A 288,358-nucleotide genomic window follows, 5' to 3' on the forward strand; every position below is an offset into this window, starting at 1 on the left:
AAGAAATTAAGAAAAAAAAACTAGATTATTCAATTAATCAAAACAGTATTCTATAGAATAATCACAAAGAAAATAATGGATAGTTGCAGGCCTGGTCCTATGCCCAGCCAGACAGAAGATCTACTTCCTCGGCTATAGATATATTACTGACTGACCTTTGTCATAATGTTCCTCTCAGAGAACAAACAAACATTTGTTAACTGTCATTCGGTCATGAACTTTGATGGAACACAACACAGAATTACATTTTCCATGAGAGCTTGTATACCTTTTTGCTCAATAAATTATGACTCACTGTACTTCCCTCACAATATTACAAATGACATCAGTATTATATGATCACCTTATTATAGCTGCTGCATTGAGTGAAACAGTATTAATGGGCATGTAATATAGCCATTATTATAGATAGATTACTGTAATCTCAGCATTTGTGATAAATGCTGTGTGTGTGTGTGTGTGTGTGTGTGTGTGTGTGTGTGTGTGTGTGTGTGTGTGTGTGTGTGTGTGTGTGTGTGTGTGTGTGTGCGCGTGTGTGTGTGTGTGCTTGCGTGCGTGAGAGAGAGAGAGAGAGACTTCTGAGTGCTTTTCAAAAATGATGTGTCTTTGAGAGTTTCCTCTGGCTATGTAACTCTTCTGGCCCAAATAACAGGATTTAAGGCAATGTGTCTGTCAATCATTCTTATCCATGGCGGTGTGCTAATGAGTTGTGAGTGACGCTGAGGCCACATTTCTGTTTCTAACGAACGAGCTCTTTCTAGCTGGTCTGAACCGCTCCATGATACCGTGCTCATTACTGCCAACAGAAGGTTGGATTGATGTCATTATATGAGAACGGAACCAGCTCAGTGGCCTTGTGGGTGGAGTGTCCGCCCTGAGATTGGGTCGTCAGGGTTCAATCCCCCGGTCGGGTCATAACAAAGACTATAAAAATGGGACTCATTGCCTTCCTGCTTGGCACTCAGCATCAAGGGTTGGATTGGGGATAAGTCCCTGCGACAAACTTGCGTCATGTCCAGAGGGGGTGTACTTGTACATCATGACAGGGGGATGTACTTTTACATCAAGCCGCCTCACGCCACATACAGGAGATAGGTTCTCCTGCCCTATGGGCCACAAGGCTGTGTATGAGAAAAGAAAGGATAAAAAAGACAAATGAAATGAAATGATTGATGATCATGTTTATAATTCTGTGTTTTAGTCGGCAATGCCACACCACTGGACAGGACCTGAAAAACTGTTCAACCTGCCAGAAGACCGCTTGCGTAGTCTATAGGTAAGATCATTATTTATGAGCCAATTTGACTGACATTGTGTTTTTGCATTGTTGAGTGAATAAAGGCTGTGCTACAAATCACTCTTGTTCACCACTCCCTACATCTCTATACTGTATAAAGAACGAGTCAGCAAAGCAACCGACAGAACACGCTTGATATCATAGAATTGTGTCAGCTCTGATTAAAAATTGCATTTCTAGATGCTGCGTGAAGTTAGCAAGCTACTTCCTTTTAACTCAAGCTATACCAAAATGTATATAAAAAAGGAGAGCAATAACCATAATCATTTTCCACAATTAAAAATAATTCTATAAAAAATTTAAACGGAAAACAACATTTACAGAGGAAGGTGCATATATTTGTACACCGTCACCCTCGCTGCTGTCCTGTTTGTTGTTGTTGTACTTTTCCTCTCCCCTTTTTACCGCCAAACACTGCCCCTTTGCAATACCCACTTAAACCCCATATGGTTGAGTGGAATCCCTCAGGGCTCTATACTAGTGTATTTTCTGTTTTCTGTTATTGTGTGGAAAATAGCTGAGCTTGTCGATCTGCTGTTTTATGCAAAAGATTTCCCCACAATATGGATGCTGGGGTTTAAGTGGTTATGGGTCATGTGGGCCAATGTAATGTACATCGTTTGTTACATTGTTACATTTTCAGGTGCATTTTGCATAATTTGTAGTGGACTGTATATGAAAATTTTGCTCAAGGCTTGGAACTACCCCACAAAATCGCTGACACATAATTAGTCCACTATGCCTATACAGTATACTAACCCTAATGATTTGGAACACGGCCATAAAATTCAACAAAGTAGAAATTAGCTTTTTGTGTATACGGTCACTAAATGGTATGATTTAACTTTGCCACTCTGCAAATCAGATTTCAAACGTTCATTTTATGAAAGTCAGACATTTGTTTTGGTCTTAAAGGGATATTTCACTTTCAAACATGTTTGGGGTCATTTTAACGTCGTCTACTCAGGCTTTTGTGAGCAGCCCAGCCCCAGACAGTTTTTAAGTTGCTAGATTCAGTATTTAGATTTTTGATATGAATTTTATCAGACAGGCCCCCTTCCTATAATAACCCATTGTAACTTCAAACTCTATTTTAACCATGTTAGATCCATTGAAAACACCCGTCCTTGGTTCTGGTGACTGATAATGGCCTTCTAATATGTGAGGTGGCCGTATCTTTTTTATTACGTTTTTCATTTATTTTTTATATTTTTGGGGGGAAATGAAAATAATTGAATACAATAGCGTAATTGAAAAAACACGGTCCCCTCACGTAATAGAAGGACAATATCAGTCACCAGAACCAAGGACAGGTGTTTTTGATGAATATAACATGGTTAAAATGGAGTTTGAAGTTACAATCATTCAGATGATTTGAAATCACTAACATTACTAAGTATGTGATGGATTGAACATCACATGTACACGATTTGTGTGGATGAGAAATTCAATCATCAAGAAGCAAATAGAGACAAGTCAAGAAACAAATATGAAATGTAATGGAAAATACAGTACAAAGAGCATCAACGTGAAGTAACGCTGCTCAAAATATGGACTACAGCATTAACTGTTATGTCCACTGAAGTGGAAGAAAGGTTTCTTCCACTGCAATGGGCTGAACAGCATCAGTAAATGCTATCGTCCATGTTATATTACATATATAGAGTATAGCACAAATTAACACAGACAAGAAGGTACTATAATTTACATTCTTCCGCCCAACTATTTGTTCATGCTTTTTCAGCTCTGGATTGTGTGTGATCCAACAGATGAAACATGTGGAGGATGGAAAAGAATAACATTTTAAATGACCACTCCCCCCACCCCCACCCCCCAACCATTGAGTATAAAGTTTCTTTGTGCTCACCATCATTGCAAAGTGTATCTTGTGCTGCAGTAGAAAAGCGCAATGTAGACAGCCTAATCTTGAAATATTCAAACGTTTCCCCTTGAGCAGCTTATTTTAAAAAAGGCAGAAAGCGTCTTCACATCACAAAAAGGGTTATGTAAGTTGATGTATTGCCTGCTGTCTGTTTGAATCTTGTCTGCATTTCGATTCTGACTAGACAGGTTTCTAGAGAAAAAAACAAGCTTTCCCATAACATTGCAGTCACTCTTGACAAAGGTTGTACAATATGATATTGTACAATGACGATAAAAACTATGCATAAAGCATAAATATAACAAAATGCTTATCATTATACTGTACTGCACAGTAAAATACTCTGTGTTTATGTATCCATTTGTAAGAGTGTACAAATGTAACCAAATGGGCCCGTGACACTCAGGATTTCAGCTTCATTCTACAACAAGTTGTTGAATTTACATGTTCCCTGTGATTTTGTAACTAATACTTATGGTGTTCAGTCATTTTGCACTGCGTGTACTGTATGCTTACAGTGTGGAATATGACTTCCGGCAGCAAGAGAGGGGTTTCAAGGAGGTTCTGAATCATCATCCAGCAACAAAGTGTAACGCTCCACCTTCACCTCAGGCCCAGCATCACAGCCGCACCCTGCTGACAGACAATATTATTAAGAGCATGACCAAGTCAAAGGTTAAAAGCAAGAAGCTGTGCAAGGTTTTGTTCAGATGGCTGCCCAGGAAAATTCAGCGAATGTAGATCTTTTGGTGTCTGTGATTATATCCAGCCTGAATCGTGCCAAAAATAGTCGCTCTACAAGCTTACAATGTGTCGCGCTGCAACGGGATGTGAGCTTGTAGATCGGCTATTTTCAACCAAGTGTAAATCAGGCATTAGGAGTGGATACCCTGTCTTATTGTGAGCAGCAATTGTGAGAACAATTTGTCACTTTTTCCCCTACTACAGAATGGGACTGAATCCCTGCTTTGTTACTGTATTTCCCAGCTGAGTTCAACTCTCCGGTGCTTTCTAAGGAGATAAGAAGTACTTGTTTGTACATGCATTTGGCCTTGACCTTTGTAAAATCCAGCTGCTCTTTCATCCATACATTTCTTTCATGAAAATGATTGATGTTTTTGTCAACATGCAATCGGAAAATGTCATAGAAAGGTTTTCATAGAACTGTGGCACACAAGAACAGCATATTGTCCTATAGAACTGTATTTATGAAACTGTAATATGTTCTCTTCTCACTGGCATGAATTATAAAATATGGGTTCCCAATGTGAATTGTTATTGTTTCCCTCGCAAGCTGATTCCAGTCAATGTAGAGATAGATTTTTTAAAATAGAATCCTTTCAACAAATAAAAATAAATTGCTTTATTTGTTAACTTGTTAAAAGCCTCATTTGCTGTTGAATTCTAAAATTGAAATCCATAGACTAGGAGCTGCCAACAAATGCTTCAACTGTACAAGTCTCCACAGATGTAACATTTGAAACCCTCTCCAACCTAACAAGGTTAGACAGTTCACTGACAGTTGAGGGAGAAAGTGGAAGCTTCATTTTTAATTCAGCATTCCCAGTTGTGCCAATGGTCTCCAACTCCCTGAACAATCTGAAGCGTAACTCAACTTCTTAAAAGGTTTTTAGTAAAACAATGACATGATGGAAGGCTGCAGTGAAGCATTGGAAAGTCCTACACAAACACACACACACTCACTCACAGGGGTGGATGACTGCACACACATGCACACGCACGCATACACGCACGTATGCATGCATGCACTTGCATTTACTCCGAGAATAAGATCTTCACTAGCTATTAGAACAAATGGACTAAAAATGTATAAAGATAACTCATGAGAATAACATCAGTGTCCTCACAATGCAACAATATCCAGATCGATGCAAAGGTCCTGCTTCATCTTCATAATAAAGTTGTTTTTATTTGTTGTTTTCTCATGCCCCCATGTAAAGTGTCTTTGGGTACTCAGAAAAGTGCTACATGAATTTGAGATATTATTATTATTGTCTCCGCCAGGCCGAAAGGCATGGCGAGAGAGTATGTTTTGCACCCTGTCCGTCCGTCCGTCCGTCCGTCCGTCCGTCCGTCCGTCCGTCCGTCCGTCCGTCCTTCCTGTGAACAGCTAATCTCTGGCACCGTTGGCCCGGCCGCTGCGAAACTGTGCACACAGTGCCCCAAATGTTTTAAGTTAGAGCCACCAGTAGGCCGATTTGTGCAAAAACATTTTTGGATATCACTCCTACAGATTTTGTCCAAACCTCACGCAAATCGGTACACAGTATCTTTATAGTCTGACATCGGCTGACTTTGGCTTCCAAAGTTTGCAGGAGAGGTCCGTTTTGAACAAAATGCCTCAAAACATGAACACAGCGTGCAATTGCAGAGACATTTTGCACTCACATTCCTACTAGGCCGAGGAAGAAATGCCACCCTTTTCACATTGGCCTCTTATAGCACCACCAGCAGGTATTCACCTGTTTCCTAGGCTGTGTGTTTTCCACTTCCTGTCGGATTTCATTGGATATCATTAGTCATCTGACCAGTTTCATTGGATTTCATTGGATCAAATTGACAGGAAGTGGAAAACACACAGGAAGTGGAAAGCCTAGGAAACAGGTGAATACACACACAGGCTAACTAACTAGACTAAGCCATATAGCAGGCTTTATTACTCTAAAAAGGGGAAACAAGGTGTGGACCTTAACTTTGAGATCACAGCTAAAAGTAAACAGCTTGTTAACCCTTGTTTATTGTTTGTTTATTTAAACAATACTGTATTGTTAGCACTGTATTCAATAATTTTGTTTAACTCAAAATTGCTAAAATCGCAGATCTACATGCTCACAAGTCATGGCATCGTGACATGTTGTGAACTCATAGATTTTCATAGGGCTTAAGTGGTTAAAGTGGTGGCCTCATTAACACAATGTTGCAATACAAGTGATTGCCTTTTTCACATTGTGATAGACAGAGGCACAGTTCAATTAAAACAACTTCTCTCAGTGATGTCTGGGTGGCGATGGGTTACTGTAAATCACCCCCCCCACCACCACACAGCCCTGGTTCTATTCCCGGCAGTGGTGCCTCTGGCTTGGCCGGGTGCCCCATCCAACACAATTGATAGTGTTTACGCCTGTGGGGGAGCCGTCAGGGATCATATCCCTGTTGCTGCAATAGCGACACCTGCTGGTTGGCTGCTGTGGTGTGTGTGTGTGTGTGTGTGTGTGTGTGTGTGTGTGTGTGTGTGTGTGTGTGTGTGTGTGTGTGTGTGTGTGTGTGTGTGTGTACAGTGTGTGGGGGGATCTGGGAGAGATAAGCTCAGCACCACACCAGTGAATCTACTCACTGTCAGGTGAAAATACATGGTTGCCTATACATGGCTGTACATGGTAGTCTCCAATAGTGGTTCCCAAACACTGGGTCGGGACCCATTATTGGGTCACGGAACCATTTTTATGGGTCGCCAGAAAATATCCATTTTTTTTTGTTTCCTACATTTTGTTTTTCATAATTATTATTTCAAAAGGTTTTCAAAAATGCAAATTTCTTCATGAATGAAATAAAATAATTTCATAAATAAAATTTAAAAATTGAGAGCTAGTTTGGGTCCCGGGGAGACATAAAATGTCTCTTTTGGGTCTCAAGCTAAAAATGTTGGGAACCTCCGGTCTACAACACCCTCTCTAGACCCCCTGTGTGTGTGTGTGTGTGTGTGTGTGTGTGTGTGTGTGTGTGTGTGTGTGTGTGTGTGTGTGTGTGTGTGTGTGTGTGTGTGTGTGTGTGTGTGTGTGTGTGTGTGTGTTACGGATGTAGTTGTACCGATCAGGGATCTGTACTGTCTGTCCTGTGTGTCTTTTATATACAGAAAAGCTGTAAAGTGACCTGTGTCAGTGTCCTTGGCATTGTTCAACAGTGAGAAAGCTGTAAAGGCAACATCGACACTGGCATTACAATACAACTTATTATTACCATTATTAGTTTATAAACAATGTGTACATCTTCCTCTGTGAATGAGGTGCATATGCAGTACTGTAGTATGTATCTGCAGGAGAACCCAGCTATAGACTGGTGCAGAGATTCTGCAAATCTCTGCACCGGTCCTGCAATGCTTCAAAACCTGCACTGCTAGAATTTATTGCAGCAATAGCATTACGTGGAGTCCCAGAGACAAAGAAAGACGGGTCTATAATGACACGGCATCATAAATATTTGACTAGGAAGAAGCACGTCAATGAAATAGTTTTATAGCTTAAAAAAGCAAAGTGCTTTTCCATTGTGGATAGAAGATAGAGTAGTAGTAGTAGTAGTAGTAGTAGTAGTAGTAATAATAATAATAATAATACGTTTTCAAAATATCACATTTAACCTAAGGGAGGGACTCTACAGTAATAATTCAGCTTCATTTGATTCATACATTTTCGAGATGTATGAAGTCACTTTCAGCAGAAACGGTTAGGTTTTTCATAGTGTTATTACATATGATTTTTAGATGGAAGCAGATATTGGGGTAAGATTACTTACTAGTACACACCCAGCAGCAGATGTCTGCTATAACCAAGCATATTAAAAAACAGCAGCTGAACAGGGAGTTCCTGAACTTTCTGTTAAAGCTCATCTTCAGATGAGCAGAGATTAAAGAGATCCGTCTGAAAGAGTCTGTGATTTTCTTTGAAGTCGCGCTATGAAAATAATATAAAATAAAACTTTGAAACTTTACTGGTTCCTATTATCACACAGCATGAGCCAGGGGTTCCAATCGTTGCTTGAGACACCTGGTGTGAAATATGGAATGTGCGCTTCTGAATCTGTCCACATGATTGCAGTTTACTATTTTAAGTAGTATTACTGAGAATTTGTACATTACAGAAAAGTGTAGTTGTGCAAAGAGGTGAGGTATTCCTCCTCTGGCAGAATCATATCGTCGCATTACTTTTCAGAAAATGGCAAAAAAGGAACCCGTGTTCCACCAATGCATCAATTGTAGTTATTATTTAGTCAAAAGATCTTGTTACTTGTCATTGGTTCAATATTTCTAAAACACACAGCCAGACTTAGCCACTTTCACTTTTATCTGTTTACTTTTTTTAATTACCGATCTACACAAAGTGTCACATCATGACGCGTTGTGAGCTTGTAGATCAGCTATTTTTGCTACTTTTTAGTGACACTGGAGTATGACAAAGTAAGGCATTCATTTATTTAAAAGAAAAAGAAAACATAGAAAGTTGAAATATGAAGATACAAGGTCTCAACGATACTGCATTAGAACAATTAGAACATAGGCTGAGTCAGAGGTGATTGGCCACCGCAAAACAAACACCATCTGAAAAGATGTTGTTTCTATTGAGACATTTAGATCGTGTCAAAGGTCATGTCTCACCTAAACACAGGATCTGACACACGTTTTGACCTGAAGGTCTAGATTCAATTTATCCCCTGAGCAAGCAGGCAGGCTCCATTAGCTCAATTTTGGTGTCTAGGGAAAAAGGGTGCAAACCTACTAGCTGTGGGGGACCCCAATACTTTAGGGTTTAAGTGGTTAGAGTTGTAAATGAATAAATTAACAGTGAGGATCTTACTGTGTGCTCTTAAACAGAGGAGAGACCATTGTTAATCCCACTGGGAAGATTCAGTTTCAGCTTCAGCCAGTTGACATAACCAGGGTCAGCACTTTATATTTGAAATCTGAATGTTTATGTAGATGTAAGAGTTGTAAATGTAAAATCCAGGAACAAGTGGTTCCATGACGCTTGTGACAGACGAGCGTCATGTGAACCATGACTAGACGCGTTGTGAGCTTGTAGATCAGCTATTTTTGCTACTTTTGAGTGACACTGGAGTATGACAAAGTAGATCTGCAAGCTCACATGTCTATTTTAAGTATAAAATAGGCTTTAACTGATATTGATGCCGTTTTAAACAAATTTGCTGGGGACCCCTGGAATCCCCTCAAGGGCCCCTGAGGGTCCCCGAACCCCCACTTTTAGAACCACTGAGTTGGGGCATCTATTTTCCAGTTCAGACTCTTGTTTGGAGACCATTGAGGCATGGACTCACCTATGATTAGCACAATCAGCTCTAATCAGCAACAAGTCTGCTTTATGCTACTGAGACAGTTTGTGGGAATTTGTCAACATGCACATTGCACAGTAAAATCCTCAGTGTTAACTTTGTGTTAACTTAAAGCGGCAATATGTACCTTTTTTTAATGAATAAAATTTAATTTTGTCCAATCTGTATGGTAGAGTACGTTATTACAATATAACTTAGACAATTGGGGTGGTTGTATTTAGTCTCCCTGTTCTTCTATTGAGACATATTAGATTGTGTCAAAGGTCATGTCTCACCTAAACACAGGATCTTACACAAATTCAAGATTCAAGTTATCCCCTGAGCAAGCAGGCAGGCTCCATATAGCTCAATGGTAAAAATGTCAGCACTTTGCGCAGGGAACCGGGTTCAAATCCGGGGTAGAAGAGGAAAGTTACATTTGCAGTTTTAACCACATGAACCCTAGTATCCCTATGTTGGGGCTATTTTCGCAGACGATTTTGGTGTCAAGGGTGCAAACCTACTATAGAGCCGTGGGGGACCCCAAAACTTTAGGGTTGAAGTGGTTAGAGTAATAAATGATTAAACTAGAAAAAGTGCTCCTCGGAGCACAGGTCTCCGCCAGGTCAGGTACGTTATTCTGGCCTCCTGGTGGCGCTATAATAGGCCAATGTGAAAAGTGTGCCATTTATTGTTAGGTCTTTCACGGCAATCAGACACTGCATTCATGATTTGAGGCATTTTGTTCCAAAATGTGTTTTGCTAAATTAGACCTGCTGGTGGCGCTATAACAGGCCAATGTGAAAAGGGTGGCATTTCTTCCTCGGCCTAGTGGGAATGTGCGTGTGAAAATTCACGGAAATCGCAAGCTGCGTGCATAGTTTGAGGCTTTTTTTTCAAAACGGACCAATCCTGCAAACTTTGGAAGCGAACCATAGGCAATGAGGATGGAATATGGGAAATCGGACCGATTTGTGTTGATCACATGACTATAGAGATACTGTGTACCGATTTGCATGACGTTTGGTTCAAATCTGTCGGAATAATGTAAAAAAGGGGGTTTTGCACAAATCGGCCTCCTGGTGGCGCTATAACAGGCCCTTGTGAAAAAATTTGGCCAGAGGTTCTGAATTGGCACCCAGGGAGTGTGTGGGCCAACGGTGCCGGAGATTAGCTGCTAACACACAGACAGGACGGACACACGGACGGACACACAGACACACACACGGACGGACGGACAGGGGCGAAAACATACTCTCTCGCCATGCCTTTCTAGCCTGGTAAACCCTCCCTCCGGAAATCTCAATTCCATTTCATTTCAGGAGTGAGTCTGGCCTGATCCGCCTGTCTGCAATATTGGCTGTGCTGGAGTTGGGCGGGAGTAATACCGTTGACTGACAACCCCTTCAGCCAATGATAATTTTTCCCCTTCAGCCAATCAGCAGTTCACCAGTCTTAATGTGACGCGACGGGACTTTTGAGACAGCCATACCCAAAATGGGTTGCCTTTTTCGGGTACAATGGTGTCACTGCCCGCCCCTACCGGTTCTCTAATTATTTTTTTTTAAATAGGCTTTGTCATGATTAATTGACCACATATATGAAGTTAAACAACTACATTCTATCCAAACGATATCTTATAAGTAAATTCCGTGCCTCAAAATAGAAGTTAGAGAGCTTTTTGAAGTAAAAAAATAGCGGAGAAAACTGCCCACAGAAAAAGATGGCTGCCGTTCGTGTTTTGGGCTCACTTGAACTCGCCACCTGATTGGCCAACTGTCGCTGTCAATCACAGAACGATGTGCGACGACGCTGATAGGCGCGGCCGTTTGGCATATACAGCCAATATTGCAGAGAGGCGGTTCATGCCAGACTCACTCCAGGAATCAAATAGAAATTAGATTTCCGGAGGGAGGGTTTACCAGGCTAATGCCTTTCGGCCTGGCGGAGACAATTAACAGTGAGGATCTTACTGTGTGCTCTTTAACAGAGAGACCTTTGTTAGTCCCACTGGGAAGATTCAGTTTCAGCTTCAGACAGTCGATGACCTGTGACCTGTAACCTGTGACCTTCTCATTACCAGACTGCCTCTCTACCCACTCAGCTTACAGCCACCCCCACAAACAGCTAAAGTTTACTTTAGAATGTATTTTTCATTTTTGGAAAGTGTAATATGGCGTTTGTCTTCCTCCAATCTGGGAACCCATCGTCAAATAAAAAGGAAAAACAGAGCCTCCAGCGTTTTTCACTTTTGCATTTGACTCTGGGGGGCAGGGACGCGGGAAGTGGGGTGCTGAGGGTGCTGCAGCACCCCTGGTGGTGGGGAAGAGAGAGAATTTTTTTTTTGAATGAAAACATTTTGAATTTTTTTTTGTTTGTAAATTTAACAAATATATATAATTTTAAAAGTCTATATACACACTTATATATTAAAACAATGATGTATTTAACTTTGGGGAATAAAATATTTGTTGAAAAAGGTGAAAAAACGTGAAAAATTTGAAAAAAATCGCGGGACACATGTGAAAAACATGATTGTTTGCGGAGTCCCCCGCCAAGCCCAGCCCCCCTTGGCATAAATGACTTCCAGCGTCCCTGCTGGGGGGAGTGATTAAAGGTAGGGTAAGTGATACTTTTGGGTTAAAACAAAAAGTATTTTGTTAAAAGGTTAAAGCACTATATTCTGATAGTAATCATTGGGTGTGTTCAGTAACAGGAGTCTCTCCGTCGCTCCAGCTCTTTAATAAACAGAAAATACATTTTCCGGTAGGTGTCAAAATCTCAGCCAATCAGGAGAAAGTAGCCATTTTTAAGCTTCATTTTTATAGTGTTCCAGTTCCAATTTTGCCTGCTCATTTCTTAGTGTCATCACTTCCAATTTCACTTGTTTAATCTATATCCTGATTGAGTTCTCTGTCCTGATTGGATAAACTTGGAAATGAAACTGCATTTTCTGTTTTATAAAGAGCTGGAGAGACAAGGAGACTCCTGTTACTGAACAAACACTCTATAGCGATGAGTACTATCAGAATATAGAGCTATTTAACACTTATTTTAACCAAAGAAAATCACTTACCCTACCTTTAAATAGACCGAAGCTGACTGGAAACCAGCATTTTGGTCTGCCCTCAGCCCTCCACTTCCGGTGGTGCGCCTATGTTTTCATTCCCACTAACAGTAATTTCTCCACGGAACACTAACACCATTTCTCCCAAAGAACATGGATCATTTTGGTTATAAGCCCTCTTGTTTCTATGATGAAAGAACAAGTTAAAATGTTACTAACTTTCCGTGGTTTTGGACGCCATTGTTAAATGAGTTTTGGGTTTGTTTGCAGTGGGAAGCGAGCGCACAGATGTAAATCCCGCCCACTACATTTGATTGGGTAAAGCGCGGCCTGCTTCCTGATCTGAAGGCACGCCCACTTGTAGGCCAACGCTCACACGTTCTGAACGGGGCTCCCGACAGATTCAGTAGCGCAGCTCTGAATCTGTTCTTGAGAGATTAGTCTTCCTCAAACATGTTTTAAGTGAACGTATATCGATAACGGTGGTGCCGTTTTGCATTTATTTTATACCAATTCCCCATCATAACATTATGTGCATGGCAACTTTACGTCTGCCACGGCTCCTTCTATATGCTAATTAAACAAACAGAGGTTGCTAGTTTCACCAGACAAAAACAAAACAAAAAGAAAAAAGTAAGATACATGATAGAGAAACAAAGAAGCTAACAAGGCAGCGAGGGAACCAAGCAGCACTGCTGCAGTTAACAACCTGCCTTGTACAGTATGGAAAAAGTACTCAAATTCTTTACTTAAGTAAAAGTACCAATACTGCAATATAGAAATACTCGTTACAAGAAAAAAGTCCAGAATTCAAAATGTACTTGAGTAAAAGTACAAAAGTATTGGCATCAAAATGTACTTAAAGTACCAAAAGTAAAAGTACTAAAATGTTTGAAAATAGCAGATCTACAAGCTCACAACGCGTCGCTATGCGACGCGTCGCTATGCGACGCGTTGTGAGCTTGTAGATCGGCTATTTTCAAATAGCCTAGGTATAAAATAGGGCTAAAGTAGTAAATGTATGTTTCATAATATCATAATTTATATCTGAAAAGTAACTAGTAACTAAAGTTTACAAATAATTGTAGTGGAGTAAAAGTACAATATTTGCCTCTGAGATGTAGTGGAGTAGAAGTAAAAGTATTGGAAATAAATTGGAAATACTCAAGTAAAGTACAAATACCTCAAAATTGCACAGTACTTAAGTAAATGTACTTAGTTACTTTCCACCACTGACAGTATATCACTTCTACCTGTGGTGTTTGAGTTACCCGTTATGAATCATAGCCTAGCATGCAGCTCTACTGCGGGTTTTCAGTCCCTCATGTACTGTACTGTGGTAGAATGTTTGATTGATTGAATACTTTATTTAGAAGTTTGTAGAGAGAAAAAGCACATGGAAGTACAGTTCAAAATACAAGGTCAACTAAAAAAGGATGAAAAAACCCAAAGAAGCCTTTATAATCACTATCGTTAGTTTCATATACAGAACTTTTTTTGGGGGGGAAGAAAGGCAAGTTGTTCATTATCAGATCTCCAAAATGAATATCCCTAAACTTTAGTTGGCAACTAACAGCCAGCTATAACCACACTGAGCTTGCAGGCATTTATTTAGACCAACTTCCGGAGGGGATACGCAGTCTCAAGGGAGAGCTCATATTATTTTCTCTGCAGCTATGTGGATCATATTGGAAGATTCATGATAGTTTCCCTCTGCTGGTATTTAGCCTCCTTTCTCTATGCATGCCAAAAATGACAAACTCCTACTGCAGCCTCTCCATATGCAAACAACCACTGCAGCTTGCCCCATGGACAGAATAAACAAGACTGCAAGCTGGTAAGTGTGTCATGTGTGCGTAAGCATGTGCTTGAAATGAGAAGTTCTATCCACATAGAGAGTATAAAGCTCTCATGTAAAATCACGAAAGCTCTTCCATGTCCATGTCATACTGTATGCACACTCCCATGTATGCATTAGTTTGTACACAGAAGTTCTTGTTAGAAAAAAAATATGTACCTTCCCGTTTCCTCCGCCGAAAGTAAATACAACGGACTCTATCCCCTCTTTCTCTTTCTATAAATGGAAACATAGCTGCCAGTTTGTTTCACAGAGACAGGGGACTAGTGACTCACTGTGACATGGAGACTCGCTGGCGGTGTTCCTTGGGGACAGTGAGGAGTGGTGGAGGGCGATGAGCACGGTTGGGATGTGCCCACCCCTCTCCCCAGCCGCCTCTCAGGGCACTGTTCTCAGGGGGTGGTGGAAGGGGGGTTCATAGCCTCCGCTATTCATTGAAATGTGAGATTGGCTTGCCCGAGGATAGAAATGTAATATGACAGCGCACTGTGGAGGAGAAAGGATACGGGCACTGGCAGACTTTCCATATGGCAAACCAGGGAACTGCCTGGGGGGCATTGTGATCCTAGCATCACTTTCTTTCAATAAATTGGTTCTACGTATTAATTGCTGTTCCTGTCTCATTATTCTTGACGCACATCATTAAAGGTAGGGTAAGTGGTATTTTTTTGTTGAAACAAAAGTTTTCTTTTGTTTTGTTTATAAGGTTAAAGCACGGTTTTCTTGTAGTAATTATTGCTATAGAGTGTTGTTCAGTAACAGGAGTCTCCCCATCTCTCCAGCTCATTAATAAACAGAAAATACATTTTCAGGTGGGCTGCAAAATTTCAGCCAATCAGGAGAGGGTACCCATTTATCAGCTTCATTTTGTAGTATTCCAGTTTAAAATTTGTCTGCTCATTTCACTTTCATGTCACCGCTTACAATTTCACTTGTTTTATCTGTATCCTGTCTGAGTTCTCTATCTGATTCATTGGATAAAATTGGTATGCCGACCTGAAAATGCGTTTTCAGTTTAATAAAGAGCTGGCAAGACATGGAGACTCCTGTTACTGAACAAACAATCTATAGTAATGAGTACTATCAGAATATAGAGCTATTTAACACTTATTTAACACTTATTTTAACCAAAGAAAATCACTTACCCTACCTTTAATGCAGAGCCATGTTGCAGAGGTGTGAGGATAATGGGAGAACTCCCAATAGGCTTGCTAAAATTGTGTAATAAAAGACAAAAGAAAAGAAAAAGAGCTGTCAAGCAGTGTATGTATTGAAAGAGGTAGGACATTATTAGCTAGCTTCTGTAATTCCCCAAAAGAAACCAAATCACTGCATGAAATCACAGACATATAAACCACAGTATTTACTCTAACTGTAAATTGCATTCTCTTCAGTTCCCCTACAACAGACAGGATCATCATCACACAATGTAACAGGATCCCTCTCTTTCATCTGACTTTCTCTCCACATCTTGCACAAGTACAGTTCCCAGTTGTGTCCAGCAGATGGGGTAAGAGTGTGGCAATCATTTCTCCAATCAAGAACCTCAAATGCAAACAGTCAAAAAAGGTCTGATGTTAGCAAAGTAAAAGCCTACCTATGGTATTTAAGCATAGCATTTTGAAGCACAGACTAAAGAAAAGTCTCCTTGATTCCAGCCAGACTAAGAGCAACAACATCCTCTGCATAAAATGTCCTTGTGAATAGAATTGTTCTTTGCCAGTACAGTAGGTAATAAAGATAAAAAGATGAATAATAATAATTTTGACATCATCACTTGATCACTCATGACAATTACTTTCATGATAACAGACGCTGCCATACAGCAACAGAGGGAATTTGTGGGTGACGGTTGACAGCCAAATGTCAAACAAAGACATGGGTGTCTTATCAGTTTCATTACAGAAGTTCCTTCATGAGTGTGTATAACATTGTGTCCTCCTCACTATTGTGAACACATTTATTATGCACCAAATTGATTTCCTTTCACCTGTTTGCATTGTGGCTCAATAAATGGGCCTTTAAATAACTGCTTTGTTTTGTTTTGGGGTTTTCTGCATCGACTGGACTTACTTTGTTTCCCGACCAGCGTATCCTTATCACAATTTATTATTTACAATCTAGGCATCTTGGCAGACACTCTAATCCACAGTGACCCACAATGAGTATCACATCTTGCTGCAGGAAATTATTTGCGTATAAAGCAAGTCCTCTATTGCCTTTCGCGTCTAGCTCAACATTCTTAATGGTTCAAATGTTCTCCACCAGAGCTATATATCACCGTCCTTCCTTGACCAGGTCAGTTTTTATGGAGCGAAACATATTGCTATTTCTGGTTAAACAAATATAGGTCCACCGACTTCTGTGATTCTCAGGCTTCCTCTTCCGCTGTAATTGCAGGACTGCATAGCTCCCAATGGAATGAGAATATCATGATGAACCACCCTCACTCTCTCTAAGAAAAAAAATCTGAAATGCTTATCATATCAAAGGAAGCTGATAGTTGACGTGTGTGCGCGTGCGTGCGTGGGTGTGTCTATATCTATCTATATCCATAGATATATATATTATAATGGAAAATGTAACCCCTTTAAAAGGTATACGTGTATGTAGCCTATATATCTCCTTTATTTAACCAGTAAAAACATTGATACCGAAGTCTCTTTTGCAAGAATGAACTGGCCAATTGAGGTAAATAAGTTACACGATAACACAAAGAACAAACATAAAACATGACATTTAAAAACACATACTACCAAAATTACTCACATAAGACAAAATAAAAAAAAGTTAAAAAAGATTAAAGCAATAAAAGCCACTAAAACAAATAAAATGGACTACACATCAAAGCAGGGACAGCAACTCGTAAGAGCTTCCACGATAATCTTTTTAAAACTCCTTAACGAGATTAAAATAAACGTCTTTTTGCCTGGTGAAGCAGGATCTCCACTTTGCATCGATCACGTTATTGTTGCAATGTGACATTGATGTTATTCTCATGAGTTATCTGTATACATTTTTTGTCCATCTTTTTATAGCCAGTGCTATTATTTGTGTCTTATTGTGAGTGTGCGTGCGTGCATGTCTGCATTGCAGAACAAAAAAAAATTCATTACTCCCAATAACTTAACTGAATACACACTCACAAACAGACCAAATACAGGTTGATCCTCTGAAAGCATGGAAATCCTAATGAATTGCCCTAAAGTTCATGTGAAGGAGAGGCAAAGCGAGCCTCTATTGCCTCAATTGTTTTGAAGACGTGGGAAAGATTTGTGATAACATCAGTATATGAAGGGGAGTGTTGAACAAACTAGAGGGGGCCGGGGGCAGACAAAGCGAGGGAGGATTGAACATGAGTATACGCAAGAGCAGAGGCAGGGAAGAAGAGGAGATCATTATGTTGGTTCCAGTAGGTTAGGTTTAGCCAGCAGACCTGACGGACGTTGAGGACAAGCCATGGAAGGTGAGACCATAGCATTGGGCAAATATGTACCGTTTAATTAGACAAATATATGTGAGAAAGTTTTGATAAAAAATGTAACACTGTGCTCTTTGTTCTAAAATGTAAGAGCTATGTTAGTTATTCATTCATTTATGTTTTGTTGGCTCTGGTTAAACATTGACTGCGTGTTAGCTGACATGTAGGTGCATGGCTGGTTGGGGTGTGATTCAGTAATACTGTGCTGCTCAGTGCAGATTTATTATAGTATTGCATTTTCTGGTAGTCTTAAACATAACTCTTTTTTTTTTAAATCTTAAGACAGTGTAGTGTCAGATTTTCTTGACATGTTTCTTGACACTTTCTTCTCCTTGTCTATTTTTTCCCCCCAAATCTCAGGTTCTTAGTTTTAGTGTGTATTCATTGAAGTATCACTTGAAGGTACAGTATTTAATCAAGCCAGTGAGCAATAATGTCTTCATGTATACGAAATAATCCTTCATAATGTAGCAAAAGGAACTGGATTAGTTTATGTGCTCTTCATGCACTTTTATATTATTTCAAGTTGTTTTTCATGACTTTGTGATATACTGTATTCATCTTGAATCAGTGGTTTTTGCTCTCCTTGCGTCATTTGGGCGCTACCCTCACAGATGTGTTGACATAATTAGAGCAGGGTAAACATGGCAGGGTGTTTCCAGATGGTTTGGAGATGAGCATATCAATATAGCCTAGCTATCTTAAAAGATAATGGTATTGTACTGAATCAACAGCAATATTGTAGGTATAAAAAGTTTACATTATAATTTAGATACCGCATACAAATGCAGGTTTGTTTTTATTATTGGACATGACTTAGGCGTACTGTTTCGCTATGTATTGCTTATGGTGGATGTTCTTTTATCAAATCATTTCACGTGGGCTGAGCACACTATCTCCTTTAGGTGTTTCGGGCCTGCGTTTGCAAACCGTCTCATACCTTTCTTGCATGTAATTGACACCATCCTTTCTCTTACACTGGATGTTCAGTAATATTGTTCTCATTATTAATGAGATAAGGCGGCATGAGCGACTGACTACCTTGTCAATGTTGCTTAATACAAATAAATATTGTCAGAAATGTTATTGAACAGCACTTTTCAAATTTGCAACAGTAAAATATTAAATATTAAAATTACATGATTGTGATATGCCTATGTCAAGCCTAATTATCAAGTTTATTATCATGATCAATCACCAATTATATATTATCCACAAATGTCATGATACATACAGTTTACTGTTAATTGCTAATCAAGTACACGTTGTGCTTTAAAAAAATATTAATGCGCATGTGGTTCAGATCAGATCCAATTACTAACATAAATGCAGAAGAGATCCGTTTTGATTTGTATAATATTTTTGCCGTGAGATACTGCATTTTGCGGCTAGTCATTCCCCTTGGTGAAACCAAGGAATGTCAATAAGTGTCCATTTTTAGAAACACTGAATTACATTACAATAAAAAAAGAAAAAGAAACAATGAATTACAGATGTAGATTATATTCTTCCCAAATGAGAAAGAAATGTAGTAAAGAGAAATAACTAAATGCAATTCAACCTTTTCTGGGTTTTTTAACCATCCATAAACCATCCAAATGTTAAAATGGAGCTGTTACAAAGAAACATGAAACATTCACCGCAGTTGAACAATAACTAGGCTACTGTATGTTTGACTGTGACTCAGTTCAAAGCCTGTAACTAGGCAGTTTTTATTTTCCAGCATACAGTATGCTTGGTCTGTGTGCTCAAAACAGTTTGAGTTCTGTTTTGGCCAGGACTCGTGTCTAACAGCAAATTAATTATGTAATGTACTGTAAAATGACCTCACGTCCTCCTCATGGAAACTAGGATTAGATTTCACCCGTGCTAGCTTTGTTCTCAGGACACAGACACATGAGTGACATGGGGGAATAGAAGGAGTAGGGAAAAGCACCGCTGGCTGGGTTTTATTTTGGGGGTTCTATCGAATTCTCTCTTAATCTTTAAGATGGTCCATTCCTGGCACAAAGCCTCCTGTGGGATTAGAAGTGAGCAGCAGGTTGACCAAGGACACAGCATGACCCAAAAACTCACATTGTAACGAACGTCTCTATGGAAACAGGACAGTGTTTACGGCTCTGGGGAATCTATTGAAATGATTCAAACCATTAGTTTTACTTCTGTTAAGAGAGAGTGCAGGTGAGACAAGGACAAATTGTTTTAAGTCATGAATTTTGTCTTAAACGAGGCACCGTTGAATTGCACATTGTCAAAATATGCTTTATACTTAATACAATAGTATACAATAGTACAGAGTATTGCGTCTTGTGCATCCAATTTAAAGTCCAACCAATTTTTTTTTAAACTCATCCTTTTCAAACTGTAACAAAAAGGCAGTTAACTTTGAATATATATTTTAATATATTTTAAAATAATAATATATATTCATAAATGTTTTAGCCAGCTGATTAGGTCATATACATACCAGTATGCCTATGTTCATTCTGTACAATAACCTGCTAGTTTGTATCCTTAAATCAAGTTGATAAAACCTAAAAACCTTGAAAAGTTCTTGAAATAGGCAAATAGCTATATAAATATGTATTGGAACTGTTAACTATATCTAACCTTAGGTACAGTACATACATATGTATCTGTAATTGCATTTACAAAAGTTTTAAGTAATTATATATCAGTACAAGTTATGTTTGTTTTTCTTATCTGTATAACATTCCATTGTTCTATTGCCAAAGTAAAATGTCACACTTTAATGCCTCTAGCCTCATTATTTGAAAGAAGATCCATACTAACAGGTGTAGGAATAGAATCAACACCTGAGCACCTGAATTGAATAAACTGTCTTTTTATTCAATTACATTTGTTTATGTAACAACTGTACAGATAGTAAAAGATCAATTCTCAATTCTGAGTCGTTCAACTAAATAGGAACGAGAACTGCTAAAGTTGACACACCATGTTGTGAGTTGTATTATAACAGTTTCTAGTGATCTACTGCTGACTGGCGCCACATTTTGTCATTGTATTGATCTGCCCGAGTCTGAGCTGCTACTGTATGTTGTATTCCCAACTCAAAGTCCTCATCTTCCAAAATAGCCCAAATCAGGCTCTGTGGCATTATCCTCATGGGATAATGGCTAGTGTCTAATATCAGAATCAGTTTTATTTGTCACATAAAGCAGTGGGTGAAATTATTTTTCTTGTATGTGCTCCATAATATTTTGAGAGAGGACAGATGTAGAGTGAGAGCAAAGGGAAAGAGATAGAAAACAGGTTAAATAAATCAAATAAAGATATATAAATATATACACAGTCTTGTGCAGTAATATGGTCTATATCACACATTTTATGGCTCTATAGTTCTTGACATTCACAGCGAGACATAACAAACATTTGGACATGTATTATGCTTATCTTTAGGAGATTTCTCCACATGAAAGGCTGCCATATTATTTTATATAAGACTCCTAGGGCAAATACTTTTTAGGCCAATATTTGCTTGTTTACTCTTTAAAAAGTTCTAATAAATCATGATTTGATGATTTAGTCCAGCTTTCTAATGATCATGTTGGCTTGACAAAATTATTTTGGATAATTTTGCATAAAGTGATCAACAGGTTCTTTCTTTAAGGAGGAAGACGAGCTCCTCCAAGTTTGTCTTAGTACTCTTTTTAGTCTGTGAGCCAGGACCCCAAATTTGGGGTCATCGGTACCATCAGGGGGGAATAATTCTCATAGGGATTTTTGGGAAGGTATCCCTAGTGCTAGGAAATATGTGATAGCATTGCTTCGGTGATAGCTTTCTGTGTGTTATCACTCCATTTATAACCACATGCCAAAACACTGTTTTCAAAATCCGAATGAAGCATTCTACTTCAAACTGATGGTTCTCTCTATTGACCTTCTCTATTGACCTTCTCTCTTTGAAAAATGGTTGGGATACAGCTCAGACTATATATTTCTCAGAAAAGTTGTTAAAATTAGCATCTCTAGAAATGTTATCTATTACAGGCAGTGACAACATAGTGACTATATATTACATGAGATGTACTTCTGTTTTCATGAAAGATGTAACACAGAGGTTTCCTCTGTAAATAACCTAAAGATTTAAAACCACCTTAGAACATAAAATCTAAGGAAATGTTTTATGAAATTCAATAAACTAAATATAGTGCAAGTGTACAGTGTAAGTAATGCATAAGATAACTTTATGTTTATCATTACATACATGAATATCACTCAAAATAAAGATTGCAAGACAGTGGCTCAGATGTGGTTTCTCATTTTATTGAGAGATGTGAACGCTAACGCGTTTCAGCCGCAGCCTTCCTCAGAGCAGATTAGATTAAACACAGGTGGGGATGATTTGTGTTTGTTTAAAAGAAGGGCATGCACCCCCAGTATCACTTTTTAATCTAATCTGCTCTGAGGAAGGCTGCGGCCGAAACGCGTTAGCGTTCACATCTCTCAATAAAATGAGAAACCACATCTGAGCCACTGTCTTGCAATCTTTATTTTGAGTGATATTCATGTATGTAATGATAAACATAAAGTTATCTTATGCATTACTTACACTGTACACTTGCACTATATTTAGTTTATTGAATTTCATAAAACATTTCCTCCTTATTTTGGAGTGCCGCTTTTTCCACTTAGGTGGTTTTCCTTTGAGTCAGTGGCGCCGGCACCTGTTTAATTAAAGGACACTGTGTCCCCCCACTATTCAGTCCAGCCCAAAAAAAATAATGAGCGCGAGGCGAACCGAATTAACCGAAATAACCGAATTATCCCCCCCAAAAAAATCAACAAACCCACCCGAAAATAACCCGAAAATTTTCAGCGCGCACGCGTTGTATGTGATGTGTCCCAACAGGTCATATTCCATTCCGGCGCCTCTGCTTTGAGTTATATACATAGCTGAGCACCCACTGCCTTAGCCCCTACGGAACCTCTCCCTCCGCTATGTAGCTCCGAGATGAGGTCCCTCGTTAGTTTCTGCCGTCTGCGGTCGACATTGTCGCACATTTTCCACTTTACATGTTTCTTACCCCTTTCTGCACATCGTATCCAAAAAGTAAAGCATTTCCGCCACTCTCTCAGATGTTTTAAATTTTAACGGACCATAAAAGCTATCCAACGAGTTGAAGAAAGTATTTAATTTGCCTCGGTCTTCATCCCGTTCCATAATATTTTGCATTTGAAGATGCAATTCAACATTTGACCAGTAGGCGAATCAGTAATGTTATCTCTACGGGCGCAACTCTTGCGCAATGTCTTAAAAACATGTAACCGGATGAAAACCGAGGCAAATTAAATACTTTCTTCAACTCGTTGGATAGCTTTTATGGTGCGCTAGAACTTAAAACATCTGAGAGAGTGGTGGAAATGCTTTACTTTTTGGATACGATGTGCAGAAAGGGGTAAGAAATATGTAAAGTGGAAAATGTGCGACAATGTCGACCGCAAACGGCAGGAAATAACGAGGAACCTCATCTCGGAGCTACATAGCGGAGGAAGAGGTTCCGTCGGAGCTACCACTGCCTAAACTAAGAAGGCATCCAGAGGAAGCGCACCGGTTTTCCTTTCTTATACATGAATATCACCTTTTAGTCCATTTGACACTTCTATCTATATCTATCTACCCTAGAAATGTTGTTTCCTATGAAGTTTTTGTTGTTGATTTGTATTCATGTGGGGACCTAGAACAGTTTTAACCCGATTGCCCAAACTCTGGAATTTGCATAATCCATAATGGCCACTGAGCGCCATAGCAAAGATTTAACTTTTTTCTTTTTGCATGTGTAGAATGCATTCCTGAAGCTATTTTGTTTTATATCAGGTCAATCTCACATGTTAAAGGTCAGGTCAAGGTTACATTTCACCTCTGGGAGAACAACAAATAGAAACAACTTGATGAACTTTCATGATTCAAGAACTGAAATTCGTAGCAATAGTATAACGTATAAAATATGATATTAATCTTTTGCAACTACATTAAATATCTGTTTGCTCCAACTCATAATCGGGATCAGAAAGTAGCATCCAAATCAGTCCAATCACACACAAGCTCAGCACAGTGTCTTTCCTGATCTTTATGACAGTCTGCTCCCCAAACTGGTGAGCAGAGACAGTGTTGCAGAATCCATCATGGTGCTGACAGACTAGGTCTGGCTTAGCCTCTCTGGCATGGAGCACATGCATCTTCAGCAGGTAGCTGGGTTAGATATAGTACTTCATCATGCGCTCCATGAGAGAGAGATGGTGATCAAGTTAATGTCACATTGTCTCTCTGAACATTCAAACTGGTGGATGTGAAGTGTAGGAAGAATTAAGTCAGCCAGTAGGATGGAGATGAGCAGTGTCCAGGTACAGGCCCTCATTACTTTCAATCAGTATCACTTGAAGTTGCCTGTCAGTCCCCCATATGCTGCAACCAAATGCATTTCCATTGCTGAATCAGTTTTGCAATGCAGCTGAGGAATGACACATACAGTATGCATCCCACCGGGATGTACAATTACATTATAGAACTGTACAGGCTGGTTCCAGCATACTTGCTACACTGTAGGCTACAACAAACAGCTGCATGTCTTATGGCAACCTGTATAGGTTGAAAAGTATTAGTATTATATAGTAATTTTAAGTATGTTCTTAAGCATGCCTAGAGGTACCGGGACCAATTGGAAAAACCTTTTGTATCATTTTTGGGGGAGGTTAAGTAGTATTTTTAGTGACCATATATTGACCCCTCAAATTTTCAGGTGTTATGAATTAAAACGCATGATCGCGCACATAAAGCTACCACTGGTGCAATGCTATCACATATTTTCTAACTCTATACATGTATACCTTGACAAAAATCACTATGAGCATTATTCCCCTCAGAAGGTACCAACCAACCACAGACTATTTACTTTTGTGTGACACTCTTTAATATGATTAAAGAAAGGTGTTTAATAATACAACCTGAGAGAGGACTCAACCTCCAGTGTGTATTTTTTTTGTTTTACGATTTGTACTTTATTTTTCTCTCCAGTGTGTATTAATATCACATATTGATGTGATATGTTATGTAAATTGAGACCATTATTACATTATTAAATGCACATTTCTCCATTATTCTGTTGTAATAAATAGGATTGGTATCACCTACTAACTTAAGGTAGGGTAAGTGATTTACTTTGATTAGAATAAGTGTTAAATAGCTCTATATTCTGATAGTACTCATTGCTATAGAGTGTTTGTTCAGTAAAATGAGTCTCCCATGTCTCTCCTGCTCTTTATTAAACAGAAAATGCATTTTCAGTGCTCTCTCCTGATTGGCTTAAAATGTGTCACCTACCTAAAAATGTACTATATTCTGTTTACTAAAGAGCTGGAGAGACCCTGTGACAGAACAAACGCTCTGTAGCAATGATTACTATCAGAATATTGTACTTTAACCTTTTTAACACAAATACAAAAATTACCACAAAATATCACTTACCCTACCTTTAAGCCTAGTAAAATTCAGAACAACCAATGTTTGAACTGCAAGCCAAGTCACAGACAATCAGTATGTTAACATGCTCACAAGAAACAAGGATACTGAGAGAAGGCTAATGTGGTTAAGGCAGGAAATCTCGGGTTACTCTATAAGCCCAGTATGTGCGCTTTGGTCAGTATTTCTCCATACCCTCTCCAAAAAAAAGTGTGCATTGTACCACTGTTACAATGCACACAATAATTACTGTATGGAGTTCAAGGCAATAGTTAGAGTAAGCCATTTCCATGCTTCTGCGAAAAGATGCATTTCTCAGTAATGTTTTAATGTAAATAATGGATTAAACTGCAGTACTGTAATAGGAGGGGCCAGAGTCTTTTGACCCTACTGGAATAAGATGACAGTGTGGATAAGCAAAAAGATCATCTGAACCATTCTAGAACCATACTAGAATCTGAACCAAATGCAGACTTGCTCACCTGTTAATGAACCCTGTGTTTTAAGTCTTGATGTCCTAATGCAAAATTGATGTTCATCCAGATGCTTCATAATATTCCTTTAAAACATGTATTTAGTGTAACACCAAATGTAACTTTTGCCAGTCGCTTGCTTATAAAAGATTGAGATGCAGCGTCTGTAGCAAACCTTCTCAAGTGTGAATGCAGCCTACCAATCTAGATACATTTATTTAATCATGACTTTTTTATAGCATCAAAAGGCCTTGGGTTGAAATGTGTTGAATTTCATCGTTTCATCACTTGGTGTTTTATTTCTTCCACACTGTATTTTTGTACATTGCCCTCGTTGTGCCTGGTGATAGCACTTTAGCAGTTTTGTTCTAAATTTGCATTTCAATATTGCCCACTTGGCACCTATGGCATGCCACTCTAGAAGGGGGGTCCCCTCTTTTGAGAGGATCAAGGGTTATTTCTTGGGAGTTTTTCCTAGCCCAATTGAAGGAATCATGTTATTGCTTGCGTTTGTCGTAGAGCATTTAAATAATTTAGTTGTTGAAATTTCATTGTTGGGTAGCTATGGGTAATGGGTAGCTAGCCAGACAGGGGCTGAAATCTGTTTGTTCTCCTGGCTCATTTCTTATGGCATGGTACAATAGCATTTACTGTAGACTAAATGGCTACAGTTTTAGACTAAATGCCTAAATTGTAAGAGGCTAGCTGTCTATAACAGGTTCTGTGTATGTGCGTGCGAGTCTGTCTGTCTGGGATTTTTTTTCAGGCGATGACTGACATAATAATTATCTATTCATAGATGGACTGGATTACTGAGAGTACCCTTTCCCATACTTTCACACAATTGTCCATACTTTTCCAGGTCTGGAAACCACCAATTCAAAATTCTGACCTGCGCAAGAACCCTGAAAATGGTGTAATCATTCAAGAACCTCCTTCAGTCACACACGTTTCTTATATTAAACAAAATACAAACCATTTATTCTTTGTGCAAGGAAGATTGGTGTCACTATTGTTCCATGATGGGTTTTTTTTAAATAGGAAGTGGCATGTACTTCTACTCTGTGTAAAGGCTGTGCTCTTAACTGAATAGGGTGGTGGAAAGTGTTAACTTGTAAATGGGCAAAACAGTATGGCAAACAGACTGATAAACAGATGGTGTAGTCAACAATGCACAAGGTGCGCACATTTTTAGTGTGATGAGAACGCTAGTGTTAGTGTCTGCAATATAACTGGGAGTGGGCAGTATGGAATAGTGGAGTGTGCTGTAGTTGATCTGCTTGAAAGTTTGGGATCTAGGTAATTATGCAGTAGGTGTTTTGTATTTCAGTAGCATGTGTGGTATAATAAAAGAGTGATGTGGAATATCAAAGAATAGAAGTAGGAGGAGAAAACAAAAGAAGAAAAAGAAAAAACTGTTCCAGATGTGTTTGTGTGAAGTGGGTAGATTGAAGCAGTAAGAATAATACGTTCATTTACACGATAAAGCCTAATAATTTTCTGTTTGCTATCCACAAGTTTCCTAGGGCGTTGTGGGCATCACTTCCTGTCGATTTGATCCAATGAAATCTAATGAAATCCAATGAAATCCAATGAAATCGACAGGAAGTGATGCCCACAACGCCCTAGGAAACTTGTGGATAGAAAAACTGAAATGAGATATCATGTATTTAGTCTAATTTTCTTTCACCAGTGCGTTTGAATAGCTCTAGCACCAGTTCAGTGTGTGTGTGTGTGTGTGTGTGTGTGTGTGTGTGTGTGTGTGTGTGTGTGTGTGTGTGTGTGTGTGTGTGTGTGTGTGTGTGTGTGTGTGTTAAATGCAGAGGGCACTGTGCAAATGTACGTGGCGACTACCGCAACAGCAATATGTCCTGCCACAAAAGTGCTGCAACTGTAATTTGAAATGAAATTCAGTGCTAATATTAGTGTGACCACAGACACAAGTCTGAAACAATGAGACATTTGTGGAGGTTTTACCAGTATCAAAGTTTCATCAAAGGCCACAACCATAACTATGTTAACATGCATGTTTTTTAAATTTTTTCTTGTTTTAGAATGATTCCCGCCATACAATATGAATCCTAATGTAATCGATTTAAGTAAATCATTTGTTTCTTTTATTCACTAGGATAGTGCTTGCGTCAGTGATAGAAGACAACAGATGTGGCACTATGACAACGGACATGGCTGACAAACACCCTCCAGTCAATGATTTTATGAACCCTATTAGCGTCACACAGGTGCCTTGGAAAGCATTTGGCACTGATGGATACTGATAAGTGAATAGCGTGTCACCAAATCTCCAGAGGAGTTCATCTTGTTGACGCTGAGATAACACCAGCAACCCGTAGCACTGATGAAGAAGCAGTGGTTGATTTGATGACTCTTTGCCAGGGGAGGGAGTCGGGGGACACCATGATCTCCACAGCACTTCGTTGGCTGGTTCTGGTGTTCTTCATCATTGTAACAGTTGGTGGGAATGTGCTGGTGTGTCTGGCTGTAGGACTCAGCCGTCGGCTGCACCGCATCGCTAACTGCTTTGTTGTGTCACTGGCTGTGACAGACTTCCTGCTGGGCTTGCTGGTAATGCCCCTCTCGGCCAGCCTGGAGCTGCGTAGTAATGACTGGCCCCTGGGAGGGGCCCTATGCAACCTCTATGTCTCTCTGGATGTGATGCTCTGCACAGCCTCCATCCTGACCCTGCTGGCCATCAGCGTGGACCGATATTTGGCCATTTCAGACCCGCTCGGCTATTCCCGCAGAGTTAGACCCATCAGGGTGGCACTGGCCATGGCAACCATCTGGACCTTGTCACTGGCTATATCCTTTGTACCGATCCACCTGGGGTGGAACACAGCCAACTACAACATACAACATCTGGACTGGGGCATGTGGGATGAGGACATGGAGGGACGCTATTGCCTCTTTGAATGGAATAACAACTATGTGCTGTTGTATGCCTTTACCTCATTCTACCTGCCTCTGCTGGTTATGTGTGGAATGTATCTCTGCATATTCAGAGTAGCACGAGAACAGGTTAGTGCTTTTAAGCCTTAAAATGGTTACATTGCATTACTTTTTGAAATTCTCGGGTGGAATTTTTTGAGGACAGGAAAATAATCAAGCCCATGTTGGAAGAGGTCCAGGCTGGGTCAAATAAAGATGTCTTGCAAGTGATTACTGACCGTTTATAGCTCTCTAACGGTCTGCCTTAATGTTTTAACATTTTGTTTATCACTCCCTTAGGTTCGCCGCATCCGTGCTGCCACACCGTTATTTGCTCGTACACCCTCTGCAACGGCCACAGTAAGGGAACACAAAGCTACAGTTACTCTGGCAGCTGTCCTCGGGGCATTTGTCATCTGCTGGTTTCCATACTTCACCTTCTTCACCTGCATGGGCATCAAGGCTCAGAAAACCCCTCCCACTACACTTCACTCTGTGGTCCTGTGGCTTGGGTATTTCAACTCGGCCCTGAACCCCATCCTGTATCCTGCCCTCAACAGGGACTTCCGTAGGGCGTATGGGGAGCTGCTGCGGTGCAGGGTTGCCAGGTGCAGAAGCATGCAGTTTCCCCTCACCCGCGTGGCATTGCACAAACGAATGCCGCTTGCTAATGGCCAAAAGCATGGTATACCACCTAAAGAGCATGTCAACACTGTTAAAAAAGACAGCCTCTCTGAGGGGAACGGCCTCACTCTTCGAGAAATGGAAAGGAATGGCAACATCACCACTGATGCACCGAGGTGAAATGTAATGGATCTACATGGAACTGACTAGGGATGGGGCGATAATCGTTATTATCGTTTATCGTGATAAAAAAACGCTCACAATAATTGTATCGTGGAGAGAGTGTAATTGTCCTCCGTCATACACTAGGATGAATTAGCCTTTGTTGAGCTGCAAATTCAGTACCACTTACACCCTCTATGCTTGATAAAACGGACCTGTAAAGAGCATATTTGGTACGCTTTTATTTTCACTCTACACAAATCGATTCACCAAAAATAGCAGATCTACAAGCTCACGTGTTGTGTTGCAACGCATTGTGAGCGTGGTTCGAGTGGTGTACAAAAGTGGCATTTTAAGTTTTAAGCATATATCGCAATATCATTAATCGCAATTATTTTTCATGACATGTCATTTTCAAATCGTCCCATCCCTAGCACTGACAGTAGATCCATTACATTTCACTGTTTCATTGTTGTAATGTCAAGAATTAGGACTAACCACTATGTCTTTCCAATATATCTCTGTATATTTATTAGTGCAAAAACAATGTACTGTATAAAGCTTACAGCCTAAGCACAACACTACATACAGTACACATTTCAGACTTACTACGATCCAATGCCTAAGCTGGGGAGTAATCTCGACGTTGTAGAACTAATTAAATGTCCTTTCTCCTATTAAAAACTGTATTGTCATTTGCCAATTTTCATATTTGACACAATAGTGTGGTTAAGTCATCATTCAAACTTTTGGGTATGAATGCACAAATTTAGAACATGTTCTATATCCAAGCGGTCAAGAGGTGCATGCACATCCAAACATTTCGACGGGTGCTGGATCAAAATAGATAAACTGAAAAGAAAGAGAAGGTCCGCACACCGTCTTAATGCCCCCAAAATAATGTATTGATGAAGCAAAAATATAACTATATCCAAGCCCCAGTATGCCTCTCTTACAAATATCAGATAGTATGTTCTCCAACAGAAGATTGATGACAAATGCCAGAGTATTTTTTTGTCTATTTAAATAACTTCTTGTCATATACAATATAATTTTGTGATACGTTATATTTCTTACACAGTTCATCAAATGAAAGCAGTATTTTTGTTTCATATACATACAGCACTATCCTGCCAGGGTTTAATATTGTAGTGTTTAATTGTCAATAATAAAAGTTTTAGCCTCTTTTGTTCTGAAGTAAAGAGACCCCTTAAGGATTAACCTGAGGGGATTCACATTTGTAATGCACTCAGCAATATAGGGGTTTTGAAGCCAATTGTTAGCACTATAACACCAGGCACTGACAGACTTATCCTATGGCTAATAAATCTAGTCAGACTCATAAAGTTTTTTTTACTCTTACAGACAGATCTACTAAAATTTGATCTACTAAACCAAATATTAATTTATTTTATTACTTTTCTTGAAAACAAGATTGGAAGCATCTGAAATACCTTGAGATTATTATTATTTTCTATCAATTACTCACCCCATGAAGCCTTGAATTAATGGATTTCTTTAGTTTTTTGTCGCATTCAAGCAAATAATTTGATGACCGGCAATGACCGGCGGAGTCTATCCGACTCAGCAGCCACCCATCGAATTATTGGCTTAGGAATGCGACAAAAACAAAACAATCTCGATGAATTCAAGGCTTTATGGCGTGTGTAATTGATAGAAAATAAGTAATGTTTTCGGGTGAACTAGTCCTTTAATGCTTGTTGTCAATGTAGTGTGTTACATCTGATACATTTTTCATGCCAAGCACCGTTTCTTCTAGCAGACAAGTTTATTAAAGCAGAAAATAAATGTCAAACCAAAAGACACGTACGCAATTGTATATGTTTGGGTTGTTGCGAGCTTTATCTCATGCTGATCAACGTATTGATTTGAAGTGTTAGAACTTGTTTGTCTGTCTACTTGAAATGTTCACTCGGTGCTTACACTTGCATTTGTAATGTTAATGTTGCGAGTGTCACGTCAGTCATACTTGGCCACAGTAGAGTTCAAAGATGCATTCATGCAATTTGGCAGGTCTAATTGTTCTGTGCTTATTTCTGTTTAACTTATTTGGTGTTACTATTAGAGGACAATAATGACAAGGCACTTTTTGAGCTCAGCATGTACTCGGATGATAGTGAAGATGAAAATGAAGACGAAGGTTACCAGAAGTTGAGTTGATTGAGTCACATGATTTGAGTCAAGTGATTCACATGTTTTGTTATTTTCGAGTTATTTTTGTCATGGGTTTATTTTACGAATAATATAATTTAAAACGTTGTGAGCAACACGTTGTAAGCTGGCTATAAGAGATTTTGGGGGAAAAGGAGCAGACCAAGTATAGATCCCTCGGGGACCCTGGTCAACTAAGTGGGCTGGTTTAAAGAAATACTCACCCACAAAATGATTTTTTTTAAATCAATTACCCACTCAGTGATGGCCTAAATACATATTTCTTGTATTACATTCCTTTATTTATTTATTTTTAACTTCCTGTGTAAACCATCTCATAATAAGTGAGGAATGTGCCTGGGCATGGCGTTCAGCACGAGCTGAGCCCACATGCTTTCCCAGGTGTGTGCATCGTTCATGGATGAGTCTGTTTAGCCTGGAAATTACTGCACTTGCATTACACTGTGACAGTTATTTTTGAGTTTTTAAATGTATTTTTGGTTTTCTGTTGTTAATAGGATCCCTATTCTTTCAAATCATTCAAATTCTTTGAATCTTCATTAACCTTAAACGAATGTGATACAAATAAAAAAATTCCATACATTCAAGCCTTCATGGGGTGAGTAGTAATTGATATTGGGGGAGGGGGGGGTCATTTTGGGTGTGAAGTATTCCTTTAAGTGGTTAAAAACATGATCCCCTTAAAATAACCCTTTTTTATTTTCATTGAATAAGAGTGTATTTATTTTTCTAGTTAAGCAATACATTAACCATCATTGTGGCATGTCTGTATACGTATTACAGTGAAGGTGTCAGTAAATAAATAAATAAAACATAATAAAGGTCTAATTACTATTAATTATGAACATTCTGGTGTCTATGTGGCCTAAAAACACACAATAAGCTTAATTCTCCTTTACAATAATACAATAACAATTCACTACATGTTTACAATCAGGTAGGTAAGTTCATAAAACATGCAATAATAATGGTCCGTGTATAGGATGGAATAATGGCAGTAGAATGTGCCAAAGGCCACCAAATGTGGGCCAGCCATCTGACTTCTCCTACAGCTGGCTACACTATTATCCAGAGATTTACAAGTGCAAATGTGTAAGTAATGTAGGTAAGTAAGTAAGGAAATAAGTAGTGCAAAATCAAAGTAATCTGAACTAGAAAAAGTGCTCCTCGGAGCACAGGTCTCCGCCAGATCAGGTAGGTTATTGTGGGCCAGTAATGTTCGGAATTCGCCAATCAGGCTGGAATGTGAAAAATCGGATGGATCCGTCTTGATGACTTGACTAAAGAGATAATATGTACAGATTTGCGTGATGTTTGGACAACATGTGCAGGGGTAATAAAAAAAAGGATTTGCAAAAATCGGCCTCCTGGTGGCACTATAATAGGGCAATGTTGAAAGGGTGGCATTTGTTCCTCAACATAGTGCGAATGTCCGTGCAAAGTTTCACCGCAATCAGACGCTGCGTTCATGATTTGCGGCATTTTGTTCAAAATAGGCCACTCCTGCAAACTTTAGATGTCAATCTTGATCACATGACTATAGAGATCATGTGTACCGATTTGCGTGAAATTTGGATAAAATCTGAAGGAGTAATATCTAAAAATTTGTTTTACATAAGTCGGCCTCCTGGTGGCGCTATAAAATGCAGATGTGAAAAATGCAGGGCAAAGCTTTGTCCTTGGCCTCTAGGGAGTGCACATTCAAAGTTTTACACACATAGGTGCAGTTATAGGTAAAAACACGAATCAGCCTGTTATAGCGCCACCATGAGGTTGATTTGAAAAAGTTCAAGTGGCATTTCTCCCTCGGCCTAGTGAGATTGTGCCTGCAAAATTTCATAGAAATTGCCTGCTGTGTTGAGGCATTTTGTTCAAAACGGAGCAGTCCTGCAAACTTTGAAAGCCATTATATTATTAGCCAATCAGGATGGAATATGAGAAATCTGAAAGACCCGTTTGGTTTAATACTGTGTACCGATTTGCGTGATGTTTGGACAAAATGTGTAGGAGTAATGAAAAAAAGAAATTTGTTGCAAAAAGCGGCCTCCTGATGGCGCTATAACAGGTCCATGTGAAAAGTTTGGGGGAGAGGTTATGAATTGGCGTCCAGGGAGTGTGTGCACAGTTTCACAGCAATCAAGCCAACATTGCCAGAGATTAGCTGTCCACAGACAGAAGGACACACACACGGAAGGACGGATGGACAGGGTGCAAAACATACTCTCTCGCCATGCCAATAAGGAGGAGAAAGAGAGAGGAGTGCTAGTTGGTGAGGTGGAGTCTGAAGAGGGGTTTATTCCAATAGATTGGGAGCCAGGAGGGACACTCCAGAAGACGAGATAATGAAGTGCAGTAGATGTGAAATAGACAGAATTCAAAACTTCTTACTCAAGTTCCTATTCTTGACATTCATAATTTTACATCAGAGATGCGCAGCAGAACAACATTACGTTGCAATGGCTCCATTAATACACCACAGTTACTACAGAACTATTGGCAGGACCATCAAAAGAAGCTAATAAGCCATGTGTTGGAGCAGAGTGAATAGGTAGCTCAGTGTCTAAGCTGATCATTTTCTCTGCTAACCGGATAAGGTCAAGCACACAGGCAGTTAAAGGTTTGCAGGCTGGTTCTCGTCTCACCCCATTCAACCCAGCCATTGAAAGTGAATGAGTGACTACTGACCCTTACTTGACCCTATGTATATGTGACTACCCCATACAGCTGCTGGGGATGCAGTAGAAACAGGAGCAGTCAGAAGCAAACCAGTACCCAGGATGTTGGATCATCTGATAAACATCTAACATAGAGGTGTCAAACTGCGAATAAAAGTTACCATACACAACCAAACATTCCAAATTAATTTATGTAATACCTGCATATATTTCTGCCCAGGTCTCACGAGTTCTAGTGGAACTCGCATTAATGCCTTATCAAATTTGTGTGATGTTTGGACAACATTTGTAGGAGTAATATAAAAAATAATGTTTTGCAAAAATCGGCCTCCTGGTGGCGCTATAATAGGGCAATGTTGAGAGTGCATTTGTTCCTCAATGTAGTGTGAATGTGTGTGCAAAGTTTCACCGCAATCGGGCGCTGTGTTCATGATTTGCGGCATTTTGTTAAAAATGGGCCACTCCTGCAAACTTTAGATAAATCAGGATGGAATATGGTTGTTAATGTTATCCTCATCATTAACAAATATATACAACCCTGCTGTCTGATAACAAATGAAAGGGGTTTCAACATAATAATGAACAACCTGACATATATTTACAAACCAATCCACATTTCACTTGATTTTCTTTTGCAATCCATTATTGCACAGGTCCCAATTGTCATGGTGATTACTAGGAAAGTAAGATGGTAATCAAATAGTACTATATAGAAAAGTACTATATTGTAAGTTGTACTATCTATTTGTATGGGTACAACATAGCATTCTATAATCATAACGTATATTAAGAACGTGGACACCTACTAGGAAAATAGATCGTAATAAAATCCATGTATTAGAAAACTGCCCATATTAAGAAATTGCCAGTACTACACTGACTCTTTTAAGTCTGCACTGAAGAGACACTTGTTTACACAGGATTTGGCTGTTTGTTTATTTGTTGATGTAAAGCATCCTTGAGTCTCTTGAAAGGCGCTATATAGAGCGTGCCAAAATTCCTGAAGGGGGCGTCAACAAGTGTCTTTTGGTAGCGGCGGACATCTTTGAGGGGTAAAATCCAGGTTGACTTAACATTGCCCAATGCCACGCCCAATGCCACGCCCCCGTGGTGACGACACGTTGGCACGCTCTATAATATACTATGAAACTAATGGTAAAATTAGAATTATTAGTATTAGGGCACTCACGCGCACTGACATACTGTATCCCATCAGGTTTGTGAGGCTATGCAGAGTGCTGTGAGGTTAATTGTTATCACAATGAAGTGGATTCAGCTCTAAAAGGAGCTGGCTTAACAGGTTGGGGGGGGGGCAAAAGTAATATAGTAATACAACAATAACAAGGAAAGTAACAAATTACTTTCGATACAAGTAATAAGTAAAATAATACGATTTCGTAATAAGTAAAGAGTAACTCATAACATTTCCAGTAGTAGCTCCCCCAACAGGCCAACACTAGTGTGTGTGTGTGTGTGTGTGTGTGTGTGTGTGTGTGTGTGTGTGTGTGTGTGTGTGTGTGTGTGTGTGTGTGTGCGCGAGCGCACGTGCGTGTAAGAGAGAGAGAGTGAGAGAGACAGAGAGTGACAGAGAGAGAGAGAGAGAGAGAGAGAGAGAGAGAGAAAGAGAGACTTAATGCTGCCCAGTTTGTAATTATTATAATTGAGGAATGTATGCCAACCTTCCATGTTGAAACCATAAACTAGAGGGTTGCATTTGATGGCAGCATATGCCTCATGAGATGAACTGAGGGTTGCATTTGATGGCAGCATACGCCTCATGAGATGAACTGAAAGCTTAAGAGGAAATCAGAGGATGCTACAGCAGCTAATGTGGGATCAGAAGTGTTCTCCTGGGAATGGGACAACAGGGATTGGTCTGGACAAGGTTTTCCCATGCTATACTGGATACGAATGAAGAGTCAATGGAAAGTTACGGAAGAACTCAAGTAAATGATTTGTTGCTTGTATGGGGGATAACATGGCAAGTACTGAGAGCCATGTACATATTTAAACTATCTGTTGAAAGCTGAAACCATGTGGTATAGAGCCTTGGAATAGGGCGATACAGACATTAGAAGATCACCGCTGAAGGGGTGGCATTGTTGTTTGTTTGCTTGTTTGTTTGTTTCAAGGGACAAGCGGTTCTCTGAGACAGGTGTTACACAACTCAACCATGCCAAAGACCCCCAAACAGCCTAATCTACCACTATCTTTATTTTAAGTCAATACACAACCGATCACAATGAAGGATGGCAATCTCTATGGATCTACCCCTCCATGTTCGTCCTAAAATGTAAGGATTCCACAAGTGCTTTGATGTACAGGAACGGTATAGCATGCAAGGCTCCAGGACGGTGTGGAGGTGCTACTTAAAAAGGTACTACATTTAATTCTGACCAAATAAATGATTCTCCCGCATGCTCACAGAGGCCTTCAAGATATTGGCCAACCACAACTTGCCCTATAGTACACTGAGTGAACTGAATGACTGGCTGGTAATCACTTGGCAGCAGATGCAGGGCCACGTGCATCGCCATTAATGTTTACGTTGTGCGTCTCTGACCCGTTTCCAGTCACACACTGAACCCATGACCGCGCTGGCAGTCAGCCTCTCCGCAGGCTCTCCCAGGGGATCCACCACTGTATGTGTTTCTCCCCCTTTTTTGGTATACATAGTTTTCTCCATCGACAGTGTTAAATCTATGTTTGTGTAATGCTTTTGCAATGTGTAATGTGTAGAAATATGTCTTTATGGAAGGGGAAAAAAAACATACAGTAAGTAATATAAATTATTACCCAGCATATGCAAAATGCAGAGGGAGGGGGCACAGCTTTATGCCCATTTAAAAAGCTCTGTCACGGAAATAGTTGATGGAGTTTTGATGCCATCTATGGCTTGTGCTTCCCCACCGCCTGTAGGCATGACATATAACATTTTCATGTCAATGACCCCCAAATTGATATAATCTGTATTGGCTGCGGGCCCCCCATTTGAAAATATTTTGTGCCAGGTTTGTCAAAATGTTTCTAAAATAACAGATCTACAAGGCAAGCTCACAATGTGATGACACGTCGTGAGCTTGTAGATAGGCTACTTCTAAATAGCTGAAAAAATAAAATAGGACTTAAGCGGGACGCCCCTCCCCAGACCCCACTTTGAGAACACATATTAAGCTATGACAATAGGTCAAAGGCAAAACAGGAAATATTTGTTACAGTAATATACAGTATATATAATCTTTTAAAAAAAACATATAAATGTCCTTATTATACAGTATGGGATTTCTGCCAGAGCAGGGGAAACTACAAAGATTCCTAATATAATATTTCACAAAAAACATCATCCAAAATGTCAAGCTTCATTCCAGTTTATACTCCTTGGCCTTGCTTACAGTGTTTGCACAGTTAGTGTTTTCATAGTTCATAATAAAACGGGCATTCCATACTGTATGCTTAGGTTGGGCAAATCACAATAGGTGTGGTTCTATAGCTCTCCGTGGCTAAGAAAAACACTAGAACAGCAATGGTGGCTTGTCTGAAAACAAGCTCTAGACTATTTCACCCAGACCTATACAGTCCAACAAAAACGGTTTCTTAAAACATTTCAGGTGAGAAGGCCATGCAGTTGCTCAATATTGATTCACTTCAAGGTTACAACGGCTAGTTTAAAAGTTTGTGAACTTTTGCTTCCATGGAGTTACAGGGGGTAGCAACTGCCTTGCTTGTTTCTTCTAGAAATAATAATGTAATGAAATTGTTATCAAAAACTGTTTTAATTGGAATATGTGTATGATTTTTATGTTGCCATATTTGGTATCATTTTATAAAAGCAATACTTGAGGTCATGCTTTGTCATGCACGTCATGCCTTTGCCACAGCACAGCCAATAGCCAAGATAAAGCACTCCCTCTCTTGTGTTATCGCTTAAATATGCACTTCCTTTTTTGTACAGTATATCACACATATATTGATATATTTATGATCTAAAGATTTATATATCACAATTATACAATCAATATATAGTACTTTCCATATTACGTTGTTCATGCATCTTATACATTATTTAATGCTTTAATTTGCAACTAACACAGCACATATGTAAATTGCATACTATATGTAACTGCATCTATTTGGATAGTGTCAGTTTGATAGTGTCTTTGTTTTGTTTGGATAGCATTTTCTTTCTTTTATGAATTGATTTTCTTTTTCTCTAGCTTCGATCTTCTTTTCTGTATCTATTGCACGGCGACTGGAGTATGCTTCCAAACATTTCATTTAAAGTTGTACATGTGTATTAAGCAACTGTATGTCACAAATCAAATCTTGACCCAATCCAGTAACCCCATTCTAAATATAGGCTACTCCAAAATCCAAATCCAACAATATTTTACTGCATTAGCGACAATATCGATGGCTGTTTCTGTCATTTTATGTTAACAGATATGAAATGAACATGTTCACTTCAATGGCTCATGATCATGAGATCAAGCTAAGAAGACAAGTCAACATCTGGTAATGAACAGCGTGGTTGGAATATGTCCACAGAAACATTGAGTGAGCACAGCAGATGGGACTAGAGCAGTGGTTCTCAAAGTGTGGTCTAATGGGGTTCTAAATGGATCCTTACAGGTCTGTAACTCTGAGTGTACAGATATAACCAAATGGACCCTTACGGCTCCAGAAGTTACAGTAAGTGCTCAGTGCTGAATGGCATGTTTGTATTCAAAATTTAGTTATTCTCCATTATTTCACATCCATAATTTTGTATTTTGAACACAGGACTAGTAATAGGAGCCAAACTTGGATAGCTCTCAGAGCCTTCAGAAGAGTGTATATCAGCCCTGAACACACTGTCTTAGCCTAAGCTTGGTGTTTAAAATGTTTTCAATTAAGTTTATAAAAGACATGTTTAACTACAGTATGTGTCTCATTGACAAGCATTTTCATGAAATCAACAGAAACCTCAGTGACTCAGACACTTTTGTTAGACGTATACTCACTTTTGTTCAATGAATGACTAACCAAACAACCAGGAATATTTTGGTTTTGCTATACTGTAATAGGTAGGTGTAATAGCTACCTCTGACAGCAGTGAAGTTATTCTGTAGTCATAGTAATGTTTCACCAGCAGGCGGCAGTATACAATAGTTCACTAAACTCTGGAGTCTGGATTGTACTGTTTTTTTTGCATTTGCATTTGCACAAATGTTCTGTCATCTAGGCTTCAACACCTCCTCCAGGCTTCAGAATGTAAGGCTACAGCAGAGATTCAGGGCCTCGAGATATAAAAGAACAAGACAGAATTGGTTCTGCAGGGAAATATGATGGGGAAAAAGACAGTTGCTTTCTTTTGATACAATTCTTTATTTTATTTTTGCTCCCTTGTTTCCAATTTGTTCACACATATAATTACACCTGCAAGGAAGCAGAGGGACAAATATATGTATACTTTTCTTCACATTAAGCAAGAGTAGTGGGTTAAAGTGACCATGGGCCCCTGAGCTACACTTTCTTTGTAGGCCGATTCCCAACTAACCAACATGATTGTACACACACGTCACAGATTCTAGGTAAATAGAGCATTAGGAAAACCAGAAAGAAGAAAAAGTAGAGCAAGTCTGAACATACAAGATAAATCAGCTTCAAAATCCTAACCTTACAACATCATCAGCCATTGAATTAGCCATGGTTCACATGACGCTTGTATACAAGCGTCATGGTGCCGAGTCCCCCTGGTCTAAAGTTGTGTTCGATTTTTTCACATTGCCATCTCTCACATAAACATAAACGTTCAGATTTCAAATATAAAGTGCTTACCACCGAGCCACGGATGTTACAAGGCGATGCGGACCGCGATGAGTACCCGTATCTCCCGTATTGTTCAATAAAAAGCATTTTAATCCCATCGCCGGCCATTTTCTCCAAATTGTCTCCGATACTTTCAACCATGCGACACTAATGGTTGGGAGGTGTATTGCACTCTGATACATTACAATACAAAAAAAATACAAAAAAGAAAATGGCCGGCGATGGGATTAAAATGCTTTTTATTGAACAATACGGGAGATACGGGTACTCATCGCGGTCCGCATCGCCTTGTAACATCCGTGACTCGGTGGTAAGCACTTTATATTTGAAATCTGAACGCTTATGTTTATGTGAGAGATGGCAATGTGAAAAAATCGAACACAACTTTAGACCAGGGGGACTCGGCACCATGACTGTCATGGTATGACAGTCATGTTTCAGGGCTACCATTGAATGAACTTTTCCATCAGCTTTCAATTCATCACAAAACATTTTCACAACACATTGCTGCCTACTGCAAACCAAGCACTAGGCTTATGATTCCAGTTAACCAACCAATAGGCCTATATGACCTATACAGTATGACCCCAGTTAACCAACAACATAGCCTACAATTCACTCTATCCACAATAACCTATGCATGTAGAAACATTACAGGAAAAATATATATATATATATTGCCCATACATACTGTGTGGGATGATGGCCGAGTTAAGCAGTCACACGTGGCTTGAGTCTAACTAAATGAAGTCAGAGCTAGGTGTGACTGCACACACCTGCACAGGATAAATGGTGATAAATTGGTGATCCCATGGCCTTTCCTCTAGTGCCACTTTTAGGCCAAATCTCCACTTGCACACAAGATATCTCAGAATTTAAAGGTAGGTCTCCACCAGACCGACTTTGGGCCAACTTGGCGTCGGGAAGCGTTCGATATAGTCGTCCAGTCGGTTAGGGGTCCGTCGGGTGGTCCGTCGGGACCTTTTCGGCCGACCCAGAGCCGACCGAACATGTTCAGTTCTTTGGCCGATTGGGGCCCAACTGGGAGTAGCCATGTTGCAGAGAAGCAGTGACAACAACAGCGCAACGAGGCTGTCGGTGTTGCCAGATTATGTGAGAGAAACAAGCGACCATGTCTATGAAAACCTACATTCACTGTTTCTCGTTTTTTTAAATGAGATTTGGCCTTATAGATCGAAATGTGCTCAGTTTTGGCTATTTTCTGGGTGTTAATTTCAATAAATGAATGAATGTATTTATTTTTGATTATTCGAATAACCGTTTTCAAAAATGTTGTGTACACGTCAGTGGTGGAAAAAGTACTCAAATGTTTTACTTGAGTAAAAGTATCAATGCAATAGATGTACTCTGAGTCTGTTACAAGTAAAAGTCCGGAATTCAACATTTACTTGAGTAAAAGTACTAAAGTATTGGTATAAAAATGTACTTAAAGTACCAAAAGTAAAAGTACTAAAATGTTTGATAATAGCAGATCTACAAGCTCAGAACGCGTGCATCGCAACACGTTGTGAGCTTGTAGATCTGCTATTTTCAAATAGCTTATAGGTATAAAATAGGGCTAATGTGGTTAATGTATGTTTTATAATGATTTATATCTGCAAAGTAACTAGTAACTAAACGTTTCAAATAATTGTTGTGGAGTAAAAGTATAGACAATTGGAAATACTCCAGTAAAGTAAAAGTACCTCAAAATTGTACTTAAGTACAGTACTTGAGTAAATGTACTATAGTTACTTTACACCACTGCATGTCAGTGAAGAAAAAAAGAAAAAACGCTGGGAACATCCCTATATTTACAAGTGACTTTGCAGGGAAACAAGCCCAAAGTCGCTTATAATAAGCAGACCTGGCAACGCTGGCAGGGAGGTTGAAAGTAATCTCTCAAGAACAGCAGAGGGCGCTGTTTTTCCTTTTTATTTCCCAGATTGGGCTGAAAGTTATAACACATTATCATATCAATGGACAAGTTGGCTGACAGACTAAATGCCAACTTTTGCCAACCAAATACCAGTCTGTTGCAGTCTGAAATAGTCTGAACCAGTCTGTTTGATGGAGACTCACCTTAAAAGGTGTATTGCCATGAAACCTACGGAGCGTATTCATGTTCCCTAAAGGATGAACCTGAGTGACCCCATGGCCTTTCCACTAGCACCACCGTTTGGCCAAAACTTCCAGTTGAGTGTAAGGAGCAGCCCAGCCTCTAAGGGCTTTTGGACTCTAGTCTCGTCTAGTTCCTTTGATCCCAATTTGTAAGCTGGAAGCTGCGTGACATTTTCACCTTTTTTTTGATAGTAGGGCTACAGCACCTCTGTGCTGCTATTTTTACTCTGCCCCACTCTGTGCAGAGTTCTCCTCTCCTGGGATATAAACAGAATTGTGTGAACAACTACCTCAAGTCACGAATGCCACTGCCTCCCTTTTGGTACATAAATTGTATGTGTGGCATTTACACAGAGAACAGAGACCTTTCAAAATGCAATGCAGTTACTTCAATGGGTGGGTGGGAGTGGGGGGATACATACGGCCCGTCTGCAATATCTGTGGACTTTTCTAGACAGAGCACCATGGCGAGAGAAAAAAATCAGGAGAAAGCACAGCATCATGCACTCGCTGAAGCATTTACCCAGCTCAGTGGACTGAGAGACAAAATACGGTCTAAAAGCTCAGTCGCCCCACACACTGCAACTTTACATAACCCGTTCCAGTGTGGCTGTGCACATTTGTGAGTGAATGGGAAGTGTGTGTGTGTGTGTGTGTGTGTGTGTGTGTGTGTGTGTGTGTGTGTGTGTGTGTGTGTGTGTGTGTGTGTGTGTGTGTGTGTGTGTGTGTGTGTGTGTGTGTGTGTGTGTGTGTGTGTGTGTGTGTGCAAGCATTCATGTAGATGGACCCGTTTCCCTGCGTCTTTTCCAACACTGCTGGTTTACCACTGGTTGTTTGAATACTACACAGTCTGAGATGAGCTTTGGGCACATCTGGCATCAGCTACCCCAATACCAATGTGTTGTATACTGTATGTGAACTGAAGGTTTACATTATTTCTCATTTTAATGATGATGATCTCTTGTTCTCTTATTTTGACAAGAACTTTGCTGTAGCACTTTAAATTAAAAATCACACCCAGTGTGAAGAGAGTGCCTTTGAATTAGTGTAACTGGTTGCATCCTTGTGTTGCAATCAGCTGCAGCTGTTGAGGCCGTGCTCAAACGGACGGACGGACGGACCCACACACACGGTCAAGTGTAGGAGTGGCTGACACCACTCAAAAATGTTGAATATCTGTGGCACACCCTCTGAATCATGTGGACATCTTGGAGAAGTTATGTTGTGATTGTGATGTTGTTGACCAAGTGAGAAATTCCATTTTTACTACGCAATCATTTCCACCTGATGGCATTTGCAGCTCTATACTGTATATAACTATATAACATAATAAAAAAATGTTTGCTATGTTATGCATTCATGTTATGAATGCGTCGTAAATGTATTGCATTAAGATTTATTTGGATTTTCCAAGCTTATTTCTTAATTATTGTCATTATTATCAAGAATATCACAACACAGCAGCTGATGCCCCAAGTTTCGGGTTAAATAGTTCCAGTATGCATCTATAATTGATGCTATATACCTCAAGTGATTATCGATCGCCCCCCCAAACACGGTGAAATAGCACAGATTGACAAACGGCAATTCCGTGCATAGATGACTAGGAACTCCGAAACTCCGCGCATAGGAGAACCATATCCCCCCCATTAACTTCAATATGAGGCGGAGGCAGTCACGTGACTTTCTCTCTACGCTCTCCCCATCACGGTGAAATAACACGGATTACAAGTCCGTAAATACACAACATAACAATTTAAAAAAGACAACAAAAAAAATAGGGCTGCGTTCGCTTCCCGCGTTCGCGCGTCTTACTTGTTTATTTGACACAGGGAATGTTTACAGGCCTGAAACCATTGCCTTCAGACAAGGCACTATGGACTTCTAGATCATAGTCATAGTGGGTCATTTGCAATACATTTAATGTCATATTGTGTGTGTGTGTGTGTGTGTGTGTGTGTGTGTGTGTGTGTGTGTGTGTGTGTAATATTACAAGTGAAGATGACGGTGAGAAAGCACAGATGGGAGGGGGAGCATAAAAGAGGGAGGGAAGGTGCAGCCGTGACAGTATAGCCAGCCAGCACTCTCTGCAGCAGGGATCTGCTGAGGGGCAGAGCTCCACTACAGAGCACAGCCGCAGGGCTCCCACTGCAGCCCAGAGGACACCTACACACACGCACACACACATACGCACACACTACTATTATATCAAAAGACACTCTGCTGCCTCTCATACCACTGGAGGAACACAGGGGACACAAAACAGACAGATTAGGAGAAGAAATGCCTGGTGGGGCAATTGCACAGGCGAGGTGAGAAGAAGTGGACCAAAGTGCGTTTCTCCAGACATACAGAACTTTTATTGCTCAAGGCGCTTCACGCACTCCTTTCCGGAGTTCTTCAATAATTCATCTTCTGCCTCTTCCCTGTCTGTGGACCACAACTTTTTCTTCTTCTTTTGAGACAAAGGTCTGGGCTTTTCTTTCCCGCCAATGCTGCCGGTGTGGTTTAATGCCTGTTCAGCACAACAGCCTCAGAGCACGTGTGGTACGCTTCAGTGAAATGCACATGTTGGGAATAACTGTCTGAGTAAACAGATACCTGGAAGTCACCTGGAAGTAATTATATGACTTTAAAATCATTCATTGCACCTGGGTTGGAAAAAGTTCAATCTTTTTTTCACTGAAGATTTCCTCAAGACATTACGACCTCATATCTCATAAAGTATTAAATTGTTTCTCTCCTAGGGATCATTCTTTGCTGGATTTTATATTCCTCTAGAGGGAAGCATTTCTTGCATTCCTTGTGTTGACATTATTTGAAGCCATATTGGAGGATAGTGGATACATTTTCTCTCTTGAAGCCCCATCAGCCACCACCACTTGCTTCAGGATGGCTGGTTGTACCAGCCGCTGCAGACAGGGGGTGCTCAAATTAATCCAGTCTCTGCAAAGACTTGTGTCGGGAACCCTCTCGAAAGGTACTGTAATGTCTTGACTTAATAGCTTAACATTGTTTTGTTTTTCACCAATTTATTAGCCCATTTTAATGTTTAAAATAAGCCAATTTAATGTATTTCCAACTATGTAGTTGGATATGTCTGTCATGTAGTCGTTTCAGCTTGTAGCCTACTGATGGGTAGCTATCCTAACTATGCACGAAAACGAATTTCACCCACATCTTTACTTCTGTAAACCTGTCATGTGACAATAAAACAGTATCAAAAGAGCCATATTTTGAGATACAATATTGAACAGTCTTATTATACAGCATTAAGCATATGACATTCTTATATTTAACAAATACTGTATACAATTATCAATGAAGGAGAAAAAGAAACTCCTCTCAAAACATCTGCCATTCTGATTAGAAAATGACTGCTTGCTTGTCGGAAGGACCAGCAAAGACATGATGTAGAATGTTCTCAGTGATTCTCAGGGTTTTTGTTTTTTTCAAGGACACCCCACCAGTTTGATATGCATTAGGCCCCCATTTAAAACATTTTTAATCTCTGGGACCTCAATCTACACTGCAACATCCCTGCAGTGTCAATTTAACTCTGAAAGTGTACAATCATTTAACTGGGGACCCCCCTGACTGCACGTTGAGAACCAGTTTTCTATAGCCCCAAAAACTGAGTGATGAGCTTACTGTAAGTTATTACCACATCTCTCCTCTTTTCATTTCATTTCAGTAACAGCTGTACACAATAGAATCCATAGAATTAATTTAACTCTGAGTGTACAGTACATACAGGTCAATTTGGTTCCATTTGTGAACTCTCAGCGTTAAATGAATACTGAGTAGTGTATTGTACTGTGTAGTGTTCTCTATACTTCCCACCCGTTGCGCTTTCCATGAATCTCTTTATCTCTCTTTTAAGGTCAATCTGTATCTGAAATCACTTTCTTCGATAAATCCCTTCTTCACATAATTTATGTACAAACAACCCCAGCAACATCTGTATCTATCAACCTGATGTCTCTCATGTTTCAATCTCTCAACTTAACAGCAATCGGAACACCACATGCTGAGTCACTACTTCAGAGTTGCTTAGGGACACAGTCACTACAGATAAAACATGCCAAATCTCCATCAATCCATTAAGACCGCATCCGTGTCATTTTAAGATTTCTTTGGCTATTCAAAAATAGCAGATAAACAAGCTCATAGCGCGGCACTGAGTGCACTATGAGCTATGAGCTTGTAGATCTGCCTTTTTTTTTTTATCGTGGACAATTTGTGCACATTTTTGAATATATATATATATGTTTTAAAGCGAACATTTTTAACTCAGATCTGTGCTTCTGGGGGTCCCTGGGACAACATATTTTGAGATGGGGGTCCGCGGCCAAATACATATCATTTTGGGGGTCCAAGTTGGAGCACCACTGATATAGCAACATACTGTTAGGACTTAGAAAACATTTTTAGATATGTATTTGGCCGTCGATAAAAAAAAAATAGCAGATCTACAAGCTCATAGCTTGTAGATCTGCTATTTTTGAATAGCCAAAGAAATCTAAAATGACACGGATGCGTTTCCCGGGTTGAATGGGCTAAACACTGCTCTCACTGTCAGTAAAGATGGAACCATTTCGAGTCAAAGTATTAGCTCCAATGCAGAGTCTAAGTGCACATTCTTTGTCACATTTAAAATGTACCTATCTCTGATCGGTGCACAGGAGATGAGGGCTTTCTTTTTAGACAGAAACAAGTGATGGTCAATTTATAATTTGTCGTACAACAGTGTTGTTGCACATCAAAAACTGGCTGATCTACAAGCTCATAATATGTCAGCACAGTTCAGAACTAGGCCACGCTGAGACACGCACCTGCATGACTGATTATTCAAGGATACGCTATTTTCAGAGGCAGAGAGACTGCATTCCGTTCCCATGAAAACTAAAATTTTCATTTGAGTAATAGCCTTCTATACTCAATACACCCTATGGATGTAGACCTCAATAATATTACATAACATTTAAGTTGAATAAACCTCTTGCCTCGGTTGTTTTCATACATGCCAGGAGAGCAATGCAAATGTGACCTGAGGGCCTCAGGGAGTCAAGCATACTGTATATACAGTAAGACGTGGAAGCCTTTTTACTTAGCTTGTTCATGAAGAAATAATCAGACCATAAAGGCCCCCCCATGCAATCGTATGCTGCCTCAACACTGCCAAAAATAACTCAAATAATAATGGCATCAGGGCTGAAATCAAATCAAATGAATTAAAGGGAGTCTCTTATTGCTGGTGTATACAGATTATTGTCCGGCACTGAAACCCTTAGGCTATTTGTGTGTCTTGGATTTATCTATCTCCGAGTGTGTTTGTACTGCTGAGTTGATGCACTATGAGCAGTTGATTTAAAGTGCAAGTGACAAGGGGTCACTTTCCTATGGTATATTATTTATGAGAGTCAGAAGAAACCGATAAAAGAGACAGTGATGTTTATGGAAGCTGTCAGACATAATCTATCATAACTGGAGGTATTAATAATGTTGTTTTAATCAAGGCTAGAGTTGCCATGTTCCCCCACATGATGTTGCTGTCCCTTTGAGCTGGTCAGTTGATTTAAAGATTTAAAACAAATACGATTTTCTGCTGCCGATAAATAAACAACGGACAAGAGTAGGTCCTCACTAAGAGAGGTTGAGGTGCATGTCTCTTTGGTCTACAAGACCAAAGGGGGCTTGAGGTGCAAGTCTCTTTGGTCTACAAGATCTACAAGCTCATAGCGCGGTAATCTGTGCCGCACTATGAGCTTGTATATCTGCTATTTTTGAATAACCAAAGAAATCTAAAATGACAGAGATGCGTTCCTGGATTGAACAGGTTAAATGAGGCAGCTAATTTTTGAAGAACAGGTGATGATTCTCTCCGTTGCTCAACAGATTGTTTGCAATAAGACATCTAAGCCAAAATGAAACAGAATAGATCACTGGAATGAGTACATAGCCTTGACACTATTAATATTATACAGTAATGTGTCAGGATTTAAGGGGCAAGAACATAAGAATGTATTCATCATTCACCTGTCCAGTTTTAAGACTAATCACTTTCTTCAACCTATAAACACAGACATCAGCCATAAGGTCAATGCATAGTTTACTCAAGAGATGCATTGTTTACTCAGATAAGTCCATCCCCTCTCTGTGGTCCAGTCGGTGTTCAGTTACAACAGCACCATGTCATCACAACAAACAGTCGTTCACACTGACTGTCTGAGAGCCTTAGCCAAGGCTTCTCAGCCCACCAGATATCCATCCCATCTCAAATGTGTGAACTTATTACAACTACATTATTTCTCATTAATTCAAACCACGCCACCCGGATCCTAATCTAATGGACAAACCTCAGTTGGATGGTGGAATTGCCATCATCCACCGATTACCACATTAGTCCACCGAAATCTGTGTGTGTGTGTGTGTGTGTGTGTGTGTGTGTGTGTGTGTGTGTGTGTGTGTGTGTGTGTGTGTGTGTGTGTGTGTGTGTGTGTGTGTGTGTGTGTGTGTGTGTGTGTGTGTGTGTGTGTGTGTGTGTGTGTGTGTGTGTGTGTGTGTGTGTGTGTGTGTGTCCAAATCACCTGTGACTTACAAAAGTTCGTCAAGTCACCCCAGTCACCACTTACAAATGGTTACATTTAAGAAGTTTTATAATAATAATAATAATAACAACAATAATAATGCAATAATTTCCCCATCACAAGTATACTAATATTGAAACCATTATTGTAACTCTTGCAATAATTCTTAGATTTAGTTTCCACCCGAAAATAATTGGTTAACATTTTAGGTTAAAATGACAAGATCCACTCCACACAGATCTTGGTTTGATTTACCCTGTGGCTCCTTGAACCCTATGCCAAGTAACATAACTCCATAGAAGCAAGGGCAAGAGCATCTCTCTGGAGGGATCACCTAGATCACTAGACTAGAGGACCATCATGCACATGTCATACATTATGCATGAGGTTAGAAATGCATATTTTCCACACAAACAGGTACTTTATATAGGGTAAACTGAAAACTAAAAAAGTATTAAGGCCACATTAGCAAGATTTTTTCATGGATTCACTCCTAAATAATTGTGTGTATTTATAAATATGGAAATAGTACAGTTCGTGCTGAGATCTTTAAAACACTGTATTGTGCATAAAGTATGCATGCAGGCTTTGTGACAAACATTGTGAAACTGTGTGCATGTGAGCAAACCCACTCAATGCACACATGCAATAAACCCACACAGTTATCCATAAATGGCTGTTGAAATGCCTCCTACAGGCCCACGGTGTCACAAGTCGGCAATTTTTCTCAAACTCATTCATTCTTGATAAATGATGGACAAAAACAACACTAAGACAGGGCACCTCAGTGGCTCACCTGGTCAGCACGCATACCACACAAATAAGGCTATAGTACTGTATAAATCCTTCCCGCAACTGACCGGGGTTTGAACCCAAGCCGTTTGCTGCATGTCATCCCTTCCTCTCTCTTCCACCTTTCCCGTCTCTATCCAAATAAAGCATAAATGCCAAGAAATCATCTGAAAGAATAATAACACAAAGACCTCACAATAATAATGGCTGCAAGGCCCCAACTAAGACTTCCTGTCTGACATTAGCCTACATGCCCTTCACATCCATTAGATCTTAAAGGAGAGATCCGGCCATTTTAAGTGTTATCTTTGATGTGTCGCTAATCACTCACCAACATTGAAAGGGACGTTGAGTTATTCCAGAGAGTCCCCTGTCGTCCAGTCTGGCGACCCCCTCCGTTGGCATAATGGGAGCCGTGTGTAAGAGTGTCTCATGATACTCAAACATGTGCTGAATGTTGCGCACGAGCTACCGTTCGTGCAGAACGAGATGACGCTGGTTGCTTGTTTCTCTCACAGAACCTGGCGTCTGTGATAACACTTAAAATGGCCGGATCTCTCCTTTAACATTAACCTTGTAAGCCTGCCACAGTTGTCATATGGCCTTGCATGGCAGTCAGGACTTCCACATCTGTGGCCCAAAGCATCTACCATTCCTCTACCTCCTGCCCAATAGTGTAGTGCAGATTTGGAGCGCATGAACTTTTCACATAGTCTGTTCATCATCTACCCTAAATCACCCTCACCCTCTCTCTCACACACACTCTCTTGCTCTCTCCATTTCTCTGTATGGAGTGGATTGAAGCTGACAGTATGTGCCTCTGCTTTTAATTTTTAAATAATCTCTCTACCCATTTTTATGTAACACCTCACTGCACTCCTGTTTATTTTCATCCCTCGCCTTCTCTCACCCTCCATTCCATTATCGGCATTCGTTTTCCATTACCTCCACACTTGTTGTCATGGCTTTCATAATTAGAGGCCATAATTATTCATTATTAACTCTTTCACTGCCAAGAGTATTTTCATAAAGTACTCCCCCAGTGCCAGCAATTTAATTTTGTAATTTTTCATTCAAATAAATTATCTGATTGGGTTTTTAAACCCATAATACAGTTCTACCAGTAGAGAGCAACAAATCGACACATTGATGACCTCGCTGGCTCACTCGCCCCCTCCCAAACAGGCTCACGTCACATCCGGTCATAACCGGATGTTGACATTTTCGACAATCGTTGATCGGGCTAAATTACGATGTGATACACGACTACGATGACTGATCCGTCACCCAGACCAAAGAGAGTAGACGTGGACCTCTCCGTTGGAGCGAAAAGTGATCATGAAAATAAACAGAATAGCGCGACCACAGTCAAAAGTAAAAACTCGGGATTTCTCGTGCTGGCAGGGAGGGTACTCGGGATATCTCGGGGCGTGGCACTGAGAGAGTTAAGGGTTCTGGTGCTGCATTGTGTAACAATGCAACAACTTCTGGCAGTGGCACAGCCCAGCCTGTGCCAAAGAAGAGCTTACATTGCTGCCACCTGTTGTTCAAGAAGTAGAATAACAATCTCACTAATATAGGCCTATAATTCTTTATAGGCAAGTTTATAGTTGTGACTTTCCACATAAATTAATGTGGCTTTGTTTCAGTAACACAACAGTGGTCAAAAGCTCCTTTGTGAGGTCACCTGTGAGGCTGTCAACTCTCAGCTCACCAGGAGCACATGACAACAAAAGGTGAACGCATATCTAGTTTCAAAATCTAAAAACAATAATAATTTAATACAGGAGTATGTTTACTGCAGTTTGAATATAAAAAGAAGCTGTGACTATGTGGGTGATTATAAGTGATATCATTACAATTGTATAAGATCTGTATATCAACTGTATAATTGCTAGGTTCAACAAGGCTAAATCTATACTGTACCTTAAATGCTGGGAGTCTTCAGGGGAAATATTAAACATGAATTAGCTCAGTTTTTATACTGAGTCATGAATGGAAGTTTGCAGTCATCTCTGATGGTATTTGGTAGGAAGAGAGTAACATGTGTAGAGTTCAGTTGGGGAAAGGGATGCTGAGGACAAGAGAGGGGGGGGGGGGGTAGAAGAGTGAACAAACCAACACCAGGGACTGAGATTTACTGAATGTGCATGCTTGATTGCGTGGAAAATAGTAGGTTTCTCATAGTAATCTCAATAATGAATTCACCACCTGGATGTTTGTGTATTTCTCGCACGTGTGTTTGTGTATTTCTCGCACGTGTGTGTGTGTGTGTGTGTGTGTGTGTGTGTGTGTGTGTGTGTGTGTGTGTGTGTGTGTGTGTGTGTGTGTGTGTGTGTGTGTGTGTGTGTGTGTGTGTGTGTGTGTGTGTGTGTGTGTGTGTGTGTGTGTGTGTGTGTGTGTGTGTAAACCAGCCATCCCCACACACACTGGGGAAGAGCCACTGTCCACTACATAACAGTTCTCTTTAGTGATAAAAGTTTTAATTTCAACTAATACCACAGCATGGCAAGTAGCACTGATTCTGTAAAGCTCATGGAAATAAAAACTTTGTTATCTCAGAACTTTGGCTGTCATCTGTCGGATCAAGTTCTGATTCTTGATGATTTTAATATTAATGTCTGTTGTCCTGCTAAGCCTCTCGTTAAAGATTTTATTCATCTGTTGGAGTCTATTAATGTTACTCTCCTTGACACTAGACCCACACATAAGCTAAGCCATAATTCTCCTTTTATGATTTGGTTTTCCAATCAGCAATTATGGAGATACTTGATGCTGGTAGATAGTGCTGCTACATTTGATGCATCTCTGTCTTTCTCTCCTACTAAATCTCTGTCTTTCTCTCCTAGTAAATCTCTGTCATTCTCTCCTAGTAAATCTCTACTAAGTTGCGCTCACATTAACTATTCAACTGCCAATCTGAAGCTCTGATTGCTGCTTCCAATACCTGCATTATTGAGGCTTCTGCTCCCTGTATCAGCACTGAGAACTCACTTCCTTATTTAATACCACTTGTGCTGCTTTTCTGAATACTATTGCTCCCCGTAAATAAAAAAATTAATAAGAAATACAGCCTAAGCCCAAAGGTTTGCCTTGGCTTGATGACGCCACCAGAGCCCTGAAGAGGGAGTGTGATGTCCTTTGAAATATTAAGAAACAATCTTCACACCTATCAGGAAGCAATTAAGGCAGCGAGAGCAAAACCATCCAGCCTGCTCCCAGTATCATCTTGGATATGTCCTCTGCTAAGTGTTAATAATTTGTTTGAAAAAAAAAAAAAAATCACGAAACTAGAGGACATTAAAATGAATATCCCCCGTGATTTGTGCATTAAATTGGACTTGTTCCCACCCATTACACTATCCTCTCTTATAAAGATTGTTTCCACCATGAAAACTGCAACCTTGACATTGTCCCCATTGCCCTCCTGAGGGATGTGTGTGACATAGCCAGTCTCAGAATCCTCTCTATTAACAAGTCCATGGCCACTGGTACCTCTCCATCCTGCTTCAAGCATACAGTTGCCCATCCCCTCCTGAAAACACCCAACTCCCCACCCCACCATGCCTAATCTGATTTTCTTTTCATCCATTCGATTAGTTACGATCGACTTCCAACGTTTGTGGGCGGGGCCCGTTTTGCCAATAATGACACAAATCATGACCTGATCTGACCCAAATTATAATCACATTGAGGTGCCTCTGAACAACGCAGAGCAAAAAGCAATTTCACTTCCACCCATAGGGAGCACCACAAATGCTATAAATCACTGTTGTGTTGCAGAAACAACTTGGAAAAGCTGTCAATAAACAGACCCTGCAACTTGTCGTCACTTTCTCACTTTCTCCCTATTGGCTAAAGGCCAGCCAATGAGGGGCCGCCAATGGCTTCCCATACTCTGAACCAAGCCCCAAGAACCGCGGCAGAACAGTGAAGCTGCTGCCGCCTGCATGGTGGTCAAATCTGGAATTGCAAGACTTCCGCATTTAAAACGCTACTGCATGTGCTTCTATAGTCTGAAACCCTACCCTCCTGGTGAATCATGGTCATGATTCACCAGACCACCAAAAAAACGAAATTAATTGAAAATCAATACATTTAATCGATTAAATTCTTAGCGGCAATTAATCGATTATAGATTAATTGTTAACATTTCAGGCTTAAAATAATTAATATAAATATTTTCGGAAAACCTCCAAAAGAGCTTTCACTTCTGGGGCAACCACAAACGTACTACATCTGTCGTACAACTTCCCCCCGCAGTTAACTCGTGTCCTGACACCCCACAACTGACACCGTCCTGGGTATAGGCAACCTGGGCTGGCTGAGAGCTCCGAGAAGCACACTTTTCTATTTCTATTTATGATTTTAGCTACCTCCTGGTCACTTCTGGTCACTTTGGTCAAAAACACCGGTTTTTAATTCTAAATGTGCTTTATAAATACATTTTACGACTTGACCCGACAACTGTGATCTATAGAATGATCTCTTGTTCAGGATAATTGCACATGGGTTAGAACCTCTGACTGTACAGATGTTGTTACCACTGCACACCGTGTGGCTGGGCCGCATACTGATGTTATATAACCATCTGAGATAACTATCTCAGACCTCATATCTTATACTTTCCTTTCTCTCTAAGTCTATATATCTTGCCATCTCTGTTCCTCAAATTACTACAGACTATTCTAATAATTCTATACCTTTCATAGACTCAGCCTGGCTGCTTTCAAAGATAATGTTTCTAATGATACTAATGTCCAAAACAAAACGAGAAGAAGTAGAGGACTGCATAGAAACCTTTTTTTTAAACATAGTAGCTAAATACACATTAACTTTTAATGTGTGTGTGTGTGTGTGTGTGTGTGTGTGTGTGTGTGTGTGTGTGTGTGTGTGTGTGTGTGTGTGTGTGTGTGTGTGTGTGTGTGTGTGTGTGTGTGTGTGTGTGTGTGTGTGTGTGTGTGTGTGTGTGTGTGGCTGGCAAGAGCAAAACATGTCAGAGGGAAATGCACAGTATGATAAATGCAAAGAACAAAGAGCTCTGAGCCGTTACACGCTTTGCATTAGCCACTATATGCTGGGTGGGGTGGGGAGGGGGGGTACTGCAACAGTTACTGATGTTATCTGACAACAGGGGCAGAGAGAGAAAAGAAGAGGGGAAAGGGAGAAAGATGAAAGAATAAGGGGAGTGGCAACGCAAGGGCAACGTGTGTGTGTGTTTGGAGAGAGAGAGAGAGAGAGTAGAGAGAGAGAGATCAGTAAACCGAGAAAGACCGTATGAGAAAGAAGAGGACATTCATCAGAGATAGATCTAAAGCCACGGAGAGGAGATAAAAGGAATGCCCCTCAAAGATACCGAGCAATAGACGGGAAAGAAACAAAAGGCTTCCGACAAAAATTCAGGAATAAATAAAAGGACTACTCTCTGGGTTGCTTGAATAGGCTGGTTTCCACGGTGACAACATGGGTGCAGTTGTGGGCACTTTGACCATGCAAACCAAGCAGAGGAGACCCTCCAGAGGTACGTCAATGATCACCAGAAAGAAAGGGGAGACAGATAAATAGATGCAAGCGTTCAGACAAACATTTGGGTCGGTGGGAATGCCCGTCAATGATTAATGTATGTTTCTCTTAGGAGAATGACACGTGTCAACTGTCAAATATTTGCAAAGGTCCATTACATGAAATCGTCTTAACTATGAAGAGCTTAGTGAGATTACTGTGGAATGAATACGGAATGCCATCATGGGGAAGTTCATTTGTCGTTTAGCCACATTTGATCTCCTTTTATCTAAACCTGAAGTGGGTTACAAGTAGCAATGTTAAGGTACAAGAAATATCAAAAGCAGCAGAACGGAGTGTAAATATAGCTAGTTGGACAAAAACACATAAACCTTACTGAATGAAGGGGCAACAGAAGTGTGAGAGATGGGAGGGAGAATAATCAGTGGTGTGAGACAGATAATATTACATTACCACGGTGATGGCTGAGGGATATAACATTGCATAGACCATTGCCATCACCATGGTAATGGTCTATGCAATGTCGTATCATGTCAGGGTTATAAAATGTCATACATTCAGATGCCCTTGGGAAAGACGGAGATCAAAACCATCACCCCAGGTCCAGGGTGATGGAGTCAGGGTGGGTGTGGGGGGGGGCGTGTTTGAACAAGACCATGTGCATTAACACTCAGCTCACATATCATATACCTCTCTCTGGGCTTATGCTTGAGAACCACGTTGCCATGGAGACTGGGTTGTGGGGGCATAAGTGGAACGCATGAACAACTCTCTGCTCTGACTCCACTGGGTGAATGATGAAGTTAAAGCAGCACGACACAGCAGTAAATGACCGTATTGGTACAGACACACTGAAACATACCAGTGCGTCTCTGGATGGTTATGAGCTTTAGGATGTCTAGGAAATGTTAGCTTGCACTGTACTGTACCACACAAGTGGATGTACAAGAATCATACAATATTAAACACCATTCAAAAATCTCATCTCATAATGCAGTGTATTTCACAGCACTGCATTTGCAAAGTTCTCCTTTGAAAGAAGAGGTAAAGAAGAATAACCAATTCCCCTGTGCATACGGTAGTTAATCAGAGGGATTGATCTTCAATTTCATCACGACTACTAATAAAAGCTAGCTTTAAGCTTTAATAACGCCTTGGCCCTTGATCATCGCTGGGAACTCAAAAGCACGGATTGTGAGGAGCATCCCAAAAATACGATATGATAAAACTAATAATTTCCTTCATGCTTGAACAGAATGGTCTAAAGTGTGTTCAAAATACTGTAAACTTCAAATGGTTAGATGTTAAAAGGTTGGGTTAGGTTGTCGTAGATTCTACAACACACGCGTAGAAGACATTGATCAAGCATTGATCAAGCTGACATTCACCATTACCAGATCCATGTGACCCCTCTATGACCTTTCAGTCATGGGATTCAAATGGCTCCTTAGCTGAATCCTATGACAGTAACATCATATTATCTTGTTGGTGATTGTTAAGTAGACCCTGGGGAAGCAGCGTGGCCTCCACAGTGTGGGCAGCAAAAGGATTAGTATTTCCCACGCTGAAGTTTCATTAAAGAAAAGACTGACATTTTGGTCATCATTTCAGAATTTGTATTCAGAGATATGTTGTTTTTAACACAGTGTGTTGGTTTAAGCAATGCTTTTCAGCAGGTAAAATGACTATTTTCAGAAGCGAGTGTCTCCTAACCCTATCCTGCCTTTCCCCCGTCTTAACTAAAGATTTAATGTTTGTGTGGATATCAACCTACCGTAGTTATCCTTTTCTTCAGACTCTACCTCCTACACCCTGCTCTCCCTGCTTCCTCATATCTCACTCTCTCACCTCCCCTTCCTCTAATCATCACCTCTGCCGGCTTCCTCTTCTTCACACTGTGATTGTAAGGATTTGTCAAAGGTTATCTTTAACCACTTAAGCTCTATATACTTTGTTGTAAGATGAATAGCAAAAAAGGTCTATCTACAAGGTCATGACATGAGCAGGATGAGCAACATACATTACGCATTGTGAATTTGTATACTGTATCTACTTATTCTACTATTTTCACTATTTTGGATTTTTTTTATATATTCTTTACATTTTTTTAAATGTTTTGCCTATGACAAGCTCAAAATAAGGACGCAAGGTTGAAAGTGGTTAAAAACTGCCTGATATAAAGACACACAAGGCCAAATTAATCCAGGGGTTTACATTTAGGTAGTGTGTGGCAAGTCTTTTTTTGGTCAACTTTTATATTCGTATTTTCCTCTGTGAAATAATTCATCCTGTTTTCACATGCACATGGTTGTCTCCATGACAACAAAGAGTCAAGCAGGAGCAGATGAACAAAAAGCCTTGAATGATGATAGATAATCCATTTGTATTTGACGTCTTCTTTGATAAGTGAAAAGAAAACTCGAAGACAGAAGTAAAACAGAAACTATAAGAGACAGAGACTATAAGTAAAGTGGAGAAATTACCTTTCTTTCTTAAAATTTGTTACCCCTTTTTTCTCCCCAGTTTAGTGTCAGTGCTGTTGTACCCTACTGGCTCACCTGCCAGTGAGGAGCCCCCACCGAGAGGATGTAACGCCTCCATCCTACTCAATGTTGGTGCAGTGCCTGTCAGTATTCCCCGCTGACAGGTGCCGCCCCCCCAGCCCGTGGGAGTAGTGCAGTGACATACATCAAACTAGTCTCCGGCATGCTTCCCTCCGCACAGACTATTGTGTTCACATAGACGCTCGGCTAAGTTGAATGCACCGTGGTGGATTCAAACCCATAGACACCAAGGTGCCACCAAAGCGGGAAATTATTATTATTATTATTTTTATTATCTTAATTTCACATAGTGACTGGTCTGGGAATGAGGCACAATCATTTTAAGCATTCAGGTCTTTATGTTCAAATTTGCAAACAACTAAAATAAGGTGACGTCAATGTTTGATCTCAAGAGGAATAGAAATCGCTATGGGCTGAATGTGAAACCACAGAAAAGTTATGTTTTCTTATTTGAAAAGTAAAACAATTTATTGATCTCTATACATTAATCTGAGGCTATTATTTGAGATGGGGAGTGACACGCAGCAAAGGTCATCGGGAACGGGATTCTAACCTGTGACACACTGTCATGCTGCATTGCAGCCTGCCCAGACCGCCACACCATTTTTTTTAAAAATTATAATCATTATAATAAATATTTTCTTCAGACATTCTCACTTGTGGTTGCAACTGGATACACTGTTATTTGAGCAAAAGACAATTTATTGGACTGTAAATTTAATAGTAATGCTGTGCATGCATGTGAAATAAGGGTGAATTGTTTTTGTTTTGTTCACAGCACAGATGAATGACTTACATTTGGCTACACTGCCACCAAAAGAAAAGACTATTGATTTGCAGAGAAAAAGGCCAAGCGGGTGCTGACAGGAGATAAAAGAGTATTGAAGGTGCTTATAGGATCAGCGGGAAGGTAGACTTAAAAATGGAGAGATCCGAGCACTCAAAATGTGGAGGAGAGGAAGTAAAGATAAAACAAATTTTATTCTATAAAAATGGCAACATGTTTCGACCGGTTAGGGTCTTCATCAGGGCGAAAACTGAACCTACAAATATACAAATCCCTCCCCCAAAAAATACTATTGATATTGCACTGTAGTTAAATTAAATTGTCGTAATGCGATGCATTTACTGTGTAAGTGACTTTGTTATGGTCCAGTATGACAGGAGATGCAGTCGGCCCTACGACACAGTATTTTCATATTTTGAAATATATTTGAAAAAGGTTTGGACAACCCTGCACTACAGTATATAAATAAAGTATGAGCACACGTGCCTTTAACCTCTATGCTATGTCCCCTTGAACTTTTTCTGCTAGCTTTATTTCTGCTTTCCTCTTCGTATTTTTAAGACGTTTCCTGCTGACTCAATCTTCCCATCGCCACTGCAGCAGTCTATGTCACACAGCTTCAGAGCATCTGTGGTTCACCAAGTTCTCACAGTTCTACCACAGGTGTTTGTGGATATCTGTTAGACAGGGGTTATCCTTTATGTTAGACAGGGGTTATCCTTTCTGTTAGACAGGAGTTATCCTTTCTGTTAGACAGGGGTTATATCCTTTAATCCTGCTATAGCAATAACACATTCATCGCTTTGCATTTTTCTCGTCTCTGCAGATAGGACAGATGATGAGCTGGAGATGATGACCATGGTGTGTCACCGACCTGAGGGTCTTGAGCAGTTGGAAGCACAGACCAACTTCACCAAGCAGGAGCTACAGATCCTCTACCGTGGATTCAAGAATGTGAGCACGAGCATCTCATGTTTGCTAGTTTTATAGTTGTTTTGCTCTGGTAGTGTCAGCAAACATATTTCAGTTTGATGTGCCTTGAGGGTTGTTTGAGACATTGCAAAACAGTAACAGCCCAGATCATTATAATCATGATTAGCCTCTGCTAGCCATTTAACACTTTGTTACCCTTGATCAAATCACTTCTGATAATTGTGCGGTTATCTGACAACAGTGACAGAAATGTGTTAATGACACAGAAACTGTCAACAAATCTGCAAAAATGACCTCAATCTGAAACTGATGATAGTAATGATAGCCATTGAGATACTGTAATGCCAAGTAGTTTCCTTAATTCTCTTTCAATGTATTGTATTGTGGCTTTAAAAGCAACATGTTGAGCATAATGAGCAAGCAGAGTGTTGTTTTCCCTCAGGAGTGCCCAAGTGGTGTGGTGAATGAGGAAACATTCAAACACATCTACGCTCAGTTCTTCCCCCATGGAGGTAGGATACTGTTCACCCATGTTAAACAAGAATATAATATAACAACCTCAAGACTTCATGGCCTACAATTGTCTTTTCTTTTTTTCTTGCAGATGCAAGCACATATGCACATTATCTATTCAATGCATTTGACACAGCAAACAACGGATCTATTAAATTTGAGGTAACAAATTATATAAAATAAAATACAAATTAATCAAGATTACATATTGATTAATGAAGTCTCTCGCTCTCTGGCCTCATTGTTCTCTACCTCTGTCCCTGTCTGTTGCTGACAGGACTTTGTAATGGGTTTGTCGACCCTGCTCCGGGGATCACTAAGAGAAAAGCTTGAGTGGACTTTCCACCTTTACGATATTAACAGAGATGGATACATTAACAGAGAGGTATAGAAGTGGCGGATGTGAAATGATGTTATTGGTGTCATGTACTACATTGTTAAACATTGTGACCTACATTTCTTTCATTCTAGGAGATGACTGAGATCGTAAGCGCCATTTATGACATGATGGGCAAATACACCTACCCCAAGCTTAAGGGAGATGACCCACAACAGCATGTGGATGCTTTCTTCCAGGTTAACTCACCTACAGCATGCATGAGCCATAACATAATACATGTTCTCAACCCCAACATCTCATTATTCTATGTAGGGAATTAACCCATTTAGACCTGAGGCCGATTCTAAAAACGCCTTCTAAATCCTGACCCAAGTTTTCTGAAATAAACAATATTTATCCAAAAAAATCTAAAAATGTATGTTGCTATATACTGTACTGTACATAGCCACAACAACCCCAAAAGGGGTTCCGGTCTAAACAGGTTAAAACATTTATAGTATAAAGTACATTCACACTAGGCACCTTAAATGAATTTTCTTTCTGCTAAAACAAAAGAAGAAAAAAAAGATGGTGGGGGTGTCATGCGATCAACATAAATGGATTAAATATATGGAAAGTACCTAATTATATTGACAACAAAGTTTAAAACGAATGGGTATAAATGAGCAATTAATTTCAATTGAGATGACATAGATGAGCTGTCAGGCGAACACCGACTTGTCTGTGTTTGTCCTTGTTGGCTGTCACCTCTCTCTGCTGCTTTTCTCTGTAGTGCAGTGCAGCTGGTGAATGGGAGCTATATTGCCTTTAAGAAAATACAGATCCTCGATGAATATAGCACAAACAACGTAAATAAATCAGTAATGTTGTAATCAGATATGTTTAATATACTGTTTTTGTTAGGTAGAAGAGGAGGAGGGACACACTGGTGGTGGTAGTTGGGTGTGGGTGTGCAGAGAGAGAGAGAGAGAGAGAGAGAGAGAGACCATCAGCTTTGATGAGCAGCTCTGCATTCGTGTAGTCGAGATTGGACAGCTGATCAAAAGCAATCCACATCATAAGCGCATTTCTGAAAACGTTAAACTACCCTCAAAACTTTAAAAATCCAGAAAAAGCGCTCTGACCAGGGCCTAGTGGTTGCGATTGCGTTTTGGTCATTTCTCATAGGGTTTCTTGTAAAAAGGGGTTTCATGTAAAAAGGTGATTACTGTTTTTGTTTGTTTGTTTTACGGCAGCTAGTGTGAATGTACCCTTATGCCACATAACTTCATTTTTTTATATTTCTGCAACCACTAGTAGATAGTAGATACATAGTAATTTTATTTAAGGAATTGTCCTCCAGGCAATTGTGAATTTGCTAATTGTTCTGCAAAATTTATTATTTGCCACAAATATTGCTCTCAATCTGATATTTCGATCTACTCCCAAAACTACTCGCATATCACGGGTCCACAATTTAGCTATACTAAATATGATAATCTTACTGCATCATATAGCCTAGTGTACGCCTACGGAAAGCAAGATGCATAACCAAGCTTGACCATATTCATACATACCACCACTGATGTTAAAACCATAGTAAGCAAATCAAATATGTATTTTACAACAAAACATATAGAATCAAAGAAAGTCTGGTACTGCGGGCATTATTGGTGACCACTCCTTATGACAAATTAATTGCTGAGTTAGTGTTAGTGCTACCCCCTAAGAGCCGGCAATTCCAGAGACTTACCAACATAAATAGGAGCTGAATTTGATAGGACACACGTACCTTCCGTCTCATTATTCCAGCATGGACGAACGGTAGGCTTAATAATGTGCCACTTATCAAATTTTAAAGGTTGCAACAACAACCTTTAATGTTCAGCATCCTAACGTGAGTTCACAAGTTAAGTTCCAAGAGATTGCTTTCAGCTTGAAAGTAATAATAATAATAATGTCGATTTTGTTTGCACATTTTGTTTTCCCATAGAAAATGGATAAAAACAAGGATGGAGTTGTCACTTTGGATGAGTTCGTTCTGGCATGCCAGGAGGTATGCAATACACACAATTGAGAATTAACGGACCACTGTGTAGAATGTAGACTGCTCTACTGATATGAAATGACCATAACGTGTGTGCAGAGATTGTTAAAACAATTTGCTTACTGTACTCAACCCAAGTGATCGATATGCAGAGACAACAACTAGAAATAAATCCACCAGCTCGGATAGTTCTCTCCGTTTATCCTGACCTCCTGTTGCTCACGTTTAACCCCAACATCCAAAGATGTGTGTGTCTCTGGATTGTTTACATTCTGGTTTATTATTTACATAATACATCAACCACATTAACCCTCCCTGCTGCAGCTGTTATGGGCATGTCATTACAGGTGGACATTTTCCAAAACCTAAAACATTTTACAAATGTAATTTCCGTCACACTTCGTCATACAACAGTATAAGTATAAGTATAAATCAGGCTTGTGTGGTTAAAATAATATATATTATCAATATGTTGGCTTCTGGGGGCCTCAAGTTAAACATCCTGTGCGAACAACAACAACAAAAGCTTATTAAACTGTCACCTACCATTAAACACCTACCAGCAGGCAGCAGCAGCAGTGTCAAACACCAGAAAGCATCTTCCATCAGTGCAGATGATGGCATCATGTCCTCAGCTGCTCCAATGTCTAGTATGGAAATTGGGATGGTAATTTTAGATTAAGAGTTGCCTCCACAGAGTGCAATGTTTGTCAATAATAGCACAGCTCACACTTGGCCACTTGCCAACTTTTAGTGTCTATTTATATTTTGGAAGCAATAGCTTGTAGAAGCATCAACCTAGAAACAAGTACCATCTGTCACTCAGGGTCCCAACATGTTATAGACCAACAATATATTTTTAAAGTATGTAAAATAATGATAAAACTGCATCATAACATTCCTTAATTATTTCTGAGCTTGTCGGGGGGGGGGGGGGGGGGGGGAAGATACATGCACAGGTCACTTTACAGCTTTCACACACACTGCCTGTCTGAGGTCAGAGAGGCAGCCTGTGGCATATATTGGACAATGCCTAAGACCTTGACACAGGTCAATTTACAGCTTTTGCATGCACACAGATGTTTAGAATAGATGTTTATAACTTAGGAGCAAGAACCTTCCTCACACAAGACATAACAATAAAGAACCCTGAACGTCAACACAACACAGGAAGTGAATCGTTCACTTCCTGTGTTGTGAACTTGTGGCACTAGTAACCACATGAAATATGTAGGCTCTAATATTTATACAATATTGCGTATAATATACACAATTCCGACCTGTTACATGTCTTTAAGTGAGGCTGGTTCTTGAATCATTTTGTCATGATTGTTCTTCCATTGTTCCAGGATGAAACAATGATGCGATCCATGCAGCTATTCGAAAATGTGATGTAGGAGGGGACATCATAAGACAGACAGAATGGGAGAGCTCAGGGTGTGTGTACATGTGTATTGATAAATATGTGCAACATATATCTCTCATCCTACTCTCATCATGTCCAACTTGTGCTTTTCATAGTGCGGATACACTATGACCACAATGGCCTGAAGGAAGGCCCTGGACTGGAAATAATTACTGATCACTCTTTAGAACCTGCAATATGCTTTTAGCTCTTTGTGGAGTTTTGTAACACAATACAGTGTGACCCATCTAAAAGACTTGGACCTGGAACATTTTCTTAGTCCTCCCATCAAGATAGGTCTGTTATAGATGGAAACACTCCTACTTTAGGAGTCTGCTTCCAAGTGAAGAGATATTTCAACCAGCAGATCCATTTGTTTTCTGCCACAGTGTTCATTATGCCAAAATAAATAGCATGCAAGAGGTTTTGAATTGCCCTCTAAAAAGCTTTCTCTTAACAAGTCTTAGTCTAAGATAACTAGTCTATTTATTTAATGCATCTAGTGGTTGACAAATATCTGGCGACTGGCATAAAGTGAAGTGTTGTGTTTTGTTTCCACTGTTGCAATGACTTTGTCTGAATGCCAGTTATGATGCATAAGAAATTCAAGAAGATTTGAGATTTTTACTTTGTACGTTTTAACGAGGGTAATGTGGTGTGCAAACTGTGCACTAGTACGTGCATTAAATTGTCATGTACTGCATCTTTTCCTGGTTGCTTGTCTAATATCTAATCTAATAATGTATAATGCAAGTTTGACTTCTGTATCAAAAATAAGTGCCCATGGAAAAAAAGGACAGCATATTGTTGTATGGTTTAATTGGCTTGCTGTCATATTATCCAACACAGTTCACTGAGCTGGTGGTACTCATGTCATTGATATTTGCAAAATGTCGCCGTCAGGTAGAAACTAGAAACCTCTCTATATTTGATCTTCTTGTAAAATAAATTAGTGAATAGCTGATCTGCCATCTTTCAAAAATGTTGACATTTCAAAAATCTTTGCGTATGTGTCCAAAATAGGGACGCCAGAGTGAAGTGGTTCAGTCTGTCTGTGGGTTTTATAACAATTTAACTAAGAGCTTGTGACTAAATAACTACATTGTGTCCAGTGGAACACACTAACACAGGTTCTTTTTTCCATTTCCTGAAAAATAACGGTTGTGAACATACAAGGGTTCCACCTAATGGCGAAGGACAATATTTTCAAAGACACAGTGAATACATTTATTATCAAATGATGAATACAACTGAATGTCATGTTGGAAGAAGACAATGCTTATACCATTATTAGGCCATAGGAGAGTTCTGTGTCACTGCAAGTACACAATAGTGGGTTCATTTTGTGAAAAGATCCCCAAAATTGGCAGATGTGTTGAAAGACATATTGGGATCAAAACTAAATTTGATGATTGTTTGTATATGTTGAGCTATGCATCCCCATATAGGTCACTCCCACACACCTTTTTCAAATAGTTACTCAGCTGAGCTCTTCTTTGGATGACACCAACCTTTCCACAAAATTGTGTGCAAATCTCAATTGCCACGCCCACTTTTACCCAATTGGCATGAACACACACACACACACTTGACCTCCATGCAACATATCTAACTCCTGGGGTAAAAACTATAGCCGCTAGCGGCTAGAGGGTGGGTTAGGAAGGTTTGACCAGCCGCTGGTGGCCATTTTGAAAAGTTTGTTTGTAATCGACCAATATCCAGTTTTGTTCCCAATATACTGTGTCTATCAACAAATATATGTTGCTGCTATTAAAAACTCCCTCAGGCCAGATAGCTATAGCTTTTTTATGTAGAGTACCCAATTATGTGTACACCCTTGTTTCTCCCAATTATTCTTTATGCCAATTAATTCCCTAATTCCCTCCCCTAAGATCCCCTTCCCCTGAACACGGCCAATTGTATTCGTACAGACGCTCTGCTCGGCAAGCCAGATGCACCTGGTTTTGAACCCCTTTGACTCTGTTGAGGTGGGCACTGGGCAGGTACTTTACCCCTGCACCACCCAGCACCCGGCAACTTGTTGTTTATTGGCGGGTGGCTGAGGTAATTAGCAATTGGTTGTATTGAAAATAAATGGCATATAAGATTTTTCTAACGTATATGTTAGTTTCCATATTTAACTTATTTTAATAACTAACAAAAAACTAAAGAAAAAATATATACTCTCTGAGTGGAATACCCCAAAGTATCCCTAGGGGTACTATAGCACCTTTGAGAAACACTATGGTACTGAATAATGACTTCTCCAAAGGACCATGGAATATGGACAGAGCAGAGCACCCTTCAAAACCTTGCTTAAGCCTGGGTGCAATGTTTCAAAGACATGGGCCCATCAATGCACCATGGCTTCCCCTTCACTGAAAGTGGCCAAGCAGCAGGGATCCACATTGTATCTGCTGCTGTGAGGTGTTGCATTTGGAGCCCAGCCTGTGAGTGGCCTTTGTTATTTTTTCCTGCATTGTAGGTGATGGCAGGAGTCTCCATCTACACTACAGTATGTCCAGCAGTGTTGGGCAATGTGTGACAATGTGTAACATAAGTATAAATAAATGCATTTGAGATTTTTTTTTAAATTCTTTTCAGGATTGCAATTAAAAAATAGCAAAAAGAGATTCAGGATTCCAATTCAAAAATAGCAAATATAGCAGATCTAAGACGCGTTTTGAGCTTGTAGACCGGCTATTTTCGCTACTTTTGAGTGACATAGAATGGTAAAGTACAGCATTAATTTACGAAAAAAGTGGAACATTTGGAGATAAGAGGTTTCTGCCTGACAGTATATGCAATGTGGCCCTCTGGAGTGAGTGTGGAAATAGTGGCCCTGGCCCTCTCCTTCATCAAAGTTGCCCACCCCTGGGCTACAGCAATGGCTGCAAATCTGCAATCAACATAGATCATGCTATCTGCTAAGTTGCAACAAGCTCCATTGACAGCCCATTTATGAAACAGAAAAGTCCCAAACGACGGTAAACTCACCAATATTGCAGCTGTACGGTACTGGAAAGCTAGGGTAATCCTCTTTGTCTGTGTCAGTCTTTGGTTGTTGTTGTTTTTTGACAAGTTCTGATGATGATTTTTCTGTGTTGGAGTTTAGAAGCACTCGTTTTAGATCACAATGTCCTGCAATTTCAAAACAGTTGGAGGTGGTACGCAGGAGTGGTTGTTTACAAAGAAGAGTGCAAGTTGAGGCAGTGCAAATCGTCCCGCATCTTAAATGCAATTAATGTCATAATGTTTAAAGTGCAGGATGCGTCATATATCATTAAAATAGCATCGTTACAAAGACAATTGCTCAACTGCTGTGGGAAAGGGGATTCGTAAAGTAAACATGATCTTTCAATCAATCGTCAAGTTGATATGGACATTTCAGAAGAGATCTGATTTATAACAATTCTATACAACGACAGTAGATGGCAATAATGCTCCAGAAAAGCTAGCACTGTGTCAGAGCGTTAGCGAGTTCTGGACACGAGCTACATAAAAGCTAGTGAGAAGTAGTGAAAGTACAAAAGCATTGGTATGTACTTGAAGTACCAAAAGTAAATCTACAAAGTAGTAACTAAAGTTTTCAAATAAATGTCAAATGTCAAATAAAAGTACAATATGTGGATGAATTGGATCCGAGTCGAGATGTAGTGGATTAGAAGTAAAAGTATTGTAAATACTCAAGTACAAATACCTCAAAATTGTACTTAAGCACAGTACTTAAGTAAATGTACTTCCACCACTGGCGCTGTAGGCTTCTTACCAGCGCCGTATAGAGAGAGAGAGTTTCGTCATTGACTGGTGGTGAGGCGAGGGAGTTCAGTTCAGGGGATCTCCGAACATTCGGGGGACCCCCAGGGGTCCTTGAGGCGGGTTCCAGGCCAGGGGGTGACATCGGATAGTGACATCGGATAAATTACTGATAGTAAGGAACCAAAAGGATGTCTATAAATGGAACCAAATATACCCAGGCCAGGTCCATTCCATTTTGTACACACACTGTTAAATAAACACTGAGGATTTCACCGTGTAGATTTATGTCAGAGAAATTAAACTATATATACTATGATGATAGATAGTCTTACTCCAAGGCTAGTGCTGGTAATGCCATGGATCACAAGACGGACCAGACCGTCATGGATAATCTTCAAAATAGTGTTTGCACTTTCTTTAAAGATATAAACACATAAACGTTGGCCACGGATGTTAAAGTTATGTACGGGTCATCAGAAGTACCCGATTGATCAATAAAAAGCAAGCCGATCGATGGCCATTTTCTCATAGAGTTATAAATAATGTATTATAGAGCAATACACCTCCCAATCGATAGGGTCACTCAATTTGAATCATATGGAGAAAATACGGGAAAATGGCCACCAATCGGATAAAAATGCTTTTTATTGAACAGCACGTAATATGCCGGTACTTCTGAGAAGCCGTAAAGAATTGTAACATCCGTGGCCATGGGGTTAGCACTTTATATTTGAAATTTGGACGTTTGTGTAGATGTGGGACCAAACGGGGAGAAAGTGCAAACACTATCATCCACGACTGTCATATAAAATATGACAGCCATGTATCAGGGCTAGGTGGCGGTAATGCACCTGAAAACGTTTTTACCAACCGCCATTAAAATAAACGCAGAAGACGAACCAGGAACCAGGAAGAGCATCCATGCAGTAGAAGAAGAAAGTAGTCCCACGTTGAGCACTTGAGTAGCGATCACATTCTGCTGTCTGTGGCGCTAACACTACCAGTGTTCTTTTACCGCTGCTCATTCAACTTCAACACACAATTCTCTACAACAATGAACGGCATCGACGAAGGGCAGATGTCACCACAGACCTTTCTGTATGGTAAGATTGTCATCTATTTTTTTTTGTCACATCAAGCCTGACGGCATTGATTTAATTTCATGCCATCGTTACAGGCGTCTCTGTGCCGGCCGGCATCGATGCTGAATGGATGAGACACTGCGGAGTAAACGGCAGCATGTTATAGATCAGTGGTCCTTGAGGGGGTTCCAGGGGGTCCCCAGCTAAATTAATAGTTAGAAACCCAAATTGACCCTTATGTGTCTGTAACTCTGAGAGGGTCCATTTGGTACACTCTCAGAGTTAAATGAACACTAATGATGATGATACCGTGTAGATTGGGACCCCCCCAAGAAATTAAAATGTTTGAGTTCCTGGCATATCTTTTCCAATGGGGGTCCGTGGGCTAACATGTGTCGATTTGGGGGTCCTTGACGCGAAAAAGGTTGATTTGTACACGTTTCTACAGCCTTGTATCGACTCACTGCCTATAAATGTGAACCACGTGCTTCGGCAACATGGCGGCCGGCGTCTCTGTTACTTGTGCTGTGCACACGCTTCCAGTGAAGACTTTTACATCGCACAGTTTAATGCTTCAACACATCGGGACAATGTCTGCCGCTCCAGCATACAGTAAGCGGTGTTAGCTGATGGTGTTTGACATAAGTAGTAGTGTATTATTCCAAAGATTTGGGGGAGCCATCATGGTAAATGTGGGTTCATTCCCACGTGGAGTTGTCCTCACCTCAGTTAACCCTCATGGAGACCCACTAACTAACAGTGTTGCCATGTCGGCTTATTATAAGCGACGTTGGGCTTCTTTTTCTTTGAAGTTGCTTGTAAATATAGGTAGTTTTTTGGGCTTGTTTCTAAAGTGTGCTTATTTAGGCTTGCTTTCAATTTTTTTAATTATTTAAACCAGTGATTCCCAAATATTTTTCATAAATGTTTTGTGCCCAGGGAGCATTTGTGGTGGTAAAATGTTTCAAAAAAATATTCCACATTTTATTGCAAGAGTTTTTGAAAATAGCAGATCTACAAGCTCACAACACGTCGTGACACGTTGTGAGCTTGTAGATTGGCTATTTTGAAATTGTCGAGGCATATAGTTTTAAAGTACTCATGATGTGGCCTAAGTTGATTATTTTGGGCTTGTTTTTCTAGACCGGGTTGCTTGTTTCACTCGCTAAACCTGGCAACACTGCAGTTACCCCTCATGGAGACCCACTAACCTCGTTTCACCCACAGAGCTATGGTTCACATCAGCTAGCTTCAAGTGACCAAAGATTACGTTTTCAAATGATGGTTTAGTCTTTCGAGTGTCATTACCCAAAATATACTTATCAATCAAATCAGTGATTGATGTACAGTATTTATTACTATGTTGCCTTTTTAATAGAGTTTACTAACATACCAGCACATAATAATCAAATACATACGTCTTCCTTTAAGTTGAGGGGTTTGTATACTATCAATAGGTAAATGTTAAGTCAAATGTACTGTTCCTTTAGTGTTTTATATGCTTTGAATCCAATTATTTGAATTATCATTTTTATGAGTTCCAATTACGAGATTATAACTGCATTCAATGTTGCGACCGCTGTGTTTCATCTTGGACTTGTTAGTTGGACTATACATTAATCAGTTATATTGTCTATGTTGAAACTACATTTTGACATTCAAAGAAGGTTTTAAGGCAACTATCATCTGACATATTCAGCTCAATGTGATGGACAGCCAGAGTCAGTCTAGCACCTCAGGTGACAAATAGAGAAATCAACATGTTGTATATCACCCCACATCAAAGTGTCAGCACAGATCCTAAAGTATGTTTGACTAAAATAGAGCTGTGAGTCTAGCGTGTTTCTTTTTTCCCTCTTTTTTTTTTTTTTTTAAAGTGCTGTGATTATTTTTTTTGTGCCACGGTGGCCAGCTAAAAATAATTGTCCCTCGCATTCACAGATATGCCCCCCCTCTTCTGTACAGTTGAGTTTTTACTATTACTTAGAACGCTATCTTCAAGGTCCTACCTGAAGACGCATGGTGTGATGCACACAGCTCTCCAAAGCCTAAGAGGCTCTGTGCATATTCTGCACTGTAGTCCCAGGTTTGAGGAAGGTTGCTTACGTTACTGTTCAGGTCAGTTCCCCATAGCTTTGTTTGATTGGCTCAGCAGCAGATTTGAACCGGTAACAAATATGATGCCTTCACCTGTTTCACCTGAGTCAATCAAAGCCAGATATGGGAAACTGTCCCGGAAGATGGAACAGGAAACGATGTCATCTTCTGGAAACCCAGGACAGCAGTCAATGCACAGAACATTGTCATATTGTTTCCTTTGTCTTATTGGCAAGTACTGACTGAACCTTTTTTCCACCAGGGTGTGTATTAGAATCTGGGAAGGAGGTTCTATTCAATCCTGAGGATGATGACTTTGAGCATCAGCTGGACTTGAGAATGGTGAGTGTTAGAATATCCAATTTGTTGGATAAGTTGCTTAAATTGTATTTGTATACATTTTTCCATAAACAAATGTTCTTACATGCAAGCTAGTTATTAGTGGTCATCAACGATCTAAGATATAATTTGTACCTTTTCCATATCATCGGCTGATATGCTGGCAGATTTTAAAATATTAGATAAATTGTCTAGTTTAGTGACTGCTGGGAAATCTAAATTCAAAAGCTGCATGTTTGAGAAGTCATTTAACTAAAAATGCAATTTTGTGGCATTGAAGACAAAATAAACGTGTACTGACATTTTACTTTACTATAGTTAAACATTGGTACACATTTCCAGCTATCGGCTCACTCTGAATCCTAATAATCATTAAGAGAAATTAGTATTGACCCATTACTGTACATGTTGAGTCGACGAATGTTGACCCAGTAGTGTAGTGGGCAGTAGTGGGCCTTTTCATCCAGGTTTGACATTAGTCCTTGACTTCCTTAGGCATGTGTTGACGTAAACACCAAAGATGAACTTCACATCGTGGAAGTGGAAGGACAGGACCCAGAAGGCCAGAAAGTCACAGCTGTGTTGGTTACACTGAAGCCCTCTGCACTGCCGAGTGTGAGTATAAAATATTTTTCAGACAAATGTTGAAATACACAATTCAAGGACCCCAACGGAAACAAGTCCGCAAGGACTTATTTGGTCGGACCTTTTAGACAAAAGTATTATATATGTAACTGTTGTTTTACATTCTTTTGCCTAATAAAATTTCAATCAATCACAAGATAGGGCTACACAAAGCCTCCTCTGTAGAATTACTGGCGCCTCAGTAATGTACCTCATCAAGGAAATCTTGAAATAGGCTAATTGTTTTTCCTATTCCTATATTCTTCACTTAGACACTGAGTTCACTGTTGGGAACTCAAGGTTTCAAAACATGAACGTTATTCATCATTGTTACAACTTCAGTATGCTGATTTATGTGTTAAAACATGAACGATATTCATCATTGTTACAACTTCAGTATGCTGATTTATGTGTTACAGGTGTGTCTTGGTGGTTTCAATATCACTCCCCCAGCTGTGTTCCGTCTCAAGGCTGGTTCTGGTCCAATACATATCAGTGGGCAGCACCTTATCAGTGAGTATTATTACAGTATTACCAGGGATATGATTTGGAACTGTTTGCAAAGATATGACATTTACCAAGAATAATTTATGATAGGGTTGATAATGGACAGTCAAGTCTGATGTTAAACGTTTACCTGCAATATGGCATTCCTCATAGATCATGCCAATAGTGATGATTGTTTAACAAGAATGAATATGACTTGACAGTCATATTATTAGCAGATGCATGCTGTATTGTGTGTCGGTGTGTGTGTGTGTGCGCGCCGTGTGTGTGCGGCTTGTCAGCGTGTGTGTGTGATTGTTATCATAGACCTGCTTGTTTCTCGCCTAATCGCCCTGAAGGGCTTTAAATTTCAATAATGACTACCTCCCCATGCATTATCCCGCTTATTACACAGCTACTTAATAAATACATAAATACATTTACCCAAAAGTAACAACAAAACGAAGTATTTCCTTGCTTACGGCAATGAAAGTATTCCATAAGTATTGGGCTGGGCGGACAAGTTCGCCTCGGAAAACAAATGAGAAAATTTAAAAAAACTCGCCCCAAAACACACTCGCCCCCCATTCTATATATTGCCGATTTGCCTGTAATACCGCCGGATTTGCCCATGGGCGACTGTGTTTTGGGGTGAGCGTTTTGGTATTTCCCCCGTTGTTGAGGCACATTGAATGTGCGCCGCTAAACGCTAATTATGTTTTTTATATAAGTGTTGGCAACCTTCTTAGACAACACACAGGTCTTCCCAACAATAGCGAAGATAAAAGTCAGGGTGAACATGGCCAAATAATAACTTAATAGTCCAACTAGGTCTGAGGAAGCACGCTAGCATTTAGTCTGTAGTCCGCAATCAGGACTGAGAAGCCTTGATTTCCTCAGGGAGGGGAGGGGGCGGAAGGGGTGGTACTGCGGACGACGGGCCATCTCCCCATTGGCTTAAACGGGGAAGTGTCCCCAATGCTCCCCATTGGCTTAAAGTAGTGAAGGACAGCCAGGACAGCCAATGACAAATAGGTGTCGCGGATGAAATAGATGTCGCAGATGACGATGTCTCTGTCTCTTTGTAGAGCAGATTGCATCTGCTAAAAACTAACGATATGCTCTGTGCATAACTGTAGTCCAGGGTTGTCGCTTGTTAAGGGTAGACATTAAGGGAAATTTGCCACTGGCTCAGGACATTTGTGCGGTATTTATCCCCATATTAAGTAAAATGAACTAATTTGATCCCGAATTTCCCCCCAAATACAAATTATTAATCCCCCCCCCAAAAGAACCCTATTTCAATTCATGTGTAAATTGTATAACTTCTAAAACTAGCTACTATACATTACATTTCTATAAAGCAAATGATTAAAATAATGTATGATATAATGCTAAAAGTACCCCATTCAGATTGGATATATATACACTGCTCAAAAAAATAAAGGGAACACTTTGATCCCTTAATTCTTTTGAGTTTTTTCATGAACTGTGTACATACTGCTAACGAAAAAACTCAAAAGAATTAAGGGATCAAAGTGTTCCCTTGATTTTAGCAGTTTATATATTTTTTTTTTCCCCCATTCTACTCCCGCTACAGTTATTTTTTTACATTGGGAATCTAAAAAATAAACTAAAATGTATTGAGTTACATTTGTACATCTGTTTGGAGAGAAACTATATTTACTTTTTCAGCTGATGCTTCAAATCCATATCAGTAAATACATTTTCAAAGTAAAAAATAACTGACCCAGGGGGATGGCGCCATCTAGTGCCCTCTGCTCTATAAAGCACATGTGCAGACGCCTTTTTGGTGGGGTTCGTTGTGTTAGTCTTGTTTTTAAGAATAGCTGAAGGAGATAACCTTTATTCTGCTAGTAGAGCCATTTGGCTTATAATTGCAATTTCACAATTTTCTTGTGCTTGCCATTTTATTGCTAGTGATGGGAGGTGACCAATCTTTTGATGAGGATGATGATGATGTTGAGGAGGAAGAAGAGGAAGAAGTGAAATCCTCTAAGAAAAGACCTGCACAGATGGCGTCTAAGTCATCGGTGTGTATATATTTTACAGTTAGATTATTATTTTTTATCAATAGTTCATCAGTATCTAAAATAAACCATCTCTGTTCTTCTTAACAGAAAAAAATCAAGTTGGTGGAAGCCGATGATGACGACGACGATGATGATGAGTGGGTGTATAACTTATTCCACTCATGCACTGTTAATAGTACTAACACCAGCAGGTGATTTTAAATATTTGTTTCTTTTCCTTTTTGAAGGGAGGATGATGAGGAAAGTGAGGAAGAAGAATCCCCCGTCAAGGTCAAGAAGGCAGAAAAATCCCCTCTGAAGGCAAGGGGCACTAAAACTGATCATTTTACCAGTTAACCCATTAAGACCGGGAACGCATCTGTGTAACCACTTAAACCATTATTTTGTACTTTGGATGTTCAAAAATAGCAGATATGCAAGCTCATAGTGCGGCACCGAGTGCCGCGCTATGAGCTTGTAGATCTGCTATTTTAGAAAGAATGTGACATTTTGTGCAAATCTTTGAATAAACATATATTTTTTTAAAGCACTTTTTTTTTTACCCAAATCTTTGCTTCTGGGGGTCCCTAGAATATGTTCAGATGGGGGGGGGGGGGGGGTCCGCGGCCACATGCATATCATTTTGGAGGTCCTTGACAAGTTTGAGAACCACTGATATTATAGTAACATAAGTTTTTCAGAAAACTATTAGGATATTTGTAGAATCCCCAGAAGCAAAGATTTGAGTTAAAGATTTTTCCAAAAATAGCAGATCTACAAGCTCATAACGTGGCACTCGGTGCCACGCTATGAACTGGTAGATCTGCTATTTCTGAATAGCCAAAGAAAAATGAAAATGACACGGATGCGTTCCTGGTCTTAAAGGGTTAAATAAGGTTGAACCCTACTTACTGCTCCTTGGAAGTCTACTTTAACCTAGTCATTAACAGTATGGCATGACTTTGTTTACAGGCCAAGGCAGCCACACCCAAAGGCAAAGGCACTGCTCAGAATGGGAAGAGTCCTAAACCCAGTACACCTGCGGTAAATTATTTTCCTTTGTTTTGTCATGTTGTACACAGCATGCACACACTAAATGCAACACACTTACTGTTCCTTTCTATTTTTACTTTAGTGTAACGATTAATCAATTAAAATCTAATTAGTTGCCAACAAATTCAGTAATCGATTCGTTGCCAACGTCCGCAATGTGAACGTATGCATGTGGAAATGACTGGATACAGTAGGCGGGCTCTAGACCGGATCAGAGCACTGAGCAGTAATATAAGCCAGACTTTCCACAGGTACTGTGGAAAGGCTGTTACACGAGGTTACTTCTATGGAAGTATGTGAAGCTAATTGTGTGCATAAACAAAGCAGAACATATTGTCATAGGCAATACAACATTTTGTGGCAGAGACTGTTTTGCACCCCGCCCGTCCGTCTGTGTGTCCGTCTGTCTGTGAACAGCTAATCTCCGGCCCTGTTGGCCCGATTGCAGCGAAACTGTGCACTCACACTACCTGGGTGCCAGAGCAGAACCCCTGTCCAAAATTCTTCTGATCGGCCTGTTATAGCGCCACAATGAGGCAGAGTCTTTGCTAAACTCATTTTAAGATATTACTCCTACAGATTTTATCCATACATCATGCAAATCGGTACACAGTATCTCTATAGTCATGTGATCAAGACGGATATGTCAAATGTTTCATATTCTATCCTGATTGGCTTCCAAAGTTTGCAGGATTGGTCCGTTTTGAGCAAAATAACCTCAAATCATGAACTCAACATGCATTTTCATGAAATTTTGCACGCACATTCCCACTAGTGATTGTTCGTTCATGATAGATTCGTTCAAAAGAACTAGTTAATTGCCGTGAACAGGAACTAACTAGTTCACTTCCTGAAACTGTTCCGTTGACGCTTTTGTTCACAGCCCGCCCTCCCGTCCTGTGTACGGGTGGTACACAGGACGGGAGGGCGGGCTGTTCTCGCGACAGACAGCGGTGCGTTTTTTTGTTTTTCACTAGACAATAGCGCAACTGACGGTGAACTTGAGCGATCATTGCCGTGAACATGAACAAATTAAAGTTTTTTTTCCCACCATGACATTTTGCACGCACATTCCCACTAGGCCTAGGAAGAAATGCCACCCTTTTCACATTGTCCTGTTATAGCGCCACCAGCAGGTCGATTTTTGCAAAACACATTTTTGGAACAAAATGCCTCAATGAAAGGCCTAGGAAGAAATGGCACCCTTTTCACATTGGCCTATTGTAGTGCCACCAGGAGGCCACAATAGGGCATAGCAGTGGCAGCCATTTTCTGGTTCCACTTCAAAATACATTTTTCCCATTGACATTTCCAAAAATATTTATATCCATTCATTTAAGCCTAGAATCAAGCCATCCAGGGTCCTGGTGAATCATGACCATAAAATTTTTTTTCGGTGACTTATTTTATATTTAATTATATGATATACTATATTTAATAAATACCCTTTGTTTTGCCGTTTTCAAAGAAGTTTGTTCACAGAATCAAACGTGTTATGGTCATGATTCACTAGGACCCTGGATGGCTTGATTCTATGCTTAAATTAATTGATATACCGGTAAATATTTTTGGAAATGTCAATGGGAAAAATGCATTGAGTATTTTGAAGTGGAACCAGAAAATGGCTGCCACTGCTATGCCCTATAACCTACCTGACCTGGGAGAGCACTTTTTCTAGTTATGAAATATGTTTTAATTGTTGGATGCTTAAATTCTGTCATCCTGTACTCTTCGCAGGCCAAAACTCCTAAAAATAAGGTTAGGACCCCCAAACCCCAAACTCCCAGTACACCAGCAACATTTGAAGGAACAAAAGCCAAGATGCTGGAGGTGATGAAGAAGGTTGGTATCAGTAATGGTCCCTTTATTTAACAGGAATATGTGCTCAACTTGATACAATGTACTCTACGGACAGCACTACTGTTTAATATCACATGAATGTCACGGGCAAGACACACTACTTCATTGTTAAAAGAGATTCACTACTGGCACGATGAAGGGTCTTGTCTGAAATGTTCATGCAATGCCCTAGAATTTTGTTATTTTCATTTAACACAACTTAAATTGAATGCATGGATTTATTATTATTGTCTTGTAACTTGCAGAAAACCTGTTCATTTTGGTCTTTTTTTCTTCCATTGTTACAGGGAGTTGGACTGCCAAAAGCCCAGCTCAAGTTTGAGAACTTTGCAAAGAATGGCTTTAAAGTGGCAGACACCAAGGTAAAGTTAATGGAGTTATCGATTAGGCTTTTATGGAAGCATTCATTGTAGCATAGGCAGTAACGACATTTTGTTTGTGTGACATATTCATACATTTTATTGAAGCGTTGTTGATACCACCTCGGTAATGTTTTAACACTCATTATTAGGTGACAAGCTCTCTCAATGCTAAGGATCATTTTAAGTTGTGACTCTGTTACATATTATAAATGTCTACCACTAGGTTTATGTATTTGCTTAATCACAGAATGCATTTTGATTGGTACTTGTTTTTTAATGTGCAGTGCCTGCCAGGCATTTAGTACATTTTCTATGACCGATGATGCGAAACGACATAATCATTTCATGACAATAACATTCGGTCGAGACATACCATAAGACATAGTGTATTTGTTCCCACATTATATATGACGATTACATTCTGTGGAGAAATATATAAGACATGGTGTATTTCACATATACCGTGTATGATCTCCTCACGTGTTCTGAACAATTGGATTTGGATTCAAAATCTGCAAATGTTATCTTTAAAGCCTCTTTCATTTCCAGTGACGTTTTCTGACATGACTTGTGCGTGCAGTCAGTTGAAAATGTTATTTTTGTTGCCATGCAATAAAGTGTAAATTAGCCTTCATGCTAGCAAGTTAACTCATTCAGTGCCTGACTTATTTCTGGCAGTTCTTTTTTTCTTTTTTGACGTCTTAGACGTCCAGTGGCACAGGGCATATGATACAACGGACGTCTTAGACGTCGAGTGGCACTGAATGAGATAATAGAAGATGGGAATATCCAACCAGTGACCCCCACTGGCTCATCCCCTTCATAATCTATTTAATATGCCCTAGGGCTGCACAATATATCGATATTATCTCAATATTGTGATGTGAGACTAGATATCGTCTGGGATTTTGGATATTGTAATATTATATGATCACTTAAGCCATATTTTATACTTCAGAATTGGCAACAACAAAAAAAAACGAAAGAAAAAAAATCATCATACAATATTCCAGTCACGATATTGCCTTTTGAGGTATTTGGTCGAAAATGGAGATATTTGATAAGTGTCCATATCACCCAGCCCTAATATGGCCACAAGATGAAAGGAGCATTCCTAGACGTTATGCAGTCCAGGCTAGGTGAATGGTGCAACTTGGTACAAAGATATGAAATTGTTGTCACTTAATCAGACAACCACCATGGTTGAGAGGTGACATTTCACTGTCATCAGAACAAATGTATTATAAAATTAAGCTCATTTAGTTCCACCACAACTAAATGAAAAGAATTACACTTTTATTACAATATGTTTGCTTCAGCATGTATGGTGAACATGTTGACCAAATATTTGTATGTATTTATTTCCCTATAGATTGTTGCTGACCTGTGGAAGTGGAGACAGACCGTGACTGAGACCGTGACTGTGGCTAAGTAATGTGGTCCAGGGATTTTCACTTCCTTCATTTCCCTCCTTACATATTCTTCCTCGCAAACCCTTCTGGAGTCTCAGCCAGTGCCTCGTCTTTCCCATTGTATCCATTCAAGTTGAGTCCAGCTCCCACCACCCTGCTGTATCAGAGACTTGAGAGGAACTGATGCCATGTGTATGAACACAACGGGGCAGTGACCTGTAAAGTCCTGTCTTTGAACTACCCTCTCGGGCGGTACGCAGTATGTGGATATTGTTCCAGGTTTAATCAGATCAGGAGATCCAACTTGGAAAGTTGCATAATGTGGCTTCTTTATTATTGTATTGTATGGCACCTAAGAAAGCATGCAGGAACTGCCCCGAGGCTTTCCGTTGTCTTTCTTTTGATAGGTTGATTGGGCCTCATGCAGGATCTGTGCATGCACAAATTCTGGCATCAATTTCTGAGTGCAGTTTTAATAACATTCAAGCCCCAACCAATTTGAGACACCAGTCTTATTTCTTTTCTTGAATTCAATAATTAAACTTATTTTTTTTTGTTCAATTTGTCTTTCCACATAGAAACCAACTAATGGCCCATTGCATAGTAAAATCTGAAATGAACTGCTCTAAACTTGTTTTTCTTTTGCCGTCCACGATTCTATTTAATCAGGATAAAAGAGTTCCATCACCATAAAATTAGGCCTTTGCAATCTAGGTCAGGCACATATGTGGATTTTGGGTGTGACCTCTTGGTTCAGTTGCCAATCTTATTTTTTCATAAAAGTTTGAGATTAAGAAAATGTTCCGTTAGTAAAATGCCATTCCATGTTAAGAATGTATTTAATTTTGCTTTGCTGTGTGGTTAGTGTGGGCTCAGTTTTAATAAATGAATGCTTATGCGAGTCCATTGAAAACATTTACTGTAGTGTTGAGGAGCATCCCTTTGTACACTTTCGGAAGGAAGATTGTCTTCTTTATGAAGGGCGAGCTATAAAGTAATACTGTATGTTGGAATCGCATTACAGAGATGCTTAACGCAGCAACAGGTCCTTCAATGGCTCTTGCATGTAATCATTTTCTGTTGCTGTTTAACAAAATGTAACAATTTTATGTTAAGTTCAAGATTTGATCTATTGTTGCTGTAAATTAGATTTTATATCCTTGTGCTGCTATTTGTTTTAGTACTACATTGAAGGTTACAGGAAAGAAATTGTTCACTGCTTTGTTTAATAAACAAATATATTGACTTCCCAAGTAAGACTTCAAGCTTCAGTGACTGTTTTGAGAAGTGAGTGTATATATGCTGAATTCTGCAAATCAATTCTCTGCATCCAATGGAAAGCACTACTACATGATGCATGCAGACTAGAAATGGGACGGTACCCACCACAGTAATTATACATGTATTCCATAAAGCCATCTCCGAGAGGGAGAGATGCCCCATTTGCTAGCTGGTTCTGAGACAGATACCCCACTAGACTAAATCAAATTATAAGAAACAAAAAAAGAAACTCTGACACATTTGGAAAGACTCAACCAAAAACCAGAGCAAGTTGGAATGCTATTTTGTTCTAAACGGAATATTTGCCCATTGACTGATCTCAAACTAAGGGCATCCTTATATATAGACTCCGTACACCGGCTTCAAAAGTCAGTTGGTAGGTCAGTATGTCTTGATAACACCCAATGAATGGTCTGATAAATCGCGGGTAGGTAAGTAGGTCGCCTATTTCGCCCATTCGAAGGTCTAATACACTCGCCTATTTCCCCATTCAATGCATTGATAGCATTCGAATCAGGTGCTCAGTAAGTACAGACCTGGCTCCCAAGAGAAGACAGACTCCAATGACTGAGCTGCACTTTTTAACTACCTGCCAACTGTACCAAGTCAGAGAAACGTAGTTCCTACGGACTACATACACCCCAACAAAAATTAAAACATGACTAACAAATTCTGCTGGGTGAAGTACAGCAATGTGCAAGCACAGCAGCGAGATGTGGGCTTTTGTGACAGGAAAAGGACATCCAATGGAATACAGTTACAGTGAAGACCATAAATCATGTGTATTCACACTATCTACAGTAGAGCATATATACAGTACACACACAGGGTATCCATTGCAATGTTACCGGCCTTGTACATGGCCATCCTTGAACATTTGTTTTTGCAAAATGAAAAGTAAACATGCTCTACAGTAGCAATATTATTTTAAACATAGCCAGTATATAGTATGTAAAAAAAAGAACTGATCAGATTTATCCATATAAATTACATTTATTAAATTAAACATTTTCCACATTTTGTATTTGTGTTGTTGCCTATGTACACCACAAGATGGCGATAAAGCCAAAGGAACTTAAAAATCATTCATCTTAGGATGCCCAAGTTCCTTGTGTGAACCATTCCTGTGAAGTCAACATCATCCTGCTGTGGCTGTCACACAGATCCGGTTTGGCAGCATAGGCTTCTTCCCAGAGTGCAAGTTTGAGCAAGGATTAAAACTCCTAAACATTGTTTGATCAAGTGTTACACTAAATGTTACACAGTTCATTATGTTCCATCAACTGCTACTGTGTGTATGGTAAAGCAAAGGGAAATAAAAAGCAAAGAACTTAGATATTTAACAAACCGTTTAGTAGGTTTAAAATGAACAAGATTCACAAGACAGATAATACTCCCCTCCTCACAGAGTGGTTTGATGACAATGTGGAATGGTGCTTTGCATCAACAATTACAATCAAAATGTAGATGAGCCAATTAAATATGGACAATTTCATACTGGTGATTCCTTAATTTTGAAAATGTGTGTCTGGGTATCCTCCATTTGGCAGTGAAAAATGTGCACAAATCAATGACAGTACAACTTTTCAGTTTTATTTTATGTACATCATGAAATATCAAATTCCTAACACATGTAAAAACATTACATTTTGTAAGTGTGGAAATAGTTATTGTAAGTGTATGGTAATGGCAGTATCCAGTTAGGCACAAAATGGTGCTTAAATATACTACCTGACAATTGGTATTACAGTCCTCCGACAACAAAAACTTTGGCAATCTTAAGGCAAATGCTGGGTATAATAGCAGTACTACTGGATTATTCGACTTAGTTTTATCATTCTACTTAGGCACTTGAGAGATAATGCCATAGTGCCATTATGTTCTGTTGACATTTGAATTACATTCATAAAATGAAGGCAAGAAGAAATAAGGCACAAACAGAAAATAGCTTCTGCACATTTTAAATGCTGGAATTTAAATGACAAGAAATCTGTACACCTGTGTTTGTGTGTCATGTATTCAGAGCTCTTTGTTGCCATGTCCCATTTTTGTTCAGTGCATGCACACTCAGTGTACTAACCAGGCTGTATACTATAGCACGTGAAAAATGTCAACATGCTACATGACAATTTTAACAACATACAGTCAGGTTATACTGAAGTGTGTCAAGTTAAAATTTACCATCTAAAAAAAAAACATAATAAAGCCTCTTCTGATTAGCAGTCACTCCAATTGGACAGGGAACACGAGTTGAAGTAAACATGAGCTGTGGTCTAAATTTGTTGTTTTATGTTAAAATAACATTACAATAAAAAAACAGCATCATCAAAAGCAACTTAAAAAATAAAGCATACACTGTACACGGCTACTAGAATATACTTAAAACCATATGCTATCGAGTTGGACCAGTGTAGATGTGAAAGCTCCAGGCACTGGCTACCATCCTGTTCAAACGTATTCCTTGGAGCTGCTGGGGGGTCTGTTAGAGATGGGATATTTGGGTGAAGGTTTGCCCCTCGGGCAGGATGCCGCCAGCATGCCACCCCCGACTACATCCAGGAAAGCCCCAGCCCAGGCAATGAAGATGGCTGACCCAAATTCATACCTGCAGAGTTGGTGGGGAAAAAAAATTATGTCAAATTAATTCAAATTTTATGCGTGCAATTCATACCATCATGATGAAATATAGAGTGGGTGGAGTTAGTTTGACCTGGGGCTAATTTATTTTCAAAGCCAATGGACGGTGGGCTGGAACATAATAAATGGCTAATTCAAGAGCTGGAACTTGCAAAAGACCACCTATATATTGCTATAAAAGTTAATAAAGATGTGTGGTATAACTGCATACTGAGAACTGTGTGTGTAAAATATTACAGGTGCAGATAGAAATGCTTGTGCAATCATTTTGTGCAGACCACATCCTTGGAGGACATTTAGTTCATTAAAAAGTCTAAGAGCCCATTGTATCTGGGGACAGTCATTCCTTTTTGAACAGAGATAAACAAGAGCTCTTTCACCGTTTAATGTCGCTTCTTAGATATGGAGAGAAACAGTGTATTGTTATTATTGTAGGCATATTTTAAACACAAGAGAAACCTTTCAACCACAAGTCTAAAGAGGAACATTGACAGTGAAAACAGGACATTCAAAGAGAAATGTAAAGATAACTATGCTTTCATTCTAGCCGGTTTCATCAATGTCTTTTCTGTCCACATCCTACCTATTGATTCCACTAGAGCTGCAACTATCGATTATTTTCTTAGCAATTATTCTATTGATTACATTTTCAATTAATCGAGAAGATATTTTTTTAGATAAATCGATTCACCCCTTCAAACATTTTTATACTTCACACACAAAAAAAAGTGTAACACTCTTTTGAAGCATTCCACCTATACTGACACGCCCAAAATGGGGATTGATTCATTAATTTGATTAAATTATCAATTATTTTATATAATCGATTAAATTAAATAGTTCAATTTAACAGGTTAGTTGACTACCACTAAAATATATTAATCAATGAAACAACGTTAATCAAAGCATCCCAAGAAAATATCAGGTATGGCGAACAGGAATATATGCATGGGTGCATATTGTAGAAATGCCCATTTACCCCCCATAATGCATAGTTTATGCTCTCGTACGACGGTGTTCCGACTTACTTGGTATTGACAGGAGTGAATGGATTGTAGAACGCCCGGATAATGTTGTGAGCAAACCAAGAGCAGGCGACGATCGCACTCAGAGCTGTGGAAAGGTGGGGAAAACGGCATCTTAATTATGACTGAGGAGAGTGAAAATAGCAACAATTTATAGAATAAACAAACAAATACCAAAAATAAATAAAAACAAAAAGTAGAGCTTACATCCAAGCAGAAGGATGATGCCGCCAGCCATGGCAGTGCGGGACTTTTTTGTTTTGTCGTCTCCTCCACAGGTGGTGCACTTCATTCCCATAGTAGCCACACCGAGTCCTACCACCGTTACAAGGATGCCTACGATCATAAGGGCACGGGTAGCCTGAAGAGCACCTGGGTAGGTGAAAAGGGAGGTGTTAGACAGTCAAGTCATGTGACAAAAATCAAACACATGGGAACAATCGCAAGACTTTACTAGACAAATAACTTAATCCCCCTTAACTGAACTGACTGGTGTGTGATATGAATTTCTGAAGATAACGGCCCACACAGGGTCCTAAAAAGCATTCTTTGATTAGGCCACAGGATTGCTTACATTTTAACACAAGAATTATATTTATTGTACTCGGATACAAACCATTTGAGGAAAGAGGAAACACATAAACCAGCTAAAACATTCTATGCATTTGGTAACATTTGGTACAATCTCAAGAGTTAAATTTACACTGAACAACTCCTCGCTCCCGTGTCACATTGGCTCAGCCACTCCCCACCCCACCCCCATGCAGCAGAAACAGCCTCTAACCGGAAGCCCCATGAAACTCTCTTGGGTGTAGGTTGTCATGTCAGAAAGAACAGGTCTAACCAGTTAAGTGCATGTAAGGTCTCAGGTTTCACTCCAACCAAGACACTCCCTCTGCGTGCTGCACACAACCTGCCTTTCAACAGGTGGATTTTCCCTCAACTTGATTTTAGCATTAAAATCAAATATCAGGCCTGAGTATCCAGTGGTAAATTTCAGTAATGTAGATATTATGGTCATGGCTTAACACCTTCATCTTTCTATCAAAAGACAAGTAGTGAAGTAAAACAATGCTACTTTCCTATTTCATATTGTGCCTAAGCCTGATTAATTCTAAAGATACCATTTGAAGGATTCCACTATTCATAATAGTAGTCACATACATTATTTATTTATTTATGGACTTGCTCCGTATCTGGTGAAAGCTTTAATCGCACCACATTTATCAAGATTGGCTTGTGCTCATGTTTACAAAGGCGATAAGATATATTGTTTTACAGACATCTTATCAAATGTTTTGATAACTGAAATGGTTTTACAGGCACTAAAACATAGGAAATTGGTATATTATCTAATCTCACTCAAATGTTTACCTATACAGCTACAAATATGCCTTGCCTGCCCTTAAGGTCAAAAAATGCATTCAAAGAAAAAAAAAAAAAATACAAAAATAGAAACAAATACTCCAATTCTTATGACTGCACAGGGTGATAATCATTTGAAGGTACTGGTAGTGACAAACACAATGGTAAAGGATTGTATAGTTGTAGTCAGGTTAGGTAACGTGATGTCATGTTATATTTTGTGTTAAAATAATTAGGTGTGTATGGTTTGGTTCATAACTGCCACAAACAGCACACAGCTAAAAGTCTGGGAGTATAAGGAACAACAGTTTGAATAGCCACTTTGACAAATCACCTTTAATAAATATTATAGCCAGTTTCTATGATGATTATTGGAGTAGCTACTTGCATCTGGACTGTCCAGTACAGACTCACTGTACCAGTCAGATGAGTGTCAGTCCCAACTCCCAACAGCCGCAAAATGTCAAGGAATTTAATGTAAATTACTGTAGGCTATTTGACACCAGTCAAATGCATGTATTGACCCAGTGGGGTATTTATCCATGTTGACAAAACAGTGGGCTGTAGGCTATGTGATGTTTTGCCTAACACAGTGCCCAGCCCTTATCTAGGCCTACCAACTTGAGAACACGATGCAAACATCTAGAACAGGTTTTTTTCCTTGGTGGTGGAATTGCCACAATACAGGTACAGACAATGGGCTCTAGGTAATCATTACCTCCTAGAGGACAAGTCAGCCACATTTACTGAAACTCATTTTGGCTTTCTCTTAGTGGCAATGAAAGTGGAATAGCCTATGCCTTTGTAGTGTAGGCTAAACTTACTGATTTTACCCTAAAATGACAGATGAGGACTCATACAGTGTAGGCTAGTATGGCTACACATAACAAGAAAGTCCTGTGAGGTAAATGTCATGGGGACTGGCTGGGTTAATGAGTGTAGGCCTTGGTTACAGGAATCAGGCCTAGTAGCTACAAGATCCACACTCAGCTCTAGTATAGAAGATGGGAAGCAGCAGTGGTGGAAAAAGTAGCCTACTCGCATGTTTTACTTAAGTAAAAGTATCAATACTGTACTATAGACACACTCTGTTCCAAGTAAAAGTCCGGAATTGAAAATGTGCTTGCAATAGTTTGCCTCTGAGATGTAGAGAGCAAGTAGTAAGTAGAGTAAGTAAAAATACAGAAAATTGGAAATACTCCAGCAAAGTGACAATACCTCAAAATTGTACATACAGAACTTGAGTAAATGTACTTAAGTTACTTTACACCTACAAAAGGTGCAGCTGATTTACATAACGCAGTTGTTTCAGCAATGCTGTTTTGCTACTCTCCAACAGAACGGATGAATAGGTTCACTGTTCACTTACTGTCCAGCTGTAGAATGGAGTCGTACACCTTGCACTGGATCTGGCCCGTGCTCTGGAACGCACACGACATCCACAGTCCTGAGTACATGGCCACCGCGGTGATGATGTTGTCACCGACGTACGCGGACATCTTCCACTGAGGCAGGATCGTGCCGATTATTAATCCGATCAAGCCTAATAACGACAGGGCAAATCCCAAAATCTGCATCCCGGAGTTGGCCATTTTAAAGTCCTTTGGAACGACTCGCTCAAAGACCCAAAAAAAAAACTATGTCCACCTGCTGAAAAGATGGTCCTCAAATCTGATGGGTTTTTTAAATAATCTTTTAACTTGTTTCCAAAGAAAAGGTTTAGCCGGCGATGCCTAAATATTTAGAAAGTTACTTCTTTTGGCTTTCCACACTATAAATTGGGAAAGCGGCAGAGATTTTTTCGCTTATAAACTCCTCTAAACGCACCTGTTCCTCAATCCTCAGCAGCACCTTCTGTGGGAGAGGAGCGACGGGGACGAGCATTTTTAGGCGGTTTCAGTTCCAAGGGGGCGGGGACGCGCACGTAGTATCGACTCATCAGAGTCTTCTCCTGCGAGCTGAAGTATCATGATGTCACTGCGTCTCATCCGCCCACCTGCACGGTGCGCCCACCTGCACCACCCCCCCCCGCACCCACACTGAAAGGCACTGAAATAACCCATCATGGGCTGCCTTAGGCTAAAAGTAAACAAAACCAACTATACAACAACACCAGTGGTGGAAAGTATAGCTTTAAGTACATAATTGTGTCCACAATAGAGATTTGGGGGAGTACTGTACTTAAGTACAATTATGATCTTACTTAACTGGAGTTATTCCAGTTTTCAATACTTCTACTCCACTAGGCTACATCTCACAGAGGCAAATATTGCACTTTTTACTCCACTACAATTATTTGAAAACTTTAGTCACTAGTTACTTTGTAAAACATACAATAACACTTCAGACCTATACATTGACTATTTGAAAACAGCCTGCTTGGATTTCATACATTTGGAAACTTGTGAAATGGGACATTGTGCATAATGAGTACTTTTACTTTTAGTACTTAAGTATATTTTGATGCCCATACTTTTGTTCTTTTACTCAAGTACATTTTGAATACCGGACTTATACCTTTAACAGAATATTTCTACATTGCAGTATTGATACTTTTACTTAAGTACTTTTACCACCACTACTATACACAACCATATCATGACGCTTTGAGACATCTATGTAGCTAAATATGCTTTTCTAAAAAACAGTGTAGGAAGAACTATTCACACAATCTGCCTTCCTTATCATTTTATTGTCAAATGCATTGCTGATGCTGAATCTGTAAATCATAGTCTAATTGTTATGAATTTCCTTTTTTTCTTTCTTTCAACTTCTCTGTTTCCTCACTCTGTGGCATCACATCATTATGTTGATATTGATTGTTAGTTTTTTGCTGTGTAGGGCTTGGTAATTTATTTATTTATTTATTTATTTATTTATTTATTTATTTATTTATTTATTTATTTATTTATTTATTTATTTATTTATTTATTTATTTATTTATTTATTTATTTATTTATTTATTTATTTATTTATTTATTTATGTATTTATGCATTTATTTATTTATTTATTTATTTATTTATTTATTTATTTATTTATTTATTTATTTATTTATTTATTTATTTATTTATTATTTCAATTATTTATTTACAAAGTGTAGCTATCCCACATTAACTGTTGTCCCTCCCATTACATTAGTTCCCATTATATTAGTTCAGTCTACACAGCATGGGCTTATAGATAATAATAATAATAATAATAATAATAATAATAATAATAATAATAATAATAATAATAATAATAATAATAATAATAATAATGATTAAAAATATTTAACAGTCATAAATGACTTGATGACAAGTGATATTTATCCAGGTCAGTGTAAAAGAACCATCATGGAAATGTTATTCAACAGCCAAAACAGGTAGGCTACTTTATTATGTGAGGTTTAAGTTTCCTCAAATTCATAGGTCAGTAATGGAACACATAGCCTATAGTTCCTATCCATTGTATAGTTGTATTTTTCCATTTTGAAATGTAGGTCCTATTGAAGGCATAATGAGTTTAAGGTTTTAACTAGGTAGGATTTTATTTATAAATATTCTTATTTCAAAACGTGCATTTGACCAATATATTTGGTCAAATACATTGGTAAAGTGTTGTCTAGCAAACAACAGAGCCTTGCATTTAGTTGATGATATGTATTATTATCAAACCCAGAACCTAGTGATGTAGGTTGTCAGCTTTTAGATCTGCTTTTGAAAATAAATAAAACAATAATAATAATAAAAGATAAAGGGTTTAGAAAAATGTGCCCAAAATAGGGATACCAGGGTGTGTTTAACATAATTGTTTTTATTAAATAGTTAAATAGTGATATTGTCAAAGAATATCAGACATTCTATAATACAGAATACATTTACCAAAAGCAAATGCATGTATTTAATTCTGTCCAGAAGCAGGGATAAAACCTATCCTCACTGGTGATCAAAATTAATTACCAGATATCAAAACAGATGCATGGATCACCCCCACAATCGAACCCTTGGTTACTCAAGCTATGTGTTGGCCATGTGTTATTCCTCACACTCACGCTTTTGTGTGTGCGTGTGTTGCTGTCACAACACAACCTTTGTTCACCCATTGCTTGAACATGTCAATTTTATTATTAACTTGCAGGCTAGTTATGCAGAAATATGCATTTTGGGGGCAATTCCAGGGCACTGCCAACATGATCAAAGTCACCTGCTTGCGCAGAGAATTCTTAATGTCACATGCAAATAGTGAATACTGTTTTTGCATGTACTCATGCTTGTGTGTACAAACTGTATCCTCCTGAAATAGGTCTTTATTTCACTAGTGAGTTTGTAATGATAGAGTATATCAAATTATTGGTTTTCCACATAGGTCAGTTATTGTTCTGTGATTTGCATGCTTAATGTGTTTGTGTGTGTACTATTCTATTAATTTTAGGGTGCTTCTTGAGGACACTCTACATAGTGACTGCACCTGTGTCATGTAACATTATATTTATTTGCATCTGTGACATTGTAAAGTGATTCAAGTGTTTGTTATTGTTTTTCATTATGTATGTGTTTTATATGCTGTTATCAGGGCGTCCTTGAAAAAGAGAGCTTGCTCTCAATGGGCTTCTCCGGGGGAAAAAAAGAAGAAAAAAAACTTTTACACACCTTGATGTGATGCTATACTTAAAGGACCACTATTTCAGCATGCAAACTTTCCATAAACTGTAGTTTCTATTAGCTTAGAATCCCCATTGATGATGTCATTGGTGTGTTGACATGCTGTTTTCTGAACTGTCCACAGCACACCAATGAGACACAAGGTGAGTAGATGGATATTGTGCCATCTAATAATGAGCATTACTAGAAATGATATGATGATAAGGTTGAAAATGGATGAAGTGCTCCTTTAAGGCTGTATAGTCTTAACTTAAACAGTCATGCGCACTAAAATATAGTTAATGTAGATGTTTGCTATGAATTTGTATGCTTTACAATCAACTAGGCCTACAGTATGCAATTCATACTCTTTCATATTTGTTTTCAATCTTTGCTCTATTAGTTATGAACTGTACCTTCTTTGAACTTGTTGGCATGCTCTGTTGAGACAAAAATGTAAAATGTATCTTCTCCTGTAGCAGATACAGTAGAGAACAGGTCAAGGACATAGTGAGCCAAAAATGCCATTGGTGATACTGCCTGAATCCTCTGATAAGCATGATTCACATTATTTACAGTCATACTGGAGTCTCCCATACTAATTACTGTAAGTGAAAATATTACTTTAAGGATAGATAATAGGCCAGGGTAATGTGTTTTCTAGAGCTGACAGAAATTGCCATAGTAACGTCATTCTGTTGTTTCTGAAGTTCAGGGTTTAATATGGAAGGGATTCCACAAAATAGAATTGAACTCTGGGGTTAAACATGGCCTTTCAAACAACCTAAATTAGCTGATCTTTGATGCAATAGTGGTAGCCAAGACTAATCTTGTGCTGGGAAATTGGAGCATAATATGTAACAAACTCTCATCCCTCAAAAACTGCTATAGAGAATACTGCTACTCAATACTGCTTTGAGAATACTCTCAAAGCATTTCACCCTCAACTGTTGTTTACTTATCAACTGAAGTATACTTAACAAGGTATCGTATTGTTTCCTTTTTCCTTACTGGTTATCTTTCATTCTGATTTCAAAATGTACCTGTCCAGATAGAAGCTATGCTATCCTATATTAAAATTGTCTCAAGGGAGCACCGGCCGGCGGGCCGGTGGGCAGACGGACGGACCTCTGACATCACGCTCATGTCACCATGGCACAAAAGGGGGCATGCCCATATATGGGCATATATACTGATGACATCAGGGATCTCCATATATGGGCAGAAAAGTGACAAGGACCGACATACACAGAGATCTCCATATATGAGCATAAAAGGGACTCTACATATATGGGCATAAAAGGGACAAGGACTGACAAATCCAGAGATCTCCATATATGGGCATAGCAGTCAGATCCTCTGTGCAACCTAGGTGTGCGGCCACATATATAATAGGCCGAACCTCTAGTTTCATTATATACGTATATCTGAAACTCAAACACTTGCTAAAAACAAAAATCAATCTCATCACTCAATCTGAATTTACTTTTGAGTTCCTGATGACCCTGTAATCCAGGCAGCTCCTGACTAAGAGTTTTATTTTTAGGTGTGCCATGACCCGAGGCAGCACTGTTTTCAGATGACAGTTTTGCTACTGCAATGTGATGTAATGGAGGTAGGGGCGGGACTCCAATAGATGTTGTGATCCAGCTTAAGTTTCAAGTCAGTCAGTCAGTCAGTCAGTCAGTCAGTCAGTCAGTCAGTCAGTCCCTGCCAGCAGTCAAACAGGTTTACTGAACACCTTCATCATTAGGCTCCCTCAAAGCAGTGTAGAGGGAAAAGAGACAAAAAAAACAAGACAAAACAAAATGTAAGCAATTAACATACACATGCCTGCATACTTACAGTAGCCTACTTACACAAGTACATTCCTGCTTAGTGCTCAAAGACAGCATTTGGTTGAAATGCATGGTATGTCCAGAGCTATTCAGTGTGAGATAAACATACATACAGTACAGCGTAGATTATTTCATAATCACTTGTGCAATCTTAAAATATTTCAAACAGACACTCTTTGTGGTAGTTTTAGGTGTGGGGGCAGTCTGTTTTGGTTGTGTAGAGGTTTGACTTGTGTGACTCATCTTCCAACAGAAACAGTAATGATGTTTTGTTTCGATGAGGGTGAGTGTTTGTCTTAGTTCACTGTCTCACTCCTCTTATAAAATGTATCCACTGTGCTATGAAAGGTGGGTCATACCAAAGTCAACACAGCTATTCAATGAATTGTAATATGGGCCAAGGTTTTGTATTATTACTTCAGTCTCAAGCTGACATACAGCTTTGTGAAAGCCTCAAAGCACGCTATAGCACCTGTTCTTAAAATACAGACTAAAGTGGCAAATATGTTACTTGTGTCAGAATATATATATTTTTTAAAGTAGACTTATAACTACTCACATAAACCCCAATATACCAAATTTGACTTCAAAATGCTAGGATGAGATCCTCTACTTTTAAAACACAGTGATTAGAATATGCCTCAAAGCACTCACACAGTAATCATGAGTTTGGGATCTAAGATTGGTGAAGCACTAACTAACATGACAAAGGGGCGGCCGTAGCTGAGTGGTTAGTGAGCCCGCCTAGGCCTAGGGAGCCAGAGGTTAGTGAGCCCGCCTAGAGAGCCAGAGGCCCTGGTTGCCCCAGGTACGATTCCAGGCCAGCCCAGCAAATGTGTCAATGAAATGAAATTTGTACCTGAGCAAGACTCTTAACCCCTAATTGCTCACAGGCCCTCATTGGAAACAAGACCGCAAGGACTTTCATGAACGGACCTCTTAAAGGAATTATCCTTATCCTTACAAAAGATCACACCAGGCTAAATGACAATAAATGAAACCACACAACTCACTGCTGTCATCTAGTGGAGAATAGTGAAAGCTATTTTTTTGTCATCTAATTCCAACACAGCAGCATTCAATGTGGCGCCTTAGTATTCTTGTTTATTTAAAACGATACCTGTTTCTTACTTCTGTGAAATGTCAAAGTTCGTGTTTTTCTTGCAGTGTTTTGGTTCCTGGCATCCAAATGAACTCCAACATCTCCTCAACTGAGAATTCTACCACATTCTCCAAAGCAGCCATGCAGTGTTTCTTCCGAGTTTGACATGGTCTGGCTGAACTCTGCAGCTAAAGCACCTCAGAGGGTTATATTACTCCTGTTACCCAGTTCAAATAAAGGATGGTTATGATAAACATGTATTTCAATATACAAATATACCACATCAAGCGTTTATTTGCAAAGAATGGCAATGTTCCAACAAAGGTGAAGCAACGCCAGCAGCACACTTCTGAGTCAAACGTCTCCCCCACACTGTCTGAGAATGCCAGCAGGACTCGTTTTGTTTGTTGGGGAATTCCTTCCTTTGTTGACAGCAATGTTAATCTATTAACTATTAACATACAAGAAATATGGCATAGGTATGAAACACAATAGAGGGGAAAATAATGGAAATAAATAATTGGACTTTAATAATTGTCATACATGATGAAGGTGTCTGCAAAAATTGTGGAATTCAACTGGACCTGTAAATGAAGCCAGGCAGACAAGTGGAGTAGTGCCTGCTCCCTGATTCAGGTGTCAGATGTCCATGACAGTAGGCCAGTGTAAATACCAAGCTCACACTCATGCCAGCTGGTGATACCTGCTGCTGTGCATCCACCTGTTGGCTCTGTTTTATTTGATATGAGTTCCCCAGGGGAGTTTGGTAATTGATCACTTCCTCCTCTCGTGTCTGTTTTACGCTTAGCAGGGAGTGACCAGCATCTGAGCCATTGACACCAGAATTAAATGCAAGTCTAAAGTCTACCTAACTTTTCTGTATTTTGTTCCCTTTTCATCATAGCATTAACACTAAAAGCTGATTTTCTGATTTGGCAACAGCAAAAGCAATAACAATATGATTTCATTATTTGCATGTACCGTACTGTATGCCTCCACCAATCCAAATATTAAAAGGAGATGTTTCAGGAAAACATTCAGTGTCATGGGTACTTGTCCAATGCCAAAATATAACAGATAGATGCTCTTAATTGACAGTATGCAATGCATCCTATTTCAGTTCCCTGAAGTGCTATGAGAACGGCCTTGACTATTTTAGAATAGTCAAGACATTTAGGATATGCCTTAATCCATAGTCACTGCCTTTAAAAAACATAACGCTCTGTTCAGTTTGAGTGTGTAAGTAAGTAAGTACATTTTATTTGTATAGCACTTTTCACAGAGAGGACTCACAAAGTGCTTAATGTACACTGTTACTTTCTGTGGGGGGTTATACAGAATAATATTATGTGAATAGTCTGGATTCATGCATCCATGAGATTTTGTCACTAAAGCCTGAGGGATCAGAGGAGGAAAGGCAGATGGCTTAGACTGACTGAGGTCACAGCTCAAAGGTGGGTTATTTGTGAAAGTCAGTGACAGCTCTTAGAACACAATAATCCAGCAAAGCTGATATTCTAGATCCCGCACTGTGTGCTGGCATAGGCCTGTTAGCATAATTACCTTTTTTTCATGTGGGACATAATCCGTCATCCATTTACCATGGTTATCACAGAGTGTCTAATGGAGTCATGAAGAGATGTAATTGCTACCGTTCAGCCGTCTTCTTTTTTTTTCTTCTTCTTTTTTTTCACACAGATGATTATAAAGTCGATCAGACGGAGAAGAGTATATATTTCTCAGCCCAGAGGATCAACTTGGCCTGAGTTCTTTGGAAGTTTTTTCTATTGACTCATGTGCCACATCTATGTTCTAAAACTTTAATTGGAATTGTCAATCTGACTCCAGCTGTACATAGCTAGCTTGGAACTGCAATCCGAGTTGTCTGTAATCAACTTAAGTTGATAATGGTTTAGAGTGTAAAAATATGGGAACGATGGGGTGATGTTTGGCGTGCTGGTGCCTCCCACCTGATAAATCACAACCATGGACAATTACACAGTAAAATCCTCAGTTCTCAGAGTTAAATTAACACTGAATTGGTTTTACTGTGTACTTTTGAATGGCAATTAAAAACATTTAAGCATGATGTAAAGTCAATGTGGGTTTCACAAATGCAGTTTGAGCAGGTCATAGTGAACCCAATGCCTTATTAATGAGCTTGTGGGAATGAGTGGGAAAAGCACAGTCATTTCAGCTGGTATTGTCTGTATTATGTTTCCACACAGCCTGCCTTGTCTGCACAGGATGAGCCACTGACCTCTGTCACTTTCTAGCAGAGACATTCACCATGAGCAATTTGAAAACCGTACTTATATAATGTGACGTATTATTTCTAATGGGATTGTATGATCAATGACGAAAATACTGTACTACTATTTCTTGGTCCCTGGACCCTGCTGGACTCGGCTCGGAATGGAACGGGACATGTGCCTGTAAGTGATTAGACCAGACATGTTTTTTGTCTTCAAGTTAAGATATCAGTGTGTACTTAGGTTTGGCTCACATTCACATGGAAGCAAGCATGCACGCAAGCACGCAAACACACACACACACACACACACACACACACACACACACACACACACACACACACACACAAGCACGCATAAACACATTTGACTAGGCAGTATTTCTGTCAATGCAGGGTTGAATTTCTTGTCCGGAATCTTTTTTTATTTCATTATACGGTGGTAGTAGTCTAGATTCTATTCAATCATATTATATTATATTATATTTGATTGGGGCAACTACACACACAAATCTGAAGATTTAATTAAAAAAAAGACACCAAGGGTCACAGCTTACAATCATACAAATATATTTGTCATTTTATTGAATAATATTTCTTAATAAGACATTTCCCTTCAATTCAGGTAAGAGTTAATGTAGAAATGTACAGGTCTGATGTGAAACTCAAAGAGAGGGTGAATTGAGGGTTCTTTTGTCTTTAGATACTGAGGAGTCATCTCTTAAGATGAACAATGATGTATGCATGCTGTCCACATGGACATGTTTGTATTTATTGCAGACCACGAGTTTGTCTTGGACGTCTTCTAAACATCTTTACAGTCTGTTAACCTATTGGTATTTTCCCTTCTTAGGTTGCAGGCTGATAGTTCTCTTTGTATATTGCTGGTCTTAATACCTGCATCGTTGTTTTCTGGAGTCGTCACAAATCCAGTTAGTTCCTGTTTACTTCCTTTGGTTCTCCTGAGGAGTCCAACAATTATTGACGTGATCAATGTGTTCTTCTAAGTCCCTGGTAACACTAGGTGGGGCCTTATGATTCAGCCCTTCTCTCAGCAGCTCACTCTGCCAAGGCCCGTTGCATTGTCATGTATGGCTTATGTTCTTCTTTTTCTTCTTCTTTTTTATTTATTTATTTATTTTTTGAAGATTTCCATTGCTTTCGGAAGACAAGATAGCACTGAGATAAAGAGAGTCAACAAGAGTAGGGTTAAGGGGTTGTGTGATTATGATAATTTGTTCTTTCTTTTTTTGGAAGACTTCTGAGTCCATCAAGGTCCTAGCTAGAAACGACTGGGACGTGTGTTGGCATCGTGAGTCATTGATCTAGCCAGCGAGCTTCGTGTTCCACTTTGTTTTCTCTTGAGCATGTCTGTCTGTCATAGACACTCACGCACGCACGCACGCACGCACACACACACACACACACACACACACACACACACACACACACACACACACACACACACACACACACACACACACACACACACACACACACACACACACACACACACACACACACACACACACACACACAGAACTCAGTCACACAGTGGGGTTCAGTTCACAGAAGGGGAACATCAGTATGCTGTGGGTACAACACTACTGAACAGACACAAGCACATCAAACCACTACTCTGCCTGGAGAAACATAACAACATAAAACAACAAAGAATTAACCACATGAACCCTATAGCATCCCCATTCTGGGGCAAAAACATTTGGTATAGAGTGAAAAAAGAAACGGGCCAAGTACAGACCCGCCCCCCGCCCCCCCCCCCCTGATATAAAATACTGAGCCTTCTTTTTTTACCCTTGAATGACATTGTTTTGATTAGATGATTAGAATTTGAGAATTGTGGTAAACCCTCCCACTCTGAACATGATTAAAAATAGTATCACAGTAAAATCCTCTGTGTTCATTTTAGTCTGATACAGTAGGCTATACCCTCTCTGGTTTACAAATGGATAAATGAATACTGAGGATTTTAACGTGCAGCAGCTATTAGATTTAAATAAAAGCAAATCAAGACCAACATTTCCGTTACCATATCAATTTAGCATATTGATTAGATTTAATATAATCAATATCCACAATCCTCAGTCACCACTGTCCATTTCAAAATACATCTGGGGTTTAAAATAATGCTTGGATTTATAGAGAATTATTTAAAGAAACAAATAGTCAGATACCCTCCTTTGCCCCTACAGTTCCACAGAGATTATTTTCTTCCTCTTACAGTACAAAGGGACAGACAGAGGTTGCTAGCAAACTAATCTGTAGTGGAAGTCAACTTAAAAAGAAGTTAACCAGTCAAATTATTCAGTGACACAAAATGCTGTCCCGTTTATCTGAATTATTACATTTACATTTAATAATGGTCACCTGTACTGAATACTGTCATGTACCATAAACCCCTGTTGATAACATAAATTCAGTTAAAACAAACTGCCCTACAAAGCCAAAGTGCAAAGCCAAAGTGCAGTAACTACGCCTTTGTGATTTTGGGGAGTACACAATTACCTCAAGAACAGATTTACAATTAGTGTAATATCACTTATATGCCGATATCTCATTTGGCTGACCAGTTGAATCACTTTTAAACCCATTTTCAGGGTTTTTCCCCCCCGTAGTTACTGCACTTTGGCTTTGTAGGGCAGGGTTGAGATGGACCTCACTGTTTACTTGAAGTGTTGTTCATAAAGCAATGGCAGGGCAAAATTAACTCATTGCACAGGCATTATACGTACATTACAATTTCATCTGAATATGATATAAATAGCCTAATCTTAAGAAGTGTAGTGTAGGCCTGCCCTGGTGTATAAAGCCTGTGTGAAGATCGGATTGGGAAACCATTACCCCTAGTGTGAAGCACCATTGAGGATGATGGGCTGGGATGTTCGGATACTTAAAATTAACACCCTTGCAATCAAACAAGGTGTCTGGCTTGTAGCTCACATTAGGACTGGCTTCTCAGCAAGCAGCCAGTATCGTACTTGAGATTTGTCATTAGAGGGAGCTAGTTATACACAGCCATTCTTTGGAATTTGAGATACACATGCTGTACATTTTATGTGCAGCGAGACCACACTATTAGTGCATACACAAAAGTGAATTAGGTCCAGATGTAATTTGGTGTGGACAGTTTTGTTTTGTTTCATTTTGAGACAGCTGTGAGCTATTTATTTATATCTATGGCACCTGTGAAGTAAAGGGATATAAACAACGAAACTTGTGGAATGGAAAATTACCTATAGAATCATGAGCTGAGCTCACTTTTCTCTCACTGTGAAGTAGTAGGTGTTTTTTTGTATGTGTATTTATAGCAACACTAAATGTGTGGTGGTGTTCTGTATATGTCATATTTATGATCTGTAGTAAATGAAACATATTTGTTCTTTGATGTCATGCTGCACTATGTTTAAAATGCACTGTCGATGCCTTGTGATACACTTCAAGTCAAACTGCAGCTAGTGCAGTTGTGAACAGTACATTAATGCTTTTTAGTGTAATACTTATTATTATTATTAGTAGTAATTTTATTATTGGTTTTGTTTCCCATTACTCCCATAGTTTTTATGTAAAGAGAAGGATTCCCTGTTAGAATGATTACATCTTTTGAACACCTAGTGAATTCATGTGTTTTATATTCTCTATTTGTTTTATCTTCTTAATTATTTCCTCATTTAGACATCTTTGTAGCAGGAGGTGTTGAGGTGTGCAATTTCTGTTTTAATTTACGACTCATGTAGTAGCTGATGCCGTTTCTGTATCTGATTCTGGACATGGAGATATTCAGCATATAGTGTGTGTGAGGCCGGGTTCTATGGAAAGGTACAGTATATACCCCTGGGGAAATGAGGGAACTACTTCCCCCACCTTTGTTGTAGTCTGCAGCCTTCTTCTTCAAGCCCATTTTATAGGTAGAAGTCAAACAGCCCTCTGAGTTCATTATCAAGAAACATGGTTTGTGCTCCCTTGTGCACCTAATGGGACCTATTGCACTCATCACCAGGCTATCCCTGTCAGATTGTCTTTTATTGGGTCTGTCGATCACTATCACTCTCTCGCGCAGCCCTTTTCACTCCCTGCTTCTCTGCCCTTTACCTTTCTCTGCTTTACACGCACACTCACCCACACACACGTCTTGAACACAAAATTAGGTCATTATACACACTTCACTCTTACACACACACACACACACACACACACACACACACACACACGCACACACACATGCACACGTGTTAGAACTACACACATATGGGCCGAATAGTGGACAGAAGGTTAATGGACCGTAGACGCATAGGACACGCTCTGGCAAGATTGTGCGGGAAATGGATTATAACTTCAAAGCACACATGAGGGGCCACGTGTGAACCACAACTGTCCTTGTATTTTCCATGTCACTACCTCCATGTGGCCTCTGGAGACCTGCTCTCCCATGAATTCACTCTCTCGCTAAGGAAGCAGATCTGCTCTTTTTGCTTTCGCGTCACACTTCAAACAGTGAAAGTGACATCTTTTAATGCCTCATCTGGTTTATTTGAGGACCGTAGAAATGACATTCAGTAACGAGACTAATTAGCCTACTATTCACTGCTTTACAGTCAGTGATTCCAACTCACGACGGCCTTCGTGACACTTTCTTAATTAAAGTCTTTACCACTCAACTTGCTACATAACATACGTCACATACTTTTTCCGTCTCAGATTTGCTTAAAATCCCGTTCGTCACACTCAACGCGAATAAAACTCTGTCTCACTTTCTGTTTACATCAGACGAAAACTTTTCTTCATGTGCAACAACATTTCTCTCTGCCTACATTCGGTATCAGGACTGTACAACTTACTCAGACTTTCAACATTTCAACATTACAATATAACAGAGTGTTAGACAAATTGTCAATAACTGCATTGCATTTATGGTATGATGTTTTAGGGTAATATTTAGCGGAAAACATCATTAGTGAGCAGCTAATGACAGAAAACATTTGGTCAAGGAAGGCTTATTTGCCTTAAAGTTACAATGCTTACAATGCTCACTTGCTGTCAGTCAATGACATGCCATGAGGCTTCCATTTATCGAAAGGTCAATAACATGAAAAAGGTTACCAGCTTGTATGCACAGAGTTTCAATTATTGTGTAGCACACAAGTTCCCCACTGTACATTTTTCAGGCACTTGTAATTTGGAAGGTATGTGCATGTGTTTGTTCAATCATCATTTTATAATCACTTTCAGGAACTATAGGAGCTATCAACATAACAAAAATTTATTTTAGTTGTGCCTTCATATATATATATTTTAAATGCTCTCCTCTACTGTCATTATTGAATCCCCTGTCATAAATGCATATGGTGTCTATTTGTCTTACATTCTGTATTTCCACATGCTGTTTAAAAATCCTGCTAAGAATCCAGCTTACCTTAATGCCTATTTCCCATGAACATACCTTAAGAACATACTATGTCTTCCTTTTCTTTTTCCTACATGCTCTTACCTCCTGGATTATTCTCCAATTCCCCATACAATTCCCGACATACTTTCACCCTCACTAGAAAACATTAATAAAACCACCTCTTCACATTCTTTGACAATTCTCAATGACAAAGGAGAATATTTGTGCCATGCAAGTGCACCGGGCACCCACAGGGATATAAGGGTATTTTCAACATCAGCCTGATTAAACTGGACACTCCTAAACAAAGATATTTTAGTGCTCTTCTTGAGACAACAAGGAAGTCACAAAAAATATGTCAGTGTTCTTCACTGCATCATTGTGACTTAACATACATCGACCACTCTGTGTGTTCACTAGACTAGACAGCACCCAGGTCACACATGCTCAGTAGACCCCCCCCCCCAACCCTGACAGTACCATTGCCATGACAACATGTTACTACTGCATGCAACTCAAGGTCAACCAAAGGGACCGCTCCCATGCTGTATGGCTGTGAGCAACCACCTTTTACCAGGTTGTGTCCTCCTTTATAAGGTCTGTAGCAAAGCTATATGAAAAAGGACGTGTCCCAAATATCACCTACTCACAGGGAGACGTCTCAAAGACAGTGTGCCATGTCTCTTTCTGAAGTTCATGGACAGCGCGTTCCTCTCTATCCACACACACACGCACACGCACGCACACGCACACGCACACGCGCACACACACACACACACACACACACACACACACACACACACAGACTCTAAAGCCACATACTTTGCTGAAAAAAGTTGTTTTAAACATCCATACGGCACAAACACCCATAACATCCATACGGCACAAACACAAACCGCAGCAGGCACACACACACACACACACACACACACACGCACACGCACACGCACACGCACACGCACACGCACACGCACACGCACACGCACACGCACACGCACAAAGAAAGAAAGACATTTTGGTGGGCGAATCCTCCAAGGTGATTGGATAAGGCTGTTGAGTGGATAAGCAGTGAGACATCTTTAGAATAGTAAGTAGGGGCTCCAGCTCACAGCCCACTTCGGCTTTGATGTTCACTTCAAACCCAGCTTTATGTCGACAACACTTTCCAAGCAAACCACCACTGTCTCAGGTGTCCCATGGCCTCACTGGTTCTCTGAACTGGGTTCATGCAATGATTGATAATTACCACCACCACCCAGGTTGGTGAAAAAGGCTGGCAAGAAGCCGTCGCTTGTTCAAAACAGCATTCTTCACTGGGTTTCAGCGCTTGTATCAAGCTTGTTCAAATATCACAGAGGTTTCATTAGTTTTACAAAGAAATTGAGGAATTACTTCAGCAATTTAAGTTATCTTTCAATGGCTCGGCACCCTTCTTCATGTTCTTTTGATGTTTGACTCAGAGGGCCTGTGGCTTTGTTATGTCCTCACATTCCTGGAGGCAGTGGGCACTGGGGTCTGTATGGACCCCCTTGGTCTGTGCACCACACAGGTAGTTTAGAGCATCTGTCTATCTTCTGCTGTGAGCCTAACAAACACTAAATTGTAATAATATACTGATCATCATGGTCATTATTTTAAGTAATTATATTGTTAACTTACTGGTCATCATTATTACCATCATCATCATCATATTTATATTTTTTAGGAAACTCAGGGTTCCATACTATGTAAGGATAAAACTTTTTTTTTATCAGGACCCAGTAATTGCTGGTGGATTTTCATACCCTTCACACACATTAAAGATCTGATGGAACAATACAAACTAATAATAACGTTTCGATTTTGATTTCAGGTAGTTTTGGAGGCAGATATTACAACTGATTATTATATATTTTTTTGCCTCAGTGAACTACATTATGTCTTGGTGATTGGCTGGTGGGCAGAGGGCAAAGGTCACCAAGGCTACGGCTGTGTGAGTTTTGAGAGAGCGACTAAGATGACGAGTGAGCTGGTGCTGCCGTCACTCTCTCGCCACGTACAGATAAAACAAAATGCGACAAATTGAAAAGAAAGCAGTGAGGCGTGGGGGGTTATCCATTTGTAACTCTGAGAGGGTTAATTGAAATCAACAGCGAGCAGTAACAGGGAATACTGAAGAAGCCTGTGAATGAATAAGATGAATAAGAAAAGATATGCCACTGGTTGTCAGAGGACGCAGAGTGTGGAGCGACGACAGAGCAGTGAAGAGGGGCATGGTAGTAGTGCTGACTCCAGGACTTGGTCCTTCTCTCCCTGGTGACAGGCGGAGGGGGAAGTCCCCTCTCAGGCCTGGCTGGCTGCTGACGGGCTGCTCTCATCCCTCAGCATTTAGTAGTGCACTCCTGGGGTATGGTGGCCCACAGGGGGGGGGGGGTTATTCTTTCACCCCAGTGCCTGAGGGGCCGGACTGAGTTCCCAGTGTCACTGCTGACCTTGCCCCACCCTCAGAGCTCCTGTGCTATGAAGCATCAGCCTTTGGGGCATCTTTCCTCCTGCCGTTCTTCACGGACGGCGAGTCTGTCTTCACCGTCTTCCTTGGAGGACACTCTTCACTGGCTTGTGTAACGATGTCGTGTAACGATGGCTCCTTATACATGGCGACTGTGGGGAAAGATAAACTATTAGTTAAGATTAGAATATCGTCACTTTCGGGCAGAAACTTTGCTTTATCATATTTCAACATTTATATATTTTTTTGTGTATTAATGCCCTCCTTTATATGACAGTGTTCACCCTGTGTCGCATTGTGACACTGCTTTTTTCTGACCTTTTGAAACACTAGAGGTTTGGGCCCCTATGCAAGCCCCTATGCGGGCCCTATGCACACGCCTACGTCGCACTGCCATGCACATGAGCGTGAGCGTGACGACGTGGTTCACCCGCCCACCGGCTAGACAACCGGTCCTCGCTTTGGCCAATTTTTCATAAAAGATTTTGAAAGTGAAAGTGTGGTTAATTCGGCTTTATAAATATTTAGCCAATGAAAAGTATTAACAAGAGCTTGTGACTGACTAATAACTAGCCTGGCATGGCCAGACATATTCGCCTGAAATAATAACTACTTTGGATCCATGGGAACACAGGATCTTTTTCCCATTATCTGAAAAGTATCATTTTTGAACATATAAGGTTTCTGCCCGACAGCAATGCAATAATGCTGATGAGCAGTGATAAATAGCATCTAATGATGCAGAACCATCATTATCTCTGCCAGGAAGGTGAGGGGGGTGATTGTGTTTTCACCCCTTTCTGTCTGCCCAGGGCTAATATTGCAACTGAACCGGTCAGCACCATTCTTTGTGCATACTGTCAGGAGGCAAAAGAAGTACCTCCATGCATTTCCTTTCTCAAATATTGTGTATTTTTTCATATATTGAGCTTTAATTTTATAATGGAATTCAACGGCAGTCGGATCGGGCTGAAACCGCACCCAAATATGTATGTACCGGTAAATGTTCCACTGAGCACACTGCTCTAGTTTGAATTATGCTTAAGGCTCATGAGATCCCAGAAAAGAAAAGTGCCACATACCCTCGATAACTTTAGGCAGGAAGTGTGCGGCTGGTTTGTTCTTCTTTACCCGGTTACCCTTCATGACCTGGCCGTCACGATTGATACCAATATACCAGGAACGACCTGAATGGGTCTGGCGGTAGAGCAGTGAGGAGTATGTGACGTAGTAGTTCTCAAACACGCTCTCCTTGAACTTGCACTCTGGAGTGAAATTATCCTACGGGGAGAGATGGGGCAGGGCAAAAAGGGTAAGTTTGTTAGAAACAAAGAAAAAAGAAAAGAAAGATAAAAGACAAAAGGAAACGTTTTTGAGCCTGAATGCCAATATGCCTGAATGCCAATACAAGTTGTGAGCGTGCGTGCGTGCGCGCACGCGCGCGCACACACACACACACACACACGCGCACGCACGCACACACGCACACAATGACACACAAAAAACATTAATTAGGTGAGCATTGCCTGAGGAAAAATAAAGGAAAGCTAAAATTCCATCTATTTTCCAGTTTCTTTGATAGTATGCACATTCTGACTCATGGGAGGAGCACGAAATAGTTGCACGTGTGATGTGATTGCATTAGCATCTCTGGTGAACTTATCGCAGTCCCCCTAGGAAAAGTATACAGAGCACATGAAAAGCACTGGGAGTCTTCACTCCCACACCAATAACACACCCGCAAATACACGCATGAATACATGCATATTATACATTCAGAGCTATGACATCAAACATTTGACAGGTAAGAGCATGAAAATGCTGGACAATTAGCATTGTCTCCACACCAGTCATTCCTCCCTCTCTGTCCCCGACAGACTACTGAACCCTGTGTAATGTTTATGTTTACCAGTGATTATAACCAACTTTGACAGATATTCATCTCTCTTAGTCACCATCAGGGTCCTTCCAGTGTCAGAGAGCAAAGCCAATCTGCAGGATTGATTTAGCAAGAGCAGCAGCAGGGCAGAAATGGCTGACTGGAGAATTTCTCAGAGACTCTCTAGATGACGATGACACCACCCACCGTGTAGGGGCTTTAATAAAGACTCAAACGCAGATTGAGAGGGTCTAAAGTGACCTCCGGTGTCACTGTCACACTCATCACAGATCATCACCTATGACCTTCTTCACAGGGAGTCACCATGCTTTGGTAGCTGGTAGAGACTGCAATTACGCACGTTATGTCCACATCTCTGTGTCCGCTTGCACCCCTGGATATGCCCGTTTAGCCACCCTTCTGTGCACCATGCAAAACAAACCCTGCTACCCTCATCTCAACAAACCCTCCTACCCACTACTACTACCACCACCTCCCAGCAGCATCACATCACATCACAGGGCTATTTAAAGATCCACTGACAGGTTTGATATCTTCTGCTGTGCTAACACAAAGAGGATAGGATCGATAGATGATCCCCTTCATTCATTATTAATCAGGCCAGAGAGCAGGAGGGGGTGGCAAGTGCAGGAGAGAGGGGAGATGGGAGGAGAATGTTGGAAGGAAAGAGGAAGAGACAGGAGGAGGAGGAGGAGGAGGAGGAGATCAATGAGGAGGACACTGATGGGTGGGGGTATAAGGGTGAGAGAGACCTGGTACTTTGGGTCCCTTGTGGGACCAGAGGAGGGACACTATAGGCTCGCACAGGCTCTTTAGTCGGAACCTCCCCAGGCTCTGACGCTCACCTCTTTCACAGATAAGAACACACATGACCCCCAGGAAAACACCCTTCAACTAACGCTCTGAAATAACACTAATGAAAACCTCGAGGCCCTCCAGTAATTACCCTCTATAATCAGTCCCCTGAAATCAGCCTAATGATAGAACCCACATTCTCCGTTTCATTAATCGGCCATCTCCAAAGGTATGAACCACTTTGCGTGAGAGAGGGAAGGAAACGCAGCACAGTGAGAGAGCAGACAAAATAAATGCATTACTGTGCACATATCCCAGATGGTCAAATTTGCTCTTCAGGGATAAACCGCAATGCCAGTATGCCAGTCCATCGAAATTTGATACAAATGAATAATTGTAGTTTTCCCCCATCTCTGTAATTCACCTCAAAACACCTGCAGGCCCCCAGTACAAAGCTATGATCAGAACCTTAGAAGAGAAACCACTTCACGTCTTTGGGAATACCAAGATGAATAATGGCTGTTTTAAGTAGGGGTGGGGTGGAGCACTTTCATTTAAAGGGCTTAGACCAGCAGATGAAATTAAAGAATCATATCCTTCATGTGCCTGTACTGACAGACGTTTGCCAGTCTCCTTTCCATTGCATATCAAGCCAGAATGAGTTCTAATGAAAGCAGACGAGAGAGGTATAATATCTGGCGTCAGTGCTGAGAATCCAGAGGATGGAAAGAACCTTTTTATCATGCAGAGCAGTCTCCCAGTCTTCCCCTCCGCCTCTCCTTTCTCCACCCACCCTCCACCTCCTTCTTCATCCCTTGTGTCAGATTACATCTATTCTACCTGCTCCAGGAAGCTTAACTCTCTTTGCCACCATACACTGGGATTGCACTAACAACATGGCAAGGACAATGAAGTACCTACACTGCAAAATCTTGAGTGTTAATCTAACTTTGAGAGAATAAAAATGACCCAGTCCACTTTAACACACATGAGTTTGCAGTGCAGAGTTAACAATCCAATGCTTATAGATCTGATTTCCATGAATTTGGTTAATTTACATATCTTTATACATTTAGAAAATAAGGAGTTACAATAACAATGTGGATTGAAAAATGAAACAGAACTAATGTCATCCATAAATAGTGTTTTATATCTTTTATTTCCCATTAAAGCAACAGTACACAGTAATGTACATGAAGATGTTGCTCGTCTTCAATGGCGACATTTACATGTGATGCCATTATGGTAAATGCCCGCAGTCCCCCATTTAGACAGCAGGGGTCATGGTGTCATATATGCTGCCTGCATCTATTGACCATCCCATGAGCTCTCTGGTTAATCTAAAGGGAAGCCATGAAATCTGCCCAGCTGCAGTAATCCTGCCATATTTCCATAGTGCTGCATTAGTTGTTGCAGCATCCCACTCTAATCATAACTTAAAATGTAAAGCTTCTTAATAAAGCCACCCATCCCTCTCATACTGTTTGAGTGTGCCAGTGTGTTTGCACTCACACACACTCTGTGTGTGTGTGTGTGTGTGTGTGTGTGTGTGTGTGTGTGTGTGTGTGTGTGTGTGTGTGTGTGTGTGTGTGTGTGTGTGTGTGTGTGTGTGTGTGTGCGCACGCTCTCGCACACACATTTTTAAGTTGATTTACATCCAGATGCAGATGTTCTATGACATGCCACATTACATAAGTTAATAAGGCATGGGTGCACTTATTAATAGCAGTTTACCATGGATGCAACTGGGAGATAATACCGTCTGGCACAAAAGATTTATGGGTTGTCTGTGATGTTTTATGATGGCATGGCCTAGCCCAGCTTGGCTTTGCACGGCAGGGCCTGGTGAAGCGTGGCTTGGCATGATTGAGTGACATGCTCAGTGTGAATGGATGATAATGATGCCGGGGAGGAGGGTTGAGGTGGAGGGTTAGGCGCTCGTGCCTCTGTTATGCTGATTGACATCTGGAAAGGCCTCCTGTCAATGTGATGGAGCTGAAAAAGGCGTGTCTGCTGATGGCCCTTCCTGCCCCCCACTGACAGGTAGCTTTTGTGTCATTTAAATAAGCTAGTATGAGACAAAAGAATCCAAGGGCAGAGATAGGTGGGCGACACCCAACACAAAACACAGGTCTCCAGCCAGAATCGAACCGATTATGTGGTCGTCACAATATCGGGTCATGAACCTGTAGATCTGCCTAATCTGTTATGAAAATAGCCGATCTACAAGCACATAGTGAGCTTGTAGATCGGCTACTTTTGCAGAATGTTCACCCCCCCCCCCCCCAACAAACACAGCCACCCTGCATTTCTTTTCTTTCGCTGCTTTCATTCCTTCCTTCGTTCATTCATCTGTTCTATCGACCTCTCTTGTCCTGTGATAAGAGTGATGCTATCTTGCTGCTTGTGCTGTCCTGCATTTCAATGCAATCTGCACAGGTAAAGAATGGACAGAGCCACTTAACCACAGAGCATTCTCTCCCTCCCTCCCTCTCGCTCTCTCTCATCCATACACACCAATAAGACAGACCTAAACATTGACACGACACGATAATAAGCATACTCCAACTGCAGTACAAATGATAGCCCAAATAAAACATTTAAATTAAATGTTCTGTATATAAACAACTGATAATAAAGATTCTAAGAGAGAATAAAGCAATTGTCATTCACACTTGTGATTGACACAAAAAACTGTGTCAACTAGAAAAAGTGCTCCTCGGAGCACAGGTCTCCGCCAGGTCAGGTAGGTTATTGTGGCCTCCTGGTGGCGCTATAATAGGCCAATGTTTAAAGGGTACCATTTGTTCTTAGGCCTTGCACGGCAATCGGACACTGCATTCATGGTTTGAGGCATTTTGTGCAACATTTTTTTTTGCTAAATTAGACCGGCTGGTGGCGCTATAACAGGCCAATGTTAAAAGGGTGGCATTTGTTCCTCAACATAGTGTGAATGTGCGTGCAAAGTTTGACCGCAATCGGACGGTGCGTTCATGATTTGCGGAATGTTGTTCAAAACAAGCCACTACTGCAAACTTTAGATGTCAATCTTAGCCAATGAGGATGGAATATGAAAAATCAAACACATCCGTCTTGATCACATGACTATGGAGATCATATGTACCGATTTGCGTGAAATTTGGATCAAATCGGAAGGAGTAATATAAAGAAATGTGTTTTACATAAGTCGGCCTCCTGGTGGCGCTATAAAAGGCAGATGGGAAAAATGCATGGCAAAGGTTTTTCCTTGACCTCTAGGGAGTGCGCATACAAAGTTTTACACAGATCGGTGCAGTTATAGGTAAAAACATGAATCGGCCTGTTATAGCGCCACCATGAGGCTGATTTGAAAATGTTCAAGTGGCATTTCTTCCTCGGCATAGTGGGAATATGCGTGCAAAATTTCACCGAAATTGCATGCTGTGTTCATGATTTGAGGCATTTTGTTGAAAATGGAGCACTCCTGCAAACTTTGGAAGCCATTTTTAGCCAATCAGGATGGAATATGAAAAATCTGAAAAACAAGTTTTGTTTAATGACTATAGAGATACTGTGTACCGATTTGCGAGATTTTTGGACAAAATCTGTAGGAGTACTGTCAAAAAATATGTTTTGCACAAATCGGCCTCCTGGTGGCGCTATAAAAGGCCCATGTGAAAAATTTGGGGCAGAAGTTCGGAATTGGCATCCAGGGAGTGTGTGTGCACAGTTTCGCTGCGATCAAGCCAACGGTGGCGGAGATTAGCTGGTGACAGACGGACACACGGACACACGGACACACACACACAGACGGACGGACGGAGGGTAAAACATACTCTCTCGCCATGCCTTTCGGCCTGGCGGAGACAATTATAGCTTTGAAATATTATGTTAAACTTCCTTCATAAAATCAGCTACCACTCTTTCCCTCCCTCTCTCTCTCTCTCTCTCTCTCTCTCTCCCTCCGTCTCCCTCCCCCTTGCGCTCTCCTACAGATGCATGCACATACATGCTCAAATGTATGTGTTAATTTCTCTTTCTCTCTCTCTTTTGCGCAAATGTTCCGCTTTCTTTTCCCTTTGTTCTCTCCACTCTCCCCTCCCCTTTTCTCTTGGCCCAGGAGGGGTTTTCAGAACACAATCAGTAGATGATGAAATGGGACAGGACTGCGCTGAGCTCTATTTTTACATTAGGATCAGCCATTTCCTCGTGCCTGCCACAGGTAGTGAGGCTGAGACTCCTGTGTGAGACAAGGGAAGTGACACAGACTTCCCTCTGCACCTGATATCTCTCATTCTCACTGGGATCCCTCCCCTACACAACCTGTAATGTGTTGCATGCATGCCAGCATCTGTGGGTGTGCGCATGTGTGTGTGTGTGTGTGTGTGTGTGTGTGTGTGTGTGTGTGTGTGTGTGTGTGTGTGTGTGTGTGTGTGTGTGCGTGCGTGCGCGTGCGTGCATGTGCGCGCGTGTGTGTGTTCCACCATCACTCACTTCACTTTTGTCTAATGTAGAGCTTTCTCTATCATACATTTTAATGCAGTTCTTCCTGAACATGCTCTATCCATCTGCTATAAATGCAAACTTAAACAAGCCGCATTTTATTTTGTTTGTTCCCAGATGTAGTCAACATGGTCTCAAAGAATAGTGTCCTGTAAATAAACTACAGCCTCCTGTAGGAACATTACTACTCACCAAGTGTAATGATAAGGTTTGTTTTCATCTCCCTGCACACTCTTGACATCTTATCCCTCAGAGGTCTGTATTTGGCCCCAGCTCACAAGCTTCAAGCACTGTTATACTGATGACACGGAACTGTTTTTCTCCTTCCCTCCCTCCGCCACACAGGGTGACGAGCGCATTGCTGAATGCCAGATCCACATCTCACATTGGACATCTTCCCACCAAACTCAATGCAGACAAGACTGAGCTTCTCTTTTTCCCTGGAAAAGTCTTGCGACCTGCAGGATCTGGTCTGCTGGTATGATCACTCAAACAACAAATGGTCCAGAATGCCACGGCATGCCTGATCTTCAACCTCCCTATAGCATCACATGTCTTACCCCTTCTGCGTTCCCTTCAGTGGTTTTTCGATTGCTGCCTGCATCCAATTGAAAACACTGGTGATGATGACCTACAACGCAATTAAGGGCATGGCACCCCCTACCTTAAGCCCATGATCCACCCACAGACCCCTTCCCACACACTTAGATTAGCTAACACAGGACATCTCCCCCTTCCCTGCAACACCCTGGCCAGCCATCCCAAGCGTCCTAGACTCTTCTCCCTCCGTGGTGGATGACCTCACCCATCAGTGAGATTGCAGACTCACTCCTCATTTTCAACCGCAGTCTGACAAACTCATCTGCTCACCAACACTCCTTATTCTTTGGATCACTTAATGTTGCCTCTTTTGATAGATGCTAGTTATACATACACCTTGTATGGTGGTTACTTGTTCACATCATACTATGTAGGCCTATGTAAGTTAGATAGACATAAACTGTTTGTCCCCAAAAGTGTATTATAGATACTGTAGCATCATACTGTATTAAGAAGACAGATGCTAGGTTTGATGTTTCCGGGTATAGTTACTTTGTAGCACTTTATTGTTGTCTTTGTACTCTGTACGTGATCCTTTAACCCTGTTTCTGGACTATAGAGTTCATGCATGTGACTTATTTCAATCCGTTAAATGCCTAAATAATAAATTGTAGAAATGTAGTAATGCACCTGCACACTTTCATCTACCGACTAATCCATATGTGACACACCCAACTCAGAATAAGAGGTGACTGTAACACTAATGATGACATCACACATGCTTGTTTTCCCCTACCATCAAAGACATGCATATCATGATTAAGTCTGTGCCTCTGTGTGGAATGCTTTCTAACTTCTTCAGCCACTAGGGCACTTCTGCATTGTACCTTTTTTATTTTTACTCTGCAACTGATCATTACCTCCTCTTGTTTCACTGCAGTCAATGAACGTGATTCTGAAGCACTATCAATTAATAGCTCACTGCAGGAGCTCTAGCAAGCGAGCTGTGTTAGCCTAAAAGCATCTGGCAGCTCATTATGAATCCTAATTATTTGCCTGTTATGCAATGGAACCCCAGGTTGTCCCTGACAACATAGTGAAAAAATTCTGAAATATGACCTTTGTAGCGTGCATTGTAACACATTCCTATTTTTAACTGTGCCAAAGGCACAACATACAGTAAACCTCTGGACAAGAGAAAAAAACTAAATAAATAAAAATAAATATGTCATTGTTAAAATGTTTATCAAAAATATTCAAACAAGAAATGACAAAGTCATAATATACCCGCTTGCGGCAGGCTGTTTTTGCCCCAATCTGCAGCACAAAATGTAAAAGTTGTCATCAAAATAAAATCTCAGCCATTCGAATGCAACAAAAATAACTCCACAGAGGTTCATTGGTTGGCTACCAATATAAAGTGTGTGTGTGTGTGTGTGTGTGTGTGTGTGTGTGTGTGTGTGTGTGTGTGTGTGTGTGTGTGTGTGTGTGTGTGTGTGTGTGTGTGTGTGTGTGTGTGTGTGTGTGTGTGTGTGTGTGTGTGGTGTGTACAATATCAATGATAGTGAAAATAATTGATCTACAATCTGACAGATTTGCTATTTTCACCAGCTGATATAGTTACTTCATAATGTAGCCTACCCTTACCCAAGTCAAAACTACAGTGTTTCACTTAGAAATGTAAGAACAACAAAAATGACAAGACACACACACACACACACACACCCAGGAGGACTGGTTGATAGTGTTGTATGCATTGTTCCTGGACAAAAGACCGGTGGTGACCAGTTAGTATTCATTTATGTATGAAAGAAATAAACTATTTTCACAATAAACTAAGTGAGTCCATAGAATACAGGTAGCGTAAGGGCAGTCATGTTAAAAACATCAACAGTGGTGGAAAAAGTACTGTAATGTTTTACTTAAGTAAAAGTATCAATACTGCAATGTAACCCTAACCCTTTATAAAAGTGAAGCTCACAACGTGTCTTTTGATTTCACTGTTTGAAACAGCTAGGCTTGAGTTGTAATGCATAACTGCAAGTTAGCCCTTTTCACTACTGGCTTAAATGAAAGAAAAACCCAAATGGGTCCATTTGGTTTCATTAATGTCTTTTGTAAATGAAGTATTCAATAAAACGTCATAGTAAAAAATAGCAGATGTACAAGCTCACAAGGCGGCGATGCGTTGTGAGCTTGTAGATCTGTTTTTTTCTGATAAAATGCAGCTGATTTTAGCGTCATACCTTACATGAAAAATGTTGCTACAGTAACCTTGGTTGTAGTGTGTAGTCATTCATTTGTAAACAGGGCAGTCATGCTAAAAACAGCAACAGTGGTGGGAAAAGTACTCGTACTAGTGTTGCCATGTATACTAATTACCGCCGTCCGAGTTATGTACCGATAGGCACAGAATAGTAAATGATGTTGTGGGGACTGCGTTTGCCCCAACTCGTTTCACTCAACTCGCCGGTCTCTCCCCGCACCCGCCCCGCCCCCCGCTACTGAGAACGGGGGTAAAAAGGCAGGTCGCGTGAAAGGCAGTATTATGTTGAGAAAATAGGAAGTCATTACAGCACCATAACATGGTGAATACATTTTGTTTTGGGATGTACAATACATGAAAATTACGAGAGTAATAACGCGACTTGCGTCGATAACTAATGGGGAGCGGACAGTAGCGCGCTTGGCTAAAAACAGTTAGTTAGTAACATCATACAAGCTAACTATTAGCCAAATTCGGCTAGCGCTCGGAGGACTGCATAGTCCCATAGCTTTGGAGGACGAGGCCGCCCGTTCAGAGTATGGGAAAGTATCCCATTGGCTTAAACGACAGCCAATGACGCAAATCTGTCGAACAAATCTGTCGAATGCAAATGAATCTGTCGAATGATGAGTCATAGATCTGCCTCTGCATAGACCCGCCAGCTTTCAGCAAGCGGGTAAAAATATATTTTTTCCCCCACCAAAACGGGTCGCAGCACTGGGCACCACTAAGTGTTAATCTGGCCCTGCAAGTGTTATTGTCAGACACTTAGACGGTAGACACTTCCCCAAAAGAGAAGTTGGATGTTTCCCCAGGACCCAAACAAGTGAATATAGCAGATTTACAAGCTCACAACTTTTTTTCCCTAATTTATGAAACGTCTTTGATTTTTGTATTTATGAAATTCTTTTGAATTCGTTTTGAATTCATGAAAAAAAAACATGTGGGACATTTTTTAACATCTTTCAACATAATAATTAAAAACTAAATGTAGGAAACATGCTATAGACCAATTATTTGTTTACTAACATTGAGACTGGACGCACAGGTGATTGTTTCACACAATCAATTCCCAACCTGTTGTTTCGGGGTGCCAACCCCCTCTTGTGTGTTGGCTAGTGAGGCGTGTCCTAGCGAGACCTGATAGAATGGGCTTCATTGCGCGCATACTGGTTGCACGCAAACTGTTTTTTATCAGTGTGACGTCGTCTGTTAAGGGGTCTATTTAAAGGATATTTACTACTCACAAATGGGTACCGACCCAGTGTTTGGGAAACAGTGTTCTAGACACTCCCCAGTGTAGAAGCAGGCTTTTCAGACCGTTTTCCCGCCCCTCCACTCCTTAACTCTATGCTCCACTCTCACCAGGAGGCAGACAGGTCAGGTGTTTGACACTAGCTCCATTCATTTGTAAGTATTAAGAGTGAATTAAACAACTTGTAAAGTAACGTTCCACCACATGGAAGTTCAGTAGAGTTGTCTGTATTGCCAGGGAGTTAAAACTGCTAAAAGACATTTGTGATAGTTGAAAGACATGACAAACTGCATTGGGAGTTTACTCTCTAACTGATTGGATTCTCCACCAGCTGAATTAGCTACTATAACTAGTCTTTCTTTAGTTAGTTACCCAACTGAGTTAGCAGCTAACTGTAGTTAGCTGCTAACTGTAGTTAGCTGCTTCCGGCTGAATTATGTGTAGTTTCACTTTTAATAATTTACTTGCTAAAAAGATTAAGTATTTTTGTATGAGGTGAAGTTATGTGGTTGTATATGTTGAATTGAGCTGTGTTTTTGATTGAGATGCTGAAAGCAGGCCTAGTAAATCTCATAAAGGTAATTTGTGTGTCTGTGTGTGTGTGTGTGTGTGTGTGTGTGTGTGTGTGTGTGTTTTAGTTAAAAAAAGAAAAGTAAAAGGCTAGATATGTATGGTATATTAACTAACCGAACATTAAGGTGCTTGCAGGTGCTGTGTGTATGTATGCATGAGATCTACAAGCTCACAACGCACCGTTGTGAGCTTGTACTGTAGATCTGCCTTTTTTGCTACTTATGTGAGACACTTTTGTGAGACACTGTTGTACAACGAAGTAATAATAATTTAAAAAACATAAAAAGATGATATATGGAAACACAAGGTATTTGCCCGACAGCGACGATATGTACAGTATATATATATGTTTATATAACAAGTGCAGTTTTACCGTTATGGCAGTAATTATGACATAATTTACAATTGATAGATAGAAGCAATTGAAAATACTACTAGATATAATAAACATAATGTTGAGTACGTTGTTGACGACCCCTAAGCTCTGTTCTTTCTTTCTTTCTTTCTTTCTTTCTTTTCTTTCTTTCTTTCTTTCTTTTTTTCTTTCTTTCTTTCTTTCTTTCAGCTAGTCTAGGCTTATGGTGTCCTTCCCAACCTACTCAGAGCTATGTGTCATGTGCGTGGGTACAAAAGCCACGGTGATGACCCCAGACAACAACATTGCAGAGTTTGGCATCCTGGGGTGTTGCAGGAGGGCACCCTCGCAACCTCTTCATTATAGTCCAGGACTATGCACTTATGCAGGCTATCAGTGCAGGCTCTTAACAGACCTAGACTATGCAGACGACATATGCCTGCTATCTGACCATGTAGAGAAGGCACAGGTGCTCCTGACCAGAGTTGTGTCAGAGTGTGCCAAGGTTGTTTTTGCGATAAATGCCAAGAAAAGGTTATCACCTATAACACCCTCACAGACCATCCACCTCTTGACAACAGGAAGCAATGCCCTGAAAGAAGAATTGACTTTAAATACCTGGGCTCATGCGTTAACGCGACCTTAAAGTGAGGAAATCACTTGCAAAGAGGTCTCTGAAGGGCATGTCTACTGTGTGGAAGTCCAACCTCCCCACCATATCAAGCTCAACTTCTTCTCAGCGACTGTAGAGTCCATTCTCCTATACGGCTGTGAGTGCTGGACCCTGAAGCTGACTACAGAAGCCCCTGGCCACTGTGCTACACCAGAATCAACCAGGATGATCATGTTACCAACAAGCATCTGTATGGGATGGGTGGCTAACAAGGGAGGGTGAGAAGATCGCTGCCATTGGTCACTGCCATTGACACCTTGAGCTTCTAGCAGGGGGGAAAGTACTGGCGAAGCTATAAAGATAAGTTAAATGGAGATGACTGGAGACGGTGCTGGAGGGCTTGTCTGAGGACAAACTAGAGTGAGCTCTCTCTGTCTATGATGAGTTCCAAAGTTTGACCCTGACCATCACTTACTCAACTGATGAAGTCAAGTAGAAGACTGCTCATGGTAGGAACTTTTTTTTTTGTTGTGCTGCTGCTGCTGCTTGTGTTGTATGCTGTGTGTGTATATACTAATGTGATTCAAGCTGTACTATTGCTGTCATTTTGGGACCCAATGAATGGGTGCCAATGAAACATGTTCACATGACACCTGTTTGTGTCTCGACTTGAATGCTGATGTGAATCTACAGTGCGTGTGTTGTGTTGTTTCTGCTGTTGAAGTTGGTGAGTTGTGACAGGGTACAGTATGTGTATATGGCTCTTGGTCACTTCAATTATCCTGAGTTTGCTATTTCCTTTCAAGTTCAAGCTAGAGGTTTTGGGCTTTGACATAACAGCCAACACTGATGTGGATCTACACGCAGGGGTGTCAAACTCATTTCGGGGTAAGGCGACTTGATGACCAGTTGCAGAAGTGCATACTCTTGCAGAAGTGCATACTCGCTCACGTGTATTCACTTACACAGCTAACACTTGGCTTTGTTTTTCAGCCTGTTGTCCCAGGCACTGCTATTAACTACAGTAGCCTATATAATTTTACACATTTTGCTCATTATGATTAATGCTTCAAAAAAGTAACCACTTAAAAAAGCATGACATCTCTTTGCTTTAACCAACTTGTCAATGTCAGGGACCAGTTTCTGCAGTTATTATCATAATATAATGTATAATGTCAGTTTGTGTCTTGTCTCAGTGAGTGAGAAATTACATTGTGAATTGAGATCATAGTGGATTACACAACTTTCTACCATGCTCTTCTCATTTGGTAAAAAAAACAAAAAACTAAACACTTTGTAAGGGAAATGAAACTCATTTCTGAGCTAACAAATATGGTTCTTTGGCCTCTCCATGTCTGTGCTAGGCCTACTCTAGCCCTGGTTCAGAGCGTTAGTGAGTTCCCTCTAAGACCCAGGGCTCTGCGCTTGTACAAGGAATTCCACTGTCCTGCGAGTGCTCAAGAGTAGTGAAAATGCCAGCTTTGGGAGTGTGCTGCGTTTGTGTAGCGGAAGTTGAGAGCTGGTTAAGTCCCGGGAAAGACTCACTGTGATTGGCCAGTAGTCACTTTGAGTGGCAGTTGGGGCAAACGCAGTCAGTGGGGCAGACGCAGTCCCCACCAATATTATTTACGATTCTGTGCCTATCGGTACATAACTCGGACGGCGCTTAGTCGACTAGCAGACCATCGGCCGGTCGTCGCGGGCACTCACTCCTCCGTCATGGTCCAAAACTATACTTTATCGGCGAAAAAAAGTAGTTGAGGATTGAAAAGGTTTTCTCCCAAGCGGGAGTCGATCCCAGACTACCAGTGGTAGTGGATTGGGAGTGTAATGATTAGCGAGGTGCGCCACTGAGGCCAGTGTTGAAATCTGGTATTAGAATGTCACGTCCTAACTCTTCTATTGTAGAAGAAAGAAGTCCCCGCCCGCGCCCCCGCCCAAAAGGAAAGACCGTGCACTTACATATATCGCAGTGAAAATAAACAAAACCATTTCGCTACTCACCGAAGCAAAGGCTGGAATTTTTTTTAATTTACTCCACAGTGCCCTCTACAGATCTGGAGGATTTGAACTTGCCATTAACCAAAATCTGTAGAGGGCACTGTGGAGTAAATACAGTACAAATAATTTCCGTCTCGCTGACATATTTTATTTTCTGCCCAAAAAGTGTATTTTACAGAGTAGGTGGGGTGCTGAGAGGCTTCCCACCTCCGAGAATAGACTTTCAACAACACAAAACAGCCTTTGCTTCGGTGAGTAGCGAAATGGTTTTGTTTATTTTCACTACTCTTGAGCACTCGCAGGGCAGTGGAATTACTTGTACAAGCGCAGAGCCCTGGGTCTTCCAGGGCGTTCCAGGGAACTCACTAACGCTCTGAACCAGAGCTAGGCCTACTCCTGTGTGAGCAACACCAGGCTGTCTCAAAGTGTAGTCTCAACTCAACCAGTAGGTTGAATGGACTGTTAACGAGTGCCAATCAGCGACTGCATTCCACAGCTGGGGATAGAAGAGCCTCTCTACAGCCATTAAATAATGAGCCATCAGCGGGCGGTTGGGGAGGGACTGAGCAGCAGGGTCGTTCGAGGCAGTATGGTTTTCCTTTTTTGAAAATCATGTTGGGGTCCCGCAGTGGACCCCTTGCAGGGCTGTGTGTTGTGTTGTGGCTGCTGTTGGATGTTGTGAGTTGTGACAGGGTGGCTGTATTGGTTCATGACTGGCTTGGTGGGCCTATTCCTCATGGCCGCTATTCTTTCTTTCTTTCTTTTCTTCGAGCTGCTGCTTGTGTTGTATGCTGTGATACATCACAGCATACATACATGTAATTCAAGCTGTTGTTCTATTGTTGTCATGATATTGTATTGTATGCTGTGTAGTAATGTGATTCAAGCTGTTGCTCTGTAATTATTTCCACATACAAACGTCTTGACACTGGGTTTTTAGTTAATGGTCCGTAGATTGTGTGTGGGAACTTTTGTGTGGATTGCTAAAAAATCCCAGGAGAAGTAAGGATTTAAGTGTTTTTAAATCAAAATTGCAGAAAGCGGGGGAGGAAGTCATGGGTCACTATGGCAGAATTGTTCCTCATTACTAGAGGTAAATGTGTAAGCAAGTTTCATGTACAGTAGGTCAAAGGAGGCCTGACATGGCTTGTTAAAAATGCACACTTTCTATTTATTGGCCAATTAGAGGAAGATTTGTTTCAGTGCTGTTTACCATGACCCTGCATTTATTTAGTTTGGGGCAGAAGAAAAACATTATGAAACTAGAAAAAGTGCTGCTTCAGGTAGGTAGGTTATTGTGGGCCAGCAATGTTCGGTAATTCACCAATCAGGATGGAATATGAAAAATCGGACGGATCCGTCTTGATCACTTAGACTATAGACATAATGTGTACCAATTTGGTGTTGACAGAAAAAAACTGTCCAAGTACAGAGCCAACTCAGCTCCAGTTTACTAAGTCTAGGTTTAAGTGGTCAAACCAACAAAATATACAAACACCACCAAAATGTTACACTTCGGTCAGCCATCTTCCCACATCCCTGAAAGAGCTACTATCTCTTTCCATTCATCTAGCACAGCCCTCGTAGATCAGAGGACCTCTTTTTTTCTGCCTCTACACCTGTGTTTAAAGTGTCAAACTGTTCTGATAAACTGGCCTGCTGTACCATATTGATGAAACCACGCCACATCTTCAGCCCCTCCTCTCCACTTCATTTGTCTACCGAGTCCACACTCATAACTCCTGGCCTTGGTAGCCTTACCAAACATATCTGAATTTTATTGACGCAAATGATGCATGCCTATGTATTCACAGAATTTATACACCCCCAACAATTCCTCGAGCTCTGTTTCTCATGCCCCCCGCTCTCTAAAACGCACATACAAGGATTTATGCATGCAGACATGCACACAAAAAGAGCACACACAATTTACGGTCTGCACCAATGCTATTAATCTCAGTTACTTACAGTATAACGGCACCAAACACAATGTGGGTAATTTCTCATATTACTGTGGCTAGTTCCAGGTTTTATTCTGGGCTTTTTTTTTTATAGAGTAGAGAATCGGCACATAAACCCTTGTTTACTGCTATGGCAGAGGATTAAGGCCTGATTGCTGTTTGTTCTCAGTCAAGCCCAATTCAGTACCATGGACAGTTACTACAAGCTTCCTCTAGTACAGAGCTCAGACTTATAGACAATAATGGAGCTTCCCAGTCAGATTCCATGAGTAAACATCCCATTCATTTTCTCCATAGAGAATTGTATTATCAGCTATAATGTCATTACAATCTAATGTCGACTTACCAAGAGGCTCCTGGTTGTAAAACAATGTTTAATTTGTAATCTGTAGCAACATCGTCTCTGATTGGTTGAGATCGCGTTACTATGGAAATGTTACCTGCCTCACATGAGTTTCTACTTGCTATATCCCATAGCCCGGAGACACGATCGTAAATTGTCACAGAAAATCACTACCAGTCAACTACAATATTTTACTGCAATATAAAGTCTATGATAAAAACAATGATTAAAGTTAAAAAGAGATCAAGCTAAACAATAATTTTGGCTGAAACTTAAAGCATTGTAAGGGTACTGTATGTATATATATTAAGGTAATATAAGGAATTTCAAAAACATGTATGGAGAAATGTATGGGATTTCTACTACTGGAAACTGCGCTGGTGAATGGCAGCGACTGTTACACTCTATACACATCGGTGCTAACACATTACATCGTAGAACCCCATACTGTATTATTTTCCACCCAACAGCACAGCAACCTTGTTGGGCATTTCACTGTGGTCTTGTAGTATGGCGCGATCTTGTCTTAACCACTTAAGCGCTATACTTTGTCTGGATCAACGAGAACATTTTGAAATCTTTTTTTGGCTGTGATGACATGATCGGGACCACAGCTTGCCAGGGTTAATGTGGTTAACATGACAAATGTGGTCCCAGTATTGTATCAAAAGGGAATTGCTCATGACTGTGTGACATGTAGAGACTAGAGAGTAGCTACTTACAGAGGCATAGAGGTATCCCTCGCTGTTCATGGCTAGGTACATCCCTGTCTTCGCCCCCTGGATTGCCACAATCCGTAGTCCCACAGGAATCAAGTTGAACTGTGCTGTGTTGGGAAAACAAGTGTGTGGGAGAGAGAGAGAAGGAGAGAGAGATCAAATAGACGGCAAAATATAGCATAGCCTAGTAAAGCCAGATTTGTGTGCGATGGAGTTGCGCGCCAAATGCATCTCACAATGCGATGCAACACGGTGCAATGCAATGCGCGAGGCACGCACACATACGTATACTGTAGACCTATGTAGTACATACAACCGCACACACACACATATGTATATGTACTGTAGACCTATGTATGTATTTATCTATTTATCTACAGTCTTGACAATTAAAATGGTGTCAAAAATAGATCATGTGCATATTTTTTTAATCAAATAAGTTTCATGCATTTTGGCTACAGGCCACTAGTGGCCATGGTTAGTCAGGATCATTAGGGTGTCACGATCCGCTCCTCGGACCGTGGACTGACTTTATTATTTAGCCATTGTCTGACCTTTTATGGTATTGGACCCTTTTGGACCCTTTTGACCACTCTTTCTGTTGTTTTGTTCCCTGTTCTCCATGTACCTTTATTCTGTAGTGTTGTCTTGGTGTTTCCTGTCTGCCCTAGTTGTTGCTTCCTGTCTTGTCTCTCTAGTATGTCTTTGCAATTGTAGTTCACCTGTGTCTTGTTCTGTTACAGCCAATCATGTGTTAATTGTCCTTTGTTCTCACCTGTGCCTAGTTAGTCCCTGTCTATGTATATGCCCCTCTGTTTCCAGTCTGTGTTGGTTCATTAATGTTGTTACAGTGTTCTGTCTGTTACCTAGTCTTGTCTTTATTCCCTGTTTAATTAATAAACCCCCCTGCATCTGAATCATTCTGCCTCCACTTCACTGTCTGCGCTTGGGTCCTACACCTCTCTGCCTCGCACCGTGACAGAATGAACCAACCAAATGGACCCAGCGGACAGCCCAGCAGATGGCTTTGAAGTACTTCTCTTCATTCCTGCCTAGCCGTTTGCCTGTTCACCTACCTGCTCTCCAGCCTGTCGATGGCCAGCCTACTCATTAGCCTGCACCCCTTGGTTGTAGGCCTCCAGCCTCTCTGCTCCGAGCCTGCCTCTGTTGACCCCGTGTTCCCTGAGCCAGCCTTTGCTGAGACAACTGCTTCCCTATGCTGGGTCTCGCTAGGCTATCGTCAGGGGGAACCGGGCGAGGGGGCGTCATCGTCCTGGCCTTCGACACCGCCAACGCTCCCAGCTGCCCAGCATCCAGGAGCCTCCACTGCCCAGCATCCAGAAGCCTCCACGGTCCAGCTCCTGCTTCGCCCCGGGTCAGCGCCGACGAACGGCGGGCGGCCGCCGAGACGTCCGAACCTGGACGGGCTCCGCCAGTATCCAGGTGCGGCGTCCGGTCCTTCTGTGCCGGTTCGCGGTCTCGGCAGGGCCGTTCCGTGACCCGTTTTCCGGTCGCCGCTGTCCGGGGCCTCTTCTCATCTGCCTTGGTTCCCTGCCCCCCCCCGGCTCTTCGCCTGCCGTCCGGGCCTCCCCGGCCGCTTTCCGGCTGGTTCCCGGCGGTCGTCCTGCCTCGAGCTCCTCTTCTCTGCCCCGGTTCCTCGCCTGCCATTCCGGACCTCTCCTGCCGTTGTCCGGCCGGACCCGGGTGGCCATCCCGGCCTCGACCCGCGCCTCTCTTTTGGTCCTGCTTGCGCCCTCTGTGCCGACGTCCTCCGCGCAGAGCCCTGGCAGCGCACCCCCCCCCCCCCCCCTGGTCCTGCTTGCGCCCTCTGTGCCGACATCCTCTGCGCAGAGCCCTGGCAGCGCCCGCCTTTATTATTTAGCCATTGTCTGACCTTTTATGGTATTGGACCCTTTTGGACCTTATTGACCACTCTTTCTGTTGTATTGTTCCCTGTTCTCCTTGTACCTTTATTCTGTAGTGTTGTCTTGGTGTTTCCTGTCTGCCCTAGTTGTTGCTTCCTGTCTTGTCTCTCTAGTATGTCTTTGCAATTGTAGTTCACCTGTGTCTTGTTCTGTTACAGCCAATCATGTGTTAATTGTCCTTTGTTCTCACCTGTGCCTAGTTAGTCCCTGTCTATGTATATGCCCCTCTGTTTCCAGTCTGTGTTGGTTCATTAATGTTGTTACAGTGTTCTGTCTGTTACCTAGTCTTGTCTTTATTCCCTGTTTAATTAATAAACCCCCCTGCATCTGAATCATTCTGCCTCCACTTCACTGTCTGCGCTTGGGTCCTACACCTCTCTGCCTCGCACCGTGACATAGGGTAGGTACCCTCACAAAAAAACATGCAGTAATCCTGGTCTCTATACTGCCTCCTCCTGGTCAGCCGGGGTGCCTGATGGAGGGGAAAGGAACTGGTTGGAATAACGTGTTCCTTCCACGCGCTATGTCCTACTGGGAAACTCCCCCCTGTCAGGTGATAATAAGCAGCCTGCTCACTCCTCATGCATTGAAGGAAGGATGAGCTCAGTTCGGGGCTCTCCCCAGGCTGGCAGAGGGAGAGTAGCGCCCAGGATTACAAGCTTAGGCATTGGCACTGGGTGAAAAATGGGTTATAAAATCGTGGGATAAAAAAAGGGGAAAAAATGAAATTAAAAAAAGTCAGGATCATTGCAGATTTAACATCTCTAGTTAGTGAAGTTGGCGAGGTGATTTCCGGAATATTGAGGGTGTGTGTTGGCAACTAATTAAACCTAAAAATTACCAAACAAAAACAATTGAACTTGAAAACAGAAAGTGACTGACAAACTTCTGAGTGGACATGCACTGATGATCTGATGCACATCCATCATAATATTTCGGAGGCCATTCTTCAAGACTTTGATGCAGCAGGGAGACGCAGAATAAACTTCATTTCAAATAGGTTGGGTTCTGAATACATTTATCAATCTCTCTCTCTCTTTGCTCAGTTGCTCTCTTGTCTCTGTCCATCTGTCTCTCACAGGCGTGAGCGCTCACACGCTCGATGAGTAGACTCACTGCATATGTAATCTCTCAAGACAGATTCTGCTAACGGCAGAATAAATTGTTTTTATTTCACTCAAAGTCCACTCCAGGGCTTTGTACAAAACACTGCTGCTAGGGTGTTAATGGGAGCTAAGAAAAGGGAGCCTATAACTCGTATTGAAACCTAGCAAATGGATTGAAATTATATATAGTTAATTAAAACGTCTCAACTGTTGTTCCTTGTACTTGACCCTGTCTGTCTCCTCACCATTGCACTAGGGTAACTAACCAGAACATTGTACAACCCATCTCCACATCCTTTAGGCTCACAAGGGTGCAGTAAAATAACAGAGGCCATTACAGACCATTTGGCCAAAGGTATGGCACTGATAAGCACAATGAGACCCAAAGCCATTACGAAAATGACAACTTTTCCACCAAAAGTCATCCTTATCAATAATTGTGTGATTAATAATTACGGTTACAGTACAAAAAAGATGCAAGACAAACTCAGCAATGGCGACATCAGGAGCACATGGCAGGCGGTACACACCTTGACAGACTGCAAAACAAGAACCAGAAGCGAGGTGAACCCGCCTGCCTGCCTCCCCAACGAACTGAACACTTTCTACGGCCGGTTTGAGATCAGCTCCAACCGCGGCAGCCAAGCGGGGCCATCAGCAGCACCAGCAGAGGACAACCCTCTAACCATCTCGGAGAGAGAAGTGCGTACAGCCTTCACACGGGTCAACATCCACAAGGCAGCCGGACCTGATGGGATTCCAGGCCGGGTCCTTAAGACATGTGCAGACCAGCTGGCGGGTGTCTTCGCTGACATCTTTAACCTCTCCCTCTCCCTGGCTGTGGTCCCTGCAGGGTTCAAAATGTCAACCATTGTGCCCATTCCCAAAAAGGCCAAAGTGACATGCCTGAACGACTGGAGACCTGTTGCTCTCACCCCGATCGTCAGCAAGTGTTTCGAGAAACTGGTGAGGGAATACATCAGCTCCACGCTACCTGCCTCGCTGGATCCGTGGCAGTATGCATACCGCAAAAACAGATCCACCGACGACGCTATTGCCATGGCTCTCCACACCGTCCTCTCGCACATGGACAACAAGCTGCTGAAGGACAAATATGTACGTATGCTGTTCGTGGACTACAGCTCAGCATTCAACACCATTGTCCCAGCAATACTTGACAAAAAGCTCAGAGACCTAGGGCTACACCCAAGCATGTGCGACTGGATACAGGACTTCTTGTCCAACCGACATCAGGTGGTGAGAATGGGCAGCATCACATCCGACCCCCTGACCCTCAACACCGGAGCACCCCAGGGATGCGTGCTGAGCCCCCTCCTCTACTCCCTGTACACGTATGACTGCATAGCCACACATGTCTCCAACACCATCATAAAGTACGCGGACGACACGACAGTGATAGGCCGAATCGTCAACAACGACGAGTCTGACTACAGAGAGGAGATCAAATCACTAGCACGCTGGTGCCGGGAGAACAACCTCTCTCTTAACGTCGACAAGACCAAAGAACTGATCGTGGACTTCAGGAGGCCGCGGAGAGACCATGCGCCCATCCTCATCGACGGTGCTGCAGTGGAAAGGGTCAGCGAGTTCAAGTTCCTCGGAGTACACATCGAGGAGGACCTCAAATGGGAGACGCACTCCACACACGTGAGGAAAAAGGCTCAGCAGCGACTGTACTGGCTCCGCCGCCTGAAGAAGCTCGGAGTAGGACGTCGCATCCTCAGGCTGTACTACAACAGTTCTGTCGAAGGCATCCTAACAGGCTGTGTCACGGCCTGGTACGGGAACTGCACTGCCCGAGAAAAGATCAGCCTACAACGAGTAGTGCGATCGGCAGAGCGGATAATGGGAATCGAGCTCCCAGCGCTCCAGGAACTGTACAAAAAGCGGTGCGTGCTCAAAGCCAAGCGCATCATCAAGGACAAGCACCACCCAAGTCACAGACTGTTCAACCCCCTACAACGACCGCGACCGGGCAAGGGGCTCTACCGCAGTATCAAGAGTTCCACCACCAGGTATTGGTGTAGTTTCAATCCGGCTGCTGTCAGAATGCTGAATGGGGAATAAGCCTGGATGAGGCATAGGCCTTGAACACACCTGTGGATTATACCAGGGACAATGACTTGGACTTTAGCCCCCCCTCGGACACACCTGTGGACTACACCAGGTACAAATGACTTTTTGTTGCACTCTCTCATGGAGCTACTTGCGGATTATACTAGGGTCAGTCCACTCTAGGTGGACACGCACTGACCTTTTGCACCTTAATCCCTTGTATAACGCACTGACTTTTTTTTGGTCTTTTTTATTGTGCTCCTTTTCCTCTAAGCACCTTAACGTCCATTGTCTATCATGCACAGTATAAGTATAACATGCACAGTATACAATACATTGCTGCTATGCTCAGGCACCTTAGTTTAGTTTTTTTTTTAGTTTTTATTATCTCAGGTAATTTGTAAATATGTAGATAACTTGTCTGGCCTTCTGTTGCTCTCTTGTTTTGATCTCCTTCCCACTTACCCCCCACCCTCTTCTTCTCCCCCCCCCCCTCTTCTTTCTATGGAAACTAACGTTGCGATGGGAACGATGTACAAAAAAGAATTTCACCCACTCTTTTACCTTGTAAACCTGTGATGTGACAATAAAACTGATTCTGATTCTGATTCTGATTCTGATTCTAAGCTAATATGATCATGATTATTATTTTAGCTATAAAATAATAATTCATAAAGCAAACAAGTGCAAATACGGTCTGTCATGTGATGCTATTGTAACGTCAAATGTTTTCCTGTCTCTGCCTGTGGCTGGAGGCAAGCGGGCCTTAAATAAAATTAAGCTTATAAAACAACAAGTACAGGTTAAACAGGTTAGCAAAGCTCTCTATGGAGCATCAACTTGTCCATAAACCAGACTTTAAAAGACATCATAAATTACTTTGCTATGAGGAGTTCATGGAGCTCAGGAGTATACAGAGTTGAACACTAATCATGCCACACCAACAGTAGTCTAAGACACTGGAACTAATATGATTATTTGGACATGGACTCTTGTAAAGTGGGTTTAATTCATTTATTCATGCATTCCTATTTTGTTCAAGGACTGTGTGTGGGAAGTCTATAGACACACATAGCAAAACCAGTGCCTGTTTTACACATTTGAAAGCTTGACTGTGGTGACTGAAGCAACTATGGTGGGTTATTAACTGTAATTAATATATTAGTTAATGTGTGATAATTATGTATGTAGGGCTATGTTTCGGCTGTTTTTTGTCAATCTGGTAACCCATTCGGTTAAAAAAAAGGGGGGGGGGGAAATAATTCCTTTGTTTTTGCCTCTGGGGGCACCACCTCCTTTTTTTGTGTAGAAACCATCTAACCTAACCTGACTCCGCCAGATGGGGGCAGTATTGACTTCACTGGTTCAGAATACAGCTTCCATCTGGGATCGCTCAGAGAGTGAGGCTACTCCGCACAGCGGCGTGTGCGAACCAATCAGCGGCTGCTAGGGGCGGGATCTTTGTGAGACCGGATGTGACGCCATCAAGAAGCACTTATTGCGTTGTAGTTCTTTCATGATTCATCATGGTTGAATAGCATACAAAAGAACTACTGCTGACGCAGCTACTATACGTCATGTAGACACGTGACGTCAATATCATTGGTTGATAGACGGTGATAGACAGACGGTCCAGAGGCGAAGCGTCATGAGGGCCAATGGGGCCATGGTCCGGTCAGTAAAAACCCTGCCTGCCCAGTCTGCTCAAACTGCAAGACAAGATTCCTCGATTCGCCAGAAGAAAAAAAAAATCAACATAACAACATTAGCAGCCCCTCACCCTCTTCTGTTGTAGCCAACCACAGCAAGTCGCCTTTGTGTTCAAATGGCCCTCTTTTGCAATCGGCCGAATTGTAAATGAGGACCATTTGAAAACCGGTTTGGTGCGCAGAACGCATGGATGCATATTTATAGCAGAAAGAGCTTCACATTTAGGGTACAATACCTCCCGTTTTTCAGTTCCAACAATTTTTTTTTATTATTTTTTTTTACTTTTTCCACACAGAACCAGGATATAACATGCATACAAACTGGCTCAATAGTGCCCCGTGCCAAACAGGACAATGTGGTATTGCAGGTGAAAGTGCTTTATAAGCCAGAGAGAAGTTAGTTGGAATGAGTATATCTGAGGCTTGATTTAGGCTCAAACCTTTTGAAAAACGTTTGAGGGAGATAAACAATATGATATTAAATATTATTATTATTTTTAAAATTCATGGTGTAGATCCTTTAAAATAAAAAATTCTCTATTAGCTGTGAAGGGTCTACTCTTCTTTCATGTGTATCAGTCATGATTGTTTTGCCATCAAACAATATCAAGCAAAAATATATTTCTGGCCCGGTCAACATTAGAATCCACGTACGCTACGCCAGTGAGACGGTCCCATCCAATCACCTGCCAAGTAGCTTGAAAAAAAGGGCCCGCCCGTCATCAATTGTGCTACCGAAGTCTCCAGATGGAAGTAGCCTGTGAAACAAATGTGACGCAAGCTTCTTCCATCTGGCGGAGTCAAGTTACATCTAACCTGTATCTGCCCTAATGTTTTTTATGTAGGCAGGACCAAGCGCTGCCCACGTGACCCCTTGAACATAAATATGCTATCCGCACTAATAACACTACCCCATAGCCAGACACTTCAGTCAATGTCACAATAGCAATGACACTCTCCTACAGATTACAGGTATAGACCATATCAACATATCACAAGAGGTGGTGATCGCCTCAGGAGACTGAACCAGAGGGAAACCTTCTGGATTCATTCCCTTTACTAGTTGATTTAACTTTTGTTATTACTCCTTGTTTATTTGTTAATATTTGTTATAATAAATTGGTTTCTATATTTGGGTAATACTTGATGTTTAGATGATATGAGCTCAGGTCCTATAGTCCTTTTCCTCTGGGCTGTCACATAACACGTGCAGCGTTAAAGTTGTTCATCGATTGACTGTGCCTATGTAATTACCATCTATCAATAGGTACCCACGTGCACTTGGACACTTATTAATTGCCTAATTGCATAGCTATTCTCACGTGTCTGTATATTCGTTTTGCCCTGATGAAGCTCTTCCGAAGTCGAAACATGTTGGCAGTTGCCTTTTAATAAATAAAGGCTTTTCCTCCTTTTTCCTCCTGAGTGCCCGGGTCGTCTGTTGTTTTTTTCTCATTAAGTAATGAGTTATACATTTTGCATGCAACTTCAAAGCATTAAAGTTGGGATGATAGCAAATATGTCTCTAATTACAATTTGATGGTGGGGCTATCCTTTCAGTTAGCCTGTATTTGGACTAAATGGTGTGCAAGATTTTTTTGTTTTGTTTCTTCTCAATTTACCCCCTTTTTGTGCCAATGAATCCTCCTCACACATCTCTGTGGTTTGCCACAGCTGTTGTACTCTACTGGCTCACCTGCCAGTGAGGATCCCGCACCGGGAGGACGTAGCCAGTGGTGGAAAGTAACTAAGTACATTTACTCAAGTACTGTACTTAAGTAAGTTACTAGTTACTTTGCAGATATAAATTATTATATTATAAAACATACATTAACCACTTAAGCCCTATTTTATACATAGGCTATTTGAAAATAGCCGCTCTACAAGCTCACAACGTGTCGCATCGAGCTTGTACAGTAGATCTTCTATTTTCAAACATTTTATACTTTTACTTTTGGTACTTTAAGTATATTTTCATGCCAAAACTTTTGTACTTTTACTCAAGTAACATTTTGACTCACTCAGAGATCATTAAAAAAAAACGGCGTCCGTCCGCCCCAACTATAGGATTTTTAGAAAAACACTTTTCAACAGGCCATAGCTCCAAAATGGCCAATCGCAGAATGTTATTGTTCCAGTGGATACACGGATCCCTCCCCCAACCGTCGGAGACTTTTTTAAAAAATGTTTGTACACAACGTGGCTTCCACAGCGTTTCAAAGATCATCTATTTAAGGTAATAAACGCTGGCAAGGGGATAAAAAAACTATGTTTAATATCTTGACGAGTAATGTGTTCAAGGACTGTAATTACGCCTTTGGCAGGCAAGTGTTGGATTTGAAAGGACATGTATACGTCCTTGGCAGGCAATGTGTTAACATTACCCCAGGTGCTTGTTTCCATTGTGGTCCTTTTTACTTAATTAATCAGTAATACATGCGATACAGACATTACAACATATACATATACAAAACATAATGGAGTAAAGCTCAGTTGAATCATAAGGTATATTTACAGATGAAGTATAGGGGAGGGGTTGGGGGTCAGAGGGTTCTACTGTCAAGGAGCTTAAGGAGTTCAACTATGTTCACTATTTTGCTGGTAACCGAACCATTTCCCAATGACAGACTCTAGGCTACGTGTCCTCTTTCTGTTGCTAAATTGGTCGCATCTTTCTATCATAGTCGCCAGTAAAATCCTCAGCCATCCATTTGTAACTGAGAGTATACAAATGTAAGCAAATGGACCCAAATGGGTGTGTAAAATGCAGTGGTGTAAAGTAAAATAGTACATTTACTCAAGTACTGTACTTAAGTACAATTTTGAGGTACTTTTACTTTACTGGAGTATCTCCAATTGTCTATACCTTGTCTTCTACTCCACTACATCTCAGAGGCAAATATTGTACTTTTACTCCACTACAATTATTTGAAAACTTTAGTTACTAGTTACTTTGCAGATATACATTATTACATTATAAAACATACATTAACCACTTTAGCCCTATTTTATACCTACGCTATTTGAAAATAGCAGATCTACAAGCTCACATGCGACGCGTTGTTAGACATGTTAGTACTTTTACTTTAAGTACATTTAAGTACATTTTGATACCAATACTTTTGTACTTTTACTCAAGTAAATTTTGAATTCCAGACTCCTACTTGTAACAGAGTACTACATTGAAGTATTGATACTTTTACTCAAGTAAAACATTTGAGTACTTTTTCCACCACTGGTAAAATGGGAAAAAATAAATAACAGAGCACCGCCACACACATACCTCGCACAATACCTTCTCTCTCTTACACAGACAGGCACACATGCACGCAGGCATGCATGCACATGCATCTTCATTCATATTGCATTTTGTATCTCTCTCTATCTCTCATTCATATCAGACATGCTTCCTTCCTCCTGCCACTGAAAATAGTATATGCCTATATAATACATGTACTGTATAGGCTGCGTGAATGAGTCCATGCACGTGCATGTGTATTTGATGGACAGGTAGTGAGTGATTTATGACCCCTTTGACAGGTTGACAGGCCATGATTGAATTATGACCATGGGGCATAACCGTCCACTACCCCTCACCTTCCTCCTCTAACTTCCTCAACCCACAGACCACCACTGCGGTAGCAACAGCGAGCTCCCACCCCAGGGGCATTGTAATTGGCTAGATAGTCGTATAGATCCCTTAAGACAGATGGACAGATGCCTCATTTGGCTAGTTCTGGTCGATAGCCTTGCGGGACACGTATGCCATAGCCGGGAGGGACAATTGCTCTGTGATTTGCAAAAACAGACATTGTTGTCGTTGACAATTTTTTTGGGGGGGGGGGGGAATTGAGGTCCTTGGCCTGCTGGGAGCGTGCACAAGAAATATGAAGCTGATCGGCCGAGTGGTATAGGCCAAATGAGCTGCAGACACGTGCAGACGAATCTCCTGTCGGAGATTGTCAGCCCACTAGATCTGTCAATATGATTCATTTTACTACCTCTTGTTAACATGTTTAATGATAAGAATGTTGTTTAAAGGTGTGGCCATGTTGTGCGTTTCATTGAATATGACTGATCATATTCAACTTCTTTTTATGGATTGACAAAAAAATCCATTGTGGTCATTTGTTATCTGAGGATGCTGTCTGAGGACACTTGAATCTTGCACAGTGGGTGGATGATTCTGGAACATGATGTAATTTACAAGACTGACATATCTTAAGCAGCAGGGATCTGTTGTGAGGTATGCGTTACAAGTATTGTTTTTCTTCAGTTATTCTATTATGTGTCGGGGTAATGGAAGTGGATAGCTTCCTTACACATTGTAGGGTCCATTCCTCCACCCTGTCTCTCTCTCTCTCTCTCTGTGTGTGTGTGTGTGTGTGTGTGTGTGTGTGTGTGTGTGTGTGTGTGTGTGTGTGTGTGTGTGTGTGTGTGTGTGTGTGTGTGTGTGTGTGTGTGTGTGTGTGTGTGTGTGTGTGTGTGTGTGTGTGTTTGTGCGCGCGCGCGTGCTAGTGTGCCATTAAGCCATTAACTCAAACTTTTCACAAAGAATAAGTTAAACAATACAAGAACACCAGCTTTTACATTTAGAAAAATTACATTTAGAAAAGGTTGTTCTAGCAGATCAGGGACACTGTACAGTATTTCATCTTTTCCTTACTTGCTGGGGCCGGAGAACAGTTGCTCACAGGCTACTAATCAATGATGTAGATTCCCTATAGCGTCCCTATTCTGTGGCAAGCATTTGGCAAAAATAGAAGATCTACAAGCTCACAACATTGTGAGCTCGTCGATCTGCTATTTTCTGCAAAGATATTTGGTGTAGCGGGAAAAAAGGCAGAGGAGTAGTAAAGACCCCTGGGGGAATCCAGTCAATGAAGTAAGTGGTTAAGGACAGCACTATGAAGGAGTCTCATGAGTTCAAAGGTCGCTGGACGACTCATATTTTAATTTATGTTCATCCTACTATGAATGCATGAAATCTCTGTAATGTCCGTGTGTACAACTGTACGTATCTCGAGAACAGTCCGACTGACCGACTTCAAACTTCGACAGTAACCTAGAGGGAGCCAGGAATCGAACAGGGAACATTCCAACACCCAAGTGGCTTCTGTCCCGAGCCACTGCCGCCCAGATAGAGAGAGACCCAATTCCCTATAGACACAACATGCTCTCAGGTGCTGTGATACACACGCCAAGTTGCACACGCCACGTCAGACGGTGCTCGAGTTAATGCGTGATTTAGCGGGAAACAGCCATACACACACACACACACAGATTCCGTGCATTTATAGATACCGATAATGTTTTCGACCATTAAAGAGCCCCCGCTCTCTTAATAGTTTATAGGGGAAACACTGGATCCGAAACATTTTTTTATTAGTTATTACTTGTGCAGATGGCACCAGTAGAGCAATATATATACAGCGATGCCTACATGGACAGTATGCTTTCATATAAATAAGCTCAAGCAACTCGAAGCACACACACTTACAGAAGGAGCTGCCTTCGTCCTTTGTGCCGTCCATGGTGCCATCTGGCTTCATCTGCAGGTAGTATCCATATGAACTGTACAGCCTGGTGACAATACCTTTCAGCTGCGGATCTGTGGGGCAATGGGCAAAACGGTGCTTTATTAGACAGGTGCTGAGCACAAAGGCTCAGAAAAGTATTGTAATGGTATTCACAGAGCTGCAAATCCTGTTGTGGATTTGCGTTTGTTTGGTATAAGTGGGTAAGATCCACAATGAATAACAGCCATGTAGGGCCTGGCGTTCAATTGCCAGCAATTATAATGCCATTCCTGCTATGGACTTAGCACTCTTCATATAATGCCAACTATAGTTTACCTGCTGTGACTGTCCTTGTGTTTCAATCTCAGATTGGGTTTGAGTTGATATAGCAAATTACAAAGAGTAATACTAGTCAACACATACAGTAGACTAGCATGTCTACTACAATATTGATCGTCATATGCTGTCTGTTATTCAGCATAATTTTATTTTTGGATATTCAGCTGTCTGATGGCATTGGTAAAGGTAAAGGTTTTAAAATGCGTCAAACTTGTTTCACATCATTGGGCAGTGCAGGGTTTAGCCTATAGGGTTGTCGCTAAACGGACATTGCGATCTTTATAAACTTCACCAATAGAACAAACAAAATGATCAACTACAATGCAACTTTGAAGAGTTGGTATTTCAATCTGGCCTTGGCTTGCGCCAGAGTAATACATTCCTGCGAATGAGTAATGCATTCCTGCGAATGAGTAATGCATTCCTGCGAATGAGTAATGCATCCTGCGAATGACTATCCGTACATTTATGAGCTGGAGGCACAGCTTGTGCCCCATTGACTAGCTCCAGTGCATAGCCTTCCTGGACACATATCCCATAGCCTGGGGGGGCAAATGCTATGCGATGATTAAATATTTTCATATAGTTTCTAGGCCTGACCTCTAGTAGTCGAATAGTCGACTAATTAGTCGAGGGGTGTCTGAGTCGACTGCCAATCTCTTAGTCAAATTATTAAAAAAAAATAAAAAAAAAAGAGATTGGCCTAGTTTGTTATATTAATTAACTAATAGTTTGCCAAAAATAGGATATACATCATGATTTATTGGGAGAAACCAATAGTATATGTTAAATCAGACACTAAGCACCCACCCCTACAGCCCAAATGGAATGTTCCTCTATTGCATAACATATTTTTGCATGATTTGACTGAGAGATTGGCAGTCGAATCAGACTGAATCGACTGCCAATCTCAGTCGAATCATGCAAAAAGAATGCATTAGTCGACTGCCAGTCGACTATTTGCAATTAGTCGCCAATCAGATTCGACTATACAAATCCTTAGTCGGGGACAGGCCTAATAGTTTCATATAGTCACAAAAGATATAGTTGCTGTTGACAAAAAATAATAATATATATACAGGAATTGAGGTCCTTGGCCTGCTGGTAGCTTGCACAAAAAATAACCAGGTGATTGCCCCTGATCTATCGAATGTTGCATGATCGTGGAGTCTGACAGCTGAATATCCACTTCCCACTTCCCTTGTAGTTTGTAGCCAGATTTGGGCAATGATTGTCTTTTTTAAATCAGGCTCTCATTTGTATGGCTTGTATGGCTGTAAGTTGCTATTCTCACTATTCATATCTCTGCTGTCGGGCAGAAATCAGCTAACTCCTAAATGTGATTTTTTTTTAAGAAATAAAAAAGACAAAAATTGAGGTTTTGTTCATCGATATTGACATTGATAAGAACAGCTGAATGGAGCTCCAAGCTCACAATGAGGTTGGAGGTCAAAAGGGGGTGGAGCCTGGAGTCAGCAAAACCAGCTGACTCCACCCCCTTTGGTGGAGTCAGCTGGTTTAGCAGACAGTTTAGGATCCAATGGAGTTAGCTGGTTTTGTCAGATGCGCTTTTCAATACTTTTCATTGGTTCAATATTTTTTTAACAACACACAGATGTAAAGGGTGTTCCATAGCACTGATTTGTGGAAAACAAATGGAGTTAGCTGGTTTCTGCCCGACAGCAACGAATGCAGTACAGGCGCCATTATCTACTCTGTATATATTGTTGACTGGCTCAACTTGAGCAAACATATACCTTATGTCAACCCCACTTATTTTTTAGCAAACAGTTTGGGTCATTGGAGGACGAAGTCAAGTTAGAGAGCTCTAGTCTAGCCCCAACTTTCTGAAATATACATAAGCAACGGGGCAGTAGAAGAGAAGAGGGAGGATGAATAGAAAGGTTGAATGTTTCATGAGACCCGTCCCTGTAGCCTACGTTTGTGCTCATTTAAGCAACATAATCAGAATCCTTTAGTGGCTGTGTGGTCAGTTGCCAGGTTCCCCAGCCCTCAATTGCGTGATGTTCTGGCGATCTTAAGTTCAGTAAGTTGTCTCCTGGGCCGAGTCTCTCCTCCCCAGGCCAGGCACCTTCAGTGGCAAAGACAAGGCAAACTCTGCAGATACCCTGCCTCTTAACTTGGCTTCTCAGTCACTTTCACTTAGAGAAAACAGCCCAGTTGGACCCAGCGGACTTCCATGCAGCTTTAATGAGGAGGATGAAACATGGATGAAGGAACAGTTTATGGAAAGAGACTCTGGAGGGTTGAGGATCATTTGGGAACTCCCCTCCCTATAAAATGCAACCTATGCCCTTGCTCTCCCACGCACACGTGCATATGCGCACGCACACACACACACGCACACACGCACGCACGCACGCACGCACGCACGCACGCACGCACGCACGCACGCACGCACGCACGCACGCACGCACAGAGCGAGCTAGGGCACTGCGGAATCTGCTTGTCTTCAATCTCACACTGATGCTATAGAGCCAAAGAGGACTGTGAGTGGTGAGTGACTGAGCGACTGACTGAGAGAGAGAGAGAGAGAGAGAGAGAGAGAGAGGGGGGGGGGGGCAGAGAGGCAGACAGGGAGAATGTGGTGTGAAGGATTATTTCCCCATAGGATGAGTGCCAAGGTCAAGTTATCAGTAAAATTGCCACAGCTTCCCATATAGTTACAAGCATAGTTGCGTCTACAACGGCTCCGTCATGTCCGTTCTTTCACCGCCCCCCCCCCCCCCCCACACACACACACACACACACACTTCACACACATACTCTCCTTCTGTCTTGGTCTCCATCCTTTAATGCAGCTTGCCAAACACCTCCTTCCTCCATTTCACTTTACCACTCCATCCCTCTTTCTCAATTCGCGCTGTCTTTCTCTCTTTAGCCCTGTTTCATATCCTGTGAGTTATGTGTGCTTTCATCCTACCTAATAACATCATACATCACCCAATCAGGGCAGGGAAGCCGTTCATTACTTGCCCCCACAGACACAAGAGAGAGGCGAGAAGCCGAAAGACAGAGAAAAAGAAAGAAGGAAGGATTGGAGGATATGGGGAAGAGGAGTGAGATGACACTGTGTCATTAAGAGTGACAACTGCATATAAGCAGTGCATTTAGGCTTACTTATTAGAAAGCCTGCGCAGTATGGGGGGTAAGCGACAATCCCAAGCTTGACGTCAGGGGCACTAAAAGTGATGTTTCACTTAGTGTGACCCAACTTATATTACACCAACACACCAATGACTTTTAAACTCATATCAGAAGGTTAAAGTCTCTGATATGACTCATAACATTAAAGATTAATATTAAGCTTAATAATAGGCTGAATAATGAAACAGAAGGTCTGGACAACGAGAGGGATGGGCTTGAAGTATGAGCAGTAATGTGAAACAATGAGTTACATTTGAGCAGTAATATGATTACTATCACTATTAGTATACTATACATTTTGTAATTACTGTAACTATTAGTATTACTATTAGGTCTACTATTAGTATTGCTATTACTAATCTCTTAGTATGCAATAATATGCAATAATATCTTTTATATTACCTTAGTTCAAAATGTTTACTGGTTGGCCCTTCTAATGACTAGCAAACTAATTACCTTTACATAGACTATGAATATGTGAATGTACGTATCTGTGTGTGTGTGTGTGTGTGTGTGTGTGTGTGTGTGTGTGGGTGTGTGTGTGTGTGTGTGTGTGTGTGTGTGTGTGGGGGTATATATATATATATATATATTTATACAATTTACATTTTTAAACCCTATGTACTGTGATAATGACGTCAGTTGCCAAACAGCAGACAAAATAGTGCATAAACACAACACTGACTTGCCGTGTCCCTCGGCTCAAGGTCACAACATCACATGAATGTATTACATTACGGTGCGCCCATGTATTCTGTCAACACTATGTCTCTCTGTGCCTGGGACGCACATATGCTATGCTGCTCTGACTGATGTTGCAGTGTGGCATTAGAGACAAACACATTCTACACGTTGCAAGAGACTTGTCACACTGTAACCAGAGTCACTGGGTTATGCTCATCATAATCACAGGACAAAATGGACACATAAACATTTGATACACCCACATACAGTTTGACACACACACACACACACACACACACACACACACACACACACACACACACACACACACACACACACACACACACACAGTTTTTTGACACATAGTAACACAGCTGGGGTGAAGCATGACGATTATCTGTGTTGTTAGCAGAGGTCAAAGCCCAAAGACAGGATGGGATTCATTCAAGACATATCCAGGTCTATACCAAGTTGTGTGATTCAAATGGGCCATATACAATTGGAACAGTATAATGCATGCCCTGATGTTTGTGAAACATGCCTGCCACCAAAGTCCATGTGACCCACTGTGATTGAACAAAAGTGATAATGTGTGGTCACGTCACACAAGGTGACACGATAGAAGTTTCATCTCAGGCGTGTGTGTGTGTGTGTGTGTGTGTGTGTGTGTGTGTGTGTGTGTGTGTGTGTGTGTGTGTGTGTGTGTGTGTGTGTGAGGTATTACGCCTAATCTATACTGTGTGAGTGAAGCCGTGGATCATGGCTCATAGCTCTGTCTGTACTATTGGGCCTGTGAGCCATGAGCCACGGCTTGGCTCACACAGTATAAATTAGGCTTTTAGTCAGGGGAATTAAGTGGTTTGTGCTGATGTCATAATAACTATGCTCAACTTTGCGGTGTGTGACTATGTAACATCCAATTCTTTGCCAAATTGTATGCTGATTCTTCAGATGTCCTTTGAGTCAACTGGCAACAATTTAGGGGCCATTTTGTTTTATCAAGTCCTCACTTCAGGTTCTTTTGGGCACCACCCCCCCTTGTGGGATGTCTTAGGATCAACCAAGGGACATTTGCACCAAATGTTATGCTGTTATGCGATTCGTTAGGTGTCTCGTGAGTCAGCTGCCAACAGTTTAGGCGGCTGTTGTCCTGGTTGTTAGGGGACATAGGAAACATGCTGATCCAGTTCATTAGAGTGTGCATCAAATATAAGAGACAGACAGACTGCATCCCTCCCTGTCCGTTATTTATGTCAGCACACAGGTGTTTGAATTACTGTTTAACAAGCTGGTCACTGGCCAATAGTACTCTGAAACCATTTGAGTCACTGCACAAACAATAGTCTCACTTGGTCAGGTCCAGCGTCTTATGTCATCATTTCCAGTGACGGAGGGTCTGAATCTCAAGTCTGGGTTTTGCCAAAGAAAAAGTCAGTTAAGCCTCTGATTGACTAGTCTATTTTCTTTTCTTTTTGCTTTGACATTATTTTAACACCTTGGCCAGGGACTAAAGATGACAAATAGCCTATTGGCCAATCAGGGGGGAAAAACATAACCATATAAGGAGCTCCAAATTCAGCTACGCCCAAATATGGAGTGTTGTTTATTCTCACTGTGTCGTCATGGCATCAGGCGCAAACAAATCAGTCAGTTCCATATATGAGCACAAAAGGGGGCATGCCCATATATGAGCATATACTGATGACCTCAGTGATCTTCATAAATGGGCATAAAAGGGACATGGACTGACAGATACAGAGATCTCCATATGTGGTCATATTGGTCGGATCGGCGGTGCAAGTGTGACATAGGTGTGAGGGCTGTACACTAGTTAAATAAAAATCACACCTAGTGTGATGACCACTGTGACCACACCGCCCACTTCACAGTGATGGAAGTTCACTTAAAGATAAGTAATATTATGGACCAACCATTGTACACCCCTAACTTAAAAAAAACATAAATGTGTTTTTTTTAAGTGCATAGTCCTATTTATAGGGCTATGCACATGTGTCATGTTTCACTAGCCAATCACAGTCCTGAATAGACTGTGATTGGCCAATCACGGTGCAGGGTTAGGGGGGTACACTGGTGGCCAATCACAGCGCAGGGTTGGGGGGGTGCAATGTCCAAACCTCACATATAGGGGCGGTTTCAGTGCCCAAAAATGGGCATAATAATAGCAATGATATTATCATTTGAAGTTCCTTTGTTACTGCAGCCACACTAGATCGAACTGACTTAATACCTAACTTAGAATCAAATTCCCCCAAAATTGTCACACCTCTATCCCTCACCCCCTGGGCTTAGTCAATAAACATGCTGCTACAAATCCCTCTGAACTCAGGGGAAAATGTACAGTATTTGCAAGAAAATCTTCATATACAACGGTAAACAAACTAGAAAAATAAATATTAGTACGTTTAGTGCTAGAATGGGATGGTAGTGAATAATGTGTATTCTGTAGTTCAGTGTTTATGCAAGGGGTTGCAAGGGTAAAGATTTATGCGGGGGGCAGTGAGTTTGTTTACATCCTATTTCATTTCCTACTTCACTAATGCGCCATAATGGACTAGAGTCCGCTGTGATCAAAGGCATCTGGGGAAAGAATATGGGGTTTAGCCTCCGAAAAACACACAATGTGCACTTATTGTATAATATCCGTTATGTCCCTGGCTCTCAACGTAGGGACCCATTTGTACACTGTATTAATTTAACACTGAGGATAACACAGAGGACACCCATTTTGATACTTTGATACCCCAATCTATAGTGTTAATTTAACGCTGAGGATTTTACCATGCAGGATTGAGGTCCCAGAGATAAAAAAGGAGAAGAGAGAAAACGTATCAGATGGGGGCCCGTGGCGTAACACATATCACACCTGGGGTCCTTGAAATTAAAAAGGTTGAGAACCAGTGAATTATATGATCTCAGTGAATGCAGTTCACACACACACACACACACAAACACACACACACACACACACACACACACACACACACACACACACACACACACACACACACACACACACACACACACACACACACACACACAACACACACACACACACACACACACACACACACACACACACACACACACACACACACACACACACACACGAAGGACACTTAAAAATCCCTTGTAGCAATTTAATTGCTCTGCAAACCAAGCAGTGGTAGAGGTTTATCTGTAATCTGTGTGGTGTATACCCAGCTCGACGTTGCTTATCGTTATGCTAATGTATTTTGTATCTGGCATGATTTGTTAGTCTTTAGCTCAATGTGAGCTGTTCTGTGCGTTGCCGTTCCCCCTCTAGCCGAGGTCCTCTTGATTAGGTTGGAGGTAATTACTGGGGGGGTTTGCTTGACTGAGCAGCCAAGGGCATTTCTCATATTGCTCTGACTGAAGCCAGACCAAACTACAGGGGTTTTCCTCTGCTTTTATTTTAAGGACTCCCTGTCTCTCTCCCCTCCCTTCAACATCACTCTCCCTTTCAACTCCTCTCTACCCTCTATTTTCCACCAGTTTGCAAGATTCTCCCTCTCTTTCTCTGTGTGTGTGCTTGTGCTTGTGCATGTGCGTGTGCGTGTGCGCGCGCGTGTGTGTGTGTGTGTGTGTGTGTGTGTGTGTGTGTGTGTGTCAGTGTGCGTGTGTGTGTGTGCGCGCATGTGTGTGCGTGCGCGAGAGAGAAAGCATTCTGTCTCCAGTGTAGTGTTTGATTCCGCTTCTAATAAAATGAGAACAGGGTTCTTTCTCTTTTTTCCTCTCAAAACTGGGCCATACGCTCTGGAGTGCTGCTAGTAATTATCAACCTTATGAAAAGCTATAAAGGGGTGGGGGTGGGGGGCTAATCATTAAAGCCAGTTAACAATATTGGGGCATGGCTGAGGAGGAATGACATAAATATAAACGACGTCCAGAAGTAGTGGGGTAAAAAGGATGGAGACAAGGCAAGAGCGAGAGAAAAGGAGAATGAAAGAGATAGAGGAGAGGTCAGGGAAGGAGACAGGAAAGGGTAGGTTGCAAATGAGGATGTATCAGTAAGCATGGAAACTGCAGAACATGAGGAGAGGAGAGGAGAGGAAGTGGCATAAGCATAATTGAGGCTTTGTATGACCTCCTCATTCGCAGATTAAACAACACCTTCTTAATTTCAATTAAGGGCCTCTCTGTCTCAGGCAGCTCCACATGATACCCACAGCAGAGAACGTAGACGAGCCAGAGTTATTACTGCCAATTAACACTGCTGACAAGGACGTGTCAAACACACGCCATGTGAAATAGGACAGCACGCTGGTTCCCTGTCACACATTAAATATTCACACATTTAATATGTGCTCCATTGACATTTGGACAGATACACCACCCGTGACATTTTTGAACAGAGCCATCCTGCAGAGTGTAGGAGATTCATCATGACGCACAGCTTTGTGCCGCTTTCCCAAAACGTGTTATTGATGTGATGTCTTTGCTTCCTTCCATGCTTATTACTTGGTTTACAGTGACATGGCAATACAAGAAGTAGGACGGTAAAGAAGACTTATGCCCAATTCATACATGCTGTGGGCTTTTTTCAGCCGCGGACACCATCGTACGACTAAGTACAATGAGCGCAGTTCAGCGGGGGTGCTATGCATGCATCTCTCTCTCTCTCTCTCTCTCTCTCGCTCTCTCTCTCTCTCTCTCTCTCTCTCTCTCTCTCTCTCTCTCTCTCTCTCTCTCACACTCACTCACTCACTCACTCACTCACTCACTCACTCACTCACTCACATACATACACACACACACACTTTGTATGATCCTGATAAAACAGCTCACCCATTGTCTTTCCCATGAACCCTTCAGTTAATGCAGAAATAGGCCGGTGAATCTGCATGCCCACTCAGGTCTAGACCCGACTTCATTGCGTGACGATCACATACTGTAGTAATTAGTAAACAAACAACTAATCTAAGCTGCATGATTAATGATGCACAACTAATCTTCAGAACTTGAACTTGATCTGATTGATGTTGAAACACTTTGAGTCATTACATGCTCCTCAGAGGAAGTGTTTTTCTGGCACTAGCAATGCTGCAGTAGGGATTCATGAATTGGGATACTATTGGTGGAGGGATTCTTGTGCACATTTCAATCAAACCCTTATTGAGATAAAGCTTAGGTGACAGAAAATCTATATTAACTAGAAAGGCACACTCAGTAGAGTGCAAATCTCTGATGGGAGGCATGCCTTACCTCCATCTGTGTGTGTGTGTGTGTGTGTGTGTGTGTGTGTGTGTGTGTGTGTGTGTGTGTGTGTGTGTGTGTGTGTGTGTGTGTGTGTGTGTGTGTGTGTGTGTGTGTGTGTGTGTGTGTGTGTGTGTGTGTGTGTGTGTGTGGGGGGGTGTGGGTGTGGGTGGGTGTGGGTGTGGGTGTGGGTGGGTGTGGGTGGGTGTGGGTGGGTGGGTGTGTCGGTGGGAGTGTGTGTGTGTGTGTGGGGGGGGGGGGATAAGTAACACAAACTAAAGGTGTAGTAAAATAATCATCCAAATGAATAGTTCAAAGGAATTCATTAAATGCAGGCTATGTAACTAAAGTGTACAATTCAAGGACTAACTTTACCTTAATATAGTAGTGCTATAATAGCACAAAATAATGCATGTTTATGAATGTCCCAGATGACAATAAAACACTGGACCATAAAACAAGTGAACTCTCTTTTCACTTGTTTGAAAGTCATGAAACTGTATGAAACTTTTATTTCATGCAGTGAATTTTTGTTAGATTTTCAATAACAAAAAAAGATTGTCATAATATCAACAAATCAAATTGGTGGACAACTAGTGCCAGTGTTACACCATAATTGGTGAACTAGTTACACAATTGACCCCACCGGTTGCTGTTTTCATCGTCAAGATTGATCTGCTACAGTGCATGTAAAATTTAAACCAGCCTGTTTACCCAACATACATGAAACAAAAACATTTGGTAGGTCACCAATTCCGGCGTAAACAGCAACCAACACAAAAATGTAAACTTGTACTTGTAAGGCTGTAATGTGAAATGTAACTTGTCGAGTTGTAACTGGCCCACGTCCTTCATGAGGGGAACTGCTGTAAGAACTTGGCACCATGCCATAAATTGACATAAACATATTTGTAATTACACTGGTCTCTACTGTCTTCATACACAGCTAATTGTCAAGCCTCAGACAAACACACTCAATATCTACGCTTCTTTGCTTAGTTGACAGACAGCTTCAAACAAATACAAACATTCAGATGCACACTCACCCATGCACATATTATGTGCACACATTGCCCACAAATGCATACACGTCCACACGCACTTATGCATATGGAAATCATTGTCACAATTGCAAAGCATAAAAATGCACACATGTTGTAATACACAAATAATATGCCTATAGAAACACATAAATCAGCATAACTGGTAACAAGAAGCAGTGTCAGTTAATTAAACTAGACCATACCCGGTGAAGTGCGCAGGCGAAAGTAGTTGCAAACGTGGGGTTATTGCACGTCCTGTCACGCGTCCCGTCGCGACGCTTCCCCCCTCCACCCCGCGCGTCCCGTCCCGACACTGTACACAGGTGGATAAACTACGGCAACATTGACCTTGACCATTGACTTTGGGCGCAGAATGCTGTTACAAAGCCGTTCATGGTATGTTGGCACTGAACCTATGAAGTTTCATTCAAATCAGAGCAATCAGAGTAATTTTGTATTTATAGGAACAATTACCTTGACCTTTGACATTGACCTTGCGTGGAATTCTGAAACGTATGTTTGACTTTGCAAATTGGAGTACGCAAAATCTATTAATTGGAATAGGAGTCAATTATATGAAATAACCTTTTTATTATACAGTACAATTATAGCAGACATTGTATAGAACTAAGGTTCACAATCACATTTTACCCACCTGGGAATAGGCCCTTACACAGGTATTCATATGAAACACATGATCTATTAAATAATCGTGTCCACATGGATTTGCACACACCGTGGAACCGTACCATATTGTAAAATGTAAACTTTAAGAGAAGAGCTTACTTTACATTTTCCAAACATCCTTTGTATAGGTCACAGTAACACAGATGAATAGAATTAGCATATGGACATGCATATGCATTTTAAGACCTCTTCGTGGTCCTCGCCCTTTATGCTTTGTTTTACGATGAACAGTGAAAATAGCCAAACTGCAAGCTCACACTGCTATGCGTTTATTTTCACTATTTTTGTACATTTTGATATTCTTTTTCACCTATTTTGACATGCCCAAAATAGGGTCTCCAGGTTGAAAGTGGTTAAGAACAGTTATGTCTCTATTCATGCTCTTACCCCAAACCTACTAACCTTACATCTCCAGACTTTCCACCGCGGAGGAAAGCCTGGTATTCGTTCCAAACTGGCGCGTGTGATCCGGTTTAGAAAAAAGGAAAAATCGCGTTCCGGTGGTGGCGCATTGTTTTTGATCCCCACATAATGTGAATCAATTAGTTTAGTCTCGCTAGTCGCGCCACAAGTTAGAATACCAAACGATTATTATACAACAACAAAAAAACGAAACAAAACCATTTTTAAACTAGGGGAATCATTTTGGAGGTGCACAGCACTGGAGGTTCCGGTCGTGGGTTCCGGCCACCTGATGACGTAAAGTTATTTCCGCTCCGACCGGATCAGAAACCCGAAAATTATGGTATTGATGCCAGGCTACGAACCTACAAGTCCTCACTCTCTCTATCTCTCACTATCCCCCATTCTTATCATTATCTCTGAGGGTGTCCTCTATCTTCGCTCTGTCTTTCTCTTGTTAGAGGTTAAAGTCAATCTGTCCTTGTCAGGTTTAATCAAAGTATCCACAGATTCAATTTAGCAGCCATGTGTGGGAGGCTAAGGTGGCATTCTGTCATTTGTTATCTTTAGGGCAAGAGAAAACTAAAGGATTTTCCTAGTGCATACTTTCTGCCCTTTGCGCACATGGACACACACAAGGGCACATGGACAGGGGTGAAAACATAATCTCTGCCTCCCAGCCTTAAGATAAATCTGAGATAAAGATTGATTAGTGTAACGACAGCATCAAGTACAACATGACATCTGAGCAATAACAAGCTATACGATCCATTTCCAGTGATCCAGCTGTTCATCCAGCTGTTCTTTTGAATTTGATCAATTCATTAAATGTTTGCATCAGTGATACTGAAACTGCTTATCCTGTGAAGCCACCATTAGAAACTTTATAAATCAGCTTTGTTTTGCAGTACAGTAGTATACATGTTGGCTCAAGGTACCATGGTGGGAAAAAAAAGTCAATCGGTGCAGACATCCAGCTAATGCATCACATATGTATTGTGTCATCAGGCATTGCTTTAAACCGGTATAAGCAATAAAATGTCACGTTACTTTAATAGTTTATAGGTCAAATGATCTTTCTACAATTAAAAGGAAAACATTTAAGTCTGAGGGGAATTCCTATCTTCCTATCTCATCTTCTGTCTCAAACAGTCTGATTCACAGTTTGTTTCACTCCCTGTCCACCTTCCCTTTTTATCTGCACACCTATCTCTCCCCTCCTCAGTTACTCCATTTTTGATTACTTCTTTATCTATCTCCACCCGCATCTTCCCCATCCACCCCTGGCTTCTGACACACTTTCTTCTTACATCTTTAATATCTTTAAGGCTATCTTTTTTTGCCTCTGCTTACTAGCCCCCCACCCCCCTCTCTCTCCCTCTTTCGGTCTGACCCCTGTCGCTGTCAGTAAAGTTCGGATGAGAAGCTACCTAACACTGCATTGTCTGATCAGGTGTTGTCGAGTAAGCGAGTTTGTGGCCCTGATCTCTTGCGGTCAGCTTAATGCTATCCTCTACTGGATGTCTCCTTGTAACCCTGTCTGCTGCTTGCCAAAAGGGGCCCCAGATTTGTGACCCAACAGTCGATCGGCCCGTTGGATTCTTACTCCTACACCATGCTACAGCCCACTCCATGCCAGAAGATGTCTCATCATGTCTGGGACTTCACCGTCTCTTGTCAATAAGCGAACGGATGAAATGCCCTGCAGCAAGTGCCGTCATTTAATTTGATTCAAAATGTTCTGCGGTTACAGAAGCCGTCGAGTGGAGTCTGTAGTGTTATTACCTGTCAAATTTGTATTTTTATGATTGCATGCCTGTTGTAGTATAATGATAATAATGTGTGGGTGAAGCTGTTCTTTGTTATTAGAGAGCGGTAGTGAATGAGATACACAGAGGCAAGCAAGGGTCACTGTTCAATATCCTACACCTTTCAAGTCAGCTTCCACCTTGAACAATCTAAGAGGGTGATTATTGATTAATCAGTATACATTAATGAGCTGAATTGATCTCAAAAGGGGGAGGCACTGCAGATTACTGATAGAGACAGAGTGCTTTTATCAGGGAAACCAGGCAGCCATCTTAAAAATGACCACACAGGGGGAGAGGAGGAGGAATGTAGACTGGAAGAGGATGAGGAAGAGGTAGATAATGATGAGGAAGGTTGACTCAGTTTGACATGGGCTCTGCAGGCATGCACGCACGCACACACGCACAGTCGCACACACACGTGCACACACACACACACACACACACACACACACACACACACACACACACACACACACACACACACACACACACACACACACACGCACGCACCCAAACACTCACACAACTTCAATACAAGAGTATTGAATTATCACTACACATTCTTACAAACACCAAAAGCATGTCATTCAAAGGTCAAAATGAAGGAGGTGTGACGTATTACCTCAAACGTTTGTACTCCGCCATCGAGTCTTTAACACAACATCAGAACATCTGACACAACTTTTAAACAACTATTTTGGAGATCTCAAGTAGTAAACATTAAATGGCTAATGTGAGGAATTTTATAACACATGTCAAGTTTCATTTAGCCAATAGTTATGTTACCTATAGATTCAGTATAGGTGAGGAGGTGACTCTAGGGGGGGTGCTTTGCTTTCATTTCTTCACCATTTTCTGAAAATGCAGTATTGATTGAAAGCATGACACACTGTATGAATATGATGAAGTTCCTATCTGGGATGGTTTTGAAACATTGCGAAGGAATAATCATAATCATAGTCATAACAATGATCAAAAGTATCCTATTATAAATGCACAAAATCTTTGTCCGTCTGTGTGTGAGCGTGTGCGTGTGTCTGTAGTTCACATATCTCTAGAACTGTCCGAGCGACCAACTTCAATCAGAGACAGAAAATGGCTCGGTTTCGTGGCCGTGAATAGAACATTAGCCCAACAACAAATGGGTAATGCTGAGCCCATATAGAAGAGCAAGGAGACCACATGGAACCATGCAGTTGTGTCAGTTGTATTATATCAACATAGGAGGTAGTCGTGGCCCACAGGAGGAATACTTTTCATTACCTGATGCGGTTTTACCTGTGCAACACTACATGGTTTTTACCTTTCCTTGCAGCACAAACTGGCCTAGTGAACTGCACCTTAAGAATACTGAACACTGCACTGCTGCTATTTTTATTTTTATTTTTTGTTCCAGTTTCTTCGTTTAAGGCCATTACACTTACATAATCTGTTACTGGTATGTGTCCAGCTTCCACTTTGATAGGCTCTAGCAACCTGACAGCATCCATGTGGAATGCTGTCAGGTAGATTTTTTTAAATAATGTTTCACACACAAACAAAGTTATGGTTTGCTGCTTTAACAATGTCTTTTGGTAGCAGACAGCTCTATCTGAGTAATAGATTGAATTAGCTCAATATTGGTAAGGTTAATTATCATAAAGCAAATAGCTGTCGAATATTTTAGAATAAAATGATGAAATAAATCAAAATGTGCCATAATGTTTTAATTTCTCATAATATGCACAAGTAACAAATAAACAGCAACTAAAAGCCATGTTAGCAGCCCCTAGAGGATGTGCTGCTTCATACATCCAACAGGACCAAATTTGTTTGAACCGACCTACATTGCCATCCTTAGAGCCACACTCACACTAGTGAAATTACTAAAAAAAAAAAGAACATTTTAAATTATTATTATTGTGTGTGTGTTTAACCCTGTGTTGTGGGGGGTTGCATAAATATTGACTGAGGATTAACACTAACACATTGTAAATGACAGCAAAAGCGAGTGAAATCAAATAAAGTGCCATAATTGTGATTGAATGTAGTCATTGATATTTATTTTATTTTTATTTATTTATTTTCATTTCAAATGAAAGTAGTGGATCAGAGCTACAGGGTTTGATATCACACTTATTGACCCGACACTTTTGGAACGATACAGCAGAAGTATGGTTTTCCTGAAGATTGAAGGTCTGAGATATCAGGCTTCAAAGTTTGGATTTTCATGCTTTCTTAGCTCAGTGTACATTGAAATTGGACTACATTGGGGAAAAAATCCATGCGTTGTATTTATATTTATATTTATTTATGACACATTGATAACCCTAACTTGATATTATGCAATATTTCATATTTACACACAATTTCAGTTACAGTAGGTCTTTTAGGTCGACTTTTATTCATAGATGTCTTTGAGCTCTCATGTACAAGTGTGTGGCCGCGGGATGACCATCTATGAGCAATACAATGAGCCATCTAATATGAGCCAGGTGAAAGGCAGCTCTTAAAGGTTAGCGTGAACAAGGCCAGAGGACAAGACAACACCAACCCCAAGGTGCTCAGGGTGCACGCGGGCAGCTGCATTCCAGCACCTTTTCAACCTCTCCCTGAGGCCACATTTGGTGCCCCCCAACAGTGGTTCTCAACCTGTGGGTCGGGACTCCTAGGGGGGTCCCCACATGATTCGGGGGTGGGGGTGTATCACAGACCCGTCACATGACAGTGAAGTGACAATTTAAGGACTTTTAAGACCTTATTGATACCTAAAAGAATAAATAAGAAAGAATGAAACGAAAAAAGACCATCACTGCATCAAAAGTAATCAACAAACTATAGTATAAACATTGTCAAACGTTGGCCAAGTTGTCAAATAATATAAGAAAGAGGCAAACATTTTGAAATGCGAGGCGTTGTGAGCTTGTAGATCTGCTATTTTCACAATATTTATCTGTGGAACCGAGTCAAACAACTCCTATTCCAAGTTCTTATCAGGGTGGGGGTGCCCTAGAAGGGATGACCCAGCGGTCTCAATAACGATACAGGCCAGTTGTTTAAACGTCACACGTCATAAAGATCTTTGAGAGAATGGTGCTGCAGCACCTCAAACCCTGGTGAGTGAGTCAATTTACAATTTACAATTTAGGCATAATTTAGCAGACAATTTTATACAGAGCGACTTACAAAGTGCAAGATCGGAGTAAATGGTTACATGGGAGTGCAAAGAAAAACAATGCAGTGCTTAAAAGAAACTTGAATACTAGGATAGTACATGGGGTGCCTGTTTGCATAGTTAGTGCAATAAGCACTACATGAGCCACAAGATCCTGAGTTTGAGTTCACATTGCACACAATTCGTTATAAAATTGTGTGCAAACTTAATATTTTGCCCTGAGGGTGGTGCTAGAGGAAAGGTCATGGGGGTCACTCAAACGGTTAGGAATAGGTTTCGTCCACCGGGAACACGAATGCACGAGAAGTGCATCATACACCGTGTTACGGTATGACTGTCCTCCATCAAGAGCAACTACGCATAATTAACACTCCACACAAAACAAGTGAACGTGTCTATCAGGATTGAACTAGCAAGGCAAGGCACAGGTTCTCTAGCGCTGTTCCTCAGCATAGCTGTCAACCCAAGTGATGCTGTTAGCTTGTCTAGCCTTCAGGCTGCTACAGACATACAACTTTGCAAAACAGACTCTGCTTGGTAGGCAGTTTAGTTATTCAGGCATATTACTTTGGCTTCCAAGCTTGGGAATCTCCTGGTCCTGCCGAAAAAGCAGCTGGATTACATTGGTGCATATACAGTACACACACACACACACGCACACACACACACACACACACACACACACACACACACACACACACACACACACACACACACACACACACACACACACACACACACACACACACACACACACACACACACAGTATGATCAAAACATTAAACCGTAATTGGTGTTTTTTTCAATAGTTGAATATCTAAAGTTTATTTCTGGAATTATTTGGTTATTTTGAGTGTATTCAAAAAGTTGCAAATCTTGGAAAATTCCTCTTGTTTATATATATACATTTACAAACCACATATCATTTATCGTGAATAAATTCCATGAAATCCAGATCATCATGTCTGGTGACAGAAAACCCCATAGAGAAGGAACGGAAAGTAAAGTCCAGGTTAGAGAGTGAGTAAATGGTCCATAGCTGCTACTGACCTGGTCTTTTCTCGTTCCGTTTTCGACCCCCACATAGCCGTACTTTAGATATCAGAACAAGGATCTGTTTCTGACACAGGGACTTGTTGCTTTTAGGACAGGGCTTGCGCTTGTTTGCTACCGGTCGGTTGGCTTGGTCTTCCTTGACGGCACGTTTCTGTCTGATGAGAGAGCTGGCAAGAGCTGCCATCTTCCCCCCCCTCTCACCTTTGGGAGGGGGGTGTCTTCTTTCTCAACAACCCCTCTTCTGGTAGGGTTGTTACTATCCTCAAGCAAGGTGGGATGAGGGGTTCTGGAGGAGACCCCCCCCGGGGGAGCTGGGGAGGTAAGCGGCTCTACAAATACTAGTTTAGTTTCAAGCTTCCCGAGGCAAGGGGACAATTGTGTAAAATGCGAGTCCACCTACAATCCTATGAAAAACCTCTACTCTGACAAGAAAAGAAAATGTGTCACCAATATCAAAAGATCTCGCAGTTAAAAGTGCTGAGTGCAGTGGTCACATTTTCTGTAAAAAAAATGTATTCTGTGACTAAACTACTACTAAAAAAAGAACGTATGGACTTTAACCTGCTTCCCGGCTCATCTTGTCCACACATTGAAAATATACCTAACAAAAAAAAACGAGTTCACAATACTGCAAAAGTAACAAAATTCCTAAATAGAGAGATTATACTCTTTTACATATAAAAATAACACCTCGTCCAATGAAAAGTGGCATCATCGTGATGCTATGAAACGCATAAAAATGCGAGAGCAGCCAAGCTGGCTGTCACCGTCTGTGTAGTCCACGGAGGTCCAACTTTGCCCCCCATTTAAATGTGCATGCAGGGAACAATAATAAAATGAGATTCTGAGCAGTAATCCAGCAGATTTAGATCCAGAGGTAGTAGAACTGCGCGTGGGACACGGACACACACGCACACGGCAGACGGTCTTGCAGGAATGAAGACGGGAACTGTGCAGAGGGATGGACAGAGAGATCTCTCCTCTACCTCCGATGGCATGCTCTCTATCCCACAGCCCTCACCAACCCACAAGCTCCCTCCCTCCCTCCCTCCTCCCATCCAAAGTCAGCGAGTGAGTGTGAGAGTATGTGTGCGTGAATTCCAGCAGCCACCATCAGTAGGGGTGACATTCATGAAAGAGAGAGAGAGAGAGAGAGAAAAGAGATAGAGAGAGTGAGAGTGAGGGGAGGGGGAGGGAAGGATGTGTGGGAATTGAGCTTGACTGGAAACAAGGGGGGGGGGGGTGTACAGGCAGCAGCCACTTCTCCGAAGTAACGCTCAGAGAAGCTACAATTTCTATGTTGTACATTCACCCATCCATCTGACTGCCCTGCTGAAGCAGAGAGATAGCACAACGGGGCGAGGGGGGGGGGGGGGGGAGGAGTGAGAGAAGAGAGAAAGTGAGAGAGAGAAGAGTGCTTAAGGTGCAGATTGTGACAGTTCTCTGTCTCTTCAGGAGGAACAGCAAGACTGTTGGCTATTTCACTGGCACACACGCACACACACACACACACACGCACACGCACACGCACACGCACACACGCACACACACACACACACACACACACACACACACACACACACACACACAACACAACACAACACCTTTTGTACCATGGTAGAGAATTGAAAATGTAATTTTGTCTGTACCCAGGAGTTTTCACACGTGTACAGTATCATCACTAATGCTGCATTTTATTTTGTTTCTTCATTCTATCCATTTTGCTCTGTCAGTCTTTCCCGATGCTCCAGTGTCTAACGTCACGGACACAGGCTACATTAACTCTGACAGAAACATGAGCTACAAAATGAGCCACCCCTACATCGCACAAGGTTAAAACTAATGTAATAACAAAAACTAGATTTGGGAGAAAAAAAATAGTTCTGAAATAAAAATTAAAACGATGCTTTACAAAAACAACTCAGGTTTTCTTTGATATCACTTCACACATTTAATCACAGCCCTTCACAGAGGTTTTCAGTTCACGTTACTTCCTCTAGGCTTGATCTGGAGTCCAACCCCATACAATCAACGTGACTGTGACGTAGCCACGTAATTTGGTGACGCATTTATTTAATAAAAATAGGAATGGAATGACAGGTTGAAAGTAATGGCTATCCTCCTCTGAAGCAGTTTACTACTACTAAAGAAGAAGTCCAGTTCTCAAGTTCAACTCATAGAGATGCAGGAAGAGATAGGTCTATCCAAAGGAAAATTATATAATTTGTCTGAAACAATGACATATTAATCCAGCTTGTTTGTTTCTATTAGTTTCTAAATGATGTTTGTATTGAACTGACGCTAATTCTCAAGTGCCACGTGTCCAATCTGAGGAATAGTGCCTGTTTCTATTTCATTCAGAAGAGCATTTGTCTAGTCAAACTAACCATATATACAGTACTATGATCAAGATTAGATTGGTTCCAAGTTATTTGCTGCTAAATTAGAGACTTAAATGAACAGATAATTGCTATCATGTCATTCTTTAGCTTGAATCAGTTGTGCAACTGAGCAGAAAAATCCTCTTAGTAATTCTCCTGCCGTACCTTGGAGACTCCACCCCGATAAATCAACTTTTCTGAGGGCTGATCAATCCCATTTTATTTGGCATGGCACCTCTTTTACAAGGCAATTGCCAAGGAAACCAGCAGTGGAAGCAACTTGAAAATGCAAGGTCAATTTAAATTATTTCTAACAAGGCCCAGCAAGGTCACTGTCAGTCAGGCCTTGATTGACAGGTGACAGCAGATGTTTGGCTTCCACAGGGGGGCGAGAAGGAGACGGTAAAGACAGCAGAGACAATGCTTTTAGCATTGACAAGGAAACAGAATATGTTTTCCCCTTTACAGGATCAGTTTCTCTGCTCTATCTATTATTCTTAGCCATCCACTCATGTTCCTTACTATAGAATATCAATCTTATGAATGCAGCCTGGTCGCCAGAGAAAGTGTTGTACTGTACGTTTCTGCAAAGCACAAAAAGCGTTGAAACTGGACGTTTTTGAATCCCCAAAAATGTTGCCCGTGACCGTATATATAGATGCAGACCTAGGTTAACTGGTTTGACTCACTCACTTACAATTTGCTACATGTCACCCCCCTAAGCTCTCTCCTTGTTTTCTGTCTCTCTCCATTGTACTATCAATAGAGGCAACACTGCAAATTTTCCGACCAAGTTGTTGTTTATTAACTGATGAAAACAAATCAGGACTCTTTGTGGTGAGATTATTACCTTTGCAGAGGCCAGCACTTTATGAAGTACGATAAGTTGAGTCTCAAAAGCCAAACACATTTTCCTCATCTGTGTAAAACCAGAACATGACATATTTGTTTTGTTAGTTTAGCTGACATCGTCTTTGTTAGATACTTTCGTACGTGAGGCAGGCAGGATTCAGGAGAGGGAGGGGCTGCACAGACCAGATCTTTGCTCTGAAGAACATCCTCGAGCAGTGTGTAGAATGGAACGCCCCACTGCACATCAATTTCATAGACTTTCGGAAAGCCTTTGACAGCCTGCATCGTGACACCTCATGGAAGATCGCAAGAGCATATGGAATTGTCTCGTTGATGGGGTTGTTCTACCGTCACTTTGAATGCAGTGTCATTTTCAATGGAATGGCCATCTGAGTGCTTCAACGTAGAGTCCGGTGTGCGGCAGGGGTGCACCATGTCCCCCATTCTCTTCCTGATGGCCATCGACTGGGTGATGAGGAAGACAACGGCCGATAAACCAAGGGGCATCCAGTGGACTTTGTTCTCCCAACTCGAAGACCTAGACTTTGCTGATGACCTTGCTGTTCTCTCCTCCAAATATATCCATCTGCAGGAGAAAACTGAAAGACTTAACTAGTATGCAAAACAAACAGGGTTGAACATCAATGGCTCCAAAACACAAGTGATGTGCATTAATGCCTCTCCAGATGCACCAATCATTGTGAATGGGGAAACCCGCGACTTTGTCAAAGAGTTCACCTACCTGGGAAGTCTTGTCAGCAAGGACAACACAACAAAAAAGGACAGAGCAAGGCTAGGGAAGGCTCAAGGTGTTTTTGCAAGGCTCCATCCTATCTGGAAGTCGAAGCAGTACAGCCTAAGAACAAAGGTCCGACTGTACTGAACAGTAACGTAAAATCAGTGCTGATGTATGGCTCAGAATGCTGGCGTGTGACAACACTTGACATGAAAAAGATCAATACCTTCCACAATGGATGCCTCCGTAAAATCTTCCGCATCTTCTGGCCTGAGAAGATCTCAAATAAAGAGCTGCACAGGATGACCACGTGCTCCAGTGTTGTGTCAGAAATCAAACAGCGCCGTCTACAATGGCTGGGACGTGTGCTCCGAATGGCCCAGGATTGAATCCCAAAGGTTGCAGTGAGATGGACCCCAGCAGGGAAAAGGAGTCAAGGTCGACCCAAAACCACCTGGCGACGAACCGTGACAGCTGAGCTTCAGGAGAACCTTACATGAACCTTGCATGTTGTGCGAGCGAGGCACAACATGCAGCACAACACAGGTCCCGATGGAGGCAGATCGTCGAAGCCTCATGTCCCATTTGGGACGAAGAGGATTAAGTAAGTAGTAAGTACATGAGATTTACAGTATAAAAATCATTATGTCATCTAAGTCATGTAAGACAAGCCTATACTGTAAACCGGCCACAGCCTCGCGTGTGGGGATTTAGGTTAGAACGATTAAACAACATTTTTTATTTATTATTCTGATTTTGGGTCTCTCTCTTTAACCCATTAAAACCGGGAAAATGTCTGTCATTTTAGATTTTAGCGTTGACCATTCAAAAATAGCAGATATACAAGCTCACAACACGTCACTTTGTGCCGCGCTGCGCGCTTGCACATCTGCTATTCATGAGTGTTTGACATTTTAGAATAATTTTGAATTACGAAATAGTTTGAGAACTATTTAAACTGATTTAGAAGGCATTTGTAGAATCGGCCTCAGGTCTTAATGGGTTAAAGTGAGTGGTATAGTCATCTTACATGGTTGATCCAAGGTATTGCTAATACTGGTCACCCGTACATTAGTATTGCTTAATTTAAAGTGGCACTGCGTACTTTCCTGTTCTAGCACGGAATTGAACCCAGGTCTCCTGAAATGTTTACCATTGAGCTAATAGAGCCTGCCTGCTTGCTCTTGGGCGTAATTGAATTCTGACCTTCAGGTCAAAATTCGTGTCAAGCCAGAAACAGGATTGTGTCAAAGGTTGTGTCCAACCTGCACCAATTGTGTAGGTTATATTGTATTAACATACTCAAACTAACATTTTATTTACTAAAAAATTACATCATTAGCTTTAAGTGTTTGTCTATATGGAAGTGCCGCTCTAAAAGGAATGCTGCAGGGTCTTAGCGCCTGATGATATTTTAGATCACAACAATAAGTTGTCAGAAACTGTATTTATTTTGTGTCTGTCAGTGAAAGATTATATCAAAAATAACTTTTGCTTAATTGAAAAAGTTACAGTTATTTTGTAGCTGTCACTGTGTAATGACATGGTTATATAAGAAAATATTTCTTGAGAAACAAGTGTTGTTTTATGCACTTTGTCAAAACTGATTAAAGTTGTTATTACATTTAATAGCCTTTATTTGTATCACTTTATTTTAAGACAACCAGGATCTGATGATTTCGTGTCGAGATGACACCACAGGCCTATTTCCTCCCAGATAATGGTCATTACTATTATATCCCGTTTTGTTTTGTTTTCCAAAAACTGTACATTTAAGTGTTAAAAAACAGTATTTCTGTGGACACATCCAACAACTCATTCAAAAATAGCTGCAAAATAATTGCTTTTTACATTGGATTACACCGAGGATCAAGACATTCCACATTCTCTTGACTTCTTTCACATTTCCTGGTTGTTGAGGTCAATTCGCATTGTACAGATTATAATTTTGAGAGACATAATTCCATATTAAGCCTGTGTGATGGGAGGTACATGTTCCTGATACATCAGAAGTCTAGTCTGTTACTGTTCCTGTTTGCCAGAGAAACTTGCAGCTCACAATGGAAAAGAAAAAATACACAGGCAAGACATCCTCGCACATTTTAACAACAGTCTCTGGTGGTTAATAGGTGAACACATCTGCCCTCTGATTGGCCGTTGCCAATATTGCAGTGGGATCATCTAACAACGCAACCTACAGTATACTAACCAGTTAACACATTTTTCCCTCGCTGTCGCTATTTGTTGATAATGTCCATGTGTCCGCTCCATAGAGTTATAATATATCTACAGTAGAGGGCTGATTGCCCTGCCCCCAGCTATTCATTTCAATGAAATTGCTCAGTGGCGCTTTGAAGCACCCGGAAGTAAGAAATATTGGTTCCATATTGGTTCCATGGGTCCATTCCATTGGTTCCATGGGTCGTGACACGTCGTGAGCAGGCGCACAAACGGCAGATGCACGAGCAAAATGCTGAAGTGTTGCAATATCAGATTTGACCACCAGGCCGCTTCACTGTTCTACCGTGGTTCTGGGGGCTTGGTCCGCTCACTACACCCCATAGCTTGAAGGGATGATTGATCTGTGATTGGCTAGTTATGTGTTAGGCCAACCGGGAATAGACTGCATTCCATAGCTTGGACAGACGATTGCTCTGCGATTGGCTAGTCTGTTGTGAGGCCAACTGGCTGACCAATTCTGTAACTTCAGTCAGTCAGTCAGTCAGCCAGTCAGTCAGTAACTAGTCTGGGAGACTTCGCCTCAGAGCCTGGACAGCAGGGGCGCGGCCACTGCGTTCTGATTCAAATCAACAGCCAATGAAGAAAAGGGGGCGGGATCCACATGCAGTGGGTGTTGCATGTAAATAGGAGCGACGGGAAGCAATTTCTCCTTGAGAAATTGCGGCCGCCATTGTTGTGTACTGCTGTTTGCCTCTCGTCGGACTGTTTAGACGAGTTGCACAGCTCTCAGACCGGTAAGAGGCGTGTCCGCTCAGATTCGGAGCGTAAGTTACATCCCGTACACAAATACCAGGGCTCTGGCCCAGAAGTTTCCTCTCCCCTCCCGTTTGTATGCGAGAGCTGGCGAAAACTTCTGGGAACTCAGATTAGTCAGTAACATGTGCAGATCTAAAGGCAAGATCTTTACGGACTGATCTGTCTTTTCCTACACTTCACCCTTCCTAGAGCTGCTTGTCATTCTGTCAGGGGTTACAAACTAAAACCATACAAGATTGGTCTATGCATGTTTTGTTTGTAGAGGTGAATTAACCGGTATGTTAATTTGCCTAAAGGGGACAACCACGTCAGACAGTCATTCCTATACAGTATAGTTTCCATTGAGGTCCATTTAAGCAGATGTAATGCAGCTGGTCCCCCATTCATTGGCCAGCCAGTCACCTCCAGCAACAACCCAGCAGCAACCGTCAGGGACACCATGCGTTATTGGCTCAATGTGTGGCCATCACATACTCCCCCCTTCAGAGCTCTCACTGAAACAGAGAGAGGTAGTCTGAGGTCACACTGAGCCTGCCGGTTTTGTGCTGTACTGTGAAGCGGCCGTTGCTGTCTCTCATCCACTGGAGGGCTTTGTGATCATTCTGTAAAGTGAATTACCTCCCTAGGAGGTACAGTGTATACTTGTATGAGTCGAGGGCCCACTTGATTGCCAGAGCTTCTTACTCCACCGTAGAGCAGCGGACCTCTCTTGGCTCCAGCTTTCAGCTGATGAAAACCAGAGGATGTTGGTTCTCTGATGGACCCTGCCGAAGAACAGCTCCAAGTCCAGTCTTTTGCTTTTCTCCTGTTTGCAAGAGAAACTCACAGCTCACAATGGAAAAGTAAGACTAACCACAACCACCTCAGACAGTCAATCCCCCTCTCAGAGATTAAATTGAAAGGTTTCTCAAAGTCAGGACTGTGTACGACTGGGTTCATACAGAGAGACTGCGGTCACCTTAGAGCAGCACCTGGTCACCTTTTGATATTTTGGCCATGACCAACTGGAGATGAGGGTTGAAAGCGGGGACTGCCCATTGCCCATGAAATTCCTGCGCAGGTAGCACCCACCTGCACGGCAGCAGGTGGGCGCAGGCGGGAATCTCCTGGGGTGTATGTGGGTACTGTACACATACTGTAGGTGGTTGTTTGAATTGAGTCCCCCTTGGATACGTGAAGTATGTCTATGAGCACTTAGAACAGCGTTGTGTAAATGCTAAAAACACTCAATTATTGTTCTGTAAGCCCATTACTCCAAAACCAGAATAGTCCAAAAAAATTCAACATATTGTGCCCATTATCCCAGCGGTGGTTGGTTGAGACATGGGTTCAATGAGTAAGCATAATCAACATGGTCAAGGTTCAAGGTTTCTTTATTGTTACAGTACATCTTGTGTACAAGTACTTAAGAGTAAACTTATTTTGTGTTGGTTCCTCATACAGTATAGTAGTAATAAAAAAGTAATAATAATAATTGTAAAAAAAGGAAAAAACACACACACACACACACACACACACACACACACACACACACACACACACACACACACACACACACACACACACACACACACACACACTTTAATGTAATTACTAATTACTCTAAATGCTCAGTGTGTAGATGTAGTGCCCTTTTGCCCATAGTATGTTATAGATTATAGATTGTTTGAGACTGTTCACTGAGAAAAAAAACTAGTTGTCCTTGTATTAGTAAACATATTAGTACAGTGACCATACTTCTAGCAGCTGTATTGGGGAGAACAGGTTGTCCGCTGGATCTAACATATATTCAACAGCATTTCTTCTGGCAGCATAAAGAAGAGAAGGAACCGTTCGTATATCCTAGCACATACGAACATTGCAGCAAATTTAAAGTGCTATTTGAACGTTCTTTTCCAGGTCCAAATGATCCGAGCCCCACTGACTTAAATATTTAAAAAAGTATAAAGCATCATACAAAAAAAATCGTGGAGGTAATTACGTGTCGGTTTGCTATTAGCTCGAGACAGACACACAGACTGACCTTCTTATAGACGGCTAGTGTCCTGCATAGCCACGCTATAAAAACATACAGTAACCGGAGGCCTTAATAACATCCAGCAAATGAACTTGAGCCCCGGGCTCATGTTTGTTTTTCCCCGCAGCTGTCAGAGCCCTAAACGAGGAAGACAAAAAACTAAAAAACTTAAAAACGAAACAAAAAAGTCAAACTAAATGAAAACAACAAAAAACTACATTCAATCTGTAAAAATCCTGAGTCGCTGCTGAAAATATTATTTGAACAATTGTACACAGACATGTGAAACAGACAAGTGAAATTGATACAGTATAAGCCTTCTGTGCAAATATTTTCCTTATTCTGCACATTTCCCAATGTGAGATTGTATCATACCTGCCATAAGAGGTATTTTACTTGTACTTTTAACTTCACTTTTATCTTAACTATAATTGTCTTATTACATTTTTTAAATTTGATTTCATTACATTCCTTGTTATCATCATCGTCATCATTATTATTCATATTAGTAGCACTAGTAGTGGTGGTGGTAGTATTAGTATTAGTATTAATATTAGTTTTAGTATTAGTATTATAGTCTTGTTATCTTGTATTGTGTTAAAACATTCTTTACGGAACATGTCCCACGAAAATGTCACTGCATGTACCCATACAGTAGGAATGGGTGATAAATAAACTCCTCTTGATCTTGAATCTTGCTTTCTTGCCATACTGTACCTTAAAGACATGGTCCAACCCTCCCTTCCCGCTCACTTAGATCAGCTATAGCACAGGAATGCTGTCCGAGCCCTCCCTAAAACACCCTGGACAACGCTCCACACGTCCTAGACTCTTCTCCCTCCTGGCTCCCAAATTGTGGAATAAACTCCCCATTGCAGTCAGAACTGCAGATTGTTTTCAGCCGTAGTCTGAAGATCACCTCCTCAGACTCCACCGTCATCCCTTGCACTTCTCTCTCCTCGTTTCCGTTCTTGTCACCCTTGTTCGATAGATGCTAGTTTAATACATTAGATTCCTTTTTTCTCGACCACAGATGTTAAGAATGCAGATAGCATGTTGTTTAGACATATGTAGACATATGTTATAATGTGGCAGTGTGTCCACGTAGGAATCGGAAGGTTCCCGGTTCGATTCCCAGCCCCCCCCCCCCTCGTGTTAGTGTTGAAGGGTCCTTGAGCAAGACACGAAACCCCTAACTGCTCCCGATGAGGAGGTTGGTGCCTTGCATGGTTTCCTCTGCCGTGAATGGGTGAATGCACATTGTAAAGCGCTTTGGATAAAGGCACTATATGAATGCACCATGTATCATTATTTGAAATGATAAACATCCTTAAAATGTTCTTTGAACATTAGATTAGAACTTGCAGGTAATGTTGGCCAATGTTGCCATTCCCTGCTAGCTGAATTAGCCACCTAATTTTTTAAAGTAGGTTGCACAACACTGTCAATATGAGCGGAGTGGTCACTTCCAACGCATCACGTTCTTCTGGCTGATATGGAAGTCGTGGAGGCGGCACCAAGCGCCGGGGGTCTCCATCATTCTGGTGACATCTGTGCCCTTTCTACGGTAGTTCAGTCTGCGGTCCGAGATCGAGTCCATCAGTGGTGCGCTGGATAACCATCCTATCTCCCCACTTGTTGTCGACGGACCTCCTCCCAATCCTACTCTGTGGGTGTACTTCTGACCAGGCTCTATGTGACCCCCTTTAGGGGCACCAGTGTATTTGGGGGCTCCAGTGTATTTGGGGGCTGCAGTGAATTTGGAGGCTCCAGTGAATTTTGGGTCCTCCTTCTCCGAGGCCTTACTTGACAGGGGCTCTTTAATCTCACATAATTTCCTCCTTAATTCATCAGTGAAATTTCTGTGGATTGCTATCCATTTTCGCTCTTTCCTGATCTCCTCCTTAAAAACTTGAGTTTCAAGGACAGTAACTAGTGACCTTGGTTTTGCTGTACCAAAAGACATTTTAGTTAGTATACTGTGTTCAAAAAGTAAGATCTCTCATACCCTCTCATTACTCACCTAGTTAATCTGCAGTGAGTCCTATAAAGGATATTTAAGGATATTTATGCCCATCACGGTGTGACATCACCAGCCGAGCCCAAATATGGTTTTGCAATGGTGATCATTTTTATGAGTTACTACCCAACTTGCATCGTTTCCGACTTCCGTGGTCACTGAGGCCAGTGGCCACCGGTCTAGTACTGTATATAAAGTCGAAGTTGTCTGTCTGTCATTCTGGACAAGATATGGCCATATATGAATATCCCCGGACTCTCCCACGTTGGTGTGTCCCAGCTTGCATTCTGTACAGACAACATAGACTGGCCTCCAAGTACTTTGACTGGTTACGCAATAAGCCTGGTAATGCAGGGTACCCCAGCTGTCTATCTAATTTCACTTAAGGAGGCTAGCCATCTATAACAGGGTGTGTGTGTGTGTGTGTGTGTGTGTGTGTGTGTGTGTGTGTGTGTGTGTGTGTGTGTGTGTGTGTGTGTGTGTGTGTGTGTGTGTGTGTGTGTGTGTGTGTGTGTGTGTGTAATATTATAAAAATAAAAATAATAATTATTGTTATTATTATTAATTCTAGTAATATTCATAATAATAATAATTAGTATAATAATAATAATTATTATTATTATTATTATCCCCTTGTAATCCCCTTTAACTCATTGACTGCCATTGATGACTACACTCACAATGATGATGATGATGATGAAGAGCACAGCCAAAGGTCATGTGATCACAACAAAATGGAGCTGGTTTCGTTTAGTATTATAGCATTTATAAAGATAAAATTTTCTCTGCTTTCTGTTGCTTTTTGGTGAAAACAAGCTACGTTCAACAGCCAATAACTATGGACTGGATTATCGCGGTGGCAATTTTTTTTTTTTTCTTTACTAAAGCCAGTCTTCAATGCTGGCATTGATTAAACTGAATTTCATGCTGTGACGTAACTCCCCCTTTTAAAAGACGACAGAGGCTTATTTACTCCAATAATGGTATTTTATTAAACTTGATAACAGGTCAACTCTTCTCAGTCTCTGTAAGCCACAGGTCCAACTCTCCATTTTAAAACCAAAACACATGCAATGCTTTTTGTAATCCCTACCGTAATTCCTCCAAACACTTGTGCACGGTAAATTTCTACATTACAATACAGCAGGGGTCGGCAAGTAAGTTTGGCATCGGGCCAATTTAATTCTAAGTCATTAGATGGTGGACCAGAAAACAATCAATGGTTAATTTAGCACCTGGAACATGCAACAAACCATCTTATATACAATAATAACTATATTGCTATTGATAACTGCTGATAGATATGTGTGTAATTACAGATGCAGATAGAAATACTTGTCATTTTGTGCAGGCACCATCCATGGCATGAATGTGGCAATTACAGGATATTTAGTTAAAAAAAAGGAACAATCTTTCATGTGTCAAGGTCTCTTCTCAAAATATTTTTTTAAATCAATGTTTTTCATCCAAAAATCTAAAATGTCAAGTAAGGTTGACAGTGAAAATAGAACAGTCAAAAGAGAATGGAGAGAGAACTATGCATTCATCCTACCCTGCTTCATCAAAGCAAAGCCATTACTGTCCATAACCTACCTACAGTATGTGGGACTGTCAGTTACTGTATATATATATATATATATTTATTTATTTATTTTTATCCCACGATTTTGTAACCCTTTTTTTTCACCCGTTGACAATTTTCTAAGTGATCCTGGGCGCTACACTCCCCCCACCAGCCTAGGGAGCCCAGGGCCGAGCTCATGCCTCCTTCAATGCATGAGAACCAACTGACCTTCTTGTCACCTGACAGGGGGGAGTTTCCCCAGTAGGACGTAGCGCGTGGAAGGAACACGTTATTCCAACCAGTTCCCTTCCCCTCCATCATGGGAGGGGAAGGGCGGTATAGTGTCCAGGATTACTACATATTTTTGTGAGGGTATTAACTACCGTAGGAGACACAGGGAGAACATGCAATTAGATATTATTTACGTTATTTATTTAGATATTAGAGATTATTTACATTACATTACAGTCATTTAGCAGACGCTTTTATCCAAAGCGACTTACAATAAGTGCATTCAACGAAACTACTAAGCACCAGAAGCATTAAGTGCATTCTCTTCTAAAACAAGCATCCAAGAGTATACCTAGCGCTAAAGTAAAAGTGCAATATATCAGCTACCTACTTTCATAAACAGATGAGACAAAGTAGGGAAAAAATAAACAAGATCCAATAAAACAATAAAACAAGAGTTCGTACAACTAGTTAACAACAAGTAGGCAAGGCGAAGAGGAAAAGTAGTGTTTCCTGAAGAGGTGGGTTTTCAGCCTGCGGCGAAAGATGGGCAGTGACTCTACTGTCCTGATCAGTGGGGAGTTCATTCCACCACTGTGGGGCCAGAACAAAAAAAAGTCGTGACCGTGTAGATCGGCCAGAAGGACCCTTGAGCGACGAGGCAATCAGTCGCCCCGAGGTGGCCGACCGAAGTGGTCGGGCAGGGGTGTAAGCATCGACCATAGCCCGGAGGTAAGAAGGAGCTGTTCCTTTCACTGCCCTATAGGCTAGCACCAGGGTTTTAAACTGGATGCGAGCCGCTACGGGGAGCCAGTGTAGAGAACGGAGAAGGATAGTTGTGTGGGAGAACTTGGAGCGGTTGAACACCAGACGAGCCGCAGCTTTCTGAACAAGCTCCAGAGGTCTGATGGCAGATGCCGGAGCACCAGCAAGGAGAGAGTTGCAGTAGTCCATTTTTTGGGAGTTGAGGGGGTCAATCGGGAGGTGGGCCTCCTCGGTCTTAACCTTAGAAAGGTCAGGGTGCTCGTCCTTGATGACAGGTAGGGAGGGCTGAGCAACAACGGTCAAGGAGGCGACCACGTCTTTAATCATCTTGGCGGAGTCATTTAATTTAATCATCTTGGCGGAGTCCATCGATGACAAGAGCCTGGATGAGCACCTGGGCTGCCTTCTCCGTGAGGAAGGGGCGAATCCTCCTGATGTTGTAGAGGAGGAATGTGCAGGACCGTGTCACTGATGCTATGTTTGCCGAGAACGACAGTTGATCGTCCAGGGTCACACCCAGATTCTTCGCAGTCCGAGTCGACGTCACCACAGCATTATCAATGGTGATGGCCATGTCTCGGTGCGGACAGCCCTTCCCCGGGAGGAACATCAGCTCGGTCTTGTCCAGGTTGAGCTTCAGGTGGTGCGTCGACATCCACTCCGAGATGTCAGCCAGACAAGCAGCAATGCGCGCCTCCACTTGGGTGTCAGAGGGGGGGAGTGAGAGGATCAGCTGGGTGTCATTGGCATAGCAGTTAGACCCTCCAGAAAAATGCGATTTTGCGATCGCAGAATTTACCGCTTAATCAGCAAAATGGCACATAATTATGCGGGGGTAACGTTTTTTCAAAAAGGCTGCATCGCATCGCATAATATGCGCATCGCATCGCATAATATGCGCATCGCATCGCATAATATGCGCATCACATCGCATAATATGCGCTTCGCATCGCATATTTCGCAACTTTTCACATATTTCGCATTTTTCGCAACTTTTCGCATATCGCATATTTCACATATTGTCGCATATTTCACAACTTTCCGCATATTTTGCAACTTCCCGCAATTTCACAGTAGAGCCTTGGGGAACCCCAGTAGTGAGCCTGTGTGGTTCTGACACATGACCCTCTCATGCATCACCTGGTAGGAGCGACCTGTCAGGTAGGATGCAAACAGGGAGAGTGCAGAGCCTGAGACACCCATCCCCTCAAGGGTGGAGAGGAGGATCTGATGGTTCATGGTCTCTTTTTTTTTTTACAAAATAATTTACTGGGCCAGATATTGCTGGTGGGCCAGTGCTGGCCCACGGGCCGCAGATTGCCTACCACTGCAATACAGTATATGACACTCCCACCCCGCAGCCTGGCAGTCAAAAGCGATTTTCATAATAATAATATAATAATAATACCCAGTGATCATTATTTATGAGGAAATAGGACTGTGGCACTGCCACTTTAACTTAGAGAGAATGTTTAACTGTGTCACATGTCCATTAATCTCTCAAGACAGATTCTTCTGCATTTCTTTTTTCCTTTTCTTTTTTTTACCGAATGGGATCCCAAATTGCATGTCCATATGAGACAGTTTTGTTTTGGTCTGATTACTACAGACCAAGCTGAACTGTGCTATCCAATTTCCAGTCTCTTTTTTCTTCTTTTTCTTTTTCTTCATCTCTCATGTCTCCAAGAATGAATGAGTACAGAAATATGAGAGATTAATATGACCTATAATCCTGTGGATTAGGAGAGGATTTTAATGCTGGGAGGCAAAGAATGACTTCTGATTTCAGAATTAATCTCCCCAGAACAGATTCTCATCATCCCTCCAAAATGTTCTCAGTAAACACAAACAGAACAGAAGGCAAAGAAGCCCTGAGGACACATCTGTGTGCATGCGCACGGGCTTGTGTGTGTATATGCGTTGCATATGCATGTATTCACCCATGCATGTTGCATGTGTATGTGGTGGAACTCAGGAGGAAAAAATACAGAAATAGTATGTACATTATTTTGTGCTGCTACAGAAATGAGGTCACATTAGTGTGTTAGATAGCTGTAAATCAATGGATCTATCTATCTTTCTGAGATAGATAGAACTGAATTACACTGAGTGTTGTAGGTCAGACCTTACAGTCCAAGACCACTTGGACAAGGGCGTCCTAGTGGTTTTGATGTCAAAGCTGTTTACTGGAGCGAGCGCACACACACACACACACACACACACACACACACACACACACACACACACACACACACACACACACACACACACACACACACACACACACACACACACACACACACACACACACACACACACACACACACACACACACACTGAGTTGTGCTAGTTATATTGTATTAACATACTCTACCACACAGATTGGTTAAAATAATGTTTGATTCATTAAAATAAGTTCTATATTGCAGCTTAACAGGTGATATCAAGAATTTAATTATCTACTATTTAGGTCCCCTACCAGCCATTGGAATGCAACTTGCGGCTAGGCACTCTGCACCCAAAACTGCGGCATAATCCGTTCACCAAACCCTGTCCCCTTAATTCCCATAGAGGACAGCCAACCCCATGTTCACCCCTAGCGCTCATCTGTCACCCCGTTAAGCCTCAACAGAAGCCCTGGCACTGCCTGCAATTAAAATATTAACATGATACTCTAATCTGACTATTAGAAACATGTATACTCACAGATGCACCCTCCCCCTACAAACACCCCCCCCCACACAGACACACAGACACACACACACACACACACACACACACACACACACACACACACACACACACACACACACACACACACACACACACACACACACACACACACACACACACACACACACACACACACACACACACACACACACACACACAGCACATGTGGGTGCTAGCTTACTACTACTGTAGAGGAGACTACTGCAGTGTGAGGGAGGAGGAGTGAAGCCTTCATTACTTTGTTGCACAACGGTTTGTTGTGGCCCACTTTGTCACCTCGCTGTTCTATATGTGACAATGATGTGACTGGATGGGTCAGCCACCTCCATGCTCACGTGGCGAGGACGAGTGGAATCTAAACAGAGCAGTCATTTCCTTTAGCAGAAGACCACTGTAGCAGGAAAGCCCTGTGAGTAAGCCTATCCCCTTCAAAGCTCTGATTGGTGCAGTAATGCCTTAAAATAAGTTAGCTTTACTATGGTTTTAGTTGGAACGGATGGCCCTGTGCCATCACAAAAACTCACTAAAATCATAAACAAGACCAGGAGACCTGGTTCTGCCAGACCCAGAATGAAGTCCAGAATGGAGAGTACAGTGGTTGATGAGCTTTACTTAATTATATACTTGTGACATAATAATGATGTCATGAATAGTTCGTGACGAAAGGGGACGAAAGGGGGACAGACCCCTAGTGGTTGAAATCTGAATGGCCGGGCTTCGCACGACGTGTGTCCCTTCTATGCCCATGTATGGACAGACTTTTTTGGGGACAGATTTTTTTTGGCTGGGGCCGGAGGACAAAGTGACAGACTTTTTTTTGGCTGGGGCCGGAGGACAAAGTGACCATGCCCATGTATGGACAAAACAGGTACAAAGCCTCATGTAAGCCCTTGGGTCTGGCAAAGAGTATGTTTTACTTTTAATGCATTTAAAATAATAAAAACAAGCAAAAACGTAACAATTTAGTCATGAGAAGTTCTGAGGTTCTGTGGAAGCATGTACTGCAATATGAAATGCAGAATAACAATCTTTCTGGCTTTCATTTTTCAAAACATTGCGCTGAGGATTTGCCTTCTCTGTGAAATGGACCATGAGCTTCTACTTCTACCACAACATGGTTAAATAAAGATTAAAATCATTGCACCAACAATGATAAGAACCCTATGATTTACTACGCTCTATAACCTAAACTGATAACAAGATAGATTCGAACATTTGATAAAGGGAGATGAAGAAGAGGATGATTCATGCTTCATAACTCATTCCAGAGTGAGCATACTGACTCATGCTGCCAATATACATGCAATATCAGCCAATTCATATCCTACTGTGGATCCACTGAGCCTCTGGCTCTTTGGAGAAGATATGACAGTTGACTTTAGACTATAATTTCCTCTCGAAATCCTCATGGTCTGATAATATCATTTTCACTGAGTAGCTGCTGAAAGAATGGTAAGTGAAGTGATCTTTAGACATATAGACTCACCCCACAGACCCAACACACAAGTAGCATACTGTTGCTGTAAGGCAGAAATATTATATCCAAAAATAGCATATTTGCAAGCTCACAACGCATCGTGATAGAACAGGTTAGAACAGCTTATAGATTGGCTATTTTCTCTACATTTGCGCAACACTGTCATACGATGAAGGGCATTCATTTAAGAAAACAAAAAACATATGAAAGTATGAAGTTATTAAATATGTTGAAGTTATTTGTCATATCTGCTTGTGCAATTTGTGTTTACAAAGCCTAAAATGCAAACAGAAATGTAATTTGTTTTCATGTTCTAATGTTCAATGGGAAAAACACAATTAAATCGTTAATCGCGATTATTTGTGTGACAATTAATTTTCAAGTAAAACGTCATTATCGTGATAGCCCTAAGCTGCAGCCTATTGCACACTGATCCCCTGGGAGCAATATATGCATTGGGGAAGTAAGTGGCCATGGTACTAAAGTTAATAACAGCACTGCCTCTGTTAAATGTGGGGCAGCGTGATGTGCTGCTGCTATCGGAACACCTGACCACCTCTCAGTCCTTCCAGTGGTGGGAAGATGAAGGGAAACGGAGGGAAGCTTACCGGGGGAAAGCACATGTTGTCAGGCCTACCTGTCAATGCATTCCCCCCCGTTTTTCTCTCAGAAAATGGGCAAGCTAGAAGACTTATCTAGGTCCTGTTTAAATTGTGGACAGGTGCTCTTTTATGGTGGATTTTCGAATGAGGTTAGGGAGTCGCACCATTTGATGGCTGGTGGTAGGGTAGTTCCACATTTTGGTGGCAGAATAGTAGAATGCATTTATCCCCATGATTGTGCTGAATTTGGGGAGTACGTTATCAGTTGAGCTCCCTCTGGTGTTGTGCCTGTGGGCGTTTCTCTCTCTAGTGAAGTACAGTAGTTTGACAGATACATGGGCACTGATCCCCTGAGTATCTTGAAGACAAGGCCCATTGCAAGTTGCTGTACTCAGTAGTAGCTGTGAAGTAGCAAATGAAAGTACCAACCTTTCATTTGAGCTACATCTTGCATCAAAATTGTGCAGTACTTCCATGCTTAATAGATGCCATGATTCAAAGCTACTTATATCTCTGTAAAGCGCATTTGCAGCAAATCAAGTGTCACTAGAAAGGGATATCACGAAAGGAATTGATATTCAAGTCGTTTAGTACAGTAACCTTGTAATCTAATGTTTGATCATCTTGGGGATCTATAAATCCCCGTCGCCATTAACAATTCAAATACTGCTAGACTACTGTGATTGAATGTCGCACAAATCAGCATAAACATGTTATGAAGCTGAGAGAGTTGCATTGCAATCCCACCGGGACCATTTCTGTGCCTCGGTTCAGTGCTCATTCTTATTCAGAAAATGCATTGTCAGTCAGTGCAATTATGACTGTAACCTTGTTTGTACATCATGAAACAGCTGCCGTTGTTTATGCCTCACATCAGGGCCGGCCGATATGACTTCAAATCAATATTATTATTATATTGATTGATTATATATATTATTGTAATATTATTGTCTCCGCCAGGCCGAAGGCATGGAGGAGAGTATGTTTTACCCCTGTCCGTCCGTCCGTGTGTGTGTGTGTCCGTCTGTCACCAGCTGTGATTGGCTAGCGAGACACATGATGACATGATGACATCACTCATATCATACCTACCTGACCTGGCGGAGACCTGTGCTCCGAGGAGCACTTTTTCTAGTTATTCTCCTTGATTACGATTAATGAACAATTATTTATAAATTAAAAAAGTGAAAATAGCAGGATCTACAAGCTCACAACGCAAAGCGATGTGAGCACGAGTTATACTACATCGTACAACAGTGTCGCAACCCAAGCAGCCGCAACCTGCATGTTGTGAGTTGTAGATCGGCTATTTTGGGTGCGCGATACTGTAACACGACATATACACGATAAATGTGGTATTACCGAGTCATTTGTCACACCACATCAGGAGCTCTCTCTCTCTCTCTCTCTCTCTCTCTCTGTGTGTCTCTCTCTGTATGTCTTTCTGCGTGTGTGTGTGTCACAGACAGACAGACAGACAGACAGACAGACAGACAGACAGACAGACAGACAGACAGACAGACAGACAGACAGACAGACAGACAGACAAACACATCACGCTCTCTCAGGCACGCACTTTCACACTCCAATGATCTATCAGTAAAGATGCTGTTGGTTTAGCGCTAAATATCTGATATAACTGACATTTTGATTCAATTGTGCGCATGCAGAGGCTTTCAAAGCATAAAATGAAAGTCAATTGGCTGTAATTCTTGGCTGACAATAAGAAAGGTCAATAAATATTGGTATGTACACTTGCCAGAAACGGTGCAATACTGCTGAGCAGAAACTGCAGAAGTGAGAGGGTCTCTAAATGTGCCTCTATTTCTGTTTCTTGCCTTTTAGATAACAATGTAGAGCGAGACAATGTATTGTAAGAGATTGTGATATTCGCCTGCCAGAGCTGCTTAGACAGAAATACTGAAAATGGAGCAGAAATACAAAAGTAGGAGGAACTGGTAAAGAAGGGGAGCAAAGAAAAGAAGAGGCAGTGGAAAGGATGGGGGGGGAGAGAGAGAGAGAGAGAGAGAGAGAGAGAGAGAGAGAGAGAGAGAGAGAGAGAGAGAGAGAGAAACTATTAGAGAGAGAGTGGAAGGACTGATTACTTGTTACCCCCTTGACTCTTAATCCAGTTCTCAATAGTCGACTTCACCCAAGCAATTTCACTTCAAAGGTTTTGAGCCATGGCCAATTACGTTGCATCCAAGAGTTCCTTCTGGAACTGAAAAAAGTATAATCAAAGAGAATGCTAATTAATATTAAGTCAGAAGCAGAAAATACATCTCTCAGCTGTGTCAGTGTTCATCGGAACAGGACTGAATGTGTGCTATTCTCACAAACATACAGTCTCACTCTATCAAGAACTTGAACAGCAGAATAGACAGAACCTTTCCCTAGAAGATGAACCAGTATGAAACTGCTCTGACTTAACAATGAAGCTTTCATTCCCCAGTGCATTTAAATGTATCCCTTTAACTGCACTGGGCTTTCTTCCTTTCTTTCTTTCTTTCTTTCTTTTCTCTTTTTGTTTGCAATGTATAGAATACAGTGGCCATGACTAGCTGCCAGATCAGTGCATAGTTACATACTCACATTATGAATACACAAAATAATAATGTGACTGGAGTTTGACACGCACATGCTCGCACACACGCACCTATGTGCACATGCACAAACGCACGCGCCCACACACACATAGGAAATACCCAGTTTTTGTCCTCCACTCGTATGATCTCCCCCGAAAACCCCAGCAGGTCTCTCCTTCTGTTTCGCCCCAGAAACTAATAATACTTTCACTGTGTTAATGGAGATTAATGGACATGGACAACAAGCAGTGCCGTAGCAAAAGGGAAACAGCATGAGGGAAGGTAGGGGGCAGAATGAGAGTTGGTAGAAACAAGGGCAGAGTGAACGACGGATGGATGGCATTAGGGAGAGAAGAAAACAGTAACTTCTGAGGTGAAAAACACCTTGATGTGTCTATAAAAGAAACCTCCCCCCGAGCAAGGTGTCCTCCTAATAATTACACGTTATTGTCCCTGCTCTGTGTTGAGGTGTTATGTCACACAGGATAGGACAGGATAGCGCAGTGCAAAAAGAGCACAGCAGCCATTTAGGTATGTTTACATGCAAAGTCATATGATTATGAGAATGTTCATAATTGGGGTAAACATACTGTGGTTAACCCAGCTAGATATTGATACTTATTAGGGGCGAAAACATAATCTGGCCACCTGCACTTCGGCCTGGCGGAGATAATGAGGCTTGGATGTTTCAGACAATGGCTGCAAACATATCTGACTTGTGTCAAATGAGCAAGCTGGTATACTAGACTGTAAACAGGCAGACTCCTGCAGGGTATATCTACCCTGTAATGTAATGTCTGTCGATTTGAAACAGTATTTGAGTGAAGCAGCGTCTGGGATAGTGTGACCACAGGGCAGCTTCGGGGAGGGAGAACAGGAGGAGGATGGTGGTGCTGCTGCTGTGCTTACATAACTGGAGCTGTGGTAGACACGGTCATCCATGCCTGTCCACGACAGTGTGTTTTCAGAATGTCTGTATGGGATGTGATGCGTCAGTGAGTGAGTGAGTGAGTGAGTGAGTGAGTGAGTGAGTGAGTGAGTGAGTGAGTGAGTGAATGAGTGAGTGTGTTGGGCTGGGGTATATAACAGAGAACATTCCAGGCAACTCCAGAGGCATAATCTTCTTATCCATAGCAGATTTATTGGTCCAGTGTGGCATGCACAGCATATTCAATATGAGTGTGTGTGTGTGTGTGTGTGTGTGTGTGTGTGTGCGTGCGTACGTGCGTGCGTGCGTGCGTGCATGCGTGCATGTTCAGTGATATGTCATGTGTTTGTGTATAAGTTTGTTTGCCCTGGTTCGTATCAATCCCAAACTCCTCCCCTCTTTCGCTAAATCTCTTCCGAGCTTCCATGTGTTTGAGCCCCACCCCCACCCCGCTACATCCTCAACACCATACTGTACTGTACCAACTTCATCCCCACGCACCTCTAATGTCACTTTTTCGTCTATTGTTGGCACTCCTCTTCTCTCTTCGTTCTCTGTGATCGGAAGAGGACCCTCTGTGTAAAAATTCTAGGGACCTTTCACATGAATTCGCTGAGACTGCTGGTGTTCCTCTGCCCCCTGGGCCAGGGTGAGGTTTTTCTTTTTTTGTCTGGCTTTGCGGCGGAAGGGCGTGGGCGCAGGGGCTGAGGACCAGATTCTGCTGATTGCGGGAAATTATACCCTCCAATTGTACCTGCGATTCCAAGAGACACAAGCCTTAGGGAGAGAATAGGATAAGGAAGTGTGAGACAAAGATAAGAGAGAGAGAGAGAGAGAGAGAGAGAGAGAGAGAAGCATTGAGGGAAGAAGAGAAGAAAGTTGGGCATAGGGGGCATAAGAAGGGTTGTAACACTAGAAGAAGGCTGGATTAAAGCCAGCAGGGGAAGACAGAAGACACTCCCATCCCAGTGTTAGTATACTGTACACACACACACTCCCACCACATACACACAAACAGACACATCTATATACACACACATGTGACACACAAACGCAGGCCCATATAGATACACTCAAGCAACATTTACCACCACCTCCCTCCTGAACACCTCACTGTATCACCATATCCCTCTGCCGTCCTTTACTGTATCCTCCCATCTTCTCCCCCCCCAAGCCTGGTTTTCCTCTCCTCTCCTGATAGTCTTACTCATGCACCGTGACTATCTACCACAAACAGAGCTGCTATAGGATTAGAGGAGGAGGAGGAGGAGGAGGAGGAGGAGGAGAGAGGGGGGGGGGGGTACGCCTCTAATGCAGGCAGCCAGTACACCCTGCTGGTCACAGAAACAACCAACACACAGGTCTGTGTCCTCTGATGGAAACACAGCAGGTTGCGGTCAGCAGTTAAGTTGGTCATTGTGATGCAGGCGTGCAGCTACTGTGTGGTTCTGTGATTTACCCAGGGTTCGATTTGCCTCCCCTCGGTCATTCATTTTCATAACCAGTGTTTTATCCCTGCTTCTGGTCAGACTGAATTAAAATACAGTATATTCCTTTTGGAAGATGTTTGATAATTTACAATTTCATTAAAAAAGTATGTAAACCATATTAACCCTGGTGTCTCTATTTTGGGGAGATACATTCCATTCCCTCCTGACTGCCAGTAGGCACTAGGCAGTAAACAATAGTGAATGTGCCACTCACGCCCCTCGGGCCACCTGTGCGTTCCGGCTACATATTGCACGTGATAGCCTACACCTGCTGGTCTCTTTGATCTTCTCGCTACCTGGCGTGGATCGCGGGTAAATATTGCTCCGCTGTGGTTTTGTATAGGTAAAACAATACGTGTTGTTTGGTTTGTTGACATCCTGCCTGTGACTATTGTCGAGAGCGCAATTTATTGCCCTCTATCCCTGTACTGTCAGGAGGATTTCCGAGTGTCCTGTTTTGTGTTGGCTCACTCACCAGCTCCACACGCTGTCTTTCCCAGAGTGTTGTGTTAGTAATTCCTCCACATGCTGGGTGTCGGTACGCGTGCTGCGGGTTGCCCACAGAACTCACCTGATTTACCTGGCTATAATAGATTGTTTGATTAAAGTTACTTGAGGTTCCCGACACATTCTGTGACTGCACAGTTCTCGCTAGGATTTCTTGTTTATACACTTAATTTGTCTTTTGAGCTGACAGCACATTAACTTAGTCTGTTGGCTACACAGTTTGCGCCCTGGCCTAATAAGCTAACAGCAAGCTACCGTGGCCTGACTTGATTAGCTACACTGTGATTGCTGACGCGTTCTGTGGACTGTGATTATACAGTTCTTGCTGATATTACTTGGCTACACAAATAATTGATTGAGTGGGCTGACAGTAGGCTGGATTAGCCTGACTGCTAAGCTATGGAGTGTTCGTCCTGCATTCTGATTCTGATTCTGATTCTGATTCTGATTCTGATGTTCACCTTCAGATCAAGGACTTGTGTATCGGTCATCTCAGGGAAGCTCTGACTGACCCATGTATGAACTGCAGCATCCTAGCATTCTCTGTTAGAGAGGCTAGGCTGCGTGAGGTGGAGAACCTCCTGTTCAGAGGAGACCTTCTACCCTCAGGGGTCCCTTCCGGTGGGTGGGAGAAGCGAAAGTCGCAGCGAGCGCTGTCACCCTTCATGGAAGAGGACGGCGGCAACTGAAACTGCTCCATATCGCCATGAAATGGAGGATTTGCAGGCTGAAATAGAACGCCTTAAGGCAATGGTACAACCACTGCCTCCCCCTGCTGCCCCGCCCTTTACTGTACCACCCTCAACTCACTTCTTAAGTGAGCTCAAGCGGTGCTGGGCTGATCCAGATGCACCTGCTCGCCGAGGCAAGGATACAAGGACCCTGGCCTCCATGCGCAATGCAGAAGAACTCGGACTGGGTCACATGCCTCCTGTGGACATGAATGTAGACAGGCCCTACGGAAGTTTCCTGTTGTGCCAGACCAGTTGTTTGGGCCATAGGCAGACAGAGCATTGGAGTGCAGGCAGCAGTCATGCAAGGGGTAGAGGCATGGCACTGCCCATTCGACACTTTAAGCCACATTGCGACGCTCAGGCTACTTGAATCCTCCGCTGCAGCCCTGGCAACGTGACCAGTCGGCTGCTGGCAGCTGGCAACAACAGCCCAGAGGTGAGCGGCAGCCACCTCGCCAGCCCCAGCGTGGGCGATGGCATAACAAGCACACCCCCCTGCCCCCAAATAACCATCCAGGCCTGAGGGTCTTGGTCAGATATTCACAGCAGCACCTGAACTATTTGGCAGCCCATGCCAATGCTTTATCATCATGGTGCAGCGACAGGGGTTTAGACGCAGGGCCCTATTCAGGACCATATATACTGTGCGTAAGGGGGCGTTCCTGTGCAAAAGTTGCTATTTTGGGACACCTGTCTTATCCGTAAAACACCTCCACTACCCGTTACATTATGCATAGGTGTGGTTTGGGCATTTCAATAATAAAACCAATCACCGTGCCAGATGCCATTGCCTTTAAGAGAAGACTGCGCAAGCCATTATCCCCAATGCAATCTTACGCTCTCCTCTCTCCCTCTCTGCAGTGTTGCCAGGTCTGCTTATTATAAGCCACGTTGGGCTTGTTTTTCTGCAATCTGGGAACCCATCGTCAAATAAAAAGGAAAAACAGCGCCCCCAGTGTTTTTCACTTTTGCATTTGACTCTGGGGGGCGGGGGGGTGATTAACTAGACCTATGCTGACTGGAAACCGGGGTTTGGACATGCCCTCAGCCCTCCACTTCCGGTTGTGCGCCTATGTTAACTGTAACACTGCTCCTTTTGAGGTGCCGCACTGAGGCGCTTTAACATTGGACACCATACACCGGACGTTTACTTCATAGGCTCTAGCCTTTGATTGCCTTTCAATAAAACCACATTTGATAGACATTGATAGGCAAGTATCACCTACATGTTACTGATTAGAGATAATTTTCTGTTAGCAGTTACGACAGCTAAGTGTGTGAGTGAGCTCCACACACTTTCTTTCTACTAGTCCTGCGTGCCTTTGTTGGAAGGCGGACGGCTCTGGGGTCACACTTTGGCTGCATGTTTCATTCCTGCCTAAAGTTTTGCCCCCCAGTTATACTAATCAGGCAATAGAGTTGCTGTCATTCCACCCTCCCCCGTCTACAAGGTGGAGGAGAGGGTCCACTAAAGGCAGGTACACACTGCAGGACATTTGGTCCGATAATGTTGTCTGCGACCTTTTTTGGCGCTCGCCGACAAAACCTCCCGATCTGACGCAGATCGGCCTTTGATCGGCGAGATAATGCTCGCTGTGTGTGAAAGGCACAGCGACACGATCTGGCCACGATCATCCGCTCTGGGATGGCTTTGCGACCGTTTTCAAATATCTATCTGGTTAGTTATTCGGCCCTGTCGCAGACAGGAGATCGGACAGTATCATACAGTATGAAAGGGTCTGCGAGGAGATCCACGCTACAGCCAATGAGAGCACATTACAGCCACCGTGGCTAGGGGAGCGTCACTGGATCTGACCACAACAAACAGTCCCTACCGCAATATTACCGTCCAGTCCTGTATTAAGTTAACATTATAAAACAAAATGAGAGAGTGAGCGAGCCTGGTGTGCTGTTTATTTTAGAGGAATTGTACAGAGAGAGAGAGAGAGAGAGAGAGAGAGAGAGAGAGAGAGAGAGAGAGAGAGAGAGAGAGAGAGACAGAGACAGAGAGCGAGAGCGAGCTCTGTGTGTGTGTGTGTGTGTGTGTGTGTGTGTGTGTGTGTGTGTGTGTGTGTGTGTGTGTGTGTGTGTGTGTGTGTGTGTGTGTGTGTGTGTGTCTGTGTGTGTGTCTGTGCAGCATGCGTGTGACACATGCTGTGTCTGAACAGCGTTGCCAGATGTTGCGAGAGAAATAAGCAACCAGGTCTATGAAAACAAGCCCAAGAAAAGGCCACCTGAGCACTTTAAACCTATTTACAAATACATTGGATATTTGAAAATAGCCGATCTACAAGCTCACAACGCGTCGCAGCTATTTTCAAAGAAAAATCTTGAGAAAATTGTGGAATATTTTCCAAATCCACACAAATCTTGTATGGGGGTCTATGATGGCACAACATATTTACAGAAGGGGGGTCTGCGGACAAATACATATTATGTGTTGTTTAAACCACTGGTTTAAACAACATTAGGAAACAAGGCCAAATAAGCAACTACACAAATAAGCCAAAAAAACGCACCCCGCAACAACCAATATTTACAAGCAACTCTACAGAAAAACAAGCCCAAAGTCGCTTATAATACATGGCAACGCTGTTACTGAGTTTCATTGCGCACTTTTAAGCTTTCTTGACTTGTTTCAGAGAGAGAGAGAGCGCGAGAGAGAGAGAGAGAGAGAGAGAGAGAGAGATACATACAGAGAAATAAATAATTAATGATTTAATTTCAACAATCAATAGCGTCCTGTCTCGGTCTCGCGCATATCACGGGAGCTGTGCACGTTTTCATGAGACGTCGGTTAAAATGAATTGGAATAAAAACAAATGTATGTATCGGGTCTGGATAGCATCCTAGTGAACTATCCTACAGTGTGTGATCCCTAGTCGGTGATCAATCGTATAGTGTGAAAACCACAAGGATATGTGAGAGACGATTTCAAGAAATATACTCCTGTAGTGTGAAATGCTTAACGATCAGACGACCCCCGACCATTTTAAAAGTCCTACAGTGTGTACCTGCCCTTACTGTGTCCAGTCTGTGCGTTGCGACTGTACATTCAGGCAACACAGGATTTTCGGCGCTCAAAGCAGCTGTTCGTCTGCTACGGCGGAAAGAATAAGGGATTTGCACTGTCTAAACAGTGGCTATCCCATTGGATTGTTGAGACAATTAAAATGGCTTATGAAGTAGCCAGTAAACCTGACCAAAAAAGCCATTTCACCAGGACTTTAAGACTTGACCTGTGCGTAGTGCGAGGGACATATTCACTATTGTTACTGCCTACTGGCAGTCATCCAGGAATTCACAGAACCATTGTTACATTTGTAACTAGGTTCTGGAAGGTAACTATTGTCACCTTCCTAAAATAATGGTCTACGTAATTTTTGTCTAAATCATCTCTTCATGACACTGGCCACTGAAAAGATCATGCTGTTTCTACCCCAGTAGTATAATATATATAGTATATACTAATATAGTATTGTAAACCTGACTTAGGCTTAATTATTTCTGGAGTTAAGTGACTATTTTTTTTTGCCAAAGTCACATTATATTGTGACTTACTGTACGCAAAATAAAATGGCCTAGGTCACACTCTTGACATTTTATTTTGCGTAAGTCACAATACAATGTGACTTTGGCAAAAAAAATAGTCACTTAACTCCAGAAAGAATTAAGCCTAAGTCAGGTTTACAATTGCCTAAGGAATGCCCGATCTTAACTGAGATCGGTGGTTTTGTCGACGAACACCAAAAAATATCCCCGATAGTGAAATCGGGTCAAATATCGTACAGTGTGTAGAGGTCTTAAGTCACAACGTAAATTGGCCTACAGTAAGTCATTTAATCCTCAATATGTTACATAATTGGAAGACAGATTTATTTGTATGTCAATAGTCATATTATTGTTAAAAACCCTTTTGTGTGAAATGATTAAGAAACATCATGTACTGTAGTATATATGTGGTTCTGTTTTTTCTGTTTTCTAAAAAACCTGAAAAAAATAATTTGCCATTATTTTAGCAAGGTGAAGTTGCGTCGCTATGAGACACGAGAGCTTAATGTAGATGTGCTATTTTTGTTATTTGTCGTATGACAAATTTGTTAAACAACAAATGGATGGAGCACTGGATTCAGACCTTTACCTGGTATGCAGGCTTTATTTATGATCCCAGCCATCCTAGGGGAGGCACACTGGAGTTTTAGGGAGGCACAGAACACGAAAACAAGAGTGATACTGAGCGTGACAGTGCGGTGTTAATGAGGAACCAAGCACATACTCACAGACAAAGAAAGGTACAGAATGTTTAGCCTACTCTGAGTCTTGGCGTTCCTCCCCATAGTTTAGGAAGAGAAAGCAGACAGGAACCGAACAGGATACAAGAAACGGGTACAGTACACAATAGATAAAATATGTAACTAAACTGACCGGCAGAATAAATACACTGGGGGCTGTGTTCCAAATCGCTCAATCGTTACTCACTACATAGCAAAATCTGTGCGAAAAAATCCTGCTAAAGATTTCATTGACTTGCTCAAGGACACTATATGACATGAAGCTAGGGATCGAACTGGGCACCTTGGTTCCCAGATGGCCACTCTGCCTCCTGAGACCCCAAAAGTGTTTTACTTTTGTATTTTTCCTCAAGTAAAATGTTTTGCTTTTACTTGTAACAGAGATTACACTGCTTTTGCCTTATGCTCCCTTATTACTGACTCCCTACTGCCTTATGCTCCCTTATTACTGACTCCCTATTGCCTTATGCAGCCTTATTACTGACTCCCTATTGCCTTATGCAGCCTTATTACTGACTCCCTCCCTACTGCCTTATGCTCCCTTATTACTGACTCCCTATTGCCTTATGCTGCCATATTACGGACTCCATACTGCCTTATGCAGCCTTATTACTGACTCTCTACTTCCGTATGCCCCCTCATTACTGACTCTCGACTGCCTTATGCTGCCTTATTACTGCCTCCCTACTGCCTTATGTAGCCTTTTTACTGACTGCATTATGCCCCCTGATTACCGACTCCCTACTGCCTTATGCTTCCTTATTACTGTCTCCCTACTGCCTTATGTAGCCTTTTTACTGACTGCATTATGCCCCCTCATTACTGACTCCCTACTTCCACATGCTTCCTTATTACTGTCTCCCTACTGCCTTATGTAGCCTTTTTACTGACTGCCTACTGCCTTCTTCTTCTTTTGGCTAATTCCCATCAGAGGTCGCCACAGCGGATCATCTATTTCCATCTGCTTCTGTTCTCGACATCTTCCGCGGTCACTCCAGCCACCTGCATGTCCTCTCTCACCACATCCACAAAACTATCCCTTCGGCCTTCTTTTCTCTTCTTGCCTACAGCAGCTCCATCTTCAGCATCCTTCTCCCAATCGGCACCTTCCTAAAATAATGGCCTACATCATTCTTTGAGGAAAATTATATTTTTGCCTAAATCAGCTCTTCATGACACTGGCCACCTCTGGTGAATTCGCCTATATCCTTATTGAAAAGATCATGCTGTTCCCACTCCAGTAGGGGCCGTTCCCACCCCAGTAGGGGCCTATGTCAAGAGTTTTATGTTGCCTAAGTCCAAACCCAAATTGGCCTAAGTTTAATCCTCTATACAGTTCAAATGTAGCCTGTTATAGCACCACCATGAGGCCGATTAGAAAAAATTGGGGTGGAGGTTCTACCTTGGCCTACTGAAAGTGTGTGTGTTATGCCGATCCGCCCAGCTGTGTCCAAGATACAGACAGACAGACAGACAGACAGACAGACAGACAGACAGACAGACAGACAGACAGACAGACAGACAGACAGACAGACAGACAGACAGACAGACAGACAGACAGACTCACAGAATCACCATGCAGGTCTAAAATGTAATCCCTGCCCCCAGCCATACCGGCCTGGTGGAGATAATCAAGTGTACAATTCACACAAATGAAATGTATAATAAAGGAATTAACATAACACAGGTCAGGTCTTTTCAGGTCAGGATACCAATTTTATCCAATCAGGAGAGATAACTCATACAGGATACAGTCAGGATAAACAAATGAGCGGAAACATTTGCAGGAAAAAAATTAACTGGACCACTATAAAAGACTGATTAATGGGTTCTGACTCCTGATTGGATTAAATTGGCAACCCACCTGTTACTGAACAAACATTAAATAGCAATGATTACAGAATATAGAGCTGAACTATTTAAAGTAATACTAGGTAACTTTTTCAACAAAACTAAAGTTAAATTGTATATCTTTTGTGAGTGGAAAATGTTTCACAACACCCACTCCATGAATTTCACCCCCGAAAGCCTTTTCTATAATATTTTCTATTGAAACGGTGGCTAGGGTAGTCATTCCCGCGAAAATGACGTAATCCGGCAGGGAAACAGAAATGCACCGGTTTCCTGTTTGGCCAGGAACTACCGCACCGGTTTCCTGTTTGGCCAGGAACTACCGCGCTAATAACAAAAAGGAATCGCACGCTGTTTTTAAGACATTGTAGGATTTGAAGATCGAAAAACAACAGCATAAGAAAACACAGCTCACGGTAACTAAGCTCCACTGGTTAAGAGAAACGATCCACAGATAGTATAAAACAATTAAAAGAACGCTTTTTGAAACGCTTCCGTCTTCCGGTGAAAACAAATGGAATTCTGGGTAATGCAGGAATAAACGAACGGCCTGCAGTGACGGTAATGACCAGCAGAGGCTGTTAAAAATCGTTATTTGTGGACCTGCATTGTATTACTTTAACAAAAAAATACATTATCATTTATTGAACCTTTATTTAACCAGTAAGTGCACATTGAGACAATTAATTTGGGTGTCTAAACTTCCCATTCAGTGAAGTCCACCCGGCTTATGCTTTTTTGCTCGTCCATGTCATGTCTCTCTACAACATGAGATAGGTTCATACGCACAAGGCACAGCAGCATGACTTCTGTAGCAATGATTAAGATGTCTTATACAGATCTTTGTCTGGAGTAGAAAGCAGCCGGTAAATCCTGAGCTATCAGAGCTATAATGTTTCTAATTTTTTTAAATCTGAATTCTCCCCTGGAGTGAACAGTTCCCTCTTTCCTGTCAAGTAACTAACTGCAGTTTTGAGTTTTGCTGATTAAATGTCCAAAGGCTTATACATTTACAAAGGCTTCCATCATCAAACAATTAAGGTAGTGAAATAGCTCAACTGTGAGGTAAATCAAATTTCCATTGTCTGCAGCTCTGTTACATGGGTAAAGAGCGCCCTCTGTCAGTTCTACGTAGCACTGCCACCTTCCAAGATGGACTAATTATGCATCTCAGTGTGCCTTGGATCCTCAAATAGGGCCTTCTTGGTTGTTCTTAAAACACAGCCTCCTTACCTGGGGCCATCAGGCCGCATACTTAGGCTTTGGAACACCCTAGCCTACCTGAAGGTCTTCTTGGAAGACAGTGCAGTGGAAGAAAGTCCTTGCGCAGTGGTAAATGGAATGTTTGAGGAGTGCAAACTGACTGAAGTAATGTGGACTGACTATGTAATCAAATGCCAGGTGTGGGGATTTCACATTCCTCACACCTGAATCAATTGGCTCATTTGGGCCATGGCTAGAGGCTTTCTGGTGGTTCTGAACAACCGCCTATCCTGGCGGTTCTCGAAATACGTGAATTACAGACGTAGCCTACATACAGAGATTCTATGCATTTATTGTTTTGTAAGATTTGAAGCTATTTGTTTCAGCCTAATTTATGTTATATTTATAGTCTGATTTGTTTTATGTCCCATATACAAATATTTCAAGACCCCTGTACAAGATTTGTTTTGAAAAAAGCAGATCTACAAGCCCACAATGCGTTGCATCGCGACGCTTTGTATGCGTGTAGATCTGCTATTAATGATCATAGCTAATCTACAACTGAGTTTGTAGATATGTTTATTTCACTATTTGTATTAATTCTGAATTTGAATTATTTGAATTAATGTATTTATTCATGTACAATTCTGGGGGGGAAATGGCCTATGACATGCCCAAAAATCTTCTGAGAGAGGTCCAAATGTGACGACAATCCCATCAGGCACCTGCAACTCTCTAGGGTAGGGAAACAGCAGATTGCATGTTAATTCATTGACATTTGTTAGTTCAGGTAAGCTTTATTGGCATAGTCCCAGTGGTTATGCATTCATTTAGGAGCAGAGCAAACGGGTGAACAGCAGCAGACTGCTGGCAGCATAAATAGATTATAAAATATTTAAAAAACAGTATAGTGACTGCTGTGCCTTTTTCTTCACATGCATGGTGTGTGGTGTGTGTCTCACTTAAGCTGTGTCCCACTTGAAGATAGGCACGTGCTCTCTCCTAAGCCTCCTGAAGTCCACGATCAGCTCCTTGGTCTTGTTGACGTTGAGGCGAGGCTGTTCTGGAACCAGAGTGCCAGTAAACTGATCTCATCTCTGTAGGCAGACTCATCATTGTTGACAATCTGGCATATCACTGTTATGTTATCCACATGTTTGATGATGTTGGAGCTGTACATGGCTGTGCAGTCATGCGTGAACAGGGAGTAAAGGAGAGGGCTCAGCACGCATCCCTGGGGTGCTCCAGTGCTGAGGGTCAGAGGGTCAGGTGTGATGTTGCCCATTCTCACCACCTGGCGGTGCTTCGACAGGAAGTCTAGCATCCAGTCGCACATGTTTGGGTGCAGCTCTAGGTCTCCGAGATTTGTGTCAAGCCTTGATGGAACAATGGTGTTAATGCCGAGCTGTAGTCCACAAACAACTTAGGTACTTGTCCTTCAGTTTCTTGTCATAATGTGCGAGAGGACAATGTGAAGAGCCGTTGCATCGCGGTGGATCTATTTTGACGGTATGCAAACTGCCACAGGTCCAGAGAGGCAGGTAGCGTGGAGCAGATCTTTCACCAGTTTCTCAAAGCATTTGCTGACTATTGGGGTGAGACCGACAGGTCTCCAGTTATTCAGACATGTCACTGATTTCTTCGCGATAGACACAATGGTGGACATTTTGAAGCCTGTGGGGACCACAGCCTGGGAGAGGGAGAGCAAATCTGCAAAAACTCCCGCCTGGTCTGCACAATGCACATGCCTTTAGATGTTGACTTGCTTGAAGGCTGTGCAGTGTGCACACTTTGGCCTCCAAGATGGGCTGGCCTCCCCTGCCGGTGCTGCCGCTGGCTGGTTGATGTGGGTGCTGTTCTCAGTCGCTGCTGGATTGGTGAAGCTTTGCATCACCTTTGTGCAGCTATATTAGCCTATTAGTAGTAATATCACACGTGACTTACATCATGAGCATAGACTATCCTATCCCAAATGGAAGCCACACCATTATTAGACCCTGCCTTGTTTCAGTTGAATAGTGTCCGTTGAAGGAGAGATCACATGTCGAAACTTGTTTACACGTTTTTGCAGTCAAAAACATGCCATGTCAATTCTGTTGTTAAAGTCGCTAGACAAATTTGCCTTTACTGTACTGTATGTGCTCATGTTTTTATATTGTTGTCCTGCTCAGAACTCTACTTTCATCGTGTGTAACGGTAGTGAGGTAAGAGATCACTTAAGGGGATAGAGAATTAAAAACTGAATGAAAGTGACAGTTTGAGCATGGGAGTGCTACAGTGTTTTTCACTGCACTGTTGTTAAATCCTTTAACATGATTTTCCTCATCCCATTAAAGACACAGCTATGGGTGAGGGAGTGAGGGGGTGAGGGAGGGAGCGAGCGAGCAAGTGAGTGAGAAGCAAATACAGTAGATAAAATGAGTGTGAGTTGTGAGGATCAAGCCATAATTTCAATCTCCAGTCAAACCTCTGAATGTGGTCTTCATCACCTCCAGGCTCCAGTGGACCGGGACTGATGTTGACCTTACAGTTAAATGTTTCTCCTTCTGCTAGCCTCTATTCCTACTCCCATGGAAATTTCCCATATGTTTCCGATTAGACAAGTACAACTGTATAAGCATGTTTGAAAATCATGAATTGTATTGTGAACAGAACAGACCCATAGTAGTCAGTGTAGGGTCAAGAGTTTTCCAAGAGTGAAGACAAATATTGCTTGGTGCAAATCTCTTTAGTAAACTTTGTTGTACCGTAAGTGTCTGGACAGCAACACATTAATTACTGCATTTTTGCAATCTAATCCGATCACACTATTGATTAAGGGATTATGTCACAGTTGTATCATAACATTTCCATCAGTTGATGTTGATTAGTTTGACGGATGATCAGATGATCAGATTCAGAGGTCACATAGAATGTAGTTATTTGTTGAAAATGATGACATGTCAAATAAACAAGGGATGAAACAGGAATATGTACTGTATGTGTAGTACCTCTGCTTTGTCACAGAATGGGGCACTTTCCTAACATTTGTGTGGTCTCATTAGTATGTCTGAAATAAAGACGAGCTTTTGTGTAATGTGTATGCACTCAAAAGTATGTCAAAAAATATCATACTGAATGATAGTGTGTATGTAGCATGTTTTATGGATGCATCAGATGCATCACTTTTCTATCCACCTCAAAGTAGCCAGAGCTTCCCCATCCTGCTGCATAAGACTTTGATACAATATTTGAATGCCTTGAGAAGCAGTAACAACTTCCATCCAGCAGGGAATGCTGTTCTGCTGCTACACCTGTTCACTGTGTGTGTGTGTGTGTGTGTGTGTGTGTGTGTGTGTGTGTGTGTGTGTGTGTGTGTGTGTGTGTGTGTGTGTGTGTGTGTGTGTGTGTGTGTGTGTGTGTGTGCGTGCGTGCGTGTGCGTGTGCGCGCGCTGTCTGACGTTTCTCTCCTGTTCCTTCTAACTTACAGTACTCTATTGTGTCCTCTATGTATAAAAGTGGCTCTGAACTGAAACCTAATCACTGGTGTTCAGTTCCAGCATAATCCTTGATCCTCTGTCATAGAAGTGATTGTCTTTTAACTGGTTTATATTCAGTTTTCAGATTATTTCCTCCTAAAGGCTATCGTTTTTATTGTCTATTGTATTTTCTCCACAAATGCCTGTATTGTATCATGTACTTTCTTTCCTCTGAATTTGTATCTGTTTGACTGAAAATGCCAACAAACTTAAAAAGAAAATATAGCTGCAAGCAGCAACAAGCGGTTTCGAGGGATACGGCAAAAGGCGATATGAGGCGAGAGAGAGAGAGAGAGAGAGAGAGAGAGAGAGAGAGTTAGAGAGAAAGAGAGGCAGTTAGAGAGAGAGAGAAGAGAGAGAGAGAGTGAGAGAGAGTGAGAGAGAGAGAGAGAGAGAGAGAGACAGTTAGATAGAAAGAGAGGCAGTTAGAGAGAGAGAGAGGCAGTTAGAGAGAGAGAGAGAGAGAGAGAGAGAGAGAGAGAGAGAGAGAGAGAGAGAGAGAGAGAGGCAGAGAGAGAGAAAGAGAGGCAGGCAGCGAGAGAGAGAGAGAGAGAGAGAGAGAGAGGCAGGCAGCGAGAGAGAGAGAGAGAGAGAGAGAGAGAGAGAGAGAGAGAGAGAGAGAGAGAGAGAGAGAGAGAGAGAGAGAGAGAGAGAGAGAGAGAGAGAGAGAGAGAGAGAGAGGCAGTGAGAGAGAGAGAGAGAGAGAGAGGCAGTGAGAGAGAGAGAGAGAGAGAGACTAATGAGGAGTCGGGCAGGTGTGATTATGGATTGAGAGGGAGTGACAGCAGGTGAGGTGGGTGGATCCAATCCATGGGAATAGGCCAGGGGGAGTGTTGCACACTAGGATGACTCTTCTACAAGAACATTTCAGAAGAACTCAAACAAATACTGTCAAAATGCCATTTCATCTTGTCTTTAAAAAGTGAACATGCATTAATTAACAAAGTCATGATCTTTGTTCAGTAAATGATATTTGGACTGGTTAAATTGGGGTTTGAACCAGGGACCTACAGACTTGCAGGTAGACAGTGTACTGACTGAGCCATTGGATAGACAGAATTGGATTTCATGTGTGGTAAGTTATCATACAGCATGGATTGCTTATTATATATCTACAAGCTCATAACGCGTCACATTGTAGACTGTATGTGGTTACTGTAGGTGTTGTATTAATAATTAAATCTGCAAAGTAACAAGTAACTAGAAAATGTGCTCCTCGGAGCACAAGTCTCCGCCAGCAGACTATAGCAATTATATTATCATAGCAATAACTAATGAGATACAGTAGAGTAAAAGATATATACTGTAGTTAAATAAAAAGGTGTATCTTAAAGAAATATTTATTTCTCGTGTTATGTGCTTGTTGATGTTGTCTTTCATTATTTAAATACTCTGACCAGTTCCTTTTTTTCCTTTCGATGTTCTCTTCAGACTCTTCTACTTTTTCTTCCAGAGATTGTAGCAATCTTTGCTGTGTCATATTGTAAGCATTCATGGCTAGTCTTCGTCTTTTGTCATTTAGCGACTTTTTGTCTCTGATTAATTTCATTCTTTCTTTATGATTCTTAGCTCTGTTTAATTGAAGCAATGCTCTGTTTACATTGAAGCAATCTATCATATGGGAGTCGTCATAATTGACTGGTTTGTTCAAATACTTGTCTGTCTTCTTCATCTTCATTGTCTTGAACAGTTTCAGCAGTTGATTGGTGTGTTTGATCAGCTTTGGCCTTCTGCGCCTTTGTTTGACCAATGTTAGGTGTTCTCAGAGGGACACACACACGCACGGACGGGTGATTTGGACTAGAAGATACTGTTCCAATCAAGACTGATTGATCCTGTCTTACCTCGCTTCAAAAACGTAAACGGTTTTTTGAAGTGACACACCTATTTATAGAATTGTATTTCGTCATGCATTCCTCTAGCCAATCAAAGGCATTGGTGTCAACATATTAATACGTATTAAGATTTCGGTCTTGTTGTGGGATCAATTCAACTCTAGTCCTCTTCTGTGTTACTGTTGTAGATGAGTATGCTTTCTTAGCTTTGGCCTTCTGCGCCTTTGCTTGACCAATGTCAGGTGTTCTCAAAGGGACACACACACGCACGGACGGGTGATTTGGACTAGAAGATACTGTTCCAATCAAGACTGATTGATCCTGTCTTACCTCGCTTCAAAAACGTAAACGGCTTTTTGAAGTGACACACCTTTTTATTATAGGATTGTATTTCGTCATGCGTCCCTCTAGCCAATCAGAGACATTGATGTCAACATATTGACACGTATTAAGAGTTCGGCTTTGTTGTGGGATCATTTCAACTCTAGTCCTCTTCTACGTTACAATTGTAGATGAGTATGCTTTCTTAGCTTTGGCCTTCTGCGCCTTTGCTTGACCAATGTTAGGTGTTCTCAGAGGGAAACACACACGCACAGACGGGTGACTTGGACTTACTGAAGGTACTGTTCCAATCAAGTCTGATTGATCCTGTTTTACCTCACTTCAAAAAGTAGGGGCTTTTTGAAGTGACACACCTATTTATAGAATTTTATTTCGTCACGCGTCCCTCTAGCCAATCAGAGGCATTGGTGTCAACAAATTGACACGTGTCACGTGGAGCTTGCCCAATGTTAGCTTGGCTAACAATGTTTGCTCACACAAAGCGAAAACATATTCTCCACCTTCGGCGGAGACAACTAAAGCTGTCATATTATGCTGTAGTAGAGTAGAAGTAACACAAATGAAAAGTAAAGTAAAAGTACCTCAAAATTGTACTGTGCATTGTAATCACTTGTATTGGTACTTGAGTAAATGTAAATAGTTACTTTTCAGCACCATTGAGGAGCCAATGACTGACAGGCTAGGTATCACCAGGTGCACTGATTGCTAGAGTGCAGAGGGACATGGGTTGATATTAATGGTCTTAACTCAAAATGTATATATCACACAGCTTAGATTTTTTTTGATTAAATCGGAGTGATGTAAAAAAAGAATCTGTAGTGTAGAAGTCATATAATGTCAATGTATAATGTTTCTTGTGTCTGGGTAGCTCAGTTGGAAGAGCTCTTGACTCTGAACCGCAAGGTCATCGGATCAAATCCTGGCAAAAGCAACACAGCATATGAGTAATTTAGTTCCCTGGTGTATAGAGCATTGTTACAGGTATAGACTCATGTCTTTGTTAATGTTGCTACCCTTTAAATGGCCATGGCCAATAACGTGGCATCGGGCGCTTAAAGTTAAATATTTGAAAACCTACACATTATTACAAAGAAAAAGCCACCAGGCCACTAATGAGTTGTGACAGGTGTGATTGGTGATGAGTGAGAGCTATTCAATCGAGCTATTCAATCCACAACCTTGGTCAGTGAAAAAGGAGAATCCAACAAAACAAAACAAAAGGGGGAATGAAGTACGTCATACATTGAAAATAACTACTCTCAAATTTCATGTTACATTTATTCATTGATACAGTCATGTTGTGTGCAATGCAATTGAGATGAAGTCTGCATGAGGTGGGAGTCGAACTGGCGACCCTGTGGTTGCAAGGCATATGGTTTACCAATCAGCCTCTGGAACAACAGACCTGAACTGGTGAAAAAGGAGTTCACACAGATGACACAGTTTCACGCAAATTGCTCAGAAATCCTGGGTTTAAATGTTTTTCAAACTGCTCAATATGGCGGAAAATCTAAGGGCGGAGCTTACTGGTCAAAGTGATAGATGTGTTCCTCATGAGTCAAGGCACATGTGTAAGCAAGTTTCACGGCTGTCGGCCAAACGAGGCATGACTTTTGCCTGTTTAAAGTTTGCATTTTCAAAAAATTGCTATAGCGCCCCCCTTTGACCAATTGGAGTAAGATTGGTTTCAGTGATACTTGGAATGACCCTCTACATTACTGCAAAGTTTCAAACAAATGTGAGTCTGCATGTGTGTTAGGGGCAAACGAATGATTTTCATAAAACTGCAATATTCATTGGCTCATAAAAGCTTAATTTTTTCACTCGGAAAATCCGCTTCCCCAGTTTGTCGGCATAGGTCCAAAGCTCATGCATAAAATGTTTCGTGCAGATTGCTCAAAGATCCCAGGAGGAGATAGATTTTTTACAGTTTTTCATATAATTCAAAATGGTGGGAGATCTAAAGGTCAGAGGTCAAAAGTCGGAGTGTGAAAGTTGTTAGGCATGAGGAGACGCATGTGTGTATCGAAGTTCATGGCTGTAGGTCAAACAGGGCATGAGTTGTACCTGTTCAAAGTTGGCATTTTCAATTGAGTGCTACCCTTTGGCCAATGGTTGTGAGTTTCGGGCCTTGGCCGTTTGGCATAGCCCTCTACCATATTGCCGAGTTTCGTAAAAAGCGTATGCACGGTTGGGCCAGAACTGCAAAAACGGCGGAAGAAAAAGAAAGCCAAGGAATGCAATAAGGCTTCGAGCCTGATAGGCCTCGAACCCTTAATAATGCACTCCGGTTGAAATTTTGCCTGAGCTGAGGACTGTACATCTTAATGTAAGAGGCCATCCAAAGGCAAGGAACAGCAGGGTGTTGACTTTTTTTCATTACTGTGCCTTCATTCTTTTCAGATTTTCTTACTTACTTAATTTGGAGAGATTTCAGCATGACATCATTACATTAGTCCTTTTCCCTTGTCTATTTAAATGTAGCAGTGTCCAGCTCTGTAGTATTTGTTGTTTGTCTTTATTTTACCAAGAAGTCTCATATTGTGATTAAACATATCTTTTACAAGAGACACTGGCCAAGGAAAGTAGCCTTGGGAACCAACGGTTCGAGGGCCATGTGGCCCATAGGTCAAGAGCCAATCTCCTGTTTCCGTAGCGTGAGGTAGCTTGATGTACAAGTACACCCAGTGGACATGACACTTGTATGTCACAGTGACTTACCCCCAATCCAACCCTTGATACCGAATGCCAAGCAGGGAGGCATTAGGTACCATTTTTATAGTCTTTGATATGACTCAGCTGGGGATTGAACCCAACCTCCCAGTCTCAGTCTCTGAGCTGGTACTTGGCCATGGTAGCAACCATATAAAATCACAGTACATTAAAATTCAGCATATAAGTACTACACAATACACAAACATCCACAATAAAATAGAAGAACAGTAATTCAAAAACAGTGGCCTCACAAAAAGCAACCACATGCTTCCATCGCCATATCATTTATGATGTCCTTAAATTAATAAATGGATATAAATGTGTCTAGTTTTAAATCCTTTTGTAGATTATTCCACACCCAAGGTGCATAGCTGGAAAATGCCATTTCCCCCAGATCTGTGGTTCTGTTGTTGATCTGTTTTTATGTTAATACACAATCCAAACTAATGTGCTTTAGTTCACTATGAAAGACTTCAGTCAGACTGATACAGCCATTCAGTCCAGTCCAGGTGCCAAGTTGGGTACAATCATGCCAACCTTTATTCATATTTCAGTATATGAACAAAGTGTATGGTGTTGTGTACTGGACTAACTAACTTCCAGCAAGTGTGTGTTTAATTAATTAATTAATTAATTTCAGAGGAGAGCTGCCTGTAAACATTCAAATTAGCCCACCATGTTTGATAAAATGAGACAAGTCACAGACATTTACAGTTACGTTTTAATCGCTTTCATTCTCCCTTGACAGCTATTAAGAAGTATTCAGACCGAAGTAAAAGGACATACAACTGCCAAAATAGTTCTTCATTGTAGCTGGGGACTTTAACCTATCAAACCTAATTATAGGCTACAGGTCATACTGCTGGAACACTCCAGTCTTGACCACATTATGGATGCATTCAAGGCCTCACCTGCCCCCACCTGGGACAGTCCAACCACCTGTCTTTCTTTCTGACACCGGCCTACTGACCTCTCATCAACAACGCTAAATCTTTAGGTCAGTGAAGGTTAGGACAGATTGGGCTGCATGCCTCACAAGTCCAGGACTGCTTTGAGTGCACTTATTGCATGGAACCCATTTACGAGACAGGCAACACAAGACTCACACATAGACATTGAGGCATTGCGACACAGTCCTATTCTATACTGTACAAACAGCTGTTTGGGCAATTTCACTGCTACCAACACTACCTTAAGAGACCATTAATGAACAATGAGGTCTGAAATCTGCTTACAGCACACAAAGCTGATAGCACTGATACTTATTAGATGAGCTTAACATCTTTCTTTACTCGTTTTGACAGAGACAACAGGGAGTTAGCAGTGAAAACCTTGCTGCCTGATGACTACCAGGTGCTCACACAGTGCACGTGACGTGACTCGTGTCTTATGCAGTATCTGTACACACAAGGCAGTAAGGCCCAATAGTGATGCTGGTCATGTACTTAGGCTACTGTAATGTCTGTGCTGATCAACTGGCAGAGGTATTCACCAGGCTGAAGAAAGTGCCAGGTGCTGAATATCTTCTCCCCATGCAACATAGAGGGCATACTGATGCATTGCATTCCAGTGTGCAGTGGTTGTCAAGACTGCCCACATTATAGGAATTCAACTACCAGACACAGAGGACATCTACAGCACCCCACTGACTGTACACAGAAAGCTACCAGCATCACCAGAGAACCCACTCAACCAGCCATTGCCTGTTTTCCATCCTACCATCCTATAAGCGGTTCAGGATTATGCATGCCCAGCAGCCCATACCTCCAGAGTGAGTGAGGGGGAACAGTTTCTTCCCCAGAGCTAACCCCCCCCACACACACACACACACACACACACACACACACACACACACACACACACACACACACACACACACACGCTCGCACACACACACACACACACACACACACACACACACACACACACACACACACACACACACACACACACACACACACACACACACACACACACACACACACACACGTAGCCAAATTGTTTACTACATTTGTGCACTAAAAAGGAGTTAAAGGTAGGGTAAGTGATATTTTTGGGTTAAAACAAAAAGTATTTTGTTAAAAGGTTATAGCACTATATTCTGATAGTAATCATTGCTATAGAGTGTTTGTTCAGTAACAGGAGTCTCCATGTCTCTTCAGCTCTTTAATAAACAGAAAATACATTTTCCGGTAGGTGTCAAAATCTCAGCCAATCAGGAGAAAGTACCCATTTTTAAGCTTCATTTTTGTGTTCCAGTTCCAATTTTGCCTGCTCATTACTTAGTGTCATCACTTCTAATTTCACTTGTTTAAGCTATATCCTGATTGAGTTCTCTATCCTGATTGGATAAATTGGAAATGAAACTGAAACTGAAATGAAAATGCATTTTCTGTTTTATAAAGAGCTGGAGAGACAAGGAGACTCCTTTTACTGAACAAACACTCTATAGCAATGAGTACTATCAGAATATAGAGCTTTTTAACACTCTATATTCACATTAAAATCACTTATCCTACCTTTAAATTGGGATTGAGGATTTCAATGTTCATCATCCGGCGGCCATAAAAAGTCCCAGTGCTTTGCTCAAAGGTTGTTGAGCAGCATGCTGTGTTGAGTGTGACGAATGAGGTACAGTAAGGCCTGTTTTCGTCTGCCTCCTGGGCATGTTGTACTGTACCTACTCCCTGAAGGTAAGAGGGCATATCGTTGCCATCGGCCAGAAACCTTGTATCTCCATATTTGAACTTTTTCCCCCCATAAATGTATGCCCTACTTTGTTGTACAAGAGTGTCGTGCAAAAGTATTAACATTGGCGATCTTAAAGCGCACATCGTGACGCGCTGTGAGCTTGTAGATCTGCTATTTTCGCTACAACAATATGCATAAGACAGAGGGGGGTTTGAGTATTCAGAAAAGCGTGTTATAAATTGTATATAATAATGCATTATTATTATTACGGATCCGCTATGATTTTATGAGCATATATCATTTTGTAACGGTCAGTCATGCCATTAATACTGCACACTCGTGCCCCACTTATCTTGTCACCTAATCTCTGAGCACAACTGTGATGAAGGTCATTGACTGAAAGCTGAGCCCAATAAAAGTTCTTTTTTGCAGCTGACAGAAGTGTGCTGACAGCTTCTCTCCTTTCCTAAATATGTAAGAAATAAAAATCCTAATCCAAAACAATGTACTTGACTACAGTCTACAGTAGACTAGAGCTATCACATACTGCACAACCTCAGTTCTGAAGCAATTACATGAACCTGAAAAAGATCTATATATAAACACCCCGTTTTGGTGTAAAGAACTCTCAGGTCTAATTTGGACAGCTTCTGAGTAGCTGTTTGTTGTTGTATTTAATAATAGAGACTCAGGAAGCAGATGATAGCCTACATACATCTGCAGCCAGTGGCACAATCCTCTGTAAACCCTCTCTGCTCTCACCTAGGATGAGTGGTCTGGTCACACAGCCACAGGGTCACCTACACCTTTCCATTCAATTTACCATGACACCTGGAACACACTGTCAAAAACGGTCTGCCTCAAACATGAATGTACATTTAAAGCAAGCAGTCCTCTTCTTGCCTTTCTCTGTATAACAGCTTTAACATGTGCTATTTCCTATTTGTTGATACATACCCAAACACAAACCCTCAAAAAAATAAAAAGATAACATTTTCTGACGTCATCATGATGTAGATTCGCAGATGATGTAGGCTGGAAATTAGACCTGTCCCATGCGGTGTAGATTTAAATACATCCGTGAGATTAAGCATAGAGAGAGAGGGAGAGAGGGAGAAAGGGAGGGAGGGAGGGAGAGAGGGAGAGAGAGCGAGAGAGAGAGAGAGAGAGAGAGAGAGAGAGAGAGAGAGAGAGAGAGAGACACTCAGAGAGAGAGAGACTCAGAGAGAGAGAGAGAGAGTGACTCAGAGAGAGAGAGAGAGAGAGAGAGACTCAGAGAGAGAGAGAGAGACTCAGAGAGAGAGAGAGAGAGAGAGAGAGAGAGAGAGAGAGAGAGACTCAGAGAGAGAGAGAGAGAGAGAGAGAGAGAGAGAGAGAGAGAGAGAGAGACTCAGAGAGAGAGAGAGAGAGAGAGAGAGACTGAGACTCAGAGAGACTCTTTTGAGGCTGTTGGCTGACCCGGTGTGTGTAGGCAATGTTGGATGATGTCAGACAGTCAGGGCATCAGTAATCACACAATCATAATCCTGCAATTATTTGCGATGTGTCATGTTGCAAAACGAGGCCACGATGAAACGGAAGACCCCTGCGTACGTTTTACTGACATTTTGTTTTAGTCAGCTGATAAGAGCAATAGAATAGCAACGAACTAAAACAGGAAAACGAACGTCCGCGCTCAGAAACAGACAGCAGGTGTTGTTGGTGTAGCTCTATATATTACTTTAACCACTTAAACCCCAGCATCGGTATTGTGGGGAAAGCTGTCGCTGAAAAATAGCAGATCAACAAGCTCACAACGCGACGCGTTGAGTCCCGTTGTGAGCTTGTCGGCTGTTTTCAGCGAAAGCTTTCCCCTCACAATAACAGAAAACTGAAAAGACACTAGTATTGAGCCCTGGGGGACTCCAGTCACCCATATGGGGTGTAAGTGGTTAAAAAGCCGTTTGACGGTGTGTTGAGAGGTAGGCAGCACAGCACGGATTATTACCACCATGGACAAATGGAGAAATGAGGACAGACCGTTGCGCTGAGTTCTGAAGCAATGTAATTGAGTTCTAGCGACGACAGCGCGTTTGTTTTAGTTTGCTTTATTATTTTCTTGTTCTCCGCTCATCTCTCAAGATTTACATTGTTTGTAGGGAGGGTTTACCTATATCTGTCGATAAGAAAAAGAGCAGGGTGTTGTCAGAGAGGAATGAGAGGAGGAGGGGGGCATTATGAGGTGTTCTTTTTTTGGAAACGGGGGAGACAGACGGACACGGAGAAGGTGTATTGATGTGCGGAAGCTGGCGACGCGCTACTTTGACGAGAAATAATTGTGATAACGTACGAAATGGCGTAGTAAAAATACACCAAGAGAGAGAGAAAATAGGCCATAGAATAACAAGCGTTTTATGGACGAACCCTCATCATTCTGTCACTCGCATCGAATCGTTTAGGTAAGTAAAAGTCATATGCTCCGCTTTTAGAAACGTGATATATCCATTATGCCACTGTGTTTTATGTGTGCGCAATCTGGGCTCGATGTTCTACCATGATTTTGTGTCTCTGTAGCCTACACGAATACACGCATATCGACTCTGACGCACTGTCACAGTTGGAGAATGAGATGTCAGTCGGCAAACCTTCATGCCAATTTGTTGCTATATCACGTTTTCTCTGTTTCTGTGGGATGGATGGCGGTGCAGGTTTGAGTGGCCTCGCCTGTTGATAAGCTATAATGTTTGCTGATGACAGGGTATGTATGCTGTTACATCTAGTGAACAATCGTGTTATACGTGATCTCGATCATTTTATTTATTTATTTTTGAATGAATCAAGATCATACGCACTCGATTTGATTTGAAGCAGGACATGATGATGGCCACTGTCAAACAGCCCGGACTGTCTAATCGGCCGTTGAGCTCAACTGTGGCCCAATTTGTCCATCATTAGTACTCTGGTCTATGGAGACCCCCCCTCCCCCCTTCTTCTTTTTTTTTTTACTTTGCTGTTACGGCCTAAAATGTCTATCCTTCTGCCAATATAGGCCTGCACTGTTCCAAGGCTAAATTAATTATGACAAACATGATAGGCCTACACGTCTGCATGCAAAGAACTCACTCACTCACTCACTCACTCACGACACACACACACACACACACACACACACACACACACACACACACACACACACACACACACACACACACACACACACACACACACACACACACACACACACAGTTTTAGCACGCGTGTGCACGTTGACATACGAGCATGCTGCTGTCACATATGCGCGTGCACAAGCACATGCACGCAAGTAGCATTATGCACCCTGAAGATGCAGGTAGGATTGTGAATTGTGATTAAAGGCAGCCTCTTGATGATCCAGCAGCAGAGCTCGATTAATATTCAGTGCTGGTTGGCCAGTGCTCGGTTGACGACAGACAACAGGACCTCTGTTCTGATGGGCCATGCATGAGCTTGTACCCTGATCGAGTCCTCTTTAAGGTGATAATACAGAAGTCCCCAGCCAAATTATGTATTTCACTTAAATTATCTCTATAAAGTTTAGCATTTACAAATATCTTTGTATTATTTTGCACCAATGCATTTTTCACAAGTGTGATATTTACATTTTGAAAAGCCAGAAGGTGATTTTGAGGACTTTTGCAGATATTGTTATTGCACATGAGTATGCATGTCCCCTGGGAACCACAGTGTCATTCTCTTATTATTTACCTGTATGTAGCAATGTCCCATCATATAGTGCATTCAGCATGAACCGTTCATACTCACCTAAATACCCACATCACATAGGACATTACATGTAGTTTTCTTTTTTGTGTGTGAATCATTAGGACCCCATCCTTAAGCCTCTAATTTACCAAGAAGTACCAGCAAGCAGCTGAACTTTTAAAATGCTTACTACCACTTATTCCTTTAGTTTGTTTTCTCATTCTTGAGAAGACACCTTGCTTGCTACCACCTCCCACATTTGCTAAAAGTATCTCCTTTACATAAGGGAAGGATGATGCTGTGAAACCATGGTGAGAAGAGAAAAAAAGGAGTGAGAAATAAAAGAAAATCAGAAGGTTGCCTAACTGCCTTGGAATGTTTTCTCAGAAATATTGGAAGAGACTGTAAGAGGCAATAGTGAAAATGCTGGTGTGTGTTTTACCAGAAATTGAAAAAGTAGAAAGGATGATGGAATAATTTCAGAGCTACATACATCTAGATACGTGGTGACATCAGACGTGGACTTTTGGCTACTTGGGAAGTCTTTAATCTGGTTCTTTAGTCATGCTCAGTTTTTAAATAGCCTAATAGTGGAAGATAGCCTATGTGTTTAATATATCATCTTCATTTATTGGTGAAGCATCCCTTAAAGCTGCACTCCTTGGGGGCTAGGCAACATCGCTGATGCTGCAGCAATGGATAGGATGAAATATCCCCATTTAGAAAATAATTAATAAATAGCTTCAGGGCTTATTATATTACATTGATCCATAGAGGCTTAATTTGAGAAGGTGTTTCTGATTTAGCAGAATAGCGGCTACTGTAAGTGACATTACTTTAGAATCAAGTTGTCAGCTACAGTCTTATAAATGTAGGCAAGCTCTTTGAATTCAGTCATTATGAGTAGTAATTGTAGCATTTGGCTTAAGGTGAAATTAAAATGCATGGAATGTTGATGCCAAAAATAATTACCTTAGCACAGCTAACTGTTTAACACAAAGATTTAACAATAGCCCATATAGCGAGAATGTTGCAAATGATATGAATTTCCTATGGGCTGTACATGGCTTTCCTCAGTAATTCATCACTGTTGGTAAGCTGGTCTTGTCAAATCTCAAACCCAATGGGGATACCAGGCTATATGTGAGCTATACTGTATTGGTTAATCTACATTATGTATAATGTAGACCGTACCTTGCTACTGCCAAGCGTCTCATGATGTGACTTTAAACGACCTAATCAATGTTTTGCTTGACAAAGGTAGCAAGTAAAACAACCAGGATGCAGGCCTCTGTGTTGGTCAATGTCTGTTTTAACCACTTAAACCCCATACTTTATTGACCGGGGTCCCACAAGGCTCTATCTATCCTTTTCCCACTCCTTTTTCACTCTGCAACACATCTCTTAATCAAATAGCTGATCAATTTGTTCAAACGCAACGTATTGTGAGCTTGTAGATATGCTATTATTACCGAATGTTTGCCGACAGTATTATGACATGCCCATGCAGAAAAGGGATGCTAGGGTTCAAGTGGTTCTGAGTTATTTTACAAGTTATGGTTGCACTCAGCTTTTCTTGTCTGCCTTGTAATATACAGGCTGTGTAGGAAACTATCTCCTATCCTTTGGCCAGGATAGCCTACGACTACGTGTATATTCTTCATTGACCGGAGTCCCCCGGGGTCTATTCTGTAACTGTAACGCGTTGTGAGCTTGTAGATCTGCTATTCTCGCCCCAGAATAGGGACACTAGGGTTCATGTGGTGATACTCAATCTAACATCTCATTCAGTCTATTGGATGGCCAGCCACTGAAGCTGGATTAGAAGGGTGGAAAAAAGTCATCAGAAGCAGGGGGCTGGGCGGAGCCTGACTCACACTCAAGATGTTAGCTTTAAAGACTCTGTAAAGAAAATGTAATGATTTGTTTCTAAACACATGATACATGTTATGTTTGTATAAAGCCATGATGGTAGAAAACATGTAATTTTTCTGGAACATATGTTTTACTGAATTGTGGAGTAAGACAATTTTTTCCACCATATCAGAGTTATGATCTTTTTGGCTCTGGGCTGGGTTGACACACCATGGTCTTACTGTAACCTATGCCAATCATAAGTACAGTGCTGTCATCCAACCATGATTTCAGGCAATAACTCTGTAATGTGATTTGGCAGCCATCTTTGTTTTCAATGACCGTAGGCCAAACTTAATTTCAGCCCCATTTTCATACTCTGTTATACTACAGTGTCACATGGCAAAATAGGCAAAATATCTACAAGGTCACATGTCACGTGTGAGCTTGTATATTGGCTATTTTCCGCCACGCAACGCTGACTATCATATGATGAGGTATAAACAAGGCATCATGGAAACAATTTGGAAATTAAAAAGATAACTGCATTGCAGAACCAATGCAAAGACCTTAGAGCTGTCCTTCATATCGAGACTGTATCAGAATTGGTTTTCAAAGCGGAGGGCCTAGGTTTGTTAATTGTTAGTTCTCCGGCGTTCAAGCACATATTTATATTTCCCCAGACGTAGTAGGCGGAGATCTCTGATCTTCTGGTTATACGTGAGACTGCAGAGAGTGTACAAATGTAACAAAATAGACACTTGATGGCTGTCCACACCAAGCACTATAACTAAATATACTATATTGTTCACCACTGTCGTCATTATTGTTGTGGTGTGGATTTTGCCATCCACTGAATAAATCTTTTATTTTTATAGTTATGGTTATATTTATTGTGCTTAGTGTGGATGTCCCATTACAGGTCAATGTTTCCCCCTCATTTGTAGACTCGCAAAGTTAAATTAACTGAAGATGTTACAGTGTAGAGTAAGTAATTAAATGTTATTTACTGTATAAAGAACCTTTCAAAACAGCTACAGGGTGCTGTACAATGAGCAAACCGGCCTAGTGGTAAATATAGCATTAAAGTTACAACAAACTCTGTATTTGTAAATGAATAACCATTAACTGGGAATTCCATACAGCCTCAAATGATGTGATCACAAGACAAAACAGTCAAGAGTTTCATAGCTAGAAATTAAATAGTTGCAAAATTACATTAGAATTGCTAATATAATTGCATGAGCAAGCTGAATATAATTTGTTTACCCACATTAACTGAGAAGATTATTCTAAAGCAGAGATGATATTTTACACCTTTTGTCGTAAATAAAGAACAAGAAACCACATTAGGAAGTTAGTGCTAGCTTGCTGATAACAGTTATCAGCCCAAGGGTTGATAAGGCTTCTCATCCTCTCTCCTTTTATCATTCCTGTCACCCAGGGAATATAAAGGCTTGGTATATGATTAAAAATAAGATATATATATTTATTTAAATTTGGAATACATTACACCATTTACATTACTTCTCATTTGTAGTTTCAAGCACCTTTGGCAGCCAGAATTATTCATTAGACATCACAAGCATTTATTTCACATAGGTGTCAGCATCTTGCAAGGGATTGGCATTGGATTCACTGCTCATAATGTGGAAAATTGTGACAGGCTAAAAAATCATGAACATTGATTCGTCTAGTAGTCAGTCACAGTCAGCATCGTAACAGTATAGTTCTAGAGCCTTGACCGATGCCAGATGTTTGAGTCCGATACCGATTTTGGAGAGTCTTCTACCACCGATTACTGATGTTTTGACCGATATATTGTCAGACAAGAAAAAGTGCCCCCCAGAGCACAGGTCTCCGCCAGGTCAGGTAGGTTATTGTGGCCTCCTGGTGGCGCTATGATAGGCCAATGTGAAAAGGGTGCCATTTCTTTGTCAGCCTTTCACGGCAATCGGACGCTGCCTTCATGGTTTTAGGCATTTTGTTTTTGCAAAAATTGGCCTGCTGGTAGCGCTATAACAAGCCAATGTGAAAAGGGTAGCATATTTTCCTTGGGAATGTGCGTCCATGATTTGAGGCATTTTGCTCAAAACGGACCAATCCTGCAAACTTTGGAAGCCAATGTTAGCCAATCAGGAAGGAATATAAAAAATCTGACAGATCCATCTTGAACACATGACTATAGAGATACTGTGTAGCGATTTGTGTGTGATGTTTGGACAAAATCTGAAGGAGTCATTTATATATATATATTTTTTTTACAAAAGTCGGCCTCCTGGTGGTGTTATAAAAGGCAGATGTGAAAAATGCAGGGCAGAGGTTTTTCCTTGGCCTCTAGGGAGTGTGCGTACAAAGTTTTACACAGATCGGTCCAGTTATAGGTAAAAACGCGAATCGGACTTTTATAGCGCCACCATGAGGCTGATTTGAAAAAAATCAAGTGGCATTTCTTCTATGGCCTAGTGGCAATGTGCGTGCAAAGTTTCATGGTAATTGTACGCTGTGTAGAGATGCTCGGCCGGTCACTGTCATAAATTCCGATTTTATGCCGGTCAAATTGAATCTGCGTTGGCACTGCGCAGCAACAGCATGATGATCGAAGTCGACTCGTGTGAGTCGACTCAGTAAACATTAGCAAGAGAAGCCCACAGATGGTGCTGATTACCATTGAAATATAAGGATACATAATTATATTGAATATCTATATAATATGGAATATATTATATTTCATAATGCTGCGCGCATAGTCAATGTAGTGACTGTCGGTTCGTCAATCACGGGGAAAGTAAAGGCAGTAAGTGCGTCACCAGGCTTCTCATACGGTCCATGCAAAATATGTTGTAGACTACAGAAATAAATAGCTAGATAAACATCCCTTTTATTGTAGCCAGTTGCAAGGAAAAATCACCCCCTGACTCTCTTTGCATATGCTGTTGAAAAGACAACTTTGGCATGGACGGGTGGTGTGTGTGTGTGTGTGTGTGTGTGTGTGTGTGTGTGTGTGTGTGTGTGTGTGTGTGTGTGTGTGTGTGTGTGTGTGTGTGTGTGTGTGTGTGTGTGTGTGTGTGCATGCGATACGATGCGTGTGCGCGTGTGTGCATGCGATGCGATGCGTGTGCACGCACTTCTCTCATACAGACAGTAGCTGCTCATAGTAGGGGGTACTAAGCACAAAAAATGGCCAAATCGTTACGCGGCGGATAAAAGCATGAAATTTGATACAGATGTCCCTTGGGTCATCCTAAAACATCCTAGAAGGGGTGCCCAAAAAAATCTTAAACAGGAAGTGACTTATGGACATAATTCAAAATGGCCACCTAAACTGTTGACCGTTGACTCAAAAGACACCAAAAGAATCTCCAAAAAGCATAAAATTTGGCACATATGTCCCTTGGGTCATCCTAAGACATCCTAGAAGGGGTGCCCAAAGGAATCTGAAACAGGAAGTGAGTTATTGACTAAATTGAAAATGGCCGCCTAGTGTTGTCGATTGACTCAAAAGACAACTAAAGAATCTCATAAAAGCATACAATTTGGCACACATGTCTTTTTGGTCATCCTAAGACATCCTAGAAGGGGTGCCCAAATAAATCTTAAGCAGGAACTGAGTTATTGACAAAATTGAAAATGGCCGCCTACAGTGTTATCTATTGACTCAAAAGACAACTAAAGAATCTCATAAAAGCATACAATTTGGCATACATGTCCCTTGGGTCATCCCAAGACATCCCAGAAGGGGTGCCCAAAAAAATCTTAAACAGGAAGTGAGTCATTGACAAAATTGAAAATGACCGCCTACAGTGTTGTCGATTGACTCAAAAGACAACTAAAGAATCTCATAATGGCATACATGTCCCTTGGGTCATCCTAAGACATCCTAGAAGGGGTGCCTGAAATTATCTGAAACAGGAAGTGAGTTATTGACTAAATTGAAAATGGCTGTGTACAGTCTTGACAGATGATGCAAAAGACACTCATAAAAAATAATCTCATAAAAGCATGAAATTTGGTACAAATGTCCCTTGGGTGATCTGAATGCATCCTAAGGGGTGCCAAAAAAAGTTTGAATAGTCTCTCAATGGAAAACACTCCTCCCACACGGGCTGCACTGCTACAATATTCAAATCGAGCAGCCAATCTTGCATTTGGTCCAGAAGCCTGAAAGCTATGCAATCTCTACCATCTCCTGACAAATAAATTAAAGTCGCTGATTCGTGGACACCTTTATGGACACTCTTGCCAGAGGCTGCTTAAGTTTGTAGAGAACTCAAGTGTGGCTGCAAAGCTGAGCCCTTCTGTTCGAGAAAGTGTAGATGCCGGGATGCTGGGTTACCTTGCAGAGCATTATGCCAATGTGCTGGTAATTGCGAAATGGCACACATGAATACATGTAGTTACTAAACACTAATCACAAAAAAACAGTAATGATCAAGAAGAAAATACATGAGAAGATAGAGTGTAAAACAAGCAAGAAGATGTAGAGTGCAAAATAAATAAGATGCAGAGAGTAAAATAAGAATATGCAGAGTAAGATAAGATGCAAGAGTAAAATAAATGAGAATATGCAGAGAGTTAGATAAATAAAGAAGATTCAAAGAGTACAATAAAAAAATGATGCAGAAAGTAAAATAAATAAGTGATGTAGAAATGAAAACAGAAGGTAGACTACAAAATACGGCAAGTTATGCACTGCATAACCTGTCGTATTGAGTCTGCATAATATGCAGACTGCCATGGTCAACTGTTTAAACAGCCATTTAGAATTTCTTCAACATGGTCCCTTCCTAAAAAGTTTAATAAACAAGCAAACAAATAAATAACCCCTTCTAGGATATATTAAGAAGCACTCAATGTACGTACCAAATTATACACTTTTATGACGTCCCCTTATGTTTTCTTTTGTGTCAACTGCTTTTAGGTGGTCACTTCCTGTTTAAAACCTTTTTGGGCACCCCTTGTAGGATGCGTTCAGATCACCCAAGGGACATTTGTACCACATTTCATGCTTTTATGAGATTCTGTAGGTATCTTGCATCATCTTTCAACACTGTAGGCGGCCATTTTCAATTTAGTCAATAACTCACTTCCTGTTTCAGATTATTTTTGGCACCCCTTCTAGGATGTGTTAGGATGACCCAAGAGACATATGTGCCAAATTGTATACTTTTTGGAGATTCTATAGGCTTTTTGAGTCAATCGCCAACACTGTAGGCGGCCATTTTCAATTTAGTCACTCACTTCCTGTTGTGTGACACATTTTATACTTTTTGGAGATTCTTTAGTTGTCTTTTGAGTCAATCGACAACACTAGGCGGCCATTTTCAATTTGGTCAATAACTCACTTCCTGTTTCAGATTTTTTTGGGCTCCCCTTCTAGGATGTCTTAGGATGACCCAAAGGACATGTGTGCCACATTTTATGCTTTTTGGAGATTATTTTGGTGTCTTTTGAGTCAACGGTCAACAGTTTAGGTGGCCATTTTGGATTTTGTCCATAACTCACTTCCTGTTTAAGATTTTTTTGGGCACCCCTTCTAGGATGTTTTAGGATGACCCAAGGGACATCTGTATCAAATTTCATGCTTTTATCCGCCGCGTAATGATTTTTCACTTAGTACCCCCTACTATCATTCCTCCTACCTGCAGGGTTGCCTCTTATTCCAAATAAATGACTAGGCGCCATCTGAAAAGTCCTTAATGCAGTAAGCAGCTTCCAACAACAACTCTAAAAGACGTTGTGATCATGATATCAGCCATCGACACCGCTGGTTTAATTCATGTGCCTATACAGACGTCTTCTCATCTATCCAGCTGTAGCCTATTAACGCTCGTTAAGACTCGTCCGAAAGTTTAACAAAGTCCACTGAGCAACAGAGTAGTGTAACATTTTTAGTCAGAGGTTAAAACAAGCCAAAACAGTGACATATACAGTGACATAAGGTGAGCTGAGAGAGATGAAGCAGGGACCCCCTTCTATGTTGTATGAAATTGAACTTTTTACTTGGTCAGCTCTTTTTTGCCAAAAATAGCAGATCTACAAGCTCGTGAGCTATCTTTGGCTTTAGTTCTCCTCAGAAATGGGATGCTAGTGGTTAATGTAAAACATATATCACACAAAGATTTGGCGGCCACCCCTGTAGTAACTCTGAGGACCCCCTTGGGGTCCCGGACCCCCTGTTGAAGACCCCTGGACTAGAGTGACATAAGGTAAATTTCTCACCTTGAAAACAATTAAATGCAGACATGTCCTGCTATGTGTCTGAATGGGAAAACCTTATTTATTTATGTTTGCTTTTAGTTCTAATAAGAAAATAATTTTGCATTAAGATAAGATTTTGTTAGTTAAAAAAGATAATTTTTTTTTATAAATAATAATTTCAATAACTGATCTCAATATGGACCCATAATAAGTTTTGCCAAAATCATGCAGCTCTATAACAGTGACAGCCATAACAGCAATGGTACAAATACAAAAATAAATGATATAGGCTACAGTAGTATTCTTTTTAAAATTCTTCTTTGCATAGATAGGGCATCAAAATTATAGCCATATCATGATATAGGACTGGATATCGTCTGTGATTTTGGATATTGTACTATTATGATATGGCATAAGTGCTCTTTTCCTGGTTTAATCGTATTGGTACTCTGTATTGGCAAATACACAAAATTAAGTACTTCATGTACTTAGCCAGAAAAAAATCTAGTTAGAAAATAGAAAATATAGAAAATCGGTATCGGTAAAACCGGTATCGGCAGGTCAGACTTTTAAAAAACGGGTAATCGGTATCGGCCAAGGATTTTGCAATCGGTGCATCTGTAACGCTGTGTTCATGATTTGAGGCATTTTGTTCAAAACAGCAGAAGGAGCGAGTGCATTCTCCGGCAGCGGCAGCAGCCGCGGAACTGCCGGTGGAGGAGCGGCAGCTCCCGGCAGTGACTGTCAACTTATTTTTTCCGCCGATAAAGTATAGTTTTGGACCATGACGGAGGCGCGCCGACTCAGTAGACCTTGAGGCCAAGGAGTCGCGCCCGAGCGCCTCCAGGCGCGAGTGCCCGCGACGACCGGCCGATGGTCTACTAGTCGACTAAGCGCCGTCCGAGTTATGTACCGATAGGCACAGAATCGTAAATAATATTGGTGGTTACACAAACGCAGCACACTCCCAAAGCTGGCGCCGCCGGCAGCTCCCTCCAAAACAGAGCACTCCTGCAAACTTTGGAAGCCAATCTTAGCCAATCAGCATGGAATATGAAAAATCCGACAGACATGTTTGGTTTAATTACTATAGAGATACTGTGTACCGATTTGCGTGATGTTTGGACAAAATAAAAAAAGTAATATAAAAAAATTGGCCTCCTGGTGGGGCTATAACAGGCTAATCTGAACAATTCGGGGCAGAGGTTCAGCTCTGGCATCCAGGGAGTGTGTGTGCACAGTTTCGCTGCGATCGGGCCAATGGTGTCAGAGATTAGCTGCTCACAGACAGACGGACGGACACACGGACATACGGACGGACAGGATGCAAAACATAGTCTCAGCCATGCCTTCGGCCTGGAGGAGACAAAAATGTAAAAAAATTAAAATATATTAAATCATATATTGTCACTCTATGGCAGAAACCTCGTATTTCCATATTTCAACTTTTTATGTTTTTTTTCCATAAATGAATCCTCTAGTCTACATTATACAATAGTGTTGCACTAAAGTTGTGAAAATAGCAGATCTACAAGCTCACAACGTGTCGGCTATTTTCACTTTTAAATTGTTAATTGTAAATAATAATGAAAAAGGAACGGTTTTGGACATGGTTTTCACCTGACAGACAGTGATGATATATAGCCTATATATGGTTCTGTATCAGTGCATCAGTCAGCTTTATCAGATTCCATTCCACTTGGCTACAATGCAGCTGCCTATGAATTTCACAGGCCTGGGTAGGCAACCCACGGGGATCTGCGCGCTGTGTTTAGCTTGTGCACAGCGCAACAACACAATTAACTTTAACGAGGGAATTTGTGACCAAAAACGGGCTCAAACAATTTCAAATCACCATGATTCTAGCTGCTATAATAAATGTTGTTTGCAAAAGTATTATTTATTTCTTGTCCATACAAGCTGTGATGTCGCAGCTTCTCTCTACTTTTTGCGAACGCGGAAGGAGGCGCGGCGAAGCCGCGCCTCCGACCAAGTGGAGCTTACTATGTAACTCTGCTTGGGTTGTGAGTGTGTGTCTCCGTGTGTGTCTCTGTGTTCACCTCTCATTGGCTGCATGCACCCATGTGATACACGCTCTCATTGCCTGCCTGCCCCTGGGTGACATGACTCACATGCGTGCACTGCCTGTAAGCAGCCACCCGAGTGCGCCAGAGTGCAGGAATTTAGACAATGCTCTGACACACACACACACACACACACACACACACACACACACACACACACACACACACACACACACACACACACACACACACACACACACTGTCAATGTTCTCTCTCCATCACGGTGAAATAACACGGATTACAAGTCCGTAAATACACAATATTTTCGAGCTGCGTTCGCTTCCAGCGTTCGCGCGTCTTACTTGTGTATGATAGTGATAGCCTAAACTTTGAATTTGTTTGCAGTTATTGTCTCACCCAGGCCGAAGGCGTGGCCGAGATTGTTTTCGCCCATGTCCGTCTGTCCTTGTGTGTGTGTTTGTGCGTGTGTCCGTCCGTCTATGTATGAGCAGCTAATCTCCGGCACCGTTGGACCGATTGGCATGAAACTGTGCACACACACTCCCTGAGGCCAGAACCTCTGTCCCAAATTCACATTCACATCGGCCTGTTATAGCGCCACCAGGAGGCCGATTTTTGCTAAACAATTCTTTTTATATTACTTATACAGATTTTGTCCAAACATCACGCAATTAGCTACACACTATCTCTATAGTCATGTGATCAAGACGGATCTGTCTGATTTTTCATATTCCATCCTGCTTGGCTAAGATTGGCTTACAAAGTTTACAGGACTGCCCCGTTTTGTACAAAGTGTCTCAATTCATGAACGCAGTGTTCGATTGGCGTGAAACTTTGCACACACATCCCCACTAGGGCAAGAAAGAAATGGCCCTACATTTTTTTAATCGACCTCATGGTGGCGCTATAACAGGCAGATTTCTGTGAGCAGCTAATCTCTAGCACCGATCGGCATGAACCTTTGCACGCACACTTCCTGGAGGCCAAGGAACCTGCCAGTAAAAAAAGCCCCAAAAAATATCGGTGAGGACGATACATCGATCGGGCTCTAGTTCCAATGACTAGTCATTATTTGTGAGCTATTAAATAGTTCACAAAGAATTACTAGTCAAAGGTGTAGGCTATACGTTTGCCTACATTTTCTCCACTGCAGGAACTGCAGCACACTCTCTGTGTTACTTTATTTACCGGTAGGTGTTTTTCATGGGCATGTAAAATGGTGCCAGTATGGTCCTCTACACAGCATCACCGTCCATTTGTAACTCAGTTAAATGAACAATCAGTATTTTTACAGTGCATCACATACATACAGTACTGCTCATCCAAGTATGCGCCACATAAAGCAATCTTATTAACATGGTCAAAGTAGCCAGCCCATCTTGCAAGGTCTTCTTTCTTCCTACTGAACTTGACAATGCTCTCAAGCAAGGCAAGATTTTAAATTTCAGCAGCAGCTTGTGAGTTCCCAGCTCGGAAAGCCCAGCAAATTCAGCTTTATGTAGCCTATTTACCCAAATGACAGATGCACTTGACTAACCTTTCTGTGTGAAATATTTAAAGGACCATGTCACCCATTTTCAACCTATCGTTATATACTGGCAAAAGGTCCTCACTAATGCTCATTATGTCTAAGTCTATGTCTCAGAGGAGGGCTGTTGACACTTCAAAACCTGCCTACCAGTGACATCATCGGTAGGCAGGTTTGGTTATTTCAAACAACATTTTAAACTTGGGAATAATGGGTTCTATTTCGCATGCTAACTTTCCAGAGAGAGGGAGGCTGTACTTTCTATTTGCTTGGAATCCCCATCATTGATGTCAATGGTAGGCAGGTTTCTGAACGGCTAATAGCCCACCAATGAGACAGAGTGAGTAGCTGGAAATTGTGCCGAGCATTAGTGAGGACCAATTATATGAAGAATGAGTAAAGTGCTCCTTTAACTGCACTACATTCATGGATGGGTGACAGAAAGCGGTGTCGAGCTCTGGTTTTACCTTGGACTGTATACCGTACCGTACGTACCGTGCCATGATATCAGTACAAATATTATGAATCTTTTCTTTTTTCCTTTCTTTTTCTTTTGCTTCTATGCTCTGTGTTCGATGAACAGGAGCGATTCCATTCACTTGTCTTATACGGGGACACAAGTCTCAACACTTTTTGCACATAAATGAAGGTTAACAAAGTGGATTGTGCAACTATGTATGTAAAGAAAAAAATAATACATTTGGGGAAATGAAATTTAAAAAACTTGCTTTAAACAAAATAATATATCATAAAAATCCACATTGCATTCATGTGCTAAAAAGGATTGTCTTTTTCTCCATGCAGTGGGTGTGCATGGAATCACACAAAGAAAGATATTTGGATTTTGGACTTTGTTTATCGTTTATTGTTTATCATGGCCAGGTAGCTATGAAACCTGAGTTCAACATTGCTTGAAATGCTTTGAGTGGAGATGGAGGGTTTAGTTTCCCCTGCCACAGCTTTTACTTAATGAGACACAGTTAACTGCATCTAGCCAACTACTTAACTGACAGAAGGACCTCCCATTAACCTCCCATAAGGTGCTACATTTACATTTTCTTTTGGAAATACAAATTAATGTCTGTGGACAAATGTAGTGCTGTGATTTTCCAAATATATTCTGTATGCATTTTGTCTCATTTATGATGTACTTTTTTTTTCTTTTTTTTTTTTAATGCATGGCTGCCTGAAGGTATTCATCTGGACTCCCAAACAACAATGACAGCTCCCGCTTCCTTATTAACCTCAATATGTTTCAAACTGCTCCAGGTTAAAAAAGACAGTTTGTTTGCGTGTGTGCAATTATTTCCAAAGTGCAAACCACCTGACCATTGGTCTGCAATATGGTGCCATTGATTAATGTCAGAGCGGAATAATGCAAGATTTGTATGCTTACACATACCGTGGATTTTAGAACGGCTAAAGCCTGAGATTCACTTAGGGTGCATTCACACCTGGATGTTTCAGTGCGATTAAAACGAACCCTGGAGCGTATTGTCAGAAAGTGTGGTTTGTTTGTGCTGGTGTGAACGCTCATTCGAACTCTGGTGCGGACCAAACAAACAAACCCTGGTCCGCCAAAAAACAGGGGTTTCTGTTCGCTTCCAAGTGCACCAGAGCTCGGTTCACTGTAGGTGTGAATACAATCCGAACCAAAAATAGCTAGTGAACCAAAATACACTCGATAATAAAGATTAGTAGTACACACATGTTAATTCAATGTATTATTCTATTACGTATGATAACTTCCGACCAAATCATTAACTTATTATGACATAATAACCAAATAGGAATAATTTAAACATAATTATTTGCAGCTGTCAAATGCATGACTGCTTGCAAAAAGATCGCCTTTGTGAATGCGTAAAAAACAGGCTTATAATATCACTGGCCCACCATTCATCTGACTACTTTTACAAATGTGTATTTCTTAGTGGGGATATGGGGTATTTGATGAGAATTGTAGGAACAGGGCCGTGCATCATTCTGCTCATCGTTGCAATATATTATTGTTGTTATTATTATTATCATCACATAGCCTAAAAACAATCCATTTTTGTGTCCAGCAGCCCAAATACATGTCATGGTCCACGGACAGTGCATTCGCGATAATAACAAAAAGGCTGTAGTATTTACATAACAAATAGGCATATTCCCCTATTCGATAACTGTTGGGTCGCACGCCGAAAATAGCAATAACAAGCTCACAACACGTCTGTCCGCGAACCCTGAAGTTACCTCATTAACTCTTTGCCTGCCAACGACGAGATTTCTCTTCAAACTCTGCCAAGGCTCAGCCTGCCGTCGATGAGAAAGACGAGATGTTGTGTTTTCAGTGGTTTTCCACCAGTTGGCGCTGTTATCTACGGTATGAATGATGCCTTCACTGCCCGATGGCGACAGACCCAGCAGCATTGACGTCATTTATAATAATATTGTAAAATAATATTTATTTGGACCAATGGACTTCCATAAGTTTCCCTAGAAATTCTGTCCAAAAAACGAGTTTTAACTGTGTGACATTTGGTGCGCTTGACAAAGTGCAGTGTAAACGCAACTGCACCAAAAGAAAAATGCAACAATGATGCAACTTCACTCCCCATTCGCACCGAGTCTACCGAACCACAGGTGCGAATCTGCCCTTCGTTTTGGTGCAAGACATCCGCTCACAACTACTGTAAGTATAACTCAGGCATAAGAGGCGTAGGAAGCAGGACGTGGAGTGCTGGCGACTCTCAGCCTTTCTACAATCAGGGCAAACCATGGCCTTGCATGGCTTATTGCTTTTCTAAAACGATTACCAAATATGGCAACATGAAAATCATAGGCATATCCCAATTAAAACAGTGTCTGCCTTGTTTTAAAGTGATTTGTAAAATATCTCACATACTGTCGTGTAGGATGAAAAGGAGCTCTCCTCTTTCCTTGTCATAGATAGGAAAAACAAACACATCCATCAATGTAACGTAGCGGTGAATATTGCAAACAAATATTGTGCAGGGATACAGATACATGCAGTCCTAGCTCTGTTTTAATCGAGTATTTTACAATAGGACTCATCCAATCAGAATCAAGTCCAATCAGAATCAAGTCACTCACATATAATGCATCGAGACATGGCTGATGTTGCCATAGTGATATGGCATTCTGCCTTGCATTTGGAGCACCATGAGAGTGCATGATTTTGCACGTAAGAGCAAAGAGTGACTGCTGACTCATACCGTACATGGGAAGATCCTCATGCAGTGTTAATATACAGTTACATTTTACATTCAGGAGTTTACAGTGCACTGACGGTCTTTCAAATGATGCAGTCTTTCTGCTGGTTCATACCAGAGAGAGCAGTATCCTTCTTCCTGCCACCCCCCACCCCTGGTCTTTTTCCTTATTTCCCCCCATCCTTTTTTTCAAGCAATACATATTTTCTTCACTGATTTTGACTAAAAGTCTTGCTTCAAATGAATTAGAAACGTCCATACCTATCATCGTGTGATATTTTTAGCTTGTTACTTAATCTGCAGTTTACAGTAGTGTTTCTACATGTACTGTATGTATGTACATGTATGAACTTTAACCACTTTTTCAACCTGATCTCCCTATTTTGGGTACAGTATGCTGTTATAGGCAACAATTGCCAAATGTTAAAAATGTTGTGTGTGTGTATTTGAAAAATATCACCTTTCTTCTTTGTACACCACATACATATCATATGAGATAATTTGTAATGATTTTTATGCAATGTTAATAAATGAAGGCCATAGGTACAAGGTACATTCTTTTTTCCACAGAGGTGAAAAATGTAGTATATGAATAAAGAACAAACAACAGGAGAAAAGGGTAATTTGTTATGCCCAAGTATCCCTGGTAGATTTACGAAATGAAAATGTTTTGCATTACTGTAAGTGTGTTTGAAAGAGGAAATAGGGATTTATATTGCTGAAGAAGAACACAAACCACAGGTTATATCAGCATTTCTGTAAACTGTTTAAATATTAATTAGTTTGGATAAACGCATCACAGCTGGACTACATTACTGCAGTAGTTCAGGGACTATGTTTCAACAGTGAGGCAGAAAGGCCAAACCAGTGAAGGCACACCAACCAGATGGATAACATATTTGTTTAACAATTAGCCTTGTTTAAGCAAGATAGTGATAACATAAAATATTTGTTTGTGTGGTCTAAGATAACTTTCAGTATCCAATAGGGGTGTGGGAAAAAATCGATTCGAATACGAATCGTGATTCTCATGTTGGACGATTCAGAATCGATTTTGTATTTCTTTTATTTTTATTTTGTGTAATGACATTTTTGAGAAGTGGCAAGTTCTGGGCTGAATCGGGATTTTTTTTCTCCGTTTTTTTATCGAGAATCGTTTTGAATCGAAAAATAAATCGTTTTTCAATCGAAAAAAAAACGTTTTTAAATTGAGAATCGTTTGTTTTGAAAAAATCGGAATCGTGACCCCAAGAATCGGAATCAAATCTAATTGTGAGATAGCAGACGATTCACAGCCCTAGTATCCAATCTGTCAAATGCAGGAGTATTAACATCAACATGTATGTGTATTAGAGCCCTGCACGGGCCGAGAATGTGGGCCCAAGCCCGGCCCTGGCCCATGGTATTCAGCCCGGCCCGGCCCCTGGCCCGATAGGTGGCGCAATTTTACAGTCCGAGCCCGGCCCTGGCCCGTGGTATTCAGCCCGAGCCCGGCCCTGGGCCCGTGTGTCAAATACAGAATCAGCCCAAGCCCGGCCCGTTTTGGCGGGCCGGGCCGGGCTTCAATGATCAATTATCTGCGCAAAATGTTCTGTGAGCCCGAGCCCGGCCCTGGGCCCGTTTGTCAAATACAGAATCAGTCCGAGCCCGGGCCTGGCCCGTGGTATTCAGCCCGAGCCCGGCCCTGACCCGTGTGTCAAATACAGAATCAGCCCAAGCCCGGCCCGTTTTGGCGGGCCGGGCCGGGCCGTGGGCGGGCTCTGGCGGGCCTGCAGGACTCTAATGTGTATAGAGACGTTGACCAGAATCACAACTGTATTGTCTATGTTTAATAATTTTTCTTGTAAACCAACAGTCAACATCTGTGTTTTTCAACTAAAGTGAACAATAAATGTTAACGGGCTATAATTGTCACGTCACTGCATCACCGCAGAATCGCGCACTGCTGCGTCGCGTCTCAGAATCAATTCTTTTCCACACCTTTACCGTCTCTCTCTCTCGGGTGCACCCCACGCTGACTCAGCCCTGGGTAGGCAACCCAGTCTGGCGGAGATCTGTACTTTTGTAGTTTTTCATTTTCCAGATCATCTTGAGGTATAGGCCATTGCATTAATTATTCATTATGTGAGTTGGCTCACCTCACATAATGAAAACTTGTCGTCTATTTAAAGCATACAAGCCTCCCTGAAGGTGTACATCTGGACGTTCAAACTATGATGCATACTGTACAAAGCAAGCATCTTTTCTAATGCAGAAGAATAATCATGTATCACAAGCTGCTTTATAGGGCTGCATGTCTGCTTCATCGCTGATACACTGAATATAACAAATACATTTGCATAATTAAAGGAATTATTATTGGTGCTCAGACAGTTTGGATATGACTTTGGATAAGCTATTGAATGGATGATTGTAATGGCTGAAGTAATGCTTCTAAAGTGGCAAATTGATTGTTTGTTTGAAATCAACACCATCCTGTACCCTTGAGACAAAAGATTATCATTAGGCTAGGCAGCTGCCTCTAGTCTACTCATAACTCTTCTGGGATAATCACTCCTTGTTCCCTTCTCTTCATCTTTGATGTCATGTCTTATTTTTCAGGGTGTCTCCCCTTTATAGCCAGGACCACCAAACTGCTCAATCTTGCCTAATTTCTGTCACCCTTCATCCATTCTAGCTCCTAACACCCTGCGTATGCACTACATTAGTCTTTATGCCTCATTAAATCTAGATATCATTCTTGATATCACTGTATCACTCAACTGTATGTTCCTGCTTCTGATACCCACCTTGTCACTCCATCTTAAATCTGACACGGCTCCCGCAGTATAGTCCCTACCTACGGTATGCTGCTACAATAGCTATAATGTGGCTGTTGATGCCCTATTCCCTCACGCCCTGCAAAGTTCTGAACTAACAAGCGCTGTGCATTATGATACTCTCTAGTGTTGACTGTGTATGTTTAGTGCACTTGACAGCCTGGATTTCTGTGCATTTGTGTGCTTACATAAGAATGAAGCAGGTGCTGCAGACAGGTTTCTCTCAGACATTGCAAAGTTACAGAGCTGCTCTCTCATGGGGATGCGAGCAGATCCTAGCGAGCACCAAGTTGAAAGTGTATTACTCTTCACAAGAACCAAGGGAACCAAGGGAAATACATACTATACAGTGAAATCCTCTGAGAGAGTGAAACTGGACCCAAATAGACCCATACACTCTTGGGGTTAAATTAATACTGCATATAAATCATTTTATTTTCATGCAATGAATTATTGAATTTCACAAACCAATTAAAGGGTACACATCATTTACTGGAGTCATAGGTCAGGAGAGGAAGTGGAGCAGGCTGTAGTGGCTCACTCACTATCACACCCGTCACTCATATTTTAGCATAATAAAGTTGTAGCAGTTTTACTGCTTGTTTTGTTTTGATCTCTTTGCTCTAATTACCCATTCTCTCTGTCATTATCTTGTGGAAAACAATGACAAATGCCACAGCATTACCATAGAGCTGTCTGTATGTATCTCACGGTTAGCATCAGCAATGCAACATTTGAGATGTGTCACACAGACATAGCCTCAATCCACATTTGCAACCCCCTTTTGTGATTTCTCTTAAAATTCCCCAAATTCCCAAGCTTAAAGGGATATGTCACTTTCAAACATGTTTGGGGTAATTTGAACACCTACTCAGGCTTTTGTGAGCACCCCAGACAGTTTTTAAGTTGCTTGATTCAGTATTTAGATATTTGATATTCATTTTATCAGACACGCCCCCTTCCTATACAACTTCAATCTCCATTTTAACCATCTTAGATTAATTGAAAACAGCCGTCCTTAGTTCTGGTGACTCATACTGCCCTGCTAATTATTTTTATTTTTATTTTTATATATTTTTTTCATGTTTTGAAAAAACAAATACAATAAGAAAATAAAATAAATTAAAGAAGTAATCGAAAAATCATGGCCCTCTCATGTATTAGGAGGGCAGTATGGGTCACCAGAACCAAGGACGGGCGTTTTTGTTGAATATATCATTGGTTAAAATGGAGTTTGAAGTTACAATGGGTTTGTATTGTATAAAATGATCTGTCTTGGGTGCTCACAAAAGCCTGAGTAGATGTTAAAATGACCCCAAACATGTTTGAAAGTGAAATATCCCTTTAACTTTCCTTGCAAGCTTTTTTCTGTTATTTTTGGACACTTTGCAACCATAATGGTAAATGGTGCATTTATATAGTGCTTTTATCCAAAGCGATTTACATAGATTGTGCATTATATTCACCCATATTCACACACCGATGGCGGAGGGAACCATGCAAGGCACCAACCTGCTCATCGGGAGCAATTCAGGGGTTCAGCGTCTTGCTCAAGGACATTTCGACACTAACTCTGGGGGAGCCTGGGATCGAACTGGGAACCTTGCGGTTGCCATCCAGCCGCTCTACCGGCCACTCAACCCCTGAGCCACTGCCACTGCCCTAATCCAACCGACGAATATTGCCATCCTTAGATCCACCACTAGTGGGGCTAAAAGCTATTTGTGTGAGGGCAGACATTTCATCTGTAGTGGTAACATTTTGTGCAGAAAAGTTCACCATGTCAGGGCTTTGAGTAATGGGAGAGCAAGATGAGCTGCAACTTGACGTGAGGGAACTCACTTAACTGAAAATGTCTTTCCTGTGTCCACCTGATTCTCTCTCCACCTCTCCATCTCTCTCTCTCTCTCTCTCTCTCTCTCTCTCTCTCTCTCTCTCTAACTGAAATAGCCCACTTACAGTATCTCCTTGCATCACCCTGTTGACCTCACACTTTTCTCTTGTCCTCTTCTGCCCTCACATCTCTACAAAATTGCTCTGTATCCTCCTAACGAATATCATCCCGGTTTTACCAGGTGTAAATCAACTTACAACTTACAGCTATATTGACACACTTACTTGAACTCGCTAGATAATGCCATTAGTTCCCATTAGCATTGCTAGAACATGCTAACAAGCTTTCTCTAAAAATTCCTCTAACTTTCCCTAGTCATGTCCATGAAAAAGATTATTTGTTACCATTCTGATGTTGTTGTCCAAGCAGTGTTTCCTCGGTTAAAATTCCAAGCAGGCTAATTGGCGTCCTTTGAATGCAATGACGGAATTAAACTGCCCGAGCCAGAATTGTTGGGCAGTAATGTGTTACTATTAACTAGTACTAACGTTACTAGTAACGCAGTTATAACAAATTACTTTGACGTTTCAGTAATAAATTATGAATGAATCTGTTTGATCTCTGGGCCAACCAGATTAATTTGCGTCTCCCTCCAGACTTCCCTATCCTGAGCCACATTTGCCACTTCCACCTGGGGGATCCCGAGACGTTCCAAGGCCAGTGTGGAGATATAATTCCCCCATCTGGTCCTTGGTCTGCCAGGGGGTGTCCTCCCAGTGGGACGTGCAGCAAGGACCTCCCTAGGGAGACGCTCGGGAGGCATCCGTACTAGATGCCCGAGCCACCTAAGCTGGCCCCTTTCCAAGTGAAGGAGCAGTGGTTCTACTCTCGTGGATGACTGAACTTCTCACCCAACAGTATCTCTTAGGAAGAGGCCGACCACCTGTCTGAGAAAGCTAATTTAAGCCGCTTGTATCCACGATCTTATTCATTCGGTCGCGACCCACACTTCATGACCATAGGTGAGAGTAGGAACGAATCTCCTGCTCCCTCCTCCCCTCACTCGTGAACAAGACCCCAATCTACTTAAACTCCTGGGGCAAAGTCTCGTTCCCTACCCGGAGAGCACAATCCGTCGGTTTTCTGCTGAGAACCATGGCCTCAGATTTGGAGATGCTGATCCTCATCCCAGCCACCGCACACTCGACTGTGAACCGATCCAGTGAGAGCTGAAGGTCTCGGACATCACTATGCGATGAATACAATATTTGTCGAAATGAATACAGATGATGTTTGACATGAAAGAGTAATAACCCTTTGGCTGTAGGGCCAACCCTGGTGGTGCCTGCTGCTTGGGTTGTGTCGGGGAGGTGGTGGGTGAACGGAACAGAGAGCATGGGTGAGACAGTCATTTTAACCCATTAAGACTGGGAAAGCATCTCTGTCATTTTAGATTTCTTTGGCTATTCAAAAATAGCAGATATATTTTTTTAGAAAAATCGTGAACATTTGTGCAATTTGGCTGATTCTACAAATGTCTTCTAAATCCTAACACAAAAAAAAATTGTGTTGCTATATCAGTGGTTCTCAAACGTTTTCATGTCAAGGACCCCCAAAATGATATGTATTTGGCCGCGGAACCCCATCTCAAAATATTTTGTTCCAGGGACCCCCAGAAGCAAAGATTTGAGTTAAAAATGTTTGCTTTAAAAATGTATACAGTATATTCAAAGATTTGCAAAAAAAATCACGATTTTTCAAAAATAGCAGATCTACAAGCTCATAGTGAGGCACTCGGTGCCGCGCTATGAGCTTGTATAGCTGCACATTTTTTTATAGCCAAAGTATAAAATAATGGTTTATGTGGTTACACAGATGCGTTCCTGGTTTTAATGGGTTAAAGGGACATGTCAATGAGCTCAACTGATCTGATTGGAACAGGGCCAAATGAGGTGATTGAATTGATAGGTGAGGAATGACAGCTTGCTCAATCTCTCAGTTGAACTGTCGTTTTAAAACTCCTATTACAAATTTAATCAAATGGACCCATTCCGTGGCTAAGGCACGTAGCACATACTGTGGGCTCTGATGCCTGACGAGTCCTGGGTTCGGTTCTTTGCTGCATGTCACTCCCTCAAGCTCTCTCTCTCTGTTTGGTGTCTCTCTACACTGTGGACTATCAATAAAGGCAAGAAAAGTCTGAAAAAATAACTAAATTCGTTTCACACTTCAGAGTTAAATCAACACTGAGGATTTTACAGTTAGGCTTCAGGAAAAAAAACTGCTAGTGGTGCACTACACTGCAAAGTCAGAATATTCAGAGAGAAAGGATGCACTTACTAATTGTGCGGGGTGTAACAGGTAAAGGCCAACAAAATGTGGGCACCAAGGAAGAGTGGGCTAGTATAAGAGTGGGCTAGTGTTCTACCGAGCGGTCTTGGAAAGTCTGGTCAGATTTGGCATCACAGTTTGGTTTGGCAATCTCTCAGTGCAACTGAGGTCCAAATTGCTCCGATTGGTGCAGACTGCAGGGAAGATTATAGGAGTAAGACAACTCCCCTCTCTGCAGTCTATTTACGAGCAGGCCACGCTAAGACAGGCTCAGAAAATAGTCAGCGATGCTACCCATGTTCTACATGGAAAGTTTGCAATGATGCCCTCTGGGAGAAGGTATAGTGAACCAAAATGGAACTATGTTAGATTTAAAAAATCGTTTGTACCGGTGTCAACTAAAATGCTAAACGAGGCTTTGAAACAGCATTGACCGTGAAGAGTAGATTGACCACTATCTGTGCACTTGTGTAATGTTGTGTCCCCCCCCCCCCCCTGTTATGTATTTTTTTATTTAGTACTTTGTCTTGTCATTGTTTTGTGTGTGGCTGCAGCTGGGGTGAAAGCCCAAGCCAAATTTCCTTCGGGACAATAACGTTTACCTTACCTTAACTTACCTTGCTTACACCTCTCTGTTAAATTGGCAATTATTTTCCAAAATGTTAAAAAATTAAAGTTTTGGAAAATGTTTTTAAGTAAAGTAAATAATACATGATTAGAACATGCTTGAACATTCGACAATTAAGGTCTAATATTCTACAATTGCTGCAAATTGATACAAAACCTGTATATCCACTAGTCATTTTGGGGCATAAACAAGAAGTTGAAGGATACATTTAAGTCTGATAATGATGTACTGTGCATGTTCACATCATGTATACTTATTTAACATTACATTACATACTTTTCAAATATTTTATATTTTATTTTTATTTGGACAAAATAGACAATTTTACATCGAGGTGCCCAGATGCCTATAGTGCCCACCTATCCTGCATCCACTGTTGGCAGGGTAATGAGCCCAACACTATAAGACAGTTCAAAACAACAATGGTGGAATTAATGTTATGGAATTTCTATTTCTATTGAAGCTGTTTTGAAAAGACTCCCATTAATCATGAAGAATTGTGTGACTGGCCACACAAAGAGAATATACACTATGTTTGGTAAACAGCAGGTGTTCTCAGTAGCGACTGACATTGCGACAACTTTACTCATTAGCTATGCTAACAATGAATATGGTGTGTAAATCAATCATTTTTTCCTCTTATTTGTTACACTTTTCAAATCAAGCTGTCCTAAAAACATAATTTTGTCAAAAGGATCTGTAAAAAAAAACTCACTACTGGTCGGCAGTAGTGAGTCTTTTTCAGTGAGCTGAGCATGCCAACCTTAATAATAGCTTGAATTTATATAGCGCCTTTCATAAACCCAAGGACGCTTTACATCAAAAACAATGAACAACCAACAGACAAACGAACAAACAAAACAACAAACAACTATATGCCATAAGCCTGAGAGAATAGGTGTCTTTTCAAGGCAGCCTTAAAGGAGTCCAGTGTTGGAGTCTTGTGGTCCTTTAAACATTTGTCCTTTACTTTGTTCACGACATTTTTTGGTGTGTCTGTTAATTTGTTTGTTCAACACAATGCTGATAACTTCTGCTTGAACAATCACTTTTTGTTAAAAATGTATGTCACAATGGCACATATACTGATGGATCTAAATGTCACTTGAAAAATGTGGTATATCCCTTCGGAAAAGGGTCAGCGTACTGCACTGATCGATCACTATAGGGTAAGGTCACATTAGTTAATTATACTTTGGAAGAATGTTTGGGACACACAATTTAAAGGCCATCAAATGATTTTTTATGACAATAATAGATGAATGAGAGGCCAATGAGTACAGTATAGGGTTTACCTTTTAGTAAGTGGTGAACCCTGTTTATTTTACAAAATAGACAATAAAGTATTCAACATATTATATCAATAGCAATTATTGTGTGGACAGATTATTCATACCAGTTGATTTAATTATAATGCATTCTACCACTCAGGATTGCCAAGCTGAAAAAAATAAGTTTACAATTCTATATTATCACACATAATAACTAGCCTGGCATAATGACCAGTTTGTCAGAGACAGATTTGAGCGAAAGGCGCAACTAATACATGTCTTTGTATCTGTAATTACCTATGCAAAGTATGTATTTGTATGTGTGTTGGATGTAGCCTATGTGTCTTGATAAGGCAATTTGGCAGATTAAGGGAATTTGGAGTCTTGGACTGGTCAGCGGGTGTTAAATAGAAAGAATATTCACTATGGGCGACATGGGGGCCTTTTGTCAAATCTTTCCAAATGCTTGCTGTTTTATGATCGTCCCCTCTGACTCATTAATAACCTGTGGTGCCATTTAAATAGAGGCCCCTTAATTGACTTTTATTTGATGATTTGTTAACTTGGGTATTTCATTCTCTCTTATGCCCTGTTGTGGTGAATCCTCAGACCAATGTGGTTACAAAATGTTTTTGTTTTAACTGGTGAGATTCTCTCTCTCCCTCTTGCTAGCTCGCACACCTCACTGTCCCTCAGGTCAAACATGCCCACAATGTAGGCTCTAATAAATAGTACATCTCCCATTAATTATCCAAACACTCCCACACATGAGTTGAGGCATTTTGTTCAAAACGGAGCACTCTTGCAAACTTTGGAAGCCAATCTTAGCCAAGTAGGATGGAAGATGAAAAATCTGAAAGACCCGTTTCGTTTACTATAGAGATACTGAGATTTACGGGATGTTTGGAATTTTTGTTGTTGTTGCGAAAATCGTACTCCTGGTGGCACTATAACAGGCCCATGTGAACAATATGGGCCAGAGGTTCTGATCTGGCATCCAGTGTGTGTGCACAGTTTTGCTGCGAGCAAGCGTGTGTGTGTGTGTGTGTGTGTGTGTGTGTGTGTGTGTGTGCGCGCGCGCGCGTGTGTGCGCCTGTAGTATGAGCAAGTGTAAGCCATGTTGCCCTTGCCCAGTTGTTGGAATTACAGTAATGGTAAATTAAAAGATAGGGTTGGCATATTGTATTTCTTTTTCTTTTTTTCTTCTTCTTAATGTCAAAATAACCTATGAATGCTTTCATATTGTAAACACTGCACTGCAAATGCGCGGGAATGATACGAAAATTGTTTCAGGAAAAATGCCCAGGTTCAATGATGAATCATGCTGACCAAAGCAACAATACAACTCTGGGACTTGTTTTACTTGACAGGTTTTTGGACAACAATAGAGTTTTATCTGTGACTTGTAGGATGTGAGCCATATTTGTTTTGGCAAGATTGACCATAGTAAGTAGGTGAAATAAATGTTTTCATCTTGGAATAGCTTAGGCTGACAATAAGGAACAAAAAAGAAGCCCACCTTAATCTTTACATTAATGTACACATGTATTTGAGAGAGAGGGAGAGAAGTGAGGGAAGGGGGGGGGGGGTTTATCCAGTCCTAATATTATTTGATTAATGCAGCATTGAGATATATACAGGGTTCATGGTTCATTTATATTTCAACAACCATTCCTTGACCTGTTGCATTCCGTAGCTTTAGTTTGTTGTCACCTTGCTTCAGATGTGACTCATCTGACATAGCTGTAGACATTGTATCTGTTTGCGTGTATGGTTGTTAGCAAGACAGCTTGAACGGATGGCACAATTGAGAGACGTAGGTGGGACAAAAGATGCTGCTGCGGGTATGGGTTTGCATCCCAGGTCCATTTGTTTTAATTTGATACATCATATCCCCCAGGATCTTATAGACTGTGTTGCCCCATAAACATCAATCTCCTGTGAATGCTACCTTGCTTAGCCATTTAGCTTCTAAACCCAGTGAGCTGAAAGTAGAATGAGGCTCTCCATCTGAGTCTACATAGGAAAGCTGCCAAGATCAATCTGAGCTCCCTTCCAGGACTTGCTTTCCCTCTTGCCCACCAGTTGAGGCCAATTTACTCTGCCCAGTGTGCCCAGGGATTCCAGCACTAGCAGAGGCCCTCCTTAGAGTGCCTCAGTCATTGCTTTGCTCCGCTTGACAATGGCTAGGCTTCTAAAAGAGCCTCTCTTTGTCATATAAACAACACAGCTCTTTGAGAACATGCTTCCCCTGGTGATTCCACTACTGGAGAGAGCGCGTCAGCAGGCTCCAAATTAGCAGTCATATCCGATCATGCAAATTATGGGGAGAAAAAAGAAGCTAACACTGCAATTTCTGCAATTTCTGCATCCCTTCCACGCTTCAAATGTTCATCACATCCACAGTGAAACAAGAGTCATCCCTAAATCTCACAAGATGAAAATCTGATCCCTGGTAAAAAATCATAATTAAACGAAAAGGAAAAAGGGGGGGAACAAGAAAAAGAAAAAGAGAAAAAAAGAACGTACAGTATGAGAAGCTTTCAGTCAACACAACAACAAAGTAAATTCTACAGCCACTGTTTTGCAGCACCAAAGGAAGGGATACACCTGTTTCCAATGCGAGGCTCTTGAGTCTTCGACAAATATCTTAACACTTTGAACATTAAGATTCATGATTTATTTTGTCGAGGCAGCCCTGGCCAAGATGGCAGTAATTACAGCGTTGCAAACAACATACTGTATATTAGCGAACATGCAGTAGAAATTCCCATAATCATTCATAATATTGTGAAGACTGAACCAAACCAACACTCGGAGACAGTATGTGCGAAGGCCTCACAGGGCGTTTTATTCAGGAAGTCTGGCACGTCCACAGGGGGGAAACCCCTGGTGCCGTTTGTTTATACGTTTCAAATCATAAATCAAATAAAGCAAACTTTCACCCCTTCGGGGCTCAGTGTCATTAATCGTCCATGCGAATTCCCCTCACGCGCTCTGCGTGGGTTTCCAGTCCATGAACGGTCCGTTAATACATCGGGTCCTAGGTTGCATATAACAGAAACATATAACCATTAGACTCCGAGTTACATAACACCAGGTAATGAGAATAAGTGGGGGTTCGCTTGCCGCCTGTGCACCTGTCTGGTCAGCATGGAGAGTCAGGCAATACTGAGGCAGAGACAGTGCTTTTGGTTTGTCTGTGCGCTCCCCAGCTGGGCGACGCAGGTGCGCTCACTTCAGGTTGATTCCACAGATAGACGGGCAGGTAACGCCCGTCGATGACGCAGCCCAGCTGGGGGCGGGGCCTGGCTGGCCGCGCACCGTCTCTGCCCCACTGACTCTCCCCGTTGAGGTGCTTACCTGGCAGGCGGTTGCCTAGCGACGCCCCACAATATGCATAAAGGTCAGACAAGGAAACAGAATATACCTAATGAAGCATAGAAATTCAAATTGAATCTACCATCAAACCCTTCTCAAAAAAAAAAGTGTCCTAATCGGGATCAGCTCATCTAGCTGCAGATCTGTCGACAAGTGGTTTCTGTGCTGCAGGGGCAGTTTTCCTGTTTGCCAAGTTGAGTATGAACCTTTGATCACAAATAATCATTTGTTTTGTGTGAGATATACACAAAAAGGTAAGAAGGAAGCAGATCAAGGATTGACTTACCCTAAATATGTGCCAATGAGTGAGTATGCACTAGTCCAGTGATATTCTGGCGGCCCGCGGGCCAAATTCGTCCCGTGGGGAGTTTTCTTGTGGCTCTGGAACACATTCCATTTTTTTTTTTTTTATAATCTTGGATTGTTGATTGTACAGGATGACCATTTTGAAAAAATGTCATAACCGTTAACCAAAACTCGTTAATGGTTCATAATTAAGGGGCCATTGTGTGCTATGTACAACATGATTTCCATTGTTATGTGCTATAGGTCCTATAGGACGATAATGGACATATGTCCATTTTGGTGACATACTGTACTGTTTCATACTGCATTTATGCATTTTGATGTTTGAGAGGATAATATCTGTGCCAGACCTTTATACTGCACAGGCTTTGATTTTGGATTTGAGAAAATAGGAAGTAGGTATTTAAATGTGTCCTGTGCACCGGACCCTGGCATGGAAGTGTCTTTTTTAGAAGACTAGTGGAGCCAAGCTGGCATGGTGAAAGTGTTTCCGTGTTTGTATGGAAAGGTTTTAGCTGTTGTTTAGGTTTGAGTACATGGCTGATAAGGGCACAGGCTCTTATGACGTGTATCATGAGCAATCTGTTGAGAGTCACAGCATCATGACATTCAGCCCGGGACGCTTTTGAGTGATTGAATGAAACATACGACTGTGTAAAAGCTAATGGATGTACATGGAGAATTCTTTATTTGATGTGATGGTCAAAATCCATCCAAAACTCAGAAATAGCTACACATCGATGGAGATGGCGTGTTAAAGGACCACTTCACAGATTTTCAGCCTATCTTCATATAATTGGTCCTCACTATGCTCATTATAACCATTATATAACCAACCAACGAGAGAGAGAGCGAGAGAGAGAGAGAGAGAGAGAGATCCATAGCTCAGTGTTGGACAGGGGGCTGACAGAAAATGGAGCTCTGTGTAGTGCATATCTCCGCCAGGCTGGCTGGGTTACCCAAGGCTGTGTAAGGCATGGATTGCAGTAGCCATCTCGGTAAAGCGGCTGCCTTGGAATCCAAAGATTCCAGGTTCGATTCCTGACTACATGTCGAAGTGTCCTTGAGCAAGACACTGAACCCCTAACTGCTTCCCGATGAGCTGGTTGGTGCCTTGCATGGTTTCCTCTGCCATCGGTGTGTGAATGTGAAGTACATTGTAAAGCGCTTTGGAGAAAAGCGCTATATAAAATGCAGTCCATTTACCATCAAGGCCCGAGGAAGCTGTGGAGGGAAATGGCATCTTTAAGACGTCTCTACAAACATCCCTTCACTCTCTGAGTGTGTTTAATAGCTTTTTTCAAGTTCAGATCATTCAACTCCTCTTTCCATGCGTGTCGCATAGAAAAAAGTTCAAGGCTGTTCAGCTAGGGGGGCGTGTGTGTGAGATGAGCACAACTGTGAGGGTTTTGCGGGACTTGCTCGCCCGCCTCTCACTAAAAATGAATTACAGATAATGCCTGAAAAGACCTGAATGCAGCATATGAAACCCTTAACCATTTTCATCTGTACCTTATGTCAGACTCAAAACAGCAGTAATGACATTCGTTAATTGAATTATCAGTGATTTTTTGACCATTGCAAAGCTTAGGATGTTATTAAAACTGTAGAAAAGTAAGCGTTTGATATCCGGTCTATGGACTTCAAAATAACTTACTGTATGTAGTTTTTTGAAGAATGTTTAATTTTCAGTGCTGCTACACCTAAAGAGTTATATTTTATGGTTAAAACAAAAGGTCAATCATTGCTGTTTGTTCAATAACGGGGGAGTAATAACTGTGAGCCTATAGTCATACTGTTTATCGTATAGCTATTGAGTGTGAAGAAGTATGACATTTTGTCCATATCGTGCAGCCCTAGCATTCTTGTGCACATGGGCTTGTCACCTAAACTAAGTTTTGTCCTGGGGGAAACCCTGGGGTGCAATGGTGAGTGAGAGCTTTGCAACCTGGCTGTGATAAACCTCAGAGCACTGTGGTACACACTATCCAGCCACACAGCCACTGTAAGCATTTGCCAGAGGCATGTACTGTATGTATATACTGCAGATCACCATAGACATGCAAAAGGAGTAATGTAACCTAAACCTGTTTCTAAAATAAAAACCTATAGCTTAAGCTTCTTTACTAACTGTAACTAATTCAATGTGCGAGATTCCAAAGTTAAACGATCATCTATTAAAATGCCTAGATACTTAGTGACACTAATTCAATCTGACTGCCCTGCAAGGTTATAATGTTAGGAAGAGAATCTAATGTCTTCCTATCATTAGACACCAACTTCAGTTTAGTTTTTGTAGTATTCAACACAAGTTTCAAATCAAACAACCATGATTTGATGACATAGTACTGTATATATGAGTACAGTAGTAAATATTTGCAGCTCTACCTCCTGGCAAAGGTCACAATATTAGGATGATGGACTACTAGATGTTCAGCCAATAGATTAAGACTAGGGATGGGAATGATACTGTATATTGATTCTCATGGTACTGATTGATGATGTAATATACGAGGGAGGGTGCACTCACAGATAAAGTTAGTTGTATTTGTTTTTTGACATGTGACACCATCGTACTAACAATTATAAGTTAGGCTTTACAGTAAAGTTGTGAATGCAGCAGTGCACTGTCTACAGTTAAGATTATTTTTCATTGAATAAATGTTCTTACTGTAAGAGATGTTTCTGTTTTGTGTGTTTTGTATTTTGTGTGCGTGCGTGCGTACGTGCGTGTGTCCGTTCGTCCTTCCGTCCAACTGTCCATTTGTCCATCCATTCATCCACAGGAACTATCCCCGTTGCAGACTGCAGAGGACAAATGGGCAGAACATATGACTTTGGTTCAGCATTGCTTGATTTTCATTGTTTTAAATATAATACTTTTTCGATTGATTGTAGCATTCCATATAATGGACACAACTGTTTGTTTATGTAGTTTCGGTCAATTAGAGAGAGAGATTGAGCCTGGCAAGCATCTGCCACAGTGTGCAGTGCATATCTTCTATATCATTTATGTATGAGCCATACAGTGCATGTACCTAGCTTGTAACCTGCTTATTTGCCATTGGGTCATTATGTGTGAACGGTAACGTTGTTATAACCTGCATTTAATTTAATTTAATGCGTTAACAGCATACTGGTTTTAAATATCTAACGTGAGGTATCATGTGTTTTGTCCACATGAGTGTAGCATTGAAAATAGCAGATCTACAAGTTCACAATGCGTCACGTTGTAACGTCTCGTGAGCTTGTTATAGCCTTCTATATTCGATGTGCGACACCATTGTGTGATGGAGTATAAATTAAGCATAACCTGAACCTTGGCGGGGGCGGGGTGATAGCATCGTCTAGGAAAAATGTGCAATGCTATCGCCCATGGGCAAACCCCTGTCTAGAACCAGTGAACGAGCTGAACTTTTTGATCGATTGATTTGAATACTTTATTTGATGAAAATGTAAACGGCACGGATGTACAGTACAGTAACATACTAGGGTTAAAAGGATAACACAAAAAAAAGTCCTGGGGACTTGTTTCCATTGTGGTCCTATGTATTCCATTAATCAACAGCGCAACAAGGAAGCCAATCATGCCAACCGTACTTCAGACTGGCTCTCGAGAACAAGGCTTTCATGCAAGCGCTTGCACAAGCTGTTGGCCTGCAGATGGAACATCCAATGGTCCGAGGTGAACCGGGGCCCCGCACTTGGAAGAGATACCACATGGCACGCTCAACCGAGTGACCCAGGCTCTTATGAATGCCTGAGCATAAGTGGAGCCTCCAATTAAAAACAAGACTAGGCAAACTTAGTTAAGCCAGACCCTGCTACATGCCAGAGGGGATACTGTATGTGGTGGTGCATTCCCCACCCGTTTATGCAATATCCATTTTACTAGTTGTTCATACTCCATACTGTTTGCCTGTTATTAGATTCACAAAATCATGGGCTGGGCCTATTTCTTACAATATTATTATGAACACAACATCCAATCACCCCCAAATTGGAATTGCATGTTGAGTCCAAAAGTGCTTTCACTTCTGCCCATAGGGGGCGCCACAAATGAGGGCTAAACCCCACGACTGAGGCCCTGGGTAGGCCACCCGGCCTGACGAAGATATGCGCACCAAGGAGCACACTTTTCTAGTTGTTTTTACATGTATCCACGCTATTTTCATACTACATAATAGTGGTACTGTTCACCATAGTGCGTAGGTATTGAATCAACAGGAGTGAACTTGTCAACAGTGGCGCTAACAGCAAGTAACAAACAACATCTGTAAAGCAGAAAGAGTCCATCACCTTTGGAGGCATATGTACTGTACAATGAATAAAGTTGTCTGGCAGGAGGCTAAATCACTTCTGACGCATCACCTCAAATAAGCTATAAATTGGTTAAATCTGTCTCTGAGGCAGAGTAGTCCTCAGCTCTGGAGGCAGACTTTCCATAATGTTGGCCAACAGAAAGCCAAACCTTTACTGATTAATCAACAGTAAATAAGGATCCACTACAAACAGTATGACAAACAACATCTGCCTATGAGGCAGAAACACTCCTAATCAGCTTTGGAGGAATATGTGCCATAAAGTTGTCTGTCTAATGTCTGTAATCACTTATGACCACTGGACTACTGTTGAAATCACTGGCTGTAGGTGAAATAGATGCATACCATTTTGATTGGCTGAGCCGCAAAAGTGTGTTTTTGCGCTGATCTGCCTATACGTCAACCCTCAGGGAAAAAATTCAGCTGTGCCCTTGCAACCGTGAGATTTGCACGGTCGAGGTGATGCGCACAGGCGTGTACTGTCGTGAAGATGGGGCGTTGGTTTGGTGCTGTCATGAAACTGGAACTGGGCGGTGGTAGCAAGTGAGCTGGACAGCGTTATCATGGAACAACCACTGAGTGTACAGGAGAAGGAGTTAAAGTACTTCTGAATGGATGAGACAGCAGTTCTTTACATGCATCAATAGGCCCATGCTACACATAATCAGCACTGAGCAGGGGTTTAGTCACCGTGGCCAAAACGAGTCCCAGGTGAAACATTTTGTCCCGTTGAAACATTATGTCCATCCGATGTATGCCTCAGGTCTTTTGTAGCTGCCATTGGTGGCTTGATACCAGGACCTCCTTTCCCTAAACAGACATCAAGTGGATGTGGTCCATTTCTTTTTTTATTTTAGATTAGTTTTAGACTTTTCTGGCTTTATTGATAGTTATTAGTGAAGATAGACAGGAAAGTGGGAGAGAGACGGGGAGACACAAGCAGCAAAGGCCGTCGGGACCGTGACTCAAACCCGCGACGCGCTGTCAGGCTATCAGAGCTTAGGTGCCCGGACCGCTAGGCCGGGCACTGGTGCAGGTGCCTTGAAGCAACTAGAAAAAAGTGTCCTTTGGGAGTTTGGCCCCTTCCTTCACTACGTGACTACGTGAAAGGATACACCCTTGCCTCCTCCCAACTGTCCCCATCACCTTTGAGCGTAATCTACAGTACATAGATTACAGTACAAAACGTAGTCAGTAATGTAGTTTTGTTTTTGAAAAGCAGAAGTTATTAGAGAATGTGTTATGATTGTGTTATTTAACTATAATAACTTTTCAAACATTTTGTTTGAATGAATGAGTATAGGAGGTCCTTTATAAACAATCATGTCAGTTATTCCCTCATCTCCCACAATAAGAATAACTACATAATATAATATAACTACATAGTCCAACCGACGTCCGACAGAACATCGTGTGTGATTGCTCTGACACTCGATGTGCTTGTAATATTGTTGTGTTTTCGCAATCTGTCAGCAATGTACCATTTTGAAGAAAGGTGCATCCTGTCTGTATTGTCTGTCATTGTTGTTTCACACCAGCATCACGGCTGAAAAATAAACAGTCTACTTGTAGACATATACTGTAACTACAGTATATAAAGCTACAAAAAAACACAACCACATGGCAGTTCATTAATGGGGAGAGAGAGCACACACTTTGTCCACCGCCAGAAATGACGAAATGTCCGAGACAAATTATGTCAAAGCACGTCGGACATTGATGAAAACAAACAGCAGCGATGTATTAGGCTGATAGACTGAAGACTGAAGCAGTCCAGTCAGTGGAGTGGGCCTCTATACTTGTTCCCCTCCTTTTTTCTCTCTACACCAAAGCTCTTAGCCGAAAATAGCAGATCTTCAAGCAATTCCAAAATGCACTATATCTGTGGTGGTGGTTGTGGGGGGTTTGTACATCTGTTTTTGCCAAATGTTTGCCTATTATGTTGTGACATGATCAAAATAGATACACTAGGATTCATGTGGCTAAAAATACTGATGATACAAGAACCACCATTTGACAGGTGAAGAAAGATAGAACATTTTTTACTGAAATTGCCATAATAAGAGATACTGTAACAACAAGAGCAGTATTAAATGTGACCAATCACAAATCTGATCACATTTAGGGGCAATCAACAAACACAAATCATTAATGTAAAAATCTCTTTACTTGGGATTGTTAATGTATTTTATGGGGCATAATTATGATATTCTGCTATATATCATTATGTTATAGCTGGTTGGTGAACTAAAATATTGTATTCATAAATATGTATGCTTTTATATTTTTATCCATGCACCCTGACCTGAAAAAACAAAGCAAGTAAATGGAAGCAATGGGAAAAGCTGATAAGAGCATAACATTTTCTACACCCAGGTAATACCTAGCATACACTGCTCTAGATATGGTGCAAACAGCGGGACTCTTGGTGGTTTCAGCTACCATGATGAATTATACACCGGTGCCTGTCTGTGTTAACATTCCCCTTATATTCTATTCCATCATATGTCAATCAGAGAGTATTTAGGACAAGGTGTTCAAGTATCCACTGGTTTTGCATATGGTTTTGCATACTAGGGTTTGTCGTCTATTATTCTCTCAACACTCAAGTATTAGTGAGTTGCACGCATGCACACTCGCTCACTCGCACGCACGCACGCACACACGCACGCACGCACGCACGCACGCACGCACGCACGCACACACACACACACACACACACACACACACACACACAGTGTTAGATGCTGTAGAGGAGAGTGCCCTGAGTTGAAGTACACATGACTCAGTTCTCAATCTTTATCATTTAATGTGGTACTGTTTGTCCAAGCATCTGTTAATGTCAACCACCCATGAGTTGAAAAGGGATTAATCATGTACCTTGACACTTAGAGTGGGTTAGGGTTGGTTGTTTTATATAATGTCAGGTGAAGCTGCTTGATGTACAGCGGTAATGTCTTTCAGCCAGCAGGGCAGTTTTTAGGGATAATGTTCACTGTAAGTTGGGGAATGGTCATAGCGAACCATGAACACTGCAGAATGGATCTGTTTGTGAAAAGAGCACACTCAAAGATTTCTTCTTGTTTGTGTCTGCTGCCAGTGCAAAAACTACATGCACGATTTCAGCTGTCAAACTGCTCTGCTCTGCTAGTCAACATCTGTGGATGAAAAGCAGCTTAGCACACCAGAAACAGAAGGCTGTATTTCAATGAACTTGTGTCTGCTATCTACCAGAGAAATGCGACCTCATTCAGGGATGGAGCGAGGCGTCTTCCTCATGCTTTTAATAAAACCCAGAGCTCTAAATGAAAGTATACACTTGCATGTTTATTATGCCTTGACTCGGGATGGGGAGAAAATGCATTCGGTTATGAATCAATATTTGGACAATTTTAATATCGCCATAATGACTCACAACCCCATATAGTCTGCATATTGAGGAAAACAAGAAAAAATATTTGTTTTATTATGTTACAAGCGGGCAAAATGATTCTGATTCACATTTAACACTTTACTTGTGGTGTTCAATATGTGAGTATGCGCAAATGAAACTGTTAAGGAAGAAGCTACAATAAAGAATCACCAGGACTCGTCAGTGACGTCACCATCATGCAGATAGCTTCAGACTTCAGACAGACAGGACCATTGAACCATGAAATGCTTCAATTGGTGATGTCAATGTCCTACTCATGCCAACTTCATTGTGGGGAAAAGTTACCCTCTTTGATACATTAATGTATCAAATGAAGATTTGTGCAGCACCCGCCCAGTTTCACTCAAGCAGGTTGTACAATATAAAAGGTGAAGCAAGGCTTCATTTGACTACTGCTGTATTTGAACTCTGGCAACGTATTAAAGTAATGCAATCAATATGCATCTAGTTCATCACACAGTTAAACAGAGGAAGCTTGAGCTAGATGCCTGTTCCATTTAGATTAATCAGAGAATAGATACATAACCCTACATATAACCCAAGAGCAGTGGATTTTGTGTGTTGGTGCACTTGGTATGCAAATTATTTGGTTGCAATTCTTTGGCTAAGATTTTTGCTCCACATTTTGGCCACTAGCTAGGGCGTGAACAGCCTTTTTGCATGTAGTTTAAGCGCAAGGGGGCGAGCTATGTTAGTGCACTGAGTGGCAGTTGGGGCAAACGCAGTCCCCACAACATCATTTACGATTCTGTGCCTATCGGTACATAACTCGGACGGCGCTTAGTCGACTAGCAGACCATCGGCCGGTCGTCGCGGGCACTCGCGCCTGGAGGCGCTCGGGCGCGACTCCTCGGCCTCAAGGTCTGCTGAGTCGGCGCGCCTCCGTCATGGTCCAAAACTATACTTTATCGGCGAAAAAAGTAGTCTGCGGTTGTTTGAAAAATCGTAAATGATGTTGTGGGGACTGCGTTTGCCCCAACTGCCACTCAGTGCACTAACATAGCTCGCGTCGACAGGCTCTCTCCCCACCCAGCACCCGCGGCCCCGCCCCCTTGCGCTTAAACTACATGCAAAAAGGCTGTTCGCAGCTAGGGCACCCAGAGCCATTGAGATTGAAAGAGTTGTGCCATCTCTGTTCTCCATCGCCGGCTCAACGAAATATAGACCTATTGGTTTTTATAGATATTTATATTGCACTAATCGGCATTCATTTTCAGCTGAATATGTATACCCCTGAAGGATTCAGTGTGCACTACCGTATTTTGCCAACACACTGTAATTAATTGGTTTTCTCTTTCTTTGAGGCTTGCACATATTTTGTCATGTTTTTGCCATCATACCGGTAATGGGAATGCGTGTATTCAAGCCTTTATCACACCTAAATGGCTCCATCTCCCTGTCAGAATGGTATTGACCCAGTCCATTCAGTGAGTGAGCGTGGGATTTGTTTATCGGCTTCCATTTCTGTTGTATTCTCTGTCATGTAATGTGTTGTTTTCCCTGAGCTGCAAATATCTGCAGTATGAACTCGATGAAGAAACACATTACAGTTATCCTCTCTACAACATCTTGTCTCTGTTAGGAATGCAAATCAGGACATTTTTGCTGTTAGGGAGAGTAATAAGGACAAGAATCAATTTTTATGTTTTTCGGGGGAGCCATGAATTCTGAAATAAATCGAGAACTTTGTAAGAACTCTTTTTGTATGCCTAAAATACAGACTACAATTATGCCAATCGGGCTGTTTCATTTATAAAGCCTGAAACATGCTCCACGCAAGTGCGGGTACAGCGTACGTGGACGCTTCAAGCTGCACATGATTGATTTCACACGTCGTTGCCTGTGAAATTTAATGAAATGAAATGAATGTGTCTCCTGAAAATTATAACGCGAAGCAAGCATGACATCATGCGTTGCAGTGAGGGTTTCTATTGCAGGAACACCAGAATGAAGCCGTCTTCTTGGATTTGTGTTCTCTGCTCTATCTTTCATAATATACCAGGCTGTACTTTCAAATGTCACTCTATATGGGTTTGTTACCTCCAACAGAGCATCAGAGTGCATGTTGTGTATGTTCACTTGGGATGCACGTTTGCCTGGGCCAGGCATTGTAATTTACGTTCTTAGCCTACATGACCCATTCAATCCGGGAACACATCTGTGTCATTTTTAAATGTCTTTGGCTATTAAAAAATAGCAGCTATACAAGCTCATAGTAGATATACAAGCTCATAGCAGATATACAATCTCATAGCAGATATACAAGCTCATAGCAGATATAGTGTGGCACCGAGTGCCGCACTATGAGCTTGTTTATCTGCTATTTTTTAACAGAAATCGTGAAAATGTGTGCAAATCTTTGAATGTATATATACATTTTTAACTCAAATATTTGCTTCTGGGGGTCCCTGGAACAAAATATTTTTAGATGCGGGGGCCTGCGGACAAATACATTCATTTTGCGTGGTCCTTGACATGAAAAGAGTGTGAGATAATATAGCAACATAAGTTATTTAAAAAAAAAACTGTTAGGATTTTGAAGACATTTATAGAATCCCCAGAAGCAAAGATTTGAGTTAAAAATGTTCGCTTTAAAAAACATATATATTCAAAGATTTGCACACATTTTCAAGATTAAAGGGATCCTAGGTAACTTGAAGCCTAAATTTAAAAAATATTTATATATATATATTTTGCATTTTTCCCCCTCTATCAGCCACTATATAATGATGCTGGGGTGTTTTCCTGCATTGAAACACAGTCCTCTTTCTGAAATCCGTATTTTCCCTACTATTTATGTTTTGACATCCGGGTATCCGGGACTGTCCGGGTCCGTGTGAACTGTTCAATCAGCATCCTCGCTCAATGTTCTGTGATTGACAGCGAAGGTTGGCCAATCAGGTGGCGAGTTCGAGTGAAACCGAATGTAACCGAGTGCAGCCGACATAAATGGAACGAGCCGCCATTTTTTCTGTGCGCTGTTTTTGGTTTCGGTTTTAAAACTTTAAAACACTCTCAAACTTATTTTTTGAGGCACGGAATTTACTTTTAAGATATCGTTTGGATAGAATTTAGTTGTTTAACTTCATATATGTGGTCAATTTATCATGACAGAGCCTATTTAAAAATAAGAATTCAGAGAACCGGCAGGGACGGGCAGTGACACGTATGTATCCGAATAAAGCAACCTATTTTCGGCATAGCCCCTTCAAAAGTCCCCTTGCGTCATATTGCTGGTGGTGGGGGAAATGAGCTGCTGATTGGCTGAAGGGGAACAAACTGCTCATTGGCTGAAGGGGTTGTCAGTCAACAGTACTAATCCAGCCCAGCTCTGTTTGACAACATTTTTTTTCTTTTTTTGATCTCTGAAGTTGCCTAGAACCCCTTTAAAGAAATATATATCAGATCTACAAGCTGTGTGAGCTTGTAGAGCTGCTATTTTTTTAACCCCCAATCCAACAGTTGATGCTGAGTGAAAAGCAGGGAGGCATTGGGTCCCATTTGTATAGTCTCTGGTATGACCTGGCCTCCCACACTCAGAGCGGACACTCTTAACCTCAAGGCCACTGAGCTGGTGATGTTTCAGGCTTTTCTTAGTTTAATCGCAGGTCACACTATTCTCAATGGATCACATCTGTCTTATAGCCACTCGTGTCATCCCACTTTCAGATCAATGTAGCTTCTACTCGGGTTGGGGCTCAAACCCAGTAACCCTGGGATTTGATTTCCAAGGGCAAGCATTGTCAATGTGGCTACAGTACATACAATCTGAGAGTCCCCAAGTGGCTCAGGCATAGCAATGCTTGTGGTTCTGTCTGTGAACTGGTCATTGCACAACCATGCATCAGTTAAATGAAAGCGAGCAATTCCAAGCCAAAAAAAAGCTCAAACTGCTTAGAAAATAGCCAAGAATTCTGTCTCAAATAAATTTGCCTCAATGTTTTTAGTGACACAACATTAAAACAAACAATTTCTCACCAGCCCACTGGCCCGTTACTATGATGACAAAGACCACTGACTTGCATGTACTGTAACACACCTAATATTCATGTTGTGGTGGTAGTCAGCAATACAAAATCAAAGAGTTTAGGATAAAAGACACTCACGCAGACATTAGAGCCCGACCGATGCCAGAGTTTTGTTTCCAATGACAATACCGATTTTGGAGAGTCCTAGACCACCAATTACCAATGTTTTGACCGATATATTGTCAGAAAATATTACGTTTTCTGATCAATTTGAACTTGACTTGTATTAAACTTGATGACATTTAAACAAAAAGCAAGCAAAGTCCCTGCCCGCCACCACCACAGAGGTTGTGGGTTTGAATCCACCGTGGTGCATCCGACTTTGTCGGGCGTCTTATGTGAACACAATTGGCCCGTGTTCGGGGGAGGGAAGTCGGGCGAGTGTGATATTAGTCATTGCACGTACTGTACTCCTACGCGCTGGAGTACGGCCTGTCAGCAGGGAGTGTTGGGCGGGAGGAGTAGGACGAAGGCCCTACGTCCTCCCGGTGGGGGCTCCTCACTGGCAGGTGAGTCAGTAGGATACAACAACAGTGACAACACAGAAATGTGTGTTGGGAGGAATTATTTGGCATAATGACTAAATTGGGGAAAAAATTATTGGCTACTCTAAATTAAAAAAATCGATTAAAAATAAATAAAGCAATCAAAGAAATACAAATAAACATAAATGTTTTGATGGATAAATGCAAAAGATTAAATCATATATATAGCCGCCTTCGGGCAGAAACCTCATCTCTCCTTATTTCAACTTTGATTTTTTTCTTAAATGAATGCCCTACTTCATCATACAAGAGTCGCACTAAAAGAGTGAAAATAACAGATCTACAAGCTCCTAGCGCGTCAAGATACGATACGTTGTGAGCTTGTAGATCGGCTATTTTCATTATTTTAAATTGTTTTTAAATATATCTTTTTTTTTAAGGAACGGTTTTGGACATACAAGGTTTCCACACGACAGCAACGATATATAGCCTATATATGGTTCTGTATCAGTATATCAGTCAGTTTGAGCAGATTCCATTCCAATTGGCTACTATGGACTGCCTACGAATTTCACGGGCCTGGGTAGGCAACACGGCCTGGCGGGGATCTGCACCTGTTGCGCACAGCATCACAGCAGATGAAAATAATTAACTTCAACGAGGGAATTTGCAACTGTGTTCAGCGTGTTGCGCACCAAAAACTGTGTCAAACAATGTCAAACTGAATGATTCTAGCTGCTGAAAACTTGCAAAAGGATTATCTATTTCTAAACTTTTAATTTGTTTGCAGTTATTAATTTCTATTGCTTGCTGGATATAAGACTCATAATTTTGGGATTTTACTGTATTTTGTCACATTTATTAATCTTCTGTGTATACAGAAGAGTACCGAAGTCTGACGTAATTTACGCATCCTACCTGGGTCACAGTCTTTTTTCCCCGATTCTGAATTCCCATAGACGTCTTTACCATGTGCACGGAACAGCGGAGCCCGTTTTTTGATTTCACCAAATGTCAGCTGTTTATTTGCGTTTTTGTGTTCGCTGGCTCCCGGGTTGCCAGATCATGTGCGCATATCCCCCCACGGGTATGGACTAGTTTTTATATTTTTTATAATTCTTATGAGACGATTCTAAGATGGCCAATGTTATTATCCATAGAGAAAATATTTCCGTGACCATGGGAATGAGCGAGTGACATCAGGACTTCGGTATTCTATTTTGTTGTTGATCAAACGTCGGCTTGTGTAGCCTACTGTTTGATTTGCACACATGCACTGCCATTGACAATCAATGACACAGCTGCTAAGTAGTTCACATAAATGCAAGATGTCCTTGTTCAGTGAAATGGTTTCCTTATTCGTGCTCTTTTCAATCATGCAAGCTTAGATTGCATTGGGCATTATACTGTCTCTTGGCTGAAAATCCTCAGTTTTACCTCTGCCAACGGAGTTGGACAGGGTTATGTTTTCTCCCTATTACATTAGTGTTTTTCTGTTTGTCTTGACGCGAGAACGGATGGTCGTATTTTCATGAAATGTGGTGAGAATGATCAGTAGGTTGCCCTTATTAGATGATTAATTTCTGTGTGGAAAAGGTCGAAGGTCAAGGTCGAAGGTTAAAATTGAGAATGGATGGATGATATTTCATGAAACTTGGTGGGCATGATCAGTAGGTTTTCCCAAAGAGATGACTTCTGGAACAGGTTAAAGGTCAAGGTCATGGTTAAAATGACATAATCTATCGTATCTCAGGTGGAAGGCAGAGGCATGCATTCTACTTAGTTAGTGCAGTCTTTCTAGTTTAAAATGATTTTAACTGGGTTCATATGCCAATTCATATTTTTTTATTTGTGTTTGTTTTAATGTTTTTACATGTGAAACTACGTATAGTATGCTGCCTTCTTGGCCAGGGTCCACTTGAAAAAGAGATGAAAATCTCAAAGTGGTTTTACCCTGGTTAAATATAGGATAAATAAAATGTAATTCTTATTGGCAAGGATTGAAGAGCCCACGCATCAGCTCTAACCTGCAACTTGTCTGTGTCTTCTAGGTGCGACTAGCTTCCTGACTGCAGCCCTGGACGAATCAGGAGCTCCCAGGAAGAAGATGGATGAGAGCAGGATGCGAGCTACCCCCAACCTCACCATGTCAAGCTAGGAAACGCTGTCTGCATCTCTGATGTTACCCTCTTACCCCCCCACAGATCCTCCTTTTACCCACTATATCTCCCGTTCTCAGCTGAAGGTTCATTAGTGTCCGCCTTTCGACACCCAACTACAACCCTTGTGATATTATGACTAAGAGATCCCTTATCTTGGACATGTTGCTTTTCCCTGCGAGAGCCGCCAGCCTGCCGGGCTGTGCTGGGAGACGTCGCAACAGTGCTCAACAGATCTCAGATCATTGTTTGGTGTGGCTTTTGGGGCTAGTCCTCCACCTGGCCCTGTCCTCATGTCAACGTGTCGACTTGAAACACCCCATAGTCACCACTGGCTATGGAAAATTGCGCGGCATCAGGAAGGAGCTCAACAGCGAGATCTTGGGCCCTGTAGAACAGTACCTGGGCGTGCCCTATGCCACGGCACCTATTGGCGAGCGCCGCTTCCAGCCACCAGAAGCACCGGGCTCTTGGCAGGAGATCCGTAATGCCACCCAGTTTGCCCCCGTGTGTCCCCAGAACGTGCACGGAGTGTTGCCTGAGATCATGCTGCCAGTGTGGTTCACAGACAATCTGGATGCTGCTGCAAGCTATGTTCAAAACCAGAGTGAGGACTGCCTGTTCCTCAATATCTATGTGCCCACTGAAGATGGTGAGTTTGGCTGGACACAAACTATTTTGCAGTGAATTACAATTGCAAATATCAATAGATGGATGGATGGATGGATGGATGGGGAAATGCACGTGTCATAGCAGCACAGTAAGCATGAAACACAGGGTTGGTACAGGGAAGAGTAGAGAGATGACTAAGATTAATATAACAATTTAAGTAAGAATATATGAAAGATAATACATAAAAATAAGTAGACTTGAATTCTGACCTAGCCATTTGCACTTGGTCTGACTGGGTTCACATAATGTATAATATTTTAATAAATATAGGCTTAAGTATAATGTACAATTTACACTCCTGTTTCTGCTTAGGAGTACAGTTTGTACTCCTCTCCTTTATGTCCTGGTGCAACTGTCATTTCTGTTTCAGTACAAGGATATTATATTGCAGTTTGTCCTTGAACTGGTATCATTTTCTCAAATTACAGCAGATTTTCTAGAATGACATAGGCCTACAGTACAGGAACTGCTTGAGTTCACTGCTTGAGAAAAGTACTGTACTCTCTTTGAAGCACCATTTTGTATGAGCCCACTCATGGTCACATCCACAGCCAATTGTCTTCTGACGAAAGTAGCTATTTGTTGTTACAGAATTCCCACAAATTTGCATATGAGAGTTCTGACAACAATAACAAAGGTAGCATACAAATCTTGACTTTATGTCTCAGTGATTGTAGGAATACACATACTTTAACTAGCTTGAGACTTGCTGTACCACAATCTTTTGTTTGTCACTGAACCACAATTATAAAAAGAGAAAGAAAAAAAGGTATTCTAAATGTAGATGCCGTTTGGGGTTTTTGTCTGTTTTTAATACAAGAAAGTCTTCGCGAGAAATATAATTTTAAGCTTGTAAATGTAATGTGACATTTGACTTGTTAAGCGTTCTAAATGAAGAACAGGAGAGAATGCACAAAGCTGGTCAACAGAAGGTATGCATACTTATATGCGACAATTGATATTTCCCCATGAGAATGAAACGGAAAGAATATTAAAATAAACATGAGCAGGTATGGATGTGCAGTGCGTTCCAGGGGACCCTTTGTTCTTCAGGTCATGAACATAGGGTTAGGTGGTGTTTACAGTAATATGATATTGCTGAATATTTTGGAATATAGTGTAGGTATTATCACACCATTAGGAAGATAAGGATATTGTTCCTGCACTGCACATAACTCCAAATGTGATTTAGGTAGAGTTGGTCACATACTGAACTTGTGCTGTTGGCATAAATCTGACTCATAAAATAAATATGAAAACGTAATGAAAGCACTGTAGCAGTGATGGGCTGTAGAATATGGTGTTATGAACTGTTAGTAACATTAGCATTCGTGGATGTGTTCGCTCTGTGCAATGTTAACTAGTAAAGCCTAGGTATTGGTTCTGACCCTTTCTCCCAACCGCCCCTTATATTTTCCTTTTTTTGTCCCTGGAATCCCTACTGAATGTTCAAGTATGCTAGAATTATTTTCTATTTTCCTTGGAACTTACACCTCCTTGTAGGCGGTCGATTATCAGAATAATAGCCAAAATAAGGAATGACGACGAAGTAATTCGTTCAAATACACAATTCATGAAATAAATCATTTATTGATTCATTGGTTTATTTAATTAGTTGGGCATATCAGTCGGACCTGCGTCGCACCGCCGGTCCGACTGATATGCCCAAATATGGAGATCTCTGTATCTGTCAGCCCTTCCCTTATATGCCCATATATGGATGGAGATCCCTGATGTAATCAGTAAATGCCCATATATGGGCATTCCCCCTTTTGTGCCCATATATGGAGCTGACTTATTTGTTTGTGCCTGATGCCATGACGACACATTGAGGTTAGACAACGCACTCCATATTTGGGCGTAGCTGCATTGGGAACTCCTTATGTGGTTATAACCCACAATTCTAAACGGTATTTGAATTAAAATCCCAGGAGTAAGGCTTCCTGTCTGTCCAACTGCACATTGCATGGATGCTGTGATGTGGGCATCACAGCAGGCTACTGGACCCAAATCTTCAGAACTGTTGTTGCTTGGCAGCTGTTACTGATGATACAATGTTGCCAAGGAATATAATCTTGTTTACTGTGTAGCCTCCTATGCTAAAGTTAATCTTCCGGTGAAAACCTTGGCTAGGATACTACAAGCAAACTTACACTTTTGCATGAGCAGTTTTGGTACGCTTCTTGCATCAACGACCCATTGGACAACAGCAGCGAAAGCAGATGGACAAGCAAAGAGACATAATAACATCAAAGGCTAATTCCCCGGGCAAAGTAGAAGCTAGTCATGATTGTAAGCAAGTTTAATGATAAATTGCTGAAACGTATAAGATTAATGAGTGCACTTAAGATCTGCCAACCCAGCCAACAAGTTTGTGCATCATTGCTGTTGAAGTATTATAGTGTAGTTAGATTATCCTGTCTTCCCTACAGCAAGACACAGAGCTGCCATAAAGAATGGTTCCACAACAATGATGCACTGAACGTGAGCTCACGTTTTGCTTGGCTGCATCTTGGCAACATTCCAGCCAAATATCTATTTTACTGATAAGTGCTTCAACAAAAAAGATAGAACAGTTCAAGAGTCATCAGCAGATCTGGAGTATACATATTTAGTTGAGGACAGGAGGTCTGGAATATTGTATTATATGAGCAAATGAAAAGCGAACCGCACTGCAGAGGAACTGTTATATGAATTGGCTTTGATGCCAGATCAAATTTATTCTGTCATTTTATTTTCTCTTATTTCCGTTTCATTCTTGGTTTTCTCGCAGTCCTTGATCTTATGAAAATACGGGCAGGTGCAGGAAATCAGAAATTGAGTAGTACGGTACCAGCTGCACGCACGCATCCAAGCACACACTGTATGAGTTAGCTAATTAGCCCGGAATCTCAAGGTTTATGTAATTTCATGTGTACAACAGAGGGTTACTTATGACATTAAGTACCTGTGGAATGAGATGAAAAATGACTGCTACCAAGGACATTGCAGAAATGTTGTTCATAATGACCAGCAGAAAGGTTGTTGTAGATTAACAACAACACTCCATCATGTAATGACAACTGCATCTAGAATAACCTCTCTAGTGTGTTAGTTGAGTCATCATCTCCTAGAGACACTCTTAACGCATTCAATCCGGGAACGCATCTGTGTCATTTTTAGATGTCTTATGCTATTAAATAATAGCAGATATACAAGCTCATAGCGCTGTACCGAGTGCCACGCTATGAGCTTGTAGATCTGCTATTTTCTTTTAAATCGTGAACATTTGTTCAAATCTTTGAATATATATAGGCCTATATTTTTTTAAGCGAACATTTGTAACTCAAATCTTTGCTTCTGGGGAGGGGTGGGGTGGTCCCTGGCTGGAACAAAATATTTTAAGATGGGGGTCCGCGGCCAAATACATATCATTTTGGAGGTCCTTGACATGAAAAAGTTTGGGCACCACTGATATAGCAACATAGCGTTTTTCAGAAACCAGTTAGGATTTAGAAGACATTTGTAGATGTGTTCCCGGATAGAATGGGTTAAGGAGATGCACATGAGGGATGTAACATCTCTGCGCAAGTCTTATTTGAACAATAATGATCTCTATAACTATGTTTTGCGGTAGCTATCTTGCATATTCCTCCCTACAGTGATGCCGAGAGGCTTAATTCTTTCCTGGGGGATTCCTAGAGTGCAAATGAGTGCAACTGGTTTAACTTGTAGCTTGTGTTCCTGTAAATGTGTCACTTATTGTAAGAGGTCACTGCTCACACAAGCTCGATGCAGTCCCTAAGGATATGATTCATTTTCTGTGCGGGAGAGAGAGAGAAACAAGAGACACTAAGGGAGGGTTAAGTAATCATGAAATTAGCCACGCTAAAGCCTAAGTGATACTTTATCACACAATGGTGTCGCTGAAAATAACATAATAATTTTGTGTTGTGCAACTTATTAAAAATGATATAGTCTGTCATATGTAACGCTTGTGACAATTTGTTGTCATGGCCCTTTGATAGCGCACATATCTGTGGTTATTAGGCATCATCACAGTGCCATGCTTTAAAGGTACGGTAATGTGTGGTTGCTGTTTAGCTTTCCTGTATGTCTTTGAAGCATTATACTCAACTCTTGGCACCATACAGCATCTGTTAACCTTGCTCACCTGTCCCTGTATCCCTACCTCGCCTCCTCTCTCCCATCTATGCGGAGGGTGGTGGTGGAGGAGGGGGATTGGGTCACTGTTATGAATGCAAATCACTTCAATGTCCTTGCCCACTGGGGCCCCATGTAGCCTACTATACTGCCGCCTGCAGCTGAATTGAAATTCAAATAGCATCGTGGAATAATGTAAATAAAACAGATCGAATGATCTAATTAGATATTTGACACACACTTTTAGTTTCTCTCTCTCTCTCTCTCTCTCTCTCTCTCTCTCTCTCTCTCTCTCTCTCTCTCTCTCTCTCTCTCTCTCTCTCGTGCACACATGCACACAAGCTATAGCTATGTACCTCTGGTACAAACCCCTATGTGAGCAACCGCACAGCCAGGCAAGAACACTGTGTCACCGCATTCCTATTTCCTCCAGACACTCCTCAGCCAAGGGCCCTCGGATCCCTCATTTTTATTGCTGCCAGAACAGCCATTTTACCGTCCTCTTTATTAAAAACCATATTTCAGTATAGGCAGGGTGGTAAGGCAGCACAGGGCAGGGGACGGGCTGGAGGCTGAGGACTGAGAGATGGAGAGAGTAGAGCAATGGGAGGGACTGGGAATGCTGGAAGCTGCTGCCTCATGTATGTAGTGGTGGGGGTGGAGGTTCAGGGGGGTGTGTGTGGGTGGGGGGTTGGGGTTGGTGCGATGGAAGCTGTGTCCTGACAACTTGTCAGACCGACAGGGCAGCACAGACATGACATACTGCAGCTTCATCTCGTTTACTGCACCGAGGAAATGGAAGGGGACAGGAGACAGCTTGAGCTTCGGCCAACGGCTCCACTGAACCGAGCACAAACACTGTTGACTGAGGGAAGGAGTTACAGTACGTTAGGGCGAATGCCCTCTGAGGCAAACCGAAGCTAAGTGATCCCTCATAGGGCCATTGGGTTTCACAGAGTGTCTTCCTCTTACGCCAGAAGGTCAGCCAGATGTCTGCTTCCGGCTAGCGGTGGACCAAAGGGATATTTCACTTTCAAACAATGTTTGCATTGTCATTTTATCATCTACTCTGGCTTTTGTGAGCAGTGAGCAAACCCAGACAGTTTTTAAGTTGCTTGATTCAGTATTTAGATATTTTATGTATTATTATATATTTTTTAGTTTCCCCCAAAATGATAAAAAATAAATGAAAAAGGTAATTGAAAAAACACTGCCCCCTCACGCATTAGAAGGACAATATCAGATACCAGTAGCAAGGACGCGTGTGTTCAATTAATCTAACAATGGAGTTTGAAGTTACAATGGGATTGTATAGGAAGGGGGCGTGTCTGATAACATTTAAATCTATATACTGAATCAAAGCAACTTAAAAACGTTCTGGGTAGATGATAAAATTACCACAAACATGTTTAAAAGTACTCAGTACTATGTCAAATATTACTCAACTACAAATGAAAGTTGCTCTGTTTTTATGATCAATAATAGTGAAAATAGACGATCTACAAGCTTGTGTGTCGTGATGCGACACGCTGTGAGCTTGTAGATCGGCTATTTTCACCTTCCTAGAAATGTAAGAGGAGTCAAAAGTACAATACGTTTATTTGAAATGTCCATGTTCACCACTGCTTCCGGCCCACAAGTACACTGTAAAATGCTGGATGTTAATTAAACTCTAAAGGTCCTTACACACCGGGGCGATTTTTTCGTGCGAATAATACGCTTTTTTTTTAAACCTTATAAAGTCAATGCAAGCGTACATGGCGCGAAAAAGCGGAAAAGCGAAGCGAAAAAGCGTCTTTTAATTATTCGGAACGAGTCCGAATTTTGCGTATATTCGCACATTCGCCGGTGTGTAAGGACCTTTAGAGTGTACAATTGGAACCAAATGGGCCCATACAGGTCCATTTGGTTCCAATTGGGTACACAGTCAGTTAAATAAACACTGATGATTTTACTGTGGACTGCTGTATGCATTCAAATCAATTAGAATTTTGTTCAGGATGAGGTTGTTATTCACTCTATTTTGGCCAAATACATTTTCACATTTAATTCAGATTTAGTAGGGAATCGCTTATAATGTTAAAGGAGCTACACCATGAATTTAAAAAAATATTTGATATTTAATATCATATGGTGTATGTCCCTCAAACCTTTTTCAAAAGGTTTGAGCCTAAATCATCACTCAGATATACTCATCCCAAGTCAATTGTCTCTGGCTTATACAGCACTTTCAGCTGCAATACCAAAACGTCCTATTGTGCAGGGGGGGGCTACTGAGCAATTCTGTCTGTTAATAAAAAAAAAAATTTAAAAAAGATATTTAAAAAAAAAATTCTGCATAAAAAGAAGCATCTATGAAAAATACAAAATCGAAAAAAAAACACTTTGAACATTTTTGAACAATTCCACCAAGTGTTTGAGGTGCCTATTTCACCCACTTCCGGGGGGCGGAGCCAAAATCCGAGCCCGAAGTATTTGTTCGTAGACCGCCACTTAGGGGGGGTAGAAAAAGTTTCGGAGCGATTCGGGCACTTTTCATTTAACATTGGGTTTGCCATCATTAATGTTTGTGACATCATAAACATTTCCATTCTGAGATCGCCTGTTCAGACACGCCCATTCTGGAAATCCATGAAATGAGAAGGAATGACTGAATTAAAAAAAAACCATGGGTACAAGAGACACTGGGGACCCCAAAAAATACAAGAAAAAAGTGATTTTCATGGTGTAGACCCTTTAAGAACAAAGACTTCTTTAAATTCCCATGAGTATGTATTCCCACGATGAGCTACCTCTAATATGGTTAATACAGTACATGGCCTCGGCGAAGTTGTAAGAACGCTGGCCTATTTTATAAGATCACGATTTTGCCCTATCTTTGCAGAACTGGTATCCAGAACAGAGACAGTCACCCTTGAATAGGAGGCCTAATACTACAGTGAGGCACATCAGCTAAGACTTTTCTGTCTGTTCTGTTCTCCCTCTTTTTATGTCTCAGGGCTAAAAGTTTGCTCTCATAACTGTCTGTCACATTCAAGTTTTTTTTTCTAGCTACCCAAAAAAGGAAAGAATTCGCACCGCTTTCTTTTAACTGCCGAGCGGAGCCAGCAGATCCAGCGGTCATTTCTCATTTAGTCTCCTCTCGCATAGCTCCGCAAGGCTAGCGGAAGTCTGGCGGCCAGTTTCAAAGAGAGCGAGGGTCCATTTCAGTGGAGCTGCTCCCCGCGTATAGCTTAAGCTGTTTAATGGATATTAGAGTAGGTATGAATTCAGAGTGGGCTCCATTAAGCGGTGAGGTGTGGTTTTGGAGTGGTGCTAAGTGAAGGGGGAAGTGCTGACTAGGCGGTGGACTAATGTACCTTTCTGTCCATTACCAGCCTTGTCTACCTGTCTGCCCTGCACTACAGAGCCTGTACGCTACCAACTATCATCCACCACACACCCAGGAAGCCCTTACTGGAACAGGCCCTTACACAGGGGGACTGGATGGGTGGAGGCAGCAAATCTATTCAGCATCGATCCTTGCCCATTTAAACGGAAGATAAAGCATTTTTATTATTAGGAAATCACATTTACATAGAAGCACGGATGGAAAACTTTCTGTGTCTTATTTAGCATCTGCACAGTAAAAAATAACCTCAGTGTTAATGAATCCATGAGAGTGTACTAATGTAACCAAATGGACACGTAGCACTGTGGATTGTGCTGTACCATTTAAGAGTGGATTCATTTTTCTGTTCCTTGCGTCAGTGGTCGCAAAGCATTTGCTGCACAGTGTGGCAGAAGGCATGTTATTAGCTCACTATAAGGCTCCTATCCGTGTGAGAAAGAAGATATATCATTAGCTCCCTGGCAGAATGATAAACCTCTTGAATCCTACAGAGAGTACAGTATTACTTCAAATGGGAGACTGCATCGCCTCTGCGGAGGAAAAGAGAATATGATGTGAGATAGAGCTGCAAATGTATAGAGCAAAACATATTGTGTTATTGACTAATGCAATATCACAAGAGGGTGCAGTTTTTTTTAGATGGAAAAAAATCTTTCAGGCATCTTCCTAAACAAAGTTTAGTCATTGTGTAGAATCACAGGCAAATACTGTAAATCAGGTTTGAAATTGTACATTTTTTACACACATTGCAAATCACATGCATGTAATACACGCAGCAGTACAGTACACACATGCACATGTATACAGTACAGTAGTTAAGTAGGTAGGTAGTTAGGTAGGTACTGTAGGTACATGCATACTGTACATACACTGTACACATATCAGTATGTAGTATATGATGTTTTGTCAATATCATTTAGCCCTGAGGGAGGCGGTGGTTGACAGAGCACTTCGCTCAGCAGTGTATTTACGTGTGTGTGTGTGTGTGTGTGTGTGTGTGTGTGTGTGTGTGTGTGTGTGTGTGTGTGTGTGTGTGTGTGTGTGTGTGTGTGTGTGTGTGTGTGTGTGTGTGGGTGTGTGAATCACTCTGTGATTCTAGAATGTTATACAAACGACAGTAAAGGCCACAAACGAATTAAGTTTAAAAGGATCTCTATGGGCTAGGCTTACAGAGGTCTGCAGACCAGGGCATTAGTTGATCGGCCCAGTAAATCTTAGTCAATGGTTGTGGTACCCTATGGGGCATTTAACTGGTGTGACCATTAATGTGGCTGCCTTGTTTGACCTTGTTGAGGGAAATCCTGTCAAAAACCCTCACTGGCCGTGAAGATATTGAAAATAACCCTCATTGCCTACTGCTGCAATACAAGATAGTGTATGATAGTAGACAGTATGTACACTTAAACACTGACATCTCAGGGTGAATGTTGCCATTTTGTCAATGCACACACCGTGTGTTTGTTTGGGTGCCGTTTTGTGCGTGTGTGTGCACACGCGCATGTCTTCAGTGTTGTTCTGCACTTTGACAGTTCAGTCTCTGTGGAAGCTAGTGTAGAATGCCTATTGCCTGAGGGCTGCAGCCCAGGTCTGGTTTGGACCACACTCCACAATGGTGTAGCATTCCGTTCTTTCATCTGGAAAAAAAGGATGGCTTGATTCTTCTCATAGACTTTTACTACAAAGCACCAATGTGTAGGGAACAGATGGGGAAAAGGTTGAAGGAAAATGCTCATTAGTTCATATAACTACATCCTATGCAGGACTGTGGGTGCAGAGCAGTATTTACAATGCTGTTTGGTTGCATGCAGTAATAATTAAATGAGAGGGTGATGATATTTTATGGATGTATTGTTTTCCTCCATTGCTTTCTTGTTACCTTTGGCCTTTTCCTTTTCTGTAAATGCAATCTTTTTGAAAGTTGTCCTTTGTCTCTCCCCACTTTGTTTTGTTTTCTTAACTATAGGTCCACTCACAAAAAAACACGACGAGTCTACAATGAACAGACCCAGGGATGAAGGTATATTTATTGCATGCTTTTATTCTGTTTTCCTTTTCCCTGTCCCCTTTGTTTGTATTTTTCAAACTCCTGGGAGCATTTACATTCACTGAAAAATATATTAATGTGTTTGTGTCTGTGTTTGTTTATCTATAATCATCTTCTCTTTCTTGCGCACATTAAATTGTCTTCCACATGTCTACATTATGATAGGCTGAATGGTAAATAGAAGCACACTCAGCTTTTCTTATTAGAATCCCGATTTTCCTTATGCAAGCTCTCATTCTCTCTGTCTCTCTCTCCATTACACACAATCTCTCTCTCTCTCTGCTTTCCACAATACGCATACAACTGAAAATACATAAATAAGCACACGCAAACCAATTGTTTTCACAGAGGATGTTTTTTTTTAGGGGGCTTAGATCTCAGGGGAGCTAATTGACTTTCCTTCCCTGGTTGCTATGCAGTTGATCACCCACACGCTGATGTTCTGACTGTCCTCTGTGCTGCACAGCTGAAAAATCAATAGTCACTCTTTACTAAACCTGCACCTTGATTTTTGCACGCAGGCTGTATAAAAAAAGAATACTTGTATATATAAATAAATGATGTGTGTATATATATATATATATATATATATATATATATATATATATATATATATATATATATATATATATATATATATATATATATATATATATATATATATATTATTATTATTATTATTATTATTTGTGTGTGGAATTCCACCAAAATTATTTGTTTAAAAGAAATAGTCCTCAATGCTTCATTGTCAGAAAAACTTGAATTGGAAAGATTCCAGTATTTTCTGCTGCTATGAAGCATTTTATCTGATGATACCCAAAAGCTCCAAAGATCCATGTTCCCAGTGCTCAAAAGCAACCTATACAAGCAAGATCTAGTGTACCTGTATTTGACATCTGAGTTGTGTGTGTGTGTGTGTGTGTGTGTGTGTGTGTGTGTGTGTGTGTGTGTGTGTGTGTGTGTGTGTGTGTGCGTGTGCGTGTGTGTGTGTGCGTGTGTGTGTGAGAGATGTACTGTACTGTACTGTGTGGTTACTTATGTCAATGTGAATACGTTTTGTTTTTTTTGCATTTTTGGCTGCTGTATGCATATTAAATTTCCCTTCCCTGCGACTCTAATTCTGATGGTTTAAAAAAAGACAGACCTGCAGTAGCTACTGTATAATCCAATTGTGCGCTATTATAATGTTGAAAGTGGAGGGACGGATTCATGCGGCATTCTTGAGGAGAGGAATGAAATGATGGCACAGAGATGAAAGACGAGGGAAAGCTGAGAACTGAGAACACATGGGATGGCAGAGAGGTTCAAGCCCCATTTATGCTTAGACATACGTCTGTGTCACGCCGAAAATAGCCGATCTACAAGCTCACAGCGCTTTGAGCTTTGTGTGAGCTTGTAGATCGGCTATTTTCGCGTGAGACATGAATTAGGCCTGAGATAGAGGGGTGGAAAAATAGTCCGAATGAAGTCAAGGGCATGATGAAATGACATTTATAGAGCGAGGGAAAGAGAGTGAGACGGGGAAGAGTGAGAGGGTGGGAGAGTTATAGAGCTTGACCTTTATTCTGAAACCTGTCAGACTGTATAGATCAGGCTTGTACACATAAAACAAACCCGATTGTTAATTTAACTCTGAATGTGTAAGAATGGACCTGTACAGTCAGGATTGGAAAAAATTGTTGGTTCACTATCAATGAAAGTATAGTAAATAGTAATTTCATAAGGTGTTTTGGGGATTTATTTGGTGCTTGGGATTTATTTTTAAATTGGGTTTTGTGTTGGATTGGCTTAGAATTGTTCGACCAGAATTAAAATGGAACTCCATAGGTGAATGACTGAAGGAAACAGAGATGAATGGTGGAGACTAGGGAGAGGCTAGTCCCATCAAGAGTTGATGCATTACATTGAGCAGCGGCAGATATTGAGTAGTATCAGGCTAAGAGGGAAAGAGAAAGGGGTGAATAATGTGCCAGTGTTGTGAGGCAGACAGGCAAGACAGTGAGGTCCTTGTTGGCCGTATACAGGCCTTGGATTTGGGCTCACGGAGACCCCTTTCACCCCTCCATCTATCTCGACACGCCTTGTACTGAGCTCCTTCAAGTCAATGTCACCAACCAGGCACTCGGCGCTGATAGCGAAATTGTAGCCTACATGTACGGTCATGCACAAACGTAAGCAGAGAGACAGACGGACCAGAGACTTGGTTTTAATTATACTTTACAGCGCCTGTATGAAAATAGCACAGAGCTTAAAATACACCACACCCGCCATCACTTTACATTACTTTCTAATTGATGGTTATTAAGCCAGCTGTCTGGTTTAATATGAATCCTTCATGCATGCCCACATGTGAGAGTCAGGAAGCGAGTTATTAGCATCAGGCATGGCGTGTGGACACACACACATGCACACACACACACAGACACCTGGCTAAATTAAAACCATAACGCATATGAAGGCATGCTTATATTGATGCACACATGAAGATGTACACACGCACTCAACTTACTTACATATTTATTTTTCTGGCTTTTTAGTGTGCAATACATACTGCTGATCAGAGTCATATACAAATATTAAGTCTTACTTCATTTAGTTTTATGACCAGAATATCATTTCAATGCAGTTTTACTTTGTCATACCTTTTGTGTTGTCTTACTCGTTGTTGTTTCAGTTTTGGTATATGGACAGTTTTAGTAATATATGGTTCTAATGACATACAATATGTCAGTATGTTATTGTTATATTATAATAACCTTATGTTTCGGTGACAATATGATTTGTCACCTATTCAATGTGCGAGGTGGAATTACTTGTATGCATGAATCCATATGAATGCATATGGCATTGCTATATGTGCAATGCCACGCGTTGCGAGGCGTTGTGAGCTTGTAAATCTTCTATTTTCGGCAAAGAGAGGGGGGAAAAAGAGCAGACCAAGTTCAGAGTGAAAGTTTGCTAAGTATTGACAATTTAAGTCGTTAAATGTCTTAAAATACACATTAACATGAATCCAACAGCTTTAATCTGCAACACAATTTTATGTAATATATAGTGGGGGTCCCTGCTTCTTCTCTCTCTCATAGAGGGGGTCCTTGGGCTGAAAACGTTGAAGACCCCTGGTCTAAGTCATAGTCTTTTGAATGAAATCCTATTTTTGTCATCTGAAAGGTTTTACTTTTGTCTAGTTTTAGTCGACTAAATATCATAAGATTATTGCGAACGCGGAAGAAGGCGCGGCAAAGCCGCGCCTCCGACCAAGTGGAGCTTACTATGTAACCGTGCTCGGGTTGTGTGTGTGTGTGTGTGTGTGTGACAGTCTCTGTGTGCATGCACTGTGCATGCACTGTGCACTCTGGCCCCCAGAGGGCGCCAGAGTGCAGGAATTTAGACAATGCTCTGATTAAAATGCACAACAGCCTGCAAAACACACACACACACACACACACACACACACACACACACACACACACACACACACACACACACAGTCAATGTTCTCTCCCCATCACGGTGAAATAACACGGATTACAAGTCCGTAAATACACATGCGTTGTGAGCTTGTAGATCATTTTCAGATCGCAACACCCGAGCGCAACCAAGCATAAAATGACTTGTCTTAGTTCTTCTGGATCTCTTCTCCACTAGTCCCTCCCTGACATTTTAGTCTAGTTTTTATTTGTTGACCAAATTGTCAATATATTTAGTCTCAGTTTTAGTCATCGTAGCTTAGTTTTTATTTAGTTTTCGTCAGTGAAAAAAGGTAGTCGACGTACAATTTGCGTCATAGTTTTAGTCGACGAAATCAACACTGGTTCTAGTGACACTGCTATTGAAATGGGAGCTGATGACCTCTGTCAGGCTAGAGCCCCTAAAACTCTCAAGCTCTCAAGAGACTCACAGAAAGCTGTTGTAAAGGCGTGAGTGTTGTCATGACAGCCAAACAGCGACATGTCACACCTCTGTGCTGGCCTGGTAATGCTGGAATAATTGAACGTGTTTACATCTCCTGTGGGAAATCAACAAGGGCTCATGATGCACAGGAGAGTGGGACAGAAAGGCAATGGAGGTTTGGAGTGTGTGACCGAGAGATGCATTTTGAGAGATTGTTCTTATCTCATAGGTTTACGTGTTGTAATGTGATCCGTAAGGGTGTGTGTGTGTGTGTGTGTGTGTGTGTGTGTGTGTGTGTGTGTGTGTGTGTGTGTGTGTGTGTGTGTGTGTGTGTGTGTGTGTGTGTGTGTTTGTGCAATGTATATATTGTCGCTGTCGGTTAGAAACGGTTGTATGTCCAAAACCATTACTTTGGAGGAAATGGTAAAAAAAATACATAAAGTGTGTTCCACCTGTGGATCTAATGTAGTTATTATTTTAGTCACAAGCTCTTGTTAATACTTTTCATTGGTTAAATGTTTATAAAACCCACAGACAGACTTAACCACTTTCAATCTTGGCCTCCTCAATGTCGCGCTGTGATGCGTTGTGAGCTTGTAGATCGTCTGTTTTCGCTACTTCAAAACGACATTGTCAAACGACAAATTAAAACAGGGCATTCATTTCTGAAAAAAAGATGATAGAAGATATGGAGAGATACAAGGTTTCTGCCCGACTGCGACAATATGCTTTCTCATTTTATTTTGTGTGCGTGTCTGGGGGTGCGTGTCTGGGGGTGCGTGACTGCGTGCGTGCGTGCGCATGCGTGTGTGTTTGCGCGCGCGTGTGTGTGTCTACCTGTGAGTGATGCACCCTAGTGCATGTGTAACCTGAGATTTGATGCGGGCGGGTGTGCAAGTACGTGAGTGGAATTTGTTACCACGGCAACAGGCACCGAGTGAGTCGGTGCAATGGAATGGCTGGTGCAGTTCTATTAGAGAGAGGCAGTTTCCATAGCGACTCCACATCGCAGCTGCCTATGCAAGAGTGTGTGTGTATGTGGCAACGCGTGAATGCTGCACGAATCCCTGTGTGAATGTCGCCGTTCATGAACCCTGCTACGTATGACCCGCAATGTAACATTTGATTGAATCTAATTCCTGCTATCTCACGTCATACCTCATCCTCCACCTCTGCTGGCTCTTTTTTAATTCCTTTCTCTCTCTCTCACTCTCTCTGTCTCTCTCTGTCTCTCTCTCTCTCTCTCTCTCCCCCCTCCTCTCCCTCTGTCTCTCTGTCTCTCTGTCTCTCTCTCTCTCTCTCTCTCTCTCTCTCTCTCTCTCTCTCTCTCTCTCTCTCTCTCTCTCTCTCTCTCTCTCTCTCTCTCTCTCTCTCTCTCTCTCTCTCTCTCTCTCTCTCTCCCGTCTCCGAGTGCCAAAGCTCATCAGGGTAAACAGATGCTATGGCTGTTATTTATGTTTCCACTTGGTCTGGCGTTCACACGAATTATCCACAGGCCCTGCACAGCGCAGACGTGCAGCCTAACTGGGCTGCTCTGGCATCTCTCGTAGCCTTATGGAGGACACACAGATCATACCACAGACACCCGGGTGTGGGGGGGGAGGGGGGGGCACGGTACACGAGCTCGTGCGCTATGAGCTGACAGAGTGTACCATAGCAACACACTGATGGGTGGGCACAGAAGTTTCAGTACCAAATACCAATAACAGAGGGCGTGCAGGGACTGACTACACCATTTGCTCCACGCACAGAATGCCAATGTACCATCGCAACACAGCAAGGAGGACAGTATCATGAACAGAATTAAATATATAGAGGACAGGCCCATTGGGACAGAAACATACAACCATATACACATGCCTGCTTCTTGCCTCTAGTCTTCCAAGGCATCCTCCTCTATTTTCTGCTTCTCAATGTCAGTGATTCTGGGAGAGCAAGTTTGAATGAGAATACTGCATGCAATTCTCTTCCAACCTGCCATGTTAGTACTCACCTGCAGAGTTTAAAGCCTCTGCCTCTGTACCTCCCATATAGATGATTACATACTGTATGATCTTGTGTAGGTAGAATTTATTTATCATGTATAATGATTTACTAAATGATTTTCCAACTGTATTGCATTCATGACTACATGTGTTGGGGTTCTGCTGTATCTTGATGTGTATCTGTGTCTCTCGGACATGCAGACATCCGGGACAGGCGTAAGAAGCCAGTGATGCTGTTCATCCATGGAGGCTCCTACATGGAGGGCTCAGGGAATATGTTTGACGCCAGTGTCCTTGCCGCCTATGGGAATGTCATCGTGGTCACCATGAACTATCGCCTTGGTGTGCTCGGTAAGTTTGGTCATTATATGCTGTCTGTCACGTTCTGCTGCCCCGATTGACATTGACCCATTGCCATAACCACAGCATGCAAGGCTTTGGACACATCAAATTCACTATTCAGACATTGCAAGTTAGTAGTGATAATATTACGTTTGATAGGAACTGTGTCCCTTTTATTACCCAATTTAATACCCCTCGGATCCTCTGTGATACCCAACACTGAATATGAAGTTGATTGGTTGATACGCTCGCGCGCGCACACACACACACACACACACACACACACACACACACACACACACACACACACACACACACACACACACACACACACACACACACACACACACACACACACACACACACACACACACACACAGACACACACACACACACACACACACACACACACACACACACACACACACAGAGATTTCATGCATTTATAGAAGGATAGTGACACAACCTACAACTGTTTTTCAATACAAAGCGGTAGATTGAATTGAACTTGGAGACTGGAGAGAGAGAGAGAGAGAGAGAGAGAGAGAGAGAGAGCTCAGGGACGAGTATCAGCAGGGGATGAACATAATAGTGGACTTTTGCAAGCACGAGTACAACTTCATAAACACAAATTAAATTTCACAATTCACAGATAAGTGGATTAGATCATTATTTCCTCTACAGTTTGTAATGGGTTTTGGAAGAGTTGTGCAAGCAATCACACAGTATCGCCAGGCCTATTGCACATCATTAGCCTATGTGCCCCAGGTACTGTAGACCGATATCATTATCATTATGCATTATCACATTCTTCAAATTATGGTGAGGCCTCCCCACCCTCATTGAGCTCTCATGAATCTTGAGTTAACTCTTCTGTTGTCAATTTAGCGTTGTATTCTTTGTTTAGAATGCATTAAAACACACAAGCAGGCCTTCTAAATAATTACATGTTCATTTAGTGGCCCCGGAGTCCCCCATTGTCATGTCATATTTTGATTGCCTGCTTTTATTCCCCCCACATAAAATGTGTTTGATGCACCAGCTAATACCTTTGATGTGTGTTTGACAATTAAAAACAGTGGCTGCACTTGGAAATGTGTCTGTTTGATGTCTCCGGGATGTGTTGTCAGGATACCACACGAGCACACTGTACACAGCAACATCCCTGAGAGTTCAGTTAATATATAACAGTTGTCCATTATTACTACGCTGGGAGTTCAATTAACCCTCAGGATTTTGCTGTGTACACTGCATACATGTATAAGTCCTGTAAGTGTAAGCTGAGCATTGTGAATGCATATCCAGCCCTTGAACCAATGACAATCAGTCGGCTGTTCACAAAGGATGGCACTTTTTTAAAGAGGTATCTGCGTACAGGCGATCTGCAGTTGCCAGGTTGGGTAATCTGATCGTGTTTATTGCAACATGCCTGTTTCAACATATCAGAGCAATGATAAACAGAAATGGGAGCGCTTTAGGACGCTGTCCAAGAGTGGACGTGAGCGTAAACAGAGGGTTGCATGATCCAGACTATTATTGACAGACTACAGTACCAGTGGATGACAGAGAGACAAGGACAAATTGAGAGTTTGCGAAATGAGTTGCTGCACCTGCAGCTCTGTCGCGCTTGATTTGCACTTGTTACATGGTGCTTGATCATGTGTCCTGTATGGTTTCCGACAGCTGTCAGACAAATTGGAAACATTTTGCAGGCTGAGCACACCGTACACTGTCAAATCCGGAGGGTTGCATTAACTCTGTGAGTGTACAAATGTACCCGGGTGCATTTGGTTACAGAATTTTACTGTGTACGTTTTAGGTACATTAGTGAGGGAAATATGTAACAAAAAAAGGCTCAGTTGTTCACTTCCGGCAGAAAGTGTGAAAATTTGCATATGGCATGTTTGAAGTATGCCGATTTCAAATTTTGCCGGATCCAAGCACTTTTCCCATGGGATCTGGTCGTAAAATGAGAATTAAAGATGGCCGCCAACGTTTTTGGTTCAATTAGGTTTTGTATTCCAATCTTTGACACCTCATCACTTTTGAATGTGAAACAAGTTTGTTTTGATGAAATCCAAATTGTAATGCAGCAATACTTTGACATTTTCAGTTTCTGTAGATTAATTTAGCAGATTACTTTTTTTTATTTTATGGCAAATTTGATTGAAACCAGTGTTACTCCAAAGTGCTTCATCTGAGCCTCATGATGTTGGTGTCTCTACCTATGTTTTCAGGGGTATTCTTTCACATGAGATCATATTACTTATTTAATATTTTTGTAGCAACAGTGAAAACTCATTCTTCAAAAATAGCATATTAGATGGTTGACAGTGCATGTAACGGACCTTCAGGAACTTCCAAATGATTCCCCAGATACCCATCGTGAATTTGTCAAGGGGAACTTTGTCATTGCACAAGTTCTCTGCTTTGGCACACGATCAGATGCATGAACAGCAGAACGCCATTGTGAAAGGTGATGGCGGAATTGTTGTAATTACTGAGAACTAGACCATACCCGGTGAAGGTTATTGCATGTCCTGTAGCGCGGTCCCCCCGCGGGTCCCCCCGCGGTCACCCCTCCCCACGGGCAACCCCACCCCCCCCCACGGGCAACCCCCCACACACACCCCCGTCGCGGAACCCCCCGGGTCCCGTCGCAAACACACACACACACACACGCAACGTTTAGCGCGAGTCGTCTCGTGCGCGCACACGCACACACAGAGCCAGCGTGTGCGCACACACACGGGCACATGTGACGCATGCGCAGTTCCGTACTGTACTGTACTGTACTGTACGTACGGTACGGTACTGTACTGTACTGTACTGTACTGTACGGTCTGTACTGTACGTACTGTACTGTACTGTACGGTCTGTACTGTACGTACTGTACTGTACTGTACTGTACTGTACTGTACTGTACTGTACGGTCTGTACTGTACGTATTGTACAGTACGGTACTGTACTGTACTGTACTGTACGGTCTGTACTGTACGTACTGTACTGTACGTACTGTACTGTACTGTACGGTCTGTACTGTACTGTACTGTACGGTCTGTACTGTACTGTACGGTCTGTACTGTACTGTACTGTACTGTAATGTACTGTACTGTACTGTACTGTACGGTCTGTACTGTACTGTACTGTACTGTACTGTACTGTACTCCACTGTACTGTACTGTACTGTACTGTACTGTACTGTACTGTACTGTACTGTACTCTACTCTACTGTACTGTACTGTACGGTACTGTACGGTCTGTACTGTACTGTACGGTACTCTACTGTACTGTACTCTACCGTACTGTACGTACTGTACTGTACTGTACCGTACCGTACGTACCGTAGACGTTCCTTGCACATTCCACATGATTTGGCAACGCGCAAAACGAAAGCGAAACCTAACTGCAGCATGCAAACCGAAAGCGAAACCTAACTGCCAGACCACAGACCATGACCCAAGACAGACAGAGACCACAGACCACGACCCAAGACAGAGGTTACTCAAATTATAGGAAGATGAGGGGGCTCTTCGCCGGTGGTTGGTGGCTGGTCCCGAAATAGCCAGGATCCTAAATGAGTTTGAAGACCAGTTTCAGGGATGGAGGAAAACTGATGTCCGCCACCACGAGCAATCCAGAAAGCCTTTGCATCAGATCTCAATAATGCAATCAGTACGTTCGAAAAGCTGGGGAATCGATTCTCAGAAGACAGTAACGACTTGTATGTGCTTGACACCAAAGTCATCATGCCTGATGAAGTGGTAGCCACAGTGCGATCTGTGGAGGACATTGGCAAAACACAATTTGATGGATTTGTAGAGAAGCGAATCAAGGATCCTTCTATCAATTTCTATGATAACATTGCAAAGAACAATCTACCTCTGGGGGTACTCTGAAGAAAGTGAACGAGGCACGCAAGCAGCTATTTGCTCATGGAAATCGCAAAGTGGAAAATATTCCACCCACAAAGGAGGCACTTCGTCAACATGTGAAGAGAGCAGTATTTCAAGCTGGTCACATCTGGGGACAGTCCCAAATTGCCAACCCAGAGATTCCTTCACCTGTAGATTGGGGATGGGTGAAAAGTTAGGACGATGGCTGGTGTCCATTTTGGACGGTGATGGCAGAGGTGGCGTCAAAAGGGTGTCGAGAGCTGATCAAATGCATGTGTAAAAAACGGTGTGCTGGAAAATGCAAATGTTTTGCGGCTAATCTACCATGCACAGAACTGTGTTTCTGTTCAGGACAATGCTTCCAAGAAGAACAGAGTAGGACAGATTAAATAAACAAGTTAATGAGAAATAAATGTATTGTCCCACAAGTGGAAAAGCTCTACGTCCTCCCGGTGGGGGCTCCTCACTGGCAGGTGAGTCAGTAGAATACAACAGCAGTGACAACACACTGTGTGTGGGGAGGAATCAATTGGCATAATGATATATATAACAATTCGATAAAAGGGTGTACCAAACTTTTCTCAGTTGATTCTTATGTGTTTTTTCCCGTAGAATCCATTTCTGCCATGTACATTTTTGTATTGTGCATAATTAATTCGATAATTAGCATATTTGCAGCAAATATGCTAATTATCTAATTAATAAGTCAGACGCTTTGGTCTGACTTCTTGGATCCGGCAATTTTTTAATTCAGCGCCCAAAAATACCCCTAGGTGCAAAATTTCACACTTTCTGCCGGAAGTGAACAACTTTTTCACATATTTCTCCCACTACATCATAACCACATGAACCCGAGTGTCATATTTGGTTAACATTAAGTGAAAATTCTGTGAAAACGGCAGATCTACTATACCTTGCGACCCATGAGCTTGGTACATTGGCTATTGTAAGTTAAGAGATTTGGTGTACTGTAGACTAGAGGGGGGAAAATGAGGAGGCCAAGTACAGATCCCTGGTTTAAGTGGTTAATAAATACATTTCCTTAATGTGCTATTTAATGCCTTTGTTTGTATGTTTTCTTCGTGCACCGACCCAAAAGGCTCATCAGTAATGTTTAAGTTTGTGTCTCCTTGTTCCCAAACAGCAGTGTGACTGAATTACATACAATGTGTTGATATGTGTGTCTTACACACAGAAGGGGAGGGGGAGAATGTTCCGTGTGCACATTACATTATTTATGAGACATATACACTGTATGTACATGCACGCAATGTGAAACTGTAATCAAAACGTGTAAAGCGCGAACAGAGGTACAGTATAACGTGCCCTATACTTAGTGGTTATGAGAGATGACGCAGTGTCCTCAATTCCTGTAAAAAAAAAATGTTTAATGCGTGGGCGAATAGATTGTGCCCCCCTTTCTCTCTCTCTTTTGCTTTCTTTCAGATATGCTTCACGTAAATGGGTTACTGTACTAAGGCGATTATCTGTGTGTGTGTGTGTGTGTGTGTGTGTGTGTGTGTGTGTGTGTGTGTGTGTGTGTGTGTGTGTGTGTGTGTGTGTGTGTGTGTAGAGTGATACTGTATGTGTATATACACACACATTTTGTCCATGTTCACACCAGTTTGTCCTTGTGCATATGAAAGCATGTGTATATTTACAGATTCATGCATGGAGAGTAATATACTGTGACTATAGTGCCATCTCAGCTCAGCTCCCCCTTTGGACAATGTGAATTAGAATCAAAAGGGCAAATACAAGGGCTCAAAATGTAATTGTTCTATGTACTCACACACACAGATTCTAATCATTTACAGTATATTAACCTCATTGCATACGCCGCCTGTGCCTTTAAGAGAGGAATATAGGGTGTCAGGAAAGAGGGAAGAAGAGAAAGGAGGGAGACATATGAGAGCGGTAGAATCACAAAGAGACAGAAACACAGAGAGAGAGAGAGAGAGAGAGAGAGAGAGAGAGAGAAGGGAAACAGAAGGGGGAGATGGGAACGGTCTAAAAATAAACCATCAGAAGTGCTTTTCAAATCGGCAGTGATGCAAAGTATTCATTGAAACATATTAACGCAATGTGAACACAGCACCTTACTCAATCCCTTGCACTGGATTTTCATTAGGGGTTTCAACAACTTATACAGCTGCTGGATATCCTTATGAATGTATGATATACCCTTTGTTTGTGGAGTAAAATGGATGTATGAAGAGACATTTTTACAATGTTTGCTGTTGGTGAAGAAGACTTAAGATTACTCTTCTTCTCACCTCTACTACCATCTTGCCCTAGGTCTAGAGAGCCTTCTGATTTGTGTTGCACAGCCATCTGTTCAGACTAATTAACTAATTAACTAATTAATGAACTCTGGGGAAAGGCCCACCATCACTAGGCTGTGCAAGAGCAAGAACATGTCTTACCTCAGGAAGAGAGATGAAACACTACAACTAATAATGTTTTGCCATCTCTAGTAATTATCTTTTTTTCCCCCCCTTTTTTCTTTTTTTTTACCAGTAAGGTATAGGCCGAAAGGGCCTTTTATTTTTTTCTTCCATAAGCTCTTTTTGGGTGCACGGTTTGTAAACAAAAAAAAGTTGCAGGAATTCAGATCATGTGATATCTCAATTGTCACAGAGTTGAACAATTCAACACACTGTAGTAGAGGTGTGCATAGTTGAGTCATGTTTGGGTTTGCAGCACCCTCTGGTGTTGGTACATTGATATACCTACAGACAAGTACTAGACCCTTTGCGGCCTCTCAACTAACTAAAACGAACTAAAAAAGGAGCGCATATCTCCACCAGGCTTGGTTGCCTAGCCAGGGCTGTGTAATTTGTGGGTTTCCCTCGCCAGGACATGAGGTAGCGGGGGGATGTGTGTGTGTGTGTGTGTGTGTGTGTGTGTGTGTGTGTGTGTGTGTGTGTGTGTGTGTGTGTGTGTGTGTGTGTGTGTGTGTGTGTGTGTGTGTGTGTGTGTGCACTCGCGCGTGCGCGTGCGTGTGTGTGTGGATGATTTTTTCTTTTCTTTTCAATTTATTTTGGCCTGCTCTGCAGTAGAGCCATTGAAAAACGAATGTTTCTCTCTTTCTGTCACTCATAATATATACTGTGTGGGCAAACCAAAATGATTTAGCTGTTTTGACCACAGTTAAAAGAGTGATACGCTGCAGCAAGCAAAGATGTTTGGCACCAATCTGCCATCCCCCAATCCATGGATGGATGGATGTATAGAGTAGATGGTTAGGTTTAGATTAGATATTGTGATACTGTAGATATTGTGCAAATTTGTGCAAACTAAGTCCAAATATTTTTATGCTGTCGTTAGCAAGCTACCCAAACATCACAAGCCATGCAGAGCGGTTAACCTACCGTACACTCGTGGAAGGCTGATCAAAGTTGACTGTGGGTCTAATCTAATTTAATTCTGGATGCCATTATGCCCAAACTGCCTCTAAAGCTAATTTAGTGTTCCTTTCTCACAGAGAAATGTGTCTTCTAGTGTGAACTGTCGCTATTATTCAGATTCAGAAAGGTCTACAGAATCAGGTGTAATTTAGCTGCCCACACAACTTAATGCTTTAGCTGCCTCTGAAGCTGATTTACGAACGACTTCAGGCCGTTTGAATGGCTGTGAATTTGTTATGGATTATCTTATTGATTGAACTGAACCTGGTTTCTGTTCGTAAGTCATTCATGAGGATGTTAGGCAAGTTGGAAGCAGTTGGACTGCGAGTAAATTCCATTGATGTGAAATATTTGTAATCATTTAGACAAATACTGTAGCTATAGCTAGTGTTCTGATGCAAAGAATGTGTTGATAAAGATTTTATCCATTTTCCATGGATCTACCCAAAATAATTCACATTAAGGAAGTTAACAATTAGAAAAACAGCATAATTAACACTAGACATGCGCCCTACTCAGGCCCTACTACTTGTGCAATACTCCCCACCTGATGTTGTGTTTGTACATGTTGTCTGACATGTTGGAGTCTCCGGCGTATCTCTCATTTTCTCACATGCCACCACTTAGACTGGCACTGCGATACACACGTGATGCAAAGCTCAGCCAATCAGGGAAGCCATTGCCGCACCAGCTTACCTGAAATGACGGAGACGCTTTGCGTCTCGTTCGTGCTGTTTCCCGGCCAATCAGTTAAGCCGATGCATACACTCCCCCAAACTCAGAGATTCAGTGCATCCTCTGCAGAATATATAGATATTCATGGTTTTTCAGTTCTCGATCTGTGCGATCGAATTACCACTTTGCACTGCACAGTTATATGGGGGACACACAGCCATTTTGAGGCCGTTCATTTGGAGTTACTGTATGCCCGTAACACACAGGCAGCACACATGTACAGTACATACTGTACACATGTTACGTGAATAGATAGATAGATAGATAGATAGATAGATAGATAGATAGATAGATAGATAGATAGATAGATAGATAGATAGATAGATAGATAGATAGATAGATAAGACTGGGGGAGTGTGGGGACAGACACTCACAGATTTCTAGATGGCTTTCCTTGAAGTAGCCTTAAATTGCACCAAGTAACAAATTGGTAACAGACAGCTTCCTTGCTTCCCGTGTTTGTGTCGTGACTCCAAAGGTATTGCAAACTGAAACAAAATGAAGCTTAAAATTGTTGCAGTGCAAGAATCCAAGTTTTTAACAATAGCAGCACAATAGCAGACATTTCTGGGAGGCTAACACATACTAGACCTGCGCCCTACTACTTGTGCAATACTCCTTTACCTGATGTTGTGGTTGTACATCTGTCTGACATGTTAGAGTGTGCCTTATCACTTTTTAAAATCTCATGGATTGAATAGCTGTTACCTCTAAGAAATAAACCCTTTGTAGACTTGTGTGATTTCTCTTAGAAAATCACTCCTACCTGTGTGACCGCAAAGAACATAACACGCCACAAAATGCCAGGCTTTCAGTTCATAATAGTTGCTACAGAAAGAAAATACATCTCAGCTGCTTCTTGACCTTTGACAAATGCTTCATTTTTATTGGAAATTATCCAATATCCATCATCTAATTTCTTTATAATGTGAAATTATAAAAAATGTATGTTTAACGTAACTTGTATTCCCTGTCTTGCACCTCGGCTCTGCCTTACAAAGACTCTTCTGTGTCAAGATTCCAAGGAAAGATTCAACAGAGGAAAAAAAAAACTATTTAAACATCTGTAGTTGAAAGATCAGACGTGTGTTTTGCTTTATTGGTCTGCCAAAGTGTCTCAAAGAAACTCTGTGATAGGCCCTGAATGTTTATATTTCAGCTCAAGCAACTGTTGAGTAATAACACAATGGTTAGGTGATAACATGCATGCTCAAGCCTGATTTATTGTACAGTTACCTGGTCACACACACACATTTAATATTAACGGGGTACAACAGTTATCAATTTCAGCAATTATGAAAAATTATTTGAACAAATAATAAATTTCCAAAAATATCGGCTATCGTACAACAAAGTATTGGGGCTGTGGTTAATTGTGGTTAATCAGACTAATTGGACATTTTTGTTTGGATTTGGACAAATGTGCCCAAAATACTGATGCCAGGATTAATGTGGTTAACATTAATTAGATTGTTAAATTGATTTCACCCCATCCCCCCAGAAAATCGAACCCTGAATATGAAGATGCACAGAGATACAAAGGCACAAGACATTGCATGCCACAGTAACTCGACATGTCCAGTCTTATCACCATCCAATGGTCAACGAGACCAAGTTGTCCAAGCTGAAGTTTAAATACAGGAGCTGTGTGGAATGTTTTGTTCTTGTGTGGGACAGAAACTAACAATTAATGATCATAACTATTATCAGTTATGTTGTTTTTTTCCTTGTTTGCATTGCATTGATTAGACCGTCTCAGTAATCTCTTATGGAACTCCTCTCCCATCTGAATTTACTGATAATGCCTTTGTCTTTAATCAATTATAACAGCCATTCTCTTCGCCTCAAAACGCAGTTCATGAAATTCAAGATTTATATACAGTATGCATGGCCAGCACAGGCAACATGTGGCTGTATTTATCTGCCTGTCTGCCTGCTTTTCATTGCATGTGATTAATGAGTAGCTTGGTATTCCATAATTTCAAAGGTATTGTACTGTCTACACAATGCAAAGCCAGAGACAATCAGAACCTCATTATGCTCTCTCTTCTCTAACTGATAGGTATATTATGTCTTATCCATATACTGTACCTCATCAGCAACTGAAATTGGTACACAGATGTTATACAGTAGGATGTTTGGAGATGCACTTTATTTAAACTTTATTATTTATGGAACCAAGTATGAAAAGGCACAGACAGGGAAAAAGCACATATGGTTAAACTTTTGCCATTTCTGGCATCCTCTAAGTATGGTCAGAAATGAAAGCGCTTTTGGAGGTGCACTATTATAGAGATGGCAATTTTTTTTATCAATATTTGATTAACATTTGGGCTTGATTTGATGTTGCATTCATATTATAATTTTTTTCTTCAGTAGGGTTAATCATCTGAAGAGCATACAAATGCACAGCAAATTCCATGGCAAGTTTCTTAGCTGATGAATAATTATGTCATTTTGCAGTGATCCCTGTAAATATCCTATTTTGGAATGAAACTTCCAGTATGCTATATTCATGCTATGAATGGGTCTATATTTTACATTGAATAGCAAACAAATATGGTTTCTACTCACATAGGAATGGTACCTGATGTATTCCAGTTTAAATAAACACTGAATAACTGCAATAGAAAAAGTCTACTCAAACGCCTTCAAGAACCAGTAACCACAAAAGCAACAAGCCAAACAGTAGGCAACTGTTTACTTCAGGACAGTGTTGTTTTTGTCGACTAAAACTATGACGAAAAATGTTCGTCAACTACCTTTTTTCACTGACGAAAACTAAATAAAAACGAAATAAAAACGAAGCTATGAAGACTAAAACTAAGACTAAATCTATTGACAATTTCGTCAACAAATAAAAACTAGACTAAAATTTTAGTGAGGGACTAGTGGAGAAGACATTCAGTAGAACTAAAAGACAAGTAATTTTATGTTTGGTTGCGCTTGGGTGTTGCGCTCTGAAAACAGCAGATCTACAAGCTCACAACGCGTTATGTAGATCGGCTATTTTCATCATGCAGCCAATTGTAAAATCAGCCATTGCGACGCCATCAAGTCACCGCCAAAATAACCTTTTGTCGACAAAAACAACTGCCGATTTAGTCGACTAAAATCTTATGATATTTCGTCAACTAAAACTAGACTAAAACAAAAACTTTTCAGATGACAAAAATATGACTAAAACTAAACAGAATTGTATTCAAAAGACTATGACAAAAACTAAATCAAAATTTGCTGTCAAAATCAACACTGCTTCAGGAGGGCCACCAATTTTCTGTGTAATAATGTAAATGTCTGAGAATACACATTAACGTGAATCCAACATATTATTAGCAAAGATAATGTGTAAACAAACAAACGAAAAACATATGATATAAGAAATCTATGAAGCCATCAAAGCTGCAGCATCACTTGGAGGCAACCCATAGGCAGTTAGGCACTTAAAAAGAAAACCTGTGGAACACTTCCAAGCTAGTCCCAAAAACGGTCAACAGACATTGATGAGACAATCAGCTAAATATGGTGATTTAGCTTTGAAAGGAGCCTCTGATCAACTTACATTGAAGGCTTTCTAAAAAAAGAATAATGTTTAATATATGTAGTGGGGGGGGGGGTCCCTGCTCGTCTCTATCTCAGCTAAGAGGTCCTTGGCCTGAAGACCTGACAGTTGTAGCCAGTTCCGTCTTAACCTGCCATACCTGGGACTGAGAAGCTTTGTCTTATCTTTCAAACGTGAATTTCTTTTGTATGTGGAAAAGACCTAAATTATGTCCTTAGAATGTCATGCTTAATGGATATCAGTGAGGTTATGTATTATATTTTTGTTTATAAACGAAAGCCTAATTTTACTCATACTTTCATTTAGGCTAATGTAATTGCAATTTGTGGGAAGCTTGCATAAAATAATTTCACCCGCTCGTTTATACTTGTTGTAAACAATGCAGACAGTTTTCTTCATCTCAATACTTTAATTAACTTCACTGCCGATGTGCTCACCTCCTCATTCCGCTCATTCTGTGATGAGGTTGATGAACATTCCTTCTCAGGTTTAACCACATAAGCCTGATTTATATGATGGTGTCGCACAGTGAAACTATAAAAAGTGCTCCTCGGAGCACAAGTCTCCGCCAGGTCAGGTAGGTTATTATGGCCTCCTGGTGGGGCTATAATAGGCCAATGTGAAAAGGGTGCCATTTATTCCTAGGCCGTGCACAGCAATCGGACACTGCATGCATGATTTGAGGCATTTTGTTCTAAAATGTGTTTTGCTAAATTTGACCTGCTGGTGGCGCTATAACAGGCCAATGTTAAAAGGGTGGCATTTGTTCCTCATCCATCCATCCATCCATCTTCAACCGCTTATCCGGTGTCGGGTCGCGGGGGCAACAGTTCCAGCAGAGAGCTCCAGACCTTCCTCTCCTGAGCAACATTAGCAACTTCCTCCTGGGGGATCCCGAGGCGTTCCCAGGCCAGTGTGGAGATGTAATCCGCCCATCTGGTCCTTGGTCTGCCCCGGGGTCTCCTCCCAGTGGGACGTGCAGCGAGGACCTCCCTAGGGAGACGCTCGGGAGGCATCCGTACTAGATGCCCGAACCACCTAAGCTGGCTCCTTTCCAAGCGAAGGAGCAGCGACTCTACTCCGAGTCTCTCCCGAGTGACCGAACTTCTCACCCTATCTCTAAGGGAGATGCCAGCCACCCGTCTGAGAAAACTCATTTCGGCCGCTTGTACCCGCGACCTTATTCTTTCGGTCATGACCCATACTTCATGACCATAGGTGAGAGTAGGAACGAAGATTGCTCGGAAGACCGAGAGCTTTGCCTTCTGGCTCAGCTCTCTTTTCGTCACCACAGTGCGGTACAGCGACTGCAATACCGCTCCTGCTGCTCCGATTCTCCGGCTGATCTCCTGCTCCGTCCTCCCCTCACTCGTGAACAAGACCCCGAGATACTTAAACTCCTTCACCTGGGGCAAAGCCTCATTCCCTACCCGGACTGCACAATCCACCGGTTTCCTGCTGAGAACCATGGCCTCAGATTTGGAGATGCTGATTTTCATCCCAGCCGACGCACACTCGACTGCGAACCGATCCAGTGAGAGCTGAAGGTCCCGGACCGATGGTGCCATCAGGACCACATCATCCGCAAAAAGCAGTGACGCAACCCTTAGCTCACCGAACAGTATACCCTCTCCGCCACGACTTCGCCTCGAGATCCTGTCCATGAAAATCACAAACAGGATAGGTGACAAGGCGCAGCCCTGTCTGAGACCAACCCCCACTGGAAAATAATCCGACTTACTGCCGAGCACACGGACACAGCTCTCGCTTTGGGCGTACAGAGATTGGATGGCCCTCAACAAGGTCCCCCTCACCCCATATTCCCGCAGCACCTCCCACAGAAACTCCCGGGGGACCCGGTCATATGCCTTCTCCAAATCCACAAAACACATGTAGACCGGATATGCATACTCCCAGGCCCTCTCCAGGATCCCTGCCAGAGTAAAGAGTTGGTCAGTTGTTCCACGACCAGGACGGAAACCACATTGCTCCTCTTGAATCTGAGGTTCGACTATCGGCCGGACCCTCCTTTCCAGTACCTTGGCATAAACTTTCCCAGGGAGGCTGAGTAATGTGATACCTCTGTAATTGGCACACAACCTCTGGTCCCCCTTTTTGAAAAGTGGGACCACCACCCCAGTCTGCCACTCCCTCGGTACTGTCCCAGACTTCCACGCGATGTTGCAAAGACGTATCAACCAAGACAGCCCCTCAACACCCAGAGCCTTCAGCATTTCTGGACGAATCTCATCCACCCCCGGAGCTTTGCCACTGTGGAGTTGTTTAACTACCTCAGTGACTTCCTTCCGGGAGATTGACGCCGATCCCCCATCATCCTCAGGCTCTGCTCCTGTCAGGGAGGGTGGGTCTGATGTCATTGGGTTTAGGAGTTCCTCAAAGTGTTCCTTCCACCTCCCTACGACTTCCTCACTTGAAGTCAGCAGAGCCCCATCCTTGCTGTATACAGCTTGGATGGTTCCCCGCTTTCCCCTCCTGAGGTGCCGTATGGTCGTCCAGAACAACTTTGGTGCCGCCCGAAAGTCCTTCTCCATGGATTCCCCGAACTCCTCCCACACCCGCTGCTTAGCCTCCGTCACAGCTGTGGCTGCCGCCCTTCGGGCCTGTCGGTACCTTGCAACTGCCTCTGGAGTCCCCTGGGATATCATACCCCGATAGGCCTCCTTCTTCAGTCGGACGGCTTCCCTGACCACCGCTGTCCACCAGGGTGTTCGAGGGTTACCGCCCCTTGAGGCACCTAAGACCTTCTGACCACAGCTCACAGCCGCAGCTTTAGCAATAGAGGCTTTGAACATTGCCCATTCCTGTTCAATGCCCCCAACCTCCACAGGGATGCCAGAGAAGTCCCGCCGGAGGTGGGAGTTAAATTCCTTCCGAACAGAGGTCTCCTCCAAACGTTCCCAGTTCACCCGCACTACACGCTTGGGTTTGCCAGGTCTGTCCAGAGGCTTCCCCCGCCATCTGAACCAACTCACCACCAGATGGTGATCAGTTGACAGTTCCGCCCCTCTCTTCACCCGAGTGTCCAGAACATGCGGCCTCAGATCAGCTGATACGATTACAAAATCGATCATTGATCTTTGGCCTAGGGTACTCTGGTACCAAATACACTTATGAGCATCCTTATGTTTGAACATGGTGTTTGTTATTGTCAGTCCATGACTAGCACAGAAATCCAATAACAAGCCACCACTCAGGTTCAGATCAGGGAGACCGTTCCTCCCAATCACGCCAGTCCAAGTATCCCCGTCATTGCCCACGTGTGCGTTGAAGTCCCCCAGCAAGACTATGGAATCCCCCACCGGAGCCCCATGCAGGACCCCATGCAGGGTATCCAAAAAGGCCGAATACTCTGAACTCTTGTTTGGCGCGTACGCACAGACAACAGTCAGAGTTTTCCCCCCATCAACCCTTAGGCGGAGGGAGGCGACTCTCTTGTCCACCGGGGTGAAACCCAACGTGATGGCACTCAACCGGGGGCTTGTGAGTATCCCCACACCCGCCTGAGACCTCACACCCTGAGCAACTCCAGAATAAAACAAGGTCCACCCCTTGTCCAGGAGTTTGGTTCCAGAGTCCTTGCTATGTGTGGAGGCAAGCCCCACCAGGTCTAACCGGTAGCGCTCTGCCTCCCGCACCAGCTCAGGCTCCTTCCCCACCAGCGTAGTTACGTTCCACGTCCCAAAAGTCAGCCTCTGCTGCCCCTGATTGGTCCGTCTGGAACCTCTGCTGTCACTGCCACCCATCTGACAGTGCACCCGACCCCACTGGTTCCGATCGCGGGTGGTGGGCCCACGTGGCGGCGAAGATCTGCCCACGTTCCTTCTTCGGGCTGTGCCCGGCCGGGCTCCGTGGTTAGCCCGGCCACCAGGCGCTCGCTGACGAGCCCTTCCTCCGGGCCTGGCTCCAGAGGAGGGCCCCGGGCTTCCTCCGGGCCGGGTCGCATCACTTCGTCTTGAATTGTCCATGAAGTGTTTGGTGAACCATTCTTAGTCTGGCCCCTCCCCCGAGACCACTTTGCCATGGGAGACCCTACCAGGAGCACTAGGCTCCCGACAACACAGCTCCCAGGTTCATTGGGGCACACAAACCTCTCCACCACGGTAAGGTGATGATTCATTGGAGAGGTTTTTTTTGTTCCTCAACGTAGTGCAAATATGCATTCAAAGTTTCACCGCAATCTGAAGGCTTAATATAAAAAAATAAAAGGGCTATAAAAGGCAAATGTGAAAAATGCAGGGCATAGGTTTTTCCTTGGCCTCTAAAGAGTGTGCATACAAAGTTTTACACTGATCGGTGAAGTTATAGGTAAAAACACTAATCGGCCTGTTACAGCGCCACCATGAGGCTGATTTGAACATTTTCAAATGGCATTTCTTCCCCGGCCTAATGGGAATGTGTGTGCAACATTTCACGGAAATTGCATGCTGTGTTCATGATTTGAGGCATTTTGTTCGAAACGGAGTACGGTACTCCTGCAAACTTTGAGAGACAATTTTTGCCAATCAGGATGGAATATGAAAAATCTGAAATGAGCCGTTTCTTTTAATGACTACAGAGATACTGTGTACCGATTTGGGGGATTGTTGGCCAAAATCTGTAGGAGTACTGTTCAGAAATGTGTTTTGCACAAATCGGCCTCCTGGTGGCGCTATAAAAGGCCCATGTGAAAAAATTGGAGCAGAGGTTCTGCTCTGGCATCCAGGGAGTGTGTGTGCACAGTCTCTGCGATCAAGCCAACGGTGCCGGAGATTAGCTGTACACAAAATGACAGAATGACGGACGGACACACGGACACACGGACGGACGGACGGACGGACAGGGGGCAAAACATACTCTCTCGCCATGCCTTTCGGCCTGGCGGAGACAATTAGTAAATACTGTAGCAGCTTTTTCTTTCATTCTTTTTACCTATAACGACATGCCCAAAATAGGGATGCTAGGTTGAAAGGGATTAAACAATAAAGTTAGCTTTGGGATGATTTTTTATCACTCCAGAGTCAGACACTCCTTATCGCGTATCTCTTTTTCATCGTAACACTTTTCTTTGATGTACACGACTCAAATTTCTCCCCATTAGACGCTTTGACTTACAGTACATTCTGCTTCACTTGTCACTCACCAGCATGTAGGTCAGAGCATTTCTCTACAGTTGCATGTGTCTGTTCACTGATGTAAATCAGACCAATTGTAAGCAAACATATCAAGTAATCAATGAAAATTTCTATGGCAATAAATGTGAAAATGAATAAATATTTTGGCTCATGATATGTCCCTGACCATCGTAGACCTGGGGCTGAAGTAAGCCCAGTAAGCCCGAAGCAGCCTTGACTGTAGCCACCACTCTGACTCATCTCAATGTTCATTGGTTTGAGTTCTGGTCCAGTAACAGGATATAGATTTCCATTCAGAAACCAGTGAAGCACGGCAATAGGCCTGGAGACAGCTGAGCGCAGGACAGGATGAGGGTTTTACCCTTCTTCTCTTAAAGGTTTTCTTCTTCTTCTTCTTCTTCTTCTTCTTCTTCTTCTTCTTCTTCTTCTTCTTCTTCTTCTTCTTCTTCTTCTTCTTCTTACTGTATAATATGCATAGCTGACATCAGCAAAATAAAATATAATATTAGTAGCTGTAGAATAGTATTTTATTATGCAGCTTTTTTCCCCTTCTGTTAAGCTCTTACAAATGCTATCCTGACTGATCACTTTTCTCCAAGACGTAAATATTTCTTCATGTTTCAAATTTAGCTCAGTTGATTGTTCACATTTCTTCCGTTCACTTTGACCTATTCACTTCCCCTTCTTCATCCTATTATCTTCACTTTGAGGTTGAAGACTCCTCACTTCCTTGGCTGTTACCTAAAGCAAGTGTTGAATATGCATGAGTTCAGCCTCATAAACTGCTGCTCTCAGCGCTAAAGTCAGCAGGAACCCAAACTCAGCAGATGGAGAGAAAGAAAACTTATACTGAAAGAGGAAGAGAAGAGGAGAGGGAACTTCTTTGACTTATCTTCAATGTTGGCAGACGAGCCAAATTTCTTCATGTTATCCTCTCAAATTGAACTACACAGAATGCAAGCTTATGCTAGTGTAACAGAATAGCCTAGCCCGGGGGTGGGGGCCCCCCCCCCACCCCCGGGCTAGGCTATTCTGTTACTGATTTGCTTCCCATGCAGGATACTGTGATATTCTATATCTGGTGCTCTATTTATGCAGTATCTTCTGATAAGTGATCTCTTACTTGTACAAGAGACAGTGATATTCTACCTCATTTTTATTTCTTTTTTTCAGCATGCGCCTTATGTGCATTTGATATTGTTGTCCTGTTATCTTACTTTTTTGTTTGTTGTCATAACTGAATGTGTTGGGTGGTGGAAAACAATTTCACCCACACTTTTACACCTGTAAAAGTGTGTAATGTGACAATAAACTTGAAGTTGAAGTTGAAGGAGACCAGGGTTGGAATCATGTTACACTAGCATGCTAATTCTTAATAAGGCAACTGACTTTGTATGCATTTAACTGTATTGTGCAAGTGCTTTTGTGAGTCTCTCATTTTGCCTGAAGACAATTGACAATGAAAAGACAATTGCCAGGCAGCTGTTTCCAGACAGCTTGGCTGTGCAGCTGTGGATGCAATCACTGTTGGGATTCTGGGTATCATCAGCAGCCCATGTCTGAGTTGACAGTTTGAGAGAGGTCATTGAGTTGGTTCGACCAATCGCTTGCCTCTCCCTGGGATGACAACAAGGATCATCTCACTCATTGGTCTCAGTACATAATTTGGCCAGGTGGCCAGCTGCAAAAAAAACTAACAAATAAAAATAACAACAAAACAATGAAAACATCTACTCATTGAACCCAAGAAAGGAAACATTGGTCCATCCATCCACCACTTAAGTCCATACAAGACATCTTGTGGATTCTTTCATGTTCCGCAGAGGATAAACCTCACTGACTGCCTTTCCTGTAGCGCCACCCATGGGCCAAAATGTCCACTTGCATAAAATATATATCATTTATCTTTTTTTTTTCTCTCTCTCTCTTTTTTTGCAGATTGCAGGATGAATCCTTATGATTTTGGTGACCCCATGGCCTTTCCCCTCATTCCTCCAACAGCGATTATACAACAAAACTAAACAATTCCGCCAATAATCATTTTCCATTTCCTTTTTTTTTTTTTCTTCTTCTTTTTTTTTTGCCACACTAGTGAGAATGTGGGACTTTTTTTTTTATCCATCATATGACAGTGTCATGTTACCAGATCTACAAGCTTGTAGATTGCGCACCAAATTATAAATCAGGCTTAAGGATGGCAATGTCAATCAGATGAAACCACTTTCATTTATACAGAACAGAACATCTCAATGTGATATTGTGCAGGTGATAAGGTCAGCCAAACAGCATACCTACAGCTTCACAGTACAGTGCAGCTGCAGCACTAGGCCTACTCAGCAACAAACGTTCTCTTGCCGTGAGGCTGGACAACACAGGCTCGATGGCCTCTACTGATTTTGCTGACCAATGGCCTTTACTCTAATGCCACCCTTTGGCCAAATTTTCTAATTGCACACACAATATCTCAGAATTTAATGGGCAGACTGCCATGAAACTTAATGTGCTCAACAAGGTTGAACCCTATTGATTTAGGTGAACCCTGGCTTTTTCTCTAACAGCACCCTATAGGCCACAATTTTGCCTTTTGAGATACCTCGTGTAAAAGTGGAACATTTATGTTTCACTCCACTTTCAGACAAGTTATCTCATCATCTAATGCAGAGGTCTTCAACAGGGGGTCCGCGACCCCTAGGGGGTCCGCGGAGGTACTGCAGGGGGTCCGCAAAATTGTTGTTAGATTAGATTTTTTTTTTTAATTATAAAACATTTTTTATATATTTTTTCAAAAATGTCCATTTGTCTTTAAATATTTATGTCTAAAATAAATCATGATTCTGTCCATTTTGAATAGCTTCTAAACAAGATTTTTGTGCAATTGACAGATTGTTGATAGTGTTGAGTCAACACTTTCACTTTGGTTCTCAGTTAATAAGGCGTATGTTTATAAATGGTATTGGTACGGACACCCTACTCACTCATGTTTTTTTTTTAAAGCATGAATATATTAATCTGTATTATTTTAGTAGCTTAGTATTGAATGCACAATAACATGGTCTGTTTATACATATGAAACACAATTTTATACAATTATACAATATATGTTGTAGCCCCCCCACCCTGCGAGGTAGGGCAGTGTTATTCAACTGGTGGCCCGTGGGCCAAATCCGGCCCCAGCGGAGCTTTCTTGTGGTCCCTGGAACATATTCCATGTTCCAATGTAAAATTAAATGCAACAAATTTTTACTAGATGGTTGGTTGTACAGGATGAACATTTTGAATTTTGGTTGTCATGGAAGCGTCTCGTATGAATGAAAGGTTTTTTCATTAGTTTTGAGCACCTGGGTAATAAGAGCACAAGCTCATATGATGTGTTTGAAGTGGATGAAGATGGAGAAGATGGAAGCTGGACAAAGTCCACACAAAACTAACGCATACACGCTAATGGATGCATAAGGAGAATCATTTCTTTGGTGTTATTAACAACATCCACTCTAAACTCGGAAATAGTTACAAATGAATGGTCCGTGATGGATGAACTGCACTCAAAACCCCTGTTGTGCTCCTTTATGTTGATTAGTTTTGTGTGGATTTTGTCCAGCTTCCATCTTCTCCATCTTCATCCAAACACATCATAAGAGCTTGTGCTCTTATCACCTGGGTGCTCAAAACTAATGAGAAAAACTTTCATTAATACAAGATACTTCTATGCCCGGGACCTGTGGCACCAGGCACACTGAAATATCTACTTCCTATTTTCTTAATATCAAAAGCCTGTCTTAGCCTGTGCACCAAGAACTGACACAGTAATGTTCCTATCAAACATCAAAATGCTTGAATGCAGTATGAAGCAGGCCCTAATAAGTTACCATAATGGACATAATATTATTGTGTCCTATCGGACCTATAGCGCACAACAAACGGTTTTGTTATCACAGTCTTGTGGCCCCTGACTTCAAGTCATTTTACAATTGTGGCCCCCTGCCTAATCTAGTTGAATATCCCTGAGGTAGGGGGTCCCTGCTCCATCTCCCCATCAGTTTGGGGGTCCCTGGCCTGAAAACATTGAAGACCCCTGATCTAATGGGCAGATTGGTAGGAAACCTGTTGAATGCATTCATGCTCCCTAGAAGATGAACTGTAACTATTTGAGTGACCCCATGACCTATCCTGTATCACCACCCTCAGTCCAAGTATTAATATTAATATTTTTCACACAAGACACCTCAAAATCGAATTATTCCAGGATGAAGCCTACTGATTTTGGTGACCCTATGGTTTTTACTATTGTGCCTCGGTTCAGCCATTTCCAGTTCTCTTGGGGCTTGACTCTTGGGGCTGCCAAAAAAACAACATTAGGGGATGCACGGGGGGAAAGTGCATGTCAATTCATTACATTATTACCTATAACTACATTACAAAGGATATGGAATTAGGATCTACTCTGAATGGGACATACATATTTTACTTTGAGGCAGAAATATTCATATGTAAGCTTTGGTGGCAGATGCACCATACAGTTATGTGGCAAGGAGCAAAATCACTGCTATACTGATCAATTCAGAATGAGGATCAAAGACAGTGAATAGGAAAATGGGATAAAAGTTGCCTGGCAGAATGTTAAACCATTATTCATCAACTATGAATAATGTTAATGTCAAACAGTATTTGATCCTCATTCTGTGTTGATCAGTCAGTAGTGATTTAGCTGCCTGCCAGGCAACTTCATGATGCATATGCCTCCAAAGCGTGAGTCTTTATGTCTCTCTGGCAGATGTGCCCGTCTAATTCAGAGTAGATCCTCCATCTTTAAACGTCTCGATGAATTGAATACACAGGACCACAAAGGAAACAAGCCCCTGGGGCTTTTCGTGTTATCCTTTTAGCACCATTGTTTGATCGTACCACTGTACTATTCAATCAATCAATCACTTCTGACTGATGAAGTAGGAATGATTGCTAGGAGTTAGTTGCATGGTATTTTGATTGGCTGAGCCGAGAATGCGGCTTTGTGCCAGGAAGGCTGTTCAGCCTGCAAGTCTACCCTCTGGGAAAAAATTGCTGCTCAGACAGTCGTGCGACTGGATTGGTTACACTCAAGGTCAAATGTTGAGAGTCATGATGTGCTAACAATGGCATAATTTGTAACAATAAATCTTGTGACTCCCAAAGAGAGCTAAACATCTTGCTTTGCGTCTCTTGCAGTGAATGTGAAATTTTGGCCAACTGCCGTTTCACATCAGGGTGAATAGGCTAGTTTCACTATAACATTTCAGCATTTTCACAAATGATCATAATCTGCGATCAGTTGAAATCAAGTATGATTGTCCTCCTGTGGTTGGTGGGTCTGGCCATTTGTGGGTCTCCAGGTGGCTGTAGAGGCCGATCCTTGATCCACGTACAGTTTCTGTTGCAATGGAGGCATTTCAGACAAATGGGTTTACATTTGGTTGTTATCATACTGGTACTGTAGTTGGAGAAGCGCTTGGATGGTGGATCTCTCCTTTCTTTGTTGTCGCTTGGCTTCTGTGGCACGGTGGAAGTTGTGTACCAATTGTCATTTCTCAGTTGGGTTTGGATGTTATTGTCTCCGCCAGGCCGAAGGCGTGACAGAGACTATGTTTTGCACCCTCTCTGTCCGTCCGCGTGTACGTGTGTCCGTCTGTGGACAGCCAATCTGGGAACCCAAAGCCAAATGAGAATGAAAAACAGCGCCCTCTGCTGTTTGTACTATCTCATGTTGGCTCTGGGACAATGACGACGCAGCACACGTGCGCAAAGGAAACCGGGGTTTTAGTCTGCCTTCACGCTCCACTTCCGGGTGGTGCGACTATGTTTTCATTCCCACTAACAATATTTCTACACGGAACACTAACACCACTTCTCCCAGAGAACATGGATCGTTTTGGTTATAAGCCCACTTGTTTCTATGATGAAAGAGCAAGTTAAAATGTGAATATCTTTCCGTGGTTTTGTCTGCTCCGCGGACGCCATTGTTAAATTAGTTTCGGCTTGTTTCGAGTAGGGAAGGATCAGCGGACACGTAAATCCCGCCCACTACATTTGATTGGGTAAAGCGCGGCCTGCTTCCTGATCTGAAGGCACGCCCACGCCCACACAGTGCGTACACGTTATGACGAACCTTCACGACAGATTCCAACGCAGAGCAGAATCTGTTCTTGAGAGATTAGTGGACAGCTAATCTCCGTTACCTACCTATATTTTTATATAAAAATGTCATGCTCATAAAGTGCTCCAAGTGTAGCAGCAAACATTTAGGTCACAATACCTTCGTCAGTGCTATATTTAAAATTGTGCTAATATACCAATTGCAAGGCACAACCAAGGAATGTATACACATCTTGGCCTTATAAGACAAAAACTCATTCATACAGGCAGCTTATGCATTTAAAAGGAAGGGCTGTGATAATGGACATCTTGCAGAAATACGTGCTCATATTCTGCTGCAAGCTTGTAAGAGGGACATCACAGAGGCTTATTCAACGTGTTTCTTAACCATATGAACCTAACTGTTAATGTGACGCGTTGTGAGCTATTTTCGGCCAAGAGATTCGGTGTACTTGAACCATACAGTAGTACTGGCTTGACGTTTGAGCTGTAAAGTTTGAGATATGTCCGCAGGCTGTTTTCTTTAGAGCTCCAAATGTTCTTGAGTTGGATGAATGCAGCTCTTGCCATGCCGATTATGGCTCTGACGTCTGCATCCGTGTCGCCCTGACTGTCTATGACACTGCCGAAGTACGTACAGTATGTGAAGGCTTTTACTTCCTCAAGTGCTGTTCCCTCCAGCGTCACTGGATCTCTGAGTGTTATGTTGACCTTGAAGACTCTTGTGAGGCCAACTTGTGATGCGGTATCTGCCAGCACTCTTTTCTTCTCTTGCGTCTGCTTTTGACTATGCGAGAGCCGAGCGATGTCGTCCGCAAAGTCGAGGTCATCCAGCTGTGATGTCATTGCGCACTGGATCCTGTGTCTCCGCTGTGTTGTTGTGACCTTAATCATCCAGAGATTTGGTGTGGTCGAGGAAAACAGGAGTTGACCTTGTATAGAGCCCTGGGGAACTGAAGGGTTTAAGTGGTTAAGTATAATAGTAAGCCATGTAAGAGTACATTTAAAATTGTTCTTTGAAACAGTTTTTCCAAACATTTTAAAGCTATTAAACAATTTTTACTTTATGGCTCATACAGTTAACCCATTAAGACCTGTGGCCGATTCTAGAAATGCCTTCCAAACCAGTCAATCAATATGTTTCAAAAATGTTCAAAAATAGCAGATGCAGATAGCAGATGCACGAAGTGTATATCTGCTATTTTTGAATAGCCAACGCTACAATCTAAAATGACACGGATGCTTTCCCGGTAAAACAAACTAAAACAATTCCATAACAGTCTTTGACTAGGCTGAAATTTATGCTTTAACCACTATTTTCGCTGAATGAGAGTTCTTAAAAACATACATCATTCAACATAGAGATAGCACAAAAAATAGACACAACTCTGCAGCACCTCCCCTCTAACTAATCAAGTCAGGGAACATACTGCCTCTGATTTGAGATTCTGGCCCAGTAGACTAGTGAAGTCTCCTCTGAAAGGTGGTGACAATAATCGTGTCCATTTGTAGAGGATTATGTGGATCTATCAATTGGATTCTAATGACTCCTAAATGCCTTAATGAAGAATTGCATTTGTCATGTTTTGTATTTGCCCTGTAATCGGGGGTGCTCTCACCTTTGATGCCTTAAAGGTTTCATGACGTTCAGTTTTACCACACATTAAAAGTCTTTGTCATGGTCCTTCAAACGTGTATAGAAAGTTTTAACAAAAAATTCCACTCCATTGATCCATGGCAGGTGTTTTTCTCTCACATTTCTAAAGACTTTTCAACTGCAATGAAAAAATAAATCTTTGCCTGCGGGTGTCGCTGACTCGCTGGTGAGGGATTTTGCCTGTCAATCATCGCCTCTGCTCCGCCCCCCCCAAAGGAAAGGATAGGGGAGGGGAGGGGCGAGGAGGAGAGTGGGCGGGATTAATCGGCTGTGACCTCACTGCCGAAGGGCCAAGCTCAGATTACTTTTCAGCCTAATTATTCAGAAAACCCCAGACCACAGAAAATCCACTGAATGTTCAAAGTTCAGATTTTTGGGGTGTAATTGAGGTCATAAAACCCCCCAAAAAATATAAAAAATTAAAAAAGTGAAAATGAATGTCATAGAACCTTTAAATAGCAGGCAGCATTGCTTCCTGGGGAAGAACTCTAGTAGTTTGAAATGCGTTGCTGTGTGCTGCATGTTTTGTTTGATGTGCCTTTTTAGTGTTCCCTTGCCTTCAAGGTGCCGTCTGCACTCTGCACTGTCGAAGGACAACTGAGGAGCTGACTTTTTCATAATGTTTCATTGTTTTGGGCCAGTTTGGAAGGCCTTCTCACAGTTTTTTGTGATAACATGGTTCAGTACTAGAAGGGTGTGCTCATTAGAGCACAAATCTCTGCCAAGAGGCATGTCCTAATAATCATAGTGATGAATGCAGTTACATTTCTACCCACAGCCATTCTAAGAGTAGAGCGGCATACGATTACCATTTGTACTTCGTCTCTACTACCAGAATTCTGTGCGCTGGAAGTGGTTTTCAGCAGGGGGGGGCGGGGGGCTGCTACCTAAAGTATTTTTGTCCTTCTTTTTGTGAGCGTCATACAGTAGGTGCACCTTATACCTCTTGCATGGTAGCTGTCAGATAATACAGCAGTTTACCAATTTGGTTCGCGTTGTTCTGAAAGCTCTTGAGGGTTGACTGTGTAAATTCCTAACAATGACTGGATATTCCCATATTTGTTTGTGGAGGATCTGCTGCGTTCAGTCACACATGTTGTCCCTCTCCTCTTATTTTGTGCCTTTCTCCATTAGCACACAATTAATATATTTCTCTCTCTCTTTATCTCTGTTGTGCAGGCTTTCTGAGCACAGGAGACCAGTCAGCTAAGGGGAACTATGGCCTCCTTGACCAGATTCAGGCCCTGCGTTGGCTCAATGAAAACATTGCCAGCTTTGGGGGAGACCCAGAAAGGATCACTATCTTTGGCTCCGGAGCGGGTGCCTCCTGTGTGAACCTCCTCATCCTCTCACACCACTCTGAAGGTAGTCTTTGAATTTAAAATATATTTTTTTAAAGCTATTATTAGCAATGCCTACATTTATGAATAATCGAATGAAATCTGCATATATTAATATGCAGATACAGTAGGGATAATGATTTATTTAAGCAGGGAGCAAGTACAGTCAGTGAAGTTAGAATCAGAAACACTTCCACTGCCAGATACTGTACCTCATGTCAAGCATATCATTAGACATAACATAACCAACAACAGAACAAACAGGACCTCATAAATTCAACTGCAAAATACAAATAATCAATGTTGTTGGGTGGTAACCTTGTATGTCCACATCTGTTACATTTCAGGAAATGGAACAAAGAACCTGTGTTCCAATGGATCCAATGTAGTTATAATTAATAAAAAAAAAAAAAATGTTTAAATAAAATTTCCTTATATATTAAGATTAGCTACTGGGAGGGCAGGCTGGCCGGCCGGGGGGGCGGACCACGGTCACATCACTCATATATTACCATGAACAAACCGGATACGCCCATATATAGGGAAGTCACTATTACTCAGACATAACCATAATATGCCCATATACAGTAAAGGCATATATGGGAGATGGTTGTCCAGGGCCACAGATCCGACTGACTTCAAACTCTGTGCACACAATGCATCAGCAAGGACACGAGGGAGTCACAATACGACGTGTTGTGAGCTTGTAAATCGGCTATTTCCCACTTATCCATGACACTGATACAAAGTATTAAAATAGGGCATGTTGGATGCTAATCCATAACCCAGGCTATTATTTAATACATTTGGCCTTATTATCCTGTCTAGGGTCTTAGTGTTCACAGACCGTCTTGAAATCTAATTCCTAATTCCAAACACAAAAAAAATGTCCTGGTAGTTTAACTGGCTGGGCTGTTCTGGTGATGCAACGCGCTGTGGTTAGCCGTATCCACTCTTTCACTTGGACAGCTGGTCGGTTTGTTGGCTGCACTGCGGTCGTCAATCCTGCTACTCCCTGACCGTGAAAGGGTTGACACGAAGGCAGAAGATAACTCAAAAGAATAAACACATAGGGGAATCTTAAAGGCTTCTTAACATTGTCTCTGTGCAGCGAGTTCTCCCAGGAAATCCTCCTTCACTTCACAAACAATTCTCTGTGGCTGTACCGCTTCGCTGAGCGGCCATGCACTCAGGTCCTTATTTTGATCTGTCACAGCTCCTCTATCCTCACTCCTACAAGGGTTATGTAAAGAAGGAAAGGACATCAGCAGTACATGATTGTAGATGTGGCAAAATTCAAGAACTTGTAGATTTCAGTAGATTTTAGCTCTGAAACTCACTGAAATCTGAACTGTAATCCACACGTGTATCGACAGTTACACAACCAGAATTATTCTTTGTGAATTCAAATGTCAATTTTCATGTATATAGATATTTTATGCAAGTGCAAATTTCAATTTACTGTAGATGTGTGTAGATCGTATTTTAGTGATTTAGTGATAGTATTTGAGTGCTCAAATCAAACCTACAAGCTCTGGGATTTTGCAATATATCTACCATCATATAATTAGATCTCCTTTCCTTCTTTACAAAGCCCTTGTAGGAGCGAGGATATGAGGAGCAAGGGCAGAGCAGGCAGAATAAGGCTGGACTCACACATCTGTGTCAGTCACTTACAGTAAGCTCCCCGTTCACTTCCATTGTATGGGAGAAACGAGGCGGAGCGTCCCATTGCTGCAGTGTGTGAACTGAAGTCCAACGTGTGTGAAGCGGCAGGTTCAACCGCCAACCAATAGGACAGAACCTCCACTTGGCAGCCATTTCGCTTGTAGTTTTCTTTCAGTGAGCCAACACTCCCGACGCAAGTCAAATCAACTGCACCCCGGAAAACAAGCACTCTGCCGGCACTGCCCACAGCCCGGAAGACATCATGGGAAATGGATGGGTCTGAAGTCTCGGCTTGCGTTTCAGATGCATTGTCTGAAGTGAAAGTCTTGAGTCCAGCCTAAGGACCTGAGACACAGCCTGTCTCTCTCTCACACACAGATTCCGTGCAACACTTACGTGTGTCTCTGAATCCTCCGAGCAGAAACAGTTTCTTCCGTTTAAAGGTTCCTGGCTCAATCAGGTGCACTCAATTATATTGTATTGGAAGTGTCAAACCACTGTAAGGTCTTAATATCCTTCTTAAACAATGTTATGGTCAAATCTAAATAATTGAAAGACTTGAACACAACACAAAGTTTCTGACCAACAGCTACGATATAATATAGTCTGTAAACTATAACGGTAATTGTCCAAAGGTGTCCAAGTATGGCTAAGGAATAGTAGACACTGCAATTGAGACCATGCATGTATAATACAGTAAGTCCACAGGATGTTTAACAATAAGTTAACAAGTTATGACTTTTTTGGATGTCATACAGCATTATACATGTTGTCAGGAAGATGAATCAGCACAGTTTAGAGTAGACGGTATGTCATGTTTATCGTCAGGTAATGATGGTGGACAGGGGGTGAAATTAGTTTATTGTCTTGTCCCTACCATGTAGAAACTATGGCAGACATATTTTCTGAACACTGATATAGTGCTGGCGTCTCTTCTAATCTGGTGTACAGACATAACATAAGTTACATTTCTGAATATAAGACACATAGGAGGTGTGATGTTATGGAAAGTTGTCATGTGTGTTTGAAAAAATGTACAGCCCATCGGGACACTATCAGTTTCATTAATGAATTGATGATGATGATCTAATGCAGATAGAAGGGTTTCATGATTATGCTGAAGTGGATGGGTAAATAATTTATCCGATAACAGCTGTTTTAACCAATACTTGCAAGAATGTGTCAGTACGGATACGTATGTACTACGTGTGGCACAGGGTTAGGACAGGCCTATAATGAGATCTGTAAATATGGATGTCGGTTAGTTGGAAAGAGAGTAAGAGACGAGATGAAGAGTGGAGCTCAGCCTGCAGCTCAGAGGATTCGTAATTGATTTCACAGGGAGAGAAGCAGGGGAGGGGCTCATGTAAGATATGTGAAAATGTGTGTGTGTGTGTGTGTGTGTGTGTGCGTGTGCGTGTGTGTGTGTGTGTGGGGTTGGGGGGTTAATTATTAATGACAGAATCTGCAGATGAAAACAGAGGAACAACAACAAGCTACTTCACACAACAGTACAGAACAGTACAGCAGTGTGTGTCTCTCTCCCTCGCTGTATTTCTCATTTTCTCCTCGTCTAACACAGTCAGCGAGCTCACTAGTTGGTGTTAACAGCCAATGCCATGTAGCAGAGAGATGTCACCGTCGCTGTCTTTCACTGCAGTTCTGTTTTACACAACCCTGGTGTTTACAAGGATTTCCAGGCTTTAGAAAGCGGCGTGGTATCTAGAACACAGCTCACTCACACATATGTAATACTCTGCGGTTGCTCCTCCTCCAACACATGCATTATTTAACCCATTTAGACTGGGAAAGAATCTGTGTCATTTTTCTTTGGCTATTAAAAAATTGCAGATATACAAGCTTGTAGTGCGGCACTCTGTGCCACGCTACGAGCTTGTAGATCTGCTATTTTCTATCTTTTGAATATATGTATGTATATATTTTTTTAAAGCAAACTTATGTAACTCAAATCTTTGCTTCTGGGGATTCTACAAATGTCTTCTAAATCCTTTTTTTTTTTTTGAAAAACATATGTTTCTATATCAGTGGTTCTCAAACTTTTTCATGTCAAGGACCCCCAAAATTATATGTATTGGCCGTGGACCCCCATCTCAAACTATTTAGTTCCAGGGACCCCCATGAAGCAAAGATTTTAGTTTAAAAAAAAATCGCTTTAAAAAGTATATATATTCAAAGATTTGCACAAATGTTCACGATTAAAAAAAAATGAATAGCAGATCTACAAGCTCATAGCACGGCACTCGGTGCCACACTATGAGCTTGTATATCTGCTATTTTTGAATAGCCAAAGTATAAAATATGGATAAAGTGGTTACACAGATGCGGTCCCGGTTTGAGTGGGTTAAGGCACTTTCACTCTGAAAAAAAAAGTATGTCAGGAGCAGAAAACAACACGAGCAATGATCTCTAGACAGAGAGAGATCGTAATATGCTCTTTGTGGAAACAATGCCCTATCCATATTCCATGGGGGCAACACAACGGCTCAGGAGAGAGAGCACTTGACTGTGAATCGGAGCGTTCCCAGTTCGATTCCCTGCTTCTCCTGACATTGTGTTGAAGTGTTTTGGAGCAAGGACGCTGAACCCTAACTAACTGCTCCGGACGAGCAGGTTGATTGTGCTGCATGGCTGCCTGCGTCATCGGTGTGTTGAATGGGTGAATGTAATCTATAGCATTGCGAAAGCGCTTTGTATAAAGGCGCTGTATACATTATATATGCAGCAGAGCCTTCTATTGGAGAGTTACGTCAATGAGGGAGCAGAAACCGCAACGGTCAAGATGGTGGTTCATGTAAATTCTAAATAGTGACAAACGCTCATAGACTCCCATGCATTCCGTAAACTTCCGGCTCAGGGCTTTGTCACTATTCGCCAATAGAAGGCTCTGTAGAAGACTGGCCCAATGAAGTAAACCGAGGTGACGCAACTTTCCTTATATGGCTCTGATACGCAGTAGTAAGGTATCAGCAATGCTACTTTTTTCCCCTTAGTATTTTCTGGGTGCTGAAACCCCCCAAACCACAAACACATAATGAATGAATGGACAACACTCGCAAACATTTATGGACAACACCCATCCTCAGTGTGCGTATACTGGCTATGAAGACTGCCAGGATGGATGCACAGGCGTTGCATCCAATAAATGGAGTGCCGTGCGTGACCACATTGGAAACAAGTGTTTCATTGCGCTTTTACTGTATGTGTTTATCCTGGGTTTAACCCATTCAATCCAGGAACGCATCTGCGTCATTTTAGATTTTTAGCTATAAGCATTATTTTATACTTTGGCTATTCAAAAATAGCAGATATACAAGCTCATAGCATGGCACAGAGTGCCTCGCTATGAGCTGGTAGATCTGCAAAAAAAATCTTTGCGTGAACATTTGTGCAAATCTTTGAATATATATATACCGTAATTTTCGCACTATAAGCCGCACCTGAATATAAGCCGCAGCAGCTAAATTGAATGATTTGTACATATATAAGCCGCACTGGACTTTAAGCCGCGGGTGTAAAATCCATAGATTTAGGAGGTCCCCTAGTGGCCGTTAGCTGTAAAAATCCATAGATAAGCCGCACCGTTATATAAGCTGCAGGGTCGAAAAATGGGAAAAAAGTCGCGGCTTATTGTCCGAAATTTACGGTATGTTTTGAAAAAAAAAAAATCAACATAGATCTTTGCTTCTGGGGGTCCCTGGAACAAAATATTTTGAGATGGGGGTCGGCGGCCAAATACATATAATTTTGGGTATGATGGTTTTACCGATCAAAATATGTTGTTCCAGGGACCCCCCAGAAGCAAAGATTTTAGTTAAAAATGAAAAAAATATATGTATTCAAAGATAGCACTCGTGCCGCGCTATGAGCTTGTAAATCTGCTATTTTTGAATAGCCACAGTATACAATAATGGTTATAGCTAAAATCGAAAATGACAACGATGCGTTGCCGGATTGAATGGGTTAAGTTATATTGTGATTACTTGTATTTCTTTTACAAAAATCTAATCAAATCATGCTACAGTATAGGAATTTAGACCATTTACCATTCTTTAATCAACATTTGTTTGTTGTTTGTAGGTCTGTTCCAGAGGGCCATTGCCCAGAGTGGCTCAGCCATCTCCAGTTGGTCAGTCAACTACCGGCCCCTTACGTACACCAAGATCCTGGCCAAGAAGGTGGGATGTAGGCTGGGGGACATGGCTGAGCTGGTGGACTGTCTAAGGAGGAAGAGCTTCAGGGAGCTGGTGGACCAGGATATCCAGCCTGCCCGTTACCACGTCGCCTTTGGACCTGTAGTGGATGGGGACGTGGTCCCGGACGACCCAGAGATGCTCATGCAGCAGGTTGGCTTGACTTGGTATCATCTAATGCACGGCTCTGCTGTAATGTGCCACCCATCTCACAGTGGCAATTTACAATGTAGGCATTTAGATGACACATTTAATAGTGACTTACTAAGTGCATGGTCAGACTAAGTGCCATGAACATTTGTCAAACAACAGGGTAAGTGGTCATGGAATTTGAGTGGCAAGAAAACAAGTATGTAACTAGGATAACAAGTAAACTATAGTACCAAGCATGCATCACTAAATAACATACCTGGCAGGAAGGTCAGGGTTCAGACATGGCCTATGGTTTTGGCCTATGGCCTATGGCCTATGATGGCATACTACCATCCCTGTTCATCCGTGCGTGCGTGCGTGCGTGCGTGCGTGCGTGCGTGCGTGGGTGCGTGCCTACGTAGATTCACTTTTTGTTTTCAAATATGATGTTTTGTATGGTCCTGTTAATATGAACCTTCCTGCAATATTTTTTAAAGATGAATCATTATGTGTCTGCGTCTGTGTGTGTGTGTGTGTGCGTGTGTGCTTTGCCACCAGGGGGAGTTTCTGAACTATGATATTTTGCTGGGTGTCAACCAGGGAGAGGGCCTTAAGTTTGTGGATGACAGTGAAGGAGAGGACGGTATTTCAGCAGCGTCATTCGACTACACAATCTCCAACTTCGTGGACAATCTGTATGGATCCCCTGATGGTCAGAATCCTGAGTCTGGACTAATGACTCAGTTAAACATGAATCACAATGCTGAAAACATGAACCCTAGGGTCCGTATTCTGGTCATGTCAAATTTGGCAAAAAAAAAACTTAAGCACATTTACAAGTTTCAAAACATTGTGAACTTGTAGATCAGCTATTTTTGGCAAAGAGATTTGATGTAGAGACCCCTTGGGACCCTGGTCAATTAAACAAATAGGGTTTAAGGCTTTAAGC

At 41.6% G+C, this 288,358-nt stretch overlaps 6 protein-coding genes across 7 annotated transcripts in view; 4 read left to right on the forward strand and 2 right to left on the reverse strand.

Annotated features, from left to right (window-relative positions):
- Positions 1-28,013: 28,013 nt before the first annotated feature.
- hrh2b (histamine receptor H2b) lies at positions 28,014-29,348 on the forward strand (the record flags this gene model as incomplete). Its single annotated transcript, XM_080436021.1, has 2 exons — positions 28,014-28,634; positions 28,845-29,348. The coding sequence occupies 2 exons, from the start codon at positions 28,014-28,016 to the stop codon at positions 29,346-29,348; spliced, it is 1,125 nt and encodes a 374-aa protein (XP_080292147.1).
- Positions 29,349-45,019: 15,671 nt separating this feature from the next.
- On the forward strand, positions 45,020-63,592 carry kcnip1b (Kv channel interacting protein 1 b; the record flags this gene model as incomplete). 2 transcript variants are annotated; one of them, XM_080434765.1, is made up of 8 exons in its annotated part: positions 45,020-45,107; positions 59,210-59,337; positions 59,759-59,828; positions 59,921-59,991; positions 60,107-60,214; positions 60,301-60,405; positions 62,142-62,204; positions 63,545-63,592. In XM_080434765.1, the coding sequence occupies 8 exons, from the start codon at positions 45,020-45,022 to the stop codon at positions 63,590-63,592; spliced, it is 681 nt and encodes a 226-aa protein (XP_080290891.1). The 2 variants fall into 2 exon arrangements, with proteins under 2 accessions (XP_080290891.1, XP_080290892.1); XM_080434766.1 differs by lacking the exon at positions 45,020-45,107 and adding an exon at positions 54,892-55,030.
- Positions 63,593-68,282: 4,690 nt separating this feature from the next.
- npm1a (nucleophosmin 1a) lies at positions 68,283-79,960 on the forward strand. The gene is made up of 11 exons (XM_080435407.1): positions 68,283-68,462; positions 70,801-70,880; positions 71,373-71,492; positions 71,921-72,014; positions 73,929-74,041; positions 74,129-74,178; positions 74,269-74,341; positions 74,993-75,064; positions 76,811-76,915; positions 77,221-77,295; positions 78,668-79,960. The coding sequence occupies exons 1-11, from the start codon at positions 68,414-68,416 to the stop codon at positions 78,728-78,730; spliced, it is 894 nt and encodes a 297-aa protein (XP_080291533.1). The 5' UTR covers positions 68,283-68,413; the 3' UTR covers positions 78,731-79,960.
- Positions 79,961-81,559: 1,599 nt separating this feature from the next.
- LOC308091103 (claudin-7-A-like) lies at positions 81,560-86,862 on the reverse strand. Its single transcript, XM_080436446.1, has 4 exons — positions 86,385-86,862; positions 83,858-84,022; positions 83,654-83,738; positions 81,560-82,593 (listed from the first exon to the last, which is right to left on the reverse strand). Exons 1-4 carry the CDS (start codon positions 86,605-86,607, stop codon positions 82,437-82,439), a joined length of 630 nt encoding a protein of 209 aa, XP_080292572.1. The 5' UTR covers positions 86,608-86,862; the 3' UTR covers positions 81,560-82,436.
- Positions 86,863-102,730: 15,868 nt separating this feature from the next.
- On the reverse strand, positions 102,731-150,623 carry fgf11b (fibroblast growth factor 11b; the record flags this gene model as incomplete). The annotated part of the gene is made up of 5 exons (XM_080435408.1): positions 102,731-102,873; positions 103,804-104,002; positions 120,528-120,631; positions 132,841-132,951; positions 150,434-150,623. The coding sequence occupies 5 exons, from the start codon at positions 150,621-150,623 to the stop codon at positions 102,731-102,733; spliced, it is 747 nt and encodes a 248-aa protein (XP_080291534.1).
- Positions 150,624-195,778: 45,155 nt separating this feature from the next.
- nlgn2b (neuroligin 2b) overlaps positions 195,779-288,358 on the forward strand; it is a 95,308-nt gene continuing 2,728 nt past the window's right edge. The window contains exons 1-7 of the mRNA XM_080434856.1: positions 195,779-195,943; positions 238,962-239,721; positions 249,239-249,292; positions 255,400-255,549; positions 281,238-281,423; positions 287,165-287,430; positions 287,968-288,121. Coding sequence (XP_080290982.1) covers positions 239,205-239,721; positions 249,239-249,292; positions 255,400-255,549; positions 281,238-281,423; positions 287,165-287,430; positions 287,968-288,121 — 1,327 coding nt within the window. The 5' untranslated portion in view covers positions 195,779-195,943; positions 238,962-239,204. The remainder of the gene's footprint in view (positions 195,944-238,961; positions 239,722-249,238; positions 249,293-255,399; positions 255,550-281,237; positions 281,424-287,164; positions 287,431-287,967; positions 288,122-288,358) is intronic.

Source organism: Gymnoscopelus braueri (genome assembly GCF_963280865.1).
Source record: "Gymnoscopelus braueri genome assembly, chromosome: 8".
Classification (NCBI taxonomy): domain Eukaryota; kingdom Metazoa; phylum Chordata; class Actinopteri; order Myctophiformes; family Myctophidae; genus Gymnoscopelus; species Gymnoscopelus braueri.

What these genes read in the sequence shown, in the direction of transcription:
- npm1a (XM_080435407.1), top strand. Translation starts at nt 68,414, where the DNA reads ATGAACGGCATCGACGAAGGGCAGATGTCACCACAGACCTTTCTGTAT. An exon ending in GACGACGACGATGATGATGA is followed by an intron (nt 74,179 to 74,268) that starts GTGGGTGTATAA and finishes TCCTTTTTGAAG; the next exon opens with GGAGGATGATGAGGAAAGTG. An exon ending in TGCTGGAGGTGATGAAGAAG is followed by an intron (nt 76,916 to 77,220) that starts GTTGGTATCAGT and finishes CCATTGTTACAG; the next exon opens with GGAGTTGGACTGCCAAAAGC.
- LOC308091103 (XM_080436446.1), bottom strand. Translation starts at nt 86,607, where the DNA reads ATGGCCAACTCCGGGATGCAGATTTTGGGATTTGCCCTGTCGTTATTA. An exon ending in CTCCATTCTACAGCTGGACA is followed by an intron (nt 84,023 to 86,384) that starts GTAAGTGAACAG and finishes TCACCTACCCAG; the next exon opens with GTGCTCTTCAGGCTACCCGT. An exon ending in TTCACTCCTGTCAATACCAA is followed by an intron (nt 82,594 to 83,653) that starts GTAAGTCGGAAC and finishes CCAACTCTGCAG; the next exon opens with GTATGAATTTGGGTCAGCCA.